The sequence below is a fragment of the Poecilia mexicana genome, unplaced genomic scaffold, assembly GCF_051168715.1.
Source record: "Poecilia mexicana isolate PSO_F unplaced genomic scaffold, ASM5116871v1 scaffold_17, whole genome shotgun sequence".
In the NCBI taxonomy this organism is placed as follows: Eukaryota; Metazoa; Chordata; class Actinopteri; order Cyprinodontiformes; family Poeciliidae; genus Poecilia; species Poecilia mexicana.
Genome location: NW_028263386.1, coordinates 21,892,555 through 22,147,967, shown reverse-complemented (window position 1 = coordinate 22,147,967; position 255,413 = coordinate 21,892,555). Strand labels below are relative to the sequence as shown.

At 41.6% G+C, this 255,413-nt stretch overlaps 1 protein-coding gene across 1 annotated transcript; it reads right to left on the bottom strand.

Moving 5' to 3' along the window:
- Positions 1-39,014: 39,014 nt before the first annotated feature.
- Positions 39,015-231,025, bottom strand: cdh24b (cadherin 24, type 2b). The gene is made up of 14 exons (XM_088015057.1): positions 230,730-231,025; positions 174,649-176,441; positions 146,195-146,489; positions 133,014-133,133; positions 125,276-125,443; positions 90,726-90,907; positions 73,805-74,061; positions 72,110-72,246; positions 67,104-67,225; positions 57,189-57,306; positions 52,725-53,039; positions 47,763-47,970; positions 45,654-46,143; positions 39,015-43,111 (listed from the first exon to the last, which is right to left on the bottom strand). The coding sequence occupies exons 2-14, from the start codon at positions 176,155-176,157 to the stop codon at positions 42,107-42,109; spliced, it is 4,926 nt and encodes a 1,641-aa protein (XP_087871183.1). The 5' UTR covers positions 176,158-176,441; positions 230,730-231,025; the 3' UTR covers positions 39,015-42,106.
- Positions 231,026-255,413: the final 24,388 nt, after the last annotated feature.

Here is a 255,413-nt window from a genome sequence, read left to right as displayed (position 1 = left end):
CAGTGACATGAGAACTGGTGAGTCTAATCAGGGGACTGGTGAACAGCTGTGGGAGAGCAATGAATGGAGGAAACTGAGTGAATGAAACTAATAAGTATGACACTCAGAAAGCCGAACTAGACACAAGATCATCTTGTGTCTAGATGATCACAAAGAGTCAAAAAGAGAAAAGAGCCAAACAATAACAAGAGAGAATAAAACAAATTTCATGGAGGAGAACTCAAGAAACAGGTAAGAAACTGACAAAGAAATGAAACAATTGTGAGCAACACGGGCATAAATACGTCTTGGAAAAGAAACGCAAGAGGAAAAGGGAAGCACACCTATCGATCACGACAACTTCAGCTGTCAGATGCATTTCTGGGCCCAAACACATCAATCAGGTTTCTGAATTCTCCCATCAGTTTTCAGTCGTTCAGCTCCCCAGAGGCCAGAAACACTTGATTCATTTGATAGAGCCAAAAAAATGTTTTTATTGTTTTTCTTTTAAAGAAAACCGAAACATTAAAGACCCGTGGATTGTGACAATTGGTGTCATTGTCATGCTTAGGCTTCAACAGAGAGCCAAACACTTCAACTTAGAGATCCAGACTCAATCCCTTTTTACTGGTCTGTTTATTAAGCGAGTAAAAAAGGTTTTTGCCATTTTAGAGTCACTTCGGTCGACTCCTGGAAACGTTCGCTGCTGTCCCGTGTTTTCTCTATTCGATGATGATGTCTGAAGTTCTAAAGTCTTGGAAACATTTTGTTACCCTGTCCAGAACAATACCAGTCACTTTGTTTCACGTCTGTGCTGAGATCAGGACATGATGTCTTTGTGATTAAAGGCACCGTCTGATTTTCTCAGAAAGGGTTATGCGGAGTAGTTACAAGTACTGTAGTAAGTATCCTGCCTGAAGTAAATAACAGAGGGACTGCCATTTGAAGAGTCATGAAGGAACTCTCGTAAGACGCCAAGTAAAAAAAAAAAAAAAAAAAAAGCAGGGTCATTTTGCTCTTCAGGGTTCAAAGTGTTTCTGGTCAAAGAGACTTTGTTGGTTCAGCCATCTCAAACAAAATCTATCATTGCCAGAAACATAAAAAAAATCTTTTGTCATCATTGTTGCAACTCACGACGTGTTAAGTAGTCTGAGAAAGCAAAAGTAAACCAAGCACTTTCTGACATTTTCTGGAAACATTAAGCAGCGTCACTGCTGCTGTGACTCATGTCCTATTGTCTTTTTTTTCCCCCTCCAGCAATGAGCGCCTCTACAGCTGTTCCTGAGTCAAAATCTCATAACAAGAGCAGAGCAACTTGCTCCTCATTACATCCGTGTCTGTCGGATGCTCCTGGTGACAGGTGAGGCTCGCAAAGCGTGACAGAAGTTAGCATCGACATGTTACATCAAGCTCCCGCGGCGTGACGTGTTCGAGACCTTCGTGATGTGTGAAGTCCCACGGTGTGCGCTGGGCTTTTACTCAAACTGACGAATTAACTCTTCAGCCCGTCACCGAGTTCTGCAGGAGCCCGCTAATGACCCACTCTTTCAATTCAGGTGTGTCGGAGCAGAAAATGATCTACAACAGAAAGGACACTGGCAGTCGAAGACTAAAATAGCCAATCCTAGAAAAATCCAGCTGAGAGCGGGGGCTGTTCGACGAGTTTCCACCATCAATCCGTCGTCGCGGGCTCAAAACTTTGATTGCAGCCATTTTTGATACGGAAGATTGTTTTTTTGTTGTGTCACTAACTTTAGAAGGCGGCTTCCTCATCCACAAATGTGGGCTGACCGTCCATCTGTTTTACCTGCTTATTTCTTCCAGGGTTTCTGGTGGCGACTCCAATATTTCCGTTCCTCTTCAGTCCAGTGATGTCTCTTGCATACAAACTGGTTTTTAATCCAGATTATTTTTTTTTCTTGCCTTTTTTTTTAATGTTTTTGAGCAGTCAAAGGACCATATTAGCAACTGCGCCACTACGAGCAAACAAACTAAAAAACAAAGATATTTCCTGAAGGAGAAAACAGAACAAGACCTGTTTGGTACAAAGACAGAATGTCTTGCACAGTTGGCTTATCAGTGGTAGTCAAAGCACACAGAGTTAGCATAGCAGCACAATGTTTTTGAGTTGCAAAAATAATACAAATGTAAAGAACTGTTTAAAAAAAATTAAATGACATTAAAATTTAGATTTACTTACTGGTAAGCTGAGAGGCTGAATTCTGTTCTTAAAATTACTCAAATTTAATCCCCAGTTAGAACATGTACAAACTTATCAACAACAACTTATGGAAATGCATGCAAGATTTGTCAGTAAAGAGATTTAAGTCATAGTGCTGAAAAAACAAAGACCAATCTCCACGTGTGTAGCAAAAATAAAAATGTCAAATGAAAGAGAAAATCGCCAGAACATCTACAAAATTGGAGTAAGCAAAAGAGAATCCAAACTAAAATTGAAAAAGATGAAAAAGAAACCTCAAAAAAGAATTTAACTACATTCAATAAACCAAAAAAAGAAAAAACTTTTCATGTATCTGAAGAAACATGACCTCCAATCAAAAGGTCATTTTTTACACATCACTGTGGAAGGCTAATTTTCAGCCTTAATAAATGTGTTTTCAGACTTATTTTCCTGTAATAATACGAGGACAAAAAGCAAAATAGAGTCATACATCAAACCGTTTTCACTCGGAGGCCTTCTCCTCGCGGCCGTGATGGGATTTGCGGCGGCGCGTCGGGAGGCCAGGTTGGAGCTCAAGCTGAATGTAACGCTGATATATGATTCATCCACTCGTCTGAATGGCTGCTACTTGTCAATGTCGGCGCTTGTGCAACACAGTTCAGCCGTTTTTATCAGCGGCAGGCGAAATTAGACGGTGCCGTTTAACTCCTTTAGTGCCAATACATCACTTTATAATATGACAGATCTGTTCAGGAGGACACAAACAAATGAGCTGCAGCAGGTGCAGCTGTATCCGGATTTCCAAAATAAGAAAAATATTGTCCCCTAACCCCTCCAGGGCTCCTGAGTTGTTCCACAAAAGTAAGGGGGTGGGGCAGGAGAGGGGTTTCCACATCCTCGCCTCATAACGTATGAGAGATCTTTGTGTTTGCATCTCGCATAGAGTTGGTGCTGATGAAAGGAGAGCCAGAGGGGGGCATTATGGCAGAACGAAAACCGGGGTGGGGGCGTTGAAAGAGAAAGGGAAAGCGTACGAGGCTTGAATGAGAGGTTTATAGTCTGGGGGGCTGCAACCGTCTCCAGGTTTCATCGGGTTAAAACTTCATCTCTGTTCAAAGGTGCGCTTGAAAGGAGCTGCCATTACTTATTCATCAGCGCTGCATCTCATGGATACGTAGGAGTCGGGACTCTCAATTACTTTTCCGTCCACTGTATGCATGCGAGTCTGCAGCATGAGCCTGAATGAAAGGATTCACATAGGGTGTTTCTGAGGGAGCGACGTGTTCACGGCCAACCAAGAAGAAGAAGAAGATAATCATTGATGTTTTTTTGTTTTAACTGTAGATAATTGTTCTCTCTTCGGCACTGCATCACAGCTCATAAAGACTCATGGAGAGAAAGAAAGAGAGCCGGCTGATTTGAGAAGCAGGATTATTAAAAAGCACTCCTTACTTCTTTCTGTGACTCCGTCTGTAGGTTGGGTGTGTTGCAGCGCTCCCGTTGAGTCGGCCTGCCTGTTACAAGAACAATAACTCACCTGCTGGGTAAGTAGCACAGGGAGAGTGGTTCAGTGCTGTAGCATTCACTGGCTACAAACTGCATTCAAGATGTTACATGAGATGCTTTAATACATCTGACTGCTATAGGCGGGGGTGTGCACTCTCCATCTGAATACTGGGTAAAAGAAAAAAAAAAACAATCTAAAGTTGTGTTATGCTGCCCTCGTCTGGATGGAAACGTGTAGGCATCCTGCAATGTTTTGAAAAGGCAGGATCTACGCCGTCATGCGGCATCATAGGAAGCAGGAGAAGCAAGTCATCAATATGCAAGCGGAGATGAAAAGAAGCAAAAAGGAACTGGTTGCGCGCACCGGCTGTACTGGTAGCTATGATTTTGAATGTTTCTTGAATAAGTAACATATCACTTAAGCTTTTCCACTTAAAATTTTAAACTAAATGAACTTTGAGAGTGTTTTAAAGTGGCGCATAATTGTGAGGTGAAACAAACGACTTATGGTTTTCAAATGATATGACGAAGCTTTGTTAAGACCATATTTTGCCCATTCCTTCCGAACACTATTGCTTCAGTAAGTGATACAGGACTGAACATAGCTATAGAACCTAATACGTGTTTGGATTGTTCCTTTAGATTACTGCCCCTGTTATAGGCATCTTAAGAATGGACGATTAGCTATAGGTCTGTGACTTATTATCTACAATCCTTGAGGAAATAGTTGATAAAGTGTGTGAGTATTTAAATAGTAACGACCTGTTAGAAGAGTTGGTCAGGTTTCAGAGCTCATCATAGGACTTGTGAAAGTTGCGAATGATATTCTCTATAATGGACTTGTGGAGTACCACAGGGCTCTGTGCTCAGATCAGTTCTTTTTACCACGTATGTATCCACTTGGAACAAAAAAAAACTAAATAAAATCAAACCACATGAGAAAAATTTCTACCGTATGCCTAATGGTACTCAGCGATATAAATCCATAAATCCCGATGAATCCAATCCATTAGGAAGATTACAGACAGGTCTTGAGGACGTAAAAGCCTGGATGGTCCCTAAATTTTCTGCTTTTAAATTCTTATCTTTTTTGAACCAGAACCTCTGAAAAAGAAAGCATTTAGTCAATCACTTGATCTGGATGATACTAAATAGGCCTCTGGTAATGAAGTAAAGAACCTCAGTTTAATTTTTGACCAAATTAAACAAGCTTTTAGTTTCCTTCATCTCTGTAGCTAGTGGCTAAAACAGTGATGCTTGCCCAGTCGTTTGGGGCTCTGCCTCTCCCACTCAGGCTGCTGGAGCTTAAACTGACCACTTTCCTTCACTTCTCACCAGGTAGCATTATTTGCTGTTTTTATATTGTTGATTTTATGCTTCAGGTAAGAAGTCTACCTGCTGCACTGCTGATTAATTGACTTAGCAGCAATCTCTGCACCTGAAAGAGCGTGTTGCTATGACGGACGATTGCGTTGCATCATGGAGTACAGTAAGTATCGATCTGAGCATGCATGTGTGACAATGGAAGATTTTGTTTTTAAGTGGCTCTTTCTTCTTTCCACTCATAAAAAGATCAGAGTTGGAAAGCATAGGACTATTAAAAGTCTTTGGACACTTTTCGTTTTTTCCTGACCTCAATGTGATTGAAGCTTTTTGTGGTTTTTAATGCATGTTACTACATTTTTTAATTTGAATTTGTGTGACTTTTTATAATTTCACTGCCCAGTTTTTCCAGAGCATAAAGGAAAATTTCTTTTAAAAAAAACAACAAAAAAAACAGATTCTCCCACATAAGCTGTGGCTTCTCCACCACGGGCCTCTTGGGTGTTTCTTTGATTAGTGTTTTCTTTGTGCTGCCTGGCAGTTTATTGCGCTACGACGTGTTGGTCACACCTCGAGTGTGTGTGGTTGCCAAAGAAAACACGTAGGGATAGGAACAACATCGCAAGATATTATAATTAACGCGTCTCATTAGAGGAGTTGCAATATTTGTCAGGATTACTCTTCATTACACAGCGAAGCGGGAATCTTGTCTACGAAATGGTTTTCTTCAATCTCCTGCGTGGTGAAATCAAACAGAAAAGCCTCAGCAAGTGAACATAGTTTATCGTCGAAGTCAAATAAAAAGTACAGCCTAAAACAGAATTAAGAAACATGAATTCATTCGAAGAGGAACCTGAAAAGGCAAGAGCCTGTTGAGCAAATTTAGGAAAGGCTGGGGTGAAGGGAAAATTGCCATGTCACAGGATGAATAAAAACCTACAGCTTTGGTTTATCAAGCAGCCCACGTTGTCCATTAGCGCAGCTGAACCAGAGGAACAAGGTAGCTTTAAATGAACCGGCTTGTAAATGAAACACAGCGAGTTTCATATGAAGGCTGCTGCATTTTTCTCCAGCCTAACTAACATTTTTAGCAGATGCGCTGCACAGTTTGTCCTCTACATCTAGGGCCTCCCGGGGGCATACGTTTTCCTCGGCCTTTCGCTGTGTCCACCCCGCTCCGGAAAGCTGAATCATAAGTGGCCAGTTGCTAAATGAGCCCGCATGCAGATCAGGAGCGAGTGTGAAACAGCTGGCTACACACAGGCAGCTCGACTGCCTTTGCGTGTTCAGCTCCCCACCAGAGGCTGTCCACTCCACTTTGGCTGGATTCCCGCTGTTACAACACTCCACTTCCTCTTATTCATCTTTTTCTTACAAGTTTGCCTCAAGAAAGAGAGAAAAAAAAAGCAATGGGCAGTAAGTCGGTGAATTATTTGAAGTAACACGGGCGGGCGGTAAGGATGGGGGTGGGGGGATCACTTTTAATACCGGAGAGTGGATAACAGCGTGAGCCGGACTCCTCGGCTTTCCATTTCATGGCTCCACTGATCTGTTAATGTCACACATCGAAGGCCTGAAAAGAGCACTGATTGGACACTAAAGCCTGAAGGGCTTCCCTGTCCTTTCTCAGACATCGACGACGACTCGGATACGAAGATAACTGTTGAGATTTGACATCGCCCCGCGATGAGACCTTCACTTGAATAGCTTTCAGTCACACCGTTTACTGAAACTATTTTTTTTTGTCTTTTTTTTTCTTTTGAGTTTGATCTGGAAAAAGTCAGCTGCAAAATATGAATATGTAGTTTTTCAGTTTAGAGCTCCTCTGGCCTGCAAGCCTGAACATTTTTGGCGAATTTAAAAAAAATTTAAGACAAAGAGTCCTGAATGATACAATCAATAAATGCCAACAATTGGCATCAATGATCCCAATTATAATCCATCATTGGCATTACGATATTTAAACCGTACATAAAATTGAGCTGATTTCCGTTTTTTGTAGATAAAGTGCGTGTCAGCTGAATGAAGAAACCTCAGGATTTTAAGGAGCTTTACGTTGTTTTATTGTATTGGGACTTCATTTTCGGTGAGTTCTCAAGAATTTTGACCAAAAAAAGAGAGAAAAATATGAAAAAATATGAGGTGCACTTGAATTCTGGTTCTCGACTCTAATCTGTCCAAAAGTCACTTGATGATGATCGTGATAATGACGACACTGGTGGCAGTAGCAGCAATGGTGCAATCAATCAAACATTTTAAAATAACTTCTGTTTGCTCATAATTTGTGAATAAAGTTGTCCAAATATCATATACTGTAAATAAGAGGGCTAAATATTTTGTAACACTGACGAATTCACAGAATACATGTAACCGAATACTTACTGGAAGCTGCTCATGAGCGATGCGATATCCCATTCACCACCTTTCACCTAAACGCATCACATTTTCATCATGCCTTTTGACCCAGTCTTACATTGAGCCGGGTTCTGGTTCTGCTGGAGGTTTCTTCCTGTTAAAGGCGGAGTTTTTCCTCTCCTCTGTTACCAACATGCTCTGTATGAGAAATTGCAGTAAAGTCAACAACAACACAAGGCATCACCTACCGTTTCTACGTCAAGGAGGAGCGAATGCTGCAAGTCACCGACTTGATGCAATCTGCTGGGTTTCCTTAGAAACTTTTTAAACTACTCTGAATAATTAAATGTAGCCTACAGTCGTGTTTGATAACTAGTGTCATTTGGAGTGAAATTATTTTTATGCAAAGTCCCCGGAGATGACATTTGTTATGAATTAGCATTATATAAAAACAGGAAAGACCATGATGGACACAGAAAGAGAACAAGTGGACAGAGAAATTATTCAGCATGTGCTCCAAAAGGTGAACACAGAAACTGTCCATCTATCTGGTTCTGCTGTTTTATTTTATTCTTCCACAGGAGGGCAATATAGCTTACCTTTGAGGCTCATTGGATTTCATTGTACTTTTGCATTCAAGATGCATTCAAGATGCAAAAATAATACTAAAAATAAAGGTGAAACTTGCAATAGGCTCTCAAAAAGAATTGCAACATAATTGTAAAATTATTTTTAAAAAATGTCTTTTTTGTAGTTTTTGCAGTGTTGACAGAAAAAAAAAGATTGACGAGAAAAAATGAAAAACCTCAAAAGACATCTGTATGATCTATGGCCAGTGGTTTGTTATTACTATTAATGTTTTAATTTATTTGAATGGAAATAAATCAATCTTAAATTCAGCTAAATTTCTACTTTACTGGTTTTGTTCGGTTTCATTTGCTCATTTTTGCCCCTGAATTTGTGAATCATAGCAATTTCACCCTCATCGATTTACCTTTGTGACCTCCCTCCCACATATTGTGAAGAATGACAAGAAGAAGAAACTCAATACCACAGATTACTGACCCTTTAGACAGCAATTTGTAAACAGCAGCGGCAGGATCACGGTGTGAGGATGTTTTTCCTCAACAGGGACAAGGAAGCTGGTTGGAAATTAAAGGAAAAATGTGGGAAATTTGGGGAAATCCTAGAGGAAAGCCTACAAAATCCAACTGAAAATCTGGGGCAAAGCTTGATTTTCGGACAAACAGTCAACGAAATAGGTGTTTGCGAGGAAAAGGACAACAAACCAGGAGGGATGGGCCATAATCTCAGCAGATTATCATGTGAAGCTTCAGGAATAACTCAAGTATTTGACCCAAGTCACAGAATTTCAAAGCAAAACTCCAAAGAGTAAATATTCATACAGTTGAAAAGGCAATTCAGCTAAATACTAAAGGAAAGTTCGTCAAACTTCGAAATCTGGCAAAAGACGAAACAGGAAGTTTAGTCTGATATGTCACACAGATTGGAGGAGGAAAAACAACTACATGCATTTTATTTGATGTATGTATGAAAAAAAAAAATCTGTTTTATAATCGACCCAACAAAAATTAATGAAAGATTCTGTCAACACCTCCGGCGTTTCTAAACCCGGCAAGCGCGAGGCTGAAGCCGCAGCAGTAAAACTCTTTGCAAGTATTTCAGAACAGGAGTCTAATGACAAATCCATTGATTTTTAGACAAACATTAACTGCTTTCTCTCTGAAGAGAGTCAATAATACATCAAAGTGAATCTGCAATCCAAGCACTTTATCTCAGCTGCCAGTCTGTTGCACAGCATCGACGGCACAAGAAACAGAGACCTGAAAATGTGACTAAATGGATGTTATCGCTGGCCACCAATACTTCACAGCCCTATTACCCTGACGCTTAAGGGAGAGACTCCATCGGTCACCGGATATTTACAGCGCTAAGGAGTGCACTAAATGCTTAATATAAAATGAACCCTCGATAAAAACCACCAACACCTCTTTCTGTACATTGAAACACCTTTGGAGTGTCTTTTGCTATAAATAGGAAGATCATTTTAATGTTTGTGTCCATCTGTGTGTTTTTTTTAATCAGCCATGTTTTGAAAGCTAATGGAAAAACTGGCACGAAATCAGCCGAGTGCTTCCTCATCCTCACCTCGAGTCGCTGCCATCAGGGAGGGTTAGGGCATTTCTTAATGTGACAAACGGCCAATGGGAGGGAAAAAAAGAACAACTTTAAGACCGTAAAATAATATCTACAGAATATGCAATTTCCATGCAGACATAATATGGGTCGGAGATTCACCCTTCAGCACGACAATAACTCAACACCAACAGCTAAAGTCAAATAGCTGAGATGAAAACAACTTCTGAAAATGTCCCAAATTTCAGGCCTTAGTTCAGTTAAGAATCAATGGCCTGACTTGGAAAAGTGATTTTAAGGCCAGTCTGTTTTGCTTTGAGGTATTTAGCGAAGAATAATGGGAAAAGAAAATACCGCTAGACGTACAAAAACACAAAGTTTTATCGAGTCTTTTTGACTTAGTTTCTATTGCAAACAACTTAGTACACTTGAAATAACTAAGTAGGAAGATGTAGGAGCTTGGTGATAAGTCAATAATGATAATTAAAGCTGCAAGCAGCCTCGAACGGCCCTAGTAGTTCAGCGCCGCTCTGGCCTCCCACGTCCCCCCCAGTGAGGAACAGAGCAGATAATGGAAAAGCTCACTACTTGGGGTAGAACTGAACCAGATATTAAGTGGCTAGTGTACAAATTGCCAGTGGAAAAACTCCTTAAAGGTCTGATATATTTCATGCGAGGTGCCAAAGCTGGTGCTTATTGAGCCAATTTTATGACAAAAACTGCTTCATTTTGTCAGCAGAAAGGCATGTGCCTGTTGAACTCGACACCAGACGTGGGTCAAACTATTTCAACAGAGCTCTGTGCAAAGTGTTGTCTGATTGGTCAGAGGTTTGATGCCATGCTGCTGTGGGAATGTGCCTGGATAGCAGCGTTGATGGTTCTCTTTGTACTGCAAGTTATTCTTAGGGAGGCTCAAATGTGAAAAAGTGGACTGATGTTGATAGTAATACTGCTGTTAATAAAAACATAAAATCCTCCCCCCACGCCCCCAAATTTTTTTTAACATAAAATCTGTGATCTAAACATCAAAATAGCCTCTGACAGAGTCACCATAACAGTTTTTAAAAGTCCGTCGGTGAATTCAAGCGTCCATCTTTTGCAAGTGAGACGGAAATACAGCGTTGGCGTTCATGCATTAGTAGGAATTAGAGTTAAAAGGCTCCACAGTTAAGCACACTCCATTTAACTCAACAGCATCGCTTTGAACCAACTGAAGTGGAAGAGAGGGTAAATGTTGGAGAATTTAAATCCGTGGCAGAAACAGATGGGAGTCATGACTACTGCAGGATCTACCTTACAGCTGAATTTACTCACTGGATGATGCAACTCCCTTGTATGTGTCTTTATTGCAAAGCAGCACTTTAAATCCCCGTGTGCTACATTGTCAGGGATTGCGATTTAAAACGTAACACAAAGTTATTAGATGACATTGGGCTATAGTCTAAATTGTATATAAAGGATTTCTGCAGTCCGGAGAACCTCAGCTCAGTGAGCAGTTTAGCGGTACCTGCAGATCTTTATTCATTCAGACGTTAATTTGCTCTGCCCATCTGGTCCCTCTCCGAGGGCAGAAATCCTCCCTTCGCCAGCCCGCCACGCGCACTCGGAGCAAAGCATGACTAGCAAAATGAGTCTTGTTTTGGTTGAAAGTGATCTGAGGGAAAATGAGAATAAGTAATGTGGTACTCATTCACAGCAACAAAGCGGCAGCCCTATTGTGTCAGGCAATAAGCATAGTTAATGCGGTCGGGTTCTCCGGGGACCTGACTGTGCATTCACGAGCAGGAACATTAACGAGCGCAGAAATGAAAAGTTAAATTGATGAGCGAATGAAAAAAAAAAAAGAAAAAAGAAAAAAACAACGGAGTAGATTTCACTAAACGGAGCAGCTCGTGTTTGTCTCCTTAACAACAAAAGGCTTCTGATCTGGATTAGTTTTCTGTGGGGTGGTGATGTTTTAGATCTCATCATTTTACATTTGGAGGAAGTTCGCAGAAAGGAAGAGTGTTAAATCATGCCAGTTCTCACCATTAATTGTTTTCTAGCTTGGGTTAGCTTATACTGAGCCGTTATAGGAATGGGCTGCTAACCTTTGAAATGTTGCAGGGGAAAAAAAAATGCAAATTTGGAACATTTCCATTTACTTGTTTGGATCAACTCAACCAGGCTCAGATGTTGATGCTGAGGTTGCAAACTAGCATGGAGTCCACATCTTAGAAAAATTGAGAGCGTTAGACCTCTGGACTTAGGACATTTTCTGAGTGTTGTGCCTCTGGTAAGGCACAGACCTACAGTGAATGGGACAGTTTGTTTCCATTTCCCTTTTGTTAATTAACTCTTTTTATTTGGCATGGGGTGGGGGTGGGGGGGGAGGGGCAAAAGCTCCTTGTGCGAAATTAAGGAAAATATTTCTAAATTTACCATTTACATCAACCTATTCTAATACGATATTTCAAAATGTGCTTAAAAAAACACATTAATTGAAACATGGCTAAAAATTGACCACCTTTTCCCAAAGGTGATTTGAAAACATCTTTTGATAACGACACATTACTATTTTTATCCTTTTCATATCTAGAGTTTTAATGTTTTTGTTCTTTAACATCCAAACTGTGTATATTCCTGCAAAGCAGAACTTTTTTATATATATATATATATTCAGTAGAATGGGAGTGTGTTTCTGTAAAGTTTTTCTCTTGACATTTCCAAGGCGAGCTGAGTGGCTCTTTGTGTTTTCACAGTGGAAAGACGGGGAGATCCTCACAGAGGACCTTTCCCGGCTTTGTCTCTCGGGAAACCGCCGCGTGGTTACGTTTCGACACCTCTTCCAGAGAAAAGGTTGGACATAAATTTTACAAGACGACACAGCTTCATTATTTATTTAGTCTTTATCCAAGATCAGAAATGACACCTTGGCTTGGTTTATCAGAGAAAACCTCACCGGAAGGAAATAATGAAGGTGAAAATATACAATTATGACAAAAATGCTACAGTTGTGACAATCCTCACCAAGATTGTTTATTGGTTGTATTAATTTGGACATAAGCTGTTCCCATAGAAACCCGACGTACTTACAGTGTCTTGCCATGTTAATCCTTTATACACTTTGCTACATTATGTTCACAAATTTCAATGCGTTTTGCTGATATTTAAATTGGCCAACACAGATTTGTGCAAATTGTGGATAGAATGAGTATGATCCACTTTTTTTTTTTTTTTTTTTTTTTTTTTTTACACCTTTATCTGTAACTGAAGCAATATAAATGTTGGGACACGTCTCTATGGGCTGCACGGTACAGTCATTGGTAGAAGTGTTGCCCTGCAGCAACATTCTGGAGTCGTTCTGCATGTAGTCTGCATGTTTTGCCTGTGCATGTGTGTGTATATATGTGTGTTTGTTGCCGTTTGTGATTTACTGGCGACCTTTCCAGGGTGTATGCCCTTCCTTTTGTCCAACAACCGCTGGAGAAGGGGACGAATCGACTTTGGAGCTTTTTGACTGTTTCTCAGATTAATGTTCTCCTTGTCTGGCCTCTAAACTTGAAGATAAAAGTCATGAACAATGTTTACCTACTAGACAACCTCTTCTGGCAGCACTGGGATTCATTTTAGGGTATCAGAGTGGAGAGTAAATATAAATCAGTGCTACACGTTTAAGAGGTTTCTTTTCCTTTCACTTCATGAATATCAGCCACTTTGTGTTGGTCTGACAGAGATAATCTCAGTGAAATACATTAAAGTTGAAGGTGCAACTCAACAGAACGCATTTGAATACTTTAAGACCCTGTACCTGTGTGGATCAATCTGTAAAACAATGACAAGGGAAAAACAAACCGGCGCAGCAACACGTTAGAAGATCAGCAGCATCATTTGATTCAACAGCGCCAAAAAAAAAACAAAAAAAAAAGAGTCGATAAGGCTGAAAAATGTGGAGGTAAGGATATACGGCTAAAGTTTCTTTTCAACAAATCTTATTAAGGATCCTTTTGGGGTTTTTCTTTAAACCAGTACACCCTTAAATTGTTCACCCAGAGCCCGGTGCAGGTGTCATCAGACCGGTCAATCTTGACAGTCTAACAGAGCAGTCAGTCTGGTACAGAACCGTACGTCTCTTCTGTGATTTCTACGAAAAGAAAAAAAAAGAAAGAAGGAAAAAAAAAATCATTTCACAAGTTTCACAATCCCCCAACCGAGTGATAAATGATTCACTTGGCGCTCATCAGGCAATCATAACCCGTCAACTTTGAAATGGCTGCACTCAAGATGAAAAAAAAAAAAAGAAGCTTTAAAACAAGCTCATAAACTCATCTCCACATTTTACTCTGCAGAGTTTCAAACTTTGTGCAGGTAAATGATTAATTAAGGTATCCATTTATATGCAGCTCGATTCACTCCCAATTTTTGAAAAAAAAAAAACAAAAAAAAAACATTAGCAGTGTGGTGGATCATCTGTCGCTGATGTTTTAGTGATCCTGGATCAGTCAGCGAGCTCCATTCTCTTTATTTGAAACCAACCGTACCGCTGTGCCTCATCGGTACGTCACCGATCGATCAAAGGCTCCAAATCAAATTACTGTTTCAATAACCAGCGAGCAACAAAACACACCAAGAAGAAATCCCCCATCTTTTTTTTTCCTATCCACAACATGAACTTGCTTTCTTATTTCAGGGTTTCAAATGAAGACAGAGGGGACAGTGGAGACCAAGTGTGGGAGAAAAACTGATACATTTTTGCCATTATAAAAAGAAAAAGGGACGACAGTATCAAGTTCTGAAGGAGCTCACATTTCAAAGAATACCTTTCTCAAGGATTGGCTTCCTACCATCCCATTATTTCTGCACCTTCTAAGCATGTTTTCACAGAAAAGGATTTTTTTTTTTTTTTTAGGAGAGGATCCGTGGTAATTACTTGAATCCTTGGAACTCACATAAAGCGTCCAGAAATATAACAGTTTTTGCAATGATATGTATTCGCTGGTGTGTGTGTAACTTGTATATTTAATTCAAGTCATAACTGGCCAAGTGCTGCATTAATTAAAAAATAACAGGGGAAATAAATCCAGACTCAGGCAGTTCAAGCGCCCTTAAATATGGATGAGAGCAGCTACTTGTTAAAGATGAATTCTGCTTGGAAACTATGTTACTGTTTTATTGTAGTGGTCATAAGGCGCGTTATGATGAAGAGCTAAATGCTGCTTATTTTAAAACCCGACAGTGCCGTCCACATTATGTTATTTTGCCAAAACTGTTTGCTTGACAACAGTCACATACATAAACACGAATGACATTAAATCCCACGGCTTAAATTCGTCATCACGTCATTTGTGGCTACAAAAGTGTCAACTCTCCTGTAAAATACTTTCCATCAGGTTTATGAATGAGTTCATGGGAGTTTTAGCCTGTTCTTCCTTGTGCATTTCTGAGGTCAGACACTGTTTGCCAAGAAGACCAGTCAAGTTTATTTCTATAGAACGTTTCACCAGCAACGCAGATTGAAGTGCATTACTTTGTGCAGTCAGGAGTTATGACACAAGCAACGAAAATTACGTTTTGTCTAATGACGACGTCAAAATTGTCAAGCAAATACATGTCGAATGTTGATCAATGTTTCGCTTATTACTAATCATAGTGCAACTTTAAACTTTCACCAAACTTTATTTACACTTCACAATGTAGTCAGGCAAGTGTTGTTCCCCAGGCAACTGAGAAACCTAGACTAGTCCACCGAGTTGCTGGAGTGAAGCATAATTTGATACTCCAGAGGTAGGTGGGGCAGCAAAATCATCCAGTAATATTGTTCCAGATATTATTGCGATAAACTGTAATACTGTTATTTTGAGACCATATTCAACTAACATAATAATAATAAATGCTTATTAATGAAAGTATACACACTCAAACAAATCATTTCTAGAGAACATTTTAAACACTGGAACTAGAAAACATTTCAAATATCCAAAACAAATAAAAACAACAAAATTGATAATTAAAATGGATTATGGAGTCTCAGCAACCAAAACTGCAGCCATTTAACTTAAACAAGGAAAACGGGCAAAAGTGGCAGGTAGCACAAACTAAATGCTTTGTACTGGAAGCTAAATCTCGGCTTTTCGACGATTTAGCGATGCAGGGAGTTGGTGATGTCTATGCCTACCATCCACCGAGTCCACTGTGAAATTTCATAAGCACATCCACTTTGTGGCAGAGTCACTGTCAGAAATTTCAGAAAAGAAAAAGAAGAAAAAGACATGTCACATTTGCACAGAGAAGATTTTTCCATTTTTGAAGCAGACTGCAAGGACCGGACAGTCGTGCGAGGCACACCATGATGATTAAATGAAAATCTATATTGAATTCCCCCAGCAGAGCCGTCAGCATGTCTCGGTGTCGGATTTTATACATTTGTGGCCATGATGACTGGAACACTGGGATTTAATGATTTGGAGCGATATTTCTGGCAACATAATGTACTAGCAGCTCTTGTAACGATGTATGAGGAGCCTTAAAATAACTTCACGTTTCATTGCAGTTGCATCATTTCACACTGAAAAAATAAAAAAATAAAAAAACAGGGAAAAATCCAACTGTAGTGTAGTTTGAGTTCATATAGTCATCTGGGAGAACATCTGGTAATAAGTGTATTTTTTGACAACATTTTTCAGTTGATTAGATTCTGTAAATTTCTAATTAATTGGTGTCTACATTGATATGTTTTTTTCTCGTTTCAGTGTGATAGCACAAAAATGATAATTTCTTTCTCTCTCCATTTTCCATCCCACTTAGTGATCAGGGTAGTAAGAGACACACACACCATGTTTTTCCCCTCACTGAATAGTCAAATAAATGCATTTTCTTCTCATTGTTTATGCAAGATTAATCTGCTGAAATCATACGCTCTATTTTACGTTTTTCTTAACACAACTTTATCAGTGGGACTAATAAATGCAAATAGCACTAAATAAACATTTTTTACTTTAGCAAGCGTTAAAATGCTCAAAAGCAGGAAAAGGCTTTATCTTTGGCAGATCAAAAAGGCTTGTGGTGAATTGTGGGTGATGGTATGGGATTAGCAATGAAGTGTTTAGGATTATACGCACTTATCCCCCTCTTAAATCTTAAATGTGTTTAATTTTGGCAGTATTAGCTAAATAAATGAGATATACACGTTTTTTTCTGCCTGGAAAGTAAAGTGGATACAGGCTTGGAGGATGGTGAAGAGAACTCATGTGCTGTAGATTTTTTTGGTTATTTCTTATAAAATGTGCAGCGCAGTGGAGAATCTTAAAACTCATGTGCCGCTGGCCTGTCTTGATGACAGATGGACCGTTGTTTTTGACGGCGCTGAAGTTAAAGTCTTAAAAATCTGCAGGTCATGCTGGAAAACTTTACACCAAAGCTGCTACTAAAAACACTTGAGACCTCAGAAATAAATGCAGCAGGAGTCCAGATTCTCTAGAAATATATATTTTCTGCTCTTGGTAGCAGATAACTGGAATAAAAAACACTTTTCATTGTGGGCACAAATGTAAATAAAGGAACTATGTAAAACATCAAATCCCAGTATTTGGGTCTAGTTTCTCGTGAAAATATCTTGAAATAAGACAAACCTGGCTTGCTGAAAAGCAACTTTTCAGCAAAAAAAGGGAGCTTGTTTTAAGACAATAATTCCTTAATAATGATTAAATACAAGCACCAGTTCCATTGGCAGGTTTTTTGTTACAAGACATTTTTCCCCTAAGTGAAATAATCTGCCAGTGGAATTAGTATTATTTTTTTTAAATCAACATTATGGAATTATTAACTTAAACCAAGCTGCTATATTTTACTAAAACGTTTTGTAAGTTAGTTTTGACTTGAAGTATACCAAAATATTTGAAGTAGAAAAATACTTAGCAAGGTTTTTTTTGTTTTTGTGGTGTAGAAAGTACGTGACTTGTTTATGATGCACTCTGTTTATATATCGTGTATGTTTTCGTTGGGGGACATTTAAAATGTATAAAATTCGCAGTCCTTACCTCATAAGAATGGAGCAAGTTGTCAATACCGTAGTGTTGCCGCTTTGTTTCGTTTCTTCTTCTGTTTTATGGCGGCTGGCAGGAAGCGTTAATGTGTGCATTACCGCCATCTACTGGAATGGTTGTTTCTTTCTCCTTTGTGCTTATTATCCAGACTATCGCGGACAATCCACAATCCAGGAAGCATTAGAGGAACGGAGGAGCAGCGCGAACATGACAGGAAACAGTGAAATCCTTCATTTAGATCCAGTGTGAAAACTGCTATATTTAGAAAAGTAAAATATGGACTGAATTATTCTACAAGGATTTAAAATGGTTGAAAGCACAACAAACAACGATTTGGGAAACCTTTAGTGAGTCTTGCTTCATTTTGAGATGGGTGTACAAATAATCTGAAATGCACATCACGCTTTCAGATTCCAATTTGAACATATTTTGGAAACTATATAATTTTTTTTTTCCTTTTTACAGTGTACTTTGTCTTGGTCTATCGCATATAACTCCAAGAAAACAAACATTGCATTTTGACATTTTGATGTGAGGAAATGGGGAAACACTTAAAAAAATATAAATATTTTTGCAAAGAAAGTAAATCTGTTACAATATGCTATTTTATTTTTATTTTATTTTTTTTATGTGAAAACTAAACACTTGACAAGGCAAGAGAGAGAGAAGCAGCCGCAGCGTTGAAGCTTCAGGCAAAAGTAGCTTTAAACTTTAAACAGAAGGTGTTTCATCCAGATCCACTCAGAGTTCATCCAACAGTCTCTGCCGATAGTTCACTCTTCGTACAGTCCTGATATAGTATTTAAACCTCTTCGTTTGCAAAACTCAAAGTCATAAATTTTAAATATTCCAATATTCTGGGCTTTTTTTTTTCTTGCCCCAGTGATGGAAACTTTAAGAGGCGCTCACTTTGAAAGCTCTACTGACAGCTGTATTTGCCCGCCTTTCCCAACAGCAATAATAATAATAATAATAAAAAACCTATATGTTCCACCCCCTGCATCCTCAGAGGCCAGATGACAGCAAGTCAGGTCGGTTATAGAGCCCTACCATGTCTATAAGTCTGGAAGTATGAAACAATTGTCTTGAGGCTCGGGGAGTTGTTGTCCTTTAAGTCTTAAACTCAAGTATTTCTGCGCTGAAACCTCTCACTGGAGTTCATTATGACCTCTTATGGCTGCTGCTCAAGAGGGATTTGGGACTAATAACTGAAAATATGGAAATGCTGTAATTTAAGCTCAGGCTTGGTGAAAAGCAAGATAAATACAAACGGCATAAAAGGGAATAGTCTGATCTACTTTATTAGTTTTGTAACTAATAAACTTTTGAAGAAGAAGGGGGGGTGGGGGGGGGGAACCATAATTAAGTTCCCTAGTGTTTGCAGCTTGGATTGATATCATTCAGCATGAAGAAATATGTACAAAGTGAAAACATCAACGTGAGCAAAGAAGCTTTTTCTACCAGGGGGGCGAAATGTGGAAGGAGAGCAGATCGGTGGACGCGGATGAAAGAGAACTGCCACCGACTCCGAGGCTTCTGAGGTGAGACTTCAATAATAAAAAATAAAAGTCATGGAGAGCAAAAACGAGGCCGGCAAGCAAATTATTCAGCATGAAGTCAAACAGAGTCCGCGCATACAGCAGCGCCAATAAAGAAGCACTTTGGCTTTAATGGGAAAGGAGTCAAAACAAGACATTTAATAGTTGTTCTGTGAGTTGTGTCTACTAAAGCTGAATGCTGCATAATGCATCCGGTCTCAGCCTTTCTACACGGCAACCAAGATGTAGTCAGAAATCAATAAAGCAGGATGAAGGGACCAATTAAATTATAAACCCAGCAAAAAAAAAAAAAAGTAAATAATACAGTCTCCTTACCGAGCTGAACAGAGGACGGTAATAATAGAGTTCAGATTATTTCATGAAACATTCATATGTCATTTCGGAGCAACACGTATAATGAAGTGTGCCTGACCACATTAGAGTCCCCAGATGTGAAGGTGTTTGAGGCGGTTTATTATGCTTTTCAGGCACATGGAATTATTGATAGCATAATTTAGTGTTACTTTCAGTTGATATGAAAATGCAATAGATATATCAAATGTGACTTAAAAGAAATTTTACTTTGTAATGAAACGCCTTGAAATTAGGGCCTCTGTCTCTTTAAGATACTCCCACTCTTCCTGATACTCCACCTCCAGGAGGTCATTAACCCTTTAACAACTGTTTTTACCTGCCATTTCAATGGGAAGTAACTCACCAGATGCACAGTTTCACCAGGTGTTTGCTAATTGCTGCTGGCTAGTCTGAAGGAGCTGAGTGTCGTGCGCTAGGAAACTGCAACTCCAAGGAGAAACCTTGATCCTTAAAGGTGGCGTTCGGTCCCACCAAGTGTTTTGGGCAGCTGAGTGGTTGCCGTGGAGATTTAAGGATTTCTCAATCTTGCATTAGAGAATAAAGGCAACACTTCAGGGATGTTTTTGACGAGGAAATAACACAACAACATAAAGGGCGATTTTACGCACTACCCCCCCTTTAATAAAATAAAAGATAAAATATTGTTAAACTTGTTTAACTGTTGTGGAGACAGAATGCAGAAACTCCTCCGGACATTTTGGCAAACACCATTTCACCATTTTCTCATCTGTCGAAGACCTTTGGGAACAGTTTCTGCTGCTGCATATCATCTCACAGTTTTGCTCTTTGTAACAGAAATAAGTCACCGGGGGGGAAACACACACACTCTGGAACATCTGCACACCAGTGTGTATAAAAGCACCTTTTTTTTTAGCATGATGTAATAGGAACCTCTGCTCCAGGCTGACTTTTACTGCAGGAGTTGACATTCAGGTCAAACTCAGTTTTAATGCCACAGAGACGATGTGTAGTTATGCAGTTATAGTGAAACGCTTCTGCACTTTTTATCAGCTACGATCCTGGGGTTACAACGTTACTTACATGGTTGAATCGTTGAATGCTTCAAATGTTGATTAGAGTCAATATTTAGTTATTTTTACTGCAGTTTCTTTTTGGTTTGGTAAAGAGGACATTTATAACAAATCAATTGACATTTATTTGCGTTTAGATCTTTTTTTTTACTTTCCATGATGTCGGAGGTTTTAACAGAGCCCATGAAGACAAGCCTCTTTAAAAAAAAAAAAAAAAAAACTCTAATCCATCATGTTTCAAGGGAAAAAAAAACATGCAAACGGCACCAAAGCATCCAGAGTGCCAGATATTACAAAAATTATGTTTTTATGTTTTCTGCCCTTTTGTACTTTAAAGATGGTGGCAAAAATTGTCTTCACTTGTAGGAGATTTTGGTTACATGTACTCTGTAAGATTTCAATAAAATTCCTAAAACCATTTCCTATTTTACTTCCTATGATACCATGCGATTATAAGAGAATTATTGGAATTATCCAAATCATTTGTGGTTGTTCTCAAACTGCTGGTTTATGGAAATTAACTCTTTCTCTATCACCTTAGTTTTCTATGGTGCGTATGGCACCATATTGGAGGCAAACGTGTGTCCAAGTTTTTTCTGAGAAATGAGGTACAAAGACATAAGATGTTCACATAACGTAATATTTTAAAGCTTTATTTTGAGAATAATAATAAAAAATGTCTTCGTCATAAACAGGGTAAAGATTTTTTTTTAATTCCCAAATGATTTAGTAAAGAATCTGTGATTGGACTAAAAGTTTTCAGTCCAGGTTTGACTTAAATATATACAATTTAAAATGTGTGTGTACTTGTCTAATTCCTTAGTGATTGCAAAAGTGTTACGCTGTTTAGATTAGATGTGTAAAAATACACATATTTAACAGCCTTTTATAGGGTTGGGGGGGAAAAACCATCCAGATACTTGAATAACAGATAATTTAATTTAGAGCCAATACAAAGCAGATTCTAACTTCATAAGCAGCTGGCTACTGTACCAAATTGCTATGTTTTCTTTAGAGCATAGGCGCCGGAACAGGGGGAGTCAGGGGGCCACTGGCCCCCCCACTTTATGGCCCTGCTTTGCCCGTCCGCTGGTCCCGCCAGACATTTACACAGGCTGCACACAACTCTGACAATCTGATTGGAATCTCTCTGTGTTTATATGCAGACAGAGGTACAGTTAAAACCTCCAGCACTGAGATCTGGAACGAAAGGCTCCAGATCATAACGGACACCCAAAGGTTTACGCACATGCGGCAGCTCCGGATTGGGTTGGGATCATGAACCGGTCTGACATCTGAAAAAAGGCTTTGACTCTGATCGGGTCCAGGTCTGAACCAATTCTGCCTAAAAGTTAAATGAGATTTCTGTATTTGTCACCACTTATAGAACTGTGATGATGTTTTCTTTCTAATGGCGTTAGGATGAAAAAAATAAATAAAAAGGAGATTGGGCCCATTTGGTCCTTTTATGGGTCGGACCAAATGTTCAACCACACTTTGCCCAGAGCAGATCATTTTGGCTCAGGTCGAAAAATAATTGCATGAATTTTTTTTTTCCTTTTTGCTCTCCGAAAAGCCAACCAACCAATCAGTTTACATTAATATCAATGGCTACTGATGGTTTTCAGGACTCTGTTGGCTGTTGAAATTCATTTTTGTCTGCTAAATAACAAGCACATTAAAGTTTATTCATGGTGTTTTTCATTTTGTTTTTTATGCAAAAATATTGTTAGCAGTCTGACTGGTTATCTGTTCCACTCAGATAATTTCTTTCCCGCACAATTTATGGAACGTGTAGCAAATATAATCTGCGCTGCCTTTTGGTTTTAGACCCACAGCATCCAGATAACGCAGCGCTACTGCGCCGTAACGTCATGATGCGCTGAAACTATTAGGTTGTCCTGCTGCTCTAAATTGGCATTGCTGGATGATATTTGACATCTATTTTATCTATTATTTTTTTAATGTTCCAAATATTTGACCAGTCGTGATTTTTATCATATCTATCTATCCTCGGCATAGTTGTATTGTGCGTATTTTGGACTTGTAATAAGTAGCTGAGCACAGGGGCGCCGCAGCTGTACGGCTGTACGCACTGCGTGTACCTTGAGATTTTCCTTTAAGTAAAACAGAAAAGAATAATTTTTAATTTTTTTTTATCCAACCCTCTTTCCTATTAACAACATTTAGGAGAAAAAAGATCTATTCTGTCAAAACACCTTGTACGTAGCGAGTCTGTGTGAGTCCGTGGAGGTGCGCACAAAGCCTAAATGCTATTGGTCAGTTTGCGTTTGTAAATTTGGCGGCTTGGCGCTTTTTCTATAAGCTTAAAAGGAATGAGCAGAGTTTGAATCCTCCCGTAGTTCTATGAGCGGTCGTTTGGATCCTGCCAGAGTTTTTTACCGTGTGCGTGGTTCTGGCGGGTCGCCCCCCCCGACCCCCACCTCACAGATGAATCTGGCACCTCTGCTTTAGAGTAACACTTTTGAGCAGTTAAACCCATAAACATTATTCTTTTCCGATTCAATGACACCCCTACATTTACGTCATAAAATCCAAAAGAAATTGTTGGAGGGTTGTTTTTTTTTTTTGTTTTTTTTCCATCTGAAAGTAAAAAATAAAAAACAGACATTTTTGTGGACGGGCACACAGCATGGCAGACTTAGTGAAGAGATGAAAACACAATAAGACCAGGCTGGGAAACGAAATAAAGAAAGTGAACAGACAATTGGCCAGGAGGAACCCAACTCTGGCCAGGCTTTTATTTGCTGTAATGAGTCTACAGAAGAAAGAAGGATGGTTGGAAGGAAGCTGACTAACCCGTTTTGCTGCTGGGGAGGTGAGTAATAACAGACCGCCCTGTTTGTTTGCTGTGTCTTGTTTCGCTACTTTGGTTTGTTGGAAGAGGGACCACTTCACCAGTTTTGGATTAAACAAAACAAAAAAGAAAAGCTGAGTTATTATATTTGACTCTTTTTGTCTGAGTTTGATGAGTCGAAGGGGTTTTGATTGATGACTGTAAAAAAAATTGTTCATTATGTACCAGACGTTGTAGCATATTAAATTTTAAGTCTTTTTTTGGTCTGTGAGGATGAGAAGTTTTACCCTACTTAGTCTCCTAATGTTGTTGCTGGGAGGTGGTAGTTTTTTTTTGTTTTTTTTTCTTCTGTCAGCGTCAATATGAAATCTACAAGCACCGATATCCAACTGAGATTTGTTCTTACCACAGTGAGTGTAGGAGTAAGTGTTTGTTTGAAGCACAGATCTAAATTCTTATCCAGGTCACATTTCTATTTTTAAAGGTTAAACCAAAACAGAATTTTAAAAACATCAATGCTCATGCATACTTCACACTAATGCCAGGTATCGAACAGGAGTCGCGATCAAGGCATCTATTAATCAACGCAGTTGTGGTGTCCATGATTAAATATGTTGTTAGTGTACTGATTGTGGATGTGTTTGGTGTGGCCAGTTATTAACTATTTGCAAAACTACACATTATTGCTCTAATAATTCATACTTTTCCCCTACAGTCTGTTTACCCCCTTCACACTGAAAGAGTGTGTTGCTGATGCTCCTGAACAACTTTCCATGAGTACGAGTTCAGCAGAGAGCAGCTGAAACACTTGTGATGAAGTTTTATAACGCTGAAAGCAAATCTGTAGGTGAACAGTTCTCTGGCAATTTCGCCTGTGTATAATTCACTGGACACACGTTTCAACCCGATTTACATAAAAACAGAGAGGGAACATGTTAGGCTTAGCATTAGCTTAGCATCTCAGAATGCATATTATACATCTTTAAAAATATAAACAAAATGATTTGCAGAGGATTTTAAGAAAGCAACTTTCCTTACCTACCAAAACATGAATGTAGCCTAGCATGTCCTGAAGAACTGTGGTTAAAATAATAATATCTTCATAAAAAAAAATACCAGACTTCAGCTTCCTGGACATTGTTGGTTTTTGAGATAAACTGCATACAGTCACAACCCTAATGTCGACAGTGTTATACTGATTAAATGTTATGTGAATAGTGCACTTTAAATATCGTGTCTAAATGTTTAAGAATATATGTGGCACACTTTTAAACAATTTGCTATATCATCAGATTGGGACACAGAAAATGCATAGATTTACTTGATTTGTACTGGGGACAATAAAATATTGACAGAGTCTTTTCTAATCCTGGCAGGTGGTGTGATTTGTTGTAGCTATAGGAGAAATGTTCTTGTTTGGTTACACTTTCCTCTCTCAAAATTAGTCTGCATGTTGCTCTCTAAAAGAATTACCCCTCGGACAGCAGACAGACTATATCTACCTTCATAAACTGTTGGAGGCTTTTATCATTTATTATGTGGGGTAGCCCCCGTCTGGCCACCACTAAGCTACGGCCCTGGACTGAACTGGAAACACTGACCAAAAGACAGACAAAGCAAGACAAACATTAACACCTCTTGCTTGTAAAAGAATTCAGTATTTCCATCATATATACTTTTGTAAGAACTGGAGCACTTTTCTACTCTGGTTGATTAATATTTCATTTATCCACATGAAACAGAATTCTCTTCTACACCTAAAAGAACAACGATGCCCCAACATCCAAAACCTGGTGAAAGAAGAAGCAAACGACTGCAAATGCTATATTATTATCGCATTAATTTTTGAAGATGTTCCGTGTTTAGTTCCATTCCTCGCGTTTGATGGAGTTAATGCTGTCATTCAAAGTACCCACTAACATTCAAATTCGAGGCAATCACTTGGGCAAAGTGCTGTGGCGCCGGAGCCCCCTGCTGTGATAATCTCCTGACATGAAGGTTTAATTCTTCCATCCAGTTTTTTATGCCGGGAGTTTTCTTTGAGATGTTCTGTGCCTTGCTAAAGTATTCATAACCCTTGAAATGTTCAGATCTTCACGTTACGTACAGCCTAAAATGCCAAGGTAACTGTCGGGACTTCACGGGATAGACCAAAGCAAAATAATATCTGAAGTGGGACCAAAGTGATGCATGTTTTTCTTTTCTTCCAACTAAAAAGCTGAAGAATGTGTCTTGTTGTAACCCCCAGGTTTCACTGTTGGACTTCTGAGTTTTAGAAATAATCTGCACTCTTAGCAGCATCCATGTCTTCTTGCCCGTTTTACAGTAAAGCCGTATTTCTCAACTGACAGCTTTCCCGTCAACAGGTTTTGCCACCTGAGCTGCAGATCTGTGAAGCTGCCACACTAAGCTCCTCGGCTGCCGACCTGATTATTACTATTTTTATTTCATTTTGTCTTGGTAGTCTCCGAAACGTTCTCGGCCTCACCACGCCGTTTCCATAACCCTAACCCTGCTTATAAACACCTCCACCGCTGTTTTTCCTCTGGTCTTCGTGTTGCTGCTTGTTCTCTGAGAAAAGGCTTAAGTGATCTGAATATTTCTGCAGGGCACATGCATACATTTTTCCCTTTTTGAAAATTCCACACACTTCCACGGGCTTGGCGAGGCAGATCGAGAGAGCTTTAATTGACCTTAGGTGGGAATATGAATGATAGTTCGAAGCAGTAAGTTAACTCCGTAATGAGCCGATGATCTGTGAAGGGTGTTCCCTCCGGCCATGCTCCAACGGGCTCCAAACAGCTCCCGAATAAATAAGCAAGGAGGAAGGGGGGGAGGGGGTGAAAGTTGGGAAAGGTTCTGGTGGGTACCGTTATCCCCAGCAGGTGGCAGCAGACACAAACCAATGAACTGTTTCCATCACATATGCTGTGTGCAGCCAGCAGGGGTTTGTCATGTCAGTGTGCTTGGACATGTGGTGGGCTTTTTAGCTCTAACAAGCTGTGCTGGATTCGTGACTCAGTGGGAGATTTGAGCCATCAGTAAGTGTCTGGATTTTTTATAAAAAAATTTTGTGCGCAGGTTTTAAAGAGGAGGCGCTCATGCACAAGCGTTCACACGGGCATTTTCTGAGAGGGTTGAGTTCCTTGTTAGCAGGCTGACAAGCAGTTTCTTTAATCACACCCTGGTGTGATGCAGTGCTGCACTGGTGCACCCCAGAGAGGCCGGCTGCAGCTAAATGAGACGTTTGGACTGAACTGAGTTTTTCCAAGTGATGATGATGAAACTGATTTTTTTTTTTCTTTTTGCATTTGTTGGAATATTTCTCCTCGTTTCTGTCGAGTTACTCCATTGATTGTTTATCACGTTGGGAGATTTTCAGTCATCCATATTTAAAATCTTTTACATATACAGCGACATTCAACCTTCTCTACCTTTTTCTACGATTCATGTTTTTTTTGCCCCCCCAACTGGTTTTTCTCTGACAAACACATCTTATATCTTAATTAAATTTTTCTAAAGAGTCTTAGAAAATTCTCCCCAACTCAAAGCACGGTTACATTATCAAAGAGTTTCATATAACAAAAAAAAAAAAAAAAAGAATTGATTCTACTTCCAGAATTATGCAGACCTTCTGCATTATTGGTTTAAGTTTGAGCATTTTCTCTAAATTAATCAAATATTTTCAGGTTTCTCTACACAGATCAACATTTTAAGATCCAAACTTTAGATGTTTGTCTAAAATGTCTTGTCTTTCTTTTCTTTTTATGCTCCAGCATGAAACTTTCAGGAAAGAATTCAGTCAGTAATTGCATTTTGGCTTTTAAGGTGCCAAGTAGCAAACAATGTCATAATGGTCAATTATCTGATACCTGTTAGTAATGTAATGACTTTGGCCATTTTCAATGCAGTAAACTTTGTAATGCGATATCTTGCCATCAGCGTATGGATGTTTTCCAAAGGTTAAAGCCAAGAACATTTTTAATAATAACGTAGCGTTACATTAACATTCATTCATAGCAGCAGCCGATAACATAAAGACTCATGCAAAGGACTGCGTGCGTTAGAAATAAAGATATTTTTGTGGAATTTGGATCATCAAAATCATTTGCATTCATTAGAGATGCGTACTATGCAACACTGTTTCTCCTCATTTGTGGCTTACATTTATTCCCTATATGAATCACTTACATGATATCTAAAGGTTTCACATATAAAGGACATTTATTCAGTTATTTACTTTAAGCTGGTGAATGCGTTTGTATTCAGGAAGAGAATAGTAATCATGAGACCAACATAATGTCAGCTCGCATCGACCAGTAATGCAACACCATTTTTACTGTCAAAATGTATTGTTCAGCTGAAGCACTCTGTTACATTATTGGCTTTGTTTCATCCTGCATAGTTCAACTCAGAGACAAACTAAACGTTTTTGGTTCGATCAATCCAGACTTGACGTTTTGGTGGTGGCAGCTTCCTGCTCTCAGGATACTTTTCGCACGATTTTACTGGAGAGTGTTTTGACGGTTGATAAAATTGTGAACATTACAAAGATTGGAGAACGTTTTGTTTTGTTTCATGGCAGAGCTGGAAAGATATTACAAGATGTGAAATGCTGATGAACACCATCAGATAAATAAATTATACAACTGAAGTAACAGCTTGAGGATGTGCACATTTTTAGTTTTTTGGAGAGTATTTTGTTTTCTCTCTTTTAAGAGAAGCATGTGACATAAATAAAAATATTTTATCATCCATTTACATCTGTACTTTTATCACATCATCCGGCCACCTCAGGACAAACGTTTAATGCGTAGCACTGCATGAATGTCCCCAGACAGATGGGAACAGCCTCAATTAATATAAAATGTACAACTTCTCTGCCATGTTGGTTTACTGAGTCTTCACCTGTGCAAACAGAGGGTCTGAATAGTGTACCATGAGATTCGGTAGCATTATTAAGGGATCACTGTCGCGTCATTGGAAAATTCCTTAACAGTGACGCTTAAGTGCAGAACGAATAGCAAAAGGTGAAATGTTCTCGCAACTTAACTTCTCAAGAAATTCCCCCAAAATCCACAGCACCTGACTTAGCTGGAGGTCATGTAAAGAAAGTTGATGTTGGAATGTTGTTTACTTAAAACAAAATATCTTCATATATCATTAAATCTCAGTGATGTGACCAGTGAATAAGGGACGTTTTTAACTAAAGTACTATAGCAGCATATCAGGATTCTTTGGTAAGTGATAAGAAGCACAGCTATCCTGTTTGATAAAAGAAAATACGAATGTGTATTTTAGTGCTGCAACAGACTTTGCTCCCGTTTTGGTGCCGCTTCACAGTTTAAGCGCCGCCTGATTCTCATTTTGCCATCACCGCGTGTCGTTATCTACATCAGATTAATTTAGTTAGGATTGATTCCAGCTAAGTTGTTCATCGCAGCTTGATAAGATTTCTTCACAAAGGCTCTGAATACTTTCATAAATTGTTTTTCTTCAATCTATTCTCAATAAAGGAGAAAATACCCTCTCTATAATTGTAAGGCATTATAAGTACGACTGATGAGAGAAGAATAACTGAATTTGTTCTAAGACTTGTGTTAACCAAAACAATATGCCGTTTTTTTTGTTTTGTTTTGTTTTTTTCTAGACAACTTCTTATGAGCGTTGTGTTCGTTTCAGCGAGCGGCTGTAAATTAAAATTCTATCAGCGATCCCCGAACACATTCAATATTTCCATCTGATAAATGCTGCAGGCAAAACAATCACAGAGGAGTAAATAACTCAATCATGAAGCTTAGAGCCGAAAAGGCTGATAACACAATATGTAAAACTGATTCAAACTGGATTCCATTGATTCGAACAAGCGTGAAGCAGCTGAGGAAAAGGCTGATCTTCAACCGGGAACAAAACCAAGTGCTTAAAACTTCTGCTGCTCAGGTTCTCTTGAAGTCGGACGGATTTCGTTCGATCGTATTCCGTCAGATACGTGGAGTAACGTTTGCATCCCCAACTGAAAATACAATATTTATTTAAAACGTTACATAATGTAACACGTCGACTACAGAGGGCCTCGCTGGAGACAGAAAACTAATGACTTGGCCTAAAGAAAAATGCCTTTAGTCAAATAACGGGTTCTGGAAGAAGTACAACCTGAAGCGCAATATGCAAAATGTGCAACGTTTTCACCGACCTGCGCGACTGAAACGTCAAAGTGCAAACTCAGTAAGAGAAAGTGACAAAAGCAACCGGGATTTCTGTGTGAAACACCAACACAAAGTTACACAGGACAGTTAATTAATATGATAAAGATACATTTCAAACATTTTACACCCAAAATATAATTAGAAAAAAACAAATTTTCTGAGAGATTACATCAGTGGGACTAGATTAGTGTTCATTTGTCAGATTCAAAGTAGTTTTTAAAAAATAACCTTGGAGTTGGTATTAAACTGGTATTTATTAAAATGGTATTTCAACTGGTATTTAAAGTAGATATTTCTGTATTAAAAATGGGTTTTATTGATCTAATGTACTCTTCAATTATTAAATGTAACATTACCTTTGAGTGGAAAGTCCTAACAATAAACAGAAATAGCTAAAATGTCTGATTTTCCTGTTGCAAAATGTATTTTGTGCATATGTTTCGAATACAAGCATGTACATATATACTTTTCTTTTGTTCGAAATAAAGGTACACAGTAAATAAGGCTGCAAAACTGTGAGAGTTGAGTTAATGAATAAAATGTACTGTCTAATAATATTCCAAGTTATTGAAAATGACCAATTCCAGTTATATCTCACCATTTCAACATGAAACATGATAGTGACTCCACTATGCTGCAGTGAGACTTTTCTCCTGCAAGAACCAAAGCATGCGGAAGACGGTGTTATCCTCAAGTTAGACATAAATTTAACTTTTTGGCCAGCGTAAAAATGTCTGCGTACATGGCAATGTACATTTGCAGGGCACGATTCGTGGGAAGACATCATTTTTCTTGGGCTCAGGAGCGCTGAAAATTATTCCTCTACTACAAAAGAGAATATTTGGTGGTAGCCCACTCATCACAAGTGAGTTGGTGCTTGGAAGGTGGCCAGTTCAGCGAACGCTGGTGCAACTCCGCCAAAAAAAAACAAAAAGCAGAGCTCCATAATGTGTACAGGATAAAAACAGGCGTATCTGATCACAGCGAATCCCTATCAACATTTCACCAAAGGCGTTACAACCTCCCGAGTTATTATTCCGCGCACTTCATTGAACAATTAACCAATCTGACACAAAGCACTAATGAACGTACTTGACTCCCCCTCGCTTCGGCTCTGTTTGCGTGTCAGTAATTGGTTATCATGTTCACTCTTTCTTTTTTCGGTCTCTAATGATCAGCCGTGTAAATAGAGTCTGTCACCTCCCGACGACTCACACGCATCCCAAGTCTCCCGAGTCTTCAGCAGTCGCACGGAGACATTAGTGCAAGATACGATCGCCCAGCTCGGAGCTGTGAACCAGCCAGGCTCCCTGGAAACCGCTCCGAGCTGATAAACAAAAACCGAGGTCCAGACGCTATCTGCTGGCCTCACCGTTTCGTTTTGCTGTTATTTGGATCAGGGGGGAAAAAGAAGAAGAAGAAAAAAAAAAGGATGCACCTGAACTGCTGAGCAAATATTCCAAGGACATCTACCGCCTGGCGAGTGCTCGGATGTTGGGGTCTGTTTGAGGGTCTTCCTGTCCCCCAAGCCGAATCCCGGACCTGGTCAAATTGCCTGGTTTCCTTCAGGCAGGGGAAAAAAAGAAAAAAGAAGTCTCCTTTTCAGCTTATTGCAGCCACAAAAAAGGGGCTGCAGGGTGGATTATGATTCTCTTTGCTAGTATAGCTGACTACCAATAAAGCCGTGAACTATGGATATCATTCACTGAATGAGCTTGAAAAGAAGCAAAGCTCCGGCTTTTATTTTTAACAACATTATGCACGTTCTAATTGAGCAGCAACATAATTGTTTCGTTTTCAAGCCGACCCCTCCGCACAGAAACCGAGTACAGTAGCATGTAAATGTGGATAAGAGCGCGAGCGTCGGGCTAAGTGCTTAACAGTGTCTTTGAATGATTAGTGGCTGGTATTAGGAAGAAGCTCTATGGAGGCATGATAAGGGATTATGTCGCCTCGAGTGGTACCATAGCAGAAAACATGACAAGAGGCAATGCTAATGAAGATTTCTGACCAGTAATGTCACGCTTTTAACTTCAACGGCTCCCAGCAGAGCACAGTTTGTCAGCAACACGAGCTGCGTGCTCTAAATCAACGTGACTGTCACACACGGTCCAGTCAAGGTTTACAGTTTCGAAATTGCTGAACTGTTCTTACCGTTTAATGCGCTTTTTTAATAAGGCTACGTTTGCAAAAATACTGCTGCCTGGAGACTGCTGGTATTCTCGGATGTCGATTGGAGAAAAAGACGGCGCCGCCAAGACACCTGGAGTAAGGTGCAGTCGTCAAGCCAGGCAACTATTGACCCTTTGCCGTGACGGACATCCAAACAACCTATGTGTTTAGGGAAAGTTTGTCAAAAAAACAAAAAACAAACTCTAACTTAATATCGCTTTTATTTAGATGATTTCACTTCAAAAATGGCTATGGGGTGCTGAGTGGTTGGCTGTAGAAGCAGACAGATGCAAACTTGTCATTTTATTGTAGACCTTTTAATGAGGGTCAAAATGGCGACGATGGATGGAAAAAGTCAATTAGAAGGATTGGGAGTCCAGTGTAATCACGGTTTTGAAGCAAACGCTTTTTACGAGGTAAGAAGATTACCTCGTACCATCTAAGTATGATTAGTAAGAAGAAAACATATTACATTATGTCTAACCTTTTGTAACCATGGTTAGAAACATGGTTACTAATGGTAACCATTACTATTAGTAACCATTAGGTTACATGCTAAGTTAGCATGTAGGTGATATGCAGCCTTAAAAAAACTGATGAGCATCTAGACTTTTGTACAATTTTAAGTCTGCTCTGGTGTCAGGAGAAAAACACTTTATGAGATAAATATAAATCACGCAGTGTGAGTTCAGTCAAAGTCTGCAGTTTGATCAAGACAGAGGAGGTGTGGGTCGAGTTCTAAGCTAGCAATTTCCAGCTTTTGTAAATATCGCCGTCTGTGAGCCCCAACGAGGTGCGTTACATTCACAGACAAATTAGCTCAACTGGAACAAGTATAACCACTAACTATACTGAATTAAAAAAAAGAACTTGGGGAAAATTTCAGTGACTCAATTCAGTACACCAGACTGACTACCGAGTAGATGAGCCAAAGTCCTGAGCCAGAGCTGTCAATTTTTGTTCCGGCTTAACAAAGACCTGAAACATGCTTGTTTGAAAATCCAGACCTGAATCAGACCGAGTCACTGAGGCAAGTGAGACAAAGTGACTAAGATTGTATTTATTTATTACCACTTGTCCCTTAAAAACATTTCTAGTTTATTTCATCTTTCTGGTTGGACTTAATGCTTTAGTTTAAACATTGCTGTTGCTTTGCCAACTATCCCAGGTTCTTTTGTGGTAGCATTATGTTGCAGTTTACATCCATGGTTTTTCTTTTTTTATAGCTAACACTACTGAACCATGTCATCAATTTAAATGTTCCTTTAGTTTCAAGGTACATTTTTGGTAAATTACTCCTGTTTTCTTTTGTACTCACCTTTGTTTGATCCTTCAGATCCAGCAGCCAGAGCAGGACTGTGGGAGGAGCCGACTCAGCACTTCCTGTTTGAATCGGTGTATGATGTCACTGATTGCACCACTGGGGTCTACCAAATGGAGGGTTTTCTCTTTTTTTTATCATATTGTTTTTCTTTAAAGTTACCTTTTGAGTTGATCTGTATTTTAATTGTTTTAGTTTGGAGACCATTTAGTTGAGCATATGTGCTTGTAGATGAGATAAATAATCTTATTCCTGCTTCACTGTTTAGATTTTGTTGTTTGGTTTGACCTATTTTCTAACGAACAGATAACTGGGGACTGATGTCAAAAGATAAAAACCACTAAGAACCTTGTATTGTCTGCCAACACTGATTACTTGTCACCTCCCTTGATGCTCCAACTACACTACCTCGCAAAAGACTCAAAAAAATATTGTTTACCAATATGCAATCTCACTCAGTTTGAACAATTATGCTAGGAGGAATGGGGTAGAGTTTGATTTAAAGACCTTCATAGCAGACAAAGAAGTTTCTGATCAAAAATGACACAGGAATGTTCTGAAAGATAGTAAAGAAGATTAGTGGGCATACTTTTTGACCCCTCATTTTGTCCCCTTCTCAACAACCAGTGGAAAAGTCTCTGTGTTCATAGGTTACACGATGAGAATCTGATCCCCAGTAACTACTGCCCCTTTGTCCGCCATCAATTTGGAGGTGATTCCAATTAACCCCTTTTGTCCCTAAAGTGTAAATACCTCCCATATAATTTAGCCCCAAGTTCCTCTCCACTAATTACCCCGGCTAATCCTCCACCTTCCCCACCTGAGCGAAAACTGAGCCCCCTGCTCCCGGTCTCCCCCCGTTGCACTATGGATTCCCTGTCAACTTGCTATGGGGGAGATCGAACTCTAATTAAGATTGTTAATGAAGATTTAATTTTCCACTTCAAAGAAACCGGTGAACTTCGAGAGCATCTGCAGCAAAAAGAAACGCATGAGTGAGAGAGCGTGGAAATAAAAAAAAAGACGGGGGAAGACCGTATAGGCGAGAAGTAGAAGTGAAAGAGGCTTTTGTCGAAACTACTACAGGCACAGATGGAGGCAGGAGCTTGCCTGGAAACTGTTATAAATCTCACAGAGATAGAGGCTGTCACGTCTGAAAAGTTATGCTAAGCTTGAAATGCAGGTCTGCTGAGATCGACTGCAGTTCTTCACACGTTAGGTGTGTCTGGAAGACGCACATGCTTGAAATTCAGAGATGCACGATCGTGAGTGTGGTGCAGAGCAAAACTCACACTGTGCAGTAGCCAGAGGGATAGAGTAAGTCAGAAAGGTTCAAACGGAATGAGGAATTTCAATGGACTTAAACACCCACCCAAAACAAGAAGAAAAAAAGAAACACACACGCAAACATGCACCAATACACCGGCTCTTGTGTCCTGTGATTCGACCCCGCAACATTGACTGTGTGCAGCTCTCCAGCTCTGTTTGTAGTCAGACACTCCCAGGTGTGTAGCACTATAAGAACCCATTTCATCTCCAGCTACGCCATTAAAACTATGATCAATTATGCATGCTGTAATTATTGACAGAGCCGTGACAGTGCGCCTCACCTAGCCTGCTGCATTGCAGTGCTGACACTTGGAAGGAGCCGGCGCGGGGAAGGAGCTGGAAATTGATAAGGCGGCTCTGCTGGTTACATGTTGATGTATTTTATCAGGTTTGGTGGTGGTTAATGCAAGTTAATGCCCTATTTGGCCTCCAACTGATTTCCCGTCCGCCTTAGATAAAGGGTGCTGCTTGCAATGAGGGGGGGCAAGTCAGCCTCCAGCACCTCATAATTATGGGAAGGCATCGCCTCTGACAGAGATGGCAAAGGCTCTTACTATCGCAGCCTGCAGAATCAACTCTCACCCTTCACAAATATGATTTTCTGTAATACAACAGACTTGCATATTAACTGCTAATATGCTCCTCTATCCCTCCTTTCTCTCTCTCTCTCTCTGCTTCTTTCTTTTTCCTGACTTGAGGCGGGTATTATCATTGTAATCAAGCGAAGACCCAGCTAACACGATCATTCTCCAAACCATCATGTAGTAATAATCCCCTCCTTCGTATTTGATTATTGTAATAAATCTTTTTAACTAGCTACTCTGTCACACTGCAATGGTGCACATCTCCCCAATCCATCATCCGGCAGGACAAACGTTGCAGGAATCAGACGAGCCGCAAAGGTTGTTGAAGGGGCCTCATATATTTCGCCAGCAGCTGTCGGGTTTGTTCTATTTGCTTCTGCTTTGGAGTTTGAAATGCATTTTTTTTATTATTTTTTATTCCCTCCTTCTCCCCCGCCACCATTATTTGTCTCCCATATTGCCAATGCGCAAAGAATATTCCCTCTTTGTCTGAAAGTGTGATTACTCTGCAGAACTCTCTGTCCTCTATTACTGACCTCGCATCCTCCTGTCAGAGGAAATCAGACCAGACAAGGTGTTCCTTCATCTTGCCTGCCGGCGCGCACGCACGCTCACACACGCTTGCACGTATACCTTAGCCTTTGGTTCGGGAGTTTCAAAAGACCAATTTGACAAGGCACACCCACCGTCTCACGAGGAGACACATGCTCAACAAGGTGCTCTCGCATTTGTATGCACCGCGGGTTGACACAGGCCATTTCTCTCCAGCTTTTTCTCAGACGGAGAAGCGGCCGTCGACACGCAACAGTAGGGGCTGATTATCTGTAAATTTGGGAGACTGGCGGAATAGGCACCCTGCGGGATGGACTTGCATCCTTGAAAAGGTTCCATTTTTGTTCAGAATGTATGACTAGAAATGGAACGACAAGGACCACAAATACACTCTCAGGATAGGTTTGTGGAACTGCATCGACAACATCATGAGGATGCAGTGAAGTCGGCAGGGGGCTCAGGAACTGACGGGACCAACATGTTTCATTAAAGAGAGATCTGTAGGTCAGCCCCATGTTGCACTCTGAGACTACAGTCAGTGCTGCTTACATATTCCTTTACTGTCTTCTTTCCTTCTTCCCTATTTTTCCTTTTCATTGTCTGAATTATTCTGCATTCTCTCACGTTACACCAGAAACTTTAACATATTTGCTGATTGACCAACATAAAGCAGACTATAAAGAAGATAATACATGCGTTTTGAACGTTTTAACAAATACAAATCTGAAAAAGGCGCTTCGTATTGGTATCCATCCCCTCTTTACTCTGATGTGACTGTTCTAGTAAAGGCAGACAGATCAAGAATAAAGCTGAGGCTGGGTTTATAGCAAGATTATGCTGTAAGAACAATCCTTCAACAGAAAACTGTTCAATCCACCAACCCAAAAGGTAGAAAGAGGATGGAACGACTGAAAAGCTACCAAGACTTGCTCACCATGCTGGAAAGTAGAGGCAATGATAATCCTGGAGTAGTTATAGAGATCCACCGCTCAGGTGGAAGAAGCTAGAACCGAACATCTCGCTTGAGTGCACTCCACAGGTCAGGTCGTCATGGAGGACTGGAAGGAAGAATCTTTGTTGGACTAATTCAGAGTTTGCAACAAGTAATGTATGGGGCAGACAGGGATGAAGGTCCTCCTGTCCGATGACAACAAAATGAAGCTTTTCTTCAGGAGGTAGCCTGGTTAGCAGTGATCGAAAGAGGGGCAGGGGGCTAGCTGTTTCAGGAGAATCCTGAAACAAAACCATTTAGAAGGTACAAAGACTTTACATCCCCGCAGGTCAAAGCAAAAACAATCATAAAGCCAAAGGTGAAATGAACTGATTTAGATAAAAGCCTATCGATTTGTGTCGCGAATGGGAAAGACAAAGTGCAGATCTAAACCCAATTAAAAACCTGAAAATTAAGATCACATCCCAATCCCGTTGGACTGAGCCTGAGCTGTTTTGCAAAGGAGCAAATAGGAAGGAATTTCAGTATTTACATCAGTAAAGCTGATAGAGACAACAACCCTGTAATCTTGTTTTTCCACCTCTCAGCTAAGCACTTCTGTCCTGGTTCATTCCTATAAATTCACAATTGAATCCATTGAAATTTGTGACACTTCAAAGGCAACAACTAAGCAACAATCATCTGCTCTCATGACTTGTAGTCGTGTGACGAGTGGCCCAAGGCAGGCTTCATTTTTGTCTGAGTATTTATGGAATGAGAAAGATTTTTCAAAAGCAAGTTGTGGAGGGCTGCGGATTCTGCAAGCCTTTATTCTCCTTAAAACAAACGATTCCACTAATCAGGCTTTGATTGAACCAATTCGGGAGGCTCAGAGGGTGCGATAATCAAGTCTGTCAAGTGGTTTAGTCGGCGCAGCAATCCAAAACTCAGAAATAAGACAAATCAGGAGAATCATCGCTTTTGATTTTGACCAATCAGTCGAACGGAGCGCTGAATCAACTGCAGATGAAACACCTGCAGCCAATCAAGGCGGTGGAATAAACTGTATAATTAGAGAGGAGAGAAAGGTCACATGTTGGGATGGAATACTAATTGCTTCTGCGGTGACTGCCCAGGAATGAGTGACATAGTTTTTTTTTGTTTGGTTTGTTTTTTGAAAGCTGCGTTAGACAAAAAGTTTGAACATTTCACAAAAGCTGAAGTGACGACATTGTTCAAGAGATCCAACAGCAAAAGATCACACAGGTGCTCACAATGTAATATGAACTCAGTAAATAGAGTTATTAGACATTTCAGATTTTAAAGTGAATACATCAGCCAGGACATAATCAAATCTTCACTGAACATCACTAAATGTTTAATGGATAATTTTATCACGTTACCGCTAAGGGTAAGACATCCGATGGTTTGACACTTTTCAGTATTAAAAAGTCTGAATATTTTGTCGCAAAGGTTCTGTGGTTCATAGCAAGCAACTTCATACGACGAAACAACTAAACTTTTCTTAAGAAACTGAGAGTTCTGGTGGCTTAATGTTCAGTCTCAAACATTAAACCTCTGATTTCGATGAAATAAGAAAAATAGTAGTCGATTTTAGGATGTTCTATTGACAAAATTAACAAATTGTCCTTTTGAACTAGCTGACACCACTAAAAGAGCACTGAGGAACTCTGTTTTTGAAATAGCATCCAAGACAGAAACAGACAACATACAAAGAGTTTCTCAGCTCTGGCAGAACGTGTAGTTAACGCTTCGCTACAAGATACACTTCCTGTTAGCTCTGTACTATGTCACTGCTCCAAACATTACGAACTAGTGAAATCTTGATATTATTGCACAGATTATATGTCATTTTAAACAGTTTGTGGTTTGTGAAAGTTTCACACTATTTGTGACAAGTAGGAATGCTTTCTTTTCTCCCCAAGAATTTTGTAAACATCCCATCTCATTCTTGTGAAGCCAATATCATGTATCATCTCGTTTCATGAGTGAGGATCAGAAATCCTCAATGCAGCTTCTTTGGTTTGCCCTTTTGTTGAAATTTACCCAAACCTAATGGAAGTGGAAGTCAGTGTGATGCTTCTGAAGTACTCGCAAGCTAGCTAAAGCTCACAAGTTAGCCAAAGCTAACTGGCAAGAATGATGTGTGTAAAAAAAAACAAAAAAAACTGACAGAATTAAAGCATGTAAAGTAATGGAAAAAAATATTGTAATTTCATTGAGATGCTTTGGGCAAACTTAAAACAGGATGAACATGGGAGAAAATTCCCAAACAGATATAATGATGTAACATTAGCCATTAGGGATTTTATAAACATTAGAAGGCTCATTTTTTGGTGTTGACCTGTAATTAAATCTATTTCATTTCCAGAGATAACCCCCCCCCCAAAAAAAAACAAAAAACCAACAAATTACACACTGACATGTGAACATTACTTAGAAAAAAAGAGGCTTTTATTACCTGACCGTAACTTAAGAGTTGCTGTCTAAGATAAGACACCTATACGAGTGTTTAGGAGAACTTGAGAACTTCCTTAGGTAAATTGAGATGCAAAATTAATTTGGTACTTAAATTCCAGAGGCAGAAATGCATAAAAGATGAAAAAAAGCCACTTTCCCTTAATTCACAGTTTATTAAATTCCCAAAGAGAGGTAAGTATCTATAAAACCTCCATCTCTCTCAGGCAGAACCAAGTACTGACATATTCCATTTTAGTGCATAATAGAAATGAAATACAGATTTTTGTGCCTGTGTGTGCGTGTGTGTACAAACACACACGCACACAGTTTCTTTCAAATGAGTTGTTCACTGGGACAGGCTTGCCAACAGGTTTCTCTGTAACTACACCACTGTTTTGCACAACAAGCGTCTGCCAGAGGCCACATGTATAATTGAACGGTCGGCTTGTCTGTTGTCGAGAGAAGAGCTACCACATGACGAACCCATTTACAAATGTTAAATACAGGGTGCTGCTTTTATTCCAGCTCAGTTGATCGATTTCTAATCTACAATACATACATATAGTCCCGACAGTGCTCCATTTGAACACCTAAATTCTTCTTTAATTTTTTATTTTTTCCAAACTCGTTTTTTTTTTTATTATTTTTTTTATCTCATATAGTCTCTTTCAGCAGTATTATTCAGTGGTATTTACATTTAAAATGATCTTACATACAGTCAAACAACGTATATATTTTTAATCGACATCTTATAAAACAAGTGTTATCTTTGAACTTTGTTCATGATCTGTTGCTGAACATCGTACAGTAGAAAAGTGCATTCCAGCTGAAAACTCAAACTCATTTGCATCATGACCTTTGATGGCGACACGACGGCCTACGGCGGGAGTCTCTGTGCTGACGCACCCCTACTGTTTAACTAAGAGACTTGTGGAAAGTTTTTCTTTCATTTAGGCAGTACAAGTGTTCAAAGGAGGAAGTGATCGGCACGGATTACCCCTCCCCCACTTGTGGTCAGAAGTCATGCATACTTAGTCCTCGAGGTGCGAACAGTGAGACTACGTAGGGCGGCTTTAGAGGTACACAGAAAATAGAAAGGAAAACAGAGAACAGCAGACTTCACAGGTAAAACTGTTCTGTAGCTGAATGTCTAGCGTTCTAAAATGTGAGTTGAATACTTGTACAGTGCTTTGAAAAAGTATTTCTAACCGCTAAACTTTTTCACATTTTGTCACATCGTAACCACAAACCTCAGAGATTTTATGGTAAATGATAAAACGATGACCCAAGTCTTTTTTTCTTTTTTTTTTTGCCTACATCATCTTTTGGCATTAAATAGGTGTTGATTTTTATTTGCAAAAAAATCACTTTTGAAAAAAAATAAAATAAAATAAACTTAGGTAATTATTTCAGTGGGACTTCAATGACTTTGTTGTGACACCGCTTGGTCATGTTCTGTGTTTTGTCTTTGTCCTGAATGCATCCATTTTCATTTGTACCCTTTTTTTTGTTCTTTGTGTTTGTTGTTTTCATGTCTAATTAATTATTTTGCAGGTCAATACTTCTGTTCGCTAGTCTGCAATGTTTGTTTCGCATGAACGAATCGGTAAAGTAAAAAGAAAAACCGACACAAAGTAGTGCATAGTTGTAAAGCTGAAAGAATGGGATTTTTCTTTCTGTTTATTATTATTTTTTTGTTACAATTAAAAATCAGAACTATTTGGCTTCAGTTTATTCAACCCCTTTAATTGGACACCCCTAAATAAAATCAAGTGGGTTGACTTCATAAGCCACATTTAGTCAATGTCAAATTTAATATCAGTAGGCTTACACACAAGTAAGCAAACACACACTGCATTAATTAATTAAAACCACTACAGAATTTGCACCATTCCTACTGTTTAACGTGGTAGTGGCTGCATCATGCTGTGGAGATGCTTCTCCCAGCAAGCTTGTCAGAGTTAATGGGAGCATGGAAAACATTTTAAATCCCTCCACTTCGTCGGTACGTGTTCCCGTATCTTAAAGTTTTCTTAGGTTAACAAGGTTGCAGGTGTGACAAAATGTAAAATATTCAAGAAAGAAAAAAAAATACTTCTGAAGGTACTGCGGATCACCTTGCTTTAGTACAATCGATGCTTTACTGTATTCAGTCCTTTTGTCGGGACGTGTCAGCGTGTAAAATCTCTGTAAACATATCAACACTCGACTACAAAAGGTTGGGGGCGTGAGGCGGGGGAGTGGGGGGACAACATCCCTAAACGGCTTAAATTTTTCACAATGTCTGTTTTACTCGTGGGGCTCAGAGGAGGTTTGGAATCTTTTGGCGGGACTTAAATGATTCATCATTTTCATTTGGAATGGAGAAGCAAGCTGAATTATTCACTTTTCTGCCCCGGCAGAAGGAATAAAAAGTAATAGTTCGCTGTACAATCGCTTCACTTGTGAGATCGTTTATGACGCTATACATTCCCGCCATCCCGCTCTCTCTTCGTCCCAGAAACCCTTCCGGCCATTTTGTGTGTTTTTCCACTTTCCGACTCCGTCTGCGCATCGTTCCAAATACCAACACCATTGCCTGTGCAGCACTACTTCTTATTCTCCTCTTTAAATTGTCCCTGGGTATTTTGATTTCTACTCCTCATCTCTCTTTTTTATCTTTATTTAATTCTTCACACTTAAGCTCACGAAGACTGGTGTGTCTGAATAATGCACTTGTTCCTACATAGCCAGACTTTCTCTCTCACACACACACACACACACACACACACACACACACACACACACACACACACACACACACACACACACACACATGCACACTCGCACAACAAGTAGCATCTTTCTTTCTCCTTGTTTTCCTGCTAATTCTCATTCCATACGTGCGGGCTGAATTAAATCGAGTCTGGGATGTTTGGGTTGTTTTTCTTTGTCCAGAGCGTTTAACAAATTGTTGCTGCCCCAAGCCCATGCAGCCTCCGCATTGTCTCAGTATCTGTGCTCAACCATATCAGCGTTTCAACACTTATTGCTTTAAATTACATCAATCACTCCCTCTCCTGCCCTCACATTCTCCATCCTCCCTTGGCTCATTTTTCTCTGTCTCTTTTTATTACTTTGCCTCTTCATCTTTCTCTCCTTTAACTTCTCTTCACATTATTCTACCTCTAGTTGCCTTTTCATCACCTACCCTTCCTTACTGCCTCCTTTGCCCCCACTGATTTCCCGTTTTTTTGTTGTTTTTTTCAGTCTTTCCCTTCATCCCTTGCTTCCTCCACCTCCCTCTTCTCTGTTTTGTCAGACTCTTCCTTCTGCTCTCTCTCCTTTTTGGCAACATCTTCAACTTTTTCTTGATCTTCTCTAGCTTTCTCTCTGTTTTTAAAGAGCTGGGCTAGTTTCTGGAACTGAGGGCCCCAGTCTTCGAGCCCCACACCCCAATCCTCCTTCTCGCCGTCGCTCTCCAGTGAGCTGAGGGACCCGGCTCTGGATCCTGTCCCCTCCAGGCCGTACACCTGTACTGAGTCGTACGGCGGCTGAGACGGGTCGAAAGTGACCTGGGCAAGACGCAGGCGTAGGAACTCACCCACCCTGAGTGCCAAGGAGGGACCGCCGGGCCCCTGCGGCCCTCTTGTTGCCTCCATCCCAGGAACCCAGCCAGGCCCATAGCCCATCACTCCGCCTAGCGTTCCCCTCGGCTGCCCCGGGAAGGGTAAAAGCTGGGGGCTCATGTCCCTCCTGCCCAAAACGTACCCCCCTAAACCCATCTGCTCTCGCCAGTCCCCGATAAATCCAGCTGCGTCCGTGAAGACAGACGGCGTTCCGGTCAGCGGGATCCCTCCGTTCTCCCTGTCCGGTCTCGCCACCACAAAGTTGCTTCCCATTTCCAGCCCCCCTCTCCCCAGGCTGCTGGTGTAGTCCCTCTTTCCAGGCACCTCCCCCTGGAGGACAGTGGCGTAGTTGCGTCCGCCGACTGATTGTCCGTCTCTGGAAGCGTTCCCGTTCCCGACTCCTCGTCCCCGCTCCCCTCCTCCTCCGCCTTCACTTCCTCCTCCCTCCCCGCTGGGGTCGTGTTCGGGCAGGCCGGGGCCGGTGCGCTTCGGGGACGGGCCGGAGCGGGAGGCCCTGCGCCCGGCCATGGGGAGGGTCGCCGAGTCGCAAACCCAGCCTCCGACGGCGTGACCCTGACCCATCAAAGAGCCGGAGCGGGTCATAACGAGGCTGTGCTCCCTGGGCAACGTCTCTGACTGCACCTGGGGGAAACATGGGTGAGCATGAGTACGTTCAGTTTTGAAAATAAAATCAGTTTTATTAGACAAAACAGGAGGAAAGATTTAACAGAAGAGACAGTAAATATGGTAGAGAGTGGTGACACAAAGCTCAGATGATGGTTCCTACACAGTTTTTAATAAAAGTCTAATCTTTTCCAGACTCATTAATCCTCAGGCCTCTTTAGCATATTTTCATGTTTAAAGGTTAAACAGAAAACCTCAAAAAGAATTTTGGTAGCAATTAGGGATACACACAATTAATCAACCTACGATTTGATTGGATTGTTAGATTAAAATTAGTTTGAACCAATCACCTAATAACGTCCACTTAGACCTTCTTTTAGCATTGTAGTTTGGCCTTCATTCAGAAGAGGGTGCCACTTGTCATCCTTAAAACAGCGTCAGCTGATACAGAAATAAAGATGGCGGGGAGATTCCAGAACAGGAAAGAGAATCAGTCCAAAAAGAGTGTGATATGGGACGCAACATGCACTTTATGCAGTTTCGTTTTGAAATACAAACACTCAACATACTCCTAAGGTTTTTATCCTAATATCGCTCATTCAGAAAAGCTGCACAAATTACTGATATACTATGAAGTTTAATAATGTGAAAAAAACTGCCATTTTCTGTTTATTCAGACAGTATGTAAATACAGCTGACTATATATTATTATTATTATTATTATTTTTTTTAATTTAGCGTATTTAGCCCTTTACATTTTGGAAAGACGCCCCGCCATCTTGATTGAAATTAAATCTCAAGTTTTTTAAGAAACTGGCTGCTTGGATGATGAATCAACTTTAGATTAATTAAATAATCGATAACTTGTATCCCTTGTCGCTATTTCTAAATAGGATGAAAGGAACAAGAAAATAAAAAATGGAAGAGATGGAAGAATAAAAGAATAACGGAAGCATGAAAGAAAAGAAGGAAGGAGGGAAGCATGCAAAAGATGAAGGCGAAATAGAAACTGATGAATTAATGCAAGCAGCTTTCAGATAATAGAATAGGGAATAAAAAAAATTAAAATATGGAAACACATCACTCCTCAAACTCATCCAGAGTTTGGGGGGGGGGGGGTCATCAATCAATTTCCATCCTCTTCCAGAATTTTGCTCCCTGTGGAAAAAGCTTGAGAAAACGATGATGGAAAGGGCCTGACACGATCGAGAGAGAAACTGAACTGCAGTGAAGGGAGTAGAAGAGGAGCTGTACGAAGTCATAGATATTAATTGAGAAGCAGAATGAGCCAACAGTGAAAGGGAGATGAATCGGGAAGTGAAACAGAGATAGAATATTTGAAAATTAAATAAAGCAGCGGAGAGCCACGCTACGACTTAATAAATAAGAGAAGACAAAAAAATGTACAATGGGGTATAAATGTGCTGATATATCTGCACCATCAAATTCTCCCGCCATTGTCCTGCTCAGTTCTGCTGATTTACAGACACTAAAACGCTTTAGTGTGGGAGGACTGCAATTATCTACCGTATTATGTTAAATGGAAACTTAACAATTCCTTTATATTTGCTTAATTACTTTCTAACATATTATTTGCTCATACAATAGAATAATTAAGTCACTCATTCAACTTTAATTCCAATTCCAATGCAGCCATCTATCATTAGCCCAGGAAATTATTTAAATGTATTTTATAATTTAGCACAACATCTACCTTTGCTTTTTTTGCTTCCTTCTCATGATGTCTAGCTCTCCATCTGTTCACATATTTCGCTGCTTTTGCAGAGCAGAACACCAGTTTTCACACCAAACGCTCATGGATGCATGATTTGCACGACGAACATGCGAGGATTATTAGACGGACCGTTTCAGTCCATCCTGCAAATCAGAACCAAAACACGTTTCGTAAACAGGGCACTTCATTTCAACTCATCAAAAAGTTGATTTATAATCCAAGATTAATTGAATTAGCTTCCAAATCACTCCCAACACTCGCAAAAGTATTCACTTCGTTCTATTTTTAGCTACATAGGCACGAACTTTAATGTGAGAATGAAAATGGAATGAAAAAGAGTCGATACTTAAAGTCCAGACCCAAATCCAACAAGGAATTAACTGAGTATTTGCAACACATGAACATGCTTTGAGCACATGTGTTGAACCTTATGTGGCCCTCTGGAATATAGAGGGCCACATAAACGAAGCTATTCGGTAATAGTTGTATGTTTAAATTTTACTTTATAGGTCAATTCAAGTCAGTTTATGTTTGTATAGGACCAAATTACATTGGTGTGAAAAGATATTAAAAATTTTTACATTTTAAGAAGTGCTAATCAAACGCAGAGAAAACTATAAAATGTAACAGTTTGTTAATAGATAGTTTTATCAACACTTTCTGCCACTATCTGCCCTTTGAGGACATTCATGTGTAGAAGATGAACCTCCAGTCGTTTTTAGGTTTCTCTTTCAGAAATATGCAATATTTAGCTCCATCTTAAGTTGTAGATACTTCTGCAGGGTAATGCATATTTTCCAACCGATCGTTTCCATATATCCTTACCCAGTCCAGATCCTGATTGTGATTGCTTTTGTCCTCGTTACTTCCGTCCATGCAGCTGCTTCCTGGTCCCGTCCCGCCTCCTCTCTCCTGGCTGTCGCTGGTCCTCGGAGTCCCTCCGTCTGATGTGCTCACTCCGCTTTGCGGCGCTGTCCCGTCGCGGCTGCCGGTGCGACTGCCCGTTCGGCTCCCTGTGCTGAGGTCCGTGGGCGCTACGTACACCGCCCCCGACTCCATCGGCCCGACCATCGCGCCTTGGTTCTGGATGACCAGGGAGTGGTCCGGCTGGGCTCCGGGAATGCGGTACGCCAGCTCCGCCAGGCCCGGGTCGAAGGCTCCTCCTGGTGTACGGCGGAGAACCGGGAGGGTGTGGCTGCTGTAGCAGAGGCGGCCGTAAAGGGGTCCTCCTGGTGCCGAGTAGCCATGGTCCACACTTGGATTCTGGGGCCAGGCGTAGTTGCGACCTTTGTCTTGACCTTGCTGGGTGTAACGCCTGGAAAACAAACAAAATGTTCAAAACTAGATCCTTTTACGGCTGGACAATAAATCCATAACTATAAATATCGTGATAGCGGCGTGATCAATATCAGCAGATAATACGTCTGATAGAATATCTAATAATTTCACAGAAATCTGATCCAGAACCGCACGGCATTCTGGGGGATGTTGGCAGAGGAAAGGCTTTAGTCACTCAACCTCTCATCACCAGCTAAGCAACCAGCTCATTCTCTCTTGGGTTACCTAGCAACAACTTGTTGAGTATATTGCGCAACAGCAGTTTCAAGTTTTGCCACAATAACTTAAAAATAAAAAACAATGGCATGAGGTTAAAACTGGGGAAGTTTTTTCCCCAGTTTTCAGTTTGTCTTTACCAGTTCGCCTTTTTGTTTTCAGATATTAAAACCAAAAAGCAGAGCAATAATTATCAATTTTGACTGATAATGCTTATGTTTTTCAGCCATTTCATTCAGCCCTACATCCTTTTTTATGTTTTTATGTTTTTAGCAATGTGCTATCTGATTTACACTAAACAGGGATATTTTTGATCTTTCAACTGTCCTGCTTGCAAACTACCAATCTGATATAATATACTGCTCAAAAAAATAAAGGGAACATTTCACTTTAATTTTGTGTGTGGCTCCAAATCCAGGCCTCCATTGGTTAATAAATTTGATTTCCATTGATGATTTTTGTGTGATTTTGTTGTCAGCACATTCAACTTTGTACAGAACAAAGTATTCAATGAGAATATTTCATTCATTCAGATCTAGGATGTGTTATTTGAGTGTTCCCTTTATTTTTTTTGAGCAGTGTAATAATCCTGGGCAAGATCAGCCACTATGAGAGCAAGCTTGAACTAACAGCAAACGATGTTTGTTCAAATATGCTAATGCTAAAATAGGGCAATAAATTAACTGCTTTGCAAAAAACAAAATCAATCATAATTTGGGTCAAAACGCGGCTTCACATTCACAAAGTTTAATTTAATAACTTCTCAGGCGCACAGCATCAACAACAATAAAACCTAAAAAGGAATTGTTGCAGGGATGTTGCACTGTATTGCACTAGACTTTTTTCTTTCTAAATGTTGTTGTGTCCACGTCTTATAAAGTGGGGAAAAAAAAAAAAAAAAAAAGCAATTTTCGATAAACTGCAGGCACTCTTTGTACTTGTTTATGGCCTCTCCATATGGCCTGCATGAATTCGGGAACTAATTATTACTCCAAAGGCAATAACAACGTTTCACAGAAGCATCAAAGTGGGTGCAAACGGCCCTCTGATGTAGCGGGACACAAACGAGCTTTAACAAAAACGGACAGAACAAAGTGGTCTCCCAGGACCGCCGTGCTTGATAGTCTTCTGTTTCGGCATTTTGATCGGGGATTGATTATGACCCGGGAGCTGCGGCCCGACTGCTTGCTTAAGTGCATCGGTTGAGTCCTGAGTGCGGCGGGAGCCTTTTCTACAGCGGGAGGGACGGACGGGCGCTGAGGAGGAGGTGATGTTTACCTCTTGTGCTCCCCTTTGGCGTGTAATGTGAGACCAGCTTTGAGGTTTTGATGAAACCGAACTCGTCTGCGCGTTATGTAAACAGTCCCTCAGCCTACTTACACATTCCTGCTGTCGAGCGTGCGATAGCCTCGAGAACGGGAGCTGTGCGGCGCGCTCTGGAGCGCGGCGATATCAAAGGCGGCCGTGTCGGCCTCGCCGCCGCCCTCGTCGTCGTAGGTTATGATGTTCTCGCGCACGTCGTCCTCCTCCAGCGGCGACAGGGAGTCCCTCTTCTGACGGCGCAGCGACAGCGACAGGGCGCTCACTGCTGCGGAGGGGACGGGCGTCGATGATATCCAAGCAGAAAAAGAGAGAGAGAGAGAGAGAATGATGAACAATGGAGGAGAAGGTGCATCATAAGTCACAGGGGAAATAAAGGAAAGCAGGTGGAGGACGGAGTGAGTGAGTGAGATTCATACGGACAAAGAGGTGAAATTCTCAAAGACAAAGAGAACGCAGAAGAGGCCTTAGGTTAGAGGGCCGGTATATCATATCAGCAGACTGCATGCCTCCACTCTGTAATTGACTTTGAGCTCTAACTGGGCAAACGGATACCTTACCCTCTCATGACTCCATGACTCTCGTTCTATATTCTCAAAGCAAGGAGCCGCATTTGACCCTGAGCTGTGGCAATGAGCAAAGCGATGGAAGCTCATTAGCAGGGATACCTGTGGCCACGTTCAACCATTGAGTGTGGTTTCATAATTTACAATGGAATTCATAATTACCTTACTAACTGGGGAAAATGTTACTATGCGTGTAACTGTAGGGCAACAACGAGATTGAAGAAAAAAAAAAAAACTCAACAATGAATAGTTTCAATGTGTTTTGGTGTCGGGGGGATAAAAAAAAAAACTCTTTCCAAATGGAATGCAAATGCCTTGGCATAAAACTTTAAACTATTTTGAACTTGGATTTAAACTAATTCAGAGCTATTACTGAAACTTATTTTTATATTGAAACTTGTTTAAACAGGCAGTATTGTGTGTTTTCCAGCCACATGCCGTTTTGTAGTGCATAATACCTTCAGTTGTTATAAAAATGCTACATATACATCAAATATGACCGAAAATAAATTAGATTTTATGATTTAACATCTTGAAATTGGGGCCCCTGACTCTAAGTTTTTCTGCAACTCCATCTTCAGGAAGTCATCACAACTATTAATTAACCCTTTAACAATATTTTTTACGAGCGCTGCACTGAGATGTAGCTTGTATGATGAGCTCAGCTGAGGCCCAGTTTCAATAGCTGTTTGCTAATTGTTGCTGGCTAGTCTGAAGGAGCCGAGTGTGTGTACGGCTGCTCTGCAATGCAGAAGTTCAAAGGCTTGGAAACTTCAGCTTCGTCCTCGAAGGCGGTGCCCGGTCCTCCCAGATGTTTTGTGGTTGCTACAGGAGACTAAAGGATTTCTCCTTTAGTCTCACTCCAGGTATGTTTTTGATGAGGGAATCGCATTATAATATGACGTAAACCTTAAAAAAGTAAATTTTACACAATACTGCCCCTGATCATTTTGTAGAAAAACTGATAAAAGTGATGAGAAGCACATGGGCACCACATCAGTAGTGGCACCACATCATGTTCTGACTGACCTCCAGTCGAGTGGAGGTGGGTCTGAACATGAGCATCCTGGTAATAAAATATGTCAATCTGTCAGCTGAGGCCAGTTTCCTAATACTTCCATGAATGTGCTGTCAACAGGAAGTAGGCTCCCCCTTGTGCTGCGTCTCCTACTTGCTGCTGAGAAGAGAGAAACTGGGTTATGTGCTCTCCACAAGTCTGCACTGAATATCATCCCAGTCCTGAATATCAGATCATTTCTTCCTTTTTGACTGGTTAGAAAGTAAGTAGGATGTCTCCCACCGATGAGGAGTGCCACTGGAAAATATCCAATGAAAAGACAAAAATATCTTTTCTACACGGAAGATACAAACACAACCCATCTTTAGACTGAACCCATAAATAAAACCAGTTTAACAGAAACAAAATATCACACTTTCACAAACAAACACTCCCAGTCCAAAATCTGGAATCTTTCATGAAAACTAATAAAAGCTCTGAAATTCACTTTTCAACAACTGGCCTAGATTTGGGCACAGAAACGATGTAATATATTAATAGCCTACTGGTTCGTTTAAAAGCCACCTATAAGCAGAGCATAATGAGGTTCTGTAGAAATTTGAAATCGAGCCTCATATCCAGTGCAATATTGAGCAGAACCACACAAGCCAAAAACGATGTCACAAATATTCTCTGTGTATCTTGTGGAGCTGATAAGTGATCAAATCTTAATCACATAATTTATACAACATTTTAAAGAAACTAGCCAATCAGAAATCCTGAGCTCAGTCACTGCTGTCCAAAACTATTTATTATTTCCATTTTTTTTTAATTATCTGTGGAGTCGAAAAAGTATTTTCTCCCTACTTGCCTTGTATTTAATTGTCATTTTCATGAAAACTTTATGTCAAACCAAGATCATTTAGCAATAAAACCATCAGTACACAGAAGCAGGGTTTGATTGTCAGAATCTGTTTCCACGTTCAAGGGAAACAAAGAGGTTGTCCAATTGTCCTGTTATAATTTGGGAAATAGTGCAGACTAATGAGCTTTATTTCCACTACCGCACCACCAGTCCACACTGACAAAAACTTAACTACAAAATCCAAGACCTGGCATTGGATCTGAGCGTGTTTTATGCTCAGATCCCATTTTAACAGATCCCCAAACTGGCATTAAAAAGACTGTACTCCAGTGTTTCTGCTACACAAACAAAATATCAAATAAAATAGCGCACGCCGACCCGTGACGTACCTCTCTAGTGGAATTGAGGCATAACAGTACGTCTTTGTTACGACTGATTGATCAGTTAACCAGACGTGCTGAATAAATATGAGAATTTTACACGGTTAAAACGTTAATTTCTTGTTTTGTTGCAATTGTTTACAATTAGGCAATAGAAGCTTAGGGAAGGGGCTTAGCAAGGAGAGAACGATAGCATCATTGCGTGTCCACACGCGCTTATATCTCCTTGTGGGTGTCATGTAGGCGGCTAAGCTGCTGCATTAAGTTAATCTGCTGCCGCGATATTGTCAGAAGTTGCTTTATTTATTTTCTACGGATAAAATCCACTGATCCATGTGCAAAAATATTATAAACATCCACGATAATATGTGGGCTCATTTCCACAGCCTACTGCACATATTTTCTCACTAAAAGAGAGCCGTCAGAGGTCGTTAATGCAGGCCCAGTTTCTTTTTAATCACCAGACTCGATCCTCATGGAGCCATTGTCAAAGCCTCTTTGAGGACTTTCTGGCATTTCGTGTATGTTCTGGTTTTAATGTGTTATATCTTTATCGCACAACTAAAAAAAAAAAAAACATCCTGTTATAGACTGTCAAATACCACAACACAGTTCAGGCGTTTACCTATTGTGGTTCATTCCTCAGCTCCGTCAAAGCCGCCCTCACTCACACCGTGTTACATTAGTGCTGTGATTGAACCGGCCGCTCCCAGAATAATAACGACTGCATCAAACGCGGCGTCAGTGGTGATCCGGCTGGCTGAATGGAACCGACAACGATGCTGGCCTCCAGCCAAGGCCTTCTCTGAGACTCGGCATTATGAGGCGGAGCAGTGACATTTGGTTACGCTGCTACAGAAGAAGAAGAAAAAAAAAAAAAAAAACGAAAACGGAGAACCCAGATAATCACTCGGTAATGCTACGTTAGCGCTGATCGGAGCTGACCTTGCCAAAAGAAATAAGTGGGCTAAACCAGAAAGAAAAAAAGCAAACCCGGCTATTGAGTGGCTGTGACTCAGAGAAATATTTCCACTGCTGCTTTTATTGTTTCCATATGCAGATTAGGCAGCGGTAGTGGTAGTGTAGTGGTAAAAATACAGCACTAAAACACTAATTACTCAGCAGTTTTTATTAGATTAGCATTAAAATAAAAATTATATCTCTTTGCTGTATATATAACAATGTGTGCTGGAGTATAATCATCAATGAGGTTATATAAGAAAAGGCCTTTTTTTTTAAACTGGGAAATGATTAATGATACTCTGTTTAGCGGACAGCACTGCAGCTATTTTAGTTAAAGAGATCTCATATAGAGCGCAGTAACACTTTTAAAACCACAAATACTTTTAATGTGAAAGGACACAAAATCTCTTTTTTTTATCTCACTGTCAGACTTTAAATTTTTTTTTTTTTTCTACTTTGGGTCAGCAAGGATTAGCAACATTTGTATTTGCGAAGTCATGCGACTGTTTTTATAAAAAATTTTATAACCTTTCTTCATTTTTAATGGGATTTTTGTGTCTACGTAATTTGGGAATGTCCAGAATATGTCATAGTTTGAGGCACAGCTGTTGATGTATTTTAAGGAAACAACTCAAAGAGATTACTTGTGTGACATGATGCATAAATAAAATAAAATAAAATAAAATAAACAAGCATTTTGGACCTCAACTTTGGCTGATCTCTGTGTTTAACAACAATTGTAGGAAGGTTTTAGCTGCTCAACCTCTCGTCACCAGCAAAGCAAGGTGAGCGGCATCAACTAACTCGCCCGCTCACGGGTTACCTAGCAACAACCTGTTGAGTAGGTTGCGCAGCAGCAGCTTCAGGTTTCGCCACCATGCCTCATAACTGCTTAAAACAAAAAATTTGGATGAAACAGGAAAGGTCACGTCACCAGCTTGGCAGTATTTCAGGTATTGAAAACCAAAAACTAATCATTAATTATCGATATGGACTGATATGAAATCCTTATGTCGTGGTTTGGTTCTCTGCCGTATCGTCCAGCTCCAGAAGATCCAAAGAAAGTTTGTGGGACTGAGTGAAAAAGCTGTTTGCCTAAAACCTGATTCACTTCTGTCACGAGGAACGGCACGAATTTCCAGCAAACCGCAGCAAATACATTTTAATCAGTTTTTGTCTGATTTAATGTGTATTTCTGGTGTATCCAGGTATCCGGTTTCAACTGCATATTTTATGCGACAAAATATTTACCCAGTAGCGTAGCAACACAAGCCAGGATAGCCAGCAGGGCGGCAGTGCTGAGCCCCGGGGAGGGCAGCATGGACTGCTGAGGCAGACACACCGCCTCTCTCTCCCAGTCCGAATCTCCCTCCGTCTGCTTGTCCTTCTCCTCGGCGCGGGCTCCCCCCCTCAGGCAGGGGCAGACAGACACGGTGACCGTCCCCGTGCTGGTGAGGCCCGACGTCCCGTCCCTGAGGACGAGCGGGACATACAGCGTCAAGGTGGAGGATGGGGAGCGGGACAACGGCTGGAGCTGGGACAGCAGCACCAGGCTGGCTGTGGGGCCTGCCGGGGAAAATCAGACAGAAAGGAAGACACATGTTATTAATCAGCGGCTAACTGCCTCTTAGGATTCTCCGTTTTCTGTGCTAAATCATGGCAGGAGGTCGCCTTCTGATAACGGTGCTCCAAAATCCCAGCTTTCAACTTCGCAAATCTGTGACTCGTGTCAGTTGCTGATTGATTTATACCTCTTGCAGGAATACAGCCTTTGAAAATGTCAAACTTTTCTTTTCTTTTTTTTTTTTTACATTTTGCACAACTTGAACAATTTAAGTGACAGACCAGCATTGCTTGTAACAAGAATGACTATGCTATATAAGTTAATGATATGGCACTGCTTGAAGAGTCATGACAGGTAAAGATGTTTAAGAGATGTGAACATGTCAAAACGCCGAGCTGCATCAATATATCTTAGTTGCCTTTCAATGGAGATGCTCATACTCTGGTAAAAGACTAAATGTCATGCAGAATGAAACAATCCAAAGCATCAAACTCACAAATACTCTGTTTGATTTCATCAGGTGCAGCCCAACAGCTCTGCCAGTTCTGTGGACACCAACACAGGCCAATTACTAGATTAGCGAGCCATTAAAGGAACCATTATTCTTGACTTCTGATCCTTAACGAAGCAACAATCGTCATCCATCGAGACGGACTGCCACACACATAAACAATGTCTTGTAAACCCACCCATTGTAGCTCTGGGTGTAAAACCTTTGTCCTGCTGGAAGGGAAACCTCTGCGTTATTCTCAAGTCTTACGCTCGAGTCACCTTTCAATCAACTCTGAATTGTTTCATTTTCTCTTGTTCACCATAAAAAATCTCAGCTGCTTTGCTGATTAATGTCTGCCTTGCCCAGCCTGTTAGTTTTGGTTAGTAGTCACGTCTTGATTCATTTGAAGTTGTTCTCGGTTGGATTTCATTTTGGAGTATCCAAGAAAAGGGGGCTACTATTTAGAAATGGTAACCATGCTCCCAAATTGCATTTTTTTCTATCGATTTGTCTTCCACTTCACAATGGTGCACTACTTTTTGTTCAGTAACATTAAATTCCAGTGAAATACACTGAAGTTTGTGTCTGTGGGGGGCAAAACAAAAGAATGCCAAGGGATATGAAAACCTTTGTAAGAGGCTAAAATTTCTGAAAGTACAAAATCTGACATGTTAAAGTGTTAGACAATATCTTGCATACAAGATATTGAGAATCTTGTATGCAATGTTTTTGCGATTGAAATGTCTCTTCTAACCTCCAACAAATAGATTTGTCTATGTGCATGGAAAATGTTTTTTTTTTTTTAAAGATATTTCTATATCAAATAACGGAGACTAAAAAAACCCCCAGAATGCCGTGAGATAAAAGAAGGCATGGATATTCTTTATCAACATGAATGTCACTGCAAAGTTGCACCAACATGACAAGGGTGATTATCCTGAATCCTCTCTGTTGATTGAAATCACAGATCAGATCATTCTCTTTGGTAACAAAGCAAATAATGAGGCACGTTTTTGTGACAAGCTGTCCATATGGGAACGGAACATGATCTTATTGTTCCTCTGTTCTGCTGCTGGATGACACATCAAAGAGGACTTTGAAACCACACGTCAGTGGATTTATCCTCCTGATCCGTGATCCATCACTGTGTTCTAATCAAGGGACAAAAAGCTGTTCAAAAAAGTTCTGGGCTTTGTATCGCAGAGACCCGGATGTCCCTGCTTGCCACCGACACTTAAATGAAACACGAGTTCAAGCCTTCGAATTTCAGAGATAAAATTGTTGCTGTGTTATATTATCTGGAAGCATGTGAAAAATGGAAACGATGATTTTAGACTTGTTCCTTTGTGTGGCTAAAATAGACACTTTCATCCAGAGTTGTGAGGGTGCAGTTGGATGCAGAGACAACACACATTCTGTGTGTTGTCTCTGCCTTGCATACAGAACTACAGGCAATGTAGAGAGACCAATTCACCTGAAACCCATGTTTTTGAACAGTAGATGGAAGCAGGAATACCAGCAGAGAATCTAGGTGTGCACCCTGGCCGGGATTCAAACACAGAACCAAGGCAACGCTGCCAGCATCTGCTCCACTGAGCAACCAAGAAATGTACACTTGTGGATGAAACAACGTGTTTCTACAAAACAACTCTTGGGTTTTTCTATTTGATTATAATAGTTAATGTAAATATGGCTAGACGCTTTTATTCAGCTGAAAAATAACACAAACTTGAACCAAGACCAGATTTTTCTTTTCTCTGTTGGACGTCTTAACTTTTTACTACATGTCGTAAATAGAACGTCTACAGTGTTGAGATGCTTTACCAGGCCGAGAAAGAGTCACATGCTGTTAGACAAAGGGCCCATAGTAAAGAGTTACATTTTTGATTCTGTTAGACACCAAGGTCCATTTCTCACGAGAAACAGAAACTTATCAGGCCACAGAAACATGGTGTGATTTCAGGGAGTGTCTTCCGTCCATATAATCAGCTACCCTCCTCTTCCTCCTCAGACGCTGCACAGACTTTTTTAGAAACTCTTCTCGGATGTAATGGTAAAGCGTCTCCTTTCAGCGCTGAAAGTTAATAAAATAAGTAAAGTCTGAATGCTTTTCTTGGCTGATTTTATGCTCCGTGTGTCAATACAAATTATGATTCATCGATTGAGATTCTCATTCTCAACAGTAGCCAGAAGCACATATATGTTGTATGTGATCAACCGTTTTGAATGGTTGAGACCCATCTATACATGGAGGAAGTGGGACGCAGAATTTTGAAGTCTGACAAAGGAGCCACGCCTAGCCGCTAGTTTAGATATGTGGATGTTACCTGGGTCAAAATTCAAGCCTTTACTGAGCAAATCAACAACACCTAAAGAACGTAGCTACCATTTTTAGACTGTCTGGTGATGACTGATAAAGATGGAAGTCTTACCAATAAAGCACACACGAGCGCACACACACAGGGATTGCCACCTACGTTTTGAATCTCATCAGCCACTGGAACATAAACTACATCTACTGCTCATCAGAATCCCACAAGGGCAGAAGCAAAGGACCACAGACGCATTGGGAAGGCACAGATAATTTGAGGATAGGCCTAGACATACAGAATTCAGATTAATCAGTCAAACTACTGCAGGAGACGAGAAAAAAAAGCAAAAGAACGTCATCATTCAATATGTGCTGCGGAGCGTCCAAGAAACTAATGGGGTCGAGCAAAGAACGACGTCGAAACGTGAAAGTTTTCTGTCACACTGAGGGAACCCAACACACGGGACGTGGTAACAACAGCAACAAAAGTTGAACATTTTTCCACTTTCTTGTGTTGCGTTGCTGGCCTACGTGTGAATTTCCCCCAGTGGCTTGGCTGTGGGAGGGCAGGTGATCGTATCCTCATTGTGTTGGTCCAATAGAAAATGAATGTAGAGAAAGAAACGTTGCCTCCCGTGTGTTGAACGCTTTAGGATATTTTCCAAGCATCATCTTGGGGTGCAGTTTAAACCCCAGTGTTGGGTTTACAGTGTGCTTACAGAGTGTTCACTGCAAGGCCAAAACCACAAAACAAAAGGAAGGCGGATGGTTTCTATAGTCCAGAGTTAAAAGGAACATTAAGATCGCTAAACTGGAGAAGCTAAGCAGCAGCTATGCAAACGCTTAGCACAACACAGAAGAGCAAGAGACTAAGAAAGGCTAATAGAAAAAGGACTAATTCCTAATGTCTATTGGGATGAACTCAATTAAATTAATCCGTTTGGTCTTTTCACAAGCATTTTACAAAAACAGTAAGTAAATGTGACAGTGCTGGGGAGACGAATGCAAGGGAGAAATAGGACGGCAAACCAGTGGATTAAACTCAGAAGAAAGATGGATAATAAGGCAGAACAAAGGGACTGCTAGAGTTGGTTGACGGATTGATGAAGATTCAGCGACAGAAAATGAGGAGAGAGAGTTTGAGAGAAGCAGACAGATAAAAGCACAAGAAAGAAGGATATCTGAATAAACGGTGATAGGAAAGAGAATATCTGGGGGGGGGGAGGAAAAACATTTGGGATTTAGGGTCTTACAAAGTGCAGAAAAGCTGTCTGTCTGCCAGAAAGATGGGGAGGAAAACAAATAAATAAAGAGAGAGCACCTGGGAGGTAAAGATTAAATACCTACCACCACTGTCTCTGACGCTGAAGTTGAGGGCAACGCCGGATTCTGGAGGGATGCTGAAATACACGGTGCTGTCGTTCCCTCCCTCATCTCTATCAATCGCCCGCAACACCTGCACCACCTGAAACAAAGCGATAGAGTGCGGACGAGATTGAGTAAGGGGCGGGAATGAATAAGTGAATGTGACTGTGTGAGAAGAAGGAATACATGGAGGGGGAAGAAGAAGAAAAAACAAAAAGCAATGGAAAAACACTTCACAGAGAGTGCTTTTAGCAATGAACCATTAGCTGATGTCGGCAGGAATCATAACAAGCCAATTAGTGTGAAGACACAAGCGAGCAGTGTCTGATACACCAAATAAATAACAGCATCTGATGTGAATCAGCTTTCACAAATACAGTGAAGTGTGGCTTTCAATTTAGTAAGAGCATCTTCACTGGAAATGGTAACAAAATTAATCTAAAAGATATCTCCCGCAGCCCACGCGTGACGGATAATTTCTTTTTAATGAAAAACTCTGCTTGTCATTATGCAATATGTTCTTTTTTTCAGGAATAGTTCGAGTTCAAGGCGGGAAAAGCAGGAATGAATGGCGCCGGATGTCCTCCGAGTCAGTCAGCGACTCCAGGCCTTCAGAGGACTCGCTGCGCCGAGTCCCGCTACGTTGTCGGCTTCTGGTGTGAATATTCAGAGGCGTTTTGTCTAATGACTTGTCAAGCCGAGACGTGAACACGCAACTTTAGCGGAGTGAAAGACATCATAATCTTCTTGCGTCGTCTCCCGCTCGCTCAAACAAGAACATACGCAGACACAAAACAACGAGGATCGCACATAAATCAACGGCGTTGCCACAGAATCACAGATTTAGTGGCGAAACGACAAAGACTCAAGCAGAGCAATAAAAACAGCAGCCAAAACAACAGATGGGCCAAGACACCAAATTATAGCGACGGAGCCAGCGTGGAATACAGAAGATGGAGGAGAGAATATAAAAACAGTGAGAGCGAAAGGCTGGCTTCCGCGGCGAGACTGAGGAGGGAAGACAAGATTTCTATAATTGAGATGGGATCAAATACGGGAAACCATGATGCGGAAAAACAGACAGGAAGACAAATAAAGCATGAAGGATAGTGGGATGGAGGGAGACAGTCTGGGAGAAGGCTGGAGTTTAATTACACCGGGAATAGCTGCTGCATTTGGATAACAGGCCAAGGAGGACTCACCTTCCTCTACGTACAACTTTGTTTCACCAAACTTTGTGCGCTTTTCTAATGGGGTTTGTTACCATTAACAATTTGCAAATTGTATTTTAAAGCATGGATGCAAGCTTAAAGCTACCATGTTTTACTTTAAGCCTGCAAGACGACGGGAAAAGTCAGGTTTGGTCATCCTATTTGATCAACTTCAATTACCTTTTGACCACGTTCATATACAGAGTCCTCACTTGGACATCTTTGTATCCTATTTTTAAGTTTTCAACAAGAGTTTCATGTTATTTAGACAGAAAGCATTGTCGTTGTTTTCACTTAAGAATTTCTTTTTTCTATTCTTGTGTCCTGTCTTGGCACCACAGGCTTTCCATAGAGTCAAGATGGTTGCCTACGGTAAATCGGGGCAGATTTACCAGACAAAAGATGTCCGAAGAGCAAATTGCACTTGCTTTCGGCCCTAGTGACCTCCAAAATAAAAAGAGGTCTGGGAAAATGTGAGCCCAGGTGAGGAGATGGGCAGGGTCAGCAGCTGGTACCGTCTCGCTAAGTGTGAGCATCAACATAAAGGGGGAAACGCATTTAGATTGCCTTGGAAAGCCGAAATTTGCTGGGTCAACAAAATAATGTGCATGTAAACCAGTTTTGAAACTGACTAATACAGTCTGGGAGAAGGTTGGAGTTTAATTACACTGGGAATAGCTGCTGCATTTAGATACCCAGCCAAGCAGAATTCATTTTCCTCTACATTCAGCGCCGTATCACCAAACCCTATATGCTTCTATACTTGGCTCCAGACGAGCACAGAGCACTTCCACGTTTGATACAAAGCTGTTTTGACATACTTCATGTTCTCTTTTAGGAGAAATTAATAATATTCTAAACAACATCACAGCGCTTTTATCTAATTCCCTTTTTAATGACTTAATAATGTGTTCACAGACTGCCTGTTTCTGCTGCGCCTTCCTAACTTGCTCTAAATGCAAATGCAGCGTCGTCTTTAGAAAATATTCCTGATATATTCACGGTATGATTCAACCAATTCTTTGAGGCATTTCTGCATTTTGTTTATGAGGCATCATGCCAGGACTTGCACGCCATGGGGTAAATAAATAGTGTTTTTTTTCTTGTTGTTGTTTGTTTTATATTTTTTTTACAGTTTTGGTGTTAAAAAAGATGCTGTCTTCCTTTACTAAAAAAAAACAAAAAAACAAAAAAAAAAACTAGAGGGAGCAGACATTTCCAAGCTCATGTTATATCTTCGAAATCCAAAAAAGGAAGATGACATAAAAACGTATTTACAGTCACTGAACACCAAAAAGGTGATTTGCTTTAAAAATAACCCTGATGAGTTTTCAAAAGGGAAACGCTCAAAACAGCTGTTGGCCTCAGCAGGTTTATAATCAAGTTCAAGTTGTTATTGCTGCATGATAGACTTTAATGACTTAATAGTCACTCATGTGTTGTCCATAGTGTTCAAACAGCAGGCAGTTAAACAGACTTTTCACGCTTGGTGAAATAACTCGGCTCAAAATTCCCGTGGCACTTTAATAGGTAAGCAGGTTTGCAACCAACTGAGCAGAACCTGCAAATGCCCACCGAACTTTAATTATTTACAATGACTGGACGATGATTTGTGACCCTTTCGATTTGTCATTACAAGCCCGTTTGTCTAGATTAATAAACCAGCCTCCGAACTGCAGCACTTCAAACTATACACAGATTTTTAATGCTTTAATAATTTTACGATAACAACACTACACAAGGATGTTCAATGAGTTGTTCCAAGTTCTCAACCTGTTGTTTATATTTCAGTGCTGTCAAGGTCCGACCGCGTGGGTTAACAAAACCACAGGAGAAATTAAATCTAAATTTGAACACATCAAAAGATGATTTCCGAGCCACTGATTCAACTTTGACCGTGATATTGACCTGAATGGTTAGAGGTGATAAACACAATCATATTAGATGCAGCAGCAAAAGTAAGATTTCAATAATGCTTCGTCTGCATTGAAACCTCATGTTGGCTGGTTACTGGTGTCAAGATGTACCAAGGTTTTAAAAACTTTTATTTTCAAAACAATTTAAACACGTCTTGCCTCAGAGATTTCTCGGACTGTTTGCGTAAAGTAAAAACAACAAGGCCCTCCCCCACTTGTTTCTGCCAACTTTCAGAAAATCTACTTTAGAGAATTTCTTCTTGTCTGTAATTATGAGAACATTTATAATCATGACTTGCAAACTTTAAGATATGTGTTGCAAATGACATCATTATTACTGCAACATTCACTGTGTGAGAAGCAACAATTATTCCTCCATTATCTATATGATACATAGATATAAAATGGAATAATAACTCTTGCTTTTCTATTTTAAATTAAAGTGATGCCATCATGTTGTATCCTTTAAAAACACTTTCTTTTTTAAGATACTGTGATATTATGAAACCAGTATTTTTACTTTAGGATATAATATTGTAGGAATGTTGAGATTTTGGTGATAAAAACCAAATTTTAACTAAAAATTTCTATCTTTATGAACCAAACTGTCAAACCATCCTATTCTTTCCCCTGCACATTTCCTGACAGCAAATCTGCTTTTCTCCCTCTACATGTCTATACAACAACTTTCTATTGAATGCAGTGTCCATCTGCTGCTGCCCCAAAAGTCAATAATGTGCTTGCAGAGCCATGTATGTAGCTGTTAACACCTACAGCGGCAGCAGTCCTGCCATTATGAAAGCATACATTCTTCTGACGTCTTGGTGACAAATTGCAATCTTTAGCAAAGCTGGCAACCTTTAAAAGTTGTTGAGCCGAGAACAGAGCAGAGAAAAAGTACAGAGCAGGTTTATAAAGTTGTTCCCAAGGTGGGAACACGCAGTACAACCTGTGACATTTCGAAATATGCTTGTTATGTCGTTGAAAATGGGTTTCAAAAAGCAACACTGCGACTGTCTCATCTTACCCGAAAAGCAGTTTTTTAACATCACCAATGGCTTGTTAAAAGGTGAACGTAAAGTTAAATGAGGCGCACGAACGGGTTGCCCCCTTAGTCCTAATGTTTTATTTAGTTATCGCAACCTGTGGCAATGTCCTTTTCGGTGCTGTGAGCGTATTTTTTGGTAATTGGAGGGGATCACTCTGAACTAAAAGTTTCACTTTATGCAGATGATGTGATACTTTTTATTTAAAGTCCTATTTCTTTGCTGTCTTCGTCATTACCTATCCAGTCCGATTTTTTTCTTCAAGTGAACTTTTTGTTTTACATGAACAGACACTGGGATTCAAAACAAAGTGCAGCTCACACATCTGGGAATCACAATAACACAAAGGACAGAGTGTGTGTCATGGCGGACCCTTTTAAATGGTTAAACGTCAAATCGAATAGAGCAGAAAGTAATGATACTTAGACTTCTAAAACATGTTCATGTTGCATAAAAAATGAATTTCAGAAATAGAGAGTAAAGAGAATTATGCATGTTACCTAAATATCTGTATTTACTGCAATTCAAGCAGTTATTCGTTTTATTACTAATATGTTCTGTAGCCCTAAAGCTGAAGTTACAACGGCACCCCTTAAACGCAACTTTGATTGGCTGCAATATTCCAGACAAATAATCATTCATTTATATTTATTTTTCATACCTAAATTCTTCTTTGCCTCCACAGATGCTTTAACCTCATTTTACCTTTCCGACAGGAACTGTCTGTGAGAATTTTAGGAATCCAAAAGAAATGATTGAAACGCTAAAAGAATAAGTAGTTGCAATCCAGAGAGAATAGAAATCTTCATTCAGGGCTGGTGAAGGACGTGGATTCGGTCCAGGTCGTTACTCCCTTGTCCTTCCTGGGTTCTTGTCTTCCTCTGCATTTCGATAAACCAGTTATTCCAGCGATCTCACACTTCCTCTAGGAGCGGACTACGGTCGAAAAACCTTTCAATTTCTGCATTTTCTCACTTCACACTCCCTTGGTATCCAACCGCTTATTTCCACCTTCTTTCTCGGATCACATTTGCCAGGTTTAGTACGGAGCAGGTGGTGTCCGCTTTAAAAATCTTGTTTTACAAAGCGAGCCAGCCTTCCACAAGCATCTGTTAACGTAGTATTCCCTTCTCAAATCTGACTCTTTTAGAGAAAACTGCTGTTCAGACTTTCCCTTCGATCATTTCCCTCAATGTTTTTAGACGCCCAAGTCACTAACCTAGTTGAGGAGTTTTCACGTAAACCCATCAGGCAAAAGTTTAGAATAGATTAACTCTAGTAACTTGTGTAGAGAAACTCAAGCAGGATCCTTCGATCTGCAAGGAATGGCTGAAATTTGCCTGTTTTCTTTTAACGTGCTGAATAGTGTTACTGACCTAAAACTGACCCTTAGTTCTGTATCTGTGTTTCCTTAACAGATGTGAGCAATATTTTTGTTGATAGTCCCCTCATGTAAAAAAAAACACAATTTCACAACTGCTGTGTTTCCATTAAATAAGAAAAAAATAATAAGGAAAATTTAAATCACCTGTGAATAAGTTTGTTCCCATGACAGGTCATTAAAAGAAACATGCCACACAACCACTTCCTGTCATCTTCTTCGTCTTTTCCTTCAGTAGTAACATCCGGTTGTTGGTCACATGTCTGCTGCTGAGCGGGAAAAAAAGTGTTTCCATTGCAGTTTTGCGAAACACACCAATTTCGATACACTGGAAAAAACCACTACATCCTATGGCAAAATCTTTTTATTGAAAGAGGTTTTTTTTTTTTTTTTATTGCCATGTTTTCATTAAGCAAATTTACTTCTGTATTTCCATTTTGCATAATTATATGGCTAGTGGAAAAGCTGTCACCAGTATAGTGCGAGTAAGATGGACATTTTACTTGTGTAAAGCATCCAGTCTGTTACCATATTATTGAGATCATCATATTTTGTTTCGTCCTGGAAAACATTAATTATTCCAAGGTTTCCTGTCGCCCTCAGCTTAGACACACTGGCTCTACCCAGAAGAAAGACCTTAACTTTCTAAAATATAAATTTTGAAATGCATCAAGTAGGCTAATAGCTTTTTCTGTAGATTGTTGTTCCTGACTAAATGGGGTGTTGTTTTTGGTAAAAAAAAAAGAAAAAAAGTTGCTGATAAAAGGTATTTGAAGTTAACACACAAGAGCCTACCAGGGGATGTGAAATCCTCTTCAAGGATTTACTGATCACTGCTTATCTGCCAGCATCTCTTCTTAATTTTGAGTCGTTCTCCAATACGTCCTGGAGCAGCATAAGATCATCACAGAACGAGGCTGCCATGGATACACTCGACTATCGGGATAGCATTAATTAAAAGAAGCACAGCGCCCAGTTTCCGCCGTCCAGACATGTATTGGGGAATTGATCAAAAAAAAGTTCTCAGCTTTGTCAGATCAGAGAAAAATTTGCTTCCTTTGGAGTTATTCGGCAGAATTTGGGGAAAACTTGCGGCAGGCTGTCTAACACAGTTCAGAGAGGAATGCTTCTGAGGAGCCACTCGACCCAAAAGACTTGATTGGTGGCTTTTTTTTCTCCTTTTGATGGTTGCACTGTGCTTTCATCCACATAAAAAAAGACTGTTGATCGAATTCTCACACGCCATTTAGTTAGTCTGACCCCAACCATTTCTACTTCGTTTTAAGTCGGTTTCTGTGCTGCTATACTTGACATTTTTTGCTTTCTCTGTGTAATCACTCCTTCGTGATCTTCATGCAGTTCTTCAAACTTGAAGGTTGCAATGCTTTTAAACATCCTGAACTGTCAGTGACATGTTTGTAAGAGATGTTGGTCCTCTACGTTACACAAAATATCATATTTACCAGAATATAAAGGATCTGCAATCGGGGGTCACTATGAATGATTTCAATACAAAAAAACCCATTGAAAAGCACAAGAATACCTGAAGTAAGGTAAGTGAGAAAATACAACACATAAAATATATGTCATTCATTATAATGAAATAATTTTTCATTATTTATGGAATAAAAGGAAATAATTAAAGCTGACCACACCTTATATGTTTCTATAGGACTTAACTGATTTAATTTGCATAAAAATAACTTTGCATTGCAGCTCCTGCCTGTTGTTTCAACAAACCCAAAGTCCTCATATACAATATAACTTCACCAGGCGAGGCAAAAATGTAGATTGGCCAAATTGTAGCAATTAGTCAACCACAACAAAATTACAACCCTGTTAAGCATGGAGGTGGATGGGCATGTTTGTAACCAAATGATGACTTATACATTGTATGCTCAAGGTTTCCTCCAGAAAACTTTCTAAGCCTGGCGGATGGATGCCAGGGCAGTCATTCATCCAGCAGCCCATCATGTTTATGAGTTAAAAAATGTTTAAAGCTTACAGGAAATTTGAAAATATCACTTGATAAGCATTTGTTATTGAAAAATTGAAACATTAATACCTGAACACAAACTACAAAATCTTTAAAAAATGCAAACATTTTAAAAAGACTTAAATAAATAAGCAATGCTTAGCCTGGTGGGGGCACAAGTAAAGCCTGGTGGCCCGCCAGGCTTATAATACAATGCGGGAAATCCTGTATGTTTGGGGATAAATGGCAATGACAATAATAATAATAACAAAAACAGGATGTAGTGTAAACTCTAGATTTTGGGCTACAATGCACAGCGATTGAAAAGCATCAAGACAAACAGAACAACAAATACCGTATTTTTCGCACTATAAGGCGCACCGGATTATAAGGCGCACCTTCAATGAATGGCCTATTTTAGGACTTTTTTCATACATTAGGCGCACCGCATTATAAGGCGCATAGAATAGACGCTTCATACTCTATTATTACACATCCACATTAATAAAGAAATGGTCCCCGAGTACTTTATATAGTAGGCTGGCCCAGTCGTTGTTTCACTCACGGTGTTGGTGTTGCGATATTATGCCCAACTGCTTTCTGGGTAACACAGACCAACCGACACGCTGCCGCTGCAGTCTCTGTCTCTCTTCCCCTGCCCCTCCCCCCCTTTAAATGTATTATCAAACTTTATTAACAAACCAGTGTTCTGACAACTATCCCAGCATGCACCGCGCACTACTTCTTCTACGGGGGAAAAAGAAGTTGGCGGCTGCTTACCGTAGTGGACCAACTACGTAAGCAGCCTACTGCATGTCTGTGTAAACATGACGTCTTTCATTTCGATCTGAGTTAATTAGCGTAGCATTTCTGCCGGATTTTCACAACATATCAGCCACGACAATGGACAGGGGAACCAACAAGTTCATGTCATCTTTTTTGGACGACATCAAGGTGTTTGAGCCACTGGATGCCTCCGCGTCACAGCTAAAAGCTACCGATAGATGAGGAAAACAGCAGATCCTCACACCCTCAGCATAAATATAGCTGTGGACAAGATCACTGATGCCTATTGTTCTTGCAAGGCTGGGTAAGTCGGCATTCATGGTTTTGATGGTCCACAATGTACATTAGCATATGTTTACTACTGTAGCTTGTGTTTGTGAGACGGTCACGCACGTGGTAGCTGCACTGTGACCTAAAATGGGCATTAGCCAATGAAACGCGGCCCCTGTGGTAAGGTCCGTTGCTGGACCTGTTGTGGCTCAATATTGGTCCATATATAAGGCGCACCGGATTATAAGGCGCACTGTCGGCTTTTGAGGAAATTGAAGGTTTTTAGGTGCGTCTTATAGTGCGGAAAATACGGTACACAAATATATATCACATATAGATATGAAGAATGAGTTGTACTCAAACCAACATACCTTACTCTGAAATTTACAGTTTCCCTTCCTGTTTTACAGGGTTGGATTTTCAGTCTATTCTCATTTCGGTAACACTTTATTTGAAGGGGGGTGAATAAGACTGTCATGACACTGTCATAAACATGACATAACACCTGTCATGAACATGAATAAGTCTTCATGAATATTTATGATTGTTGTCATAAAGCCTCATTCGGTAAATTATGACACTTTTAATACAAAGTTGACATTATTCAAAATGTCTTTGTTATGACAACTTGACATTAACCAAGAAATCATTACTGATATAAATTTGTTATAAAAGTATTACTGATAGCACTTTAAAAATTATTAAAGGTAAAGTTTAAACAGTAATGATTTCCTGGTTAATGTCAAGTTGTCATAAAGACATTTTGAATAATGTCAACTTTGTAATAAAAGTGTCATAATTTACCGAATGACGCTTTATGACAACAGTCATAAATATTCATGAAGGCTTATTCATGTTCATGACAGGTGTTATGTCATGTTAATGAAAGTGTCATGACAGTCTTATTCACCCCCCTTCCAATAAAGTGTTACCCTCATTTCTATGCTGATGAGATTTAATTGTCTGTGTTAGTGGTCTACACGGGTTCTACTTGAACAGTGCTTGACTGTTCAAGTAGTCAAGCACTACGCAGCCTTGTGGGGGCTGCTTAGGTTGCAGCCCCCTCAAGAACCTGAACAAGATGAATGAGCACATAGAAATTAAACATCCAGACTTTCAGAGCAAGCTAACAGAGCCCTTCAAAATGTGCGGGAAAGGTTATGTGCAACAAAAACACAAAAGAAACAAGGTGAGAAATAAAACTGAGTTTTCTACGAGTAGTCTAAAAATATCTGGACAATATTCTCAGCTTCTAGACTTTCCCACCAACAATTTAAATCCAGTTTTAAAGTTAATTTAAGCCCAAACCGACCTGGCCAGCGTTGGACGAGTCGCACAGGGCCGTGGAGTATTGCCTGTCGAGCTCGGGAGCGTTGTCATTGACATCTAACGTCTCTATTCCGACCACAACTCTGGACACCTGGCTGGGATTGTCTGGGAAAGGCAAAGAGCAGAATAGACATTTTAATGTTGCCAGCCAAAAACATTTACACATTTGATCTGAGTTTGGAAAATTATATGAACACAAACAAATAGGGAGAAAAAGTACAACACACACACACACACAATTGAATGCAGGTTTGCGCTTCATTAATTCTGTGCAATTGTCCTCATAGGAACGATCAAACATTTTAGTCTTTGTCCAAAAAGCCTCAACAATTCTCAGATCCCATTAGCCAGCAGTCATTTGGCTAAAGGAGCCGTGGTACATTTGGTCTCATTTGGATCATATTGCAGCTCCCAGGATCCCAACTGGATGCTTTTATGGCGGTCCGATTTCTGCACATTGAGGAGTTCGATTCGCAGCCAACGCTCCTCAAAGTGTCAAGAGTACGTTCGTTCCTTTAAGAAAGAGAGACGTCGGGCAGAGAGGAATGTCGAGAGCAGTCGGTGTGCGTGCGTGCCACACAAGGTTGCAGTTTAAATGGATTGGCTTTGGCTTTTCCACTCCACAATCACTTGGCTCTACTCGCGTTCAGCCATAAAGTTCCAATGGCAGAGTGTCAAACAAGTAAAGTCGGAATCTCCTTGCCATTCGCCCATTTTACATTTTAGCCTGCTGTATAAAAAGCTCACAAACATCACGGCAACTCGTTTGTCTGGGCGGCCAACCTGACGCCACGCTTTCTATAAATGCGAGATGAACACATTTTGCATACGCTTCCCGAATGCGGAGGGGCAGCGACGCGTCACGGGACAGCGGTGACCGTTTCCCGCCACAACCGAGAAAGCTGAAAATGAGCTGCAGCCGCAATGCCACTGGGTGAGCAGGGCTGCCTGTGGCCATGGCAGAGCTCCCACTGTGTTTGTGTCAACACAACCACCAACAGTCTGTTTATTAGATAGAGCTCATTATTCAAGACAGGAGCTCGCTGTGCAACCGGCTCAGCCGTACCGGCGATCTCCTGCCACAAGCAGCCCTGAGTAGATTTTAAGCAAAGATTAGCTTCATCCGGGACAGGACTTGGCAGCAGAGCAACTTTCCTTCATTGCACGCAGTGGGCAGTATTATTTAACAATGCTCTCTCGCTTGTACAGAAATAAAAATTAAAAATGGATCGCATCGTTTGGGGCTTTAATGAATTGCAGCCAGCCAAAAAGAAAAAGAAAAAAGAATGCTGCTGGAACTGAGCCAGGCTTTACCAACAAGCTGGTGTTGATTCGAAGAATACCAAAAGAAATAAAGCAGAAAATAGACTCCTTTTTTTTGTCAATGTCTGTTCAATAACCCGTATAGCACGTGCAATCTGAGTCTGGAAACTGACAGCAAGGACGATTGCCAGCACTATAGAACTACTGAGTGACTAATAAGATGATTCATCTAGCTCACATATGTCAGAGTCAAGGCCCGCGGGCCACATCCGGCCCGCGAGAAGGTTTTTTACGGCCCCTGGGATGATCTTGATTTATTATTAGAACCGGCCCGCAGACCGCAGCAAGCCGGCACCCCGTCTGAAAAAAAATATCTTCCTTATTTGAACTGTAAGTAGTTCTTTAAATGTTCTGTGAGATTATGTACTTACCCATGTATCCATAACAACCGGAACTTTCAATATCCACCAAGTTATTGCCGAAATATACCGTCTATTAAACGAGTGCCCCCCGGATTAATTACACTCTCTGCAGCTGCAGCTGCGAAGTTACCGTATTAACCCGATACTTGCTGGAAAGTGCAACATCTCCCCTTTCAGAAACCGTTGGAATTTTTCCACTTAGCGCTACGTGTGGCGGAATTACGGTACTGCAAATTTAGATGTGTCGCCGGCGACACATCTAAATGCCTTGACTCTGACATATGTGGATTAATAGATTTTTGCACTTTATTTTATTGTATTTCAATCCAATTATATTTTAAAAATATTTCAGTTGTGTCTGTTGAAAATTAAAGATTACTGACAGAGCCATAAGAAAATATTGCTTTATCTATCTGATCATATTGGAATATATTTGTTAGGTTTTCAGTAGGTTCAATTAGGTTCACTAGACTATATGCGTCATTTAAAAAAATTTCAATGAACATTCGATCAGTCCGGCCCTCAGCTTGTAGCTAAATTTTTTATTTGGCCCTCCATCCATTTGACTTTGACACCCCTGATCTAGCTGTTTTTGTGATCCGCCACACTGTTGGCAGATGAGAAAAAGTTTGGATTTGATAAGGCATAAAAGTGATGTTTGATTTAGAAGAGGAGCTGTCTTTAACATCAAAATGAGGTGCTATTATCTCACTTCATTGCTCCCATCTTCTCAGCTGAGGCTCTTTTTTTTCCCTTTTAGCTAGTTATATTTCACAGAGATAATCTAAAAAGCTAACAAGGTTAGGTGAGCTAAAACAGAAACAGTGTTTTATTTGGATTAGCAGCCACGGCTTTTCGCTGCCAGCTAATGACGATGGTGATGCAGTGCTGCTGTCAGACTTTCGCTGCGGTTTGGATCATCCAACAGATGCACATTCCAGTAAAATTACCTGTGGTGAATGAGAAACAATGTCTATACAACTCACTCTATTTTTCCACTTATTGGGTTGGAGGAATAGCTTCCTTTTTAGTCAACCATACAGCCTTTGTGCTTTTTCCTCCTTTTCTACATTGTGTTTTGTGATGAACACAAACCCAGTGATTTAATTGTAAAAGTTCATGTCAGAGAACATCAGAGAACAAACCTACAGAAATTAAGCTAACAGGCCAGGAAAGAACAGCATTAATTAGAGAGAGACTCTGGAGGAGCTGCAGAGATTCACAGCTCCGGTGGCAGAATGCGTCGACTAGACAGCATTAGTCATACGCTCAAATATATTCTTAAGGTCATTAGATTATCTTCATAAAGCCATCCTGCATGTGTTCTAGTATAGTTATATTTAAGAAGAAAAAACAATCTAATTTTGGGTTTTAGAACAAAGCCAAATGTACAAATTGTGAAAGAAGACAAAAGCCACCATTTTCTTAAAGGAACATTTGAATTTTTTTTTAACATCTAGTTTGCAGCTTCAAGCATGTAAGTTTTACAAAATATGTTTTTCACATATTGGTAAAACTGTTACCATGTTGTAACCGTTTTAACATGAGACAGATAAACTGTGACATGGTAAAAAAAATAAAAAAGTCTCTTATTTACTGTAAATTATGGGCAGCTGTGGTTTCCAGTATTTTACTGTGCAGTTGGTCAAAAACAACCAATCAGAGCCAGGAGGAAGATCTTAGCGCTACTAATCAGGCTCGTGTACGTGCTTGCTCAATGTGCTAATGGCGGAGAAACAACATACCATTACAGGTAAACCATTTATCCGCCGTCATAGGCGGATATGCTAACTAGCCTTAGCATTTAGCAGTGCTAAGACCCTCCTCCTGGATCTGATTGGTTGATTCTGACGGCGCTGTCTTTTTGTTCAGATGACAGTAGGACCACAGGGGGGAGGCAGAGGAGCTCGATGTTTTCACAAATTATCTGTTTTGTATTGTTCTGTCACAACATAGTGACAGTTTTGGCAAATATGTAAAAAAAAAAAAAACCCAAAAAAACATTCAAGCTACATACTGCTGCTTTAATGACAAAACAAAGGGACTAAAAAAATACTTTGTATCAACTAGATTATTTTTCTTTTACCTTTTTATTTAAAAATATTTCCCCCAGTTTCCCACAGGAGGCAAGATCCACTATGGATCCCTGACCCAGATCAGTGACACCAAACATCTAGCCAGAGCTATATGATCAAAACATAGAACGGCCCAGTCAAAGTCCAAGCCTGACTCTGTAACATGTTCACAGCTCTCTCTGTCCAATGTTACTGAATTAAGCTGTTGGGTAAAGAGAGGAATGAGCAAATATGCTCGTTTCTAAGGCGAGGTGAACACAAATGCAAGCCGCACTTTTTAGATTTCATTTGAACAAAATGTTGAAACAAACGTAGAATTTTCCTTCCACTTCATTGATATGCACAACTCAGTGTTGGTCCACCACAGCAAAGCCCAGCGAAGTAACATTAAAGTCTGTTAATAGAACATAAAGGAATGTGAAAAGGCTGAAGGGGAGTGAATACTTTTATGCACAGAAGTTCCTATTTTTTATTTATTTTTTTTATAAAATTTTGCGTTATTTATGCTTTTGCACATGGAATTCAAAACAGCATGCGTGACTTTGCAGCATATTAATGCACTGTTTAGCTTTCAGGAGATTTGTGTGTGTGTTGGCACTAGGCGGTACAACGCAAATTACTCGAAAGGCTCTACGCTGGCACTTATTGCTTTCTTAAAACAAATCACTCGAAAACATCTATTTACAAAATTACCTTTCATGCATGATTGTAAGCTCCACAACATCAACTTCAGATGCCTGTTTTTTTTCCTTTTTTTTTCTTCTTCTCTGGAGTACAACCTGTGGTTGTAACTTTGACCCCGTAGTTGTTTATCATTCCCATTTTGCAATCACAATGTGCCAGGAAAGCATTGCTCGTCTTTAATTTGCTGCTTTAATGCAGCGAGTTAGCTCGTATTCCTGTGGGGAAGGGATCTGTTGTGGCGTCGGATAACCAACACCGTATAGATCTACTGATTTTCAGGCACGCTGTAACAAATCGGTCTTCCGGCCAAACAACATCCCCCTCACGGCTTGATGACTTGAAGGCTAAGCCGCTTAGCGAGCTGCAACTCACAAAGGATGCCAAGCTTTTCAGACATTGTACGACGTCGAGTTTTACTCCGCTAAACCTCTTAGTCGTCATTGGGTGCAGGTGTTGGGGTTTAAAAGAAATAATAGTTTCGGTAAAAGAAATAACCCGGTAAAAAGAAAAAAACGCTCTAGTGACGCAGCAATGTGACCTCTGACCTCTCTGGGTGGCGATGACAGTGATGTTGTGCCAGTGCTCCCGCTCGCGGTCCAGCTCCTTCGTCGTGTTGATGAGGCCGGTCTCCGGGTTGATATGAAACAGGGTCTCCGGATCCGACTGGGGGTCTATTGAGAATCTGAAACGGAGAGAGAAAGAGAGAAAAAAAGTTATCAGAAGAAAGGTGAGGGAGATGAGGAGGGGTAAAAAATAAAATAAAAAATAAAAAAAGTGCCCCAGCAAAAGGAAGGAAGCAAGCGGAGTTGGCAGCGGGGCGCGGAGTGAAAAAAGCGGCCGGGGCAAGTGTGTGAAGGAGCGATAAGGAGGACGGCATTCAAATGGCCAAAGAATTAATATGGGGAGATTATCGTTGCAGATTGGGGCTTTTTTTTTGAAGTGAAAAGGATTATCAAAAGATCTCCAGCAATATACCAGCTATCATTCTTCCCCACATATTCACTCCTAGTGCTTTTGCATTTAATTGGGACATGGTTTTTTGGAGTTGATTTGCTTTTTTTTTTCTATTTCTCTCTACTTCTTTAAACTTCTTAAGTCATGATCTCCCACAAATGAAAGTTAAAGTACAGAACCTTTTCACATGGTTTATGTATAGAAAGTGCACCTGGCTCATGTGATTACCAATCTGTTTTGTGGATGAATGTATTGACTGAAGTACTGATGCCATTACCTTTGAGAACCCTCCTTGTTTTCTTTCTTATAGAAAGTACACCAAGTCTAGTGCTTCTGAGAAAGTTACTGTTGTGATTGAATTTGTGTACTTTTCTTGACTTTCTTTCTGTGGAAAGTACCCCTGGTCCAGAACTCATGTGCTTAGCTATTTCATAATCCTGGATATAACCACTGAGAGCCACTGATGCTATAAACTTGTGTTTCTCTCCATTAACAAATTGGTTCTGGCCTTGTGCTTTTGTTTTTACACTTAATCTCGAGTCCACAGAGGACATAGCTGATGATGCCACTAACATTAAATACTCTGTGCTTTTCCTAAATCATTGCTTCTGTGGTTTTTTGCTGTGACTCCATCCTGGCGTCCCAACCCTTAGCTACCACAGTGTAATATGCCCATTGTACATAAGAAAGAAAAGGAGTAAATTTCATCAAAAAATGTTCAAGAATTTTGTTTTTTAATTTCTGAGTTTGAAAAGTCAAAAAATAAAAATGCTAGAAAAACTCAGGAGGAGTAAATTTCCACCAGTCAACTCAGAAAGTTTCAGATTAATCTAAAAATGTTCCTCAAAAACCACCGAAATTTTACAGTTTTAAAAGTCAAATCTCTTCAACTTTTGAAATTCTGATTTCCTATTTTTTTTTTTGGAAAACTTCCTGAGATTAATCTAAAAAATTCTGATTGTTTTAGTGGAAATGTACTCCTCTTTTTGATTTATTTTTTTTACCATCTAGCCCCAATATGCCATCATAGAATTCCTAGATTAAAGTCTGATTTGACTTTTTTTTCCCATGAAATGTGTGCATAAAATGTGCCAAACAAAAAAAAGGCACTTTGCCTGAAACATAAAGTAAAAAGTCAGAATTCTTTTTTATTTCCATTGGCACTAATGCTCTTCCATATATTTGACCTACAAATATTAATCGAGGAAAAAAAAACTGTCTGGTTTTGTTTCTCAAAAACAAAGCCAAACATCACTAGCATTTCATTTAGACGCCTTATGCCTTACCTGATATTATTAGTCAGACGGGTATCGGGGTCCACGGCGCTGACCCGGCCCACGGTGCAGGCCGGGGGGCAGTTTTCAGACACGTCCATGTGGTATTTGGATTGGGAGAACCTCGGGGGCTCATCAGCGTCTAGCACAGCCACTTGGATCGAAGCTCTGTCTTTGAAGGGGCCTCGGCGTAGAAAACGAGGATCCACTATGGGGTTGAGGACCTCCACCGAGAAGGAATAGGAACGCCGGCTCTCATAGTCTACAGGCTGGGGGGGGAGCAACGTAAAAAAAACAAATGGTTAGAAAAATGCCCAAATAAAAAGATTTAAGAATATGAGCACTTCTAATGTTTTTTTCTTTTTTCTTCTTCTTAGTAGCAAGAAAAGGCATAAATACCAATGTTTTAAACATCAGATCCAACAGACTGCGCTTTCATTTGAACTAATTCTCACACCAAATTATCCGTGGACGGCTGCTGAATTACATATCGAAATCCGCGAGACGGCACATAATGAACGGTATCAGCACATCAGAGAGGGAGAGTGGCCACATCCAGAATCGGCTCGGAACAATTTGGAGGGAAATAATCTCACGGTTACCTTCCATGTTGTGACATTTGGATTTCTAAAGAGGCTTCTTTTGAAGGTTGTTGTGGGCGGGCGGCTGCTCAGATGGTGGCGGGGGCTTTTTGTGTGTGTGTGTGTGTGTGTGTGAAGTGAGAAAACGCATTCATGAGGCGGCGATGCTACGGTATCACCAATGAGATTTCTGACACTCAAAAGTTAAAAAGCCTCTTCAGAACTCAGCCACTGATGTGACTACACGTTTGCTCGTGTCGCTCCGAGTTGATGTTTGGATATTTTTTGACACGCTGAGACTAGAGAACGTATAGCTGAGGAAAAACTCTGCCAAGAAGCTGCGAGTATTTGTGGGAGTTGTGAGATTAGCAGCGCTGAACTGAGCAGCCAATCCAGTTTTGTCTCCTTTTTTAGCGTTAGCATTGTTTTCTTCCCACTACGCTGGCAAAAACTCCTCAATGTGTTGGTGTGAAGTGGTAGGAGCAGCTTCCTTATGCATTTGCATTTAGACTCATTTGGTCTGGTACCCCTTAATAAAATCACTTGTAACCAACTCTACCTGGAAGCCCCTCACAACAAGTCATTAATAAAATTTTTAATTTTAATTAGCTCGATCATTTCCACTCTGATTAGTATTCTTTTAACTACAATTTTACTTACAGCTTCTTCATAGTCCATATTAGCTATGGTTTTGGTTGTGAGTGGTTTTTATTGGTTTTTGATTTTGGATATTTAAAATATCTTTCAGTTGCATTAAGTGTTTTTGAAAAAATGTAAGTTTAAGAAGGCAAACTTGCATTATTATGCCATTATCAATACATGACTTGAAAATGGTCTCGTTTCTGGGGCGATTTATTATCCAGCGAAATTTGCTATTGTGACGAGACACCTGTGCTTGATTTAATCACAAACTTCTATAATTTTAGAGATTCTATAACAAAGGTCTTCTGTGAAGTTTTAAGCTTTAACCTATAAGGCCATATTTTCGGGTTTTCAAAATAAAAGTTGCGTGTGGAGGAAAACTAAAGCCGTACCCCTCGCTGAGCACACCATCACAACTTCCCCACGGATAGTAAATCTGGTTAAATGGATCAAGAGCTAAATAAAGACCAATTACAACCAAAGACAACTTAGAAGTTGCAAAAGATTTCAGAACGGAGTAGAGTTTTACCTTCCAGCCAGGTGGCGACGCTAAATGTATAACAGGAAGCACAATGGAATGGATTAAATCCAACAATCTGACATCCAGTATTGGCGACGTATTCCCTGGCACAAAGTCCAAGAGCATCTTCAATATTCAGTCACTGATGCGGCTACATATTTAGTAGCTTATGTTTGGGTATTTGTGACTCATCTGTGAGTAACAGCAGCACAGTAGAACCGCTTATCCACATTTTCCTTTTTGGAGGTTTCAGCCCGTTGTTTGCTTCTGCAGTATTGCCAAAAACTCGGAGACATGTCGTTGCATTTAAATGGAAAAAATAAAAAAAAAGTTACAAAAGTGTTGGCAGGGTTCGTTTCAGAGGTAGAAGTTGCACTCTTTGCAGAACTGCAAAGCATCCGCCGCGCCGTACAGATGTTACGTCGGCAGATCATTTCCATAAACATTAGAGCTTCCGATGATGAAAGCGCAAACGAAAGCATCCCATCCCTATTTTTCACAAACAACGCTTCCCTAGTTTAGAAGACAATCTCCATCTCCATGGAGACTCCACCATCACCATGGAGACTTGTACCTGGATATAAGGAGCATTATAAATTCCCTTGTATAGTTGCATCTATGCAGGTGTAAGAGATTTCATTTGGGATAGAGGCTCGGGCAGAGAAGTTATGAAGCCTGTTTTTTTTCTGTTGTTTCTTTTTTTTCTGAGGTCTCCCCGTGTGACTGTGCGCCGCTCTCCTGCTAGCACGGCGGCTCTGAAGCGAAGAGACAGCCTCTGATCTGGTTCGTCGAGATGATTGTTAGCGAGGGGACAGGCACGCACGAGTAATCACACACATCTACTGTCTCCCACCGTCATGCACCTGCTGCTGATTAAATTTCAGAAAAGCAACACGTCTTTTTTTTTTTTGACTCTGGTTCAGAATATCTGTTTGAGGGACGAGTGGGTGTACAAGTGCTTCTTCTGAGGCTGCGTCTTTGATTCGTCTCGGTCGGATTGGCTGAAAAGGAAAATTAATAAATAAATCATGTTGGATGAATTTTAAACGGGACTTCTGGTGGAATTTCCACTGTCAGCAAAACAGAGAGAAAAAAAAAATCACTCATGTGATCCAGTCAGAAGAATAAGTATTGATATTCTCTCCTTCTGTTCTGTGTTTATTTTTTCCCCCACATTCTGAGCTGTAAAGAAGTGCAAAAAAAAAAGCCCACAAAATTATTTGTGGTTTTAGACAGAAATCGGGATTGATTAAAAATTATGCAGAAAAGTAAGGGAGAGTAGAAAGACGGCACAGTGGAGGCAATGTGCAGAGCTTCTCCGAGGCAAAAACCCCCCAACAAAAAACAAAACAAACAACAACAACAAACAAAAAGAGCTGCCACGGAAGACAGAGAGACGGAGAACATGATGGAGTGGATGTGTGGAAGGAGGGTAGATGGAGGGAAAATGCGCTCTAACGGGGCCCACATTACTGGGAGAACGAGACAATCTGTCTAAGGAGGAGAGGTGTCACTTACACTGTGAGCGCACACTCATCAACCCCCTCCCTCCATCCAGCTCCATCACTCCGCCGCCGCTCTGTCACCACCTCACACACTCCATCACCTATTCCCCGATCAACCAACTCTAATCTTTTTTTTTCTCCTTCCCTGTAGAGTGTGTGTGTGTGTCAAACCACAGCGCACACATTCTCCTACCCTCATGGGCCCCAACATGAATCAGTTACCATGCGGGCGCTGCAACAGTTATTCTGGTGTGCTATGGGTTTATCCACCGCTAGCTCGTGTGAGGTTTACATCCGTCCAACCATGTATGTCTGATTCAATCCCCCAAAGGTTACACTTTATTGAAACGGCTCATTCTCCATCTAGTCTGAACAGGTGACCTGTTATGGTTCCTCGAACAGGTCAGGATAGGTCCAACCAAACATGTTTATTACATTATTTTGCACAAAACAATTCTTGGATAATGAGATTTTAGTCTGGTCCATTCGGCTTATTTTGAGCTCCGTATTAGAGCCTCTTGTCACTTTAAAATCAAATGAGCTGCTGCTTGCCACCCCAATTGTGCAACTGTACATCTTTGAAAAGCAGAAGTGGAGCCTCCTGCACAACCAACAAGAATGCAGCGAGTGGTGTCTGGATGGTAAGTCAACAACAACACGCTCGTCTTTCCCAGCAGCCGTTGTGCAATGCATACAGCAGTAAAACCAAACGTCCTGAAGCGACACTTAGGTTGCTAGGTAACAGAAATAACATCCCGCATACTAAGACTTGAACTCAGTAAACGGCACTGAATGCAGATGATACAATTTAACGATTTTTTTTTTGTTATAATAAGAAAATCTGAAAAGAACATGTCACTTTCCTTTAACGTCACAATTATGCAGCACTTTCTCATACCAAATCTCTACCAAACACATTGACGGTCGAGGCCCTAAAGAGGCCAAATGTGGGAAAGTTCCAAGAGCTTGAAAACTTTTGCAAGACACTGTACGAGAAGTCCGGATAAGCAGGGGTCTTTCCAGGATTTCGTGCTATAAGAACAAAACACACACATGAAAGCCAAGCCAGATCCGCACCAGAGCATCCCCGAGGCTGCGGGCGGAGATGTCTCTCTTACAACCTGAAATTGGCAGCAGGAACGCAGACTTCATTAACCCTCAGATCTCCACCTTCACCCAAGGCTAAGGCAGTGATTTAGAGGAATATTAAATTCTTAATATTAATTTAACACCGATGTGGAAGGGGGAGTGCAGAATGAGAAAGCAGGAAGGCATCTATGTACTTAAGAAGGTAAAAAAAAGTCTTTGACAGAAAGACGCTTCCACAGAAGGAACCTTTGAGGGGAAGAATATAAAAATAAAATCAACAAAAACTGACTTTTGCATATTTCTGATCAGTTTCCCAAGAATTTATGCACAATCTATATATACCAACAAGCATTCTCTAACAGCTAAAACCCTTGAGGAAGAAAAAACAGCAGGGATTGTTAAAATTGGTAAACACGACATTCTAACTTCGCTATTCTCGCCTGATTCAACCTGCAGGGGAGCCAGTAAGAGCGCTCCTCAAGCTGCCACGGCGGAGCTGGTTAGGGCGCAAATGAGCGGAGGGAGCAGTGATGAATCAGGAAAATAAATACATTATTTCCTCATTATTTTAATATTCACCACCTTTTCACAGCGAAAACGGCGCATGCTCCTCCACAAACGCACGTTTGCAAATGCGATTCCTTGTTTGAAGTGTGTAACATACGGCACAAAAAGAGCAACAAGATCGGGTGTTTCATAAGACCCGTCACTTTCGGCAGGCGACACAAACAGGAGAGTATAAACAGTGACCAAACATCTTACAAAGAAGGAAAATATTTGCTCAAATTCATGTCGAACTCAATTTAACGCTGACTGACAGCTGGTAAAAACAAGAGCTCTCTAGCTGCAGTACTCAGCACACTTTGTTTTTAGCAGCAGCACAAGGAAACACTTTCAAAATAAGAACAAATGGAGCCAAATTTAAACAGAGACCAAATTTGTGATCAAATTTTAAATAGTTAGGTGAAGTTTTTGAGTCAAAGCTGCAGATTAATGGCTCTTCAATTCAAAAATGCAATGTTCAATTCACTTTAAAAGCAGGAACACAAACCTGGTAAAGATGTTCAACATTGGAAACAAAAAAACTATTTTGATTTGCAAACTGTTCTCAGTGAACATTTCATGCGTTTAGACATCCCTGTGACTGGAAGCTGACTTTGTTGAGATGCACGAGTTTATTGCTGCACCCAGCACTATTTATTATACATATGGCAGCCAGACTGAATTTTGAGGTAGATCTCAGTAAATCTCATTACAAATGGAGCACAAAAGCAAGTTTTAGTGTAGACACATCTCACAAAAAAAACAAAAAACGAAAAAAAAATTTCTTTCACAGTACAAGGCTGCTTAGTAAGGGGATTTGTAAATCCTATTTCTTCTTTTTCCTCATCAAACAAAAGATCAAACAAGATGAAAACACAGTCAAAATATGTCCGTGTTTCTTCTCAAAAACATGATTTTGAACACCTTTCGCTCCAGAAATAGAGGCTCAAGAATTGTAATTTAACAATGTGGCTGTATGTTTCACAACTCATTTCCAGAAGAGAGCCGAGGCATAAAAACTAATTAAACTAATTATATAGTTAGATACTTATAATAACTGAGTCTATTAAATACCACTAATGCTAACACTGATGTTAATATGTCTGCTGTTATGATTTATGAACACTGCAGAGATTTCAAGAAGCGATTGCCGGTTGACCTCTTCTACTCGCCTTCGGCTTTATGTTTTGGCGGCTGCTCGGTAAGCTCCACCATTCGTTTTGTGATTTTGAACAGTTTCAGCGTCTGCAACTGTTGAAAAATCATTAAGACTGACCAGAGCAGTTCAGACCTTCCTGAGTCTGCAGATCTGCCTCTTAGACTGACAACAACATGCCAAGGAAATGAACTAACAGTGTGTTTTTTAAATGAATCTGAGAACTTGCTCCCTGCAATTGCACTGAAACACAAACTGAAACGCGTCTACGTCTGATTTCTGAAGGATCAGAAACCCCACATGGTTGTGTGAGGAAAAGAAGAAGAGGAAACACCCAGTGAGTGGCAGCCGTGAGGATGAAGATGTTTTCCTTGCGAAGTCTTGATGTCAGAGGAGAACGAGCAGATGGTTTACAGATGATAGAGAGACATCAGTAGCACAAATAAGGTCTTGCAACAATGAAGTGTGCAGAACAGAATCTCTGAACGCACGACACTGAGCCTTGAAGCAGATGGTTGACAGCAGCAGAAGACCAAGGCTGGTGCTGGTGCGACGGGAAACGGAGGCTACAATTCACACGAGTTCAACCAAACTGAGCGAAAAAAAAGCCTGCAATGTGACAATCAGCTGGCAGACGTCAAATTTAGCATAAATATCATTATAGCACAGATCTTTTAGCTTTCTCTTAGCCAAGGTTTAGTCATATGAAGGAAACATTTTGAAGTTGGTCATGGCCTTTAAGTCCAGGGAGAATAAATTCAATAATACTGGCCAAAATAAGACCTACATAAAGAATTTTTTGCTATTATTTCCAGCGGCCATTGGACGGGCCAGGTCGCTAGTCCATCAAGTTTTACTTAAAAAAAAAAATAAAAACCTCATTCAGCTGAGCCACCTGAGTGGAATGGTTTTGAATCAAAAATTATAAAACTGTTTCAAACGCTGTCCATCTAATAAATACAATTTTATGAATTTATATTTATCTAGTTGAATCAAGGCTAACTTGATTTTCTTTTTTGGTTCAACTTAATATAAGTTTATTTAAATGCTAAATAAATTTTTGAACGTTTTATTAGTGATGACAAAGTAAATCAGTTATTCTTGTTGAAAGTCCCATTAAAAGTAAAATAAAACTCTCCCAAAAATAAAGCAAAAAAAAAAAAAAAAGTGACCAGTGCAGTGCCGAAATAAATGTCACCGTGGAAGAAAAACATTAAAGAGACACATTTAAAAGTTCACTCACTTTCTCATTTCGTGATAAACATCCATCCCTTGCCATCAGACATTTAATGCTTTCATTCAAGTGTTTCAATGAAATTAGCCTGATCGCTGAGTGGAAAATTAATTAATAACATTGATAATTAAAAGATTTAACCAGTTCACCGTGCAGTTACAGACAACATTCGCTGATTCCATTTACCCGGAATTAGCTGATTTATACACTTTTAGCAGGAAGATCATTACACTCAGCGGCATTCTTTAATCAAAACAAGCAAGTCTAAGAGCGTATCTTGTCGCCGTTTTGTGAACATTTACAGATAATCATCTACTTAGGCAGAAGAGCCTCCAACAGATTGACATTGAGGAAACATAATTGGTCCGTGGCCCTCGTGCGAGCGCAGACAGCTTACCGTCTCCTCAAACTGCCCTCGTGTTTTCACGCCCACGCGCTCCACAGTGTGACCTTCCCGCGTCCTGTGGTGTCGTGCTCCAACAGTCCCGTTTTTGAAATTCTAATTTCTATTCAATTTCCCTTTCAGATTCGCCTCACAGTAAGCAGAAATTAATTAGCTAGCCCGCATGCTAGACTGGCAGAACATAATACAGCTCTCCTGGAAGAGGGCCGCTCACGGTCACGCGCGAATTTCCACCGCGTGTGTTTGTGCGCGCGCGCGCGCATATGGCACGAACGGTTTTAACGTGCGTAACTACAAGGTGGGAACTCGAATTAGCAAGGTGATGACTCTCTCTACCTCTACTAGACCTGAGTGGAAAAAAATTAAAGGAATAAAGATTTCGCTCGAATGTAAATGAAGATGAATTTTGCATATCCTTCCTCTTCCCCCTTCTCGTGTGTGTTCATCATCGCGGTGTGCTTTTTACAGGTTTGTGTGAGTGCTGCGCCCTGCCGTCCTTGGCAGCTCGTCCTCTCTCTTTTTATTTCCTGCATTCTAAATCAAGATCATAAATCACATTTGTCTGATGACAAACACAGCTTTGGACGTTTCTGCCAACAAGCCCAGCTGCAGAGTTGAGAGAACAAAGAGCCTGCTAAATCTCCCTTTTGACTCTGTCTGCCATCTTCCCTTCCCCTCTGTCACTTGTCTCCTGCCTTCTGTCACCATCTTGCTCCACCCATCGAGCTTCCTTTTATTTCTTTAAACCTACGGGCAAGACATCGGTCTGACCCTCTGTCTTTTTTTTTTTCTAATTTTCCCCATCTCTCTATTTTTTCCCCTCTGAGGAGATTAACACAATCTCTCCTCGGTGTGAGAAAACAAACACAGATAATCCCGAGCGCGCTGCTGGCGTGTGACCGGGGATTAGCCAGCCGTTTTAAGTGAGAGCATATGGAAATAATAACGGCGAACCGACGCGCGCATCATCTAGTTTGTCCCCCGCCGCCCCCCGTCTCTCAGGTAGGAAGAATGAAAGGCACACAAAACAGCGCGAGCTTTACACACCCCAAAGAGCACACCTGAAAAGTGAAACCTGCTGGTGAATCGGGATACAGACATATTTCAGATTTCACATGGTAATGCTGCCATTGTGATGGCGTCTATAGTGATCCCACTTTGTAATACGACATGCTATTAGGAGCGGTGTACATGTGTAATGAGGTGTTTAAAAAAAAAATCACAGCTTTATTCCACAGTTGCCTCTTTTTTTGCGCAAATCGTTAACAGTTTGCTGTGACAGAGATTAGAAATGCAGCTGCAAACGTTTAACAACCCATCTGTGGCGGGAGATTTTCTCCCCCCAAGATACCTACCTCTGTTAGACTAACTGAGCCACAACACAATGGATTCATTCTCAGTGAAGTGAAACTTGTCACCTCCAGGCCCCTGTTAAAGGGATAGTTCACTTTTTTTTTCCGTGTAAAGAAGGCACATCTGAAAACACGTAAACGGTCCTGGAGAGACGCCCTGGCTTAGACGTCTCCCTGTTCCATCAAAGCAAATTAGTGACTGAACTAGCGTTTCAGTGTGTCATCAGGTTCTGCAGGAGTGTAATGAATCATTCATTTGGGTCACGTGTGTGGAACCAGACCAACACACTGCAAATACACCAAATCAAACCATCTCACCAAGTATTTTTGGTCTAGTGTCTAGTGCAAATGGTAAACTTGAAGTAAGACAAAACACTTTTCAGCAAGATATAGCAACTTGTTGCAAGAAAATAATTCAATAATACTGATTTTAAAAAAGTACTAGCTCCATTGGCAGAGAATATTTAGCTATTAAGTAATCTGCCAGTGGAATCTGCAAGTCATACATTGTATTCATATCTTTGGAAAACAAAGGATGAATTCACACCAGGAAATGTCTGTCTCTGGAACAATTAGCTTTCACATTGTTTTTTGTGTGTGTTTTTTTTTTTTTTTTTTTTTTTTAAACCAGACTGCAATTTGTAAACAAAAGCCATTCAAAGACGATCGTTGCTCCCATTCGACTGGAATGATAGGAGATGGGACAAAGTAAAGACCCGGGGAAAAAAAACTACTTTGGAAGTACTGCTTTCTGCATGTGTGTTTGCAAATCTGTGCTGTTATTAAAACTGCAGTACCATCTTGAATATCAAGAGCAGCTCACACGCAGATTTAGCGATATGATATTAATTTTGGAACGCCCTCTGCTGGCAACATGCAACATGCTGGCAGCAGCGTTACAGACACTGAAAGGCTCATTTTTACCATAACTCTAAGGTGGTTTTAATGCCCCAAAATATGTGAAATGGCTCCCTTTTCCTTCATAAGTAAAGTGGAAGATCTGTAAATCTATAAGTCTAAAGAATGTATGGCTACTGAAACCAATGAAGACATCTCAGCTAAAAAGAACAATGAAAAAAAAAATCTGTTTTTTTTTAATGAACTGCACTGGGTGGGTTATTTACACAGAAGCCAATAATTATTTAAGAGGAATTGTACTTTTATTGCTCTTTCTGTGGGAAACATACAAGATAAATAATGTGTAAACTCTTAGACAAGCTGATCGACAGCGCTAAGGCCATCCTCTTTGCTGTGATTGGTTGTTTCTGACCGAGCGTGAAGCAATTCTGCAGATGGGAGGAAATAGATGAGCTCCATAAAATGTACCTACAGTAGCTTTAAGGCTCCCATCGTTTTTTCCTTTCAACCGACAGGAGACAGCGGTGCCCAGTAATGTCAAAACAACCCCACAAACTAAAAACCATTATGCTAATTCTGCAGCTAATTTGTCAGTTTTTCCTCTCATTACAAATCATTTCTAAGAGGTAAACAAGGAGATGTAAACAGACTGAGAAATAAACCAGACGAAAAAGTGGAAATGAGCTCCAACTACGCTACTCGTGAAGATGGACAGACACTGGCCGTCTGTGAGCGCGAATGCGGACCCGGACTGAGTCAGACCCTCAGACAAGCCGAGCGCTCGGCCTGACATGGCCTCCAGACCAGGACGAGGCGAGGCAGCCGGAGAGAGATGCCGCGTTAGCGTGTTTACACGCATGTACGCCCGCTGCGTCTCTCGCTTGCCTTTTTCTGTATTCGTCTGACATGTGAGGAGCTCAGACAGGGAGAGAACAGAATGCAAAGAGGCAGCAGCTGATGATGACAGGGCTGGGAGAGAGGTAATGGCAGGGATGGAGGTTGGAGGGGGAGAAGAAAAGTGGAAGAATTCCTTCTTTTTTTTATTTCCAGGTGCTGACGGGAAATAAGCAGAGATAAGCAGGAGGCGGATTCAGTCCGCCCCCCCACCTCCAGACTCGCAGGGTGTTAATGACCCAGTTTTTGTCGCAAGTCGCTACACCGGTTTCACCCGTGCCCCTCTTTGTGATGCACCCTTCCTTTTTTGTCTCAGTCTTCCGTTTCTCCAAATTTTTCTCAGCCTTTTCTCCATTTTTGTCATCAAACTCTCTTCTCTCTTGCAGCCTTCTTTTAACTCTCTCCCAAATCCTTGCTTCCCCCCCCTCTCTCTCTCTCTCTCGCTCGCTCTCTCTACTCTGCTACTTCCTAATCTGCTGTTAACCCTCCTGCAGCTCCCACCCACCTCCCATCTGACACGACGTTCTGAGGCAAAGGCGAACGCCGCTTTCCTGCTCTCCCTTTAGTTCGCCGTCGTTCCCCCGCAGTTTAAACACGGCGAGCCGCGAGGTCAAGTGTGCGTTAGCGATGCGGGCTTCTGTATTTCTCTGCGGCTTCGGTTCGCATGTGTAGGTGAACGTCCACGTTCACCTACACATGAACGTGTAGGCGAACGTTCATGTGCACGGCCTCTGTGCACGAGAGAGCGCTTCTCGCAGACGAGCAGCTGGAGAGATTCGGCCCACAGCGGCGATGCAGAGGTCAGGTCCAGCGCGCTCTGGTATCACAAGTCGTTCTGCGCCGAGGCCCCTTCCCTCCCTAAAGGCACAACAATGGATCTTTCAACGTTTTAAATTTTTCACCGCGCGAGAGCTGTCTTTTCTCCAAAATACGAACACAAGGACATGTGAGTCATTACAACATTCCCTGAATGTTGTAATATGCCTGCGTAAAAATCCAAAATGTCCTTTTTTTTTTCTTCTTTCCTTTCCGGGTTTAATGAAGTCAAACCGACGGTAGCTTAGCGCCAATTTAACGCCTTGTTTACTTTAATTCTATTAAAGTTATGAACTGCTTCACATTCCTTTTAGCAAAGTCTGAATTCCCTTAAAGGATTAACTCCCTTTTCATGCATCCTCGGCTGTTTGTTTCTTAATTGTACAGATATCAACCACTTTTATTCACTCACAAGGGCTTCAAATAAGAGGGGGGAGCTGGTGGAAGCAGCTGGAAAAGGCCTCCACGAGGAACAAAGGCGGCCATTTTAGTTTTATTCCAAACGAACCACCAAGGGCTCGGTGATTTAGATTTTCTTACTTTTCTATCAAACGTGACAGCAGCCTGGTCCAACTTAATTTCCCGACCTTTTGTCGTGTCTTGGCAGACGGATAAAACCGATAAAAAAAACAAAACGGAGGGGAACACTTCATAAACTTTTCTTGCATTTCGTCACCGTCACCATTTCAAACGTCTTCTCCTATTTAGTGCTCAGGTAGTGCACTCAGGTCAGCAGAGTGATTCGGACAGGAGCTAAAGCCTGATGCATTAACGGGTCTGTTGGGAGTTCCACCTGATTCATTAAAAATGCATAAAGAACACAATATTGAGACAGAGGTCGGGACGGCAACGGTGACAAAGTGATGAGCCGCCATCGCTTCTGTTGTGGAAGATAATCATCTTTCATACTGAGACCAAGATTCTCGTTGAACAGAACCGCCTGTTCGACCGCAGATAAAATGTAACCCATCCTGAAGGACCCTCATGAGTGTTGCCGTCTGTTTTTTGTCGTTTATGCGACGCTGCTTGGGATCTGTGTAACATCTGTACGAGCTGAAACTTTAAAATATAATCAATTAAAATAATAATTTAAAAAAATTTAAAAAAACCCACGACAAGACTTAAAAAGGACGTTTACCTACTCTCTCCCTCCAATCTGACTGAGACTGAACGATTTAACCGTTGTGCATGCGAGGACTGAGGCAAACATAGAGGACTATGGCAAATGATACAAGTTTTACGTGAGTAGAGTCGGTTGGTTAGGACTGGGGCTTATTATGAATTCATGCTGCACTTTTCAGATTTAAATTTGCAAAACGGAAAAAAAAAAGGAAAGCGCGTCTCATTTCTTTTCACTTTGAAGTGAAGCTGGCGCCCTTTGTTTTTATGTCGTTTTAAAGTTGCCCGTCGTTTGGCCCACAAAAAGCTGTTGAAAACTTTGGTGCTTTTAATTTTTCCATGCGTTCAAGACCATTTCTGCGTTGTGCGCTTGTGTTCGTCGGTGGTAAAATCCTAATTTGAGGTTGCAACGTGACAAAATCGGGGGGAGGGGAGGGGGGGTTGGAAAAGCAGGAATATGTTTGCAGGTTCCTGTCGTGGCGTTGTGGGCGGGATTCACCGTTGTTCACCGTACGTCCAATTTACCTGTTGGCCTGTTGTACGCCATCGATTCCCCTGGTAAACACCTCCTTTGCTTTCTCTGTCTTATCCTGTCATATTTTTGCCCCAGTGTCCTCCTCTCTGACTGTAAGATATTCTCCCTGTGTTAAATTCATCCCGACTCTGTTTTTTGTGTGTGTTTTTTTCCATTTTAGCCTGCTTGCCTAGCTGTCTATCCCTTCCTCTCTTCCTCCCTGCGCTTCTCACTCTCTGGCTGTGCTTATTTTTCTGTGCGAGGCTGTCACTGATTTCACAGCTCTTGCTGTCTGTGCATCTCTCTCCCTGTCTATTTGCACATCTCTCTCTCTCTCTAGTTCCCTCTGCCTCTTATTCCCTTGTTATAGTGCACTCTCTCCTGTCACTGCCTTGCAGGACCTCATTTAAACACGCTCCCCTCACTGCTGCCATCTCTTCATCCCCACGTCTCTTTCTCCCTCATCATTCCAGGGTCCTTACCTTCCATTTCTTTCCTCTTGCATCTTACAGACCCCCCAGCCCCCACCCTCCTCTGCCGGCTCCCTCTCCTCAACTTGCTTCTCTTCAAAGAGGCTTTCAGAGGGTCTGGAGTCCCTGCTCTACATTTCACCCCCCAGGTCTGGATTATTTGTAACATGACACCCTGTTGAATTCACACCCGCGCCCTTCATCTGCATGCATCAGTCTGCATCTCAACAGGCTCACAAGCAACAAATCAGAGGAAAGATCGTGTAAAATGTCGACTGTCGATATTTTTAGATTCGCCTCTAAAAGCGGCAGTGTTCGGCGCTCAACTGATTTCTTTTATTTCTTGCTTTAAATGTTTCAGAGGCAAACTAATGTTAACATCAAAGCTACGCGAGAGGATTAGGGTCACCGAAAAACGAAAGGACTCCCGACTTTAATCTCGGAATCCTGATTTCTGAGACCGAAGTCATAATTTTGAGAAAGTGTGAGATTAAAGTTAGAAATTTGACTAATTTCACAAGTTAGTGGAACAAAAGTCAGAATTCGGGGGAAAAAAAGTCAAAATTATCAGATTAAATTCCGAATTCTGGCATTGAAGTAAGAATTTGGAGGAAAAACGTCAGAATTAAATTATTTTTTTTCAGTGACTATAGTCATTTTCTGTACAAAGCAAACCTATGATTAAAAAAAGAAAAGAAAGAAAAAATAATTAAAAAAAATAAGTTTTCAAGTTCATTTAGGGCAAAAAGGATTTTCAAACCACTCTGATTACTCTAAAACATAAATAAATAAATAAAAATTAAACCCTAAACCCAATGGCTCATTGTGCTGGCTGTGCCTGTAAAGGTTTGTGAAAACTAAAAAGTACGATCTAAAAGAAGATGGCTGTATTGAAACATGACCATGGAGTGGCAGGTTCAAAGGTCTGGAGATGCACAGGAATTATTGAACGACGTTCTTGGTTGATAAACTTCCCAGATTTTATTTTGGGGCAAAACGGCTCAAAAATAAAATCTCTTGGTGGTTATGTTCGTACCCAAATCCAATTCTAGCCCCAATTTTTTCCCCCTCATTTTCCTTTTTATAAAATGACAAATGATGGATATGTTAAAAAAAAACACTTTCATTTCAATCATCCCTTCTGGCAGTCGACCTGAACTCAGAGCTCAGCCAAGCTGTAAAACAAGACGGTCGGCCCTGGACAGACTGGCATCACTCTGATTTATGGAAGCCCAAAGAATGCATTAGTGAAGAAGAAGAAAAAGAAAGTCAGATTTTTAAAATATTAAATCGTCATGAACAGCAGATTGACTTATTAGCCAGCCATACTTCATTCTTTTGTTGTCGTCAGGGTGAAAACATTTAGCATTGCTCTGCTTAGACATAAAGTCAAATCCTCCCAAGGCAGAGTTGAGATTTCACAGAGTGGAAAAGTTAAATAAACCTCTAAAGGATCCCTGAGCTGTCCAAACAGTTTACTCAGTTTACTATCAAGTTCTGTGAACTTTCCTTCACATGTACAGAGCTTTTGGTGTAATATCCATACATTTTGTCCTGAGTACAAAAACACGAACCTCCATAAATGATATTTGTGATTCTATGAGACAGACCAACCCAAAGAAAGACGTGAAACTGAAGCGCAAGATAATCCGTGCTCTTCGAATTTTCCGTGGGGAGCAGAGAGGAGCTCAGTTTTTTCACAGAATATCTGACTCATGCTATATTGTCAAGAAATAGGGATAGTTTTAACAAATATGTAAAAAAAAAAAAACAAGAAAAAACATTTTTGTAAAAGTTACCTACTGCAGTTGGAAGCTAAATATATTTTACCATGAAGAATGAATGACTTAAACTTCAGAGTTTAGATGTGAAAATCCTGTAAAAAAAACAAACAAACAAACAAAAAAAAAACTTGTAGATTTAATTACAGCAAAACGTTCTTCCATAAAGTCTCGACTCAGGGGGTCGAATACAAAATGCGCCCCGCCCCCTTTTTAATTTGGAAGCACACAAATGAGAACATTTTTTTTCTCCTGCCTCAAAAAATCACAAGTTACTTTTGTGTTGCTGAACGACATCAAACCTGAACATTTTTTGCAAGGGGAACCGAGACAGACGCATTGTTGGGTCCAGGGCCCGTTCAGCGCGGCAACACGCCTGCCTCAATAACAGAGCACTTAGCACATGCTGAGCGCCGATGTCATGTTCGCGGATCTGACGCCCCGCGGATCAGACACACTTCTGACATCATTAAAAATGAATTGTGTGTGTTTTCGCCGAAGCTCCGGGGAGGCTTCTGAAGAGCTCATTTAACATGAAAGTGTCACGTCTCAGACCGGCTTCCCACAACAGCCTCTCCTCCGCCGGGAGCGCGCGCGCGTCCGATCGGGAACCGGTCGCGAGAGCGCGTCATTTTCACGGGAGCGTGATTATCGGACGCGGCTCTGAAACCCAAAGTGATCCGGCGTTACGCCACGGAGATCTATTAGGCAGCTGCGCTCCGAATGGGAATGCAAAGAAAGCCTCAGCAATCCACGCAAACAGTCAAAACACACCTCAGCGGTGGTCAAAACACTTTTTCAGTAATTTGCACTCCGCTTCAAAATTTAAAAAAAAAAGGCGGAGGGAGGCATTTGCATTTAGATGCGCGGCACTTTAATTGATTTCCGTACAGATGTTTCTTTGTGTTTGCTGTAAACAGATGGAAATATTGATTAAGGAAAGAAAAGGGAGTCTGGTTCATTGCGAGTGAATCAAGCAAGAAATTGAGCTTGTCGTTGTCAGAAAGCCATCAAAAGGCTCCCTATCCGGCGGGAGAGGGATGCAGAGAAAAGGTAGGATGAATACAGATTAGCTGGTTTCAAAAACAGGAAGAAAAAAAAAGAAAAGAAAGAAAGAAAGCTGAGTGAAGAGGCTGCTAATTGATGAACTGTGTAAAACCTTACAGGCTTACAGTGGTTTCTGTTTATTTCCAGGTAATTCTACTTTAATGGGCTTAGACAACATGTTGTTAGCTATGCTTTGACTCTAAACAGCTTTCCTCTAAAGACCTTCCCACGTTACCTGTGTCATCCCCTCATCATCTGTTCCCCATCTGCCTATGCTCTCAGCTGGGGGCTGGTTTTCTTTTTTTCTCTCTCTCTCTTTCCCAAAAACACAATCAACGTTTTCCTTCTCGTTGTTTTTTTTTTTTTTTTTTGGTAACTGCACTTGCATCCTCTGTCCTCCTCCTCTCACCTTGTTGAGGGTGATGACCGCCTCCTGGCTCACGGCCGTGATGTTGAAGGTCTCCCCCGTGTCCCCCTCCAGGATGGTGTACTCCAGCTTGGCGTTCTCGCCGAGGTCGGCGTCGGTCGCGGAGATGCGCCCGATCTCGGCACCGGGGATGGCGAGCTCGGAAACGGAGAAGGACCACATGCCTGGGAGCAGACGCACAGAGACACGCGTTAGGGTTGATGGCGCCACCCGTTAAATAAATATGGAATTGTCCCATATATGATAGGGAAAGGTTGCCCATATTGTTGAGCAACCTTGAATACAGGATCATCTTGTCTGTTCTTTTTTTTGTCTTGAGGTCTTAAGCATTGGTGATTGGGTAAAATGTTTTTGTAGTTGAAGCCTTGAAGCCTTCCCTGACCATTTTAACTACATTACTTTTCTTTTTAATAACAAAGGGTCACATGCAACTAGGATTTAGATGCAACATCCAATATATACACAAATTTGTATGAAAATATAGCAAGTCACTAAAAAAATTAGCCATTTCCCAGTTTGAGACATATAAAAGTAACAAAATTTATCCTTCAATGTTCAATTGAAAAAAAAAAATTGTGAAGAAGAAAAAGGTAAAAAAATAAAAACATCCTTTTGATCTTCTGATTAAATAAAATATTTTCTTGGTACAAAGGTCACATCAGTTATAGTTCATCTAATTAACCTGAAATTAATTGAAACTGTCCTATTGGGAGTTTTTATCATCATTTGCTTACTAGCATCCTAAAGCTTGAAGAGAGGTTGCAAAAATATCAAAGTGATCTTACTGAACAAAGGTATCAGTCAGGAGCTAGATACAAAACAAAAGGTAAGCACTGTGGGTGTTTTCAGATTTAGGGTCTGCGAAACCGACCTAGACTGTGAAATTAGATGGTGTAGGCTTCAGATGTATTCCTGCCCTCACCTATGTGCTGTTGCCTAGCAACTGTGACGGTGAAAACATCCAACATTGAATAAAAAATAAATAAATAAAAAAAATCCAAACTTGTGGGTAGGAAGTGAAACTGATCAAACCAAACACAATGCTTCACATTACCAAAACCGCATCATACCTACAGTGAAACACGGTGGTGGCAGCACCATGATCTGGGGTCGTGTAGATGGAAACAATGCAACACTTCAGGCAAAACCCATTTTGACGGTGCTTTATTATTATTATTCAGCTTTCATTATTACCATTAGTCAATCCCACATTACGTATGCACGCCGTGACATCCATCACCGCTGCGTTCAGCACTAATTAGTTTGCTCATTACATTTTTTTCTTTCCATTCAAATGCTTCCCTATTACTAATCCAGCACTTTGCACGTTAAGCATGAACTGCTTAACCACCAATCCCGTGTCGCTTGGCGCCTGGTGGCAGTCTCCCCAAAGGGCCCGGCCCTTGTAGCCTCCTGTCATTTCCACAACGGTGTCCAAGTCGCGGCACGTCATTAGCGCTTGACACAATTCATTTGTCAGCTAAATGCGTTGCTATGTCCTCGGATCGACTCCCCACACCTGTGCCGAGCTAATATTTACAACATGACGTTCAGATAAGGCCAGCTGTTCATTTAAATCAGCGCAGTGGATGAAGGCAGGCTTGAGCGCTAGCCGCCAGGATATTATTAACAGACAAAAAACTTGCTGCAAAAATAACTAAATTAAAGGAGGCTGGGGTTTGGAAGACAAGGAAGGGGTGACGGAGTGAAAGAACAGACTGCAGAGACGGGAGATTCTCCGTCTACCTCCCATTTAAGCTTGATGAACTGAGCCACCTACTCATTACAATCATCTGCTTCTTAGTCCTAGAGTTGTCCATTTCTTCCTCCTGCTTAACAAGCATTCATTAAGATAACAGGGGTCTTTCCTGTTCACTGCCATTATGTTAAAACATGCTTTTTTTTTTTTCTTTTCCAGCGGTGTGCACATTAAAGCAGAACTTCATGAATCCATCTGCTGGCTTTGCAGTTTACGTCTGATTTGTGATGAAAATACAAGGTACGAGGGAACTTTTTAGGCTTAAAAACGACACACTCCCACGCTCCTGAATTCACATATTATCCAGACATCTCATTTCATCTTAACACACACACAGAGATGGAGAGGGAGGGAGAGAGAGAGAGAGAGAGCTGCCACGGGCAAGAACACGGTGTGTGGGAAACAGAAATCGAGGAAACGGTTTCGGCGCGCACACATCGAACATCGGCTGTTATCTCCCTCGGCTAACGCTAAAGGAACCAGATCAGACTTGTAAACACCACAGAGAACAACGTCTCAACAAACACGTCGGGGCTGACAGGATGAAAGACAGATAGCGCTTCGACGAGGCCGTATCAGCGCCAGCAGGCAGTCAGGTGAATTCTGCAAACGTGACAACATCGTGGCAGAACAAGGAGGGACGGAGAGTCGGTTTGCCGACCGGAGTTTCGGTTCAGATGTCGAAGCGTCTATTGGCAGCGAGAGTCCTTCCCCTTAGGACGCTTGCTGAGGTCCAATCTGTGGAGGCTGGCTTATGAGTAGTTATTATTATCAAAAGCCTGTTTCTCATTCTGTTACAGAATATGACATTGCAGGCGTTAAAAAAAATAAAAACATTTTTGTTTCTTTCAAACTATTTTTTTTTCTGGTGTCACAAATGCGTCCCAACGATAGATTTTGTGGACAGTTTTCCATGCATGAATATTTAGATGAAATATCAAAGTCTTTCCCCGATTTATCTACTGCTGAGGCAATTATTTTTCCTATATGCATGTTTATGAAGTGTGATAGGCTGCTTTACATCTTTGGAGCGAACATTTCTGTGCTGCTACATTTCATGAATTCCCAGGAAACGATGGAGGATTTTTCAATCTGTCCCACCGTCTGTGGTCGGGTCAGAAAACACAACACTCCTCCGATGTGTTCTGGGTCTGCCGCCGGGTCTTCTCTCAGTTGAACTTATTAATAAGTTCAACTGGGAACTTGTTAGTAAGTTCCCACTTACGGTGGGAAAGTTAGCTGCCATAAAAATTAAACAAAATTACAAAAAATAATTGTTTGATTTCTAAAGTTTTTGGGCGGTGTTTTTTTTTTCTTCTGCCGTATCGAAATAGATGTATTAACTGCAACGGAAACACTTTTAGTCACGTGATCAACAATCCAATGTTACCATTGGTGAAAACAACAAAGATGACGACAGGAAGTAGTCGGAGGATGATGTCTTTTTTTTTTTTTGAATTTATAGATATTGCACCAGAAGCCTCACAGCATCGCACAGTTCACAAAGAAGTTGGGCGTCATTCTCTTCTCTTCTGTAAAATCGCCGACGACAATTTACTCAAAACGGCGAAACAAAGTTGCTCCAAAGCAAAAGGGGTTTGCCGCTCGAACGCCTGAGTAAGACTCCAAATTCACTCGTTATCCAGACATCTCAGATGGCCGACAGCTGATTTAATTTGTCATTTAGCCGACAGCTAAATGACAAATGTATATTGCGCAAGCGTTTACGTCTGTCGCTGCCATGATTTTTAATGACTTATCGTGTGAACAAACTTATTTATATTCGATTTTAATTGAATTTCTTGTTGAATGGAAACACAGAAATTGCGAAATGAAGTTGTTTTTTCGACATCAGCAGAATATCGACAAAGATTCACGTATATTCGTAATGGAAACGGAGCTAGTGTTTCAGTTCAATTTGTTAGGCCTTGTCTGAAGCTGAGACCAGCCGCCCTACAGACGGAGCAAATTTCAGCCGTTTCTGTCTATGATCTTGTTCTTTCAGCCATGATCCATTCCACACGCACCACAGGCGAGTGTAAGATTATAGACGAAGCTTCTTGGTTCAGCTTCTTTACCACAACAGACCGAAACAATGCGGGCACCATGAATTACGCAGTTTGGTAGAAGAGGCATTGATCTATCAATCGCCATCGTTTTACGACTTAGACTTCGAGGAACTGCTTCACGGGAGCCAAGACTTGAACAAAGTCACTTCATCTGCAAAAAGCAGCGTTGTGACCATTTCCTTTAGTTTCCTTCATGTTAATGTTGTATAAAACTTAAGTTCAATCAATCAAATTCAAACTAAAAAGCATGAATTTGTGGGGTTAAACTGAAAATCCACTCCTGTCTCAGCAGATTTCGCCGACAGAGCAATTCAAAGCATCTCGCGTGAAATGAAATATTTGAGCTCTCACTCTCCGATGTCCGCTCTGGAGTTTCTGAGGATAGAGTCATTCTACACGGGCTCATAAATTGGGCTACACAATAATGTCTACGTCTAATGTTTGGGTTCGAAGATGTTATGATCTTCACCACCTCGGGTTTTTATTTTTTTTCAAAAGCAGCCATGACAAGACGAGGATAACGTGCGCGCTCACGCAAGAGCTCGACATCCACAACCTGAAAGCATTTGCCGCCTAATTAGTATCTCTCTAAATATCGTCGTAGATTAATGAATGAGCACGGTGCTCGTTATCGGAAAGGGGATAAACTTGTTTTGTTTTTTGAATATAATGCAGAGTTGGCTTTATTTTTCAGGGCTTTGAAAAGAAAAAAACCCGAGAGGGATTTGTTTCTTATTGCTAATATGTCTAAGTGATTCTGCTCGCTAGAACCAAATCATTTCCTCCACACACATTTTGAGCAGCAACTGTGACAGCAGCAATAAACCCATTGTTGGCCTTTAAGCTCCCAGGGACCGTGAGTCGGCCCTGTAACTGCCTTTCAGCCAGCTCTTTAGGCAACTTATTTCTTTCCCTGATTTTTTTTTTCTTTCAGACTTTCTGCAGTTTTCTCAACGTGCTCCAGTAGATGCAGTCAAGGACTCCTTCCCACTCTTTAAGCTCCTATGTTAAACGAACTACTTTGAAGAAAAAGGGAAAAATAAAGATGACTGATTTAAGTGAATGTGGAGATAAATGATTTTCTTTTCAAAAACTCAGAAAAAAATCCCCAGAAAGTAATTGACTATATTTATATACGGCTCTGGAAAAAATGGAAAAAAAAAGAAAAAGATCAGTTTTTTTTTTTCTGATTTTACTTTGCAAAGGTTTATGTTTGAGTAAAATGGACGTCGTTCTTTTATTCTATGAAGTGCCGACAACCTGTCTCTGAAAGTCAAAGCAACAATCTAGTATTTATTTGCAGACAATGAGCAATAATGAAAAAGACGCAGCACTTAAAAAAATGCATTCATATTCATTTAGAAACAACAACACTAATGTATTAACTCAGGAAGAGTTCAGAAATCAATATTTGGTGGAATAACCATGAGGTTTTCAATGGGATTCTTAATTTTTTTCATTTAACATATATGTTAACTTAAACAACAAACTTGTGTTCACTCTCTAAGTAAATTGAATTATTCTTGGCCCAAATAGTAACTAAAATTAATAAAAATGCACCTAATGTACATAGAGAAATCAGCCACTTGACAATAGGCAATTTTATTTGACTTTCACAGTACAACATTGTGGTTGCTCTTTAGGTACAAACCGCTAAGTGAAGATAAAGGAAACCTCATAATTTAAGCTTCACTCACCATAACAGGAAGTTAACATTTGCTGGAGGCGTGAATCAGATGTTCACGTTGTAAACAGTCCAATAAAAATCTTTCATAGCTGCCCCACAGCTGCTTGCTCAGGATTGTTATAGCAAAACAACAAATGGTCGGATTTGGACATGATTTGGTGGAGATGAAGAAAAGGAACTGGTTTTGTGATGTGAAAAAGTATTTGCCTCCTTACAGACTTATTCTGTTTAAATCCATCCATCCATCCATCCACCCATCCGTCCGTCCGTACACAACCGTACACAACCGTACACACACAAGGATTTCCACCACCATGTAGTAAATACAAATATTTTGGAGACACGTAATAAAAGTCTGAGATTAAATCTGAACAGATGTGAAGTTCTGAATGTCAAGCGGCTGATCATGGTGGAAAAACCCTTTGTTGTTGTTAAAAGGAAAGTCCATGAAGAAACAAACTACCATCTGTCACACTTAATAAATTAAATCATTTTGTCTAACATCAAAATCTCCGATGGAAAAAAAAGGCTAAAAATAAATGTTAGTATCAGTTGTGTTTATGAATATCCACCTCTTCACTCCCCACAATTCACAGAAACAGAGCATGTGTGGGAACGCTCGCACACCAAGTGACTGCAACGCTGCGAAGTACGACCCACCTTCACGACGCCAACCCAAAATGGTGGCGCCTGCTAATCTCTATAAAGTGACAGAAACGCTGCATGACGAATCCTCTCCTGTGTTTGGAGACTTCCAGTCAGTGTTTGCCTGACCGTTACAGGGCTTCCTAAAATATTCATACCTCTAGAAATTATTTATAGTTTGTATTCCACTGAGATTTCATGAGCTTCACCAACAGAAAGCAGTTCATACTCATAATGGGAAAAGAAAAAAATAAGACTCTACAAAGCCTGACACGCATTTGCATCCAGCGCCTCTAAATGGACGATTTGTAAAACCAACGACAGCTGCAGATCTCCTCCAGTTTCTTTTTTTCTCCACATGTGGGGACTTGACATATTTGATCAGTTTTCTTTGCAAAGTAGCCCAGGCTTAATCACACTGGATGGGTACCTCTGTGCAATTTTCAAGTCATGCCACAGACTCTCAATTAGATTTTTGTCTGGAGCTTCCCAACACCAATGTGCATCGTTAAGCAGGTGGAGGCTCTTGTGTTTTTCTTCCAACAGTAGCTTTCCTCTTGCCACTCTTGCATAAATAAACTGTCTGTGGAGAGAATGACTAATAGTTTTTATTCCAAATCAGACCATTCTCTGCCTTTCTTGGTGCTTAAGGACGTTTGCACGCCTGCTAGTTGGGCAGACTGGGTTTGATTTGGGACCAAAATGGCAGCATTTCTTACATTTCCAGCTGGCGCGGATCGCTTTCACACCGCATTGTGTCGAACGACCCAAAATAATTGAAAAACCCGTTCGCCCCCTTGCCTGTGGTGGTGCTGCATCGAGAACCACTGAAGGAAACAACACGAAAACCTCAGGAGAAGGTCGCTGAGCGCGACTTGCTTCTTCTCAAAGTGCAAAACAAAAATGGAGTGGCTTGGAATTTTAGCGGTTGCAGGATTTCTCTTTTGCCATTTGTAAAAAAACCATGAACCATTTCTCCATCTAGCGTTAGACTTGTGCGTTTGTTTTGGTTGCATTTACCCAGAATACCCTGTCCCTTAGTCCGCTTCCTGCTTTTGAAGGGGTCTCCGGTCCGCTTAGCGCTCACATCGTAGGTTTTTAAGCGGACCAGAGCTAGCCTTTTTTGTGTCCAGTTGCGCATTCACACCTCAACAATCTAACCAGGCAAACACTGGAGTTTGATTGAAGCAGACGAAACGAAGCGGATCAGGATGCACCCCGACTGTTTTTGACAGAGCTACGGTAGGTGTCACCTGGTGCGGTTTCGGACTTTGGCAGGTTAACCCAGACCATGGCAGTACATTACAAAGCATATGAAAGCAGTCAGAGAGCACACCGTTTTCGGGAGAATTTATTTAACCGCCGACAAAGTTTGTCAATGCCCACATGGCCGCGCGGGGCTCGGCTCGCTGAAAAGGGACAGAAAGTGCCAATAACTCAATGCTAAATGCCAGTTTATGTGGCGTGATTACCAAGCCCACCATCTGGGACTGACATAACACCAGACGGCTGTAACGAAGGCAGTTTGAACATAAATGTGCCTGTTGCTAGTGAGGAAGCAAATTGACAAAGTTATTCACAAATCAGAGTGCGTGGTTCTTATTGATCTGGAGAGGACTGCGTGGCAAAGTAGGACACAACATGCTCTGGAGTTATTTTATTTATTTTTTTGCACGCACACACACACACACACACACACACACACACACGCACGCACACACACACACACACACACACACCAAGACGGAGAACATTTCCAGCCTTGTTCTGTCTAATGCACACTTGTCACACTTGGGGAGCGCTCAGGAGAATAGCGACAAAGGGGGTGTGATGATGGTAAAGTAGGCTAGCCTTAGTCATTATCAGCTTTCTGTTCACACTGCAGAGCAGCTGGCAACAAAACCCATACATCATTTCCACCTGTGATGGACTGGGAGGCAGAGGGGGGCGGGGGAGAGAGTCAGTGGGGGAGACGGGCAGAGGTTAGAGGAGGAAAAAAGTGAGTGGTACGCCGTGAACAAATCAAAGAAGCTCAAAAAGCAGCCGAGCTTGGCCTGTGATAAAAATCACACCTCGGGTCTAAAATAGTGCGCGGACGACCTGTCTTCTGCTTTTGTTCACACGGCTGAGGCCATTAGAGAGAGCTGCGAGAAGCAGCATGGACATGTCAGCCTCGCTCATAATATCTCACTAATGTAGCTGAGCCGGCTATTACTGTCCCACGGAAAGAACGGGGCGCGCTCCTGTGCTGCGGATGGGCCCGTCTGAGCAGCAAAAGGCACTTCCTCTTCGTGTCACTGTCTCAACTCCCCCCCATCGTGACTGCTGCACACCGCAGGGTTGCTGAAAGGGTGTAGCAGCATAAAACACTCGGCTCTGTAATTCTGAATATGTCACTCTCTCTGACTAAGTTGTGTGCAGAAGGCCTTCATTATGGCATCAGGCTGAATTCAAACGATCTTTTCTACCACAGATTGTGCCGCTACGTTCTCAGAAACAAGCGTCATTCATGAACAGAAGCTGTTTATTTCAAAATCCGAATACACGTCAAACTATTTCTCAAACCGAACAGGCGCGTCAAAATGCTCACGTTTCAGAAAGCTGTTTTCAAGGTTTGAAAAGCGCTCGATTACCATAGAGCGTGACAATCTGACCGCAGTTTTCTAATAGAGTGCAATCTAACATTTGAACTCGGTAGTCATTCGAAATGTCTATTTGCGAATAGTTAGAACTTTTAGCTGGGTCTTCAGTATAACTTTGAATGCGTTCTCGTCTGTTTCGTCTTTGAACGAATGCAGTGTTTTGGTAGCGTTGTCTTAGGTTTCTGCTTCTGTGCACAAAGATGTTATTCAGTGTTTTGGAAATGAAAACTGAAAAGCTAAACACATTGTTTTGAATTGGTTTTGGGCCGTATCAACACTCAGAAAGGACATTGGTGAGCTCTTAATGGAGACGCAGACGGTGATGAACAGACGAAACTGAAGAACCAAGAAGCCAACCAGCCTTTACTCAGGACTGTCAACTTGGTTAAGATCTTCTATCAGTAACAACCTTTTTTTCCCACCATGTAATCTGTAAAGTTCTTACAGGTTTCAATTTGTTTCGCTTTGGTACCAGAAGTTACACAAGCTGTCTGTCAAGATAACAGTTATCAGCTGTTGGGTGTTGCATGGTGCAGTGGTTCCCAGTTCAAATCCCGTCTGTTCGTATTTCCCCCCACTTTCTGTCACATTACTTGCAAATAAAGGCCACTAGAGCTAAAATAAATAAATACTCTAATCAAATGTTTACTATTTGGTTTCGAAATCCGAGTAAAAATCCCCCAAAACATTCGAGAGCTAACGCCAGGAAAGGAGCCACCAGTCAGTCCGAGAGTCAAACCTTCCCAGCTGGGCAACAACTGGGCAGAGATATTCACCGTCTGCAAATTCATCTGCTTCGTCCAAAATTGGCTTCCAGTGACAAAAAGAGTCTGATTTTATAACCAAGCTTAAAAAAAAAAATAAAAATCCTCTAATCAGATTCATAACGGGGGTGCAAAAGCTCATTTTCCTTACAGTTAGGTCAGATACTTACAACTCCAAATTAAGCAGAAACCATTGAATATATTACCAATAATATAGCAATTGGTTCTAAAAGTGACAAGTTCCAGTTTGTTCATTGAATTTGAACTAATCTATCAATACTGGGTTTCTCAAAATACATATTATTAATTTATGCAGTTAGATTTATCCAAAATGAAGGCAAAGACTTTAATCCTTCAGACTGTTTTTGTTGTGTTGATAGATTTGAGACCAGCATTCAGTAGCCTTATAAGTTGCTGCAAGGGACTGAGAGTTTTTGCAGGTGACTTGATGTTTTAGAGCCACGCTGGCGGCAGCAGCATAAGCTGGAAACGAAGCAGAATGACAGGTGGTGGGTGTTAATTGGAGCGGCTGCAGTTTAATGCAGGTTTAAAAGTGCAGAAAAAGACCTAAAATTGACAAATTGCCGGATAAAGGCGGTGTGATCTGACTGAAGGAATGGAGGGGGGGGGGTTATCGGGGAGGCAGAGGGGGGAGGGGTGTCATAAAATTTCTAATAAATGTAAAATGAAAGCCGTCGTGTGAGAGAGAGATGTGAAGAAAAGAACAGACAGGATGAGAAACCGCATGTTTTGAAGACGAGGGTGGACAAGAGACTCTGCTGTAAAAGCACTTGTAGATGAGAGGCGGAAGGGGTTAAGTGGAAATGTATATATAAAAAAGAAGAAGAAGAAGAGAACGCGCGCCGCCACATCTTATCTGAGGCAGAGGAGCTTCTTGTGATGCCGCTTGGTGGCTGAAGGCTGCGAGTTAGGGAAGTCATTAAAAAAATGTCTAGCTGGCTAAAGCGCATGCAGTGGTTTTGAAAATAGCTTGAATAAAATTTGCATCCGTTTTGGTGAAAGGGGGGGGGGCTGCGGGGGGCTGGAGGAGTCCATCGCAGAGGCATTTATACCCAAGAGGGTTTAAGGAAAAAGGCCAGCGAGATGGAGGAGATGATCAAGACGAGCGCACTGTGATTTAGGCATCACCGAGACAGACCGATGAAGGAGGGATAGAGGGATGAAAAGAGTCCTGCAACTGACATCTAAAGAGGTTTTTCTTTCTTTTTTTTTTCTCCATCCTTCTAAAGGCGCAGTGGGGGTGGAATTAAGCTGAATGCTGTGAAAGTGTAAGTGATGCCTTCTATCTCAGTACTCATGGGGTTAATAAGAAAATAGAGAGGATTTTATTCTTCCCCGGCTCCGGGGCAAGCCTTGCGGAGCGCCGCACGCTGCTGCTGCTTAACTTGCCGTGTACAGAGGTAGGCCATTAGCCATTACCGAGCTCAGTTCACACGCCTTGTGGAGTAGGAGTAAAAATGTGAGGTGTGCCCGAGTGCGTGCGCGTTCGATAATCCATTACCGTGTGAATGAGCACCCTGAAGCACACAGGCGTGGGCGCACCCAGGTGCCAGCGCGGGAGCCAATCTAGTGTCTTTTTGTTGCCTGCAGCCGACTTTAACGGTCCTACAAGAACCGCCGGCGGCGAAAGAGACGAGGAGTTTAAAGAAATAAAAAAAAAAAAAACATTCCTGATCATAAGATTTTCAGAGAAAGTGTTTGGGTTTTCAATTCTTCATCAGTTTTGGAGCTGTGAAGGATGTAAGGTGGTGAAAATGACCCATGCTTGTTTCGATGTTACACGTTTTGTTATTTTTAAACAGTATGTATACATTATAAATATTTCAATACTCACTCCTAGCTAACTTCCTCTAAGAACCAACGGGTTGGACATCGGTATATTTTTCAGTGGTATTGCCTGTCTGGTAAAAATCAGGTCCTTGTCCTACAGTCCGTACAGAGGGGCTAGCCTCTCAGCTAGTGAGAAAAGATTGCCTGCGTTGAAGTTTGAGATTTTGACGCTACGAAGCTTAACAGAAATTGCCTGCACCTTAAACAGCCATCCTCCAGTGAGGATCAGGAAATGCTGGTCCGAATGAGGCGGCTGTTTTCGTTAATTCGATATTCGGAAGTGTGACCAACACAGACTGAACGGCTTCTATCAATCCCTCCGCTGTCGTTGCTAAAAACACAGGCAGACTACAAATAGGTGTCATCGCTCACAACTTCTCCTTCTGTTCACCGATCAGCCCAGTTGAAATTCTACCGAAGGAATCGAAGTGAATAGGAGAAATCCCAGACAATGCTGGGAAGTGAGATTTGAATCAAGCAGAACTGCATAGGAAGCCTTCAGCCAGGCTAATTGCCTTTTACCATTTTAAAAACATCCATAAAAGTTCCAACTGTCTGATCCATGCTGTGTTTTTTCTTTACTTCAGAAAAGGCTTGAAAGAATAAATATTCTCCATCAATGTTCAAATCAATCCCTGAATTTGAATAAAAAGATAAAGATGTCTTTTTCTCTTTTTTTTTACTAGCTTACTTAAATTGAATTTCCCTCTTGTCGTCGAGGTAGAAAATTCCAGCGTGTCAAATCCTCTCAGCAATGTTAAAATGATCTGTTCATAATTATCTGCTGGGTCCCTTCACACCTGCTGCAGACAGAATTAAGACGTTAAACATCATCCAGACTTCAGATGATCTTTTGAAAAGCTCTTCTGGGGAGTATTAAGAAGCAGTGAACTCCCCAATATAGATTGAAGAAGTTCCCAGAGGGTTCTGATCATCCACGGCAATTAAGAACCCGAAACTGGGCTGTCCCCGTTTTTTTCCATCAGCCATGGCCATCTTTATGATAATAGCAAACCTATTTCAAAATGCGTTGCTGAATGCTAGATCCAAATTGGCCAAATAATGTTTCGAGGGTAACTTGTGTGGTGCAAACCGTACAGGATGAGCAGAAGAAAGCTTCTTTGAAAAATGAAAAATAGCAGAGAAAAGCCTGTAAGGTGAGCGGGAAGAGCTTAGCTGAGTCATCATTACCTTCATGCTGAGGTCGACTTTCCAAATAAGCCGGAGATCCAGCTAGAACAGGCCAACTATGTCACAGAGAAAGTAACCAGGGCCTCCCCCAGTGGAAAGGTGCCCTTAATTAATCATAGGACAACATGCCTTAATCAGACTTCCCAGTGATTTTAAGTATCATTACTAATCAGTAGAGGTGTGCCGATCGATCGGCCACCGATCATAATCAGCCGATATCCGTGAAAAAGTGTATGGTCAGTGACCGCCGATCACGGTCTCTTGTTGCCGATCACACAAACCGATCACCTGCTTCTCATTTCCAGCCTGCCTGTGCAGCTGGTCTCCTCTTTCCTTCACTCTGCGCAAACAGGCAGCAACAAATCCTAAGCGATGTGTAACTATAACGCACTGAGTAAATGGGGAAGTTTGTGTGTTGCGGTGGAAAATTGTAGCACGTCAAAATGCAGCAACACGACGAATCTAGTATGGCATAAAAACAATGCCATACTTGACGGAGTTTGGCTACATCGAGGCTCACTGGAGTAAGAAAAGACATATGGAGGATCAGACAGCAGGTAAAGCAGCGCACAGCTACAAACACTCACCCGGATTAGCATGACGGTCAGAAAGATAAACAAATAGCCCGCAAAATTATTTAAGTCTTCGAGCTGCGATGTAAGACGCTGGTTCTGCTCTCGCTGTTGAACGTAGCAGCGGTCCGTCTGTAATATTTCACAGACTTCGCTTCTGCTCCACCTGGTAGTGACTCTCACACCGAACCTGCTTAAAGCTGCAGCATCTAACTTAAAAAAATAAATTTTACATACGTATTCAAACTTTCACTGTCCTAACATGAGACAGATAATCTCTGAAAAAATAATCGATCTCCTCCCTGTCCTGCATAATTACTCCGCTCAGTCAGAAACAGCCAATCAGAACTAGCAGTAATCAGCTAGCCGCCATGCTATCAGGAAGTTTTCATTCAGTAACTCTGGATTGTTTATTGTATGGAACCTGTTTTTGCCTTTGAATGTTAAGTTTTATACTTGAATTTTTTTGGCAATGTTGAGAGGTTTTATTTTGACTCTTTGTATTATTTAGCCTCTTCAGAGCCTTCATATGTTTTCAGTCTGTTAAAGATAGTATTACTATAGCTGTGCAATTTGCACAAAGCCTGTTTTGTTTTTTTTCTTGGAAAAAATGATTAAAAAAACATTTTCGTCTAAATTAAGGTGAATTCATGGTTCTTTTTTCCACATAATGTAACCGGTAGTGCTTATGATTAAAATAATAAGTATGTGATCGGTATCGGTGATCGGTTGTGATCGGCCCTAATGGATGATCGGAATCGGCAGGAAAAAACCTGATCGGCACATCTCTACTAATCAGTAGTAAATTACTTTACATTTGGTTCAACGAGAGGTTCCTTTGTATGCTTGAGGAAAAATGCACTTTTTAAAAATCTGTTCATACTGGATTTAACAGATGAGTCAAGCCTTCACAAATCAGAAAGTGTGTTTTTCATCATCTGCAATCCATTTTTCTGGTTCGGAGTCGATCATCGTAAAGAGTAGCTAAACCCCAAATCAACTTTTTTTTTTTTTTTTTTCGCTGATGAACTTTCTAAATAGGTTCTTAAGGTTGCACTCTTTGAATTTTAGAGCAAACTTTGACATTTTAGAGTTAAATGTTTTTGGCTCTGCAGTATTTTGCCTGAAACCCGTGATGATGTGATGTCTGCAGTGCTTTAGATCTGGTTTGGTGTCCTTTGTGATGTCTTGGATGAGTCGACGTGATCTTGGAGTATTTTTGGTAATCAGTGTTTTTCCCGGCTGTGGCTAATGGCTCTTTATGAAGTTGGCTGGTGTCTCAAATCTCCCGAAACGGCTTTGTAGACCCTTCGATTATCGTTTTCGTCTGTTTTTGAATACGTCGTTACTTTTTGAGTTGAGTTGTCACGCAGGTTCTTTTTAAGTGATTTCCTAATTCTACAGGTTAGTCAGACCTCGGTGTGGCTACTGAAACTGAACCATAAAAATGTGGCTAATCCTGTCAACAATTTGGCATTTATACTTTTTCGTAGGATACCTTTCTTTCCCCTTAGGTTAACTTTGTCTGATATTCAAATTTATTTGGTGATCTGAAGCATTTACAGGATAAGTAGGTTTTAAAAAGGCCTCATTTTACTCATCACTAATATGAATATCTATATATATGCCCAGAAAGACATCCAATGTACCGCCATTAGTTAAAAGAAAATTCACACCGATCTAATGTCTGTAAACCCCATCATTATTTTCACGTGATCTCAGGCAACTATAACGTACATTTACGAATCTGCAGGTACTTCAGTGTTTTAATGTCCAGTGATCTTCGTTTTCACTCCTAATGAGAGTTTTCATGATTAAAGCAAGAAGCCAAACGTTCCAAAATGTTTCCTCTCCGCAGAATGACGCGCGTGTGCACCTACGTTGCACTTAAAAAAAAGTGACATCCAACTTGAGGTTTTCATTCAAGGCGTATACTGCCTAGTCATTTCGAACGTATTACGGCTGCAAAAGATGAAAACATGATAAATGTCGGCCCCCAGCCCACCCTCAGTACGCGGCGGCTAAAAGGCTCTACACTGGCTGACTTTAAAGCGCTCCGATAAAAACGATAACGCGACGCCGCGGCAAGCTAGCAGGGAAGCTGCGGCTGAATGATTGACTGATGTGGGAGAGAGAGAAAAAAAAAAAAGTAAGTTTGCAACGGGGTAAAAACCAGCCGGAGTCGTGGCCGACATCTGCCTCCACCTGCGAGGCAGAGAGACGAGAAGAGCCGCAGAAACTAACAACAAGCACTAAAGATTAGGAGGGGAGGGAGAAAAGTGAAGAAGAGGCAAAGAGAGACTGAAAGCGAGTAAAAGAGGACTTTAGAAGAAGGAAAAGACTGAAAAAGAGAGGGGGAGGGGGAAGGGGAGAGAGAGTGAGATGTGACCAAGAGCTATGTTGTTTCCAGCAGTGATTTTACTGTCTACTGAAGCGGAAAGCACTGAACTTTAGATGAAATATTAATTCAGAGCAAGAGAAACAGAGGGATGGAGAAAATAAATGGATAAAAAGCGTGCTAGCATTAGGCACCTCCATTTTAATTAGTTTCTCCTTTCATTTCCATTTCCTCCATCTCCTATTTGGGTTCTGCACATGTAAAACTTAATTAGGGAATACCAATTACTGGAAATTATTGCCTGTTACCTAATTGTTTGGGTTATCACAGTAATCATTATTACTCTCTTGTACCTCAACCAAGCATTAACACTAGATGAAATGAGTCAGGATTTTTTTTTTTTGAAAACCAAAAGGCTTAGTTGGGCTTTTTTTTTTTTCCTTCCTCCTGGAGTTTGTCGGTTCAGAACCAGCAGTCGGGATTAATTAACACGGAGTGTCTTTCGGGCCCGGAGGGTGGACGGCGCGCGGACACGGATACACCTAAATGAGAACGATGGCTTTCAAACGAAAACAGCAATTTGTCAGTTTTGAAAGAAGAACCAGAATCAGATTGCTACATCACTTGAGCTAAATACACACAAACAAAACGCACACACTTTTTTGGGCAAAGTGATTTACAGTCAATGCATGCAGGGGCCTCAGAGAGACGAACAGTAGATATTTACCAACAATCAGAAGATCTGTGAGCCACACTGAAGAGATGGTGAGAAGTTTATGCGCAGGCATGAATGTTTTAATTATAACAGATTTGAACTGGACTTTTTTCCCCCCCGCCCAAGTTGGAATGATTATAGAGCAAATGTTTATGCAGAAACTTTGCACTTTTTATAAGAATCAACATAATCCTGGTGTAGCTCTTGTTGGACAGAACTGGAAAAGCTACTTTTATTAGTTGCTTTCATGGCACAGATCCTGCTCTTAGGTTTATTCTACAGATTGCCAGCAGGTTGAAGCCTTTCTAAAAGCGTCATCTTAGCCTACTTCATCTGATCTTAAGTCAGTTTTGAGGCGCGTTTGCATTTTCACCAAACTGTTTTCAAGTTTTCAACCATCTGAGCCCAAAACTCAAAGAAAAAGGAAATCAAACCAATAAAATGAAATATTACTGAAAAGTTCAATTACCTCAGTAACTCCCACTCACCAAGCGAGACATAGCATGTAGAGTTATTTATCACAACACACAAATTATGTTTCCAAACATTCATATCTATTAATTACTATAGTTTTCCACTTATGGTGAAACCCATAAAAACCATTGAGAACTGTGGACCTAATGGGAGGTTTATTCAATACCTTGTTAAAGTTTGCAATTTCATCATGAGAAAGAATACTCTAATTTATTGAATATGATGCCTTTTTTTTAACACCAAATAATCAACTAGACAGTTAAACCTCAAACTGGACAATGATCCCAAACATGAATCAAAACCGGTTTGAGGACGGATAAGGCAGAGTTGCTTTCGAAAGTGTCCAAACTTCAAACCATGTTGAACATCTGTGTGGCGAAATGAGCAGCTCTAACGCGCCTCTGAGCGACTGAGTGCAAACATTTCATCAAGCAGAGAAAAGTTAGGGAAAGTTAATGAAGGTTTAATGCCAGAAAGCTAAAAAAAATAAATAATAATAAATGAGTTCTAACATTTATATGACATGCATGAGATGATGAAAACGTTGCAGGTCTGGCTAAATAAGGAGCTCATCACACTCATTTGTGTTTACTTGAATGTCCTAAAGAGACGATTCGACGCATGTGCGCTTCTTTTAGAGCCAGATCTGACTTAGCTGGCTGACCTTTCTTTATTGTTTCATAAGGTCGATATTAGAGCCAAATCTGGCTCTCGCTGTGCACGACTAGGCAGCCGGTGATCCTCTTATATGCCCTTTCGGATGATTTATTTCTGTTATGTCACACTGGGTGGCGTGCGTTTTTTTGCTTCGCCATGACTTTCTGAACGAGACCACAGGAAAAAGAAAAGAAAAAAAAATCTTTCACATCATGTCCTGTCTGAGCCGTTCGCAGTCTTTTCTTTTAGCAAAAAACAGCGTGCCAGGGCAGCGTGGCCCGGCTGCCTTTTGCGTTGTCATAAACTTGCAGAGTCGACACTTTTCACTGATGTTCAGCAAAGTGACTTTCTGCAGATGCGTCGTCTATTGAGTCTCGGTGAAATTGCGAAATGTCGCTCATCCCGCCGCCTCCGTCCGTGTGTGTGCAGGCCCAGCAGCTCCGCGCATGACATGCAGGTGGAGGGGGAAAACGTGTCCCGGCACAGAAAAAAAAACGACGACAACAATGCAGTCGATGGAATCTTACACAAACTAATTTAGGTGTTTATAATTGGAAATTATAACAACTAAGAGTACAGGGTTTTACAGATTGCGAAATAAAGTACACTTGATTCGCTTCGATACAGACGAATATATTTCCCAAACAGCTTGCATGGAGCAGACTGAAGAAGCTGTTTAGTGTTTTTCATGCAAAGCACTTTACTCTGCATCCGCGCGCCGCAGCAGAATGAGCCTGGTGAGAATTGAACTCATAATTGCAAGTGCAGTCGTTACAACGCGCGAAACCACACGGGAGCCTCCGTACATTTCTGAAAAACAACGACGGTGCAGGTGCTCCGCTTCGACAAAAATTACCAGAAAGGAGGGAAAAAAACCCCAAAACTTTCAGAAAGTATGCAGTGCAAGACATTTTCATTTGAAACTCAGAGCGAGGATGTGTTTTTGTTTTCTCCCCCTCCCCCCCACCAATTCGAGTCAGCACAGCGAATTGTCGGGTGCTGTGAAAACAGCCTTGCCTTTTTCTCAGGACAAACCTCATGAACTCCTCCTTTCCTGTTCCAATTATTACAAAAGACTTCTTTATAGCCACACGAAACAAACAACCGACTCCTGTCAAACTGTATAAGATTTAAGCCACTGGAAGCTACAGACACCATGGAGTCCCTGCAGGAGCCATCTTGGCTTCACATCCATCTTCCTGCATCCCCTCTGTGCTTGTTTTATGCTCTGACAAAGTGATCTTCCATTGATCTAAAAAAAAAAAGCCATTTTATGATTAAATGAATGTGTAAAGCTGTAAAATGTACTTAATCTCCACTCTGTCAGGTATATTTGTTCAACTGCTTGTCCACACAAACGTCTATCCTACAGAGTTCATGCTGGTGATGAGGTGATGGTTTTTGGGGGAATATTTTCTAGGCACGGTTTGGACGCCTTAATGCCGATAGCTGCATTGTAGGTTGTGGTGTTTTGTTTCCAGCCGTACGCATTTGAAAAGACAAAGCACCGTGACAACACGCTCAAATGCCACCCAGCTGGTCCCTTGAATGCAAAGAGGTTTCTCGACTCCAACGGCCTCCACAATCACCAGAGGTCCATCCGACAGAGGAGGTGATGGAATGGAAAGTTCCCATCGCGAATGTGGCAACCAAAAGATGTCGTCATGTTGACCAGCACCAAAATCCAGGAGGAATGTTTCTGAAATCTTGTTCAATGTATACTTGGGGTGAAAAGTGAGGAGATTTCTGTTTAGTCAATTCATTTGATCTTGGGAAATTGTTTCTTGGCAGTAAATCCCACACCACTGAAAATCGTGACGTTTTCACAAAAATACATTGATGAGTTGAGCAGCAAAAGTTGAGTATGTGGTTTGCGGTACTGGAAAGCTTGAAGATGCCAAAACAATTTTGGTGGAGGCAGTGGGACGGCATCTCCCTTAGTGGGAAAAACAAAGATTTCCCTCGTTTGAGGTGTTCTGAAGGCAAGATGATATCATCTCTCTCAGGGATTCAGCTGTCTGTCAAAAGCATTAGAAATGTGGCAAATCTTTATTGTTATTCTGCTAATGTTGACGAAACACAATTTCGTAACTTAGGTCTTTCCACTAAATTAGAAAGGAAACTAAAATCACACATAAATAAGTTCGTCATTGAGGATTATGGCAGCAACAGCTACCTGAAATATATTCATAATCCAGACATGGCGCCAGTGCTCGTCTATCAGCCATCAGAGGAGACGTCGGCACCTTATTATGCTTTGGAGCGGCTGCGTATGCGTTTTGGGGAAATTGTAGTTGGCCAATTTTAAAGAAGAGCAATGGATTCAACACATTCAAATTGATCACAACTTTATTAACTCTGCAGAGCTGTGAGAGCTTTGGTGGAGTCGGATGCATATCGTCCAAAAAAAACAAAAAACACAAACCATCGTCGTCCTACAACTTCCTGTTGTCTTATTTGTGGTTTTTGCCACCAGTAACGTTGAGTTTTGTTTAGTCTTTTTGTCACTTTTAATGTCAGGTAGTTGTGTACAGTTTTCCCCTGTGACACAGAGACCATTGTTTGTTTTCTTTAATCAGATGAACAGTTAATGTAAGTGAATAAGTCCAATCCAACAAGCTAGTAGCATTTTAAGAGGCTCTACCGACAAACTCAACTCTTGTGCTCGAGACATTTTCCCTACAAATGGTTCAAGATTTATCATGAATAGATATTTTAGCTTTATAGAAATAATTGACTTACTTTTTGTAGTTTAGTTTCAAAGAACTAAAGCGGCTAAGCTAGCAAAATGCCTGCCCGGTATTAGCAATTTGTAAAGTGGGCTTTTCTTTTTTTCACCTTTGGTGACTAAATGTAGTCGTTTTTCTGCTCCTGCGATAGAATATGACTTTCTTTGTTTTTTTAAAGGTTTGCGCACACATTCACTAGGAGCGCCAATAAGCGTCGAGGACTCTGTACAACAAACGAGCGCGAGGTCGAGCTGATTCATAGGGAGGCTTACCCACTGCTGTTTTCCTGACAGAGTTTCTGAGGTGGATGGAGCTACTTAGAATACCTCGAGGGAGATGACGTCTCGGCCCATTTCCTGCTGCGGTTTGAAGAGCCCGAGAAAACACTGAGTCAAAAAATGTGGTGAGGGCGGGAGGTGGAAGAGAGAAAGAGGAAAAAAAGAAGAAACCTCAAGGAGGAGGCTTCAGGGATCCTCAGAGGGTTAGGTGTGCATCGCATACAGTATGCTCAGCCATGTGGAGATCAGTGTTCCTCCTCAGTAACATCAAATAAAAGATTTTCAGAGACTTTCAAAGAGTTCTCCTGTCCGTCCGATTTTCTCCCTGCGAACCCGAATGCAGAGGTGTGAGTTTGAGGGAGGATTTCTTGGTGCATGCCAGAGGAGAGGGGGGCTAACTGGAGTAGAAAACATGAAAAGAAAGAAATAAATAGACACACAATGATGAGAGACAGCTCGCAATGGCTCACCACACCCTGTTGAGGATGTGCCGCTCACAGTCCAGCGACTCCATTTATCAAGCCCGACAGAGACAAAGGCGGCGCCAGAGAGGAGCGGGAGAAGGAGGTAAACAGAGGCTGAGAGGTGAAAGGTAACGTTGCAAGACAATGGCAGAAGGATTGAGTCTTTGGGGGACGACGGCAGGTAGAGAGGAGAGGAGAGGAGAGGAGAGGAGAGGAGAGGAGAGGAGAGGAGAGGAGAGGAGAGGAGAGGAGAGGAGAGGAGAGGAGAGGAGAGGAGAGGAGAGGAGAGGACCACGGAGGGGAAAAGGGAAAGCGGGGAAAGGCTTAGATGTTGCCGGGAAGCTTCCCATTAACATGGAAATCGCTTTCTCCGGCGCTCCACGGCTCACTGATGGCTTGGCGGAAGGAAAGGGGAGGGAAAAAAAAAAAAGAATGGCTTTAGCACCAATTATTCTACGTGAGGGGGCACACTGCCAGGTCAGATGAAAAAGTAATGCAAAATAAATAAATAAATGAATAATAGCGAAGGCAGTCTCGCCGTGATTCCTGAACACTCTCAGCCAGCGGACAACCCGAGGAGAAAGAGCGATGGATGAATCCAATTTCCACCAAAGCCACGGTTGAAACAACCAAAAAACGAAGAAAGGAGGCGACGAAAACGGTTCCTTCTTGGAACCTCTTTATGAAGTTTAGAATTCGCCACTTTTCCTGCGTTGTCACACAAGAAGTTGCAATTGTAATTGGACCATTTCCAGTCATTTTGGCCACTCAAAGCACTTCACACAAGAGCCACAGTCACTCGTTTGCACTCACAAATACACTTGAAGTTCTAGGATCGCAGCTGGAATCAAACCTACAACCTTCCGAATACAAGACGACTACTCCACTCACAGTCCTCCCATAAATTGGGGATCATTTAAAGGGGCAGTGTTATGTGTTTTCTTGTCACACAGTGCCATTTTGGGGCACAGTAAAGACACTAGGTTACTATATTTATCAAAAGAAGTTTGGTTTCATAATTTAGCACAAGTTGAGCCTCTGTCTCTTTCTGAAACTCCACCTTCAAGAAGTCATCACACCATCGCTCCTCTATTCACCCTTTAGCAGTTTTTACCAGCGTTGCGCTGAGAAGCTGATTATTTACTGAGCTCAGCAGCTGCGCACTTCCACCAGGTGTTTGCTAATTGCAGCTGGCTAGTCTGAAGGAGCTGAGTGGAGGAGTCGCGGGTAAGGCGTAACCTCAGAAGCTGCAGCTCCGAGAGGGAGCTTCGACCTCGAAGGTGGCGCTAGATCCACTCGGGCGTTTTGCTCAGATGAATGGTTGCTATGGGAGATTCAAGGATTTCTCAAACATGCAGGAATAACATGACAACATAATGTAAAGATAGAAAAAACAGTCGATTTTACATAATGCCGCCCCTTTAAATGCCTCTCGCGCCCTCGTAAGGCAGGATTCTCAGCTTGCAGATCTTCTGGAAACCTTGCGTTGCTAGGACGATTAGCGGCCGGGGAATCTCTGCTCACAGGCGGCTTTTGGCTGCACTGGATTGCAGCAGAAAAGCTCATCAGGGGCGAAGCTCTTCCCTCAAAGGAGCTGAGAATTTGATGGGGCTCTCGTGTTAGCCTCATTTGTTGCACATTTACAGCATATGTAGCGAGTGCAATAGAGGAACGATAATAACAGCTCCGACCCACAGGGGCTGACTGATCCTGCTTCTTCTTTAATGCTGGACACGAGACGCGGCACAGTTAGCGGGGCCACTGCAGCTTTCATACCCAGGCTGGGTGAAAGCCTAAAGGAAGCCATCCAAGCAGAGCTCTGAACTGTGCCACCACTGACTGCGGGGCACTAATGCGATGGCAGGCCTAATTGTGCGTTGTGATGCGAGGGAGCCATTTCAGGCCCCAGTGCTGTCTGGCGTTGGCTGCAAATCCGGCGTTCTGCATACACGCATGCATGATGCGTTGGTGATAGAATCGGAGCGTTCAAATTTTCCAACCAACTCTTAAGACATACGTACTCAGCAGCATGTGTAAATAGTCGCTTGTACACCAGCCTTATGCCAGTTTTCCAGTGCATATTTGGCAGCGAGCAAACAAACAGAATCACATCTGCCCGCCGTCTAAACACAGAAAATTTGCTTCATTCCGTTTCCCAGCACGCCATCAGCGCCACATCAGCTCTGCATGAGATGAAGTGATTTTTAGTTAGCCTGATTATTCGTGTTGCCGAAAAGCCATTTGCTTTTTTTTTTAACTCCTCTCCTCTCCCCACCTCCACCTCCACGTCCGATCCCTCCCCCCCTCCCTGTCATCTCTCTCCCTCCATCCTTCACGCTTTGGTGAACCTGCCCCCCGGGACTCGCTTTCATGCATTCTAAAGAGTTTATCGCGCCGGTCCAAACAACGGGAGACGCGGGGGCCGTGTGGGTGGCGACCGTTGGACGGGGACGGCCAGACATGGGCAGCAGGGTTGGCCCGCTCCCGCGTACCCCCCAGCCCAGACTCCAACCGAGCCCATTACGAGTCCACAAACGCACATTAGTCATGGCATTTAACCAAATTCATTATCGATGCACTATTGAAGAGAACACAAGCTATTTTCGATATGTATTTGATGAGGCTGAGTGTGATTGGAATGCTAAAGAGAAGCATGTTGGCTCATGCCAGAAGCAGTGGCATCATCCACCGCCTCTGTTAACAAGAGAGAAAAAATTTACACTACAGCATTTCGGTTTCACTAACATTTTATAAAGCTGCTGTCTGCACTGTGTGTCACTTGTCATGTGTGTTCATGTGTGGAAAAGGACACTCAGTGTGAGGGAATCACTTTGTTTTGGGGGCATCAAGTCAGATCTCAGAGGTTTCTGTGTGTCTGTGTATTAGCATAAAGCGTGCTAAGCTAGCTGTGCTGTACTGCGTCGTGACAGGGTGTGCTACATTTTCCTTCAGTCTTATTGTATTTACTCAGTTACTTATTTTTTGTTAAATGATCAACTAATCTTCCGGAGATTAAAGTTCAATCTTTTCTAACTGCCTCAAAACGGCCAAATTACTTGGAATTAGGTAGAAAGTAGGTCAGGCTTACACACCTGATAGTCTGGTAGACTCAGTTCAACTGGGGTTCACATTCACACTGCACTGTGTCAAACTAATCCAAACTACTGCACGAAGAACCAAAGGAGGAAATGACACAAAAACATCAGAGGAAGACTTCCTTCTTCACAAAATGTAAATAAACATCGTAGTGGTGTCAGATTTTTAAGTTGTAGGATTTCATTTTCATCTTTCCCAAACCGTTTCTACCGCTAGCGCTAAGCTAACATGTTTTTTTTGGTTTTATCTAACCAAAACAAACATGGTTAACAAAATCTTAGCTTTTGATAACCAGACAATTTCTAAGGCCCAATATTATATATATATATATATATATATATATATATATATATATATATATATATATATATATAAGAACAGAGGAAAGCCGTTGTGGTGGATGTAGCAATACCAAGTGACCACAACATCAGGAAAAAGGAGCACGAGAAACTGGAGAAATACCAGGGCCTCAGAGAGGAACTGGAGAAGGCCTGGAAGGTGAAGACCACAGTGGTGCCTGTGGTCATCGGGGCCCTCGGGGCAGTCACCCCCAAACTGGAGCAGTGGCTCAAACAGATCCCAGGAACAACATCAGACATCTCAGTCCAGAAATGTGCAGTTCTAGACACAGCCAAGATACTGCGCAGAACCCTCAAGCTCCCAGGCCTCTGGTGGTAGAGGACCCGAGCTCAGAGGATGAAAGAGACCACCAACTGAGAAGGGAATTTTATATATATATATATATATATATATATATATATATATAAAGTATAACCACTGATTGCTTTCGATTGGACTTGACGATGACGACACTAGTTTATGGTGGGACTGTGAAAGCGAATGGCCTAACGAGGGATTTGTCAGCACAGCCAATTTCTGCCAGGCTGAGTAAAAGGTGATTGTTGCGCTGCGGGTGTTTTAAACAGGAACAGATGGGAGAGGCGGCGACGAGGGACACCGGGATTCACCGACTGTGAAGACGACTAGACTGTGCGCGTCTGCGAGTGCGCTCCCGTCTCCTCACCTCTGACTGATCACGCGAAGATGTGCGTACCTGTGCGACGCTGTTCCTTAGCACAGGTAAGAGAGATCACAAGGTGGACTTCCACGGACACAGGGCAAAAACCGAGGTTATGTCATTCTTCATGTACACTGCTGCTCTTCCTCTCATCCCGCTGTATTGTCTTTTGCTTTTGCTTTTTTCCTTTACGTCTCATTCCTGCTTAAAGACATAATTCTTCATTCCCTCTGTACTTCATCCGTTTCCCCCTCCACTCGTTTTGAGCCGGAGTGTTTGTCTCCCTGTCTCTCCGTGGCTTCCCTTACATCCCCGGAGCCATTCCTCCCTCATTGTCTTGCTTCCTTAACAACTTCATCACGTCCCTTTTTATTGCGACTCCATCTTTCTCTCTTTTAGAGAGAAGAATGTTCCTACTCAAACATAAACATGCGTTGATGCGCCTTCCTCGTTCTCCTCCTCCTCCTCCTCGATGAATTTCTCATCCCATTCACACTCTCTCCGTTACAACCTCTCTGCCTCTCTCCAGGGGAATGAATTAGTAATATTTATGATGAAGCCCACTCTGAGCTACTCTCTCGGTCGCTCCCTCACGCCGTGTCTCATTTCCCTGGTGCATAAAATGACACTGATCTTATCGGCGCTACCTATGTAGTCATCTGTCAGCCCATCTATCATTCCATCCATCAAACCGGTGCTGGAGTGATGGCTCCCTCAGTGTTTTATGTGACACCGCTGGCGAACCAAGGTTGTTTGGGAGCCACATAAAAAAAAAATAAAAACGCCAAGTGGCACCTGCGCTTCTGTCTGCGGACTTGTCACCGAGCAGAGTTGTGGCTTTTCAAACGGTTCTTTCACACAGAAAGTTTTTCAAGCACAAGTTATGAGTCTCTGGGAACATCTGGGAGTTTTTGTGTGTATGCATGTGTGTGTGTGTGTGCGTGCGTGCGCGTGTGTGTGGAAAAAAGGCTGCAGCGAGCATCACCAGTCACTGAATCAAAGTTTTGCCCTTTGGGAGCCTGCAGATTTATTGGATAGGGTAGAGCAGGTGGACTGATCTCCAGGGTTTCTGGCACTTCATGACACATGGTGGCATTTCAAGTTAGAAAGAATAAAGTGGTTGTGATTTGTTTCATTAAAAGCAAGTTTTGCCCTTGATGGTTTGATGAAAAACTCTGTAGGTGGGAGTACTTGTGTTTTTGTAGTTATTTAATTTTCCAACAGTGCTTGTACTTCAGGGGTTCTCGCAAGATAAAAAGCTCCACAATCTTTGGCTAAGCAAAGATGTTTTATGAATAAAAAAAACCTTGACTGTAAGGTTTTTATAAATAAAGGTTTCACAAATCAAAAGCTGTGATTTAAAGAGTTTGTAAGCAGATTAGAACCGTCCTGTCCGTGTTTAACTAGTCCATTTGTTGCTATGTTTTTGTAAAAAGTAGCCATATAACCAAATGAGCAAACAGCAAGTCATTCTTTTAGTGTTTTGACAAATTAAATAAACTTGATAATAAAAACAGTCAGTCCAAAATCCAGCTCCAGCTGAGTTTAATCTAGCTTGTTAAAGTATACAAACTGTACAAAATATGATGGAAAATGGGCTCTGAAAACATGGATGATTCTGGTCATCAAAGACTCTTGAGGAAATTTGATGTCATTAAAACCGACTTCTGTGCTTTTGTAGCAGAGTGTTGTTGACTGATGCAATGATTAGTGGATTCTGTCAATGCAACAGCTCAACTCAAGATATAAATCCTTTTTATTTTCAAATGGGGCTGAGAAATCTCTCTCTCTCTCTCTCTCTCTCTCTATATATATATATATATATATATATATATATATATATATATATATATATATAGACATAGATACGTGATCAATGTCAATCGATAATTTAAGAATTTCACTAGCTAGCTGAAATAACTAAGCTAGTTCAGCACAGCATTCTGGGGGATGTAGGCAAACGCACACCTTATTGAATCTGAGCTTAACTGAGAGGTTAAACTTAGGAGTTTAACCTCTCAGCTAGCTAAGTAAGCTACCTGAACTAAGCTAGTTCAGGTAGAGCTAACTCAACTAGTTAGTTAAGCTAGCCGTTTAGCTAACCTAGAGGTTAAACAGGTAAGGCTTTTTCAACTAACTCACTCACTCTTTGGTTACCTAGCAGTTATTATCAATGTGCAGTGATATGAAACTCTTACATCGTGTTACATTTTTCAGTCATCTTGTCCAGGTCTGACTTCAAAATAAAAGTCTCACACAATGACACAAGACGACTGTCTTCTTCTGAAGCCTATTCTACCAACACAGAGGCCTTTTACTATGCAACTTATCTTACATTTAATAATTATCTGTATAATTATCTCATTCATGTTACTTCTAGTGAGCGTACAAAAGGGAGATATAGAAATATAGAAAGGAAGATACTGAGATTTATAGAGAGTGACGCATAAAAATACAGCAAATATCTACATTTCAGCAATATTTTTGTAGTCTAATCATACCTTTATTTCACAAAAAAATGTCATAAATCTATCTGTACATCAAAGAATAATCAAGTGCAGTACAGATTACTTTAAAAAATGTTAAATTGACATTTAAATCAGCTGTGCATTGGAAGCTGCCAATCAGATTGAAGCTTCAGTTTGTTTGGTGTTTACGGCCATTTCTCATTACTCCGTCTGCAGGCGCCATAAACTGAATGGACAAATGGTCAATAGAAATCTGTTCTGGGTGCAACTAAAACAAATGTTTTGTGATGGTGCCTATAAGGTCAAGCTGTCCCGGGTGGCAAGTCACATTATAAGACAGCTAATGAGAAACACCACATATTACACACCCACAAATATTACCTGGTGTAAAAATAAAAAATTACCGCAACTGGTATCAGAACAACAGCATCTGGCCAACTTTAGCTGAAACACTAAGAATAACTTACAGCTTCACAAAAAGCTCAAGGGATTCAGCAAACCGATTTCTTCATCGCAAATTGTATTTTAAGTCTTTGTGAGAATAGGAAGTTGCGTAAATAATTTACCAGTAACGTCTTCCTTGAATATTCTCCCATTCCAATCACTTCTCCTCCGACACGGATTCTTGTTCTGGTGGAAGATCTGTGCTGTGATTTAGAGTCAGAGTAAGAACATATGGTGAGTGGTTGAAAAATCTCCGACATGGAAACCGACTTTTCTTCCCAAAATAAATCACTTCTTCCATGGCCAAGAACTACATCCAAAGTAACACTTGAGGGAAAACCAAACGATAACAAGATCGCTGAAAGATTTGAGACCTTCATCTGGGATTATTTGTCAGTCTATAAAACCGGACACACACCAGTCACACAGAGACATCTGCCACTTACACCATCTATTGGCTTTTCATATGTAGGATGAAGGAGGATTATATTGTTTAAGTGTGTAAACATAGAATTGTGCAAAACTATTTATTCAGCCCTCATTTCTTAGTAGCTTGCTTCCAGAATATAGGACTTCTTAAAATCTGACTTTGGGTCTTTTGCAAAAGATTTTCTTCAAGTTCTCTTGGTTCTTTTTACAGCTTAACTTCATTCTCTCTGTTATTATTTTTGCTGTCGTTTGCTTACTATGGCACTTAACCTATAAATCATTCATGTGAAAATATATCTAAAATCAGGTACTGAAATGGTTTGTGCAGCAATTTATAAAAACAAACAGCTTAGCACAGAACCACCCATTTATAATGGGATCTTCAAGTTCTTTGGTCTTAGCAACATGTCACAAAAAAAAAAACCCACATCTGATGTGATTTTCCCTAGTAAGAGTCACACACAAAAACAAAAAACAAAGCCAAGGACGGTTCAACGGGCTTCACAACGTACTTTCGCTGCAACACGGCAATTTCCCTAGAGGGATGTGAGATTTTAATGCATCTTGGGAAAGTGTGAATTGAGTCCTGAAAAAAGAAAAAAAAAAGAGAGAGAACTGTGCAGCTGAAGGTCATGTAGGGAAGTATGAGACGTGTAAGGAAATAACTGTCTCTGGTAGATAGGTGTCTGAAAGTCAAAACAGTATCAAGAAGTAAGAATTTTGGGGAAGGCGTTTCCTGATGCCAATGGGAAAGTGAGATGTCTTTTGTACACAACCGATGCTGCGGTAAATCATTAAACAGATAAAACAGAGAAGGTTTCTTGTTTTGCTGGTCGTGTGCGAATTTGCACTAATACAGCTGGTGCACAAATTCAAGTCCAGACAAGAAAACCTTGATCTGCAAATCTATGGTTGGAGGAAGAGGAGATTTCAGGTGAAAAAAGTTGAAAATCACAAATTTCAGTTATTTAAAATGGCCCAGTCAAAGTTCAGGTCAATATCTCATTTAGAATTTGTGGCACATAAAATAAAATATGTTTCATATAAATAACACAGCTGTCTTATTATTACAACACTGAAGTACTAAAGCAAGAACCTACAATGAATAAGGTGAAGCACGTTTTGACTCTTTATGCTTGGAAGATATTTAGGTGATGCTTGTTGCTTGAGACAGTACAAACATGTTTTAAATGCTGAAAACATAAGCATGCCACACTTTTCAGAGTGTGGCTGAAACTTGCCCAAGTACGGCAGGTTGGCCTCAGCCACTAATTATGCTTCAGATTGGTAGATTGGGAGAAAGAAGTCCGTTGCACTGCATCTTTGTGAAGTTGTATCTTGAGAAAAACAACTTGAAGGTTTAATTTTATAAAATAAAATAAAGTTTCTTAGATCTGGGTGAGGATATTTCTCGTGCAGAGAACTGCAGCAATGTGCTAGAAACCCCCCTCCCCCCCAGGTTGTTCAGATACATTCAGCAGTTCCTTTATGCTATTTCAAAAAATGATCCCCAAAGGGGTGTGTGTTTAAATTGTCATGTTTGCCAACGAAGCACCTGGAAATATCCAACATTCATTCAAAGAATAAAAAAAATTTTTAAAAATCAGCTGCAATCTGCATGGTAGCCTATTTTTCCTTTGCTACGCTTCTTCCTCCGGGCTTAGAGAAATCTCCTAACAACGTTTAAAACTGTGCACACATCAAATTCACTTAGTTCACTAAAATCATATCTTGGAAGGAGAAGAAACAACATTTCTAGGGTGAAGTGCAAATAAGCAGGAGAGGAAGGTTTCCTTTTTCTTTCCTCCCCCCTGCTGTGTAGCCAATACCAGTTTTGCACAGTGTGATGTAATCCTCTCTTTCTGCTAAATGCCACGTGGAATAAGCAGCGCTGACCTTGGGAGACAACAGGGGCTGGATTTCAGGGCATCTTCTTAAAAGCCCACCGGCGTAATCGAGTGACGCGGCGGGGTGGCCGGCTTTGATGGCGTCTCCGGGCGCAGAGTGCGAGGCAACACCCGACTCACACGCAAAAAAAAAAAAAAAACACGGGAACGCGTGGGACGTTAACACACTCACACAAAAAGTAAAATCCAGGCACAGAGATTCAATGAGGTGTGCGTTTGCTGAGCAACTGAGGAAACGGTGTGGAGAATCTGGGGGACCGGGAGGCTTTAGAGGAGCCGCCGGCGCTGTCAGAGCCACCGTCACTCAGACAGAACAAAATAAGTTTGGGTTTTTTGTTTTTTTTTTCTCGTCGAAGAAGCCCTCTGGTCCTCGAAGCAGCTCAGTCCAAAACGCCATATTTGATGGAGAATCAAGTCGACCAACAAAGCTGCCGCCCCAGGACATCATTAGTTCGATTTTTGGCATTGAAGCCAGCGCTGCGTTGGACAACAAACCTTTATCATAAGCCGGTCTGGCTCCTGAGAGTTCTGTTCCTGCCTGTACCTGCGGTCTTCATGGCAACGGTGCGTGTTTGTCTCCCGCTGTACCTGGCAGGTAGCTGGACTGTGAGTCGCATCCTGTATGAAATCTTAATGTGGCAGAGTTTCCACACAGCAAGAGCAGCACAGATTATTAAAACAAGAGCCTGAGCGCCGCATGTTTGTAGTTCTACTTATTCTACTATGTGCACACGTTGTACCGTAAGATGTGGAAGGATCTGTAATATTTTTATTTCCTCCTACTTTCTCATGGACTAAAGGTTAATATTAAAAACATGCTAACAATAGAATGCGTATCTTTTCGTTTGTGAGTCTTTGAAAGGATGGAATCGCGTCTTGAACCAATAAAATAAGCAGAAACACTTTTCCACCTGCAGTCGTGACAACAGAAAGAATCTCTGCAAAAACTCAAAATCTAACCAGATATTTTCTAGAGCAAATATCTTAGTACACTTGAAATAAGATTAAACTAACTTGCAAGCAACTTTTCAGCAAAATATAGAAGCTTGTGTAAGGCAGTAATTCCTTAATGCTGATGATAGTGATCTTGTTCCTTTTGCGGATTGTAAAAAGATCCTTTCCCATGTTGTAAATGAAATTATTTGCCCATGGAACCAAAATGAAGGGATTATTGACTCTGTACAAGTTCCTATGTTGTGTTAAAAAGTTAAACATAAGTTTCTTTTTGTCTTATTTCAATTGCTGTGCCAACTTCACTAGAGACTAGACCAAAAAATACCTGGTAGTACCTCTGTGTTTGTGCAGCAAACGCCCTCTTCAGATACTGAGTTGAATGTTTCGAACCAGAAAGATTCGGTTTTACCAAAATGTGACGTCAACGTACAGAACAGATAAAATGCTGTCATGATTTTCTAAGCAAAAATCAAGTTTTATGACTTATTATTTATTACCTTAAGTATTTCATCAAACTTTTTTGTGCCTTTTCTTTTGAATTATTTTGTTAAAATCTAGGACCGAATTTAGATGAAGCTCATAGGTGTTACCTACCCATGTCATACTTGAATAACATATTTACATGATAAAAAAAAAAAAAAAAGTTTGTGTGAATTGTTTTCAAAATAAAGTGCAATAACCAGATCATTTGTGATCAAATCAAAGCAGAAGTCTATTTATGGTGCAGCTGAGAAAGTACACACAAGAATAAGATAAAGTTTCATGAGAGAATCCGAATCTAAAGCACCGATCTTATCACGGCAGCATAAATCCGACACTGATTTGGTAACGATATTATTGATCGATCCAGCCCGAACCCAGATCAAATGCTGACTAAAACCCGAGGCATTTTTGCAGCTTTTTTTAGCACTGCCTGGCTGACCTTAGGGTCAATTTGCGAGGATGTCCACTCTTGGGCAGATTGCCATCTGTCTTAAATGTTTCCCCCTTGCCAATAATCTTTGTCACTGCAGAATAATAGACTTCAAATTGTTTGGAAATGGCCTTATGACCCCGGATTGATTTCCCGGTAACAGTTCATTCTCCACGTCTAAATCCTGAGCTGATGATCAAATAATCGAGGGTATTTGATTTACAAGCCCAAGGCTGCTACTTCCTCTTCATGGCTGCATACAATGCGTGCATGACTGGTCTAATAAAGATGCTTTCGACTAATAAATGGAATAAAGGAATAGCAAATATGAATGCAGCCTCGAGCTACAAGAGAGGAAACACAATGGAAAACTAAAGTAAAAAATATATCATCACTAACAGCTCTGAATGGATTTAACATCTACAGATGTATCTTAATAATTACATTGGTTTACATTTTTTATTTTTTTTACGTATTTGTTAAAACTGTCACTATGTTGTGACGGTATGAAATGAGACAGATAATTTGTGGAAACATTTTTTTAGCTCCTTTGCCTTTTCCCAGTGCTAACTGGACCAATTAAAACCAGAAAGTGAGTCTTAGCGCTGTCAATCACCCTCCAAGTGGCGCTACTCAGCTCCTCCCCCCTTGCTCTGTCCTACGCTGCAGCTCCGCAGAGCCTGTTGTGCTAGGCTAGTTAGCATAGCCACCGGTAACGGCGGATAACGGTTCTCCTGTAACGGTAAGTTGTTTCTCCACCATTTGCACATTTAGCAGCAGGTACACGATGATGAATGACAGCGCTGAGGTCCTCCCCCTGGCTCTGATTGGTTGGTGTCGGTCAGACTGTGCATTTCTTCAGACGGCAATATTATCGCATTAGGGGAGGTGGAGGAGATCGATCTATTCACAGATGATCTGTATCATACTGTCACGACATGGTGGCTGTTTTAAAATACATATTGTTTATAAAAGTTACACACTGCAGCTTTAACTAAAACTCTTACTCACAACAATATATCAGATATGTAAATGGTGAATGATCTGTGGCTGTTTAGCGTTTTAATCGAGTCCCGAAAAGCAGTCCAAAGATGCTCCTTTGGATTTGTAACATTTTAGTTTCCTTTGCTTTTGCCCATTTATATCTTCCTCTACAACATCAACATATATAAAAAATTGTGTATGTGTTTTATTTCCTTACATATTTTATCTTCAAACAATGCAAAGGAACAGGCTGATAAATCCAAGTCCTGGATGCAGCAGGCTAAAAAAAAAACACAGCAACAGGAGTGAAATGTGTAGGCGAGGTTTCGCACACAAGCCTGTAGAAAGCCGTACACACACACACACACACACACACACACACACACAGAACGAACCCTGCCAAGGCTCTTATCAGGAACCGTCTTCCTTTAAGGAAACTTTAACCCCAGGGTATTTTATCATGATTGTCATTGTCGGTTTGCGTTAGCTTTAATTCTTCTTCCTGGAACTTGTCTTCAAATCTGAGCACGCCGACACGACATGCTTAGCCAGTGTATATTTTAAAAAACGTCTTAATGAAAAATTTAAAGCAACTCAGATCATGATTTTGAACATTAAGGTGCAACTTTTAGACAATTTACTTCCCAATCAGTCTGCTCTACAGAGTGTGTTTTAGGGATAAAGTTTAATCAACGATCTGCCTGTTCAACACGTGAAAAGAAGAAGAGAGCATTGATTTCTCTTTTTTTCCTTCCCACTTTCTTTCTTTTTAATAATTGGATTGCGACGTAGAAGAAATCACACGATAGCACCGTTAATAGAAAAGCAATTAGGCCAGCGCATGTCAAGGCTCTGTCAGAAAATGTGATGCAATCTGACAGACCAGCTGCAGATGGAAATAGTAGCTGATCTATGATAGCAGAGGCAAGTTAAATCTATGCCTGAATGTTTGATGAGATGCTTTCCTGCCCTGCAGGAGTTTCCTCTGCCAGGCTGCAGCTGCGAAAATCCTGACAAGACCTGTGGGTCAGAAAGGTTCTGGAAAAAAAAAAAAAAGAAAAAGAAAACCTCCTCCGTCTCCTGCTGCACAGAGAAAACAGCCCTCCGTGTTTGTTTTCTCCTTGAATTTTCTGATAACAGGAACAACAGAGTTAGCAGGGGCATAACAAAGTCAGCCGCTTCCGCAAGTTCGCTGGGTGACTGGCAGCTGGGCTCGGCTCCGTTTGTTCTAATGAGACGCTGGGCCAACTAATTCGGTTCTGCGGACCGTGATGAATTATTCCCACGTAGCGCGCAAACGGAATGCATGAGAGTTGGCGAATTGGAGGAGGTACAACAATTACTGCCCATATGCATCCCCCCCCCCACCCCCTCGCTCCCCCTGCTGGGAGTGCGGCGCGTCCAGCAGGCCGGGCGTTCCCATATGTCCGAGCTACTCTGTCTGTCTGGCTGGGGAAGCGCGCGAGGCGCCGCGAGTTACTCACTCCGGGTGAAACGGGGAGGGTTGTCGTTGACGTCCGTGAGCTTCACAGTGACGGTGGTGGTCCCGGATAATCCGCCCAGGTGGCCCCCCATGTCTTTGGCCTGGAGGACCACGAGGTACTGGTCCTGGGTCTCCCTGTCCATATCAGGGATCGCTGTGCGTAAAATCCCTGTAAAAAAAACAAAAGCAGAAAAAAAAAAATCAGGTCGAAGATGAATTTTTATAACAAGTTGGAAAAACAAAACAGTAAAAGGTCAAGAAAGAAAAGCTTTTTATTCTCTGTTCAATATGTATAAGTGATTGCCTTTTGGTTTTCAAAATTGTTCTTTTTTTTTAAAGGGCACAGACTGGTGATTTTTTTTTTCTTTTTACAAATGTTCCTTTATAAATGTGTTCAGGTCAATAATAAAGTAAAAAAAATAAAATAAAAAGATTTAAAAAAAGAGCACAAGACAGACAACATATAAAAGTTGCCAAAGACAAAAATAAAAAACTGTTAAAACTCTTTTAAAGTTATTACTTTATTCGATCTCTATTGTCTACAGTGAGACAACATGCTTGTCCCTAAAGAGTCACATCATGGAAGGAAAGTTAAAATACGAACATAGAATCACAATCCTTCATTCGGCTCAGACACAGAGGAAAAAAAGAAACTGTCTAAGCAAAAACCTTTGTGGTCTTCCTTGAGCCATCTATCCTTTCTCATGTCTCTTGCGTTGACGATTTATTCGTAGACGCATGCTTCATCATTTTACAATATTTTACCAAAATTGTGCCATTAAACATTTCCTTCTTACTCTTGCATGAAGAAAAGAGTCCAGAAACAGTGGAGCCCCATGAATAAGGCAACACACTGGCTAGCAAATAGCTACAACCCATAAATACCGGAGATCCTCCCTAAAAATATTTGCTAAAATATCTACTTTCGGCGGTTCAAACACCACAATATGCATTAATGTACACAGTGGAAACCCTGCAGAACCATAGAAGAAAATATTTGCAGTCTTTCTTAACCAAACTGTTGGGGGTTCAGCCAATCGGCACCAACGGAAACGAATGGCGCTTTGCAAATGCCAGCCTCGGTATTTCCCCGTCTCGAGCCTCATGTCCTTTCAGTTTAGACGAATGCTGAATGAAGAAGTCTGAGGAAAAGCAAACTCCATCAAATATTGCAAATGTAAACGAGCCAGTTTCATTCTGATCTTTGCTCCCATTTCACGAGAACGATGCAACTACAAATGCTTTTTTTGTTTTTTGTTGTCAAAAAGTGATTTTAAAATAATATGCCTACTGAGAAAAACTTTTTTTTTGTGATTCATACTTTCAATATGAAAGGGTTTCATGGCTCTAAAATGTAAATATATTTCCCATTCAAGACAAATCCTTCATCTATAGCGAGACTTCACTCGACCTCATTTGCATCGCTTCATACTGCATATGTTGTAAACATACTGGAAGTGTTTTTACACCTTTCTGTGCCACAACTTCATCACTTTGTCAGACAGAATCCCGGGCTAATTACCATGCTAATGATTAAAAATCACTCATTTACTTTTTTTCTATGGATCAGCAGCGTGCCGTTAAAAATACCATTACCAGATGTTGTGATCGGGCCTGATGGATTAATGCAACGCAGTGGCGACCGGGCCACTGTAAGCTACTCACACATTCTCCTCGTGGAGCCCGAAAACGGCAAACACAGCTGGCTCGGGCTGCACCGCGCATGAAACGTTGGAGAGAAAACTCTAACAGACAGCTTGACCTTTTATTAATGACTTATTAACATTTATAACGGCACATTTGACGGCCCATTATGAGCCGCGAGTGTCATGGCCCCTTTGTTTAAGACTTCATTAAGGCTCCGTTTACATGTGTTAGTAACTCATTAATAAAATGTTGTGCGTTTGTTTGATTTTCACGCCGAGTAGCCTCCAGCTACAAATGCCAATAATGTTTTCTAAAGGCGTCGAGTCCAGATGCTCTGCAGCTTGTTATTTTAGGAACGTTATGAGCTGCTCTGCTGATTTGACATGTTGTAAAATTATTAGATATGTCGTATAACTAGTAGGTTCATTAGAGCTATTTGTTTGCTTGTAATTATTTTCACATCTACCTCTAGTTTTGGCTTCATATTCCAGTTCTTATCACCATGGGAATATACATTAAATTGATTTGAGAATTTTAGATTTTCTTTTATTTTTTTAACTATTCTTTATTGTGGATTTTCTCTAACAGAGTCCACATTTTACAAATAGACTCAAATAATTACCTACGCCCAACAAATGGTTGGTTAAATCTACACCTTGTAGCTTTTTGTATCTTCAGTATTTTTCCAACTGGATGTCTGAGCACTTTTCTTGGAAGAATGAGATCGCTTTAAAATAATTGGTTTCATGGGATGGAAACGGCTTTGAAGCATTAATCCATAAATTTTAAATAGGGTTAAGGTCAGGACTTTGGGGAGACTCATCAGGAAGCTTAATTTAACTCTCCCAAAATCTGTTTTTGATGTGTGCTTCGCGTCGTTGTCGTGTCGGAAAACCCAATTTTAATGACCCGACCTTCACGGTTCTGTTGGAATGGAGAGAAATCGATCAGGAACCACCGAGGTTCAAAATGGCGGAAACACCAGCGTCGCTGGCTGCGCCATCTTCCAGCTGGACTGAAACTCATAGCCGCCTGCGCCGACGCGCATAACGCCAACAGAATTGAAGACTAGCTTAATGTTCAGATGCGTCAACTCTCCAGTTTTGGCCAGGAAACTACCGTATTTTACCGTATCAGCATTTAAGCTTGTCAAAATTCAGCTTTGAGACTGGAAGGGGGAGCAGATCCAGAAGGAATTAAAACCCAATTCTAATGTTTAACTCTCTGTTGTAAAAAACAGATAAATAAATGACCTCCACTCCAAAACAATTAGCAGCTTAAAGAAACCATTAAAAGCACATTCATGTCTGTTGTGTGTGGATGTAAAAGTTCTCATGAGCGCAAATGTATGTCAGCAGCTTCGCAAAAGTGTTCATAACCGAATCCATTAGTTACAGCTAATAAAACCCCTGTGTGTAAGTACCTCATTAGAGAGAGGTACCATCACCAGATAACGCAGTTAGGACTCGGAGAGAGCAGGACAGTGATTTTGTTTGGGCACTTAATTCATGCAATCACAACCGGCCGCTGAGCCGAGCCGTAAAACCGTCAGCGTTCCTTTGTTGTTATCTGATCATTACCAAAAGGTAATAGAGTCATAAAGTACTTCCACGGTAATTAGACTGCTTTTATTCTGTTTGGTGGATAAAGTTCCACTTAGGGATTCCCTTTGGGTTTTTTTTTGTTTTTTTTTTATGCTCTTCTGAAACCTTTGGCACCGAGTCAGAAAAAGCACCGCCATCAGTGCTGGAGGCACGTCTTCCTGACACGCTGACAGCTTTCCTGACATTTTGAAGACCCTCTGTTTCAATTTGACAGCAACAATATACGACTTCATCTCTTGTTGACGGCGGCTCGCAGGAACACGCGTTCGGACACACGGATACAAACACGCTTCCGGTGAAAAGCTTAGACTCGAGCGCCAGACGTTCTGGCCTTTCAGTGGTTTGTCACTGAGTTTCCAGGGTGAGCTGATTGTACAACAAACATTTTAATTATTCAAAAAAAAAAAAAAATGGTGCATAGATTTGTGGATTTTTTTTAAATCCATGTAATAAAACAGGCACCTCCTCTCGAGTGGAAGCTCTTTGTAGCGATCAAAAAGCTTCTGGCATAATTCTGGCTGGATATTTTACCCATTTTCTTGAGTTCGATTAAATTGGTCGGTCTCCTGGCAACGGTTGGGTTTTTTAAGTGCAGGCTACCAATCTTCAACAGGGTTCAGCCCCCGGGGCTTTGGGAAGGCCATTACAGAGGCTGAATGTTAGCTTGTTTTAAGCACCAAAACATTCACTTGTCTCCAATTTTCAACCGTCTAAGTGTTCATTTGAGGGGAAAATAAGGACGGTAAAGGACACACTCAGATGGCGTTTGACGTCCATCTGCGAAAATGAACTTAGCAGGGAGTTATTTTTTTCAGCAGGTAGATTCTCAGGGACATCGGTGTGTCCAGCGGTACAGTGGAGGCGGCTGGACGTCCTCTCTTGTTTTTCAAATATGTTTTGGCTCACATTGACGACACTTCTGCAGCTATCATGGGTTCACAGTTCCTGACCTTTGTAGCTGGAATGCCCAGCCAAGGTCTTATTCACATTTTTAGCATTTAATTACATTTACTTGAGTAGAAATGTGTTGAAGAAGTGCCGTTCAATTTTTTGGTTCTCTATCCAAAGCACGGAGAAAAAGGTGGATTTTGAATTGACAAATCAAGGTCTTAAAAATGGCCTTTCTAAAACCCTGACTCACGCTTATATAAAAAAAATAGTGGACACCAATCATTTGAAATCCCTGTCCACCTCAGGAATCTAATCAACTTAGAAAAACAACCAATTCTGGTCAAATATTGAGCCAGAATCATTCTGACTGCGACTAAAGGAATGGCAATCAAGAAAAGAAGAAGTGCGTGTACATTTAATCTGGGTGGATTAGGGAAAATCTACAATAAATTCATATTTGTGAAACCCACCATTTCACCCTGAAAACAGAAGAGCTCAAATGATCCATTAAAAGACCAAAATGAACGACATTCGTTCAGAGGCAGGAAAATGTTTATGCAAACATTTTCCTGCCTCTCAAAGCACAGATATAAGAAAAAAAAGTTCATACGGAAGAAAATAAATAAATCAGTCCATGGCAAAAGCCTGACATGCTGACAGAGGGCAGATCCTCATCGTGTTGCTCGCCACGATCACCTCCTCTCCGCACATGACCTCATTCTGCCGCACATTTTGCACACGGCTTCTTGCTGCTCATGTGACCCGGCCGCTCCAGGTAAATCACATTCAGCGCGGGTTCGCTGCTGAATGCCAACAAACGGATACGTGAACAAACAGGAACGCGTCCAAGTTCATGATCTGAAAGCAGAACCGCAGAGAGACGGCGGGGAATGAAAGCGGCAGCTAAAAACGGGGAGGAAGACGCCAGACGTGTTCGGAATACTCCGGAATGCGCCCGACGACCCACGGTCACGGCTAACGCGCGCCGTGTGGCTTTGGGCTTAAACTCTGCATTAGCATTTCAAAAAGAGCCGCAACTCCCATATGTCAAGGCGATCAATTACTAGATAAAACATGTTGCTAAGCAAAACAAACAAGAGTACTGCCCACCTGTGATCCAAGAGGGTAAACTAAAACACACATTACAAATAAACAATAAAAAGAAAAAATAAACATCAGACGTATTTCACTGTGAACTAAATCCTGAGTGCTTCCATGCGGGCTGTCTGTCTGTCAGAGCGACATCTGAAGCGCCGGGCTGAACTCCGTCTTGGAGACGCCTGAGCTGCGACTCCACTCGGGGGATATCGAGCTCAAAAGCAAACAAAAATAAATAAATAGAGAACGAACGCACCCGCCGCACAACCATGAAACTTTTTGCCCTTAGGTGACACGCGTGCCCTTAGGTGACACGACAGACAGATCCTTTGTCTCTTTTGCAATCCGTTCTGCATTACATTACACAAATGGCTCCTGAAGTCTGTCATAAACATGTCACTTTTACTGTGTTTCTTCGTGCAGGAATAACATCAGACTGTGGCTGTTTATTCTTTGGTTCTGTAGAGTTTAGGCACATCATTAAAACATTTAGGCATTTAGTAGCAGAAGTAGTAGCAAAAGGAGAGAGGTGAATGTGTGTGTTTTTAGGGTGGAGGTGTCGTGGCTCTCATTAATATACCTGCAGGGGCTAAATGTGTGGAAACCTGAGCTCAAGAGCCGATGAAATCTCTTAAAATGCATCTATAGTGTAATTATTGTCTCTGCTCTGATGCAGTTTGCTGATGAAAATACCATCTGCTGAAACCTGGGGTTACAAAAAACAGCACTAGATGTGATGCTGGCTTTACACAAAAAAACAGACAAGAATTTATCAAGCCATAGTGTAATAGATTTAAACAGGACTGGAAAACAGGAGAACGAGTAAAGTCAAGCTGCTTCTGAGAGTCAATTTCACAGATACTACTTGGGCCTGGACAATAAATCAATGTCGCGAAAGACGTGTGATCAATATTAACAGATGCAGAAGTTTCAAGAATTTCAATGAACTCGGATGCAGAACCGTACAGAATTCTGGGGGATGTAGGCAGAGGAAAGGGCTCCAGCTGAGCAAGGTGGGTGGCATTGACTGACTCACTCATGCTTTCGTTACCTAGCAACAACCTGTTGAGTAAGTTGCGCAGCAGCAGTTTCAGGTTTCTCCACCGAACCTTAAAACTGCTTCAAATTATATATATATATATATATGTATAAAAAAACAACATCGTGGAGTGAAAACTGTGGATGAGACGCCACCAGCTGGTCAGCATTTTATGTGTTTACAACAAAAAACTAATCAATAATTATCAACATCGAATGATGTGACCAGCTGATGTTGTGAGCTTTAATAATACTTGTTACTTCAGAGCCTTAACATTTAAGATATAAAACCCTAAAAATGTTGTTTCTGCTAAAATGCAGGTGACAGAGAGAGGCTAAACATCTACGAATATAACCCTGCCGTGTAAAACGTAGACATATTTCACTTTTCTCAAAATGTCTGCAAGATTTACAAGAGCATAAAGTTGCTGATTGGGTAGAATCCAAACATTTTAAATGGAATTGCATCTGGATCTTTGTGGTTGCACAAAAGAAAATTCACAACATTCCAGTTTCCATGTAGTCAAGAAAGAAATGCTCTTCATGATCTGAATAGTGATCGCATAAGTCTATAAACTGATTCAACTGATTTTCTATTGCACTAAATATTGCTATTTGACAAAACGACAATAGATTGCACTTAAGCTGTTACAACGCATGCCATTTTTTAAAATTGCGCTCAATCATAAAAAAAGTAAAGACAATTTACTCAAACCCTTTATTCCCCTCTTTCTCTCTCGTCACGTTTGCCATTAAAGAGCTGCGTCCTCGTGCAAAAAAAAAAATCCGCTGGATTTGTTGGCGTCTGCCTGCATTTTGCTGCAATTTGCTCCGCCACTCTCAAGCAGAGACAGAGGGAATAGCACGCGCAACACAGCTGCGAAAAAGGGGCGAGATTTCGCCACCTAATGTTCCCTCTGCGTGTTTGAACGAGCGCAGGAGGGAGACGACAAGTAGGGAAGACGGATGAGCGAGTGTGACGGGGGAACGGCGGAACGCAGGGGCGGGAAACGCATTAGACACAAAGTATAAGAAAGAAACCCAACTGTGTTTGAACGCTTCCACACACACACACACACACACGCACACACACACGCACACACACACACACACACACAAACCAGCGTTCATGTACGCGCGGGTCCTCCAGGCCCCATCTATCCACACAGATATATCCTCAGAGTTGCATCTGTGCTCAGATCATCAGTCAAGACTGAATTCACTTGTTTGCTCCTCAGCAACTTGGGCATGTTTGATTTTCTGCAGAGCGTGCAGGGGTGTTTGCTTTCCGACATCTGTCCATCCTTTCAGCTTTTCTCTGCACCACCTGTGTGTGTGTGTGTGTGTGTGTGTGTGTGTGTGTGTGTGTGTGTGTGTGCGTGTGTGTGTGTGTGTGTGTGTGTGTGTGCGTGTGTGTGTGTGTGTGTGTGCGTGCGTGTGTGTGTGTGTGTGCGCGCTCACCTGTCTGGGGATCGACGGAGAAGTACTGTTGGCCCTGCACCAGTGTGTACACGAGCTTGGCGCTGTTCCCGTACGTCGGGTCATCGGCATCTGTCGCTGTCACCTGGATTATGGACGTGCCTGCAGGGGAGGACAGGCGAGGCGAGGAGGGACAGAGGAGACGGGGACAGGAAATGCGAAAAGGGGGTGAGAGGGGGAGGGGGAAGGAAAAAGATAAATAAGTGAAGGAGGAGGATAAGAATCAAGAGACCCAAACTACGAACTGCACTTTAGGAGTGTGCGAAGCTTCGCGTGAGGACAACCTCTGGTCTTCTCCCAGCTCCGTTTTTCAATCTCTTTCCAACACCAGTGTGACAAATAGTTCATTTGCCCCGCCACACACATCCCCGTCGTTGCCCTCCTCGCTCCTGCCAGTCACCTACCTCCCCCCCTCCTCTCCCTCCATTCTCTCTGTCTCACTTCATTTCTCTTCATCTCCGTCTCCAATTCCCTCTTGCTCCCTCTCTCAATCAGACCGTCTGTCTCTTCAACTGGCCTCCCTCTCGCTCCCCTCCTTAAATCTTCTTTTCCACGGATCAGGGAGTGTCAATTTGGCAGGATATCTTCTTCTTATTTATTTTTTCTTCTTTCTTTTTTTAAATTGTAAGCAAAAATAAGAATATATGAATATATGAATGACAGTAACCGAAGCCCATTTGTTGTACATTTGTGTAGGTGTGTGTGTGTGTGTGTAGAAGAAAAACGGAGGGGCGACCAGAACGAGTGTTTTTCAGGGAAAATTCGAGTCGAGGGGGAAGGAGGACGGTGGCAGCTGCTGGTTTGTTTGTGATCAATACCCAGAGAGAGTCACAGCGGAAACAATCAGGAGTGTTTTTCTACTGGTTAAATGTGTGGAAAGAGGAATTGGGACTACATGATCCCTCGCTCCTGAACCAATTCACAGTTGGTTTGTCCATATTTATCCTCTTTGACCATCAGCTCTGATGCTTACGGCGCATTTTTAAGGAACGCCGTTTACATTTTTTGCCGAGCGGTGGTCACTTTTCCCTTCCCGATGCGAGTGTTGGCAATATGAATTTTACATTAAACACTTTAGTATAAAAGCTTCAATTTCTGATTCGGTTTTCCCAGTGAGATTGAGTCACCATAATATATGTCATGCTAAATTGACAGCCTTTCTCCACATAAAGAGCTTTTTTTTTTTTTATCCTATGCTCGATTATGCAAATTATTTAAAAGTAGCTTTGCCACTGAAGTCGCTTGAGCGGGCGAAACTGAAAAGGCAAAGTGTCTTTTAGCTTGAAGAGATCCTCAGATGAAGCTGAATAAATCGAGATGGGCATCTCCTTCTGCTGGTGATGAGCTTAGAGTGAAATCCGCTTGTTGTCAGTCCTTCAGATGATCGTATGAGGAAGCACAAAACAAACAGTTTTATTTGGAGGACAGACAGACTAAAGCGAAGTGAATTAGCTTAAGAAAACCCCGAGTATCGGCGTCATCGTTACACGCAGGAGGCGTGTTGACAACTCCGGTGATTAGCGTAAAGCAAAACAAGCGTGAGCTCAAGTAAACCTGAGTTACGATGCCAACGCATATTTTCATTCATAATGACGATGGAGATTCGATATTCCTAAGAGTTCAATAAACATCGCCTGAAGTGATCAGAAAGCAGGTCGAACCGCCACGCCGTTGGAGCCGCTTCAAACATTCAGCTCAGGTGAATGAATCTTCAGTCCAGGTAGAGCGCCTGCATGCTAGCATGAGATTAAAGCTGCAGTAACAAACTATATATATATATATATATATATATATATATATATATATATATATATATATATATAAAATATATATATATTTTTTTTTATTTTATTTTATTTTTTTTTTTTTACATATTTGTTAAAACTGTCACTATGTCATGACAGTATGGTATCAGACAGATAATCTGTGAAAAACAAAAATCTCTCACTGCTTTCTAGAAACAGGCAGAGCCAGAAGGAGGGGCTTAGTGCTGTCAGTCTCCCTCCATGTGGCGCTGCTAATCGCTCCTCTCAGTTTCCTTCTTGCTCTCTGCTACGCTGCAGCTAGCGAAGCCCGTCATGAAAGCTCAAGCTAGTTAGCATGGCCACCAATGACGGTGGACAAGTGGTTTCCCTGTATCTTTAAGTGATTTCTCCGCCATTAGCACATTTAGCCGCGAGAACACGAGATTGATTGACAGCGCAAAGAAACTCCTGGCTCTGATTGGTTGTTTTTAGCTAGCTAGACAACAACAGTAGCTCCAGCTAATAGTAGTTCTCTGAGCTATTGCGTTGATCTTATCTGTCTCGTATTACACTGACATGACATGGTGAAAGTTTTAACTTTTTTTTTTTTATATAAAAGTTACGTACTGCACCTTTAATACTGATAAATTGCCGTAACATTTACATAATGTTTCAGTAGCATTGGGGCTAATGTCCAATATTTCAGTTCTCACTGATTTCTGTTGCAGCCTGAGTTAGAGACCAACTTATGCCACAGCTGAAGAAACATAAGACAGACATTGTTTCTGTGAAACTCTGTATCTCTAATGTCTCTAGTTGACGGTGGACTACTAAATATTAGAAGAATCATTGCCCTAATGTGGAATAAAATGGACCCACCAATAACAAGCATGTGGGTGAAGAAAATATATTCTTTGACTCTGTTGGAAAAGCGAACTTTTATTGACAAAGGAAAAGCAGAGGAGTTTGAAAATGTAAGATGATCTTTGTTGGACCTTTTGAGACACAACAATGCATAATTTAATGGAAATCACTGGGTTGCACCTTTTCTTTTCTTTTTCTTTTACCTGTATTGTCTTGGGGGTGTGAAGGGTTTCTTTTCTTTTCTCGGTCTTGTTTTGTTTAATAAGGTTCAAAATGCTAAAAAAATATATATATATCTAAATCATATTCTACACTCTCTTTTTAAGCTAGCAAATCATGGAATGTGCTACAATTTGACAGAGGTGTTAAATTAAAAAGAGATCCAGATAACTGAAGGACATCACCGTAATTAGCAGACGCTACTGAAGATTATTTCAGTGGCTGTGAAGAAAAACAACCCAGATTTAATTTGAACCCAAAGTCATAATGTGTCTGAACAACTTTTAAAAATTTAATGTGTGTAATACACTAAGCAGTACACTAAAGATTCAGTAATAACTGAGTTTAGCACCAATTAATACTTTGATTTTCATGTATTGAGATTACATGTTGACTGATGCTCATAGTAGCCATCTTGTCTTGTTCTCTCAGGTGTTGTGGTTAGCGTGAGCTGCTAGTAGTAGCCATGATGCATTTTTGATTTCTAACATTCCAGTCAGACACCGTCAAACTAAAAATCCTTTGAGACTCCTGCTTGCCAGAATCAAAGAGTGACCGAGAAAGGAAAACTGACCCCATTTTAAAATATTTGAACAATCTGAATGTGATTTAACTCCATTTACTTTGGGGGAAAAAAAAGCATTAAAAGTTGTATTTTATGTCACGACTCCTAGACTAGTTTTGCTCGCAGAGCACAAAGCCTGCCTTTGTTTCTTGTTATATTTCAGACATTTTTCATGGAGAAGTCATCAGCAGATCAGCAAGTAGACATAAATGTCTCTGACAGCAGACAAAAAAAAAAAAAGAAAAGAAAATCAATCTTTGGGTTCAGACTGTACGATGATTCTGGTTGACGCAACAAGCACAAAGCGGAGGCAAAAACTGATTGGTATGCATCCCGTCGACGGCGCTTCACAGCCAGTCACACTTCACGAGGATCAAATATCCACGCCGCCACTCATCCGCCTGTTCTTACTTTAAGACGTCGGTCCTCCGAGGACAAAGATTTGGAATCTAGGAATCCTTGGTTTCTGTGTACGAGAATCCCGGGACTTTATTGTCAAGGTTAAACTTTAGATGTGAGTCGTTCTCCCAGAATGCAGATACACATCTGGAGGGATGTTTACAACCAGTCGGGTGAAACCAACACAAAGCCCCCGAACAGGCGAGAAGGAACTGGCTCCGTTCCAGAGCAGCTTTCCACGCATATATTGTCGCATCAGACGTCCTCGCCTCCGCCTCCACACCTCCATGCGCCTCCTCCTCCATGAAAACCTCATGTAACGAGGCTTTGATGGGATCCTCAGCGCAGCGCTATCTCCTCAGTCATGCTCGGCGGAAAGTGCTTTGGTAAATATTGAATCGGCGAGTAAATACTGAATCCATGATTGACTGAACAACTCAATCTGAAGACTTGAGCTTTGGCGAGGAGCAGAAGCTCATAAGGGGGCTGATAGGATTACTAAACACCGCTCGCCTGCATCGTCTCCCCGGACTCTGCCCCGGCAGCCTGCAGGCGGGGGGTGGGGGGGTCATTACGCTAATCTCAATTAAACAATTCTGCACAAGACGAAACTTGGATGGGGGAAGCAGAAAAAAACCCAAAACACCTTTTAGTGGCAGATGGCGGAGACCCTATGCCAGCTTTTCTCAACTTCTCTAAACTAAATACTTTAGGGGGGGAATTATGTGGAATAATGGCTGTTTTTGTAGCAAATTCAAAAGTTTTCCTAAAAGCGGTTCTGCCAGGCGAGAGTGGAGCCCGTTTCAGGGGCCCGAGCACAGTTTAAATGAAGATGAAGGCACTTTTGGGACATGCAGGCCTCTTCGTACAATCAACTCTGCAAGCGTGATCTGAAATACAATCTCAGACAGTGATTGTCCTACTAAATTCAGACTGCTACAAGGGTACAAAAATCCACCCGCTCTGCCGTCTGCTCTGATTTCATTTCTGTTGCAAGAGTTGCTATAGGATTGTACAGGATTTCTTTTTTTTTTCTTTTTTCGTGGAGGATTAGATTGACAATCCCGTCACTATGTGCCAATCACCATGGCGAGCATCCTGCTGCCGTCTTCAGGTGAAAATACCGATGTCTGGATGCCATGATCGGTTCTTCCTAAAATAGTCTCTCTCATTCGTGTTTATCAACATTCAAATAATCAGTTCTGTTTTGAACAATTGTTTCCGTTTGACCCAACAAGATTAGCTTATTATCTCAGATTCGTTAATATTGTGTTCGTTCGTTATAAGCAAGGATTTCATCTCTGTGTCACCATCAAGCCTCATCAGTTCATATCAAGTACCACCTCACTAAATACTACATCTTTTCACATTTATAGAAGTAGTCTTTTCCTAAAATTGTCATTTAAAAAGTCAAAATTATTTTTGAAATGTCCCAGTATCGCATTAACTATTAAAATTAGAAGTATACATTTGTATAGATAGAGAACTAGCATAAGCAACATTTGTTAGTTTCTCATCTTTGAAGGAATCAAACAGGAAGTGCTTTTATTTTTGAATCTTTTTCAGAGCCTGTTTAACACACTACTGAAATTGTTCACTTTTTTCTTCTATAGTAAACATGTTTCAAGATACATCATGAATAACAGAATAAACAGTAAAATGTGTTGAGTGACAGAGAAAATAAAGTGTTTTTACAATGATGTTCACTCAACAGTGAGAAAATATTATATTGAAGATAAATAAAGTGCATTTTGTTCTAAAAGCCCAAACAGAATCCAGCTTAAAGAGAAATCAGTTGTCATAATGATGAACTATTATGACACCAGACCTGGACTACAAGTTTAGGCGAAGTTTAAAGTACTATTTGATTTTTGCTATTTAAGTGCTACCAGAGCGTGATGTGCCTACTCAAACCGGATTTCTGATTAGGAATATTGGAGGTGTCCGAGAAACATCTAAGCTTAGCATCCAACATGGCTGCCACCACATTTCATATCAATAGCTTTGTTGGGCCACATACAATACACTAATTAAAAGAAGATTACAGAAGGGCACGTTCTTGTCCAATCTGTGCTGAAATATCTACTCATCATTAGCAGCTTTGACAGTTTGTATCTCAGTGGTAGATCTAGCACTCTAACATTTTTCTTTTGCGTTTTAATGCATGAAAGAGTGAGAAACCAACAATTATTAGATTTTATAGCCAACAGTAGTTACACCACAGCTTCTAGAGTAGTCTATCAGAAGTGTCAGCCGACTCTCGATGTCCCTCACAGCTCCGATGCTTAAGACGGCACAAGTTGCAGACTGTGGACAACACATCTGCTGGCGCCGCGGTCCGACGGCCACGGAAGTGAACAATGTGTGTTGAATTTGAGCGGATTTACGAGAATCAATGTGCCTTTCGAATGCCAACAATAATTAACCAATCCCGTTTCTTCTGAAGAACTGACCCCCTTCGGCCTCAATGTGCTTAAAGCAGCATCCGCTTTATTAAAGCAGTCGACATGCGCGAGTCGGAGAAGGAAAACAATTGGGCGTGACCAATTAATTCTTGCAAAATTTTAAGCTTGTAGGGCGACCCGGTCCAGACGCCGCAGCAGAACGCCGGGGGTCATTAGGAGTCGGAAGACGTTATTTGTAGCTGGAGGTTTAATGGTTTCAATTACTGATGGTCACATCGGTTCCTCGGCACGTTTCTAACGAGGACGTCAGCGTCTAAACAAGCGCGGAGGACAATTAAAGCGCCGTCCCAAAGCGGCAGCAGAGAGCACGCCGCGCAAACATGGACAGAAAGGAACCCCATCAGGCACTTCCTTTTGCTTTTAAAGTTTTACAACTTATTTTTCTGATTAAAAGTGATTAAATTATCCGTACGGAGCGGTATACCTTTACTGTTTTTGCACGTGGACACAGCAGAAATAGAAGCAATAGCCTCTAAAGATTACATAACAAGGGACGCTCCCCATTAAATCAATTGCCGTATTAATATGATCGCCCACGTCGTTTGACCTGTGCATAATAACAAGCTGTACATCTTTCAAATTAGTCACTGTAGGTACAGCGTGTGGGCTCTGTGCCGTAATGAGAGACGATGGGCGCTATGCATCCTAAAAGCAGCTTTGGCGGCAACGGCGTTAACAATCAGATGTTAATCTGACTCGCTGCAGATTCTGTCGGCATTGTATTTAAATTGGATTGTCGCTTGCATTTTATTCTGCGACGCTGGACAGATCTGTGTGTCTGAGCACATTCAGCCATAAGACTTTTTTCCCCCTGCCTGGCAGCGGCGGGTGGTGAACACAGGGGGCAAATTTTGTGCCAGAAACAGAAAATAAAAAGAAGAAGAAAAAAAAAAGAACTCCATCATCTGACCTCTCAGCTGACAGCGTATTTGTTTAGCCACTCTTTACTTATTTGGAAAAGTACTTTGTATTCTTATCAACTTTTACTAGATACACATGTCAACCTTTGCATGTTTTCGACACGTAGGTGAGGAAATCAGAAACCTAACATCGGGTTATGTGACCCAAAGAACAGCATCAGAATTTAATTCGGGTCGGGACTTTTGACCAGGCCGCTCCTGGTTTTGTTTTTTCCCCAAAGTCATTCAGAAGTAAACTCTGTTCTGGATCGTCGTTCTGCTGTAGCGCATTTCAGCTGGAGGTCACAAACGGACAGCGGGGCGTTCGCCTTCAGGACGATTTTTGGGAGAGAGCACAATTCACGATTCCATTTTCCTACTACAAGTCTGCCTCCGATTCCCGAGGCAGAGAAACAGCCACGGGCTATCACACTATCACCGCCATATTTTACACAATATTATCATTTTCTGAAATGCTGTAAGTTTTTGCTAGAGCTAAAGGGGCACACACCTCCCCAACAGTATAATTTATCTCATTAGTTCTCAGAGTATTTCACCCAGAAATCTCGGGGACCATCAAGATGTCTTCTGGCGAAACTGAGACAAGCCTTTACGTTTCTCCTGCTCAGCAGTGGTTTTCATTTTTTCGGGTCATATTCGCCTCGTCTCTTACGGCGGATTGTTCGTAAACGATGACTTTAACCGAGGCAAATTGAGGCCAGCGGTTCGCTGTCCTTGGATGAGTCGCCGTTGCGCTTTGGGATCGTTTTGGTCGTCTACTCCTGGGAAGGTTCACTGCTGTTCCTACAAATGTTTTCATCATTTGGACTTAATGACTCTCACTGTGGTTTTCGCTGGAGTCCCACGGCTTTAAAGAATGGCTTTTTAACATTTCCCAGACTAATAGATCACAAATAATTAGTTTCTATGTCGTTTCTGAACGTCCATGGTGACGTCTCACGCTTCTGGTTTACTCCACTTTGTCAGAAAGGTCCTTTTTTAAAGTGATTTTTTTTTGTCTTTTTCTTTTAAATTGAGAACAGGCCTAAAGGAACTGAACTCAGCTGACCAAAGATGTGGCACACCAGTTACTTTATACATTCAGGTTGTGCTTATTGTCTTTGTCTGATATTTAAATTTGTCTGATGATTTGAAACATTGGGAGTGTGAAAAACCTGAAAAAAAAATGTAAATGGCAAAACAGGCAAATTCGTTCTTTCACCGCCGTATATTTCTTGCAACGACTGTTTAGAAAATTGTTAGGGCAAAGTGAAACACAAGTGAAAAGTTGTTGTTTGTTCCTTCTTCTGTTGGACAATTGCTGCTTGTGTGCTTCTTTCAGTTCCTGGCAGCTTTAAAAGCTTTTCTGAAGACATGCGGCGGCGATCCAATCTGCACAGAACAGGCAGGGACATATTTTAACACCTGCCAGTCTAACATGAGTAAATGTTTGCAGATTACTTTTCAGAGCCTAAAAAGAAGAAAGGCGAGCCTAAAGCTCGCTACTGAATCAACGTCGAGGCTACCGACGTTGATTCGGTAGCCTCGGAGATCGATCTCTGTTTTTCTAGCGTTTTATTCTAAAAGCCAACAACGTGCAATCATGTTCAGAGGAAGAAAAAAAATCTTTATTTTTTTTCACTTTCCTGTCACATCTACATGTTTTATGCTTTTTTTTTCTAGACAAAGGTAAGCTTAGTAAATACAAAATGAAGGCTTCAAACGATGAAACCAACACTATCCTGGCCTGATTGCTACTTGTTAGGAATAACTAACTATAGTTATGACTATTAACAGCTAATTAATGATTTAATAAGAGAGTAGGGATGTTTTCCTATAACACCAAGCTGATTTGGATCGACTTTTTTTTCCCCCCTTGCGGTTTGTAATTACTCAGTCCATTTTTGACAGATTTTAAAATTTGGTTGATGACCTAAAACACTAAAGTGTGACAAAATCCTAAAACAGAAGAACATTTGTAATTTTATTCTTAAAAAAATCTCTTTCTTTACTATACGGCAACATCAGAAATCTAGTGTCAGTTGTGGTTTGGCTTTATTACCTCACAATCTGATGTTTTTCAGTTGTATTTGAGTAAAAAGTATCACTCCGAGAACATGTTTCCTCATCATCTGTCCCTTTATACTACTTTTCAGAAATGAGAGGATCAGCAATAAGGAAGCTGAGCAAAAATAGGTAAGAAAAAAAAAATCCTGTTGACTTTGTTTTAGTTTAGCAAAAGTAAAAAAAAAAAAAAAAAAGAAACTATTTTAACTTTTTTCATGCATAATAAAATGTAATTTTTCGTTTGGGATTTGAAAGTGATTATATTATACAGGAATGCACCAATCAATTGACCAAAGATCAGATTCATCCAGTTTTCTGATGAGTTTTCAGAATTAATGTTTTTTTTTTCTTCTACACAACAAACGCCAACATGCTAAGAACTTCCGACCGTTTTTCAAAATTATGCTCTTTCATCCGCGTTTTTTCGAAGCTTCAGGAAAACAAACCAGATAAAATTTAGTACATATGCTTTCATGTATAAATGATCTCTTAATCATCCGCAGTCAGATTCAGAACCGCTACCTCTACCAAAGAACCCACAGAACATTTTTCTCTCTCTCTCTCTTTTATGTTTTTCAATACAAGGTTTCATTATTGAAATCAACAGGTCAGACCTGGAAACTGGTAGCAGCTAACAGACGAGTCGGTTTCCATCCGGCGCAAAAGGTACGTTTGAGATATGCGAAAAATATTTAAATAAATGAAAAATGTAAGCTGATTGAAAGGTCCTTTGAAACCAGATGCAGAATTTAAGGTTTCCTCAGTTTTCTCTCTCTTGCCATTTTGAACATCACTGGAATATAAGTGCGTGTAGAAAATGTTTCGTATTGCAAAAGGAATCCTTGTAGGCATCAATGTTGTGGCATTGCTTCATTGCATATAACAGATGTGAAACTGCACCTGTCAAAACGTCATTTAAAAAGACATCCACGTATAGCATCTTGTGTTGCAAACAGTGGTTAATGCCCTCATCTTTAAGTGATTCTAATAATAGGTCTTTTTATTACAGTTAACCTAATACAGGCTTTTAAAGACCAAATGCTGAGTTCATTATTGATTTATTTTACTGCCGGTAAGAGCTACTTTGTGCTTTTTTCTTTTTTTCCGTATTTAACAGGGTTTTTTGGGGGGGGTTCCGCCACAGAGGACATCTTCGTGGAGGCTAAAAGGCTTTCGAACAAAATGTCGTCAGACAACTCAGCCCCCTCTCAGACAGAAATAATAAAACATACTGTCTCGCTGCGCTCAAGTGGAACATCCATCACTTTGGCGCTCGACAGCAGTCACTGGCCGGTGCTTTATTTTGATTAAACAGTAAACTAATAAAATGCTACAGCCTTATTTGGTATACAGAATGTAACTTCAATAGCCCCGCAGTGTCAGGTTAAGTTCTTATCCCAGTCACTGAGATTATTTATCATTTCATTTTTTGCTTCCAGTGCTCAGGCGCGGCAGTAAAAACGGTATTTAAGATTAAAGACAAAAAAAGAGAAAACAATTCCAGGAAAACAATCTGTCTGCCATTCGTAGCAAGATGTTCAAGTTAATTACTTTTAATTCTACTTCTTTATTGAGAACATCTGTATCAGGGGTGATTCTGTCACGGTGGGCAGTTGTCTTGCAATCGGGAGGTTGTGGGTTCGATTCCCGCCACATGCCCAAGGGCAAAGCGCTCCGACCCCCAAGCTGCCTGCCGATCTGCATGCCGGTGAGTAAATGTGACTATAGTGAGGAGCGATCTGAGCGGTCATTATGGCTTTGAAAAGCACTACACAAATCTGCATTTAAAATTAGATTAAACACTAGCCGTTTTAAAATTTCAAGTATTAATCACGTTGCCTGTCAAAGGAGTAAGTACAATGATCTTTCTTTCCTGTAAAATCTAATATTTCACTGCGCTCTGGATGGATTAATGCTCAACGAATGCTTTGTTTAGAAGCGCAGTGAGAAGTCGTGACGGAGGGTTTTGTGACACGAAGACGACGGGATATTTTTTTCCGACAAAGTTTGTCTCACAGAGTCATCCGGCTGCTTTTGATGCCTGGATGTGAAGTAGCTCTGGAGTTGCCCTGTTATGTCCAACCAACCTATTTTTTTGTTGTTGTTGTTTCACACCCAGGCATCTTTACAATCTGAAATGCACCTGATGATTTTTCCAAAGTGACCTCAATTTGGATGGTCGTGTCACATTTGTTAGATCAACATTTTGTGCTGGAAGTAAGATAAGAGTTTAGCTGTAAAAGTCAGGAGATACTAAAAATTGAACAGACAATCATGCTTTCTTATAAATATTTAAATGTACATTGTGACCATTACATTTACACATGGCTGGTAACTTTTAAGCGGAGTGGCAAAACACTGTGGAGTCGATATTGTTCCCAAAACTTGTTTATTTTTAAGAAATAACTAAAAGTTTTGGTCAATAACATGTATAAACTGTATAGTTAATGTCTCAAGGTTTACTTTTAGAACCAGTAGGGACTGAGGAGCCAATATTAAAGTGTGTATCTTTATTTGCTGTGTAACACTGAAACTCCTCGTGGAGTGCCTCAGGGAACAAGGCTTCCTCTTTATAATTGTTCTGTTCGTACTAAAGCTTTTTTGGAGCATATTAGGGCAACAAAACATAAAAACACTAAAGTTCTTGAACTGGTTTTGGTTTTCACTTACGCTGACTTACAGTTATTATTTACATGAATCGTGCTTGGACTTAATACTAATAGTTTTGAGACTGAAACATCATTAAAAAAAAAAACTCTGTATGAAATGACAAGAGTTTGCAGTTACTGTGATATTATTTGTTTCTCTTGGTTGACCTCGGCTTCCTGTTTGGTGTCCAAACCTTAATGAAATATCTTTCTCCTTCAGTGAGGTACGACTGATCAAATAACTGTGACTTTTTAAAAAAAGGCTCTGATCAATGTGCTGCAAAGAATAACTTTGGCCTTAACTGAATGAATACATTTATCCTATGTTATTTAAACGCCTCTCCATGCTGCCTTACAGACATTTTTACATTAAATTGTCAGAAGAATAACGGTTTGCAGCTCCGGTTTACAAAGAAGTGAGATTTTTAAGTTTTTGATCACCTTTTTGTATACAATAAATAGTTTTTGATGTTGCTATGGCTCCAAATGCTGTGGACTATACCATAAAAACATCAAGCATACATGTAATGTATCAGCTAGCAGAGCCAAGAGCTCAAACTCCCCCCCTCTACTATATCCACGGTTGTGGGTCATTATTTTTTGTCCTTGTAGCTAAAGCTACGACTAGCTTATGTAGCTTCAGCTTGGTGATGCTATATCTCCTTTGCTCATTGTTTGTGGCACTATTCAAAGCTTTGTTCGCTGTGACATTTTTGACCGACAGATGTCCGCCCTCTTCGCCTCAGGTCAACAGTTAGTGAACTTTGACGACAACCGTGCTAGCAAGGCGAAAATATTTCATGACTCATCGTCTTTCAGGGTTTCCCAATCTCAAAGCGTTTGTTGACTTGCTGAACACATTTGCAGAGTATTTGCTGTGGACTGAATATGTATATATTTATATCCAATACCGTATAATAGACAACGCATTACATTATTTTTGAAAAGCAACATTTTCAATTGCGACTTCAGTGATAATTTCATCATCCTCTCCTTGTTTATGCCAACTAGTGCCGTGTGCATACATGGCGGTGTGGAGATGTGAAAAGGAGCTGTAAACAGAGCATCTGTTCCTTGCGGTGAGAAGCTAAAAAGATACTAATTGTCGCTACGATCAAAATTCCTTCAATAAAAGCATAAAATGTAGCGATGTAGCACAAGTCTTCCAGTCCAACTTCCAAAGACAGGCTGATGAAACGAATTACACTCGTTTTCCCCACGATTGATTTTTCAGTACATTCCTTTAACAAACCCAAATTCACACAGAACCCACCTCTCCCCCATTCCAATACCTATATTTGCCATCTCAGGCACCGTGGCGCTGTAGGGGCCTTCATCAAAGACGGGAGGGTTGTCATTGATGTCCTGCACCCGAATTATGAACTGTGACGACGGCTCCAGGGGACGTTCGGTCTGCCTGTCGGTGGCCGTGGCGATGAGACGGTACTCATCCTTCTCTTCCCGGTCCAGGGGCTTGGTGACGTGAATGTTACCCGTTTTCTCGTCGATCACGAACACCGAGCCCGCCCCCTCACCTCGCAGGATATACTTGGTGCGGCCATCATTCCTGTCCATGTCGGTGTGGAGCTAGGTGAGAAGTGGCGAGAGGGAGCAGGGGGGGTGGGGGGGAGGCAAAGAGGAGAACAGGAATTAGTGGAAATTGAAAATGCAAGGTAGAGAATACAATGGGTGGGAAAGAAAGACAAGAGTAAACACCAGTTAAAAATTAAGATTGTTTTTCTCCAGACAGTCAGGGAGCGAAGACAAAACAAGCAGATTATCCTCCGCATGCCTCCAGGATATAATGAATTTAAGCAGAAGCAGAGAAAAGAAAAGTAGACAATACCTCGCTCTCCCTCACAATGCTTCTTTTTTATTTTATTCCTTCCTGCAGTCGTTATTTGGTGCTTCAATGTTTCTATTTCTGCCGTACTCCGTGAGCAGCTGTGGACCTGGTTCTCCTTAATCTTAAAAATATCCAGCACACAAACTCCTCTGCTCACACTCTGAGCCCTTCTTCGGTTCCCAGCAAGAGTGGACAGAAAAACTGTTTGTTCACAAGCGGGGTGCCGGCGATTTAATGAAAGCGCCATATCAAAGGAATAACGAACAGTAGGCCAATCAATTATTCCCTAATAGGCGTCTATGAGTGAGACGGGAGGGGCGCGCGGCGGTGGCGCGTTCGGTATCGATCGCAGCCCCCCGTGTCGTGTTTTATTGGATCAGCACCTGGCGGGACAGCAAAGCGACCGGCATCCTCTCACGCGGGGAGAGGTAACATCGGGGAAGGCTCCACGCCGTCCTCGGTCCCACAACGAGAGAGACGAGTCAGCGGGGCACGGCGAGCTGCATCCAGATTCAATCTCATTACCGCCTCCCCCCCCCCCCGCCGCCGCCGCCCGGCGCTCTGACATGGATGGAATAGCAACTGTGACCAAAAAAGATAAATAAATAAATAGAAAGAAAGCGGTAAATTAGCCTCCACTCTCAAGTAAGTGTGACACTGTGACTTCAGATGCAGAGGAGACACGGGGAGAGGCAGCTGGGCTACGGGGAAGGGGGTTTAGCTGGGGGAAAGCATTGTTGCGTGGCAACAGCTAAGCACATTTGCTAAATGAAATGAGAATGGATACTGTGAATGCGAATGTTCATTTACTTTGAGGACTGCCATTTTTCACAGGGGGTGTTGGGGCAGGATGGCTCGGCTACGCCGGCGTCTTGGGGTGCAGACGATGAGCGCGGATGCCGACAAGGTTATTTGTACCAAAGCAGAGACTTCAGGTCCAGAATTTTAAGTGAAACTTGAATCGCTTGTTGTGTAGTAAACATCTCGTTTTTGTCAAATACCTAAAGCCATATTAGCCTGCTCGTTAACATCTGATAGGGGAATGTGGGCTGAACAAAATGGATATTGGCTGATAGCTACTTTTAACACTTTTTCCTCATCCTGAGAAGTCTGCTAGAGATCATGACAGACCGATGCCTGACTGCCATTATTTGGAAACTGTTTTATTGGAAACTAGAACTTTGTGTGAATACGGCTTTCGTAGGCAGCACTGTCCACAACACTCTTCAATGCAGAAGCTGCCACTACAGGAAGAAGATTCAAAAAAAGAGAAAAGTTCAAAGGTCAACAGATAACAGGAGCTATTGCCACTTTCTCTGTTCTATCTTTTTGAAGTAGAGGTTAGCATAGGACAGGCTAAACTAGTAAATATTGGTAAAAAATAAGTTAAAGAGAGGTTCTATGGACTACACACAGAGATTTTTATTAGTGGTGCTAATCATGCTAAACACTAATAAGATGTGAAAAGCAGCTTAAAACCTAAGTTCATAACAATTATATTTTTGCTCAGTCAATAAATCAATCAAGCTAATTTATATAACACAATTCAGCAAGAAGGTCGTTCAGAGTGCTTTACATCACAAAGCACAAAATTAAAAAGTTATAAAAACATCATGCAGTCACCAATCGAGAAGCCGGCAGCAAATATTACATTTTGTCAAGTGCTGCTTGGAGCGTTTCACCGTGACGCTGTTCAGCTGCAGACTGTAGAAAACAAGAATGATTGTGGCAGTTACTATGCTGCTAAGAAAAGTTATAAAATCAGGTTTTCAAAAAAAAAAAAAGAGAGAGAGAGAGAGAGAGAGAGAGAGAGAGAGAGAGAGAGAAAGTAAGAGTGTTAATTTATAACCCAGTTTTTCTCCAAGAGAGGTGGGTAGACTGTGAGATTATCAACCATTTAGCATAGTTAGCTTAGCTACAAACTACGGTTTGCCTCCATTTCACTACCATTTAATGAATTAAGGAAAGAAATTACCAACATATTCATATATTTAACTTGTACCTTTTACCACTTAACATGCGAGTCAGTCAGGAGAAGCTCTAACCCACGTCCTCTTGACCAGTGAAAAATCTATCTCCCCCTTGATTTGTGCCGTGCTGCAGCTAGCATAGCACAGAGCTGTGCAGATTCAAACTGTGAATGCTCAGTTTAGTTAGCATAGCTACCAACAATGGCAGATAAATGGTTTCTTGTTATAAGTTATTTCTCTACCTTTAGTGCATTTAGCAGTGAGTGAATGAGGCCAATTGACAGCGCTATGAGCATCCTACTTTTCTGATTGGTTGTTTTGGTCAGAATGGTGCATTGCTTTAACCAGTAATAGTAATTCAGGAAGGAGATGGAGGAGATTGATTGTTTTCACAGATTATCTGTCTCATAACAAACTGCTACGACATGGTGACAGCTTTAACAAATATGGAGAAAACATATTTTTTATGAAAGTTATGTACTGCAGCCTGAACAAAATGCAACTACATAGCATTTTTGAGAAGTCTGGTTGCTTTATGTGTAGTTGCATGTGGCTTTTCACTGTTGTTCATGGGGAGAGACATTTCAGTAATCCAAAGCTAATGGAACAAATTAAGCAACCTACTTGCATACTGGATGTGGACTGTTGTATGTTAAATTCATGAGCAGTAAATATTGTGCTAGTTATTAGTATTGGACCAAAGAAAGCAAGGCAGTTGCAAGCGCTTAAAATTGTGACGCTTTTTATGGGTCAAATAGACTCAAAAACCGGTGACAGCAGCTGCGCAGGGGGCCCAATCAAATTTTTTGTCATGGAGCCCAAGATTCCTGGCGGCGCCCCTGACAACAGATGATATGGTAATATAACAAAACAATAGCCAAAGGTTTTGAGAGTTTTCTACAAAACAAACACAAGCAGACAATAGCTGGAACAATCCTGTTGTTCTCCGCTTCTTGTATCCGTTTTGCTGATGATGGTGGGTTCTCACGAAAACAACTAGCAGCCGGCGGCTTTCTACTTTTCCAGCACAGAGCACGTAGAAAACATTAACCATGATGAGAAGCTTGCCTCCAAAGTGATTTGGCCTAAAAGAAATATTTCCAACAGAAAACAAAGTAAAGTTTTGGACTGTCACTCCAGCAGCTCTGTTATTTGGTTTCCCGTACCCGTCGGACACTTCAACAACTTGGTGAAACTAAATAAAAGGCTGCGGCAGACTTCCATAAACACTCCAACCTCTCAACTGTGGACAAAAGCATGCAAGATCAATTTTCTGGAAATGGTTTCTGAAAGACAAATTCCCCAACTGCTGAATTATTGCTTTCATGTGCACGAGGGCCATCAGCAGGTGGCGCTGGACGGCAAAATGGTTTTATTGCCGGCGCGAGGAAAGGGCCTCTGGCGGGAACTACTCACATGAAATTAATTCGGAAAAGTATCTACACTGAGCTGAACTTTCCCACAATTTTTCATGTCTCAACTGCACACTTCACTGCAATTTATTGCATTGTATTGATTTTATGTAACAGACGAACACGGAGCGGTGCAAAATTGCTTAGCAGGTAAAGTTATCAAGATACATAGATTTTTTTTTATGCTCATATTTTTCCCTTATTAGTGTCCGCTTGTCTTTTTATTACTTTGATTGTATTATTTTTTGTTCTAAAGGAAGCACTGAGCCATGTTGAGAGCACACGTCTCGACTTGTCGCAGCAGGGAAAAATCACAGGGGTATCGCATCGCATTAAATATGCTCTGTTCCTACGTCCCACTGAGTTCCAGCAGCAGGAAAGTTTGCCTGAACGTACTGGATCAGTGTTGTGAAAATAAAGGAGGTACAAAAAGAAAAAAAGAAACTATAATTAATGTCATTATTTACACCTTCGGTGCCCTGCTGTACTCTGCCAAAAGTGTCTAATAAGTTAAGAAGGATAGTCGCCCTTCAGGCTCTGGTTCTACTCGGGGTTTTTCTTTTTGTCAATGGTGAGAATACTGCTAGTTTTTTTTTTTCCTTTTTTCTAAAAAAAAAAAAAGCATTGTATTAGGTTTCACCATTTTTTTTTTTTATAAATTGGTGCTATATTAATAAAGCAGAATTGAGCTGAAATGAATTGATTTTCCCTGCCCATCGGGGACCTGGTTGCAGACAATCCATCTGCTGTTGAGCCCACACCAAACAACAAAGACAAGACTTAATATTTTTACAGTAATAAAGCAGATGAATTGTCTCTCCGTGTGCATTTGTTTTTATGGGAATTTATCATCGTATTTATCAATACGCCAGCCCCTAACTGAGTGCGAGCTGCAATTGTTCAGGACAGAAACGAGCCCTATGCCTCACTTTCGCTCCACTTCAAAAACGCAAAGCAAAACTGCACCGGAGAGGCCAAGAAAATACAACGAAACGCTGATCAAACCTCATCTGCTACGTCAATTTAGCACTGCCGTTTATCTACATGTTAACATACGTAGAACCTTGGTGCATTTAAGTATCTAGACGTGGTGAAGACTCCTAGCTGAAGTTTAAACCAAACATCAGAATGTCGGTGAACGATGGACTCACACACCGATTTCATGGATACAGCTGGTTACTGCCTGGATCAATAACCAATCGCTCAGATATACTTGTTTGGTCGGGACCAAAAGCATACTTTATTATATTTTTTTGTTGTGGTTTGCTTTCATATTGTGTTTTTTTTTTTTTTTTTTTAAACCATCATTTGTAAATAAAGTCGCCCGGGTGTCGATCCAACGTGACTCCCGTTCAACAGAAACGACGGCGGTGTTACGGAGCCCAGACCCGAGAGGAAAACAAACGTGGAAAACCTGGGTGTTGCTTTTCTGCAGTACACATTGGTGCTGTTATTACAAATAAAATGTCAAGAGCAGCTCATTCTACGTGAGCTTTTTCAAAGTTTAGAAAGGCGTCGGCAAATGCATGCTCCAGAGCGAGTGAGACAAGATGCTCTGCGCTTTCTGACCCACAACATGCTGCCCGCGGCGTTGCTAAGCAGGAAACAGAGAATCGGGTGCAATGTCAGTACAATGCATGCAGTAGTAGCGTTAGCAACACTTAAGGGCTCGTTTTTACCATAACGCCCAGTAACCGTGGCTTGTGCAGTTCAAACAGACACATATTTCCTGTAAGTTTGGATCGAAGTCGATCTGCATTCAGACCAAATGAGAACGACACCAGAGTTTATCTGTAAGCGGACTGAGAACACCTCAAAAGAAGAGCGGGTCTTGGTCTGGTTTGATATGTCAGTGTTTTCAGAAAGATGCTGCATATCATCTACAAGTCTGTGGTAATGAGTCCAATCCTTTCAGACATCATCTGTTGGAGGATGAAGAAGGTTGGTTCTGTTTGGGGGTCAGCTGAGGATTGCACAAAAAGGAATGCTTCATAAAATAAAGAACATAAAAAAAACCCTATGAGGATCCTCTTCAATAGACTGTGTTTTCATTCAGAGGCTTTAGATTTGCTGTAATGCCGACCGCTACAGAAGGTCATCACGATCTATAATCACTTTTTGAAGAAGAAACTTAGACAGTTTGAGTTACAACATTTATTCTCCCTTTGGGACTGAAGTGAGTCTTTCACAAACTGCTGAGCTACTGGAATTTTCAAGCACGACCATCTTGGGTTTACTAAGAAACATGTCAAAAAAGGAAAAAAAAAAAAGATCTGACAAGCTGCATTTGTGTGGACATTAAAAAAAAGAAAGCCTGATGATGTCAGAGGTCAGCGGAGAATGGGCAGGCTGGTTCATGAAGATAAAACGGCAGCGGCAGCTTAAATAAGCGCTTATTACGAGGAATGTGACAAGATCTCAGCGTGATATTTCACATCATAGTGAAGAAGCACCACTACTTTCTGTCAGCATGTGACTTTATCTAGTGGAAGGGATTATTATGAGATGTGAAAGAGAGTGATTGTTGCTTGAAACTCTGCTGGATCTACACTTAACACTCCTGTGTTCAAGCTAGAAACGGAGGAGCTGCTGCTACAAAAGCCTCCGACAAGCTTCCACATGTTGAAAAATAATCGTGGGCAGTAGTTTTGGACCAAACAATTCAAATGAATGAACATTGAGGGCTATTTCACTGGTTTTTAATGAAAGATTTCTTGGGTTTTTTAATGCCAACAAAGGTTTTTTTTTTTTTTTTTTTTTTAATGTCACTGCCAAGCCGGGTCGAATTATCTCAAATTGACGTTGGGTTCACTGTACTCCACTGGTCTCTACAATCACAGGAGTTTGATGCAATAAAGCAACATCAGATTGTGGTGAAACGCGAGATCCTCGTCACGGAGACGCTGCCGACAAACCAGGAACCGCCCAATGCCGTCTTGTCAACGTGGAGCAAAGTCCTCAAGGGGTTAAAGCACTTCTCCGACGCAAAGGGAAATCTAGCTCAGTATAAGAAATAAGTACCTAATAAATTGGTCGGTGGTTGTAGTCAACAGTTCCTGTCTGAGAAACAGACTCATTTCATCATCATTTACTGTTTTGTTCCTTTACAAGTCGTTTCATCGAGTCCATCACCGTTACCCACTTGGTGTGCGTGACGGTTTCCGTTTTGCTCTTTTCAAAGATGCTCTGCGTTTTTGACTCGGACTAATCTAAAGTAATGGGTTCCTCTCGTCTTCAGAGGAGGCCATCTGGGGGCAATTGGCCAAAACATCCGGTCGGTCAGGACCACCACAGGAGCCCGGGTTCTCTTCCTCCTTAACGAAGAGCCGTTAACAATCAAAGTCTTAACGGCCCTGCGGCTTAACGAGGAGACTTAACGAGCTTCCTAATGAAGCCCCAGCCATCATTACCTCGCTGAGTGGTGGCAGTGCTGATTGAAAGCACGGCTAAGAGTCATTCTGGAGCAAAAAATTATTTAAAAAAAGGCTCAACCTAAGTAAAAAAAAAAAAACAAATCCATTTAAGGTTGACCTCTCACCCGTATCTCTGCCTCCAAGATTAATAGGAAATTATATCAAGGGGAGAGAAAAAAAAGAAAAAAGAAAAAGTCATAACGGCGACGGATATTTTACGGTCCTCAGAAGTGGGATCTTTCAGAGAGCTTACCTTTGAGAGAGCAAAAGTAACAATACTGTATTTCATTAAACAACACCGGCCATCACCATATTTCACGTCCTCTCAGTGAGAAAAATGCCAGATCTCATAAATCCCGCATTTCATATCCCCCACCCCTTGATATACTATCGAATACATCAAGAGCCAAACAGTGTGAAACCACTGGACACAAAAGCCAAATTTAGTGACGCGTCACCTCCGCTCGGAGAATGATTTAAACCTGATAAGCTGCCGTTTCCATTTTCTCCGACGCCATTGTGAATGCGACACCCGGTCTCTCCGTCTCTCTCTCCTCAGAACCCTAAATCTCCTCAATTATTTATATTATCATAAGGTAATATGCTTATACTCATAAACTCGATTTCACATTTTTGTAATAACCATAAATCACAAAGTGAGGAGGAAAAATACTCTCTGCCAACCTCTAAATTACCTAAATAACTAATATCCCGTACACACAATTTCACATTTATGCCGCACAATAAATCATAAAAACACCAAGAAAATGTGTTTTCTGTTTTTTTATTTTTTTCTCCCACAGATGTGCATTAACCTAATGAATGTGGATGTTTTCCCCACAAATTTGGCATGTTTGCGTGCATTAGTGTGTGTGTGGATGCTGTTATTGTACAGACGAGGTTACAAGCAGGAGGAGTAACTGTGTGGAAAATCATCTGGCAGCCCGTCTGAAATGCCAACGGGCAAATAGCAGCGACGCGGGGCACCGCTGAGCCCCGTGATTGGCAGCGGGGTTCATATTCCCCGAACGCATCGGGGAAAGTTTGCAAGGGCAAAGCAGGCAGGTGTGAAAATATCTCGACCATCTCGTAATCTCCCTCAGCAAGCCTCAGAGGACAGGAAGGCCTTTTCATCTTCCGCTTTTTGGCAAGTTCAAAAGAGCTGGAAGCCTGCGGGACAACCACGACCGACTCGTGGTGGACCGCAAAGCTGGGTGAGGAGAGACTCGGCCAGGACCTGTCGAGCGGCGCAATCGATTTAGAGCAGGGTCCCTCCCCTGTTCAGAGACACGACCGGAGAAAGCCGACCGTTTAGGGAAAACGGCAGAAAATTTTATTTGGGACAGGGCCCAAAACGACTTCCGACAGCCAATTCGACATGAAACCATGCCCCGTGGCCAGTTTACCTTCTTCCATCCTATCAAATGTTGGGTTTTTTTGCTTGAGGCTGTGTGTAAATTTTCCATGTCCACATTTGAGTCAAAGTGAGCCTTATCGCTGCTGAAAATTTTAGCAAGAGACTTGACAGGTGAGTGTATCTGTGTGGGCGGCGGTGTGCGCGGGGGCCGTGTGTAACTTTCAAGAAAGCAGTGTAATGACTCTGATTCTTCTTCTGGCTTGGCAAAAGCTCTGCTTGGCACAGTTATAGCCCAGAGTGGACAAGCAGCCAACGGGTGACTAAGAACTTGTGTGTGTGTGTGTGTGTGTGTGTGTGTGCGCGTGCGTGCGTGTGTCTCTAAGCGCCAACTGCAAGCTGACCTACAGAGAGTTCAGAGCCAAGAAGTTGGGATATCAGCTACTGAAGCTCAGGCTTAGATGGACAACTATACCGTCTAAGAGTACAGTTGTGAAGAGACGCCATCAAAATGTACCAATTAGCTTTCAAATTCGTCACGATTTCATTGAAGTATGTGGGAGATATGCAACGTTCTTTGGAAGAAGCTGAACTCGTTGCACAAGAGTGGAGTCAAGAGTATAAGTAGAAAGTAGATATGCATTTTGATTTTTATTTAACATTCTCTTGGTAAGAGAGCTAAAGAGTTCAAAAAAGAATTTGCTTCGCTGTACTGGAAATAGCATATGGCATAGGTGTCAAACTCAAGGCACGGGGGCCAAATCTGGCCCACCGTAGCTTTTTACATGGTCCTCTGGACTCCAGATTACATCAATAGGTCCTTCCAGTTTTTCACAAATCTGCAAAATTCACACAAAATCAACAAATTTCCATATTTTCCCCTGAGTTTACAGCAAATTTTCTCAAAACTGATCAAAAACATTGAGTCCGTAACTGATATGTCGATTTAACATTAGCGCAAATATTGTAAAAAAATCCTTACAAGTATTACTTAATATTCACCACAAAACCTGTAATTTTGACTCCGAAATACACTAAAACAATCCCAAAACCCTGGAGGAACAGCTATTTACTGATGTTTTAACAGTTTAATTGGTTTTATCAATAGATTCTGGCAGGATTGGCCTTTTAAGAACATTCAGATTTCTGACTCGGCCCAAAATGGAAATGAGTTTGACAAAAAACCAATGCCAACATGAACAATCTGGCCCTTCAGGGAACTTCACTATGAAAGATGACTCCAGAAACCCTTTACTCAGCCCACAGGATTCACAACAGGCAGACTGTGTGCACACTTAGAAGGATATGAAGGTGCAAAAAACCTTTATGTCAGAATAGAATTTGCCAGTGGACAACATAGACAAATATCAGAACTTCTGCAATATTGTTGGTCAGACAGTTGATTCTGGGACCAGAATAAAGGACATTTTTGTCGTAAACTAAATCTAATATCTCACAGCTGAAGGTGATGAGAATCTTCTTCAATCTGACTTCATAGACTCTTAAATACCTACAAGAAGTTTCTCACTAAAACTATTTCAGGTTTGTGTCACTTTTACTTCAGCAAAAACAATTGTTCATTTAAATCAGGGGTGTCAAACTCCAGTCCTCGAGGGCCGGTGTCCTGCAGTTTTTAGATGTACCACAGGTACAAAACACTGGAATGAAATGGCTTAATTACCTCCTCCTTGTGTAGGTAAGTTCACCAGAGTCCTGCTAATGACCTAATTATTCTATTCAGGTGTGGTGCAGCAGAGGCACATCTAAAAGTTGCAGGACACCGGCCCTCGAGGACTGGAGTTTGACACCTGTGATTTAAATCATTTATTTTAAGCACTTAACCCTTTCATGCATGAATTATGATCCTTTGTGTCAGGATTTTTTTCTAATTTTTTTTTTATTTTCTTAAGGTATAAAAAAACAGTAGGAAAAAACACTTTGTACATTTTTTTTTATTTTTATTTTTAGGTGATCAATTGTAATTTTCTCCAAATGCAAAGTAGTTATTTGACAAATACACCAACAGTATTGTTCTTTAGGGGTTATCTAATGTCACAATTTATTTTTTTACCTACAAGAGTCGTCTACAGTAGAAGGAGGGACCGGGTCGGTCAGCGTGCTTTGTTGTCTGTCAGCCATATTGGATTTAACAAAAATAATTTCTTGCATTTGCAGCTGATGGCCAGAAGTTGATGGTGTATTTTATGAGGCATTAGTGTCCACTTCAGTGGACTGTGCGCATTTATAACATAAAAATCCACAAGACGCACAAGAAAATGGCTTTTAGACGGCTGTCCACTGTAGTGACCACTATGCATGAAAGGGTTAAAAAACAGGGTAAAATGTTTGTTGTTTAAGCGCCGCTTAGTCATTTACTTTTGAGAACACTTAATATCTAATGGGCTGTTCTTATTCTGCTTCGAATGACTGTATATATTCCCGCCGAGTGATGAGTCCCATGTGAGCCTTAGACGTGCCGTATATATTAACAGTAGCATGAATATGCAGATATTTCCATCTGTGATTACAGATGAAGCTGATACAGCTAAGCAAGACTGGAGCGACTTTTTAAATCGCCCACTTTGTGAGAAAATTAATTTACCGTCAAAAGCTACAATTATCTTTTCCGTATCAAATGGATTTCTGTGGCTCTTCCTCGTGATGCTGAATCTTCAGCATCATTTTTGGTACTTTTTTTTTTTTTAAAGTCTTTCCATTGGCATAATGCTGCTGCAGAGTTTTCTTTCATGCAGTGCTTACTTCCAGACTATAAATGTGTGTAAATCTAGAAATTCAGCACTATTGTCTTAATGAATAGATTACTGTCTCGTTTAGCACAACTTTTGAAGAGATGGTCATTTGTTAAATGTAGCTCCACTACAATATGGGAGTGGTAAAATATTTAAAGCTAGTTGTCCAATCCACTCTGCTCAGCTGCTCAGGTTTTTAAATTCAAACACCGTTTCCTGGTTTGCTGGGTTTTATGTTTAATACATGTAATAAATGCATTTTTTTGATGCTTATTTCTAGTGAATTTCACACAATATGTTTACACTAAGAGCATCAATACAGCAACTCTCATTTCTTTAGCTAATACTTCCTGAATCATTTTATGGAAAAACAAGCAGCTTCATTTTATTTCTAAGATTTTCAGATTTAGTTGAACAGTTCAAACAAAACAGAATCAGTCAAATCAAATGTTAAATAACCAGAATAAAACAAAACAAAACAAAACAAAAGATCGACGTAAGAGTTGGTGAAACTTACTTTAAAATCAAGTCATTATTTAAACATTAATCTGACTAACAAATAAAGAAACAAAACAAACCTGGCAACCTCGTGGTGAAATGTGAACATCCTGAAGTTTGAGTGAAATATATCAACATCTCAATAATACATGGACTTCTAAAGTCCACCTACTGAACCTCCTTCAGTCATTATGAGAAACGACTACAACCATAACAAAATATTCTCACCCAGTTGTGACACAAACACCCACAGGTATTCACACTTAAACCAAGTGCCCCGCTCTCCTCTTTAATCACCGTGGGTACACACACACACACACACACACAAAAACACTTTTCCAATCAGACATCAAGTAGAAACAGAACAGAGAACCTGTCAGACTATCAGACCCACTCGTGACTGCAGAGGGAAGGCAGGTTTTCAAATGGCGTCTGAAATTCTAATCAAACTCTGTGTCGGAGTAAATGTGGGTTGTGGGGGAAGATTTCCGCTCGTTGCCACCGAGAACCCTGATGTCCCGCTTCCTGTCCGTTTGTTTTAGCGCTTTTTAAATCCTTTATGAGGCGCGGCAGTTAACCGCTTTACCGTCGATCCAGCATCGACTTGGCATTGATATTTTGGAAAGCTGAGACACCGTCTGTAATTCAGTTGTGGTGCGGACATGTTGACCCGTTCCTCTTTGATCCAATTCAGGAAGTCTCTGGAGGGCAATGCATGTAGCCTTCCTATCAACGCACACACACACACACACACACACTCACTAAACGTCTCCGTGTTGCACTCAAGCACTTCCTCTTACTCACACACTTCCTAAAAGAGCATTCATTATTCATTATTATTAGACTTTTCCTTTAGTGCCATGAGATGTTCAATGCATCTTGCCACTGTTCTCTTCCTCCACAATACATTATTCAAAACTAAATTTTGCTTTTAGCGTCAGAGTATGCAAATCTCCCTTTTGATTATCATAATCAGCTGATGTACGAGGAGCAGTGTGTGTGTGTGTGGCAGCTAGTCAGACGACCGTTTGTGTTCTGTTGCTTCAGAGCGCCAGTCGAGCATCGTTTACTTTGTGTCCGTATTTTTAGCCGAGAGAGACAGGCTTGAGAAAAGGCCACTGGAGGCCTGACTCCGTGGGCGTTTAAAGGGCAACTCGCCCACATGTGTGGTGCCCTGCGAGACACCGCTGGGGGGAATATTTTGTCGCTGGGACACGGGAGTCAGAACGTCTGCGTGGAAAATGATGGAAAAAATGTGCTGCGATGAGAGAAAGTTTTAAGCTGCAATGCAAAAACCTACAAAACAAAAAGAAAAACGGTGTTGAATGTAAACAGATTTTATCTTGACTGGTCCTGACTGGTTGGTCAGAAACTCAAAAATGGGGTATCACAGGTCTCACAAAGAGTAAAAGACCCATTTAAAACATATTTAAATATATTTAAAGGAGTGGTTTTATGTATTTTCCAGGAATATAGACTCATTTTATACCATAATCAAGTGACTTTAGCTTAAGTAGTTAGAAAAATGCTCCATATAATCAACTAACTTTGTAAATCCACACCTTGAAATTGGGCCACTGTCTCTTTAAGAAGCTCCTACTCCCACACTCCACCTTAAGTAAGTCATCACAGCGATGTTTCTCATTGTGCTGTTTGCTCCTATGGAGCGTTGGACAGAAGTAGTTCATCTGATAAGCTCAGCAGTCTCTCAGCTCCACCTGGTGTTTGCTCATTGCTGCTACTGCTAGTCTGAAGGAGCTCAGTGAGGAAACTGAGGGGGAGTGTTGCTCTATGAGGCGTGAAATGTGTTGGACACCAGAGCTCCAAAAGGGGAGCTGCATGGAAATAGGTGGCGCTTTGTGGGAGAAAGCGCTTATTCACCACAGAATGACAGAAGGAAATAACATTACAGAATGATATAAAGCTCAAAAAAGTTAATTTGACATTATACTGGCCCTTTAAAATGAAACTGGTTTATTTACAGACATATTAGCTTTTATAACAGAGAGCAAAATTTTGGCATTTGCTAGTCATTTTACTTCAACCTTACTTTTAGGGTACAAAAAGAAACAGCTTGGTATAGGAAGTCAAACCATATATAATTCATTTGATGCAGTTAATGTCAGGTAATTAAGCTCAGCCAACTGTATAGATTCACTTTTAGGTAAAAGTGAATATACCTAAAAGTGTACTTAGATTCACTTTTATCTAAAAGTGAATCTATTCACTTTTAGATAAAAGTGAATCTGACATAAATCAGATTCACTTTTGTCTAAAAGTGAATCTAAGTAGATTCACTTTTTGCCAAGATTAATTTGGAAATCTTGGCAACTGTTTTGAAACTTCAAAACAGTTGCCAGGGCTCACACCCTGGCGCTAACATGCGCCCTGAATGGGGGTCAGATTGTGTCCACACATTGCTAAATAGAGGTGTGAACACACACACACGCACACACACACACACACACACACACACACACACACACGCACACACACACACACACACACACACACACACAATGAGGACAACACAGGTGGCCTTGAATAATTGTGTCTGAATTACTTTGGGAATCTGTCTGTCTGTCCTGGCAACACATTAAATGACAACCGACTGACACGACTCTGTTCATGCTGCAGTTACCCGTTATCTCAACATGACAAAGAAAAACAAAAACGTATTGAGATCAAACTCAGCTGCGTTCTCAGGTGAGGCGATTAAACCGACATCAGGAACACTGTGCGGCTCTAGGACTTGTTTTCGGATGGAAGTCTAACTTGTCAGAATCCCATTCAATAAAAACATAAACATTCTCTCACACGGAGGGAGTTTATTGACCAGCGGCTCTCAGCTATGCAGTTTGATCGTTTTTGGCGCTGATTGAAACCTGCCGCTTTCATTGCACTTTAAAAATGTATCGACATGTGGAAGGTGCATCTACACAGCATAGTGTGCACAAACCAACAATCAAAACATCCCTCTTACTGTTTTAAGGGTTAAATTCTCACAGTGCTGATGCAGAGCGGCTTAAAGAGCCGCATTATTTATTTTCCACTTCCTCTCTCTCTCCGTTAAGCTACACAGACATACTCACAAGGACTTTGTACCTGGAATAACAAATGCGGACGAATCTTTGCCATGTTGAAGACTGAAGAACTGGAGCTCTAGTGGCTGAATGTACTGGTGATGTCACAGAATCGTCAGCAGATTGGATTGTTGCTCAGCTGACGGTCCACTGTGTGAAGTGGCTTCATCACTGTTTGCATGTAATGTGGTTTCAAAGTATTCTGTATGCCATAGAAGTGTTCAAGTTTTCAAGGCAGGTTTAGCAGCCATGGCCTTGGATGTTAGAGTTGGGTAAAAACTATTACATTTGTTATAACTAAGTAAATTATTTTTTGTTTGTTTTAGAAATTAAGTTTTGTATCATGTTATAATGTTATTCGCTCACCAAAAGTATACCTGGAGTGTGGTTTGGATTCTTTCATACATATTTCAGTAATCATTGAATCTCCCGTGGCAACCCATTCAGGGAGACTGAAGCTCCTCGTCTGGAGCTCATCTCCACTTTGCTCCTCCAGACTGGAGGCGGCAGCAGTTAGAAAACGCCTGGTGCAACTGTGAGTCTGCTACGTTGGACCTCACAGTCGCTCCTAAGAACGGCTGCAAACAGCATCACGGAAAGGTGTTGTTGTGACAACGTATCGGAAAGAGTCGGCGCTTCTTAAAGAGACGGAACCCCAATTTCAACGAGTCAAACTACAAAGTCAGATTTATTTTAAGTTACATTTGGTTTGCTGCATTTTTGCAACGACTGATGGTAACATGGTTACTTGATTGCGCTAAAAATAAATAATTGGCACTTTGTGCCAGAAAAATACATATTACCGCCCCTTTAGAGCAGAACACACACCTTGGTCATTTCAGAGTGTTAACCTGCCTGACTTTATGTGACATAAATTCCTGCTCCTCCCTGACTGCTGCTCCCTCCTCTGCTCCCGTATTCCCTCTCTTCCCTCTTCAGCCCTGTCACCTCCTCCCACCCGGCGCCACCTTTTGACCAGGCTGCTCTCCTCTCCTCTGGCCTTCTGGTCTTCACATCGGATTATCGCCACGCTCTGCAGACAAGCCCTCGCCGTGTAGCCCCGTAGCATCTGCATCGGGGCCTTTTTCTCTCCCCACACTGTTTCCAATGCTCACACCAGCTGTGGCACATATATAATTAACTTTAAGCTAAGAGGGTTTTATTAGTATCACCCACCCTATTTATATTTTAAGTTGTGCAAAAAAAAAGAAAAAAAAAAAAAAATCTTGGCTGAATTTTTTCAGGTCATTTCAGCAGCACAAGTAATATGTTTAAAGGTAAGATATCTAAAGCTGTTACAGATAACTATGACATTTATAATGGACGCTCATTGGTGATTTCTCAGTAAAGTTTTAGGGGAGGCCACACACATCACACTTAGAGAAAATTCCTTTATCAGATTTTTTTTCTTTTGACCAGCAGTGCCGTTACTGAAGGCCGTCTCCACACAGGATGACACAACAGATAAATGCCAACCTAATTACGTCTTGTTTGGGCCACATCAGCCCTTCTTTTCCTTGTGAACCGGCAATCAAATGCGACGCCTGAAACGTCTTAAAACAATAAGAGCACGTCAGGCTATTTGTGCCTCTTTGGCGAGACAGCTAGTTATCAACGAACGGGAAAATCAGCCAGCTTTCTCGGCTCACTCGTTTGTAAGCTGGCTAGTGTTTCTTTTAATGATGCTCAGCTACAAAATACAAAACCAATAAATTTACACTTGATTAACGACGGCGTTTCTTACTGACTTCATAGAGCAACGGGATGCAGTTGGATGGTCAAGTCCACGTAAATTTTATAAATGATTTATTTTTTTACATATTTGTTAAACCTGTACAAGACAGTACAGTATGAAACTGATAATCTGTTAAAGAAAAAAAAATCAAGCTATTCTTCCTCCTCCATGTGTTCCTACTGCCATCTGCAGAAAAACACAGCTCAGTCAGAAACAACCAATCAGAACCTGGAGGAGGGTCTTAGTGCTGTCAATCACACTCTGCCAACTGCGGTACAGCTAGTCCCCTACAGTGGAGGACGGCGGAGTAACAATTTCCCTGCAACAGTAAGTTGTTTCTCTGTCATTGGCAGTGCGTACACAAGTGTGACTGACAGCGCCAAGACCCTCCTCCTGGCTCTGATTGGCTGTTCTCTCCAGATTGCAGTAGCAGCACCAGGAAGAGGTGGAGGAGCTCAACGACACAGTGACAGTTTTACCGATATGTAAAATAATTGTTTATAGAAGTTACATTCTGCAGCTTTAAATATCTCCAAAATTGTCAGTATTTTGTGGAAATCACTTTGACATTAAACAGGTTATTTTTGATGGGGGGTTTTTTCCCCCCTCAATAGCCAACTTTTGTTAATCCTGATTTGTAAACACACACAAAAAAAGGTTAAACATCCAAGGGGGTGAAAACTTTTTGTAGACTTTATATGCAGTTGAGAAGTTAAGGAAATGTCTGCTAATTACTGAATTTGAACAAAATAAAAAAACAAATCTAACTGAACTACAACAGGAGAGGTTTTATCAACAGTATGTTCGTGTTATACAATACAAATCAAACGTTATATCTTTCTAGACAGTGTACGTAAATATCTGGTTTTGACTGTAAAACCAATACTGTTTAATTCCTGCATAATAACTGCATGCAGGTACAAACCTCGACAACATACTGAAATCAATAACTCCTTTAACCTGGACTGTGCCCTCTCGTCGCCTCCCAGCCCCTCTGCCCTCGTCCTGGTCGGAGACGGAGACGGAGCGGACGGGAAAGCTCCCTGACTCACAGCCTCCTTCGGGGCCACAGGGAGAAGTGGAGCGCACGGTCCTGGCCCTAGCATAAATATTAGCTGAAGGTCACGGTCACAGAGCTCACACAGGGCTACGCATAATCACCAACCAAGTCTCCTACTTAGTCTCCTTACTTCACGCGGCCCCTCTGTCGCATTACTGCCCACTGACTAAACACTTCAGCCGCAGCGCTCCCCCAAACCACTGACAAAGCTAACCTTGAAGGGTTAAAAGCCCGAGGCGACGAACCGCTTCCGACACCAATTTGGGCTTCGTGTTACGTTATGACACCACCTCGTTAGCGTCTCGCAGGCTCTAGCCTACATTTCCAGGGTTATCCGCGAATCCGTTTCTACGTTAGGCTTAAACGGGCGCAGCTGTATTCCGAGCCGCATTGTCGGAGATGAAAAACTGCCATTATAATATCCAACTGGAAAAAAAAACAAAAAAACGATGCTTTAAATTCAGACGCCTGCCTCGCAGATTTGTTCGACATTATCCCGAGATGAAACGCGGGCTGGTAAGAAAGGAGGGAGATAAAGGAGCGAAAAGGCATGTTATGTCTCCGTTGAATTTCATCTTTAATAGACTCTATGGCTGCCCCCCTTTTATTCCTCCTACTTTACCCACACAGCCTTGTTCCTTAAGTCAGCCGGCCTATTACTCCCTCTACGTGATTCTGCACCCACTCAGCACAGAGGCACATTTAAACCCCCGTGGAGGCTTGCAGTAAAATGGTATTTAACTGCTTACTCGATTCTTTCACTCCCTTTCCTACTGGATTCTGCTCTCACTTTACGTTGCGCAAACTCTTAAAGCCTCGGCGTCGACGCCTCGGATTCCCCGTAAGATCTCTTGAAAAACTCTTCCTCCTCTCCGGCGGTTTTTTGACAACTAGTCTCGAGCCTCAAGGTCAGTGGCAGAAGACTCAGATTGCTTCTGTTGTGAGAAAAGTTCCTCCCTGCTTCCGTCTGTCGGAGCGTTTACGTTTACACTGCCGTCGAAAAGTATAGCTTCGATTTTTTTCTCGCTCCATATTTTATCACCATACCAGCACAAACCTTAAAGTATTTCATTGGAGTTTCATGGCGTACACCAGCAGAACATTGTGTGTAATTGTAAAGGGAAATGAAAATTACACATTGCATTCAACATTTACTGAAAATTAAGAAATGTGTTTGCAATGCGTTTGAAGGCCTCGGGTTGATTAGACCACACTGTTCAATGTCAGATTTATCCACTTGTAATATTTTAAAGGCAACTAATTTGACAAAAGTGCTTCCCGATTCAAACAAACAATGATATAAATACCAGAATCAAACATTTTGACCTGCTGATTTAATGATTCTGTGATCAGATCACTGCAGAGATTGCAGGAGTGTGTCATTCCACAAAGTTGAGGCAGCCACAGCGAAAGCTTGACCCAAACTATGTTTCACTCCTGATCTCATCATGCCTGTGTTTAACAGAGACTAGAGGGTTTGGTGAAAGTTGATGGGAAGGTGGATGGAGCAACAAACCAGCATAATCCTGAAAGAAAACGGCAAAAGATTTGAGACTCTGATCATCCAGCCGGAGCTACAATGTGATGGTTTAACATGTGTTTGGATGGTCCATCCCTACACGCAATGAAGAATACGTGACTAAATTTGAAAAAAGGGTAGCTGGGACATGCTAAGCTTTGAGATTTCCTTCTTTGGTAAGCAAGGCAAAAACTTTACCCTTTGTTTTTGAAACACGCCTCAAAGGACTTGGGAGTTTTCACTGCAGCCAGAGGTGTTTTTACAAATTATCCTCTCAGGGGGACAGAAACAAACGTGCAAAACTCTCTTCAGTTTTGTATGTGCATAAAAATAAGGAAAACTGGGACTTGTAATATTGTTTAATCTCCTGCAATGCTATTTGTTGGTCTATCAGATCAGGAAAAAATGCCATTAAAACACAGTTAAGTTTGCAGCGGTAAGCAGTCCAAACGTGTTGGGTGATTAAGAGGTATTAACGAGCAGTAGAACTCAAATAAAATGTTTAATCGAGTTCATTTCAGGGTCTGTAATTAGTTAATTATATCTATTCGAAAACTATATATCAACAAAATAGGCAGTAGATTCGAAAAGCTTTTTTGGTGCTAAATTATTGAATAAGTAGATATATGAGGTAAACAACAAAGACATTTTAGGTTCATGTATTTCCTATAATAGACAATAATAATCTTTCCCAGAGTCCAATCAGATTATTTTTGAAGCAAATTTTAACCCCCAGTGGGCCAAGAGAAGCAGATTTGTTGTCCATCGTTATTGTTTTGGGTCTGTGCGTCAGATTTATGGATGTACAAGAAACACAGTTCAAAGGTTCCGGCTTTTTTGTATAGAAAAAAGAAAAAAAAAAGAAAATGCGATTAACTGCGTTAAAAAAATATATATATACATTAAAATTAATTAAAATTATGTAATTAATCAAAATTAGCACATTAACCCCAATATTAATACTTTTGAAAAGTACTGTATGTCATTCCTTTACTCTATTTTATTTAACCCTGCTCTTATTTTTTTCTTTTACCTTATTTCACCCCAGTATCCCTCCTTTGTCCAGTGTAGTAATGTCTCTCTTCCACCTTGTTACCCACACACACACACACACACACACACACACACACACACACACACACGCCGCCCCGCAGCCCTCCCTCCTTCCCTCCCTCTCCTCTGCGTTGAAGTCACTCTCTAATTGCTGTCTCCCCCCTGCTATGCTTGGACCCAGAGGCTAAATGATTTCTACAGGGAGAATGGAAGCACATGAAAACAGAGATATTTGCAGAGCGACTTGCCTTTTTTATTATTATTGATGAGCTGCTTGTCAGGAGGTGTGTGTGTTTACAGTCAGTTTGGCCCACCTATTGGCACCATCATACAGGGTTTTCTCTCCTCCCCCCCCCTCATTCTTTGTCTGTGCAGCTCTCGCTTTCCTGCAGTTTCGTAAGCCACCCTTTTATCTGAGGTGGGGGGGTTTTTCACACTTTGAAGCCATATTTACAAGGTTTTGGTGTTTTTTGATGCCCTTTTTAGTTTTGACGCTGTGTGGTATTTACGTATTTTCGGTGTGTCATTTGAACTCGGAGCTGTTTGGATGGTTAGCGCAGCTTCCAGTCACATTATTGGAAAGCAGAAGTTTGCAGCTGGAAATTGTTTGACTTCAGCACAGGTGATAATAAAAATTGTACTTTTTGTGTGTGTGTGTGTGTGTGTGTGTGTGTGTGTGTGTGGGTCAAAGGATCGATAGGATGCATGAAACATTTCTACATTCATTAGCAGCAAAATGTAGTTAAACTGGTAACATCAAAGCACTGGCTGACCCTGCTAAACAAAAAGTGACCTCATTAGGTAGATGCAGGTGAAGAATGGCTGTGTGGGCTGCTTAGCGTTAGATCTGCTGAAGATGAAGGGAATTTAAACAAAAACAACAAAAAAGCCCAATAACTGAAGAAGAAATTGTACCGTTATTGTAAATAGTACACAAGTGTATCTTTTCAAAACAAATTCTCCAAAAAAACAATCAAAATATCCAATGGGGTGGGGGGATATATTTTTTATATTAATATAACGCAATTGCAATTTTACTTTTGATAGAAGTGTTGTGTTGTCTTTAATACTTGTGACCCCAAATACCAGCAGAGTTGAAAAGGAGGATTCACAGAAACAGAAGAGCAGAGAGAGGAGGAGGACGTTCGAACCGTCCATCAATCCACAATTGATCAAACTCCCAGTCAAAAAAACGCTGATCAATGACTACGGATTGGGTATCAAAAGAGCATCTACCAAAGTCTCAACCCTTTAATAAAGGACTGGTGGCAATCCACCTCTCTCAGCCCAGTTTCATCCCTTGGTTAAAGAAGAATTTCTCAAAGGAAAACCACGAATAATTTAGGTCTTTCAACATCCACAGTTAGCTGTTTTATAAAAATATCCAGGGAGTCGGGGGAAATCTCAGCGTGTAAAGGGTAACAGTGAAAGCTTCTGTTTGATGCATGCGACCTTCCAGCCCTCAGGAGGAAATACATGAGAGACCACGGCACAGTGAACAATATATCCACATGGGTCTGAGGGATTGCTACAGAACACGCTGCCCTGCTGCATTCAGAAATGTTACTGTAGCACACAGAAAGCCATGTGGAGCAAACACAGATTGGGTTAGGATGGGGTTTTCCTCCCCCGCCCCTGCAAGTATCCCAAATTGACTGTGTAAAGTTTTTTCAAATAATTTATGCTTCCAGCACTGACAATTAAAAAAAAATGCTGTTTTTTTTTTTTTTTTTTTGTCTAATAGCAGTCTAATACTCAAGATGAGCAATTTCAGTTTGAAAAAGATGACAAAGGTGTCAGAATAGCGTTGCAGTTTGTTCACTAAACCTCAGCCGGTTTAGTTTAAATCTTAGCCCACGCCGTTTCCGTCAAGTACGATTTGGTAGCGACAGCTAAACGTGAGGCTGTAAAGAGAGGCACGAATGCAAGTATGCAGCTATAGTCGATACATGCCAGCCATAAACGTCTGAGCACGAGAAACACCGACGGAAACGGCAGCTGCGTGATGCGCCTAAACGTCGTCGCCCAACCACTGCAGGAAGGGCTTCAACGAGACAACACGCTTTACCTTCCTGTGACACTCTCCTCCTGCATCTCACTAATGATTTTCTGCAAGTGTTTTCACAATGTAGTGCAGATTGCACCCAGAGGGGTTGAGGCGCTGAAGAACCAGAGTTATCAATAACACGTTGGGCAGTAAGTGGGTTATTTGTTCTTCTGCATAGATCCTGAGACAGGAGTAAGACGTGCATTTTGTAGGACAGATATTTGCATGTTGTAAACGTTAAGCATAAATAACTAGAGTTCGACTAAAGCAGACTAAACAGGGTTGATGTGAATGCACTCTAAAATTACACATGTTTGAGGGTATATTTGGCATTAAGTGGCTTGTCTGTGGGCTGGCTCCCAGTCCAGTTAGTCCAACAAATAAATCTGCTACAATTAGCTTGTTATGCTCTAACTATATAAAGTGATAGCGTAACACTATGCTATCACTTTTAACATAAAGTGAAAGCACACGATGGCAAAAAAGATAGATTAGTTAATCTAGAAGCACTGATGAATAGAAATGGAAATATTTTTTAATAATAAAAATAATAATAATAATCACAAGTCCATTGATGCTTGTTAACAACATGATGCATCACAGCAATTTGCAAACACCTCTGCGTAGAATGGCTGCCGACTAAAACACTGTCCATGTTGGTTGTTTATTAGAAAATATTAAGGTTGCATTCACTTGACACAAGTTCCAAGTATTTTTACACACCAGCCCACGCTTGTGTTGAGATATAGTTACTATTATGCCACCACACTACACAATGTGTTATGAATATGCATTGTGATGTTAATGATATGCTAATTACAAAAATAGCCCAAGTCTGTTTCCTGTTGCGTTGCCACTACATTTGCACATTTGCTAGCACGGCTACGTAGCTCATGCACCGAAGCTGCTTTTAAGGTGACACAGGCCAAGATGGAGTCGCCTCGCTGAGAGGAAGAAACGGTTACATGTCACGTTTCCTCCCCGCATGAGCTGCTGGGGAGTTTGCATTTCAAGAGAAGAGTAACGGGAGAAGAAAAGCTAATCAGAAAGGCTTTTTTTCTTTTAATCCCTGCTCTGCAGAGGCGCCTTTTCTTCTCAAAATTTTTTTTTGTTGCCTTCACACAGCCTCTGCAATCACTTGAAACCCCATTACAGGCCATGTGACAGCATCAATTAAATTCACAATTATCATGGGGCAGTGACACTCCAGCATGAGAGCGTATAGCAGCGCAGCATCGTGTGTGTGTGCGTGTGTATCGGGTGTGATCTGCGTGTTTGTGCGCGCGCAGGCGAGAGACAAAGAGCGAACGTTGATAGGGGAACAACTCAGATATTTTAATGCTAAAAGGTTTCTCACTTTTTTTTTTCTTTTAGTGACTTCTGATCCTGAACAAGTCGTTTACAAAAAAAGACTCAGACCTCAAAGAGATAAAAAAAAAAAATAATTCAAGGGCTACTTTCTCGGTTTTCTTTATTGACTGGTTCTTTTTAGATTTACTCTTTTTCTCTCTATTTGTTTCACAGAAAAAAGACGAAAAAAAAAAAAACATTCACAGCTACTGGAAATTCAACCGCCTGCTTTTCCCCGTATTTGACCCCATAATTCATTATCAGTTTAACAAAAAGATTATTTGTCTCCCACTGCCATCACCAGATAAGAGCCTTGGCTCTTGTTTCCAGCTTTAGTGGAGATTTATTCAGACTGGAAAAACAAACAATAAGGCTGATTAAGACATGCAACGATAACGTGGCGATAAAAGAAAAAAAAGATTAAAAAAAAGAAAATATGAACACCGTCGTTGCTCCATATCTGAGACCAGACAGCCGAGTTCAGGTGAAAAATGCATCACGACTCTCGGGCGACCGCGTTTGCCGTTGACTGAACTGGTTTGGATCCGGGCTGTATCTGGCCAGATGGCGGCGTTCTGGCCTGCGCGGTGCAGCTGGGATCAGAACGCCGTCGCTGTAACTCTCTCCATTAAAGCACAATCAAGGCTCCAACGGTGAAAGGGGGGGGGGGGGAGAAAGAAAGAAACACTGGAGAATGTTTACATTGATTATTTCTCTACCTATAGAGCCTACAGTACAGCAGAGCTGAAGATTAAAAATTCATAAGCGTATTAAGGTCTATAAGAGCATTATTCATGTGTGCTGTCACTGCGCGCTACGGCGAGGTACTAATCGGACACATCTCTAAGCGAGGGCACGCACGAAAACACGTCGTCACAGCGGAGGTCTGGGAACTCTCCCAAGTGTCGACGCCGTCGCTCGCACATGTGTGTGGCCTGGCGCGGTTCCCTCCTTGAGTACCCTACAATGTGCTGGCACCGATACCTGCTTGACACAGCAGATTGGCACTAATGGCTTTACACACAATGCCATCTGTAAGCTGGACTGCTGGCTCCAACGTCTTCTCCGAGCCCCACTAAATCACTGCATTCTGGTCAGGCTACACAGTTTTGCGTTTGGCTGCTGAAACGAGGCAGAGCGGTACACGGCATCGGGGCTCCTGAGGACGAAACGAGGTGGGAACACGGCAACGCTCCTGGGAAACCTTGAAGTTGTTTTGTTGTCGCGAATAGAGCGAAGGCTTCCGAAATCAAAAACTATTTAGGAAGTCATCTTTAATGAGTGTACTACATACCAATCCAGGGTTAGCGACTATATAAGTGGTAGTTTATATGCTTTTTTTCTTATTTTAAAGCAGGTTTTAATGGCTGAAACAGAGTAAAAATGCTCCCGCTCTTTGTTTGTGCAGACAGAATAAGGAATTGATTTATCTTATAGGGACAATGTCATTTTATAGCAACTCTGTTACCTTCAGTTGTTATAAAAATGATATACCAAATATGACTTAAGACATTCAACTTCACAAAATTAGCGCCTTGAAATTGCGTCTCTTTAAAAATGCTGCCCTTTTATGAAATTCCGCCTTCAGGAAGTCACCACATCGCTCCGCTTTTGACCTTTTAACAAGGTTTTTTACCAGTGCTGCAATGAGACGCAGCTGGTATAATGAGCTCAGCTGATGCACAAATCCACCAGGCGTTTGCTAATTGCTGTTGGCTAGTCTGAAGGAGCTGAGTGGGTCGCTCTGTGAGGCAGAAGCTGGGAGGTTTGGAAACAGCTTGGTGGACAACAACCGGCTACATTTACCTACAACCTTTATCAGCCACCATTTTGGATACTCAGTAAGATGTACCAGCAGAGTGACAGGAAATATATAAGGTATTTGGAAGCATTTTGAAAGTAGCATTACCTGGGTAACGGCAAACCTTCTTTAAAACAAAATTTGTAGTTTGGCTAGCCACAACAGAAAATTTCTATTCCACAGTTTACAATAAATTGGAAGTCCATTTGATCAAAGTAAAATAGTTCCTTTATTGTGCAATAAAATGGTGCTATGTGCCTGAAAAATACATAACACATCCTTCAAGACAGTAGTAGTGTTGGTCGTTCTGGCCAGAAGTCTTGATTTAATCAAGCCATCGGTTTAACTCAACAACTGCTCCCTGTTTCAATTCAAAATAAGAATCTCAAACACAGATACAGGGTGTCAGGCTTACAGCACAGGTCTTCATCTGAAGGACTCATAATAATAACTTAGACTTATTCAAACAGGCGAGTAGGAAAAACTTCAGTTTGACCAAAACTAAATATTTTGTCGAGATCGAGTTAGCATGAGATTTCTTCACACCCCCAGCTCAGACCTTTATCAGTCAAGCTGCAAAAGAAGCCAAATTGAATGTTAGCTAAACGGCAGGGAGGCTGGATAATTCAGGTCGCATCCGTATGTGGGCAAGAGGGAACCAGGACCTAAAAATACGAAAGCAATTTATGCCTTTTTGTCTACGAAAGTGCGAGACGCGTCCCACTGTGCTGGAAAGCTCATAAACAGCAGCCCGACTCAAAGCACTAACACTTACACAAACACACTTCTCGCTCTCTGTGGCTTTCTGCAGCCCGCAGCAGTCACACAGGGATCATTACTATTCATTTGCTGAGCAAACTGGCCACACAGGCTTATAAATTAGCTCATCTACAGCAGCTGGGTTCAGGAGACAGTTGGTGCATGCCTGGGACTGGGAGGCCGGCCATTACAGCGCCCGGCTTTCGAGACACCTTCTGTCCAGTCGACGTGACCTCCCTGAAGCTCGTAATTCTTTGGAAAGAGGAGAGAATGTGTGGCGGCGTGGAGCCGGGTGGTGAGACAAGCGCGGTCAATGAGTGTAATAAATTGCAGAGCCGCAGGACCACGGCCCCGTGCGCGTCCAGCAAAGGAAGAGCGCGGCAGGAGAACGCCGTCAAACCGAGGAGCGTAAATCAATCTGAATAAAATATCATAAGCAGGACCTTGCAGACCGACAGGGAGAGAGAGCCGACAGGTCCGACCTACAGGAGCATGAGGCAACACTCTGACTTCTCTGCCTCGGAGAGAGGATCAATGGTGGAGGATGGCAAGAAACAAAAAAACCAACCTATTAATTCAGCTGGACGTGTCAATTCCCATTGGTGTGTGCAGATTGGTGCTGATCATGTCTAGCCTCTTGGGCAGAAGAGAATCTGGGGCTTTTGCTGAGCCTCAGTGGATCATTGATGCATCGAACATTTTACGACTACCTGGAAGGCGCCGCGTCGCAGCCGAGGAATGTAAATCAATTCCAATTGCAGGGTTATGGCGACGCGCACACACACAAAAAAAAACTTGAAGCGTGACTCTGGGATTATATTACACTAATCACCTTCGGTGTAAGGAGTGCAACGGAGATGATCACCTGAGGTTAAATAAGCTACGTGAAATACTTGAGTGCCTGGGAATTTCATAAAATATTCAGAAAATTGTTCGCAGCATCTGAGCAATAAAAGGTGAATAAAGCTTTTTTCTTTTTTTTTTTTTTTTTTGGTTTTTGCTTCAGCACATTTTCACTAATTACAAAGAGCTTTGGGTCCAGCAGCAAACTGTGCTGGATGGATCCATGTCAGAGGCATGGGCAGGGAAGCTGGTCAGAGTTAATGCAAAGATGGTAAAGTGGAATCCCAAAGGATAAACCTGGTAGAGACTGTAAACGCCTGGGGAGGTTTGCCCTCCATTTGGACAAGCCTTATCTATAAAGTAGCAATTGATTGATTGATTATTCATGTGCTAGAATGCATAGTCAAAGTCCAGGATTAAGTTACCAGAGCCTTGGTGCTGTAGTAGGTAACTTGTGTGACAAAATTATAATTTTTCAGATTTGTTAAAACTGTCACTATATCAGGAGAGTAAAATATGAGACAGATAATCCCTCCCCCCCTTGCTTTCTCTAGGCTAGTTATGGCGGATTAACAGTTTTTCTGTAACACTAAGTTGTTTCTCCTCCATTAGCACAGCAGCATCATGTACACAAGCTTGATTAACAGCACTAAGACCCACCTCCTGGTTCTGATTGGTTAAATCTGACTGCAGATGATAGTGGAGCCATAGAAAGGACGCAGAGGAGCTCAACTTTTTCACAAATAATCTGTTTCATGTTATACTGTCACAATATCATGAAAGTTTTTATAAAAACAACATACTGCACCTTTAATTAGAAATAGAAAACTCTGGAAGAGCTCCAGAGATTCACTTTTCAGATGGGAAAATGTGTCAAAAACAGCGCTGTTATTTGTGCAGGGGACGTTCTGCATGTTTGGCAGGACAAAAGCCACGTAAGGGTCACGATAAATGTATCCTACATGCAAATGCTGCATGTGTCAGGAAGACTAACGCCGCACATCACCCTAAACACACTATCCACTCAGTGAAAGATTGTGTTGCCGTGGGGATTCTCTTCTCCAGCAGGGACAGGGAGGCTGGTAGGAGCTGCTAGGAAGATGGATGAAGCTAAGTACAGGGCAATCCCAGATGAAAACCTTATTTCACACATTTTCTTTTTTTTTTTTTTTTTTTTTTGTAAAAACGTCCAAAGCTTCTACATCAGAACAGGGAGAGTTTTTTTTTTTTTTTTCTTCTTCTTTTTTACTTACCCGTCCAATGAGCACAGGTTCTGGGCCGGCGTATTCTTCGATCACAAAGAACTGGTTCCAGATCCAGCTCCTCCTGCTGCGAGAGCGTGACCGCCTCCCCTCCACAGGCCGCTGTGCCCCCCGCTCCAAGTCCGACTCCGACGCTTCTTCGAACACGAGGCCATTTCCATTTACCGGGTCAGCGGCTTGGACTTCGGCTTCTTTTGCGCCACGGCTCCACTTGGGAGCGGGCTGGAGCCTCAGGACATGGCTGCTGTTGACAAGTTTGTGGTCTTCATTTGTGAGAAACTTCGCCGTGCCGGGATCGGTTCTAGCGGCGCGAGCTGACTCCGTTAATGGGTCTCTGCGGGAATCTGCTGCTCTGCTCCCTCCTCTTGCTCCCAGGGGCTGCATCGTCAGCACAGACGGGGGAGAATCGTTTGTTTCTGGGAGAACATACACAGGGAGACGCTTCATCGATGCAAACGGCGGCTCCGTTTGGCTGATTATCGCCTCTTTCTCGGGGCCAGGGCCGACCTCGCTGCGAGGTGTCGACAGGGAACGAGCGAGGTGTTTGCTCTTGTTATCACCGCCGTCGGAGCTCAGTGCTCCCAAGCTGTCTTGCCCTTTCCTTAAAGCCGGCTTGGCGTCGCTCGGCAGATTAATATGAGTAGCGGCGTTCTGGCGGGGGTAGAGATCTGGGCTGGTAACCGAGCTCGCATATGGAAATGCGGTCTGATTATCGAATCCAGCGTGAGGCTGAATGGCAGCCATATCTTGTCTCTGCTCCCTCTGAGTCTCTAATGGCTCGTGATTAACGTCAATCAAGTCTCTCTTCCTGCTCCGGCTGCCCTTGCTCGGAAAGCCGAGGCCGGGAACTTTCTGCATTTGGGAATTGACGATCCTGACTAAGTTCTCTTTCGACAGCAGCTTCAGCACGCCGTAACTCCCGGTGAGGTTGAGCTTTCGGCTTGAATCGACGGCGAACCCTTTCCCGGGCATGCCTGTGGTGTGGGCGCTCAAATCGGGCCTGCTCCTGGACCTGGTGCCGGATTTGGCCCTGGTTTTATTGGAATGCATTTCCGCCTTGTGATGGACGAAGGATTTCTCCGACCGCACCGTGTTGGAAGTCTCTGCGCTTCTCGTGCCGTTTTTAACTCTCCTCACCTCCAGGTTTGATGCCTTGCTGCTGGACAACGCAGCCGGCGTCCCGTCTTTTCTACTGACGGAGTCGACCTCGCGCTTGGGCTTGATGGATTGCCTCTCTTTGTTGCTCAAAACCATTTTGGCGTGAGGAAACCTGGAGTCGCTCAGCTGCTCGCGATTTATCAGGTTCCTCAAAGTGACCATGGGCATCGCGTTTGAATCCTCGCCGTCGTCCCATTGGTCTGCAGGTTTGCTCTCCCCTCGCCTCGCCATGTGCAACCCGGCCGCCCCTCTCCTGCGTAACACCTTGCTCACCGAGGCCCCTCCCAAAAGAACCTCCCAAAGGGACAGGAACACCAACAGGAGAAGATTCCTTGCAATCATCTTGTCTTGTTGTTCTAATTCGCACGGGGGATGGAATAAGGCAGCTCTTGTTTTCTGACCGTCTTCATTCTCTTTTGTTTTCACCTCATCCCCCCCTCGCTCTCCCCTCCTTTGCCCTTCACGCCGAGCTGGAGGGCAGGTGTCAATCACTTCCTCCTCTCGTCAATGCGGTCCGATATCTCCGTCTATCTCACAAAGCCTCCGCGAGCTGTTTTTCTTCTCTCTCTCCCCGTCTCCTCCCTCGCGAAGCGTCTCATTCAGGTTCCCGCGGAGACTCGAACACCCTGGGAGAAAAGATAAAGATAATTAAGTCAAAACTTTAATCATTGCGCTGCGTTAATTAAAAATGGAGCCACGCAGACAGGTAGGACGATTCACAGGCAGGCCGGGGAGACCTTTCGACACGGCAACAATCGCGTTTCTGCCAGCACAATGGGGATTTTAAACTCTGAACATCTTTCTATTTATGCCCTCACAATGGTACACATTTTATTTCTTTTTCTGGGGAGGTCAAGTTTTATCATCACAACGTTATGCTTTCAGTGCGTTGCAGAAGCACCGGTAGAAGCAACGAGGACGGTAATAATCAGAAATGCTGCAAAGAGGTTCAGGGTGACTCTGGAGGAGCAGCTGACATCCACAGCTCGGGTGGGATAATCCGTTTCCAGGACAGCCGATGCATTCGGAAAATTAATGGAAGAGGGGACAGAAGGAAACGATTGTCGTAAGAAGCCTAAATACGTCCTGGTTTAAAATTTAAAAAGAGGAGACAACATAAAACCTGTGGATAAAGGTGCTCTGGTTCAGATGAGACCAAAGCTCAACTTATTTTAAAGGGTTATGTCATCAAATTCAGAATCTATACAGTGAAACATGGTGGTGGCAGCATCATGCTAAAAAGACACTTTTCTTTAGAAGGGATAAAGAAACTGGTCAGAGTTGATTGGACGATGGATGGGGTTAAGATACAGGACAACGCTGGACACACGAAACAGAAAGACAGATCCATAATTCAATGATTAAAGGATATCTTGTGCTAGAATGTCCCAGCTAATATAAAACTAAAGAAATTTGAAGGAAAACTTGAAAATTAATCTTCACAAATGATCTAAATTCATCTATGTTGCTGAGAAGAACAGGCAGAAATTTCAGTATGTAGACGTACAACTTTACAGGAAAAGGTTTCTCTGCTGAGAAACTACTTAAAGTGGCTCATTATAAACCATGCTAAGTTGTTCAAATTTGTAGTATTTAAAGGCCATGTATAATTTCTCTTCAAAACACATAACAGGAGAAGACGATGCACACTTTTGCACAAGAAAAAAAAAAAGAGAGAGAGAAAGAGAGAGAGAGAGAGAGGCAAGCTCGGACAAGAGAAAGCCATCTTTCATAACACTTGATTTCTGATTAACCAGCTGGTCGGACACAAATCCTGTCAGATAAACGTCGATTCAGACGAAGCCCTTCACGTAGCTGTACTTAAAGGGCGTGGAGCGAGTCAAAAGGCTGCCGGGTCTCGTTCATCACATTGCTGCTTTCCGGGTGTCGCCCAGCGCTCCAGACGCACACGCGAGAATCAAAATGTCAGATATCCATCAGCGTGCACGTCTCCTGACATGACTGGACACTCCTCAGTGAGGTTTCAATAATGCCTGCCTACACATCTGACAAGCCAATGTAGTTGCTGTTTGCCAGACCGCATTAACATAACAAGGTTTTCTTTGCTGCCACATGTGTGGAGACAGACAGGGATTCGCAATGCGAGAAAACTCGGAATTCGGCGTCGCAGATTTCGCAAAAACATTTCCATGATATCGCGGAGCTCGCAGGAGATTTGGCATGATTGGAACGAATACACACAGACACACACACATACATATGTACAAAAATAACCCAAACCATTAGCCTGCATGGCTCTTGAGTAAAGACAGCAAATATGAAACGACAGTCGTCTTCGCTGGGGCTGCACAGTTTCAGGACGATGTTTCACTGCGACGCTATTTCTGAAAATGCGATGACTGCATTCATGATTAACTCTCATTTTGAGGAAACGTTTCTTTCCGTCCCGTTACGTAATGTCCCCACGACTCACTGCGAGCCACAGATAGAGCAGGGACTCTTAAAACGTTACATTTCAGCAAATACTGCAAACGATGCATCACAATTACAACACTTCACATGAGGATGTCTGTGATTGCAGTTCGACATCACCTGCACCTCTTGTCGCCTCGTTATCTCTGCGTGCAGTGTCACAATTATGAAGAACTGATTGGATATTTGTATTTGCAATGTGTGGGAAGCTACGAGCCTTACAGCGTCTCAGGAATATCTGAGTGTGTGTGATTTTATTTAAAGGCACTCCTTTACTCTTCAAAAGCAAATATCCAAATTTTGACTCCTGAATTCAAGGGAAAGGTTCAGTAGCCTTCTTTTAATTAACTGATCAGCAGTGTGAAGCAACACCAGTGGCGTTTCCGTTGATTATATAATCGTGCAATTTCACATTTCGAAACAGAAATGGAAACACAGTAACTTTGAAAAAGAAAAAAAAAAAACGTTTTTTGATAAGTTTTGGCTCTTGGATGATGGTGTTCTTTTTTTCTTTTTGGCATCTCATTAAACTGACCTGCACACCATCTCGTTATATTTAAATGGTTTTGAATCCGTTACGTTTTTGAACCGGTACACCTTGATTCTGGCCACTGAGTTTGGTGTCTATTTGCATGCAGTGACTCACCATCGCTGCGTCGGCAAACTTTTTCTGAGGACAAATCTTTCCAGTTGTGGACAGTGAGCCTGAACACACACCAACGATAGAACCATAAAAAAGAATAAAAACCCATTCATTTCCCCAGTTCATTCATCCATATCTCATTCCTTTTCTCCTGTTGTCTTTGCACATCCGTCCCAGACGGCCACTCAGACTAAACCGGGGGGCTTCACATAAAATCTGATAATGTGGCAGGGGCCGTGTGGAGGCATGGACGTTTTTATAATCGTGCTTTAGCACCGGGAAACAATCAATAACTAGCCTTTTATTGGACTCTGATTTACAGCTTAGTCTTGCAACTCTTCCACCTGAGTCGTGTGTGTGCGTTCGAGGAGGAAAGGGCCCGTGATCGAATGCCGCATCTGCAAACCGCCAACAAAAACCGCGGATTAGTCTGACTTCGCGAGCGAAAGGTCAAAACGGAGGCGCCGGTGACGGATAAATCTGTGCTGTGAAATCTTTGATCGGACACCTTTTCCTCCGGCAGACGAACCTGCTTTAATGCGGATCTGTTTGCTCTGGAGCAAACCGTGTTAAAGTCAGAAAGTCGACGATTCCACGTTCTCGATGCTCGAGCTGGCTTGTAAATCTGAATTCATTGTTTGTGTAGTTTGTAAAACCCAAGTGTTATGGATTACCCGGTGCCAGTTTCACTTTATCCGGCTGTGTGACACTTGCTCTCCCGTCTTCGCCGCAGACAGACCCTGTCAGCACATTCGCTGGGGCGAGACTGAAGTCGGAAGGTTCCTCCTGGGATACTTTTGCATCCTTTTATTTTTCTCCTCGGCCTCGTTGCTTACAGCCTCCTGCTCTTTGCACCTCCTCGCCAAAAATGTTTTTACGCCCCTCAAATGTTTTTTCACATTTTTGTTCCTTTAAATCATAAATTTTGATGCGTTTTATTGAGATTTTCTGGGCTACAACTAAAGTTATTGATTATTCAGTCAATTAGACTGATGATTAATCAATTAATCTAATAAAATAACTGGCACGCAAGTAGTTTTTTTTTAATCTTAAATATAAAATGTACACATTTCTAAACAGTTTTGGCATTATTTCTGCTCTGAATGTGTTCTTTTAGCAATAAGCCTTTTTCTCCAGGCTGTATACTCCAATTAACAATCAATAGATTACTAAACCAGTTGACAATTATTTCTATAATCCACTCATGGTGATTAACCCAGTTAATAGTTTCCAATTTTATATCCCTGACAACATCAAAGTAGGCCCAGTTTGTAAAGTGGAAAAGAAACATTCGTGTTCAATTCTGCTTCCGCAGTTAGAAAAAAATAAAATATTATGGCATCGAAAAGGTCGTCGATCCACGCTGACAGCAGGAAGATCATTAATAGGAGAAGCAGATAAGAGGCCCTCAGGGACTCCGGATCACAGAACAACCGAAGGGTATCGCACAGTGGCACCATCACAGTCTGATGAAACGCACAAATTCATCCTGTTCTGTTGAACAACCCACACTTTCCAAACTTGTTCAAGTCAGGAGGAATAAAGCTCTTCATAAAACCTCATACAGAGCCAACGTCCAGCAATCTGCTCTGCTCTGTCGGCTCTTCACGAAAACACGCCCGGTGTGTGTTAAAGGAGCCAAAGTCGCTCCAGCAGTGAAAGGGAATCTGGTTAGAGTAAACGCAACAACGGATTAAACTAAACACAGGGAAATGACGGAAGAAAACCTGTTGGATGATCGAAGCTCTCAGTGCAGATTGAGCTTAGGCTGGACAAAACGTTTAGTCTCTAGACGTGCAAAGCTAGCAGAGACATTCCCCCAAAAGTACTTGGAATTGTATGCAAAAAAAAAAAATTGGCTCAGATATTGGTTTTAGTCCAACAAAGTTTTCTTCTTTTTTTTAACTAGTAAGCAAAAAAATAAATATTAGAAATTATTGATTAGATTTTAATTCCAGCATCCTTCATCTCCCAGGATTCAACCTGGGAGATGAAATCCTGAAAAATCCTGAAAAAAAAAAATCAACCTGCTTCATTTCATGTCTTCAGACAGTTTACATCTTCTGGAGAGGAAAGGTAAAACGAAGAGAGTCTGAATCAGCTTTCGACGTGTTATAACATTTCAGTCCATAGATTGGACGGAATAAGGCAGGAAGCTTTCTACGACCCCGCGGGTGTTGGGCTGCCTCAGACCTGTGACCGAGATCCAACCGGCAGGCCAGATAGCAGGAGCAACACAAGAACGGACGCATTTCTCTGTCACTGACTCACAGAAACGGCAGCCCTGGGTCCACTTCCCAACAAAACCTGGTAGCTAAATACTGAAATGGACTTTATAAATCAGCACATGCCTGACACACAGGGGGAGAAAATCTCACTGAGTTTTAAACTTTAAGCCACAAAGACACCAATATTGTTTCATAAGCTGCTAGATGAGTGGTTTATATCCAAGGGGCACGTATTCATCCGACAGAAAATTGCATTCCTTCTGTGTGATGGGAATTTTTTATTTATTTATTTATTTTTTCCCCAGTACTGGGCGAAAATGACGTGGCGACCTTATTTTCCCCAGTTTGCCAGCCTAGTTTACAACATAATCAGGTGTCCATGTTTCCATCTGCTTACCCACGCAGATGGAAATGGGAGGATTGGTTTGAGAAGCAGAGTGAACCCCTGGAGAGGTCTCCAGTCTATCGCAGGGCAACACGAAAACCCCCCATTTTTTTTTTCTTCAGATTTTGAAAGTTTGAAAATCCCTTCAAAACCGTGGGTCCATTCCTTTTGCATTTTACACAGATGCGCTTTTTGTGGTGGTTTCTCTATTTATCACATAAAACGCCGTAAACTAGACTGGAGTTTCTCACTGTGAAAATGCGAAAAGGCGGCCTGACGGCTTTTGCAAGGCAAAACTCTTTTGGTGAAAGAAAAAAAAACACCCCTCCTCCTCTGCGCCCACCTCTCCCACTCACCACCTGTTTCTTCTATCTTTGTAAATATCCCTCGATCCACCCCTCTCCTTACTCTTGCTCTTGTTTAGCTTTCTGTCCTCGTCGCTGCTCAATGCCGTCCTCTTTTCTTCCCTCTCATCCGTGTCAATCACTAGCCTGTCACCACGTCCCTCACCCTCTGTGCACTCGGCCCTCAATCAATTGGCCAGTCCTCTTCCCTTCCCTTCCCCGGTCTTGCAGCATTGGAAGTGACAGGTGTCTCGTTGGCAACCATCTTGCCGACAGGCGACAGGACTGTAATTGTCCGTATAAATCGAGTCACCGAGCGGTAAAATGTAGGATACGACTTTGGAGTTGCGGGAGAGACTCACAGAAAGCCCCGCCGTGGAGATTTTAGAGAATGCGTTTTATACAAATGTGAGGTTGGGACTAGATAAACGTTATCTCTAATGTACAGCAAGAGTGGGCGATCAGGGAAACTCAGTTTCCAGAGTCCTGTGTTTCTCTCTCTCTCTCCCAGAGGAACCTATCAGCTGGGAGTTTGATGACCAGGCAATCATTTCCACGGGCATCTTGTTAACAAACCCCAGGCAGGTGGTCAGACGCAGGGCTGAATATTAACACAGGGGGGGAGGGGGGGAGGGCGTCTGCACTGAACAAATTTCAAACATCTCTGCATGGGATGTTCTGACAGTGTGAACCTTTCTTTGAAGCATGAAAATAAAGAAAAGTAGAAATAAATATCTTTTATTTTCTTCAAACCTTTTGATCTTCTGCACCAGTTTTTGGGAGCAACACCGTTCAGAACGGCTGAGACATCTGTGATGCACGGTTTCACACTGAGCTGGGGACCTTCAACGCAGAGCGGCGGTTAGACTCGGCGCGTCGGGCCGCACAGCGCAAGTGAGCATAATTGTGTTGTCGCAGTACGAAGCAATGGGCAGGTCATATTTTTTCATTAGAGTTTTATAATATAACGCGATGGAACTGCTGTTCGTGTCCTTATGGAAACAGGATGGGGGCAGAGAGTCTGCACTTGGCTTTACTTAGGTATAATGATTTTCCTAAGAGTAAATAAGGCTTATGGGGTGATGCGGTGGGCAATGATTGCTTTTGAAAATATGCTGTTCAAGTTTTTTTTTTTTTTTTTTTTCTCTGAAAGTACAACCACATGAGTCCAACTAAATTGCATTGTAATGTAAACAGAGTGAACAGTAACATCTTCCTTTTTCAATACTGAGGTTTCTGGTAAATGGGCACAATATCATCTGGTTCTTTGTATAAACTCATGTTACACTGTTTTTGGACATAAACCAAAACCAAGTGGCAGTGTGTTCATTAAAATGAGTCATCTTTTGTGTGTCCACATCAGTATTTTTTTAAAGTCATCCTCTTTGGAATCAAAGGTGTGTAATTCACAGTATTCAGCTGCGTCAGAACCGGTGATGCTGCTTTTTCTGTGACATCGCCAACTTGTCGATGTATTTCTTCATACTTGAAGACCGACTGACTACAAATAAAACTGAAATGCTCTGATCTGAACAGGTCAAATAATTTTAGGTAAATTAACAGCAGTTACAGCGTCACGTTCACTCTTAGTTTCAAGCATTCAGCATACTGAGGCGAGCAAATCTTTATGAGTACAGATAGCAAAAGCATGATGTCAGAATGTTGGGTCATCCATGTAATCTGAGACACAGATGAGAGGCATTTGTGTCTAGGCTGTTTAGATTTTCCTCAAAAAAGACCATCATGCAGTAGGCCCGTTTTTTTGTCTTATTCTCATTCTGAAATATATTGTTTTATGCTTTCTTCAGATATGGTTTTTGGTGATTTTTACCAATGCTGCCATGTTTTCCTTTGAGCAAACAAGCCTTCTCCTCTCAAACCAACTCTAATTTCTCACTGTGTTTACTGTAACTTCTTAAGTACTACACAGTGTGTTCTTGCTGAATCTTGCTGCTCTGCTCATTTATAGGAAAACTGGAAACCGTGTTGACTGCACTCAACTTGTAAATAATCTTTCCCACTCCGGAATAATAAACGCCAAAGTTTCTTCCAATTTCCTCAAGAGCTTTTCACGGGGTTGTCGATGAGTCTGTTTAATTCATTAAATAATGAGCAGTAAGATGCATTTCAGTTCTTCTTCTGAGGTTTTATTTGCTTAATTTTAGGCTGTGGCGGGAGCCAGAGGACTCTTTATTATGTCCCGATATGTGAAAACTTATAATTGAAAGAGGGTGCATCGTATGTCTCAGTGAATTGATAAATTGGGGCAATGAATAACTTAATTATTTTCCCCTTACTTCTGCCGTGCCTCCTAAAACTCATCAGCTCAGAGGCTTTGGTTCGTTAGTATTGGAAGCAGATCCTCACCATCGATTGTGAGCTGTCAACAACTTAACGAGACCGAAAATTTTAATCACGATTCATCTTTTTTGCTTTGGTGTCTAAACTGCCTCTCCTTAAATAGCCAATCCATTAATCACGCAAACACCAGACGCCCCATCACACAGCGTACCTGTGAGCATCTGTCCTCAAAGATTCACACATGTGACTATGGACTTCATGCCCCATAGAAAAATATATTCACCATGAAACCAAATGTATTTATTGCCACATATTCATCCATAAAAAATAACTGGAATCACAAAGGCTTATTCATCTGTTTTCCAAAACACACACACACGCACACACACACACACACATTCATGAAGTCAATGGCACCAAAAACCGGAGCATACACAGAATAGCTACTTAAATGTGAATTGACAGGAGGCGCAAAGGAATCTCAGGGGATCGACTCTGGATGCAGGAAAAGTCAAAGGGGAAAAAAAGAAAAGGCAGCCCTCCCTCACACCAGTGGAAAAGAAAAAGCATCAATCCCAAAAGAATTATGTATGGAAGAACAAAGACGAGCTCCAGAAGAGAGGCAGGAAAGAAGAAAAAAACCGAGGGGAAGCATCTATGTTTCTTGGGTGTATCAGCATGTGCATCAGTGGAGGATGGCAGCTACAGAGGTGAGGAGGGGCGGAGGGGGGCTCAGAGGAAGATTTTGTGGGGTGAGGAATCGGTGGTCCTATGAAGACTGACCGGGCCGTTTTAAGTGCAGAGCTCCGTGAAGCGGCTCCAGTCCCGCCCTGAACCGTGGCAGATAAAACGCCTGTCATTGTCAGGGGGAGAGCAGCAGCGGCGGCACAGTTTTCGTCTGTAAACATACAAAACGCCTTTGTTCGCCGGCGAACCAACCTCTGTCAACCTCCTCAGCCCCACAGAGATATCGACAGCAGGTCCTAATCTCTCCTGGTAAACGGGGCAGCCTGTGGACACTGGACGACTCCCCACTGGGTGTGTGGAAACAAGAGGAGTGGAGGGGGAACAGAGGAAGATGGCAGGATGAATTTACGTTTTGCATGTTGACGGCTCAACGTTTCAGTCCACTTAAAGGTGGCCGCTTGCCTGTTGGTGCGATTAAGACTAAAAATACTCAGTGTGACAACGGAGGGAGGGGCTTTGGATTTGCCTGGCTTGCAGATACATCAGAGGGTTACAATAACCAGACCAATTCATGGCTTGGAGAATACCACCCAATATCACTTCTGTTAACTAAAACAAACAACAAAAAAAGTGTATTTAGAATGGAAAAGCTAAGGATTCAACTTCTCTTTCTCACCTTGACTTTGTACACAAACATGTCAAGTTGTCAACAGAACTCTTCTGTTCTGAAAACTAACTTTACTAAAGTAAGCTAACCAGATGGAGAAATCTGACTGGTTGATTGTTATTTATGTGCAGATTAGTGTTACTTTTTCCTTTGATTAGGAGGAAGGTATGATAAGAGCTTAGATGAGGATGATGAGGCAGAACCTGTTGACTGAGTGGGTGGCATGCTTTCAGGACAATGAATGGAAGATGGTTTTCAGTCTGAAAATTAAAATGTGATGCGTTCTAGTGAATTGTCAACAAGTCAACAAGTTTCCCCAATATGTCTCCACTGTCGATCACAAATATTTAAACAGTACAGAAGATGGACGCAAAATCTTAGCACGTCAGTCAGATGAGTGGACTCAGCGGCTTCCTTTAAAGGCCGGCTATGTCCTCTCTGTTTAAATCTGCCCTTCATTAATTCTGTTGTGTGTGTTTATTTTGTTTTTTTGAAGCACTTTCTGACTCTTGTCTTCAAAGTTTTACTTACTTACAATTGTCTCGACATAATTTTAGGCGTGTGCTTATGAGAATTTATGACTATGTTTTCAGAAGCACATTTGTGAGGTCAGACACTAATGTTGGACAATGTTGTTGTTGTTCACAGTCACCACTCCAATTCAACTCAAAGGTGTTGGGCTGAAGTTGTGAATCTGCAGGCCAGTCCAGTTCCTCATCGCCAAACTCGCATATCTGCGTCTATAAGCACCTTGCTCTGTGCGGTGGTGGAGCAGTTGTACTGGAATAGCAACATCTTCAAACATTTCCAAAAAAGTTGCCATTTTGAAATCCTCAAACAGCTTCATTTCACTAGAACAAATACGCAGCTGCTGAAAATAAAAAAAGATCAACATGGTTAATCCACCCAGCACCAAACTTTATATCTGATGCAATCAAGTTAAATTCCCCCAACAAATATCAAACCAATCAGGTGGTTGAGAAATGATCCCAGTTCTTCCACATGTAAGCTTTGGATTCAGCTGCTTGGCCGTGAAAACCCGATCCACTGTCATCAAGCTAATCAAGAGAGCACATGAAATTAGGAGGTCTGCTGCTGCTGACTCCAGAGAATTAATTCATCTGTATTTAATCTTACGTTGCCTAGTTAATGCCATTTCCCAAATCCCTTCCAAAGTGTCATAATACCACAAAACAACAGCGCAAAGTGGAATATTTAATAGCTAAGGAATTTACCACAAGTTGGTACATACAGCGTAGGTGTTTAAGTTTTATACCTGTGGCCATGGAAGTGACTGAAACACCTACATTTAATGATTCTCTGTGTCCAGCAGTCAGAACGGTTCACTGGACGACGTAGATACAAGTATTAAAGGTAAGGATGCCGGTCATAGAGACTATAGATCCATTTTCAGTCCAGTTTTGCTCCCCATTAAAGGCAATCGGCAGCCTCGTTTCTCCAGGAGAATATAGAGCAGCAAGAGTAAAAAGGGACAGCAGCCGGTGACATGCAGGGAATGGGAATATGACAGAAAGTGCAGAAATAACTGAGGCAATGTACAGGCAATGTCACAAGTTGTCAAAACTGAACGGCTCTATTCTATGTGAATGCCACGTTTTTTCTCCCCCACCCTTTCTTTAAATATCTGGACCTAATTTCCTTTTCTTTTCTTTTCTTTTTGTGTAGGAACAACATTTGCTCCTGCACAGGTCAGGTGTGCTGCCGTCGCACAAACGCCTCCTCAGCTAGTGACAAATAAACATAAAATTGTTATTATCCTTTGCAAAGGAAATCATTTTAGAGTTTATTAACCCTACTGAGACGACTTGCCGTAGGGGTTACATGCGTGAAATCACAAAGCGGAGGTGGAACGTGACGGGCGATGCGGATCCTGGTTGCTTTGTTGGATTTATTTTACAGTCGTAATCAAAACTTTAAAACAGAAGTCAGGCGTAATTGCTTTAACACAGTAATCCATCAATTGGTTCTCATTATTGGAGACAAAACTGTTACTAAATCTATGATAATCAGTTGCTGAATTCAGAATTGGTCTCCAAATTAACATGCTTTTTGCAGAAGTCATAGTTTCCGTCTCGTTCATGTTCTCCAAACAGCAGCACTTGTTGCTCTGAGTTGCTGAGAAACTCTCCTCTGTCACCAACGTTTTCTCTGCCATATTATTAAAATGACTCTGGACAACAGAAACTTTTTCATTGATTTGAGCTCAGAGCTGCGGAGAGACGCATTATGCTTTCATCTTGGAAATGGCTAACAGCCGCATAAACATACATTTAAGGTTCGACTAAGAAACAGTTTTAAATTAATCATTTTCTGAGCAATTACAGATGCAAATTTATTTTTAAAAATGTCATGTTTAACTAACTTAGATCTGGAAAAGGGTTTATTTTTACAGATAAAAGAATGAAATGAAACTTACAAATATCGCCTCCCTGCCCCCACCTCGTATAAATGCATACATTTCCAGCCTTCCTACCCCACTTTCCGACAAACCAGATACTGATGCGTCTTGCAGCACAAAAAAAAAAAGTTTCAACCTGAAGATTCAGTCGAGTTTCGCATCTCCTGAGGAGTTTTTCATGATCTCTGACTCCGTCACACTCAGCGTTGTATTGCTTTCTTCACAAAGAGGGAAAGCACTGTTGCTAAAAAGCTGGGAATGCTCCATGAAAACACTTTTCTCTGAGATCACGAAAAAAAAAACAACACTTTTAAAGATGCAAATTGGTCCCAAACAACAAATGACAGGGGAAAAAAAAAATCGTCTTTATTTCCCCTCTGTGCCAGGAAGGGAATAAGCTGGAAAGATTAGGGGAGTGTCGAGGTCAGATACGGCTTCAGCTCTGATGAGAAAAATAATAAAAATCTGACAAAAGAATAAAGTTTTAGTTATTTAGCAGAAAATTACTCAAAAATCTAAATAGCCACAGATCTACAACAGCTTTTAGTCGGGTGTATCCAAGACCGACCTCACAACCGAAACACTGAAATTTAACAATATTTTAATAGAAAACATGGTCCTTTAAAGGGATAGTCCGGGCTTTTTTAGGTCTCTGTTAAAAGGTTGTAAGCAGTTTGCATCTTGCCTACCGTAGATTTCAATCTCGGTGTCTTTATTGAGCATAAATCCAAATCAGCTTGACCTAAAGGCTGGCGCTAAAGCCTCAACTTCTGAGAATCATCATCGCGGTTCACGCAGACACCAGATTATAATCTTTTCAAGGAAGTAAAAGTCCAGTCTTTGAGTCAGTGTCCTGCAACATTTGACTGAATCAAATGACTGAATTACTCCCGATGTACTAAGGTTTCTACAGGACTCCTCCTCCCAAAGACCCAATTATGTGATTCAGGTGTGTGAAAGTTGAAGGACATACCGGCACTCGAGGACTGAAGTTCGACAGCCGTGCTTGAAGCCGTTGTTGCTTTGTATTACACGGTTATTTATAAAGAAGCCGAATGATTGTTTTCCAAGAAAAACCAAGGGTGAGTGCAGTGTGTCATCTTCCTTTGTGAAGCTCGCTGGGAACAGAACAAAACCTCTTCAGTCAGAAACAGAAACGGTCTGAAAGAAAACGCATAGAAGCAAGATCTACTGGCTGCTGCTTCCGTTTCCACCGCGGGACACAAACAGGAAGAGGCGCCGTAAAGATCAAGTAAAACTCAACAGCAGGAGATCCAGGGAATCGCAGAGCCAGGAGACGAGCCAGCAGGTCACAACGTGGACAATAGTTGTCGTGGCCCGTATTTTACTGATCTAGCGCGGGTTCAAGTGGCCCTCGATCCGATCTGTCCGCTCGAAAGGCAAAGAGGTGAAAACCAACCAGCAGTGGCAGAACCAACCCAGAAGTTTGCTCACAGTTTAATCCTTGCTGGATGTTGCATTCGATAAAAACAAAAAATCGCGCAGATATTCACACCACCTCAAATATGAATTTGCACCCGCCGCCGCCACCGCCGCCACCGCCGCCCCCTCCTTCAGGTCGAACGATCCCGGTTGTGTCTTCATCGTGCGGCGGGTTATCATTGTGCGACTGAACTTTAACAACATCTGACATCTCTCCACCTTCGGGCCCTCGCGCCGCTTTGCCGCTGAGAAGCCGAAGGAGCTGATCAGCTCCAATGATCTTCATGCACAAAGGTCAGGGGATGTTTATACATCAGGAGGGCCCGTCCGCCTCGGAGCCAGCCGCTCTTCTCAAGGTTGGTGCTTAGCCGGAATCGTGAGTCATCAGCTGCCAGAGCGGTTACCGGAATTACACCTGATGCCCATCAAGACTGTCTCTCTTCCTCTTCCGCCTGGCCGCGTGTGCAACATCAAAAAACCTATCTGATCCTCTCAACGTGCTGACTGACATTTCAGCACAAGTCCTCCAGAATAGCAGATGGACCTCGTCTCCCTCAAGTTGTATGTGTGTAGGTGTGTGTGTGTGTGTGTGTGTGTGTGAATAAAGGCAGAATATCTCTTACACGCTGAAGGAGAAACTTTATAAGACAACAGAACTCAAGAGTTCTCCCACATGTCATCCGGTTGAGCCACAAATCTCCCCAGGTCAGCCCGAGTGAGTAACTCTTTATGAGAAGGAAAAGGGGGCGGGGCTTTATTGTCTGGGATATAACTCAGCTCCGCTGCCGTTTACCTTTCAAGGGCGTTCCTTTCAAGAGTCGGCCGGGCCAGACGAGCGTCGGTTCGGAGATGAATAAACACACCGTGTCCAAGGTTGCCTGTGATAATGCGACACGGCAGGGAGGAGATGGCGCATTTCAAAAGCATCATCAAGGCCACCGGCCAGTAAAGAGAGCGACTGAAGGAAATCGACATTCCGCTTTACCCCACCTGATTCTCTCTCTCTCCCTCTCTCTTTTGGTAATTTTTTTAAAATTTATTTAGATATCTTATTTTTCTGTCATCTCCCACTGAGACGAGGTCAGAGTGACGCCAGGACAGATCCAGCAGGTGGACTGTTAATTAGGTTCTGGCAGGATTAGCGCGCCTGCACTGTGCACTGGGATTTTCTGCTCTGAATGCATCCTCCATGCAGCAGTCACAGAATCATGACCACTTGACGTGTTTTGTAGGAGCCAAGCGATGAGTGCGACTCAAGGTCTTTAAGTGTGGATGTCAATTTAAAACCAAAGAACCGCATGATATAAAAAAATGAAATTCCTACAAAATTGAGCACTTATTTGATCAGTTTTATGATGTAACGGGTTCACAAAGAGAGTCGGTCCACTGGGATTTCATATTTATTGTTAGCTTTTTTTTTTACTACAATCAATTCATTTCTGTTAATAAACCTCTTAAATATGTTTGTGTCCACATTGGCAGGTGTAAAGATGCTTTAAACCAATAAGTTGAATGGTTACAATTATTTTTGTAATTGATTATTCTGGCAATTAATCGATCAGTTGTATCAAAAATGGGCATATTCTAAAGGGTTTTTCATTTAACCACCTAAGCATTTTATGTAATATTTAAAATACATGAAAATATACAACAAATAATTAAGTTTCCTTTTTAAGTCAACATTTTATCGCCTGAAATGCAACAGCAGATCATTCCTGTTAGTGCAGGCTTGATTATTTGGAGCATCTGCAGCTGAGAAAAATACTTTTAGATGTCAACATGTGAAAAGCTCAGCCTATCAACACAGAGAAGGTCGATCTATTAATTGCTTTTTTGGATCTCAACCAGGTGAAGCTAACCAATGCCACTTGAGGATTTCTGGGTAGAAAATATTTACAAAGTATTTTTCATCTAAAATGCAAAATCTTTTTTGAATCTATGGGTTAAATGCTGCTCTGAGCATGTTTTTCTTTTAGCAAACTGCCTTTTTTGTACTTGTACACCCCAGGTAACGATTAATCAATTTCTAAATGGGTTGGCAATTATTTTAATAAATCGATTGATCACCAATAATCCGATTAATTGTTTCAACACTAGTTTGGCCCAAGGCCAGGGTTCATAAGAGTCAGATTATTAAAGATTATTATCAAGCTTGTATAGATGCATTGGGCAGGACAAATCCCACATCTTTTAGTGCAGGACATCGTCTTTCCTCCATGGTTGACACACAAGAGTTTGGAAAACAAAAACCCTCAAATCCAACCCTGGTAAACACACTGAGATTACAAAAGGGCACTGAAACCATGTCATAAAAAGCAGAAAGACATAAAGAACAACCATGTAAGTCACAGACTTGACTGGAACCTTTATCAGCTGTGACCCAGTCCTACAGAGAGATGTTACAAGACATAAAGCTGCCCAAAGCTGCAAAGGAAGTTGTAAAAAAAGAAAGATGACAAAAGCGCAGGAATCGGAACTATATTTCACTTCATCAACAGCTAACACGCTGCCCGCCTTGCATAAATGGTGAGGCTGCTTTTTATGCAGCGTTTTATCTGAATCATCTGTCCTGGGGATGCTGTCGTGTCCCACTTCTTTGTAATTCACACCTTTGCTCTGCCTCGCTGGCCGAACCCGACAGGAAACTCATGCCGTCTCGCTCCAAAGTCCCTCGACCTTATTAAGGTATAAATATATATACGTGTGTGTATGGATATGTATGTGTAGCTCCTTCCTTTCTTTTTGTGACTTTCACGCCGCCGTGCTCCTCTCCTGCGCCGTTACAGGCGGTTTATTGTTGTTATTCTAATAACGACGTTGCCCGACTCGCAGACTCATCTCGCCTTTCGTCTCTGTGTATTTGGGTCAGTCTGCCGGTCTGTTTGTTTTCCCGCGGCCCGGTGAGACGGAGCAGATTGCGACGCGTTTAAGTCGCCGTCTCTGGCAGGTCGCGGGGCGAGCGGCCTCCCCGGCTCGTGAGTCGATGAAGGACGTGGAAATTAAAACCCGCATGTCAGCGGTGCGGCACGGATCTTCTTTTCAGCGAGGATGAGCATGAGTTCATGTGGCAACGTCTGCCAAGCAGCACGCAGGTCAGCATGTTGCGATTTTTTTTCCCCAACCTTCCGGCAATGTCGGCGACGGTTTTGTTTTTGTTTTTGTTCAAAGGAAACACTTGAAAGCTGAGGAACAATTTCCAAAGCTCTGTTTGCCCTTTCGAGGCATGTGCAGCGAGAAATCAAAAGTTTGTTAAACTGTTTTCAGGGTGATGTTGTTGGGGGTTTTTTTTCCCTCTCCTTTTGTCTTGCTTCTTGTGGAACATTTTCAAAATTTATGTCATTTTGGATGTTTGACCTCCACCGCAGCGCTGGGGGTTCGCATTCAGAGGGGGTAAAAAAAGACAAAACGTGGACACGAACACACCACCGTTACTCATGGAATCAAAAGAAAATGATGTTTTGAGTTTCTTTCCACCAGAACATGAAGCCACAAAGATGCTGGGAACCCAAATTGCTCCTTTACTCCAGTCCTGTAGGAACTGAAGGTAACAGCACAGCGGCTTGCCAAAGTTTTAACTTTTATTTTTCTTTTTTATGGTTTGTAACGTCACCGCTCCGAGCTTTAGTGTACTTTGTTGGGATTTAATGTGATAGATCAGATCAAAGTACCACACTACTGTGAAGTGGGAAGGTAATAATACTTAAGTTTTATGGTTTGCAATTCTCTACCAGCTTGGTGCGGCAAAATATTCCTCTTTTTATTTCAAAATAACCCAAACTGAGAAGGAGAGTGTCTGTGAAAAACTACTTTTTTTTTTTTTCTAGACTTGCCACAGAGTATCCATTGAATTTAGGTCTGGACTTTGACTGGGCCATTCTAACACATGAATACACTTTGATCTTAACTGGATTAACACTGAAATATTTAATGAATAAGTGATCTCTAAAGTTGAGTATTTATGCTGCATTTAAATTAGGTGGATTGTCCTTTACAGTGTTGGTCAAGTTACTTGGAAACATTAATTAGTAATTAATTACTAATTAATAACCATTACTAAGTAATGGTTATTTTACTGATTATTTCCAAAAGTAATCACCTTAGTTTACTTTAAAAAAAGAAAAGACGCACAACGTGAATATAGCATAATGCAATATTATACCTTCCAGCCTAATTCTGTTCTTTCTGCATATTCCATCATATAAAATGTGAACAAATGAAAGCGGCTCTTTTTAAAGCTTTCGTTTCACTCTTCATCCACATTGTGTCACCAAAAGTTTACTGAAATGCAACAGTCTCTGAAGATTTTGAAGTATTTTGTCTCCACATTCCACCATATACTTTATGAAAATTAAGTCCCTCTACTGTTAAAACCGCATTTCTTCCTATTCCAACACACAACAAAACTTTATTTTTGTGTTTCCACGTCTTCATTCAAATAAACGTGAAAGTGAGCGAGAAGATGAAGCAATTTAAATCAGTCTCTCCTGAACGTAGTAACATTCATCAGGAGCATTAGATGCAGCACGGTCCTGATGCGCTCTCACCTGCCTGTTACTATGACAACGGACGCCTGCAAACAAAATCAGGGCTTAGTAACAGAGGAAGTAACGGTAATACAATCACATGTTGTTGCAAATGTAATCCATTATTTTACTTGTTAATTGAAAAAAAAAAAAGGAATCAAATTACGGCAACGCATTACTGCCCATCACTGCTAATTTGTTAAAAAAATTATTTTCTGACAACAGCCTCACTTTCCCTCCACTTTGTAGGTCTGCTGCATAAAAAAAACCCACACAAGATCTGCAGCAATAACGCGACAGAATGTGAAAAGTGTTGAAGGAGTATCAATAGCCACTGTGTTGCGATGAAGATCTCACTGGAAGGATCCTCCTCCCACCTCATCCGCCCTTTGCTTTTGTCTCTAATGTGGAGCCGGGATTGCACGGGCCCCTGCCCTCAGAAAAGCCTGTGTCTCTCTCATAAAAATCACATCTATGGCCGTGGAGGAGCTTACACTGTAATCCTGCATGACAGATTGAGTCTGCCATTGCAGCACTCTCCCCTCTCGTTTCCCCCACATTTTTTTTCTTTTTTTTTTCCCTTTCCTCTCCATTTCGGCAGAAACGTCTGTGGCAGCAGGCGCGTGCTCCGGCATGCAGACACGTACATTTGTCAAACAAAGCGTAATACAGCTACTCGGCGACGGTGAGTAGCGTGGTTGTTCGCACTTTTTTTTTTTTTTTTTTTTTTTTGCATTAGTTTCGTCACCCCATTCAACCTGAAAATGCAACAAAAAGGCCCCAGAGCTGTGTCTGCTAAAATATTTTCAGGACAGTCTAAGGCAGTGGTTCCCAAACTTTTTCTTCTGTGCCCCCCCAGTGGTTTCCAAACATTTTCTGCGCCCCCCCTATGGATTACAAATGGCTGTCTGGTTGAAACGACGCGTGTGACGCGAGGGGGGGGGGGGAGCATCGACTTTTTTGGGGGCAAAATGAATGTACGTAGCTGAAAATAGACACCAACATCGGTAGCCTACAAGGTACTTGTTAAGCTTAAGGCTCTGTATTGATATTAGCTAGTCATCTTTTAGCTAACATCACCTGCATCCAGCAGCTTTACTCAACTCAGTCGGTTAGTTTGGAGGGAAAAACTGTGAAAAGTTCTTTGTGTTTTGCTGGTTTGCTGCCGTGATTCTAACACAAACCTACGTAGCTCCGCACAGCAGCAGCAGGTCTCCTTCACAGGTGTAAACCCAGCGCGAGCGTCGTAGCGCTCATGTTGCGTTTAAAGGCGGCTCGGAAAAACAGGTTACAACATGTTAACAACGGATTAAACAGTTTTAACTGCTGATAAAAGTGACAGAGGACACAAATATGGGAAGTGTGGAAGCCTCTACTGTATCAAATTGACATAGGAATAACAGAGAGTTGGCCATTCTAAGGTAAAAAAAAACCCAGCGCATACAGTGTTCATGTTTTGTTTTTTTCATCCAGACAGTTTGGGAACCTCTGGTCTAAGGGGAGAATAAATAGTTGTCAGTGTCGGGGAATATAAAATAGTATTCCCCTTTTCTTTTTTTTCCCCTTTCTTTTCCAAAGTGAAAAAGAACATAATGTAAAATATACCGTCACAAAGACTTGTGCGGCATTAGAGAGTGAATCCCAGTGGGGAGTCTCGGGGAAAGCGAGAGCTGGAAAAAGTAGAAAGATGACCTGGATTTTTTTTTTTTTTTTTTTTGCATCCACGCTCCCGTGGCAAGGATTACTGCACACCGGCAAAAACGGCGTCCGCTTTATGGGACACGATTTGCACACGTACCTTCTTATCTACTCGTTCGCCTATCACTCTCCATCTCAGACTCTTTCTGCTCCCTCCTTATCATTCACTCTTTAAGTCCTCTCCCCCCTCCCCACAATCTGCTTCACAATCTCACCCTCTCAGTCACCATTTCATTGTCTCTCCTTGAGTATTAGCCATTCAGAGATCCGTCTGTGACACGTGGTCGAAGTTATCACCCAAACTCCATCGCTGCCTCACTCTATCTCTCTAATCTTCCCTAATCTCCCGTCCCAGAGTGAAGTGAGAATTAGTTTCTCACTCTCTCTCATCAATCTCTCGCACCTCCCCTTCTTCCACTTTCTTCTAGCGTCCTCCTTCTCCTCGTCGCTCTTCCCTGCCCTCCCTTCCCGCCTCTCGGGTGGATCATCTTCACCAGCTGCTTTCCTAATCCTCCTTGCTCAGTTTGTCTCCCCCTCTCTGCTCACCCCCGCCCCACACCCCCTGCCCTCTCGCCCCACCTCATCTTCTGCTTCATGTCATCAGCAGAGCTGCAGAGGTCATATCTGCTCAGCCCTCCATCACCTTCATCCTTCCATTTCCACCTTACTGCCTCCGACGTGTTTTTCCCTCACTCTCCCTTCGAAAAGGCTCTCGGGACGTCTGCATTCGGCCGTGTCGGTTAACCCTGAGCGCCGTCCTCACCCGCTCCCGGCTCCGCGCTCGCAGGAGAGAGAGAGAAGGTGAAGTCGACGCTAATTATCGCACAGGTGAGAATGCCATCAGGAGGAAATGAGCACCTGAAGGCAGTTGGACATAGTGACTGTGGACAGAATCTGTAAAATAGGGGCGCACCGATCCCATTGTTTCCCCCCCACTTCCGATCCCGTTATCTGATAACGATTCGATGCAGAGAAACACCCCGAGTTGGCTTAAATGAACTGAATTACAAGCTTATTTGTTAACTCTGCACCGGTACACCAGTAGCTTCACAAGCTTGGTCAAACATGTACAAACAACACACCTTTACTTTGTTCAGTGAAAATTAGGAGCAGAACAGTCAAAGTAAAATAAATAAATTAACAGAAAAGTGACAAAAACAATAGGTTGACTAACTCGTAGAAATTAACTGCAACAAGCCTCCTTTCAAGTGGTTCAGAAAGTGCATTGAGGCATTTAAATATAATAGAAATCGAATAATAAAGCATGTCGTCGCTCAGAGCATAAAGCATAGAATGAGACTGAATAGATCTGTCCTTATGGATTGAGCACGTCGTCACCGATACCCAATCTAAACATTTTTTCAACATCGGGACCGATACAGATATCAACATCGGATCGGTGCGTCTCTATTTTTAAAAACTGGTTGAATTCCCTCATAACAAACACCTTTATCTTTGAGTACAATCCTATGTTACAGAAGAAATGCTTTCAAGAAAACGATCAACGATACGACTTTTGGTAGCTCTGCTGTTGATACGTTTACCCATCAACCCTTTAACACAACGGTACTATTTACAGTTACCTTTTCAAGAACTTGAGACTGAAGAGTTTTCTATGACTTCCTGATGTCACTCAGTCATGTCTGAGGTTAGCATGACCTAAAGCAACACAGAATACAGAAATATCTACTGATTGTTATGGAAGATGTCACTCGTTTTTCCTCTGACAGTGAGATTCTACCTCTCCATCCTGCTCACTGCGCGGTGGAAGATAAACTACTTGTCCGGTCCTGGCCAGCGGCTGAAGGAAATGGGCTCTGTGTGCGTTTACACCTCCGGCATAAAAGAAAGTTATGGGTTCGTGATTTAAAATTCCCAGAAACTCTGGTCTACTTGGAAAAAATAATAAAAATGTGTCAATTAATTTCCTTCTAAAGTGATTAAAACTAATAAAAAAATGTGCCAACAGGGATTTTCTTGAAAATAATTATTTCCACACTGAATAAATGTGCTCACATCTAATATATTTTTTTTCTTTCTCCCGAAAAATCTGCTGATTTACTAAAATGTACATTTATGTTAAGACCTTTCACGCTTTCTACCAGACACATTTCTGTACCCACATGTACAAAATGAATGAAAAGCAGCCTGTGGAGTTATGAATGGAGTCATGCGAAACGCTCCGTCCTGCTCAGCAGAAAAGTGCGGGCCTTATTTATCTACGCCGTTGCGTTTGACCAGGACAGCTTTTCTTTCTGCAGTGTGATGGGTTTTGCCAGGTGCTCTGGATCGCACCCAGACTGCCCTGCAACTCTTTAGAGCGCAGGAAGCACTTATCACAACCATCAAAACACACATAACCATGTGGAGTACAGCACCGGAGAGAGGAATTAATAAACTGAAAGGTTAAAGGCCAGCAATAGAAACAGTCCCCTTCAGCAAATCATTTCAGAGATCCAGCTTTATTTATTTCCTCCACACACACACACACACACACACACACACACACACACACACACACCACTTCTTTTTACCAGAAAGTGGAATGCTGTGAACCCGTGTTACAGTCTGAAATACATATGCTTCTCTCGTTCTCCACCATGCAAACGTTGTATGACTCAAAGCACCATGAGCGAGAAAAAAAAAAAGAAGAAGAAAGGAAAAAAAACATTCATTTCATCAAAAACACACCTGATGTTATTTTCAACTTCAAATCCCCAGTGGAACGTTTTAGTTGAAAGCAGCGGCTGAGCCTGGGAGAAGCACAGCAACAGATGTAATGTGTGAAGAGAAACACGGAGGTATGTAATTAGGTGGCATTTTAAAAAATCTAAATATCCGTGTTGCTTTTGCTCCACTTTCAAGTTACAACATTAAAAGTAGGTAGGCTTGTCGCGATAAACGATAAATCAATCGCACGATAAATTAAACCTATCGACCTCATTTTAATAATTGGCTTTATTGTCTCTTCCTGCCGTTTTTTCTTTCTGTTGATGACACTGAATTTGCATATTGCAACAGTAGCACTGGTAAGAGGTAGAGAATATACTGTTTGTTACAGATTATCTGTCTCATACTGTCATGACAGTGACAATTTTAACAAATAAGCAAAAGTCTGTGCTGTAAACAACCATTCTCCACTGCAAATGAGGTGGCTGTTGATGATAATTCAACACAGACTGAATGGCTTCGTTCACTTCCTCCCCAACTATTGGTAGAAGGCAGACTGTATTTCTAAGACAGCGCAGAAAATCGCCATCATTGTGCACAACTTCTCCTTCTGCTCGCTGATTGGCCCAGTGGAAAATCTACCAGAGAAATCCAAGTTAATGAGACAAAGCCCAGGCAGAGCAGCGAAGAGAGATGAGAATCTAGGCAACGGCCAGGCTAAGTTTTGTAGGCTTGGCTCACAAGGCTGCAGCATACTTAATGCAAATTTTGTTGGTCTAATAAACCTTTGGTTTAGTTAGCACTTAAAACGCTTTTCCTCGTTTACAAATCTGTTCACTGGGGAGGTGAGGCTATTGGCTGTTCCAGCTTCCTGTCAGTGTCAGGTGACCTGCTCTGCGCCCAGATATCCTCAACTGTAACAGGAGCAGTCGAAACACTAGCCATTAAACATCTTGTTAAAAAAAGAAATGTAACAAGTTATTAACAAGTCACATCAAACCAGAGTAAATATCATAGCATCGCTAAGCTGGCATGAATGAAAACAGACCAGTCTTTAAAATTACTACGTATTCCTACATATTAATGGTGACAATGTTAGTGAAGTCCTAGCATATGCCTAAGATGACGCCTAGTATCGAGACGTCTTTAAATAAAATACTTGTTTTATGAATACGCCAACTGCTGGGTTGACTCTCCAGCACTGCAGGAATTTAACTCGTATAACAAGTCTGCCAGGTTCAATAGCTAGCAGAGGTCAACACTCTGTCAAGGTGGACGACCTTCCCAGCAGTTTAAAAGAAAAGGATCTGGACCCAAAATTGGATGCATTTTTGCTTTGCCCCTGAAGAGCCTCTCTGCTCCAGAAGGCATTATGAAACTCTGCTCTGTAGTCTTTTTTTTTGCCAAAGCTTGACGGGAAAACAAACAGACAAATGGGCGACAGACAATACAACTGCAGAGCTGAAAGTAGCTGAACCAAGTGGCCAAAGCAGCTCTAAACACTTTCTCTTTTAATTTCATTAAACTTACATATTGTACATTAGCCAGCGTGTCACAGCAGAGTGCACCTATTTACATTTCAGAGTCCCCGCGGAAGGCGAGGAACAAATGAATATTAATTCCGCCACGTCTCATTATCATGGAGGCATAATCATGATGAATGCTACCTTGCTCGGAGTGAGCCTTCAGGTTCACGAAAACAAAAAGCAGCGGTTCAGGCCGGAAACGGCGAGCATCGAGAGCAGAAAATAACACCTGCTTCGCAGTTTTGACATTTACACCGAGAGTGCCGCGGTGAACCGTGAGCTTTTGGGGTTTTTTCTTTTTTTCCTGGCGAGACTCAGATGCCACAGAAATACGAGTGCCCCTGCGAGAGCACTCACAATGATAATGTCAGCACACACTGATGTTTGGCAGGTATGTCCGCAGCGCAATTAGAACAATAAAAGAAAATAAAAGTGGACCTTCTTGACCTCAGAAAAATGTTCAACCCGCTGAAAAATGTTAAGAGTCGCAACGACTGATCCTGAATGGTTTGCAACATCTGGCTAACGGTCTGAATAAAAAATCTTTTTAAAAAGCCTCAAGCCTAATTCATCTTTTATTACGGCAGCATAATCTCGCGCTGAAAAGTGCAGGAAAAAAAAACTCAACCTTTGATTTCAGCTAATTAATTCAACAATCACTTGTGGCACAGTTATTGGTACCGCTAACAACCTGTTTTAAATAATTGTAATCTAATTAGTTATCATTAGCGTTCCGTTTTCATGGGGCATAAATATAACATGACACGGAGGCCCAATTGTCTCCCACTGCCCCCAGCCAGTAGGTTAGGTGAGCACACATGTTGACGTTGCAAATGTGCACATTCAGCAACTCAATTCTTATTGTAACCCATATAATAAAATTAAACTGCTGATGTACTCTGATGTGTATTTCATCTGGATATCTGCGTGTCTATATGTAAATGTCAAAGTTAGTGTCGGTATCTGGGGTAATACCATCATGACCACAGTGAGTTCTCTCGAGTTAAATAGGCCTATAACTCTTTAGGCCTGGGGAAACAGGGAGTGTCTACAGCCATTATTAGAACTGCAGTTTTTATGGATGCACAATGCAGAGGGGCCTCCTCAGCTACTGCCAGAGTCTGATGTCTTGTCTCGAACTCTGGGATGAATAAATGAAGTCAGGTCTCTTTAGTTTTGTTTGGTTGGTAAGCTGTTTTATGGTTTGACGCAGGAATCCTCCTGGGCCGGTGTCCTGCAGGCTTTAGATGCGACTCTGCTTCAACACACCCGGGTCAAATAATCAGGTCATTAGCAAGACTGAAGAACTTGACTGCACTGAGGAGGTAACTCAGCCATTTGATTGAGGCGTGTTGAACCAGGGACACATCGCAGGACGGCGATTTAAGGATCTCCAGCGTAGTTTATTCAGGAGAGCATTTCCACAGCCAGCTGAATCACATGGTTGTCCCAAGCAGTGATGTTTTTCCAACCCCCAATTATTGAACTGTGTTGTGGGATGCCAGTTTCTCTACCCCAACGGTACCATACCACAGTCCAATGGACTCCCAGCGGGATCCGGCCATGGAATGGTGCAGTACAGGTCGGCTGCATGGGTTTTCCTTTATAGTAGAAACAGATCAAATAGAGTACCAAACCCCACCGATGCAAAATGAAGATAAAATCTGCATGTTGTTAGCAAGGACTCTGGTGTTTCTCTTTCCTAGAAGGACGGCTCTCCAACGAGAGCCGATCTTCTTGCTATCTCCACCAACATGCCGTGTGAGAGGAGAAACTCAAGTGAGACTCCAAACAAACTCCCATCGTAACGAGACTGCAGTGCCTGTAGATGTAGTTTATCCAAAGAAATAGATAATGTACATATACATAAAAACTAAAAGTACTGACAGGTTAGGCACTGAGTGACCGCACCTTAGTGGCTATGCAGGGTCGACCAAATTTCACTCCGAAATTACTGCAGCTGAGAGTGAACTCTTGACCTCACCAAGGGTTTAACCATCAAACCTATGCAACTTATTGTTGGGTGTGATGCCAGAAAATATAAAAAACAAATATAAACGTGGAGTTTCCTCAACTCTACTGAGACCGTTTGTGTTGGTCAGATGTGACAACCATTAACCCCTTCACAAAGTAAAGGATAATATGTGGTGTAGTAACTCATGCCAAACTTAAATATGGTGGACGATTTGGGCTGCTGTGGGCCTCCCTCTTAAAAAGAAAAGGACACAGGGAGCCTTGCTCCAGAGAATCAAATCGCGACCTCTCCAAAATATTTAAACTTTACACATAATAAAACTTTTATGGCCTCAACCAATAAATTGGAAATAGCTCATCATTGGGCGCCGTTACAACAGATGTGGCCCAATCAGCAGAGACACAACTCGCCAGACACAAAATCAGTTTTCTTTCACGTCAATGTCAGTTTGACGTGAAACTGACATTGACGGGATCCGTCCAGGGATGGTTCAAGGTCCCTCCCTTTGTCCGGTTATAGAGGACGCAGAACGCTGTCCAGTGAGCCACCGGACATTTTCTACTTCAAGCAATCGTTTTTCAACGTTGATTTAAATCAAATTAAAAGGTCTGGCGTCTGGCTTCTCAAAACTTGTCAGAGAGAGGTTGTGCCTCTACAATGCAAGAAGAACACATTTAGCAAATCTTCACTAATTTCAGCCCATCTGAATGAGGATTCCAGGATCTGTGTGAATGCTTTGCTCCGAACAAAGCGGGATCTTCACCGCCGGCGTGCCTCGTGCACAACATGTGCAAAAAAGGTTTAAGCCGTAGCCAAGCAGGCTACTCACTCCGTTTGTTTAACAAATACATAACAGTAATAATCTCCTCACAATACTATTACACGTCCCTCTTCTTCAGATAAATATTACAAATCCTGTTTGTGCTCCAAAATGTCCCCGGAGACCTTAATGCTTCATGCTACACAAGTCACAAGACAAAATGCATCTCCAAAGCACTCAGTCTGTTGTGTGAGGAACATGCTTAATGTGCAACTGAAGAGCAACCTTAAGCAAAGCCCGAGAACACATGAAAACAGGAGACGCTATGAGTCACAGGAAGGCAACGGAAAGACGTTAATGCGGGGAGTGAGGGAGAGTAAAGGAGTGGGGGTGGGGGGAAAAACAAGATTAGTGAGAGTGGGATAAACAGATAAGGAGAGAGCCCACGTGATGAGAGGCAACAAAGTTAAAAAGGTGGAGGGATCAGGGGGTAGAGTGGCGTATGGTAATCCCCGCTCCTCCTTGAAATGGGGCAAACGAGATGAGCTAAGGATAGAGCGGGAGATGGAGGAGAGATGAGAATCACACGGGGCTAAAGACTGATAAGGGCTGATTCAGGGAGTAGATGAACGCAGGGCCAGGTTATTGTCTTAATCAGGGGTGGATTTGTGGGGCTGCATGCCGCTTATTAATACAGCGCGGCTCGAGGAGCCGCGGTAATTCGGCTAAGTGTTTTCGAGGGGGGAGACGCGGATGGCTTCGGCAGCTGGAGCAAGAGAAGGAGCTGGGTGTAAGTCATTAGCATGCATGCAACAAAGCATGAGAAATCACATTAATAGCGGGGAATGCTAATGACAGTGATTGGCGTAATCACGGCAACACGGGAGGAAGGGGTGAGACAACAGGAGGTCAGACATTTCCCTAGTTGGTATTCCGCCCGCGTTATTCTGCCACTGTTGATGTGACTCCTTTAAAAAAGAAAAAACGGCACTTTGTCTCACATTTTCACGCCTGTTGATTGAAGTTAGCCTGCCAAATCATTAATCCTGGAGACTGGCAAAATGTTGTGTTCTTAGGTTCTAATTTTACCCTCTCCGTCTATTCGTGAAGTCAACTGACAGCATCATGACTCAATGTCCCACATCACGCCTGCGTCTCAGCCCCCTAACTACTTTGCCTCTAGTGGAAGTGAGTACCGGACTACAAACAGGCTTATCCGGCGTGTCCACGCGAGTGGGCGTGAACGCCGTGCACGGCCGTGAGCCAGACCGATAAACAAAACTTACGTTGCGGTCCCGAAAGGTACGCCAGAGCTTTATCCTCAATCGAGGCAATTAACCTGCGCAGATCTGCTGGGGTCTCCAGCAGTGGACCAGACCGAGCCGAACATCGTAACCCGCCGAAGTGCGGCTGGTGGAGGGCATCTGTTCGACAAATCAGCAGAGCTACAGTATGTAATCATGTTTCACACCACGCTAATCACTTCAGCCTAATTTATCACTGCTATGAAAACAATCTCGGGCGCCGTTGAGGGAGACCAGCTGAGGACAAGAGGAGATGGAGAGACAGGCGGAGGAGGGAAGAGAAGGAGGAACAATGGAGAGTTGGTGAAACGCTACAATATTCCTCCTTAAAACTGAGTCATGTGGCTTTTCCTGATTTAGTGTGCTGTTATTATAAGCCCAGGATATGGAGGTAAATTCTTTAAGCTGGACATTCCCAAGGGTTACCTCAACCCCTCGATTCCCTGTTATCCTTGGCACACAATTAAGATAAAGGTTCAAATATTCAGCTGAAAAATGCAACATTTCTTCAAGAAGCCGACCCATCATCATCAGGCTTCGCTGATTCCTTGTGTCCAACTGATCAACTCTGCTAGAGAAAAATATCCTTTTTCAAGCAAGTCAATGAGCAAAAGAGAATGTCAACTGTTGCCAAGACAAAAAAAAAATAAACAATTGAATTTCATTAATGTTTTTCGAGGCTTTTTGTTGTTACTTGTTGCCAATGCACCAACAAAAAGATGTTCAAAAACATCTTGACAATATAGACCCCAAAAAACACAAGAATTAAACATTGCAGTAGGTAGGTATTTTATGTTTTGCATGATTTTCATTCTGTGTTTTATTTCAGAATTAAAATCATACAAAAAAATGCTGATTATCAGTAAAACACAGTGTAATACATCATAACAGTCAAAGCTATTTCCCATTAAAAATATAAATAACTCAAATGTATTTGTGAGGGTATTTGCAAGTGTAGCTGAAGGCATTTTCTTAGACCTCAGTTACACCAAACATTTGGGAAGCACCAACCCAGAGCTAAGAGCCAAGAACAAATGTATTTGTCTGAAACTGTAATTTTGACATAACAAAAGTAGTTTGTGAGTTAAATATGCATTTTCAAAGCCTTGGCCACTTTCAAAGAGTTTCTGTACTTAAATGTTTTGGGTATCTGGCCAAAACTAGCTAATTATTAGCCGTTAACGACTGTGTGTTTTCATTTTCAACTTCAATTTATTGAGTATATTTTCTCTAATCCTGCCTTTTTTCATCTCTAATGATGTTTAATCTTGAGAGGAACTTTTTGTCCGCGTTGTTGTTCCTAATTGTCCTACATAAATGGAATTGGCATTTCCTAAAGTTGCCGTCCATTTTGGAGTCTCCCTCAACGCTAAGCTAAAGGGGCCAATTTTCAATGAGTCTGAGAAACACTTGATTATACGCCACTCAAAATCTAAAATGCCTAAACGGATCGCACCTGCACTGGATATTTCTACACTGCAGAGTCATTTTCATTAAATTTGTGATTTATTTATTCTTTTTATGAACACACGTAAAAGGAAAAACTCCTGTGTGTGTTTCTGGAAACACTCTAGAATGTAAGAGATATGAAACAAAACACTTTATATGAAATTTTCAAACACAGATTGGTTGATAAAACTATATTTCTATACAACATCGTTTGTGGTTTCTGAGTAGTTCATCTCAATGATGCTGTTGGAAAATCTGCCAAAAATCTTGTCTCATCTTGTTTTGTGAGTTTTATTTCTTTCCAAACAGCAAACACGACCAAAGGAAGTTTAATTTGTCTAAAGCTCACTTAAGTCAATCTTGAAAATCCGATCAAGTGACTGAGCCTCTCCATCGACTCCCCACCCCATCAAAACTCCGCGCTGCCCTCCTCCTCCTCCTCCTCCTTCAGCTCGTCTTAACCCGGGCCTCATTTTCACCGTTTTGAAGGGCGGGGGCTCTCGAAATCCCTAATCCGCCTTCTTATAGCAACACCCGAAACGAGTCAGACATCAACACCACACAAGGGTGAGTGGCAGAAACACGGCGAGCTGCAGAACGGAGGAGACAGAAGATGATGGGCAGGGGATTGTGTGCCGATTGAACCCAGTCTGTTGGTCGCATCAAATTCTTCTTTAATTAAAAGTCTAAATCCTCCTCACTTTAAAGCCCCCTACTTTATAATTAACACTCTGATCTTACCCTCCTCTCCCCCCCATCCCACAACCCTCTCCATCACAGCTACACACACTACAAAACAAAAAAAAAAGAAAAACAATTAAAACTTTTGCAATTTTTTTTTAACTTTAAAATCCATTAATTAAAAATCACCAATGAACAATGGTGCAATATCGAGGCAGATCCCCCGCTTTCCTCATCAGCCGCTGGTTAATTGATCCTAATGGCAATGTTTACCAAAGGGACGCTGGAGAAAACATTATCATTTTACCTCACATAATTGCAGCCCTTAAAGAGGGACGGCCGAAAGGGAGTTGGGATATTTGAGATCACAGGGAAAGCGGATTTCGCAGGCTCCTCTGTGGTTTTGACTCAGGGGGGTTTGTATCTCTTTGGAGTTTTTAGAAAAGGTTAGAAGATCTGGCTCACTTAAAACATTTCGTTTGTGAGAATTAACAGAACAGGAGGGAGGGAATGCTGTAATTTTCCTGTGGTCAGATATCAGTGCAGTGCAGCCAGCAATACCTTTCTTTTTTTTTTTTCTCCTCTCCACCCAGACCCAGGTCATCCATCAAAACTCCATTACCCAAAATCCATCATAACAGCTCCCCAACAGCAGAGACCGAATGCTTTTATTTTTCAGAGGACCATAAATACACTCACAACTTCCTCAGTATATTAACTTTCTTTCGGCCCTCTCTCTCAAAACAATTTCGACTTTTATTTCCTCCTGACTTGGTCTCCCCGCCTCCCTCACCTTGGGTCGGGAGACGACTAATGAAAGGCCGCTCTCGGAGGAGTGTGGCTCAGACTTATCACGGTGTCTCTCTCTCTCCCTCCCTCTGCCATTTCGACGTGAAGCCGGCTATAAAAAATTCAGGGCAGCTGCTTCCGTCGCCACCCAGGAGCGAACCTCAGACACCTCAGGAGCAGAGCCACGCACCTGTCTGTCTTTTCACCCACTCTGGATTTGTTTTCCCCTCTTTTTGTATCCCATTTCTTATTCTTCTGTCCTTTTCCATCTTTCTTTTCCATGAGAAATCCGATACCTTCAGCTTTACGTCTTAGCCATTTACTACCTTTACTCCGTTAAGCTAGCGTGAATTGACCTTGGTTATTAATATATTCTCTTTCCCACGAAGAAATGGAAACAAGAGGAGATGCAAACATTGATTTTCCTCCACAGTTATCCTTTCCCTTTCTTTCTCAGTGATGCTTTTGTTTGTTTTTGTTTTTTTAAATAATTTTTATTTTGAAGCGGCAGAAATGGAGAGAAAGGGCATCGGGCAAATCATCCCGTCTTATTATGAGTGATGATGTCATTAGCGTGATCCCGGACCCGTCTCGCCGCTGTAGTTAGCATGTTTGCGGCGCGCTTTGACAATTTGATTAGCAGCTTTGTACGTGCAGCTGTTGCACTGCTTAATCAAGGCTGTCAATAACAGGAGGGCACAGAATGACTGCCTTTTTTATGATTATTATTATTATTATTGTTATTATTACTGTGAGTCAACGACTGAAAGCGACTAAACAAAATGTCACGAGGAAGAAAACTGTGGCTACAGAGATGCAGATTTACTTCAGCAAACTTATCCCGGAAACACGCACGACTTCCCCTGACGGTTATGTTAAGTTGCCTTTCTCTTCCTCGCCGCTTGTAGAAACAAGCAAAGCACAACAGGCCTTTGGCATAAAAATGTACCCCGCTGATAGATCTTCCCGCTTTCCTGCTTCACCAACACATAATCTAAATTACATGAACGTCTTACTGAGCCATCTGTGAGCCAAGATCTTTTTTTTTTTTTTTTTTTTTGCCTTTTTCAATATACTAGGGATCAACGGAGTTTCGCAGAATCTCTCGCTCCTGTTTGTTTCAATGTAGACCACTCTTTGAAGTGAATATATTTAAGACTAGCACGCGGTTTGATGTGTGAATTACTCACAGAGTGGAGGCTCAGGTATTAAAAAGGGCAAAAATAATGCATAAAATCAGTTTTCATTTGGTGCATTTGGAACAATCAGAGTGTAATTTGCATGATTGAAGTAAATTTGCATAAATATCCTTTTTTTTGTTGTTTGACAATCTCATGGGATGATGCCTTTTGGGCCTCAATATAGAAAATTGGGAAAGTTCACTTAAAAAAAAAACAAAACAAAAAAACGGCCGGTTGTTGTGATGTTCGGTTCGTTTTACAGTTACGCATCTGCTTTTGATGTTTGTCGGCTTCCAGTTTTATTTTGTACGCTTATCTCATTTTGTTGCACTTCCTGAGCTTCCCCGCCAGTGATCCCTCCTCCACACCGTTTCATGTTTTGACCTGTTTCCTTGTCTTCCTGTTTATATTTGTCCTCCACATCAAATGTCTCCAGTGATTCTGACTGTGTGTAATTTTGGACTTGCCTCTGACTGGATTGCATGTGTGTTTAATGACCTTTGACTCTTCGCAATTGTGTTGAGTCAACTGCAATAAAACAATTTAAACAGATTCATTTCATGCGTGGTTATAATTAGCAGCAACAGCAACAGAAGGCCATTTCCTCCACCAGTTTTAAAGAAACAAACACGGGCTGCTGAAAACTGACTGCACAAGGATTCTCAAGCAACGTAGTCGTAAAACTTATCTAGAAATCCAGAACAGGAGCATCTACTTTAAACACTTCACTCGACCCAGAACAGGAATTAGAACAAATTTAGAATCCAGAGAAACTCATTATTTTAGCTCAACATTTAGGACCATCTACTTTATAGAATCAAACAAGGAGAACCAACATCTAGTTTTATCAGATCAAATATCCAGAGAAACCCCTACTGGTTTATACATTATTATTCTTATTAAACATGGGGGACCAATATGTAGTTCTATAATATAATTTTTCTCTTGCTTTTTTTTTTGTTCTTTTGTTTGTGTTTTCTCTAACTCATTGTAAAATACTTTGAATTACCTTGTTGCTGAAAATGTGCTATATAAATAAAATTACCTTGACTCAAAACACCCAATGTCTTGAGCTAAGTCAACATAACAACTGTATTATGAGTTCATTTATGCTGCGCACCCCAAATATTTGTTAGCATAGCGGTGAGTTAGCATTAGGGCTGAACTGTAGATTGGAAATAAATAAACACAGTCAAAGTTTTAGGAACTGAAAAAGCAACATCCTTTGAATCTAGTGCCATTTCAAAACTAATGCTACCACGCTGCTAGCATTAGCAGTGTTTGGGTAGCTAGGCTAGTCCAGCCCAAACAGATAGCTTGGCTAATTAACAAGCTAATCTCAGTTTGTTGTACCTCTGTTTCTCTATCAGACCTCCAAAAATGATGTTATTCTTTACAATAAATATTTGAAAACTACTACCAATTTTTTTTTCTATACATAAATTCACTCTAGAGATGTTTTGTGTAAAAAGCAATTACATCATTTTATCATTTTGTGTATTCCTGTTTGAGTACTGGGAAGCCGTGGCATTCTTTTCCAAGTTGATCATACTGTGACAATTGCATACCAATTCAACATGTCAGCTCCCGTCACTATCCTCTGCAGGGAGCTCTTATCTGCCACTTTGCAGCTGGAATCCCTCGAGTGAGACGTAAACAGACGCAATGTGACAAAAGGAGAAAATGGGATTTTGATATTTTCTATTGTAATGTTCAGTAATATTTTAGGTATTACATTGTTTTGTGTCAAAATGCAGCCTCACCTAATATGTACGTAATTAAACTACCAGATCAGATAGTGTAAGTTATGGCAGGATTTGCTGAAACTCCAGAAAACATACAAAATGTACTCACTCTGAGCAGATTAAAGAAAATTTGTCAGTCACTGAAGTCTTTCAGGTTTTTTTTTTTTTCATTTGAATAAATCAGTCCATTAAAATATGTTAATATTTCCTCTTTGCCCATGTAACATTTTTTTATGTGCTTCCTGGCTCTTTCTAAAAAGCCCCTTCTGTCTTATAAGCCTCATTTTTTCCCTTCCTTCCCACTCTTACACTACCATGTCAATTATTTATTCATCACCCCACTCAATAAAAAAAGTCCTTATTGTCCACACTTTTCCCACATGCCTTGTCATGTCTCTTTCCAGAATCCTCTCTGGGCCACACTTTCCACTTCACCGAATGTCCCTCTTTTATTCTCTTCCTGCAGTTCTTTTCCTCTCTGCCTCTCTCTTCTATTCCCTCACTTACTGTATTTTTTTTTCTTCTTTTTGCCCCCCCTAACAGCCCTCCTTCCCCCGGCATCGTATTTCTGCCTCTCTACTTCGCCATCAATCCCTCCCCGTGTCCCATCTTTGTTTTATTTCTCAACACTCTCACCCACCTCCCGCTCGTAAGGCTGGCTGCCACGGGCCTTTTTCATTCAATTAAACCCGGAGTGCTGCCGTTATTGTTGCGCCTAATAACGAAGGGGCCCCTACGTCTCGCTCGCCGTCACGGACACGGTTATCAATAGGCGGCATAGCTCATCTCTATCGCTGCCAATCCCCATTCCTTATTACCGTCGTCCGAGAGGAAGGGAGAGGGCACACGCTCATCGAAACACGATCAGAAATCTATGAGGGCGGGCGGAGGCTGGGCGAGCGCATTTGTGTTTGCGTGGAGAGAGGATGAGGGAATTAGGGGGTGGCTGGCTGGATGGATGGATGGATGGATGGATGGATGGATGGATGGATGAAGAGCCTCAGGAGAAAAGGGTGAGAGGAAGAAACCGGATGACACTGGAAGGCAATGACAAAAAAAAAATGCAAAAAAAGTGTGTGTCTCCAAGTGTGTGTGTGTGTTTGTTTGTGAATGCAGGGTGGGAAAGCTTTTGGCTGGTTGGAAGGTGTATGCGTGAGTGTGAGCGTGTGGGTGACAAAAAGAGACAAAGCTGGAGGGAGTGATGAGATTATTATATGTGCGTGAATGTGAGGCATGCATATACGGAGTCTGCATGTGTGGGTTGATTTATTTGTGTGTGTGTGTGTGTGTCTTCGTGGTGGCAGGCAGGGAGAGATGCTGAGCGTGTACTCGGAGACTGAAGGCCCCCGGAGGCTGTTGTTGCATTCTGAATCCGGGACACACACTGACACGAATGTAATTGGTGGAAACTAGCTCAGATTGTGTATCCGTGGAAATGGAGACACGGTGGACCTCTCTTTCTCCGACTCTCGGGCCGTGTCTGTCTCTTTTACTCTCCATCCCGCCCTCCTGTCCTTTCCCACCCCTCCTCTTCCATCCACTTCCCTTTCTTTTCTCCTGTTGATTGAACTCTACGGATCACCGAACACACTCGTGTGCAAATCGCTTTCCCTTTCGAACAATTAGACAACTTCTCTCCGTCGTTCTTCGCGACCATTCTTCCTTTAAGGTTGGTCTCACGTCTCCCTTAATGTTAAATGTCGATCGTCGTATCTTCCGTTTAGTGATAGAAAGACTATCCAGAGCACGAATGTCACAGAACGACTGAGATTTTCTTTTCCTAATTCCACAGCGTGTATAATTAGCTTTAAAAAGTAACGCCCATTTCTTCTGTGATTTGGTCTTTCACCTTTACAGAGGCTAAATTTCCATTAGTGTTCAGGATAGCCTGAGGCCGTCAGCTTCTCTGTGCTGACACAGAAAGTCGGTTTGACACTACAGAGTACACTGTCTAACACAGACCATAATGGGGGAAATTTGAGGAACTGTTATCCTTGACAAGGAGACAAGGTGTCCAAGACCGGGATTTATTTCAGTCCAGCTAAGACATTTGAGAATAGGCTTTCATCGATGCAAAGTCGGAGCCCGATATATAATTAAAATCAATAATAGACATAAAAACAAAGGAACAAACTGTATTGAATCGGTTTTAAAAGTCTGCATCCGTTTTTGCAGCGCTCGATTCTCCCACCAGAAACGTTCCTGTCACTGCCGTCTTGTCCAATCCATTTTACTCTACAGCAACAGGTGCGTCATCCCAGTTTGATTGCATTTTTAAAGAAAATCATTAAAATGGTGCCCCGGCTTAAGTTTAACTTAGTTAAGAAACTTTAAATATGTTCTGGAACACCGATAGATTTATCCCTCGTTTCAGGCTCAAATAACCAGAGTATCGTGAAAAAGTTAAAAGTTTTGTCACTGCTTTCTGAAAGTGAAGCTCATTACACAGAGTGGAATATGCCAAGTCGTTATTTCTTATAACTCTCATGAGTATGAAAACCTATAATTTGTGTCCCTGACGTTTGCAATATTGTGAAAAAGTGAAATACTGGAAACTTGAGGTGTGACTCCCTAGTTAGCTAGTTAACTCAAAACACCTGCAGAGGTCTCCTGAGCCTCTAGATGGTCTCTCAGTCTGGCTCAATAGGCCACACAACCATGATCAAGATCGCTGACTAGACAGACGTCCAAAAGACACTCGTTGACAGTCTTCGCGAGGCGGGGAAGCCAAACATGGGGAAATGAACCCAAAAACAACATCAAGTTACATCATCAAGCTCCAAGTTACTCTGTAAAACCTAAAGAACTGGACCATTTTAATTTCACTGAGTATTTTGGTATTCAAGTCTACGACATCAGTTTATGTAAACTTCTGACTGCCTGTATATTCCTCCTTCGCCTCCAAGTTAAAAACACTTCCTCCAAATTCAGGTCATTTTCTCAAGTCTGAATTTTGGAAAAAGAAAAGAAGTAGAAAAATGAATCAAAAGTAGAAATGCCTGCAGAAAAGTCATGATCCTGACCTTAAAAATGAGAAGGTTATTTCTGCCGCTCCCTGTCAGATTCAATGTTGTAATAAAATCTAGCAGGGAAAAAAAAAATTAAGCCTCCAGTTAGGTCTGTTGCATCAAATGTCAGCAAGCAAGATCATCACAGAAAAGTCCAGATTAAATCTTACATCTGTGCTTATTTTCTTTCCACATCGCCTCACTTGTGTCCAAATCCTTTAGGAGAAGAAAGAAATCTCCACGCAATTGTGACAAACACGGCAGCGAAGAGAAAACGGAGACAGAGGGCCGGTTCGTTTTTTTTGACTGTTGTTTTCCGAAGAAGAACACAAGTAAGAACAATGTTGGCTCCAGCCATCAGTAATAAAACACACAAAGGTGTTTTTTTTTTTTCTTTCGTTTGTGTTTTTTTTCCCTCCGTCTCTCTGCCTGTCACTCATGATAAATAGCAACGAGCTGTGCTGAACTCAGACGGTCTCACAGGATCAAAACTTGAAATATTACCCCCACCACCACCACCACCAGTTTCTTTTTCAACAGTTCAGTTGAATTGAAAGAGCAGCAGTGCAAGGGTTAATCCCGACGCGTCGACTGTGCGCTGTTGCTTCTACATTCAATTACCTCTGGTTAATGCGCCCGCTCAACCTTCGCTGTCAAAACGGGAGAAGAGCCAATTCCCTCTTAATTCAGTCGGAGGCCGTGCGTCTTCAGAGGAGAGAGCCAGGTGGAAGACGCTCACCGTATTGCCGGGACCGGTGAGGCACCGGAAAATTATTTGGTTTCGTAAACATGTTACGCACAGCGGATTCCCGCTGATTGGTGTCAGGCTGATTGATGAAGAGGGAGGCCGAGTTAATACCCGCAGCCAAAGGAGCGAACGCCGTGAGGCGCACAGGTTGCGTAAAGGGCCGCAGCGTGAAGGGACGCATTCGCCTTTTTGGGAGAGGGGCGAGCACTCGGGTGACCGAAGGCCTCCGTTCTCAGTGGCGCCTAAAGACATTTGTATTCAAGCCCAAATGACTTTTAGAATAAGCCTCGGATGTGTCACTGGAACATAATCAAACACATAACTCCATATTTCCCCGCCACTCCATCCAGGAGAAAAGTTATTAGTCCCCATCTAAGCTGGAGTGAGAAAGTGAGTTACACATGGACTGTTAACTACAGTGTAAAAAAAAGAAAAAAAAAAAAAGAAAGCGCTCATATCCCTTGAATTTTTCCACCTTTTGTGGCTTTATAGCCACAGTTTCATGTTTCTTATTGAGATTTGATGTGATAAATCAACAGAAATCTGTGTATAATTAAAAAGTGGAATGTTTTCCACTTTGCAATTTTCTCAGAGATTTAACTGCAGCGTTCATTTGTATTCTTTCAGAGTATCTCTCCATCAGCTTTGCACATTTACAGACTTTTTTTCCCCTTTTTTTCCCCGTTTCGTTTTTGCAAAACAGCTCAAGCTCAGTTTTATTGGATGGAGAGCGTCTTGCCTCAGACTCTCAATTGGATTACTTCCTCGCTTTGACAAGGTCATAATAACACATAAATATGCTTTGATCTAAAGCAGGGCTTCTCAAACTGTGGGGGCGTGGCTTTCTCAAGGCTTACTTTCAACACCTGACTCCTCTGTCACTTCTTCACAGAAGCCCGTTCTGTGGATTCCCTAGTGACGGTTGCCGTGTCGGTTTGTATTTTTCTCCATCCTGAGACGGGCATCTTTGCAGTCACTGAACAGTGACTTCATTACCTGGCCTGTTATGCCTGGTTCAAGCGCCAAGGTTTTTAATGGCAATTTTTTCCTTCTTTTGACAATCTTTAAGATAATCTAAAGAGATCTGGTCCACTTGGAAGGATGTTGGGTCTTGTTCTTGTAACTTGTACGGTGTCTCCTGAGGACAAATGGCAACATTCTGTTGAATGTGTCAGAAAGCGAGGTGAAGGAAACACGGAGGGGAGTTCAAAATACAAAACACAACACAGCTGCTGTGGTGGACCAGAAAGACGTTGGAGACGCCTTTGAATTGTTAAATATAGTCCAGAAACTAGCTCAGATGCATTCTGTCAGTCCGCCATGTTGGTCTGCGCTGCACTCACATTTGGCCTCAAGAAGTTTTGCAAGATTTTCCGCGTGAGATTTAAACGTTGGTGAATAAGATCGGACGGTGTGTTCCTCCACACAGTGTACAACGAAACTTGTTAAAAGTTTTTTTTCCCTCATTAGGTTTTGATGAGTTTAAAATCTCGCCATCTGAGTCAGGCATTAGTTGGACACCCACGTCTATTGTTTGCAATATCTTCAATGCTCTTTCTGTTGCCGGATTCTGGTCCCCAAAGCGTAATGCACTGTTATTTTTAACTTGACATAACTTTACTTTAAGGTTAAGTTAAACAGAAAAGAGAGACTGAATAGAAATGCACTCCCAACTTTCTGAAGTGTACTATTTTTATTTGAGAGCCATCCGTCACATGCCATCGACTTCAACATTATGCACTAATTTGTGTTGGTCTGTAGCATAAAAGCCCAATGGACTTTGTTGTTGTAACATGAAAATGTGGGGAAGTTCAGAGTATCTGTGCCAGACACTGCAATTTCCCACCGCTCTGCCAAGGACAAAAGATATTGTTCCCGATCTGAGCTGAAGCAAACTTGTTACAAATGCACAATTTCATATACGCGGCATCCCAGAAATAAAGTGCAAGTATAGAAGCGAGAGAATCTCTGCGATGCTTCCGTTTATTTCCGAAGCTCTTTTTTGGTTGTTTATGTTGTTAGACATAAGAACTCAAATCTCTTTCAGCCGAGAAGAGCTGCTGCCTGCCAGGAAGAATAGCAGGCTGTCTGCAGTGTGACCTGTCAATAGATTCTGATATTACTTGGCACAGTCTGATCACAACACAGCTTCTGACCTTTCATGGTTTATCCCCGGCAGCTTTTCGCTAAGTGTGTATTCTCTTCTATTTCTATTTTTTTCTCCTTCTCAAACCATTTACAGTTTCGTATATCCCCGACCGCAGACGTCCGCTGGCGGCCCATCAGCAGCTTCAGCCGAGCATCGCTCTCTCACTTTCGGCGCAGATTATTCCGTTCACAAAAAAAAAAAAATAAATAAATAACCCGTCTTGTTCCCATTCAAAACTCATGAGGCAGTCATACATCAAACAACGTCGGCGGCTTATTGAGCTGATTGCGCATTGCGGCTCCCGAGTTACAGTGCGTCGCAGCGGCAGTGCCGTTAATTGGAAAAGTGTCTTCCATTCGAGGGCATGATTAAAATATGGTGCTCTGTGGTCTCGCGATAAGGACTCGGGGAGATGGGGGAGATACGGGACGAGCGCGCCAGGAGGAAGCTGGAAGAGAACAGGAGAGGCCCGGAGGCCCCCGGCACGCTGGGTTGCAATCCAGTGCCTGTGGGGGGTCAGCGGCAGGAGGCAAAGCATCATCTGGCTGCGTGAACACGGACTAAAAGCCTGCACTTTATCTCTCTGGGCCTGCGAGGAATGAGACAAAAAAGGGAGCTTCACAAAGCCGCTAATCCAGCCTCTGAAAGTCCAGGACAAAGAGTCCTTGTGGCGATGGTTTGCTTTTAGATTCAACTCCGAGTTACATGGATGACATTTCCAACTGCAGAGGACCAAATGTTCTGACACAGTAATAAGTCTGACTCTCAGCAGCACGGATGTATATAAAAAGAAAATCCCGGTATCCCTTTGAGATCTCTCCTCCGCACTGCTGTTCGCTTGCCGATGAATATTCATGCCGTTCGCACTTCACCGTGGCCTGATCTCGGCTTGCCCGCTTGTGCTGCTGGAGATGCTTCACGTGTAAAATGTGAGGAGAAAGTTGCAGACTTTGGGGCATTGTGTTTCTTTTGGGGACACATGTGTGTAGGAGGGCGGGCTGGGATGGGTTGGATGGGAAGGGGCGGGGGAGTTCCTCCATTTCTTGTCCTTGATTCCATGGTTTGGTTGTGTGACAGGCCCTGCGGTGCATGAAGATGGTGTGGAAACAGGCTTGGCTGACTGCTTTGGCTCCACTCCCTTTTCCATCCCAGCCGGGAGCTTGTGCTTCCCACCCCTCTCTCTCTCTCTCCCTATGGTCTCTCACACATTGCACCTCAAGGTGGGCTTTACCCCTGAATAATTATCCATCTATACTCCACAGCTCCTGGCGCCCCAGAAGTCAAACCGGCTGAACATGGCGGCCGTTGCCAAGGTTTGCTTTGGGGGAGGAAGGCAGCCGATCTGGGTTTGAGGTCCTTCCCCAGGAGGCTCGGCAGGGGCCGAAAACTGAGCCAGTTAGCACGGATGGATCGCCCGTAACCACGGGGTTGGTTAGAGACACAGACGAGTCGCAGCCAGGCTCACCCCGCCTGTCCCCGCGTCTCTGCCTTGACGGAAACAGCTGCACGCCTCGACACCCATTGTGAAAATAAAAATGGATTCTATTTTCACAGCCACTCTGTTTGGGAGCAGTGAGGCGATCAGAAGAGGTAGAGTAATTATAGGAGCTGGGATGTGCACATGAATGCAAACAAATGTTTTAGCGGGGAAAATGCTTGTAGCAAGAAGAAATAACGCCTGCAGGATGAAAAGGGGAGCTTCTTCACCGATAATAAGTTACTTTGGGGATTTTGTTTTCGTTTTAACCACAATCGCTTCTCTGCACGAGTTAACGCGATTTTACTTTTCCGCGGCTCCAAATTTAATCCGAATATTTTCAACTTTCCTCTCTTTCTTCTTTTGTTTTGCCATTTCTTCACCCAGCTCCTTCAGTTCATCCTAACACACAGCTGCTCATGTTTAGCTCAGTCTCACCTGTTTCTACTCCAATATACATCCCGACAGTATTCAAGCTGGTTTAGGCAATGGGGTTTTTTTTTTTTTTTGCAAGTTTGCTATGCAATAAATCACTTTTAATGGGATCCTGCCTGCCTCCTGCATGCACATGAGTCCTTTGACAGCAATTTTTAGCATCTCTTAAGATGACGGCGGCTAAAAGCAGCACAAAAACACAACACAACCATGAAAATTACTCAATTTAAAAAAGAAACAAAAAGGTGTGTTTAGCCAAATCACAAGCAAATTCATCAGTGAAAAACATTTACAGCCAGATGGTTGAGTGTTGACAACATCTAAAAGTTGTTCAAACTCACTCATTTAAACAAGCTCCTTCAAATTCAGGTGATTTTTGGAGCTTATTCCCAAGACAGAATACTTTAATGCTTTTCCCCGCGAGCGCAGTACGAGCCCCTGGCACAGTTAACAAAACCAGGCTAAGTGAACAAACAGACTCAATTCCTGTGCATCAAAACTGGAGGGATGTGGGACGTAAAGGCTGGGAATAATTTAGTAAATGGGGATGATATGCTAACACTTTGATCTTCGCACAGACAAACTAGATCATCAGTGCCTGTCACCCAACCAGAGCTCCAAATGTCTTCTCCGCCAATGGAAGGACAAACCACGGTCATTTTTAAAACACCAGATAAAGGTCGCCTTCAGTTTTTCTGTGGATATATTAGTATTATGAGGTGACATTTGTTTTTAAAGAGCCTTTGCCCGCTCTGTTCACCTCAACTTCCATGTCCCTTGGTGAACCTTGACGCCCCGTGTCCGCCAGTCATCGATCCGAGGCCCTGAACCTCAGCCAAAGAGCTATCAGCCGCTTACAGTGTCACTTTCAGAGGGAAATGGATTGCCACGGTGGGAGGTGAAAGATGAGAGAGACAGAAGAGAGTGGTAGGGGGTAAAATATCTGTGGACAAACGGCCGACGTAATCAAATCACCCTCATCGGAAGCTCATCAGTCATTGCTTAGCAGCTCACTCTGTGGGTTATTAGTGCGGTTGTGTGTGTGTGTGTGTGTGTGTGTGTGTGTGTGTGTGTGCGTGGGTGGGCGTGTGCATTTGATCGCATTAGCAAACCTGTCCTGTTCGGAGCAGCGTGTTTTAATTTTGGCCAGCTAAGTGGAAGAGTTCAGGAAAAAGACAGAGAGTTGGTTTCCCAGAGAGCCGAGCTTGATTAATACTGTCAGGTCTGGTTGCTGCCTGAAAATTGTATCGACTTCTAAATAGCTGATCCTTAACGTCTGTCATTTATCTTTTATTAAAAGTTTATATTTTAAAGAAATGTATTTCCTGCTAGGTTCACTTACACAAGCTGTTTGAGAACATTATTATTTATTATTATTTTGTTGTTTGCTGGATCTATAGTCTGTAAGGGAATTTAAAAGCTCTTGTGCGCCCCCTGGTGGCCTGGAGTCTCTTTACAACTTCTGGCAAATTAGCACTGAGAAAGAAATCTTATGATCGGCATAAATTTTACAGAATTGTTTTGTTTTTTGGATTGCATACACAGAATGTGTAGAGAATTGGATAATTCCCTTCCCCCACCTGTTACTACATGCTGTCCGTCAGCTGGCTAAAAGCAGATCACTGCACTGGAAATATTGAAACGGGATAATATCTGACACAGTGAAAACTTTCAAACAACTAACTTTAACAAGTGTTTAATCTGTATATTTGATCAAAACAAAAAAATTAAATGTTATAAACAACAACTGTAATGTTTGTAAATGCACAACAATGTAATTTACTATATCTATTTCATATCGATATATTATATTTAAGCATCATTAGAAATGGCTGCAGCTTTTTAAAACAACTATTTCGATTCTGCTGCACAATTTGTCTTAAATGTTTGTGATAATATTGTGATGTCATCTCATACCGACTCACGCCCACTTATTGTTTCCTGCACAACAGGAAACAAGAGTTTGTTCCATCAAACCCTGGCTAAAATTAGACTTATTTATGCAAAAACAAAATGTATTTCCGTTTCATTTTCATGGTGACTTGACTAAGTAAATATATTCAGCTGGCCTTGATAGTGGGATTCCTAAAGATGCTCTACTTCAAACATGACTTCCACTTACCGGCTTCTTTCGAGGCTTTTAACATCATATAAAAAAAACCCCCCGAATTTTTGAATATGCAAAATAAATAAATAAATAATGGGGGAGGATTGGCATTTTCAGCATAACTCAGTCTAAAAAGAGGGCTTGTTTTATATACACATGGTCAGGAATACAAGAGCAGCTTTAAAAGAAGCACAGTCTGTTGTTTCATCCCCCGCTGCGTCTCCTTCTTCCTCCACTTCTTTGAGAAAAAAAGCCTGCAGCAATCCTAGGGGTAAAAAGTTACTTTAGCGAGCAGATACCCAAACGCAATTAAGCAAAGAATGGATTTTTCTTCACCATCTTGTTCTCCCGTTCACATATAAAGCAATTCAGCGGTAAAAATCTGAACCTAGAAAGTGCAAAGTGGAAGATTAGAAGTCTTTGGAGTCTCTTCAGCTCCTTCCAGGTGCATGTGGGCGCTTGACAGCAAATGTTAAAAACCCCTTTCCACTTCTTTTTATCCCCTGACAAGCTTTAGAGAGCATGTACTGACACCTAGGTGCTTTTAGAGCTGCAAGCCAGACCTTTCAGAATAAATTATACAAGCTGACTTTGGATGTAGCATGTAATCTACAGAACAACGTGTTGTGGTCAGCTTTTATACTTGTTTTGCTGTTTTGTTGTGAAACTTCGTGAAGCTTAAATAAAAATTTGCCCTCCTCAAAAACGAGCTTCCACATTTGGTAACTTCGCAGAGGGCATGAGGTAAACCGATGGGTTATTTTGAGAGTTTTCATTTAGAAAACATGTGGTTTGCATGTTTTTAATCAAAGTCCTTCGATAAAACAGATGAATATTCTTCCAAAATGAATACTCTAGTAGTCGAGTGGTACGGAAAAATCCAATTTCTCTGATGCCCAATGCCAACAATCATGCTCATGTGCACACTCATATCCTATAACCAATCATTGCAGGAAATTGTCCTTGTATAAAAATTCTCCTCATTTTTAGCTTTCCTCCTAAAAATAAGTCATCAGTATGTCGCTCGCATACTGCTGTTATAAATCTTTAAGTTGCGAGAGTCTCCAGTAGAATAAGCTAAAGCTCTGCGTTTGTCCGGCACGCTCATCGATAATCCAGAGTGTTTTGTCTGTGTTCTTCTGAAAACGTTTATCGGACACCAAGTCAAATTGAAGGCATACGAGCCCCTCATAGATTTTGTGAGCTGGAAACACTGAAGTCAACAAACAGATGATTCCTTTTTTCTTTTTTTAAAGGAAATATGTGCCATCTGCGGACAAAGACGCTCCGATCTGTTGTTGTTCTTTCTTCGGTGTGGATTATTGCAGATCTTACTTGGAAGTCTGAACGATTCACAGCTGTTCCTACGGTTTCTGCTACAGGACTCAGGACATCACATCTGCTTCGTGCTTTAATGGTTAAAATTTATTGTCCCCGTGGGTGGTGCCATTTTCAAGAACCAGAAACGCATCCATCTGCAAGGTTGCTGCCGACATTACGCCACCGAGCTAAGATAATCTGTGGGGTTTTTGCTTCTGTGTTGTTTGACGAAGGATCAAACCTGAGATGTTCAGGGTCTTTGTCCTCTAATTTCTCTGTCTTCATCGCCCATCTTCCTCCGTCGCAAATAAAACCATGTTGTGCTACCCTCCCCATGCGATACACTTGACCCAGCAGAAAATAGGATAGTCATAATAATCGGTATGCCGTTCTGAGCAACAAAAAAAGCATCAAGCCAGACGTTTTGTGCTGAGGACTTCTTCAAAATGATATTGAACGTTTCCTCCAGGAGGGATGGGTGGAGTGGATTACTGAGACAAACTTCAGGGAATCACACAGCCCTCTTTTTTCCTCCCGTCTACATATTTGAGATCTAAATGTTCCAACAACCAAAAGGAAACCTGAACCACCACATCGTGTTAAAACTGTAGAAATAAAACATGTAAACGATAATAAAACTGCGTTAATTTAAAACAGAAAAGCAGCAATTGCTGCATCTATAGTGATATCATTAGTGCAGTCATAACAATGCTGTCAACAACATTTAGTTATTGTACTGACAACACAAGCAAATGTTGACAGTCAACCGTTAAAATTTAGTCTGTGACAGTGATTAACAATAAGGTCGGTTGCGCTACGGATATTTAGAAGAGACAAATTAAATTTCACTTCTGTCATAAGTACTAATTTCAATTTAAAGTCGATGTGAGCCAAATCTGTAGGTTGTTTTAAAAGATTTCTAAAAGATTGAAGCAAAATATGGAATAAACATCGGCTGAACTTAAGTTTAAGTTAGTTTCTAATTAAATTAACTTTCAACACGGAATATTGTTTCCTCAAAGAGTCAAGAGTCTAACAGGAGTTGCTATGGTTGGTTAGCTAGCCAGATTATTAGCTTAGTTGGCTAGCTAGCACTCTACAGCTTAGCAAAGGTGGGTTAGCTTCTTCTAATTATCTTTAATGCGGTTTTATTAAAGCACTACCTTAGCAATAGTAACAAAGGAGCTCCTTTAGTTTCCAAGATATGACTTTTCCATCAGGTTATCTTTCTTAAATAAGGTGAATTGTCTGGGGATGATTATGCCTAAACAGACAAAAATCAAAACACAGGGCACACTATGCCACTAAAAAGAAAACTCTACTCCAAACTTCCTCTGCCATCTTATTCACACGTTTACTTTGAACTTTGGAAATGATGTGACAGAAAAAAGGAAGTGGTTTCAAAATCGTGCCAAACCATCAGACTGGGGCCACGACCATGAAGAGACAGAGCTGTCGTGTAAATATATGACGTAGCATAAGACTCAGTTTAAAAAATGAAATAAATAAAAGGACAAGCTATTCTACTAACGAGCCCGTCTTGAAAAATCCTCTTTCAATTTGGGGAAATATGAAAAATAAAATGAACTCGACCTTCTAGGGGGGCTCTGGGGAAGCAGTTTCCACTAATATACTGGCAGGGAAAACACCATCATTTGAGTCATTAAAGGAATCATTTCAGCTCCAGTGAAAATCCAAACTTCTTTATCCAGCTGTGTTTTTGATGTTTTGACTGTACATTTGCCGAGGAAAATGTACATAAAGCTCTTACATATTAAAAAAAAGAAAAAAAAACAGACTTACACTTTGTGAGGCACATGTACAGCTGCGAAAGTTAGTTTGTAGCTCTAATCCTCCGACATTTGACGTCAACGTTAAAAAAAACTGAATAATTCAATAATTTCTACTTTTATGAAGCCAAGTTTTTGTTCACTTTAACGCTGCACTTTATACAGCTTTCATTTATGAAACAAAGCTTAATTTGTATTTCAAAGGAGAAGAGAAACTCTGGTAACACTTTATTTGAAGGGGGGTGAATAAGACTGTCATGGCACTGTCATAAACATGACATAACATGAACATCAATAAGTCTTCATGAATATTTATGACTGTTGTCATAAAGCGTCATTCGGTAAATCATGACACTTTTCATACAAAGTTGACATTATTGAAAATGTCTTTGTTATGACAACTTGACATTAACCAAGAAATCATGATCTGACAAATTTGTCATAATACTAGTCATAATGATTTAATTATTACACTAGCAAAAGATTTAACAAAACTAATTAATATTTCCACTCCCTGAAATAAAGCAAAACAAGTAGTTCAAGCAATAGATTTCATTAGGCTTTATTACACTGTCAAATGATTTAAGAACAGACTCATTAACAATTTTTTTTACATCAACTAAAGTGGAACAAATAGCACCAGTTATGAAGATGTCATTAAGTGTCATTAATATTAACTCTTACCTCAAGTAAAGTGAAACTAGAAGCAACAATTAAAGATGTAATTTAGTGTTATTACAGTGTCAAATGCTATGCTAACAGAGTCATTGATATTAAGTCTTACCTCAAGTGTTATTGTTACTCTGAAATACTGATTGAAAAACTAAAACAGAATTACTTATTCTTTAACTTAAGAAAACAGGTTCTTTCAACATTAAAATTTTTTGCTTTGATTATGTCAGCCATCTCCTTCGTGATAGTCTTCCTGTAATGCTCTGAAAACAGGAGATCTTCTTCTTGTCTTCATTTCCTGGAAGCAGCTCTTTGAAGGTGTCCAGAAATGCTCAGAAATTGCAGGTGTTCTTGCAATAGTTGATCATGGCGAAAGCCTTTTCATGAATTCAAACTTGGTGAATCTCTTCTGGAGATTCTCATAGTCGGTGATGACTCAATTCATTGTGGTCACTTAAAAAAAGAACAAAAACAAAAAACAATGTCATTTATTTAAATACCATTTATTTAAATACCATTCCAAAAATGTCCCTTGTTGCACACTGTCAGAATGGTAGACTGGCAGACAAATGTCCAGTTAACATGACTGGTTGTCATAAAGTACAATACAATTATTTCTTAATACAAGTAGCATAATAAATGGAGCTGAACAAAATTATTCTGATCAAATATTTGTCTGGCAGGAGTTCAGGTAGACTGCCACTGTTATTCAGAAAGCATAAATTAATGTGTAGTTTTAGGCACATGAGTGTATCTTTTTACTTAATGAGCATTCTAATGAGTATCTGACCATAAGTCAGATACTCTGACTTATGGTTGTTTGCAAGAAGCTTATTAATAAATAAATTGATTTAACACCAGTTTTTAGTTGTCTAAAACGTAACTTTTTAACCCAACTGGTGAATGTTGATTCCTGCTCCCCCTTCCGCACTTACCTGGCCCTTCCCACCCACACAGGGTGTGAATATTCACAAGGTGAAAATATTAACACAAAAACTACTTACCTCATTTTCTTGGGGAATATTTCATCTGCTTCTTTCTCTTTGGTCAAACAGGAACTTCTTTCTCTGGTGGCTGGTCGTTATCAGGGGCACAACTACATATTATTCAGTTGGATGCGAAAACATAAATCCCCTCCCCCCAAAGGAAGGTACGTAAGGGTGAAGGAGCGTAGAAAACATATGGTCGCTCTATCCGTATGAGCGACCGTATGGTCCTTATTTTCATCCTCCACACTAGTAGCATGTCTTCATTAGCCAACTTTGTCCCCCCCACCATGTGTCCTTAGGCTAACAAGGGTCTTTATGTGGCTAAAGTTTCCAAAGCAAAGACCACAAGCACTGTGTCACATCAGCCAAGTTGCTAAATAATGCGCATAAAGGATAACTTTGACTAACATATTAGCTTTTAATTTGTTAATTAAAATTGGAGGGAAAAAACTAATTTGCCTGTCTTTAAAATATATTTAATATTAAGGGCTAACGTTACAGTAATTGTGTTTAATAACTTTAGCTAACATTAACTTAAAGCAAGATAGGATTGCCTTGAATTACTCATAGCTAACATTACAGAGAAAGAGAACATAGTCAATGTTATTTTCTCAAAGAAAATGTAAAGTTAATAAGACGCATACCTCATATGTATTAGGTATCAAACTTCAGCTTCTTTTTAAACAGCAGGTCTGGCCGTTATAACTTGTGTTCCACAATATGGAAGATTTCTTCTTCACCAACACACTGCACGCCTGTTCGTGCACTGCTGCCTCTCACTGGTGGAGATGGTGTATTGCACTACTTAGCCCTTGTGTTTAGAAATGGGGTCCATACCAACCGACCCCACACACGTAAATTGTATCATTTGCCAGAGTTCTCTACATTTGCCTCAGTCATCGCACGCACAAGGGTTAAAACAGCCTTAAATAATGTTTCAAATGCTAAGTTCATAAGTGCTTTGTAGACATCTCGCTGTAAAAATTTAAGATCAATTAAATTAAGAAAATTAAGACTAAACAACATGGCAGAGCTTTATAATATTACTACATAAAGCAAATTTTTAAAGTATTACTTTAAAATACTTTTAAAGTAATACTTTAATACTTTTATAACAAATTTATGTCAGATCATGATTTCTTGGTTAATGACAAGTTGTCATAACAAAGACATTTTCAATAATGTCAACTTTGTATTGAAAGTGTCATGATTTACCGAATGACACTTTGTGACAAAAGTCAAATATTCATGAAGACTTATTGATGTTCATGACATGTGTTATGTCATGTTTATGACGGTGTCATGACAGTCTTCTTCACCCCCCTTCAAATAAAGTGTTACCGAAACTTTGTCTTTAGATCTTGGTTAAACCAAATCTGAATAGGAGTGAGTCAGTAAATTTGGTATTTTCTAAGTTTTAGAGCGATTGTGTCATAAACTTCATCCCGATGTGAATAATGAATCGGACCTCATCGTGTGATGAGAGGCTGCGCGGTGAGATTTCGACTAATGTTGCCATGCCGATATGCTGGAAGTTATAATAAGGGCAGCACATTAGGAAGCAATTCAGCCGGGTTGTATCAAAAGGTGGAATTGTGGCGTTGTAGCGAAGAGAAAAGACCCTCCAGCCATAGAAAACAGTAAATGACCTGACAAACACCCACATTGCACACACTCACTCTGACTGAACTCAATGAACACGCAACATTATGCATCTCCAGAGGTACAACAGCAACCCGGAGACCTGACAAGGCAATCCAGAGAGCTCCAGTGAATTGAGGAAGCAGGGAAGAGAGGATGAATGAAGGGGGGGGAAATATTCAAGTGGGGGAGGGGAGGGGCAACTTTGAATGCGATAAAATAGGAATTGGAGGCAGAAGACGAGGAGGTGGTGTGGGAAGAGAGAGGCGGAATAACAGGAGAGGAGAAAAAGCGAACGGAGAGGTGGAAGCAAGTGTGGGAGGAGTGGGAAAAGACATGAAGACCAAGTGTAAAAACAGAGGAGAGGCTGCAATCGCGAGGCTCTAAAGTGAGCGAGGGCCCGGGAGAAGAAAGAGGGATGTGTTCTGCATGCGGCCCAGATGAGAGCGAGGGAGACAGGGAGATAAACTGTCAAAAGGAGCCGGGGAATCCGGTGCGACAGAGAGCAAGCACGGATGCATTTAGATGTAGCCCTGCATGCGAGGAAGGAGGAGAGGAGGTGTTGGGTGGCTGGGGGGGGGACCGAGCGCGGCCGAAATATCCGGGTGAGAGCCTGGGAGAGGGAGAGCGGGATGGTGGCTGGTGATTCGTCGATGCTATCTGCGCACGGGTGGATGTGTGTGACACAATCTCAAATTGGAAATCGCTGTTTCAATCTCGCCTCACTCCGCGGCTACCCGCTCCGCCGATAACAAGAGCGGCCTAATTCTATTAAAAATATCCCATGAGTGCAGCGGCGGTGGCTGAGGAGGAAACGGCGAGGGGAGAGGACGGCGGAGGGAGCGCACGGGAGGAAGGGCAGGAAACGGAGGCCGAATGTAAGTGGGAGAAGGGAAAGAGCAGCTAACAAGGAAAAGAAACAAACAAAAAAAAAACAGTTAGCCCTGAAGTGATTGTGCAGGAAGAAAGTTTGGCTTGACTTCTGCTGTATCTCTGTACCCCATCTGCCCATCTTCTCTCCCAACCTCTCCATCTCGGCAAATCAGCCCTCTTCATCTATCTAACCACCCATCTGCCTATTTATCGCCGTACCCATCTGCCAGCTCTTATCACCCTCCACAGGTTACTGTTCTCATTTAGGACAGCCTCCTCTCCCCCAACCCCACTGCTTTTCCACTGTCTTTTATCAAGCCTTCCACTCCATCTCCCACCGCTCTTCTCAATCATGTTTGACTCTTCACATCCATTTAGCCGGCTCGCTTTCCTGCACAAAGCAAGCCAACCTCGAAGCTCGACAGCCCCTCTCTGTTTCATCTCGCTCTTCCAACACCTCAGCCGAGTGGAAGACTCCGAACGTCACTTTGTTTTCCACGTTTGACTACAAATGGAACCGTGAAGGTGACGGTGAACACCGGCAAACCCGCAAAACAATCTGATTCCCTTTAATTAATAAGTGCCTTCAATGGAAGAGACTCAGAAACAGTTTTGCTCACATCAAATCAGACTAAATGTTTCCTGTTTCAAGTCAACAACATGGTAAAACAATAAGGGAGCTACAGTAATGATTGCTAAGTCTTTAAAGAATAAGGAGAAGCCCTAATAACGTTTCACTTAATGACTACTGGAGATAGGAAGCAGTTGAATCATCAACAGATTTCATTTAAATTATAAAATATCTTATAAAATAGACATTTTATAAAATAGATTTTATTTTTTTAAGTCTTGATATTGATCCATGATTGCAGGAGTTTAAAAGGTTCAAGAAAAGGGGTGAAGACATGATATATTAAGGTTTTAAAAAGCTTTATCACACCATCGCAGCAATTTAAAAACACTTTATATGGCTTCTCTCTCTGAAGCCACATAAAGTGTCAGCGTGGTCATGATTTAACACTGCTGATGTGCACTGATGGTCAGTTGCCTGAAAGAAGGCTGCTGCACTTTCGAGCAATAAAGACAAATTCAACTGTTGCTGGAAATACCCAATATAAAATATTTACAAAAGCACAGACAATAATGTGAGGAAGCATAAACTGAAGGAGAGCCACCTGTCATGCATATTAGGATGCCATTACTTCAAAAACCACAGTTATCCAACAAAAAGTAGCATGACTGTGGCTGGTAAGTAAGCTAGCTACAAAGGCAGCCTACTTAAATTAGCTAGTCTTTGTAAAGTAGCTAGCCTACTTACAGAGAGTAGCTAGCTTTTATAAGGTAGCTAGCCTACTTACAAAGGTAGCTAGCTTTTATAAGGTAGCTAGCCTACTTAGGGAGCTAGCCTACTAGTTACCTTTATAAGCTAATATTGTTCTCTACAGAGCAAAACAGCAAAAGTTATAACAAATTCAGAACTTAAAATTCATAGAAAATGTATTCCACACAGTTGAAGTTTATACATAAATAAAAGATTATCAGAATAATACATCTTTTTATGTTGGTGTTGTTCTTTTGGATAAAAGACATCATGTAAATTATTCTTATTCAAACTTTTTCTTTTGGAAAATTCTGATACCGTAAAGCCATATAGTTTTTACGTAAGGTTAGACGAAACATGCTAGTCTATGTCTTGCAGGGAAGGTCATGACCTTTTGCTCCCCTCACCATTTCATGTCTGACATGTTGCACGATACCCCCACTTCTTTCACAGAACATTATGGTCTTGGCCAACAGGCCGAATATGATTGACAAGTTTTATTGGACAGAACTAGAATTGTTACGATCCAGCAAATATTCAATCCAAGCAGCTATATTTGCGATTACAGATTTGCATACACTGATAGTGCAGCGTTTTGCTGTAATTCCATTTATTGTGCAGCACTGCCATTTACTGATTGAGAAAAATGTAATCTCAAAATAATTTCAGAGGCTACAAGTGCATGTTGTGAGACAGATAAACAGTTTTCAGAAAGGAAAAAAAAAGATTTTTAGGGAATGAATCACTGACGGAGGTAAATCAAATATCAGACTTCAGGCATCTCATTCATTCGCGATATCACAGTTTTCTTGCAAAATCCCACTCGCTCTGCCTCTAACTTGGTTCTTGACAGATTGTTTGGTTCACTTTATGGGTATGTTGTCAGGAGTTGATAGAAAACAGTCATGGTTATCAGAGACAGAACTGGGGGAGGCTGAGATAAAGGTGAGTTTTTCTGTCAAACTCCCATAAAAAATAAAAAAAAAAGATGCTGGGAATCCTCACTGGTAGACGACGCCACAACGTGCAGCATCCTATTTTCTTTGCGTTGCAAATCTGAACATTTATCCAGCTGTGTGGCAGATAATCCCGTTCACTCCACTTGCTAAAACTAAAACGGGGGAATCTAGCCGTATCTGATTCTTGCTGGGCCTCGATGTCGAGCAATGAAATCGAGGCTCAGCTGTTCGCAGCAGCTTGGCCAGCTGAGACCGACGATGCGAGCGAAGACAAAAGGAGAAAATTCAACAATCAGTCCGGGAACTTCTCCAAGGCGAAATCCTTTCGCCTTGCTCAAAGCGTCATGCGAAGCAGCATAACAAAGCTGGGGGAGATAGAGCTGGAAGACCGTGGGTGGCTTTTGTGCATGAAGTTGATCTACAGCAAAAAAAAAAAAAAATTAAAAAGTAAACTCCTATGACTTCAGCAGGCAGGCAATGGAGTGCCAGACTAATGAACTAATCAGACAGTCATTAGTTACTATCAGCTGAAGTCCAGGCCAGACATTTTTTTTTCCCTTCTCCTTCCTTTGCTCCTTCACAGCCAGAGAGAAGGGGAGCACGTAGGGAGCAGGATGCTCACTCAGCTGTGAAAGAGACTGTGTGTGTGTGTGTGTGTGTGTGTGTGTGTGTGTGTGTTTGTGTGTGCTGACCCTGCTGCTTGTGCCGCTTCGCGCTCAAACACACAGACCGGCGTGCGCGTCGGCGGTGCGTGCTTACAGCCATTAAACGCTGCAGCTTCTACTGATGATCGCCTGTCATAGCAATAAACTCCGTCTGAAACGCTGAACGCAAAAAACGAGGAGAGGGGGAGGATGGGGCATTTATGGTGGGGACGTCCTGTGGTGGGTGGGAGGGACAGACGATGGGGTGGGTGGGTGAGTGGGGGAACGAATTAGACAGTTGGGAGACAGTCAAAGCTGAGAGATAATACGCTTGGATTAGCAAAGAGAGAGCCGAAGAGTCCGAGATGAAGTGGTGGAGATACGGAGAAGGGCAGTTGTGTAATCTTGGGCTTTAAGATGAGCCGGCTACCGCTGAGGTCAGTGGAGGAGCTCTAAATTACAGCGGATGAATAGATGTGGGGGGGATTGTGGAGAAGTAGGTAGCCTTACGACGAGGCTAACGATGACAGAGATAAAGATGTGTGCGAACAAGGGATTAAGACAATTACTGTTTATGTATCTGTATGGTGGCTCAGATCTAATCCCTCACTCAAATAGACCTTGGATTAGGTCAAGCAGAGAAAACAACAAGGGAGACGCATCAGGAGACATGAAATTAAAAAAAACTGATTAAAAACGAGCAGATAATCGGTCTCGGCTCTGAATCTAAAAATAAGTTTCAGCGACGCAGATGAAACATCATTAATGATCTGTGTTCAGGTAGAAAGAAAAGGAATTTATAAAACACCAACAATACCTGAATGGTCAGGTTTGTGGAGGGACATTCGGACCTCAGACAGAAGGATAAACCTCGAGACAGGGTCTTAATTGATTAGCTGGTGGCTACCAAGTAATCTTACATATTCTTACCTCATAGTCCATAGATTTTTCCCAGGTGGCTTTGCGTCATCCTATTTTTCTGTTCAGTCTGGCACAAGCTATGAAAACAGAAGATAAGGAGAGTTGGTTAGATAAAACCCTTGAATCCAGTGTAAAGACTGCCAACAAGTGAAGAAATACTAAACTTGTGATGCAAGCAAGTGTATTATGATTATTTGATGCAGTTGTGGAAAAATTTAACTTTTATTAAAAAATATGTTTTTTTTTTAGACATTTGTTAGAACCGTCACTGTCATGACAGTATAAAATGAGGCAGGTAATCTGTGAGAAAAACCAGCTCCCTGCAGTCCTACTGCCATATGCAGAAATACACCACTTGGTCAGAAACAACCAATCAGAGCCAGGAGGAGGAGCTTAGTGCTGCCAATCACCCTCATGCATTCTCATCTAACTCCGTCCTCCTTTCGCTCTGCTGTGCTACACGTAGTTCCCCAAAACGGCGTCTGTCATAAATGCTCAGGCTAGTTAGCGTAGCCACTGATGACGGCGGCGGATCAACAGTTTTCCTGCATCTGTAAGTTGTTTCTCCGCCATTAGCATACTGAGCAGCATATACACAAGCATGATTGACAACACTAGCATTTATTTTTACCAATATGGATGATAACATGTTCTGTCATTGTGGTCTTTCTTACCGAAATAATAAAAGTACAGTCATCTTGATGTTCCTATAAAACGCAGGAAAACCTTTAGATAACTTCGTTTTGACTTTTGGTGCAAATGGAAAATATCTGTGATGCTCTTTTAAAATGCAATTTGTATTTACCTGACTCCTTACTGATTGCTTTTGTTGATGGGAACATAACAGGCAATGTAATTTTATTTCATGTGTGTATCAAACTTCAGGCTGTTGCGGGTTCCATTTTATTGGATCAATGATCTATTAATATTAAATCACAGGTAAACAGAAGATACGGCTGGTGTGCTTTGGCTTCTTCTTGCTTGTGAATTCATTTCTCCTGCTTTCAGAGCTCCTACATGCTGAGAGAACTTAACTGTCGACTAAGTCTGAAAACTATCCTTTCATGGCTCACTTCCCAGATGATACGCATTTGAAAAATCAGTACAAATACTGTTTGCATACATATTTGTAACGATTTCTCCACTGTTTATGCTTGGTCCGGTGAGCCAATGACACAGCTGGAAGCCAGGTGCTACAAGGTTCTCAGTAATTTTATTTTTTAGTCGCTGTTTCTGATCGATCCTTAAGTTGAATATCTGATTTAAGGGCAGTTGGGTTTTAACTTATATATCCCAATAAATACATCATAAAAATTCAATTGGAAGTGTTTGGCTGTAATTACAAACACAAGATGTGTTTGGCTGTAATTACAAACACAGTTCTCAGAACTCAAATAATATAATTAACCAGCATTCTGCAAACCCCTACAGCTCAGAGCGAACAAATTAAAAATAGACAGAGAGCAGACACTTAACTAGACTTTATACTCTGACCAATAATGGCTGCTTTATCCAGGGCTCTTAAAATCAATCAATATACTAATAAACAAAGTACAGTTCAAAACAGAGTCAGTTGTAGCTGCGTGCTAGTGCACTTGGTAGTGTGAGCCAGGAGGGCCATCTTTCACAACAGACTGATTTTAAAGTGCTAAATGTGTTTTTCTCTATCAGCTAATCTTTATGATACAATTAAAAATAGCCCTGATGCTTTTACTGTATCTGTTCCTCAACAACAGGTCCCAGAGCAAATAAAGAAAACAAACAAAAAAAAAAAACACTTCAAATCTAAATGAAAAATAAAACTTGGTAGATCAACAAAATTATATTCTCAGCCTATAGCATGAGTTGCAAGCGGTAAGCTTGAAAACATGAAATAATCTTTTGAAAACCGACTCCCAAACTAAACCCCAAACCAGTTACAATGGAAGAAATGATCAGATATTCTAGTTTGGGACTAAATTAAGTGCCATCTCACTGAAACAACATAATATAGTTTCCCTATTCTCATCTACACATACTTAAAACCAACAGAAAACATATGAAGAACACCAAGTTTCACTTTCTGGTGCACAACCTTTCTACTGCCGCCCTGGGCAACTGCCCATAGAGCCCATTTCAAACATTGTGACTCCTTGTGCAAGTGAGTCTGGGATAAAATGGCAGACAGTAGACCAACAGTAGGTATCAGCAGAGACTGTAATAATGGTCTTTAAAAAAAATGTCTGTTGATTGGGACTCCTCATCAAAACAGAACCTACCTAGAAAATCCACTGTTATTTAAAACATCTCCATTTTGTTCTCAAGCACGAATCACTTTATGATGCTTAATGCATGATTTATGTAGATTAAATAATCATGAAATAACTTAAGATAATTCCACTACACGTTTCCAAGAAATCTTTTTTTTGTTTTGTTTCTGAGAACCAACCAAAAACAACCATGTTTATTTCCTTTCTGCTGTGACGGAGCCGCATGGTGAAACGTCACCATCTGTTAGCCCTGAAGCGGTCTTGAAAACCGAGCAAAGACAAACACAGATCCAATAAAAGCCTCGTGAAATGACTGACACGTCAGTGTTTTATCAGACTTCCTAGGCGCGCTCGTGTCATCGGCGCCATTAGCCCAACCGTGAGGTAAAAGTGAAACTGTGTGGACTCACAGCGGGTCGAGTTCACTTAACACATGATGTGTTTATCTGATCCGATAAAGAGCTCAAAAAGAGCCGGCAGAAGGAGAAGGAGCAACACAAAACAAGACTGTAGCTGGACGTCTTGAGTTCATTGACATAAAGATGGAGGTTTGTGTTAGTGAAACTACGAGTCCCACATGTTTTGATTAAATCCAGGATCCAGCAGATGCAAAATGATTTCAATAATTTTCAATGAAACAGTTGGAGACAAAAAGCTGCAATTAAAATACGAATGCTTATTGCTGCAGAATGTAAATGAATCCTCATAACTCATGAAAAAAATAATCTAACCTTGAAAATAATCTAACTAAACTGCAGCATTTACATTAGCCTTGATGTGATTTATTTTTAATATTCAATTTTAAACCGTTGTTAGAAACTTCATTACGGCTTCCTTCCTAAATGTGCTCTTCACAAAGATTTAGATGTCTAGCATTTAGATTAAAAAAAAACTATATCATTATATTATTATTTATGATTTCACCTTCTAAAACTTGCTTTCTGCCTATTTAATTTGTCACTTTGTAGGGTCATCTGATAACACTACAAAGGGAACGCTCTCAAATCTTATTTTATTCCCATGCCTCATCGTTGCAATTATTCTAGAACTTTAGACCAAAGTGTGAAAATACACTGTTTTTCTTTCGATTTGACCAAAATGTAAAAACCACTTTAATATCTTTAATGAACGCCGGGATATTGTGTTTTGTATTAATTCTGCGTTTTGTCTACTCTCTCGTTAGATCACCACTGTTTTAAGATCGTGAGAGCAGAGAGCTCCTGCAGCTGATTAATACCCAACGCTAACCTGAGTGAGCTTGCCAAGTGTTGGCCTCTCTTCTTGCCACAAAATCAAAGGGCTGAGCTGGAAGACCTGAGCCAATGTGACAGTCGCTGTGATGAATTACCTACCGTCTGCCACTAAATGTGACATTAAGGGCTCAAGTGACTGCTAAAGTAAGACTGGGTTTCTTATCGCCACTTTAACCCCCGTCTGTATGCTTATTGCGGGGATGTGCCACACAATGCATAGTAAAACAATTTACTGCGCAAGGAACATAAATATAACTGTAGTTCGACTGAATGTGTAGCAATTAGACTAATTTAATAGCATTTGCCAAGTTTGAGTTTTATTATGTATTTGGTTTAAACCTACAAGGTGAATCTCCATCCCAGTCTAAAGTCTTTTAGAGCTACTAAATGTCTTTTTTTTTTTTTTTAACTGGATTAAAAAAGTGGCATTTCCGCTGACAGATTATTTCACTTATGACGTGAGAAAATGTCTTGTTAGAAGTGAAATAATCTACCAGTGAAATTAGTATGTCGAGTGTACTAAGATATTCGCACAAGAAATTAGACCAAAAATACTAAATAATTTAGTGTTTTTGTAGTGTAGGTGAATGAAAGTTTAGATTTTTATTTTTAAAACATTTATAAACTGTGTCCTTATCTGACAGACCAACTTTGTGTTCGTCTGACAAAGTTCTTACAAAATATGTTCAAATTAGTGTTTCTAATGTGAGAAAACAAAAAAAAGTCAAGGGTTGTGAATACTTCTGCAAGGCAATCTGACTTCTGAGTTGGACTGAATTACATTTTAAATAATTGGATATAAATTATGTTCCTTTTTCTGATGAACACTTGACCTCGAGGAATTGGGATGCAAGCATTGGTAATGGAGTTGATCTTGCGGGGGCAACTCCACACCTGTTCCCTTTGTCTCTATGTTGCAGAGAAAGAAAACCAATCAATAAATCCAATCAATGGCTTCAAAGGTGTAGCCTAAGCTCTCGTCTATTCTCTGTTGGCTGTCGTTCACCGCAGGCTGGCCAGACACATCTTGTTCCAGCAGGAGACAGCTATTCACTTAGTGACGTTCAACTGTCTGCGGAAAGCAAATCCCTCCGTTACGAGGGATTTTGACAAGAGGCTGTGTTGTGTTTTCAGGGCCGGAGCGCATGGATCTGAGCGCTCAATGGATTTGGAGGGGCGGCTGGAGGGGGTCGAGGGAGAGAAAAGATGGTTGAGGCAAAGAGGGGGAAGGTGTGGTGATGGAGGTGACTCTGCAGAGGAGCCACGCTGCGAGAACAGACGATTGCAAAGGCGGCACTCAGGAAATCATCAAACAGCAGTTGGTTAAGGGTCTCTCTTGTTCCGCAGCGAGCAAAGGGACCCAGATGATGTGACACCAGGCTGAGCCGATGAATGCGACTTTTGGCTCCGGTTATAGATAGTCCCATTTTGTTCGACACGGGCCGCCTTTCTTCCACTGGCAGCGAGCTGAATGGGGGGCTTGGCATTTGAAAAGAAGCCGAGAGATTTGCTGGCGGATTAATCCTTTCATTAGGGGAAAGTGAGACGCTAATTGCGGCAACAGCTGCATCGCTCATGTTTGCACGGCTGACAGTTTAAGCGCCCGTCCCTTTGAACGGAAAAAGGCAATTATCAATAAAAGCGGGGCAATCTCGCTATGATGAACTGAGCTCAAATTAGGCCTCCTTTTTTTCAATCCAGTGACGACTGTTATAGGAACGCAAACATCCCCATTGGCTAGCAGCACGTGGTTCTGAGGGGCATTGTCGACCCGACAAAGACCAAACACTTGAGTTTCTGTGAGAATGAGCTGCAAGGGAGATGGATCAAAGATGTTTAGCTGCCAAAGAGAGGATGCAGGGATGAAGCAGGGTGAAAGGGGGCTTGTACAGACTGCAAGGGAATAAGAATCGGGTGTGTTGACACACAACAGAGCAGAGTTTGCCAGAAAACCAGAAGCCGAATTACATGGATAACTGAGAAACTTAGTCGAAGCAGTTGTCTATATCCTGGAGCATGACTCTAGGATACAGACAAATATCAAGAGAAGCCAGCCAACGGGGTCCCAAAGAACAGGAAATTCAAACAGAAGAGAAAGTTGTTGAGGAAGTGGGTCAGGCACAGAGGTTGAGAAGCAACAACAGGATGACTGAGGAAAGGGGCAAAAGGGATTAAGAGAGTAGGAGGAGATAGATGGAGGATGAATAAAGTAGGGGGAACTGCATGAGTATGAGGGAAAAAAACAGGACCCGAGTAGCCTAGCAAGGCAGGCTGGGTAACATTCACTGTTTGAGCCGATCAATTTCCCGTCCCCTCAATAATTGATGTGACGAGCAGGGTGGGCTGTTATCTGTCAGGCTTGAGCAACCGAAATACAATTCCCACTGGGAGCCCACCTCACGTACACACACACACACACACACACACACACACACACACCCCCACACACACACACACTCTTGTGTATACATACCCACTTCTGTGCACAAGCACAAAACACTCCAGACTTCAGCACACTACACACACCAGCAGCACAACCTAGCAGCTAACCTTGAGACGCGCGTTGGCTAAGGAAACAGAGAAATGAAATTCAACAGAAAATGGAAATTGTTTGGGTTCAATGTCGCTCTTACTGTCAACTTCATGGTCATACCGCATTTTTGCCACTGACGCTTTCATTCATCAACTGAGGGGCTTTTTGGCCATTTTGCATGCAAAGGCGTCAGGCAGGTCTTTTCTCACGTCCTTGTGTTGCGTCCTTTTAATCTCACACCCTCCATCTTCCGCCGGACCCACAAATCATGTCACACATGCACATTTCAGAGTACACTCTGCACTGCAGACTGCACTTTTGACCCGATGCCTGTAGAGACACACACGTATGCATGCAGAGATAGTCAGAAGCATCCACTGATGTGCATGAGTCTCATATTAATCTGGGAGCCTTGCATATGCTCTTAAATCCTTATTATTTACCCAGAATGAACGGACAATAGTGCTGAATTAAATTGACTGGTTTACTGGCTCAGACATGATTCTTAGGTAGATTTTGGGATTTTCAATGGAGTCGAGGTCAGGGTCTTTCCAGAAGTTTAATGTTCGCAGTACAAAGTGTTCGGGAATCACTGTCTTGTTGAAGAACCCGATTAAGTCAAAGTTTAAACACGCTGACCCAAATGGCTAATGGTAGGCGTGAGAAAACTCATTAGGATGCCCAGGAACAAACCTAGGAACCACTAGGGCTTAAGCCTAGCAAAATCTGGAAGCAGCTGGAACAGCAATGTCACTGTCAGTAGATGGAAGTTACGTTTTTTTTTTCCACAGATTAAAGTTTAATGTTCAATTGTGCAGAGAGGGTGCCAATCAACAAAACAGCACCCACTCCAAAATTGGCACATTCAAGCTTAAATGAAACTTGTCCACATGAATAAGTCAAATGACTTGCAGGAACTTGCATCGTCACTCGAAAGAAAAGTTGAGCCATTTCATCACAGAAGCCAAAGAACATTGTCCTGACTGCAAAGCCTGGTGGTAGCAACATCAAGCTAAGGAGCTCTTTCATCAACATTTCAGAAGAGGATGAAAAACTAAAAACGGACTGTCTTGACGTTCTTCAACTTCACCTAAAATTACTAGCCAAGTAGTCGAAATGGCACACTAGTGTACTCTTAGTAGGACAAGGATCCCATCTGCACATCAACACTGGTTGAGGAAGGGATGGAAGAGGCTAACATCGAATGTCTGGGATCTCAACCTTACTGAACATTCATCAGTTTTGCAGTTCAGGGTAGGAGAAGTTGGGTCTTCAGGAGTTCAGGGACGTCGCGTTACGGCAAAGCTCAGCAGCTGATTCCACTAGCGTGGATTGATACGTGAAAAGAGTCCGACTCCATTGTGATGTAGGCACCTGTTTGACGTTACACCATCGACATGATGCCATTTTTGATTTGAAGATTGATCACAAATCCAATCCAAGATGGCTACCAAAAACAAGTACAACTTACTAAAATACTTATCGACAGATAAGTCCAGGTTATGTGCATGTGTTTAAGTGAATAATTTTGCTGTTGTTTGGTTTTCAGGAATCATTGAACCTGTAATCTCTTATCAGTCCATCAAAAAGGAACGATACAGCATAAAAACTAAAGACACTCCTGGCACAGATGGGTGTGTGTAAACTTCTGAGCTGCTCTGTCTATATAAAGACACAGAGCGGCTTCAGGCTAGGTAGCAGTTATCAGGAGCATTAGGCAGGCATGTGGAAGGAGCCTCCGCCTGACGGAGCACAACAGAAACAAGCTCTCGCTCAGCCCAAATCTATCAGGACCTCCTCATGTCACTTTACCCAGATGTGTCACACCACAACACCCACACACTCCCCATGCCTCGACTCCCGACTCCAGCTGTACCTCTTGCGATAACACAAAAAGAACGAGGAGCCTCACTCGCAGACATCTGATTGACTCCATATGTACGGATCAGAGAAATATCCGATCATCACTCGCCTTTCCTCCTCGTGTCTACTGACATTTACCGTATTCCGTATCACGGCGTGTTTGGTGCAGGTGCGTAGAGAGGCACTGTGACAAAAGTGGAGCAGAATACATTAGTGTATCGTCGTTGCTGCGAAAACACCGGAAGGGAAAAACCTCAGAGAAGAGGCCCGACACCCTCGCCAGCACTAAAGATGAGGCGAGCTGAAATAGTTCGTCACAATCAATCAAATGTTGTGGGGGGAGAGGAGGGGCGTCCGTCGTATCAGGCCGAGGAACTCTAATTAGGTATTTGGAGGCATTTCAGCTGGCCAACCAAGAACAAACAAACAAAAAAAACATTTCAGACTGAAAGGCTTTAAAACATAAATAGCCTTAAAATTCATGAGTCACATCGTGGGAGTCAGCTGAACATCGGCAAGCGCAGTCATCGTCACGGCATGAGTCCAGAGCAGAGAAAAACTTGGGTATATATATATATATATATATATATATATATATATATATATATATATATATATATATATATATATATAAAAAACATAACAAATCCAAAACACTCAATCCACAGAAAAGCAGATCTGCAAGGACATGATAGCATGTAATTGTCATGTTTGGGTAAATCTGTTTTATTTACTCCTGGATAAGAACGAAGGGGCCCCCACACAGAAAAAGGAACAGTCTCCCTGCAGTGTTGTAGTTGAATTTATGTCTGGTGACAGCTTTTAAATTATGTGCCATTCATGGCGGTAAACAGAGAGGAGCCAGGGGAATGCTGAGTGATGTGAGAGAAAAGCTGTAATTGCTTCTAAAAGAAAGAGCAAGATGAGACAAAAAAAAAATTCTATTTCTCCCATTGACAGAGGCAAGTCGAGGAATAATTTCGGGCACAAATCTTTTTTTGGTTTCGACCTGGCCTGTTTTCAGTTTTGGTAGCTTGTAAAAGAGATGAAGACCTGGACTGGAAATGACTTAACTAATGACAGAGGTAAGAGTTTAGCCCCAACAGCAGAAGAGATTTAAACGAGAATGCGTGATTGATTTAAATCATACAAATCCAAATTAATTTTACTCATTACTCTGCATTCAGCCTTCCTCTATTCTGTTACACATAAATAAGTATCACTACAACCTTCAGTTTACTACACGTAATCCACATAATGTGTTATTTAATCTCAGAATAAATGCGGTAGACTAGTCTGGGGGGAGTGGTTTAAAGCAGGTTTAGGTTACTAAGCAACATAATATGCATTTTTTTTGATGGTTTGGCTTTAAAGGAGAACCAAAATGCAGACGGTGACTGCATTTGGGTCTACTCACCTTGTAGATAAATCTTCTAGGTGGGAAGATTTATCAACAAAAACCCAAAACAAAACTGGCAAACGTGACTAGCGTGAACGAAAAAACGACTGACAGCGACGATTAACGACGACAAGACTCCAGCAACTAAACAGCGGCGAGACAGGGATTCAAATAGCACAACAGGCGGATGACAAGCGTGACAGAGACGAGGGAGACACAGGTGAAAAACGTGAGCTTGATTAACTGAAACAAGAGCAAAGCTGGAACCCGACAGACCTCACAATAACACACAAATACAGGAAACGGGAAACTTGGGGCGTAAACTGAACTAAAACCAATGAAACCTGACAGGAAAATAATCAAAGCTTGGAACCAAACCGAGACAAGAACTGGATAAATGAAGAGCACAATAACCAAGACCAGAAAGTCAGCTATGGAGTAAGGCTGGACAAAGAGCAGCAACGTAAAGACAAGACATGGACCACAGAAACAAGTATTCAAATGTAAATTAGGCAAGAATAAAAATAATCCCAGATTATCAGAAAATAACCTGGAGATATAATACACGAAGGACAACAGGAGAACTGTGGAAACAAACCGAACAGACGGGACTAATAAAAGTAACGACTACGAACACAAAACACTAGAAGACGAGAAAATAAAACCCATAACGAAACCATAAAACACCCAGACGTTGTGGCAGATACAGAGCAGCAGCAGCAGCCTCACACACAGAAAACAGATCATGTGCTCAACATAAAGAAAAACACTAATAATCATGTAACTCCCTTTCACCGAGCCTCTGTTTGAATGGGTGAATATCCTGAGGTTTGAACATGTCATGGACACCTTTTCAGTCCATCATCACAAAATTCAGAGTTTGGCACATTTCCAAACTGACCAAAGATCCGGCTGTCCACTTAAAATGCCAGTAATGCAAAAGCCTGTTTGTAGTTTATCACAAGGTGTGTAGGGGATGACAGGGAACGTAGCCAAATGGCAGAAACTTTATAAAGCTTTATATCATGCTCAGTATACCATCTCCAGCATCATGACATACGTTTGTCAGAGCTGGGGGGAGATGGATAGAGCCGAGTACAGCGTTAAGAAAACCAGGTAGAGGCTGCAAAAGACTTGAAACTGGTATGGAGGTTAGCAAGCTTGGATCGAGGCATGTTGATGTGTTCGAACGGACCAGTTAAAGTCAAAAACTAGATCCAATTAAGAATCTTTGCCAAGACTCGACCGTTTTTGTTCAAAGAGAGTCTTGAGCTGTTTTGTGCAGAGATGGTAGAAGCCTGAGCAGGAATCACAGTGAAAGGCGGTTCTACAAACTATTAACCCTTTGGGGCGGGGCGTTGGGGGAGGGGCTTAATAATACACGTGCATGCCACACTTTTCAGATTTTTTGTGTGGAATACGTTATTCCCCCATTGCTTTATTAATTATGGGCTTTTTTCATGGTCTATAGCCTAAAATCCCAATAAGTTAAAGGAGTATGAATACTTTTCTAAGGGGTTTTGTTTTGTTTCAGTGTTAAGTTTTAACACCATAATATATCTAACCTATCCTTCCAAAGCCAAATGTTCAAAAGACTTTACCAACACATATTAAACATGTTTTTGCGTCCTTTTCTCTCAGCCGGCAGATTGACAGCTTGTTTGGAATATTTCCCTCAGTCATCATGCCAGGATGACTGCAAACTGGGAATATTTTGAGATGTTAAATGATTGGAGCTCGTTATTGACTGGCAATACATCCACGTGTCGCCAGCCATCACCTCTCGATAATGACAGCCGGAAGCAGAAACCGGCCGTCCAGGACATTCAGACGCAACAAAGGCAAATGTAACACTTGTTTACGTAATCCTGGATAAAAAGACATTTACAGATTTGAAATGCCAAATTCTTCCCACGAATCAGAGAGTGGCTTTATTAAGCTACGTCGGAGTGCTCCACTTCCATTTTTTTGCAATCAACATTTCTCGGGCTCTTAAAAATAGTCTTGCACCATGTGTAAAAATAGTTTAAATCAGAGAACAGATACAATAAGCCGGGTGGAGGAGGTGGTGGGGGGAAAGTAGTATGATAATAAAAGTATCAAGGCATTTCTAGGGCAGGACAGACGAGGAAAAGAGCTTCCCGGGAATCGAGCTCGGTTCCCAAGTGAGCAGCTCACACGTGGAAAAGATGGGGGGGAAAAAAAGAAAATTTTAAAAATGCCTCGTCGACTGAGAGGAGACGAATGACAGGACTCTTCAAAACAAAAACAAACACCCTTTTAGCCTACGACGCGTGACGCGCAGCAGAGCGGATTCTCCATCCGTCGAGTTCAGAGCGCGGCTGCGGCTCCCGAGCGCCGTGGACTCCCTGCCATGTAGGCCAGGGCCAAAACAAATGTGATGTCGAAGCGATAATAAACGAGCTTTGTGTCTGAGTGCGACCGCGATAATTAGTCTCAAGACGTTGTGTTGGTAGAGAGGGGGCTCGTAAAATATAGAGGCCTTCTGGCGTGCACTCAAGAACAAATCTGTATTCTAGCAGCGTGGGCTGCTACACTAATGTTCTACACGGTCCAAATCTGGCAGAGGCGCCGGCAGAAAACTTTGTTTGGAGGAAAGATGCTGACGGCTCCAGGCGGGGAAGATTACTGAGTCAGCGTACGCCACATAGAGAGGCACACAGAGTCACGCCTAACACTCCACTCTGAGATAGGGTAGTAGAAGAAGAAGAAGAATAAAAAAAAAAACGTCCCTTTTGTTGACTCGATTGCCAATTTTGTCCGAGAAAACCACACGCGCCGCGACTCGAGGTTTTCCGACAAAATTGGGGTCGAAGCTGAACGGCGGAACAACCTCGGGGTCAGGTGGAGATGATAATGACGTTTATAAAGTGGAAATCCACAACATGAGATTCACCGCAGCCCCTCTGTATCTCCACCTGTCGAACCGAACTTCCATCGCGACCGAACTCGAAAAGGGCCGCTTCTGCAATTTTCACGCGGGGGAGCCGTGTCGCATTGTGCGGCGGAGCGGAGGAGAGATCGGGGGGATGAGGTGGGGAGGGGAGGTGGCGGCCAGGCGGAGAGACGTGTACATAAACTCCTGTGCCATTTAAAGCCAGATGCATACAAGAGACGCACTCCTGCGGGCTAATGCGATGAATTATACGATTATCGTCCCGCTCCCACGACGCCAGCAGGTGGATGCAGTGACATTTTGACAGCATTAATCGTCTCCATCTGAGGCTCTTCTGTTTGCTCGGGGAAGCGGAGAAATCTCCAGCGGCTGAAGGCCCCCGCTGCAAAACACTGATGCAAAAATAAAAAGAAATAAAAAAAATTTTACAAAAAAAGGTGTCGCTGCCCATTGGGTGGGCCAAAAGCGGCCTGGTGGGCTGCTCGTTCCAATTGTCACACAGTGTGGATTCGCAGCTTCAACGTTTCTCCCATGACAACCCCTTTTTAGAGGAAAGGCAAACACGTATTAGTCATCTCCAGAGGGGGGAGTGGTAAATAAAGGAGAAAATGAGACATTTTGTACTTCTTTTGTACCTTTTTGCGGCACTTCTTATCTCTGCCGTGGTTGTATTTTATTCCCAGACCATTAATTATGCAGGAAAAGAAATGCTCTTTGAATAACAAATAAAAAAAAAAACAATGCATCACAATCAGAGCATAGACATCAAGGAAAAATATCTCATGTTTAATCAAAGTGGGGGGTTTTGTTTCAGCCAAACACTGAAGAATCTAAAATAATCATGGGGGATGGGGGGATGGATTACACATTAGAAGCTGAACCTGTTGATGTTACTCTTGTTTTGATGACATGTTAAATAACCTCACAAATTCAAGTTGGTGTTTATATAGAAAAGATTTGCAGTATTGTGTGTTTTCCATGCATAGAGATCTTTTTTTATAGCTCGATCAAGTAACTGTGTTAGTTGCAAAAACGCTGTATAACATTAAATATGACTTACAAGAAGTTTGACGCCTTTTAATTGGGCTTCTGTCCCTTTAAAAAAACTCCTGCTGTTTCTGAAACTCCGCCTTCAGGAAGTCATCACAACGTCGCTCCTCTATTAACCCTTTAAGAACGTTTTTAGCAGCGTTTCACCAAAGTGACTCCTATAATGAGCGTCTCCGAGGAAATTTTGCACAGCTGAATGGTTGCCATGGAAAATTAAAGGATTTCTCCAACATATGTGAAAGAATCAAAGCAACACTTCAGGTATGATGCAAAGCTGAAAAAAGCAAATTTTACATAATAGGGTACAACCGCACAGAAATCTCAGATTTTATAAATATATGCTCACAGAAGCAAAAAAAAAAAAAAAAAAAAAGTCTGCAAAACTCAGCTGTCCAAGGTACCAGCTGTCATCCAGGAAAAGACAAAAATAAGTACCTGTGGAAGAAGTTTTGAGATTTCCTACCAATGATTCCTGTATGAGTGTCTGGCTGCAGGCAGTTTTGACTCCAGCTGCATAAAAAGGGAAAGAATCTCCACCAGAAGTACCTCCGACCAAGAACACAGTCGAATGTTGAGCAGAACAAGTATGTACACCCAACAGCGACTCCAGTTTGAACTCTTATTCACTCCAGTTTTCAATCTGAATCAGCGTGACAGCTCATTCTCTCTCTTTTCTTTGGAAGTCAAATTTCCCAGTCCGACAGCAAACAGCAGCCATTATTCCGTAGTTTAGCATTAGAAATGGAAGAGAAAGGTCCAGAACCACTCAATGCAAACGTAAAAAAAAACAAAAAACAAAAAAACACATCGTGTCTGGATTAAATTGTTAGCAGTAGTTAGGAGAAAAACAAACAGCAAATCGCAGGAGCAGCCGTGTGAATCAGAGTCCGACCGAGGCGGGTCACCACGAGCACAGAGCCCAAAACTGACGCTGCTGACCCCAAACTGCTGCTGCTGCAAACCCAATTACTATTCAATTCAGAGCTCAGCGCTACTCTCCCCCCAGGACAGGGTATCGATGATTCATTTTGTGTTTTATCAAAGAAACAGGAGTGTCATTAAAAAGAGATCAGTCAGCCACCAGGCATGAGGAGTCTGCCTCTAATTGGCCATTCATCAAAAGGCCTTTTCAAGTAGATCGCAGTCCTGAAATATCGCGCATGACAACTGAACTACACTGCATTAATTACGCCGCTGACGAACCTCCTGCTCTGTGGCTCGCCCCCTGTGATTGTAGGCTAGCCTGGAAAATGCAGCCATTCAGCAGAATGCAAACTCTTAATCCCACCTCCCACGTGACAAAGTAGCTACATTAAGCAATTAAAGTAAAACAAACGTGTTATTTATTAGTGTAATTTGACATCATGAGCCTGAACAAACTGTACTTTGCTTCTGTATTTTTAGCTTGAAAAAAAATAATCCTCCCTGAGGTGCTGCCATTTTATCTGCTCAATATCATCAGTCAGGCTTTTGAAAAGATGCTTTCAACCATTTCACTTCACAGCAGGTCCAGCATGTTTTCACTCTGACAGAGCACTCGGTTTGAAACTACATCATAGCAACTGTCTCTCTGTTGTCTTTGTTCAACTTAGCAGCCATCAGGACACACACAAACACACAGAAGAGGCTTTTTTTTTTCTTTTCTTTTTTTTTTCTGAGCTCCGTCTCTTTCCTCCCACCACGTGCGGGGAATTCTCCTCTTTCATCCATTTCCTGATGCACTCTAAGTAGACAGTTTTCGGTCACGTCCCAGAATTATGCGCGATAGCTCTCTGGCTTCTATCGTGGGCTCGCAGAGGACGCGAACAGCTGCGCATCCGCCGACAATTCATCCATCTCCAAGCCCGCTCGTTTTCTGGCTCGAGCGTCGAGTTGATTTCCTTTTCTTTCCGAGCTGCTGGATCAGCCGAGGTCTGGTTCGTCGTTAAGCAGTCGCCCGGAGGCCAAGAAACGCAGAAGCGTCCGCTGTTGGTGCGGCTGCGGAGCCACCTCGGGGGTTAAAGTAAAGCGTGAAGAGAGGGGCGCACACGCGAGCCCGGCTGTGCACGAGCACCTGCGCGTGCGTGGCGCTCGCGTGGTTTTTGAGGTCGCGTCTCCTGCAGGCGCTGAGACTGCTGAGGGAAGGATTCTTCTGAGAGAGAGACCCAGATTGTGTTTGATGTGCGGGTAATGATTTAGGTGAGGCAACACCTTCTCCACATCCAAGACTACGTGGAAGCCTCAAACTGTGGTGTAGAGCTAAAAAAAAAAAAAAAAAAAACAATGAATAAAAAAAAAGAAGCAGAAATCGAGTGCATTAGAGGCCATGAAAAATGCAGCTCTGAAAGTCTTGTACGTGCAGATTGTTCCTGAACTAGGCTGTCTGTGTATCCGCTGCCCCAACATCAAAAAGAAGCAGCCATTTTTGTTTCAAAAGGAGAGCCCACTGGGAGTCAAGCCCATGCCCTTGCACTCAGAGACACGTCAGCATAGCGGCTACACGCAGAGCCACTCTGCCATCAGTTTGTCATTTTCTCACAGTAAGTAAGAATGTAATATGTCTGTAAGTCCCCAACACACAGAGGAACAGACACATGTCTGCACAGAGCATGCTGAACCCGGTGTCCTGACGGACCGGCTATTAAACACAGGAATAAGCCAATTATCTTCATGGAGAAGGGAAATTTGCAAAAGGATTTAGTAAATTCCTGCAGGACTCCTGTGTCAGGGGTGGCAGCTTATGCTGTAGGTGTTCTTCCATCAAGGATCCCCCACCACAACCACAGAGGCACATCTGTGGCTGAACTGAAACTCACTGCACATCATCAGCCACCTGAGCAAATACCTAAGCACTCGCTCTCGCCTCTGAAACGGGAAAAAGGGACTCAATAAAACACAAAAGTAGAGAAAGAAATGAGGTGGGAAAGGCCGACGTGAAACTTCAGCGTCTCTGGACAGGTAGGCTGCTGCATGCCATCCAATTAAAGACGACATTCAAAGGAATGACATCGTTATTTCATGATTTAGAAAAAGTGGACAACTTATTTTTTCTCTCTAAACATACTGTGGGGTCAGGTTGGTTTCAATAGTTTTTGGGGGTTTTTTCTCCTCTGACTAAATCGAATTATTTGAAATCCACAGATTTTATTCAGATTAGCAGGTCATTGAATATTTGTTGCAAAATAAAACTGAGTGTTTTTTTTATTATTTACTTTGGGCTGCCAGTGCCAGCACAACTGCACTTCTACCAGTGTATGAAAGCTGCTGCTTTGATCCAAACCCAACTGTTCAGAATATTAGCTAATTTTCTGAATGTGAAAAAAATGTCATTCCTTCGGACTGGTTACAGTCAGAGGCACCTTTTTGTTGCACAGCATATGAAAGTCTTTCTAAATTGTGTTAACCCATAATGAAATTATTACAGTTAGCTCCACTTGCTGCCTTCAATTTCACATGCGCTCAAGAGCAGAAAAATCACACACAAAGGGCTGAAAACTGCTTTGTGGCTTCTGATCCATTTTAGATTCGTCTGTTCGGTGTTACGATACCAGAGTCCACACGCCGAACTCCTAATTGAAGCTCGCTTGATTTCTGTGTGGTTCAGTGAGATTTGACCCTCCTCATGGATTCCAGCCTCATTATCCCTGAACATGGAAGGAATACGAGCCGGGCAGCGTGACTGCTATTCCTGTTCCTTCGTCTGTTTCCAACTTGAACACCTTTGTCCTCTCACCACAACGACTCACCATTTATAGAAACGCTGCAAGTTGAGGTGTGACATATTCAAAGGCAAATCTTGGCAAAGCTTATGCTATAAACGTCTGCGAATTATACTACCGTTTTTATTTGCTGCTAATGTAGGGAAACTGGAATTCGAGATATTTATTAGGATTCAAATATATTAGGATTAGATAAGTGGGTAAGTTCATCCATTGTTCAGTGGGTTTAAAATAGAAATAATCACCCTCCATTCCAAAATTGTAACTCTTTCAGCCAACAGTGGTAAAAGCTTGTAAAGGCAGGGCAGAGCTGAAGGTCTTGTTTTTATAGTAGAAAATCCTAAAATACAGCAATCACATTTTAGTTTCATTAGCCTATTATAGGTCTTTATTATAGCTCGTTATTTTTAACTTTATTGAGTATGGCTTCAGTCAGACCAACTTCAGAGAAATTTAGAAGAAAAAGAGTCTGGCTTGTTTTTCAGTTCTCAGCCCTCTGATCTTGCTCCACATTTAATTGCAAACAGAGAGGGTAAGTTAGATGTGATCACTTAGGATGAATTTCAATGTCAAGTGTGAACACGCACGTTTGAAGCTGTCCACCCAATCAACCGAACCGGTTCCAGTGCCAAACTGGTGACGGTGCTAAATCAGCTCTATTTTTCCAACACATGTTCCTTTTTTTTTTTTTTTTTATGCAAAGAAGGGGTAATGGGTTGGTGAGCAAATTTGGCGTCAGAATCCATAAAAGTGGCTAGCCTCAGCACCACCTCTTTGCTGGACCAGAAAAATGGGCCCATGAAACACAGCAGTCAAACTGTTGCGAGTGCCAAGTTTAAAACTCTAGTTAGACATCCTCTCAATGTGCCTCATTTAAGACAACCTGTTAAGACGCCGGTCTTTAAAGCCTCAATATCTGTTCACTGTAATAAGATATCAGTTTTATTACCGCCTGCTATAAAATTTAATATGAGTCGATGCCACACAGTGTGCTACGGTTTATGAAGACTACAAACTCGATTTCTAGCCCTTTTCGCGTCAAAGCTCTGTGATCAACATGCAAGCATGAATGGCCCAATTTGGGTCTTTTTGTCTTTTCCTTTTATAGGAGGAGATCATTAAAGATCTGTCGTTGCGTCAGCTTTACAGACCACTCGGGTCTTCTGGTTCTTCTCGGAGTCGGGACCAAACGTGGAGAAGCAGCGTTCGGCTTTTATGCTCCTTTAATCTGGCACGAGCTTCCAGAAAACTGCAAAAATGATGAAACACTGGGTTCCTTTAAATCAAGGCTAAAAACCCGTTTGCTTAGAGTTGCCTTTAATTAATATCAAGAACTCAGTTAATTTCTATCTGGATTGCAACTTTTCATTACTTTGCTACTGCAATGTAATGGTTTTCTTTTTTTTTTTTTGCTTACTGTGTTATGTTTGCATCATGCATCATGTTTGAACTTACCATATTGACGAAACGTACTATTAAATAAACTTGACTTGCTGAGAACATTGGCCATGTGTGCTTTCAGATCATGAATGGTGAAATCAAAGGGAAGCAGCTTGCAGTTTTCCCAGGGCTAAGCTCTCTTTCTCAGAAAAACACATGCAAGTCACAAAACGAAACTTTAATGCGAAAGGGCTTCTGACTATGTTAATGAACACCGTTGGGGCATTTCGCATCAGCATTTGCTGATAACGTCTCAGTTGCAGCTTTGCTGATAATTACTGATCAATAATCAGAAATGTTGGTTATTATAGTTGCCTTCATAAGCTATACCTTTACAAATTAAAATGGTGACCCTCAGACATGTTAGGGATTCTCACAGTAATGATGTGATTTGTCTTTTACAGAAATGTTGAACACAACAGAAGGAGGAACAAACCTTTACAAAGAGATGTTATCGGGGACTTAAAGACTTGGGATGAAGGCAGTCCTCTAACTGTGGAAAGCCTAATCAGTTCCTGAGTTTGTCTTATAGAACAACAAAGAACGTGCTCTGGCATCAGTTCTGGTTTTTACCCTCAAACTACCGCGTTGGACGAATCCTGTAGCTGAATAACAAGGTCTGTGCAATAGTTCTGTAGCCTATTGCCATGGGAACGGGTCACTTTATGGCAAATGGTATTATGTGAAAAAAGTTAACTTAAGAAAACTAAAACAAAAAGGACAACCCTAAAGTGTATTTAGTTACAAATTACAGACATTCGTTTTTTGCAGACAAACCTGCCTTGTTAACGTGAGACAAGCTGTCCTGCCAGCAATAGTGGAGTGTTGCCTGAAAAGGTAACATCGTCCATTTCTCTATAGTGCAAAGAAAGGTAATCGCTAAATAGCCAAACACACACTGCCATGCACATATAGTAACTCTCCTGTGTCTGGACGCCAGTCAGTTTGTGACAAACCATTTGCGTCTCTCGGATGATATTTTGCATCTACAACAAAAAACATTGTGTCACGTTTTACATAAAGAACAAACTTTCTTGAAACTTTCTATCCAAAGCCATAATCCTCTTTTAGCTCACCGCTCTAATGCTACAGCCGACGGTGGCAAAACCAAGAACCTACACATCTACACACACATCCCTTGCACTTGTTCTCGTTCTGTCAATGTCTGCCTCGCTTGCCCTCTCTCATTCTCATTTCTACACAGTGGGGTATAAATGTTAATACGTAGAACATCCATGTACACGCAAATGCCAATCCACCCAGCCTGGGGCAGCCTCCTGTTTTTCTGTATTTTGTCTCCAGTGGAGCGATATGCTGTGCAATTTATTTTTTCTCACTGAAATCCTACTTTATTCCTCCCATCCTGACAGCCATCCACCAAAGAGCTGGGACTTGTTTTCAGCAATCTAGTTCAGAGATCTAGCTCAACCAGGCAGTAATACAGACCCCTGCAGTTAGGAGGAGGGAGGGAAAAAAATGGATCTTTGCATTTTCAGTCCTGGTGAAAGGGGAATAAAACTAGAGGAATAGCATATAGCGAAGCTTGTTTGAAAGCTTTCAATTGAATATGTGCATGAAAATGTGCCGGCCACACACACTGCCACATGCACGCACGTAAACAACGCTCTTGGTCTGTGACAATCAGACCGTGACATCGTCTGAAACACTATCCCGCAGGCTTCCACAGAGAGGGAAAAAAAAAAAAAAGAGCACTGTGCCGCCCGCCAGACAGAACCATTTTCTCTAAATGACCCTCTCCCACCTCCTCCCTCAGCGCCAGGGAGATGGTGGCCTCGTGCTTCAACATAGCAATGCAAAGGCTGAGGGTCAGTGTGTCCTGCCCTAAATTTCAACTGGATACGCTGAAGGCAGAGCTCAACATTGAAGAAAAATTTGGGAGTGGAGGGAAGAGCGGGGTGGAGAGGGGGGGGCATGAAGGATGTTCAGGCTAATTCCAACACTTCTCCTCAGAGAATCTTGCTGCGAAACTGCTGGCAAATTTCCCCTTCTTGAAAAGTCTGCATCAGCAATCATCCGCCTTCCCTTCCTTTAATGCGCGATCACCATCAAAGGGCACTGAGAGGAAGGGATAGTACATCACCCCCCCCCCCCCCACACACACACACACACACACTCATCTATATGGTGTATAAAAGGAGCATCACGTGTGGGTGAGAAATGGCTCATCAGTCACTTGCCTTGAGTAGGTAATTTGAGCTGATATAGTTGAGATCCAGCTCTCAGCAAAGTCAGTGCAGAGTCACAGGCCTTATTACGCCCCCTTCCAAAGTCCGACTCGAGAGGAAGAGGAGCTCTGCATGGCTCAGTCTGTGTTCCTCATCCCTGGAAAGCACACGGAGGCAAGCACAAGGGGGATCTGAAGCAATGCTAGATTGCAGAAGCGCCATGTTTCCTTCACCGTTAGAGAGAGTTGGAAAGGGAATTGAGGCATTATCTCTGTGCATGAGGGCCCAGGGGAATGTTCATGTGTTGAGCAATAAGCAGTCATTTCCTTGTTCTCCACACAGATCCCTGGGAGCCTATGTTGTCTGATTCATTTCACTGAATTGTCAACTAATGAATGGTACGCTGCTGTTGACTGCCCCACACACACACACACCCCACACACACACGCATACACGAGCATTGCCACAAAAGAGAAAAGCCCCCACGGGTGAGCATCACAGGGGTTCTCTCATTCTCATTAGGAGGGAATCAAAAGGAAATAGGGAACTCACTGATAATTTACCGTGTTCCCTGTGTGGATGTGCATGACGTTACATCTGGCTCAACAAAACAGAGATCACCACGCTGGCCCACATCTGCAAGATCGCCGTCGGACTGTGATCACGTCAAGAAAGAAAGGACAGCCAGCGTAGGCTCTGCAACAGTGTTAGTGAGTGATTCGCCACTCCAGCAAGGAAACACTAGTTACCTTAAAGGTAAAAGTCCATAGAAGAAATGATTAAATAATAAAACAAAGCAGATTTCAGATCTTGTTTCCCTATCAGTCTTTAGCCTCTTTAGCAAAAGATTGAAATAGACTCTAGTTGAGTCTATTTCAAACTCAATGAGAGTTTGTAGTAATATTACAGACATTACCAGTGTGGTGAGCCCACACCAGTGCAACAAAACATTTATATGAAGTAATCTGTGATTAATTTATCTTTACTGAAAAACAAGGTGAGAGCTTTATCAGCCAGCTTGCTGGAAGTGTGCAGCAACAGGTAGGGCAGGGGCCACACTAACCTACCTTATACTTTAAACAGCCAGATGAAACTCTGGCCTCTCCAACACTTCCCCTAGCATCTTAATAAAATGCCTATCAACTGTATGAATGGCACGATGGGACTCTTTAATGGCTCTCATACTAAAGATCTTGCCAAAATGTGGAACCATCCGTTTCATCATGAAGACAAGCTCTCATTACCTGATTTTGATGTTACTCCTCACCCGTCAGGTAGCCTATTTCCCACACACAAGAGCTTTCAACAATGGAGTCGGGTAACAATGGCAGTAACAAGGGAAGGTGTGCAGTTTAACTCGGTGGGGTTCACACACTGCTACACATTCGCATCGATGGAGCATGATGGCTCATCGGTTTGTTTTTTAGTGTCAGTGCTACTCTTGGGTAACATGCAGTGATTCGTTCCATCTTGGTTCACTTTGCTGCCAGTGGTGGGAAGTAACGAAGTATAAGTACTTCGTTACTGTACTTAAGTACAGTTTTCGTGTGTCTGTACTCAGTGGCAAACATCGCAGTGGGAGGGAGGGTGAGAACAGTCACGGCGCTCCTTCTGCTTGGTTTCTTGTTGCGCCGTTGGACAGTGTTCATAGTTGAAAGTTATTTACCGTTAATTGCGATGTTTCTGTTGTGGTTTCTGACATGGGCAATATGGGCAACCGTCCAGGGTGTTATTTTTCTAGGGATAGCAGGAGACCTCTGCGGATTGTAGCACAGCGATGAAAGCAAAACAGAATGAAATGAGTTTTAATTGATACTGGTTAAATAAATTTCAGCTCTAAGTATTTAACATCTAGGTGTTTTTATGGGAATGTGGATCTTTCAGATCAATCAGAGAACCAACTTTGATAGGTGCACTTAATTTTATTGTGTCATGTAGCGCAGGGCGCTGGTCTTGGTCTCGGGTTCGGTGGTCTTGACTACAACTCTGCTATGTGGCTCCTTGGTTGCATGTCCTCCCTCACCCACCTTCTTTCCATCCCCTTTCTGTTGCATTTCTTTATAAATAAATGTCACTAATGAAGTTCATGCTATGTTAGGACAGGAGACAAGATGTTTCCATCCCTGAAATTATGATTCATAGAATCACATAAGTATAAACTGTTACAGAGAATAAACACAACAAGAACATGTTTAATCTGTGGCATTGTTCATTAAAATGGCACATTTCTTATGTATTAAAATTAAATACGATCAGTTCACTTAATGATATTAGGTTATGTATTCAGCAAGTACTTTTACTTTTAATACTTAAGTATTTTTAAAAGCTAGTACTTTTTTACTTTTACTTAAGTAAAATGTTAATGTGGTACTTTAACTTTTACTTGAGTACATTTTTGACTTTGTATTTGTACTTTTACTTAAGTACATTTTTTGAGTACTTTCTCCACCACTGTTTGCTGCCAACGTGTGTTGGGTTCTGCTGGCCACATAAACCATCTATCATTGGTACGTCACTCTATCAACCCGTAAAACAAGAAGGCTAACAAACTGCTGTGAGGCCATGACGATGTTGTTTGTCGCCTCAGAGGCAAACAAGTGGATAGGGTAAGAGTTGACTTCAATAGACGTTCCAGAAAATCCAGAGATGCAACAGCAACCTTGTGAAAGACCTCCGATGCTAGAAAAAAAAAAAAGAATCACATTCCCTTTCATACATTATGTCCATTTTTGGCATATCCTTCTATCCGATTCTATCATCATATTTTCAAAACCTGACTATCTTCAGATCGACAGTGCCTTTGCCAAGTCTGTCTTTCTCATGCTACAACAGCAACACCTTTCCTTCCAGTTTGTAATTTCTGCGCAGTTTCATCAACATCAGTCAGAGACTCCGTGTAACCCGTTTCCACATCTACCTGCTCTTCCTCTTCCTGTTCTTTGCTCATTTTTCTCTTTATCTCTTTAACCTTACCCTTGTTCACCTTTCATCCAGTCCTCTTCCCTTTATCACACCATCCCTCTCATACTTCAATGCCTTTTTTTTTTTTATCGTCTCATCCTGGCTTGACATCACCCCTTTTGCTTTCCATCTCCCATTTGGGTAAAAAAGCTATTCATTGAATGCTAACATGCAGACTGGCACAAACCAAAGCAGAAAAGCAGCACGCTTCGCTCTTTTGATTTCCTACCAATTGAGTTCCCGCAATGCCCCTGCTGGTCAGGGGGAAAAGATGATAGACAAGTGCTAATGCAATCAAAGAAACTGATACGCAGAGATCATCATGTTCAGAAGCAAATTGTGGACTTGTACACGTAAACAAATGTAATTGCGGTTTTCACCCAGGGATGTTTGCTATATGAGCTTTCCACATACATAAGCACTTCTCACACCGAACAGAGCCATTATGCTCGCTTAAGGCCCATCATAAGCGTGTACGCGAGTGTGTGTGTGGGAGCCATTCATGTATAACATTAGTCCTAATGTGTTCAACAAGGGGCTATAAGAGCAAAGATGTTTCACTGGAGAATTGACCTCAGCTGCAGAGATGACTGTTTCAAACGCTCGCTGTGCTCCCGACAACATCCAGAATTTATATATAGATACGGCAGACCCACTTTTCTTGCTCTTACAAAAATATAGCTAGTACACAGCAGGCTGTAATAATCGATATAACCTGAGAAGGCAGGTCATAAATCCAAGCAAATGTATTTCCCAGGAGGGGCAGTGGATGCTTAAGGTCTCTCACACACACACACACATTATTACATTTGTGCACAGGGAAAAAAAAAAAGAATAATAAAAAAAAACAGGTGATATCTGCAAAGGCACGAGCACATTGCCAGCACAAGTGGTTACGAAGCCAAAGACTTATTATCACCAGCTTATGAGGTTGTTGTGTAATGAATGGAAGCAATTAGCAGGGGCGCCTCAAGAAAACTTTGTAAGAGGGTGGCCGGGTGGAACGGGGCTGGGATAATCTTGTGATGACACACCAAGACCAACCACCAACACAGAAATTCAGGAGCTTTAATAGAAATTGTGATATGAAGGAATGTGAAGTTTAGGACCAATGCAACAGCATCCTAGCATTCTGATAGATATT

Coding starts and splice junctions, on each gene's coding strand:
- cdh24b (XM_088015057.1), bottom strand. CDS start 176,157: ATGATTGCAAGGAATCTTCTCCTGTTGGTGTTCCTGTCCCTTTGGGAG. Junction 67,226..72,109: donor TGTCATCGCCACCCAGAGAG/GTCAGAGGTCAC, acceptor TGCCTTTCCCAG/ACAATCCCAGCCAGGTGTCC. Junction 43,112..45,653: donor ACAATCAGGATCTGGACTGG/GTAAGGATATAT, acceptor TGTTTCCCCCAG/GTGCAGTCAGAGACGTTGCC.